Genomic DNA, 268073 nt, shown 5'->3' with positions numbered 1-268073 from the left:
TAGCCACACCTGTCATCGGCATAGGTGAGCAGGGGTGCTGTGCTGCTGTCTGTCAAGGGGCTGCTGTCTCTTTCAGGGGTTCACCCCCAGTGTTCAAATAAAAAAAATGAAAACATTTTTTGTGTGCGTGTTAGCTACACCTGTCATCAGCATAGGTACGCAGGGGTGCTGTGCTGCAGTCTGTCAAGGGGCTACTGCCCAAAAATAAAAATAAAAAATGTTTGTATGCATGATAGCCACACCTGTCATCGGCGTAGGTGCGCAACATTGTATCATTGTATCATTGTCGCAACATTGTATCATTGATGTAACCGCAAGATTAACATCAATTAATCTTGCGGCTACGATGTAGCGGTTCCCACAATAGACGTCTATGGGGATTTCTCGCCATAGACGTCTATGGGACACACAGGCTGGCCGCATTCAGCTAATCAGGGAGCTGCTCCGACGGAGATGCTCCCTGATTGGCTGGCGGCCCCTTCACTGACGGGGCACACGTGTGCCCCGGTCATTTACGCGGAGCAAAGGTATGTGTACGCACATACCTTTGCTCAGTCCGTATGGATCGTTTTTTTTATTTTAACCCCTGGATTGCCTACTTGCAGAAGAGGACGTGATCGACGCATAGGAGAGGTGAGTATGGATTTTTTTTTTCAGGTACACCCCTATGGATTACTTCGGATACTAGGTGAGTATGTGTGAGTGTGAGTGTGCATGTATGTTTTATTAAAATTATACTTTCACGGTGTCAGTTTGTTTATTTACGTATTTCTTTAGTTGTGGAACTACAAGTGCCAGCGGGCCCGTAATGCTCCGCATGCTGGTATTTGTGGTTCTCCAAATACCAGCATGCAGGGGAGGCTTGCTGTTACTTGTGGTTCTACAAATAAAGACAATATGGAAAATTAAATTTTACACTTTACACTATCTACCCGGCACCCACCGCCCTAGGGTGCCGGGGATAGCCCCGGGCTATCAGTCTAGGCCTGGGGTGCCTTGGAGAGGGGTACCCCTTTATTGGGGGGGTACCCAACTCCCCAGGTATCCCCGGCCTGGACTGACTAGCAGTCAGGGATAATGCTTTGGCCGGGGAAACCGGTGAAAGGTTTTCCCTGGCTGTGGCATTATCCCCCTGCTAGAAAGAGTTCGGTGCTGGTTCTGGAATTTTCAGGGGACTCCTACTCGTTTTGTCCCCTGATTTTCCAGAACCAGGACCAGCTCAACAAAGCCCTGTGCTGGTTCTTAATATACAGGGCCCCCTACACATTTTGGCCCCTGTATTTTTAGAACCAGAACAGGCTTTATAAAGCCCGGGGCTGGTTATGCTTTTGGGGAGGGGGTGCACATTTTTTTTTTTAACACACACAGAAGCCATCACGGATCTCACTGATCTGTGATGGCTTCTCTTAAACTCGCACCTTTTAATGCTACTCGCATTAAAAGGTGTCAGTTTACATAGTCCTAAACTCGTCTGCACTCGCAAATGCAGTAGCCTCGAGCTGAAAAGTTCGCAGGCTATTGAATTTGCGAGTTTCAGTACAAACTTTGTACCTTCTTGGGAATGTGCGGATACTGTAGAATGTGGATCCCAGGTTTTTCTATTTTGGCCTTACCTTTACAGGAATTCGTCTCTTACTCAAAGCCCGATCGTGTCATACACACAGAGGAATCAGAGCAGGCTTTCCTTAATGTTAAGGATAGTCTGACGAAATCTCCTGCATTGGGAATACCCGATTATGAAAAACCTTTTGATTTGTATTGTACGGAAGCCGATGGTTGTGCTGCAGGTGTCCTTACACAAAAACATGGTGATGCCAGTAGGCCCGTAGCATACTACAGTGCCCAATTGGACACTGTGGCAAGATAACTCCCCACCTGTTTGAGAAGTGTAGCAGCTACCGCTCTATTGGTGAGTAAAAGTGAGGACATAGTATTGGGCCATGATATGATTGTCTACACCCCCAATGCTGTATCTGCTCTGTTGAACTCAGCTCAAACCAGACACGTCTCCTCAGCTAGGTTCACCCAATGGGAACTAGCTCTAATCGCTCCTGCAATTATTACTGTTAAACGTTGCAGTACGCTGAATCCAGCAACATACCTACCATATGTACAACATGATGTACAAAGGGTAGAAGGAGAGGAGTTGCTGGCGGGAGGTGAGTTTGGCAGACATAATGATACATACGATTGTATGACATATCTGAATCAGACCTTTACTGCTAGACCTGACATACATGACATACCTTTAGAGCATGTGGATGTAACTTTTTATACGGATGGGAGTTGTCATAGACAAACAGACACAGGTAAATTATGTACAGGTTATGCTGTTGTAAATGACACAGACATCATAGAAGCTAAACCTCTCGGTCCTCCTCACTCAGCCCAGGTTGCAGAGTTAGTAGCACTGACTAGAGCATGTGAACTGGTAGCTGGTAGCAGGCTAATCTGCTAACATTTACACTGACTTGAGGTACACGTTCGGGGTGCTCTATGGCGTCTGAGAAATTTTATGACAGCAGTAGGCACACCAGTTGCACATTCCCGACACATAAAACATCTTCTAGAAGCAATCCAACTGCCCAAAGCGGTGGCAGTAATTAAATGCAAAGCCCACACATGTGAGGATGACCCAGTGTCACTGGGCAACAACAGAGCTGATGAAGCTGCAAAAGGGGCAGCAGGGTTAAAAATGTTTTCTCCAACTGAAATAATTATGTCATTTCAAACAATTGATATGCTGAAATTGAGATGCAAAATTTGTGTTCAATTCAGGAAAATTCCATTTGGAAGTCCAAGGGATGTGGGCAAGAGTCCTCTGGGCTCTGGAGGGACGGACAAGGTAAGCCAGTAGCCCCCAAGGCATATTACCCCAGCCTGGCTGAGGCAGCACATGGTCTGACTCATCTGGGAAAACAGGGTATGTGCAAGTTGGTGAGGGCATACTGGTGCGCACCAGGTTTTTCTTCACAAGCAGAAAAGATAGCAATGTCCTGTCTGACCTGCTTGAGAAAGAACATAGGGAAAGCGATCCCTACCGAACCGTCCCACATTCCACCGACTGATGGACCTTTCCAGGTGATACAAATTGATTTCATCCAATTACCACCCTGCAGGAACCTGAAGTATGTATTAGTGTGCAAAGACATATTTTCTAACTGGGTTGAGGCCTACCCAGCGGCCACTAATACTGCTGCGTTTACTGCCATAAAAATAGTTCAGGAATTTGTATGCAGGTACGGTATCCCTAAAATCATCGAGAGTGATAGGGGTACCCATTTCACAGGTGATGTTTTTCAAAATATGTGTAAGCTGATGGGTATTAATAGCCAACTTCATACCCCTTACCGACCGCAAGCCAGTGCCAAGGTAGAGAGGATGAACGGGACTATTAAAAATAAGTTAAGTAAAATCATGGCAGAGACTGGACTAGGCTGGCCAGAAGCATTACCTTTGGTCCTACATAGCATAAGGACACTCCTAGACCTCCTCTGAATCTGTCCCCATTTGAAATATTGTTCGGTAGACAACCTCATTTGATTATGAGTCCACAGGAAGACCTGAAGGGTAACAACGAGGTAACTGTAAAGTATCTTATATCAATGAGTAAGCAGTTAAAGCAACAGCAGCAGAAACTGAAATTGTTGTCTAACGATATGCCTGAAACTAACTGTCATGATGTTGAACCAGGAGAATATGTAATGATCAGAAATTTCTTGCGTTCAGGTTGATCGGTGGGAGGGTCCATACCAGGTGCTGCTGACGAGTACTACACCTTTGAAGGTGGCCGAGAGAGATACCTGGGTCCATTCCACTCACTGCAATAAGGTCAATCAACCGGTGGAGAAACAAGTCAGAGACAAAGCTGATAGCGTGGACCTGTCGATCGCGAGCTTGTTCTGGGAGGATTGAACAGGTTGTAGTGAGATACCTGAACTGAGAGAAATTTGCAGATCTTGTGACAATGGACAGGCTTGCCGTGTTCATTTTCATATTCTCTTTTAGAGTGTTCACCATCCTGGTCAGTTCGGGGATATCCAGTGTCTGTGACGGGGGACCGATTGAGGAAACGGGAGCTGATGGCAGTGCTGATGGAGTGGAGTCAGGAGGAGTGCAATGTCAATCAGGGGAGTGTCTGATCAATCTTAGTACTGTTATTGTTAAGAGAGCTGTCATTCCGGATACTCGGGGAAGGTGTGGAAGTTTATCATCTGAAGATTCCTGTATTTGTGAGCTTTGTGGGTCCCTAGTTGATGAGAACTGTATCAGATGGTGCCAGCCTAAATATAATCCATACTGGGGTGGGTATCCTCTAGAGGATTATCATGGCATGGTAGGCAAAGTGTTCAATCAAACTGATTGCTGGGTGTGTTCACATGTGCCACAGGGACAGCATAACGTAGGGTTGGTGCCATTTCCACTAACTACCACGGAAATTTTAGAATTGCAAAAGGGGAAAACCTTGGTTGGAAAATTTCTCTCATCCAAACCACTTCATTTCAAACTCCATCAATTCCAAGTAGATAGATCACTTTTGTGCTTAAACATAACCAACCCCAATAGATCCGGGAGTTGGGAAGTGATGGGGAATAATCAGACGATTACCTTCTCACAAAGAGCTGATAATGAGTCCATAAACTATGATCTGTTACGCTCCATTAAGTCTGGTGGGAAACATTTTAGGTATCGGTATACATTGAGTTCCACCAAAGAAATTATTGATAAGGTGCCAAATGGTTATTGTGCTAAAATAATACAGCCAGAAACTTCCATGTACCAGATGGAAGACCCAGAAATAGGATTGTTTGCAAGGGAAATGTGCTTAATGATAATGATGCATATCATTCCTTATGTTCTCCCTGATAATGTATATTTCATCTGTGGAAGAAAAGCGTATAAATGGCTCTCCCCGAGTTCCGAAGGTTTGTGTTACCTGGGAAGAGTGGTCCCAGAAGTTATGACCCTCACACATGTTGAAATGCTGGGTATACATAAAAACACACCGTCACCATATCTTCACACACAATATGAACACATAGGCAAAAGAAATATGATACCTGGTGACGTACATAAAGCCAGTCAGTTAATCAGTGAGACAACTGGCTTTCAAGTTTTAGTCGCATTGGATCCCACCAGGATCGCTCGGGGTACATTAAATTTTAGATATATTCAGGAACTTGCTAAATTGATAGATAATATCACCGAGATGTACGATGACACATTCAGGTATACAGGGAGAGAATTGCAAGCGTACAAGAAAGAACTGGTGCAACACAGGCAAGTGTTGAATTATTTAACTGCTGTTACTGGAGGGTATTCTGTAATGTTAGCCACCCAATTTGGAGTAAAATGTTGCACCTATGTCACCAATGATACCAGCGACCCTAAGGAGGTGGTAGACCGAAAGATGGATGAAATTCTGCAGCTAAAGTGGTAATTTCGTAAGAACCATAATGCTTCAGTGGCTGAAGTAGGGGAGAAGATAGAAGGATGGGTTTCATGGCTGAACCCAGTGAAATGGTTCTCAGGCCTAGGGGAATGGGTCCAGGAAGTGATCGCCAGCATAGGCAAATTCTTAATCCTTATACTGATTGTCATCATAATTATTGGCATATGCGTCCGGTGTGTTCCTATTGTATTGAAGTGTGGAAAATGTAAAAACAGAGTAAAACGTAAGAATGAAACTATGATGGTGGTCAGTAATGACAATATGTATACCGAGGTAAATATAGAACTGCATTACAACCCTAAACTAGGAAATACTATCGTTTGATGTATTAAATTTAGACATGCATAGAATGTATTATTGAAATGTTATCTATAGAACACCTCAGACAATGTAAAGTCTCAATTCCCCTTCAAGATTGCTGTTACAAGACTGGTGCATTCCCACACCTTTCACATGATCTTCCAAAATCCACGGTGTGCGTATAATAGCAGTTTTATGTCCCCACCCAGAGACACATTATTGATGGATTAAGAACCACCTTGTGCCATCCCATAATAACACTAAATAATATGTAAATTAAACCTAAATTAAATTCTAATAGCAGATTGTGATAGCATGTTGTTTGCTATCAAAGGGTGGACTGTCGAAGCTGAATAATTGGCTGAGACAAGTTCAGTTTAAGATTTAATTGTGACGACACCATCTTGCGACTGGCCGCAAGATGCCAAGTTGCGAAATGGCTGCCTAAGCGCCATTTTAGATAAACTCACACTTTAGTACATGTGGCGATAATACTATTAGCATCATCAAATGCATCTGTGACCATTGCCATAAATTACGGCGATTCACCAGAAGCCTATTTCATGACTTTACGTATTATAAAGGATATATTTCAGAAATGGCTTTACAGTATGTAAAAAAATTGGATTGCATTAGATGAATAGAGCAAATGGCTACGTGACAACTAGCTTGTGTAGATAAGCTTCCTGGACAGTGTCTGCCCTCACTACAGGTGGTCTGGCTCGAATACACACCTTACATTAGCAAGCTTCCTGCAATGACATGACTTCAAAGACTAGAGTGTCATCTTAGGTCTGTCTCTTGTAGCTGGGCTATTTGCATTTCGCACAAGAGACTGGGAGAATAAAGAGTTTTTCTTTTGAAGCCTGGGACAGTTGGGGGGGACTGCTGACAGAGTGGGCATGTGGAACTATCTGGCTCAGCATGTCACACTGCTAAGATGTTCACTTAGTGAGAGTTAAGTGCACCCTTCCTCATACACACATTAATACGTCTTTATATCAAACCCGAATACTCACACATTGCATATTCACACATAAGGTTTATTAAGCTTTAAAGTATATGATTTAAGTTGGTTCAGTTAGTTTAAATGCTGAGAAATAAAGATATTTGATAACTAAGATTCCATACATGTTAAGACCGCCGTGTTTGGTTTCGAACTGATGCTATTCTTTCAATAGAATTCCGGTACTATCGGTGTGGAGATCGCATCATGCATTCCCAACTTATGGACCACAGAGACTACAAGCAACAAAATGTATATTTTAGGAACAACTGTTAGGATGCAGCATGGGGAGGCGGGAGGGAAAAGACCCTCAGTTGTTAGAGGCTGGGTGAGTCTATTTGCACCAGCCTGTTAAATGCACTGTAACATATGCTTCTCCCCTGGGAACCAATGGCATAAGCAAGAAACTTCTCTATTGTCCTGTCTATTCTGGGGGGGTATAAACATGTGTGCTCAAACACTGGGTTTTTAGTCTTCTTGCTGAATGCTGATTGACGGAGGTTTTCTTTCTGAAGGCAGGGATCTGGTCTAGAGGTGCTGCGTATGTATACTGTACTTGGGTCTATATAATTCCTTTGCGCTAAATTGTAAACAGATCATAGCGTGTAACTGACTGTACTTTTACTTGAATAATACTTTGTGCTTCGGAACCATATGTTCTGAGTCTGGAGTCTCTATTTATTGTATGACTGCGTACGCAAATTAGCGTCATCCTTAGAGGTTTATAGGAAGGATTTTAGAAGGTACAGGCAGGGGTATATAGAGGTTCATTTTAATATCGTTAGTACATATGTTTTATGGGAGGAAAACTGTCTGTAGGCCATATAGTTTAATGTAAATATGTATGTATGAACTATCCCCATGGTGGGAAAACTATGGTTCTGTCCAGGCAAAATGACCCTGATGCACTTTGGGTTCTTGAGGATAAGACTGTACCAAGGGCCTTTAATAGGGGAGAAACGCTCCTGTTGGACATTGTGGAGTAAGGAGAGCCAGCTCGTGAACTCAGGTGGAGGCCGGTTGGAGTGACCACGAGGAGAGAGCAAAGGGGATAAAAGGTCCCGTACGTGAGCTGACTGCGCAGTTCCCAGAAGTAACGGTGGCAAGGAGAGACCCTGGTGTGCGGCAGATACCTGAGGCCACAGACAGTCCGGAAAACGAGGAGAGACTCCGGGCGCAGTTTGGAGACATCGCGGTGAGCAGAGCATACAGGCGGCAGGATGCAGAAGCCCCGACTGTAAGAGGCGCGGCCAAGGCGGAGTCTGACAGCTCACATCACAGACGGAGGTTGGTCTAACCCGGGCAGGTTGGTCCCGGTGGCAGGCTCTGCGGGGAGAGAGAGGACAAGCGGAATCGAAGGTGTCGCTGGCGGTAAGCGATTGCACCACCACCACACTGCAACTACCCACCTACAGTTTCCTGCAGTTAGTGGACCCCAACAGCTTCAGCTAAATCCCCAAGTTGCACCCTCTCACTTTACAATAGTATCTGGAGATCTCTCCACTTATACAGCTTTTACAGCCTTATGCTGCCTACACACGTAAAGATTTTCTGTCCAACCATCCAACTAGTTGATTGGTTGGAATGAAAATCTGGTAATGTATGGGAGTAACTGATGATCAGCAATTTGCTCCTAAATGGCAGAAAATAGATGAAAATGGTCGTCAGACAAGTTTAAATGTTTAATATAAACAATTTGTTCAAACAACAGTTTTTGTCCATTTTCCGGCGTTTGGGAGCAAATTGCTGATTGTCATTTACCTTACCAGATTTTCATTCCAACCAATCAACTAGTAGTAAAATAGTAAAAGCAGTTAGTTTGGTCTAACCTCAGCAAACAGCTACTTCTTGTTGAAAGTGTAACAAATGAAGCCACAGACAAATCCTTACAATTAGTTGGGCTGAAGTGATAAAAATTGCACTATAAGTAGCAATTGGAAGCAGCAGTATGTACCGTCACCATGTTGAGAAGATAATAACAAAGTAGCTAAAACTGACAGCCAGGATTTTCAGAATGAGACTAGTGCAGGTTCCGGCACTTCCACTAGGCAAGCTTAGGCAGCTTCCTAGGGGTGCCGGCCACTAGAGGGCGCCCGGCTCTCCGATCACCCCCCCATTTGTCAGGTGCCCTCTGAGATTGTGTTACCAGCAGGCACCCGGCTCCTTCTCTACCTCCCCCCCCCTGGCGGCACCCGGCTCCTTACCAACCCACACCCCGGCACCAGCCAGAGGACGGAGCTCAGTCCTGAGCTCTGTCTTCCGGGTCCTGCAGTGCACTATGGGAGTGACATCATGATGTCACTCCCATAGTTCCGAGGAGCGGGCGCCGGGGACGGATGGCAGCAGGCACTGGAGCGGGGTTAAGGGTAAGTGTTGTGATTTTTTTTATGTATGTGTGCGCGCACGGGGCCGCATTACTTGGGGCACTACAGGGGGCATTACAAGGGCAGCACTATTGGGGGCATTACAGGGGCCGCACTACAGGGGGCATTACATGGGCCACACTATTGGGGGCACTACAGGGGGCATTACAGGGGCCGCACTACTGGGGGCACTACAGAGGGCATTACAGGGGCCGCACTATAGGAGGCATTACAGGGGCTGCATTACTGGGGGCACTAAAGGGGGCATTAAAGGGGCCACACTACTGGGGGCACTACAGGGGCTGCACTACAGGGCCTTACTACTGGGGCACTACAGGGGCCTTATTACTGGGGGCATCATGGGGGCACTACAGGGGCCTTACTATTGGAGGCACTACAGGGGCCTTTACTAATGGGGGCACTGCAGGGGGCATTACAACTGGGGGCACTACTACAGGGGGCACTACTTTTTAGGGGCATTATTACTGCTTGAGGCACTGTGTAAGGGGCACCATTACAGTGGGCATTGCATAAGGGGCACCATTACAAGTGGGCACTTAGTGTTTTATGGGCACTACTACTGTGGGCATTGTGTAAGACCTAAGTTAGGGGGGGCCCCTTAAAAATGTTGCTATGGGCCCCAAAAAGTTCTAGTTACACCCCTGATATATATATACTGTGTATGTACGTGTATATATATATATATATATATGCATATATACATACTTCTGCCTGCACCCCCCCCTCTTTATACTCATATAGCCCGTAAGGTGAAAATGCCTTTGCAGAAGTGGAGTGGCGGTTAAGTTTTGTGTTTTATTTATATATATATATATATATATATAAAATAAATATTTTTTTTAACACAAAACTCATCCGCCACTCCACCTGTGCAAAGTAATTTTCACCTGAGGGGCTAAATGAGTACGGGGGGGGAGGGGGGGGCGCATGCAGAAGTTTTGCCTAGGGTGCCTAGAAGGCCAGCACCGGCCCTGGACTAGTGCTATAGCCCAGCTTATGCCATCAAAACCCAGTGGGGACATACAATTGAGGACAGTTACAGTCAGCGCAAATAGCTATTAAATCGGGCAACGCAGTGTACACCATCAAGAACTTAGTGATATATTTATTCATGAACTAATAGTTTTCTGGCCAGAAAAGTTTAGAGTTAAGATAGTAGTTACGATATTCAGCTAAATACAGCTACACTCTGTTGCCGTAATGTGGAAAGAACAGCGGTGATAGTGTATACTGTACGTATATTGAACCAAATAGTTGTTTAAATGTGTTGGTTGCATTAACCTTTTAAAACCTATAGGGAACGAAGGAGATCCATCGACAAAGGGGAATAATAAAATTGTTAATTGTTCAAGAAATGTCATTGTAAATTGTCAGTAGTAAAGGTAGTTGTTGTTATTTACAAAAGTGTGAATTGATAGTGTTTAAGGGGTCTATTTACTAAGCAGTGTTAGGAGAAGTGAAAAGTGAAGAGTGAAAAGTGATAAGGAGCCAGCCAATCAGCTCCTAACTGCCATCTCACAGGCTGTGTTTGAAAAATGACAGTTGGGAGCTGATTGGCTGGCACCTTATCACTTTTCACTCTTCACTTTTCACTTCTCCTAACAGTGCTTAGTAAATAGACCCCTAAGTTCCTTTGATGTAATAAAATACTCAGTACGATTTCTTTCAAAATACTGTGTACTTACCTCCTTACCTCTCTGTAAAGAAGAACCCAGGGAGCTAACCCCTGCTACAAGTGTTATCAGGATTGTGGGCTTTACTTTAGGCACTAGGTGGGTTTAGCTGCAGGGGGGTTAAAATTAGGCAGCGGGCAGGGACGGTTAGGTTTAGAGGTAGGGTGAGAACACTGACCGACAGGTGTCGATATCCTAACCCTAGCTGTATGCTGACGTCTGCATTCTGCCCGCTGGGATCCTGAGCGACGTGCCCGTAATAATTTTTTTTTTCTGGATCCTTCACTGGGCGATTCCATTTCACTCTTTCAAAAATAAAAACATATTTTTGTTAAATAAAGTAACCGTCATGGATACAAGATCAAGCAGACTAATAGTAATAATAAGGGCTACCCCTTTAACCTGCATTCGAAGTACAACAACGACCTCATCCCCTGAGATTCCTCACCGATGAGACACGTCAGCCCCAAACATTATGTTAGAAATAGATTGATTCCGAAGCCACTGCCAAACGCTTCTGAAGAAGTGACAGCCTATATATAGGAGGTGCGAAGTGGCTGAAATTCCCCTGATTTATGGGCTCCTCCGCCGTCCTATCCCGCCACATAAATATAATGGTAAATAGCTCAGATGGGGAAGAAACACAAATAAAAAGTATATTTATGAGGTGGTGATGGACTATGGAGCAGAGGGAGCAGAGCTGGAACCAAAAAATCCCTAGATATTCAAATTAATATGCAAAGTTTTAAAGGATAATTTACGAATGTGCAGAGATTGACCCCTGCAGCAGGGTCATAACTAGTATTGCCTGAGCCTTTGTGCAAAACTGTAATACTATACAACCCATTGCACACCAGGTTACAGTGTATTATACCCTGCACTAAGGTTCAGGGACGTATCTACCCATTGGCCAGGATGGCACTCGCCAGGGGCACTGGCCAAAGGGGGGCGCCGTCCGGCAGTGCCACCAGATCAGGCCGGATCCCCCTGGACCCCACAAGTGTAGGGCAGACCGCAGTGAGTAGCGGTCTGCCCTACACAGTAACAAACACAGCTGCCAGCGGGAGCTGGCACTGCAGAGGGAGGGAGTAGGAGGGGGGTGGGGGGCCGCTACTTGGGGCATTGTAAAGGAGGTAGCTGCTACTTTGGGCACTGTAAAGGGGGTGGCTGCTACTGGGGGCACTGTAAAGGGGGTAGCTGCTACTTTGGGCACTGTAAAGGGGGTGGCTGCTACTGGGGGCACTGTAAAAGAGGTGGCTGCTACTTTGGGCACTGTAAAGGGGGTGGCCTCTACTGGGGGCAATGCAGCATAGGGGGGATTACTACTGGGGGCAATGCATAGGGAGACCACTACTGGGGGCAATGCAGCATAGGGGGGATTACTACTGGGGTCACTGCATAGGGGGGGACTACTACTGGGGTCACTGCATAGGGGGGATTACTACTGGGGTCACTGCATAGGGGGGACTACTACTGGGGACATTGCATAGGGTGGACTACTACTGGGGGCACTGTATGGGGAGGGTGGGCGCTACTGGGGGCAATGCATAGGGGGGAATACTACTGGGGGCACTGCCTGATATTATGGGGGGAGGGGGGCGCCAGTCCATTACATTGCCAGGGGCGCTCGGATCCCTAGATACACCCCTGCTAAGAATACCACTTTTTGATTGTCAGATTTCCGAACAGAGGGCATGGCCGGACGCAAAACCATGCCCTCGTATATTTAGTGCCAGATTTCAGGCCATTCTCTTACCACCCTACTAATGGCTGAATGGTGTCAGATTTGTGGCTATACAGGTTGAGTCTCCCATATAAAAATGCTTGGGACCAGGGGTATTTTGGATATCGGAATATTCCATATATTGGAATATTTGCATGCCATAATGAGATATCTTGGGAATGGGACCCACATCTAAACACAGACTACATTTATCTTTTATATATACCTTATACACACAGCCTGAAGGTAATTTTATACAATATTTTTACTAATTGTGTGCCTTAAACAAAGTTTGTGTACTTTGAAAGATCAAAAAAGCAAAGTTGTCACTATCTCAGTCATTCTAAAAAAAAATCCATATTTTGGAATATTTGGATATGGGAGCCTCAGTCTGTACCACCCACTTACCCATCTTAACCCATACTTCTTGTCTGACAGGGTATACAGATTAAGTGGCAGATGTACTAAGCACTGGAAAGTGATACATTGGAGACTAATAAACTACCAACCAATCAACTCCTAACTGTAATTTTTCAAACATAGGGCCTTATTCAATTAGTTTTGAATATGCAATAAAGTTTCACCTACATCGCGTATTTTAGCTGCGGAAACTTATCATGCGCGTACCCACGATTTGCCCTATTCAATTCCAAAAGACGCGAAAACGGACACACGCAAAGTCAGAGCAGGCAAAAAGTGGTGTCTGAATCGGGAAAATCAGCCTCAACCCCCCCAAAAAGATGCAGAAATTTTGGGGATCAATATAGTAGTGCCCGATTAGCCCTAATGAAACAGTTTGGGGTACTTTAGTTCGCACAATTGCCACTAATTAGTGTCTTTGCACAAGTGATGAAGCGTGGCTTAAAGCAATATTTTGAGGTAAAAATAAGTACTCCTGTCAAATTTGGGGTACTTGAAAATGGGTGCAAGCATATTTAAAAGTCGTTAAAGTGAAATTATAAGAAACTTAAAAATAGCACCTTCAGCAAACACCTGCAATCAAAAAACACACCTCCCCCATACTTTCAGACCCCCCAAAAGTCTATTTCGCTACTTTGTAAGTTTGTACCCCCACTTTCCACTTTTTCGCCCCCTTTTTCAAAGTGTATTTTTGGTGTGTTCCTCACTTTTTTATAGTTTTCTTTTACGCAGTTCTCCTTTGGGGGCTGTCCCAAGGGTGCTGAGTGGTTTCCCCGCCTGTGCACCCCAAAATAGCGATTTTGCACTTTTTTCTCCACCTATTCAGAGGGGAATCTTTTTCGCCTATTACATTGCATTGCGTTCTCGCGTACGCGAAAAGTGTTTGCAATTGAAGATAAGTTTCCACCTGGCGAAAAGTCGCAATCGGCGATACTTTTTCGCGGATCTCGGCTTTTTGCTTCTAATTGAATACAGTCCATAGTCTGTAACATGACAGTTAGGAGCAGAGTGGCTGGTAATTTACTACTCTCCAATGTATCACTTTCCAGAGTTTAGTACATCTCCCCCTATGGGTGGGATGTATCAATGTAAAAAATGCAGTCAAACCTTTTTTTGGATTATTATCTAGATGTCTGTTAATGAAAACATCAGAAATGCTATCATACATCTTGCCCTATGATAAGTGCAGTACCCGTGGAGGAGAGCGTCAACTGGGGGGGTCGGAAGAGCAGTCCGTTTTCCATACTAAACTAATTTTACTTGCTCTAATAACTCAGGGCCTCATTCATCAATGAGTTTCATCATTCACAACGAGTGATAAAACCCGTTGCGTATGATGAATGGTGCTCCAGCCAATCAGCTCCCAACTGTCATTTTTCAAACAGATGACAGTTAGGAGCTGATTGGCTGGAGCACCACTATCATACGCAACAAGTTTTATCACTCATTGTGAATGATAAAACTTGTTGATAAATGAGGCCCTAAAAATGTAAACACAATTTATTTTCATGGAACTGCACCAACCAGTGACCCAATTATCTCAACAAGTAATAAGATCACCCTTGCGTGCCAGCTACATTAAAAAACAAAACAAAAAACAATGACATCCAGGTCCAGACTCAGAGATGGATGCATTGCTGATATTTTCACAGAACGAGCGATTGCTTGCTACTGCGCACGCGCGAACGTTGCACTGCATACATGCAGTGACTGCATTGCGATTACGCTCATACGGAGGAACCATTCGCAAAGTGAGTGACAGGTGATCAGCGTTTGGGGGTGGTGACAAGGGTGTGGTTAGGAGAATGCGGGCGCGTCTGACTGTTTAAATGCCGTTTCATGGGTGTGCATAAATTAGCCATTGCGTTCCCCTGCGCTTATTTTAGCCACTGCAATCCGTGAGAGCATGCAGCTGCTATAGTATTACCGTTCGTCTCTAAATAAGGCCCCCAGTTCATGCAAATTCAAAGAGAAGTCAAAAAGGGTTTGAAAATGTTTTTTATTCATTACCATGATACTTTACTTATCAAATATCTTTATGTGGCCGGTTCAAGTGCTGGAAGGAATCTAAATCAGTCATCAGTGCCAGTGACCACCTGCCTGAGCCGCATAATATATTTATTTTCCTCTAAAAATTATTTCATTATTTCATTTTGGAAAGCCAGTCAGGGTCAGTCACTTGGTTGTAATTTGTAACAAAAATTATTATTTTTTTTTACTTTTTTAGTTTGTTTGAATAATTCAAATATAAACAAATTTAGAATGTTATATATCATTGATTTTTATTCTTTAATTCCAAGCTCACTGTCCTGTGCTGGGTCTCTGAGACCACTCTCCTAGCGAGCGGCAAGCTAGCTGCGCTGCACATTTTATATCAAGGAAAGGGCAGTGGACGCCATCTTTTTTGTGGGCACTGACGATGCCTGGGAGAATAGTAACCACTAGGACCCCTGGGCTGCTGGAGGGGTGACCTCTGACCTTGTGTGCTACTGAGCATGTGCAGCATGACCGCGTATCTTCAGCTCTGTCCTCCATGCTGGGAGGACGTGCCCCTGAGAGTCTCCAGTGTACTCATAGAGAGACGGCGTTATGCTGGCCAGTGACTCCTAATAGTTCCACTGCACCACCACCGTTACATGTATAGAGCCAGTGTGCATACTCCCCTGCCACCACTGTATGTACAGACTTACATGTGTGCTCCCACCCAGGGGTGTATCTAGGGATCTGAGCCCCCCATGCAAGGTAATGGACTGGCGCCCCCCTCCCCCCATAATTTCAGGAAGTGCCCCCAGTAGTAGTCCCCACAGTAGTAGTGCCCTCTATGCAGTGCCCCCAGTAGTAGTCCCCCCTATGCAGTGCCCCCAGTAGTAGTCCCCCTTATGCATTGCCCCCAGTAGTAGTCCCCCCTATGCAGTGCCCCCAGTAGTAGTCCCCTTATGCATTGCCCTACTGTGTAGGGCAGACTGTTCTCACTGCGGTCTGCCCTACACTTGTGGGGCACGGGGGACTAGTGAGGCTAGTTCAAGCCCCTGGGGTAGTCCACCCATTGACTGCTGGTGGCACAGCCCGATAGCGCCTCCCCTTTGGCCGGCGCCCCTGGCGAGTGCCATCCTGGCCAATGGGTAGATACATCCCTGCTCCCACCTGTCACACACCACCTATTTGTTCCAGCCTGGATCTGGTACATACAACATATACTGCACTGTGTATCTGTCATGCATAAATGCTGCATTAACTCTGTGTCATCCTGTAAACCTGGTCTGTCCTGTAGACTAACCTCCATCACACACTGCTGCCACCAATACCATCTATAGGGTCTGCCAATAGAGAGTCCACTGGTGATCTTACTAGGTGAGACCCGCCTGCCACCCATCAGATCCTGAGGATGAGCACTGTGCATTAACGGTGTAATTCAATTATTCACAATGTCAGGGATGTGCCACCAGAATAGGGGGGCGCAGTCAAATAAGCAATATTAGCCGCCGACATTGATCATTATTAAATTGCCTTATAAGAGTTTTTTTTGTGAAAAATGTATGCTTTAGTTGTACAAAAATACACAAAAAACAGACATAACCCATTACGGTACTGCATAACAGCTTAGCAAAAATGTAATACAGTATGTCATAAAACATTCATCAGTCATACTTTATAGCTAGGCTTACCATGCTATCCCTTTACACCGTGACACTTATGAATTACACAGGTTCTGTGGCTGGCTGACTTCAATTCTGCATTTCACCTGACTTTAATCAGCCACAGAACCTGTATAATTCATGAGTGTCCCAGTTTAAAGAGATGATATAGTAAGTCTAGCTATAGCACTATGTTAGTCATAAGGTGCGTATCTACTAGCAGATATTGGAACTACAGTACAATTACAACATTGTAATCATACAGTCATTCCTCATACCCTGTAGTGCCTACACTGAAGGATATGTCATTCAGTGCAGGCACCCTCCCTCATCCCTGTACATGGCCAATCTGTCGTTATCAGCAGATTGACCGTCATGTCAGGCGATGATTGGTGTAAAAAACCACATTGACTGACGCTCACAGGAAAATATGTCCAGGTTCCCTCCATACAACAAACTTGTGGAAATATAAATCAGGACCGTCGGCTGTCTTAGGAATTATACACATAAATAAATCACGCTATGAAGGACTCCTTTACTCTAACATTTCAGTTTCAATCCAAAGCTTTATCTTTGTCATCGGAGCCACTTAGAGCGTCATTTATTCATGTGTATAATTCCTAAGAGATCCGACGGTCCTGATATATATATTTATTTTGACAGGATTGCCATGTGGGTGGGCGAGTATTACACCCTGACCTTAAACAGGCTCAATGACGGCTCAATGAGGGAGTATCCTTTCCCCTCCTCAGACACCGCCCATCAACAGACCCGCCCCCATTAGGGCTGCTTCCAGAAATTTCCAGAGAGGGGCCCTGCCTATTTTTTCAGTCCCAGGCACCACAATTTCTGATAGCATGCCTGGGAGGAGAGGGTCATGTGTGCAGGGCCCATGAGGGCCCCCTCCCCTCTGCAGCACAGCGCAGCATTGCGCCAGAGTCTACTGTGCATGCGGGAGTCTCTGGAAACATGGCCGCATCGCCATTTTCCCGGTGATTTCTGCTCCAGCTGCAGCACTGACGTAGGACTCTGGAGAGGTGAGTAGAATTATATGTTATTGGTAGAGGGGCCCATAGGCAAACGCTATCTGCCTGGAAACCCCCTCCCAAGCACACACATTACCACAGTAGAAATAGCAATATAATAGAATTTTCCTAGTGTTGCATGTTCTTCTCAGTATCACAAATGAAATTATTTTAACATGTATCAGACTGTAATAAATAACCTGTGCACCAACTAGGAGATCTGGAAAACATGCACTATTAGGGATGCACTGCTATAGAGCCCAATATGTACATATATGCCCAGGGCAGTGCTAGGTTCTTCTTCTGCTCCTCCAGGTTCCCGGACTTGCTCCAATAGTCTGGAATGGTGCCCACCTATCTAAAATAAAAACATCCAGGTCAGGCAAGATGGCCTACTGACGCATCTAATAGCTTATTGTGATCGCTGGTCCTGTATATGCTGGAATTATGATACACAATACACTTTGTATGATGCATAATAAAACTGGTTGAGTATTAATTCTGCCCTCTTCATGTGCCCTCAATCCTGCGTTTGCCATTGGGGCCTGTTTGAACCTATTATACTGTAGATAAGCCAATGCCTCTTGGAGGGCACATTCTCCCAAACATGCTTTGCTGTATTGTTATATCATATTGGTCATGGAGAGGGGCATTTTCTGCACATTATAAGGTGGGGAGGGGGGTCCTATTTGTACAGTATGTTGATGTCATATTGGATATGGACAGGAGAGATTACTATTATCTACACATTGCATGGGGAGTTCTTATTGTAATATTTACGTTGAAATCTTATTGGATATGAAGGTGAAAAATTAGTATTTTCTACACATTTCAGGCGCATCCTATATGCAGGGGTATTTTTCAGGAGGAACGGACTGGAACGCCATTCCTGAAGCTCTTTTTAAATATTATGTAATCAGGAACCCGCCTGTCAGATTCAATGGCAGCAGTGTGGAATAACGCCGGCTGCGTGCTGGCTTCAGATCGCAGACCGACAGCCAGCCAGTCATGCAGAAAAGACAGGGTCAGAATTTTGAAACTATTCAGTGGGTGACCATCCATGGTTTCACCAACCGATGGTCATCCCTGTTTTGTGACTGACTGGCCCGTGGGCCAGTCAGAACCTGGGGGGCGGAGCTTGGCGGGTGCCGATGGCGGGGATATGCTCTGAGTCCCAGCACCTTGTAAAAAAAAAACAAAAACATTTGGTTATGCTTAGACATCGATGGAAGGAAACCATCTGGTTCTCCCCATCGATGGCAAAAGCATTCAACATCGGCCATAAACTAATGATGATTATGAATCATCGATGGTTGATGGCCATCTATACTCTTTATGACTTTAGCCACTCTGCCTTAGCAGCCTTTCCTAAAAGTCTCTAGTGAGGGCTTACAACAAAGGCCACTTGTGATGTTCTGGAATGGGACTATGGCCCCGATTCAGAGCCGCTCGCTCTGAATCAGGGCCGGGTCTTTTTTTTTTTTTTAGAACGCCCTCCTGGCCGCTCGCATAGCTGTGGGTGACCACCCACAGCTACAGCGAGCGGCCATGATGATGGTCGCGATGGTCAAGACCATCGCGACCATTGGGCTTGCAACGAGACCCTTGTGGTAGGGTCTCGTGGCCGCAAGCCCCAGAGAGATTTCGGCTCTAACAGAGCCGAAATCTCTCCACTGACATCACTCGTGATGTCAGTGGGGCCGCCTCCAAACGACAGGCGTTCTCATGGGAACGCCTCCGTTTGGGCAGCCACGCCCCCCGGCCCGCCCACCAAAGGGGGCGAGCTGTCACTCAACATCGACAGCTTGCCCCCTTTGGTGCGAGACCCGTAGCGACGGAGTGCCCGTCGCTATCCGGGTCTGGCGCATGCGCACGACGGAGCCGGCTCCATCGTGCACATGCGCTCTGAGCCACCATCAACCCGGTTGCGAGCGCTCAGCGCTCGCAACCGGGTCTGAATCAGGCCCTATGTGACAAGCATCCAGCAAGAGGTACATGGCCTTAACAATTAGGATATCTTAGCAGTATTCTGTATTAACAGCTGAAGGAGTCACTTGCACACTTATCAGTTGTTATGTTATGGCTTGTGCTAAACGTTCAACATCTATAGCTGACACTTTATCACTTACTCTGGTTACATGTACTGTCTCCTGTCCAAGGACAGAAGAGTATAGTGGGATATAGACACATTTCAAGTTGTACTCAATGTGTTTTCTACACTATTTTAAGCCCTATTTAAGCATATTAGAATAAAAATAAATAAGTATAGAGTAGTTGAATCTGTATTTCAGGGTTATCCCGGGTAGCTCCTTGGTGTAAAAGGAGACAGGGCTGGATTCCCGGGTCGAATGACCCGACAATTCATCCCAGGTAACTTGCAGGGTTTAACACGAAAATAACCCGTGAAACCCTGCTGTGTAAATGGCGTGATCCGGGTCACGCTTGGAGATAAGGTCATCTCCAAGCGTCCATGCTGGAAGAGCCGGGTTACTGCAGACCCGGCTCTGGTGTGAACGGCGCCGACTCGGGAATTTCTTGGGTCGGCGCTGGCTAAATTCCGGATCTGATCCGGTTTGGAACCCTGGGCCCGATTCAAACCTGCTCGCTAGGAAGCGTTTGCACGTAGACTGCCGATGTTTGCATTGTGCGCATGTGTATGCATCTCAATGCGCGTGCGCAAACCAGTCTTTGCGATCGCCCGATCGCCCCTTGTGCATTGACACCTATCTATCTAGCTTGAGTGACAGGATGAGCCGTTTGTGGGTGGTGACACGGGTTGGTCGATGAATACGGGGGAGTGGTGATGCAAACGCAGGCGTGCCTTAGCGTCTCAACGCCGTTTCCAAGGCATGCATAATTAAAACGCAGCATCATAGTACACGTCACTTTGCTGAATTTTACACTGAAGCAATCGCAGTGCTTGCGGTAGGGTATGGTCAGCCACAAGTGCTGCGTTCGCTTCCGATAGTACCCGTTGGTACCGATGGTTGCATACACATCCTGGAGATGACGTGCATAAGTGGGCGTCTTATGACAGGCTGATGGGCGTCTGCATACACACTGCGGTCGCACGCCAAGACATAGTGGGCGTGCTAATGCCTTGACGAGCGATCGCAGGTTTGCATACTTTCGCTGCAGGCGAACGCATCTAGCGAGCGGGCCTGAATCGAGCCTCCTGTTCCAACTTCCAACCTCCGGGTTAGACCCGGAATTTAGGGATAAAAGCAGTAACAGTTACACAGATCACTGTATATACATTGGGCCTCATTTATTTTTAAGATCAAAGATCAAAACAAATACAAGGACAACATTTGCATCTACTCTAAACAAATATACAAAAGGAAAACCACATTTTTTTGCATGCAGAGAAACTGGTTGCTGTTCCTGTTCCTTACAAATACTGACCAAATATATTTATATACTGCAAATTACAGTTGACATAGGGAACACCGCCACCTAGCTCTAAATCTGTACGCACCCCGTGTTGACCCAATCATCCGTAGAAAAACATGGTTTTACCTAGATGGAGTTACTGCAACCTGAAAATGAGGCCCATAGCGCCATGGGAAGTAAATTGAAATGCAATTCCTAATATAAGATTATAATCATTAAACTAGATTTGGATATTTATTATTATATGTATTTTATATGGATCTGGCTTTTTCAAAGTTATTTATGTGGATCTGACTTTTTCATTAATATGGATCCTGCTTTAATTCTCTATGTATTGCTGTGGGTTGATGTGGCTTTCCCTATATATTTATTTAGTATGGATTCTGGGCCTGATTCAGACCCGCTCGGGAGCGCTGAGCACTCGCAAGCGGGTTGATGTTGCCCAAGTGCGCACGCGCACGAGGGAGCCGGCTCCGTCGTGCGCATGCGCGAGACCCGAATAACGACGGCCAAGCCATCGTTATGGGTCTCGCAGCAAAGGGGGCGTGCTGTCGATGGTGATTGACACATGCCCCCTTTGGTGGGCGTGCCAGGGGCGTGGCTGCCCAGACGGACCCTTTCCCATGGGAACGCCTACCATCTGGGGCCGGCCCCACTGACTCACTAGTACTAGTACTGATAGAGCCAAAAGCACTCCAGGGCTTGCGGCAGTGAGACCCTACCACAGGGTCTCGTCGCAAGCCCGATGGTCGCGATGGTCTTGACCATCGCGACCATCATTTTGGCCGCTCACTATAGCTGTGGGTGGTCACCCACAGCTATGCGGGCGGCCAGGAGGCCGCTCCAAAAAAGATCAGGGACGGCCCTGATTCAGAGCGAGCGCTCAGTCAGAGCGTCCGGCTCTGAATCAGGGCCTCTGTGAGTGTATGGACCTCATTCAGAGTCGGTCGAAGCGGCTGCACAGTCGTACACCACCGATGTTCGCTATACTGCGCATGCGTAAAGTTCGCAATGCACGTGCGCAAACTAGCCGCTACGATCAGAAATTTCTCTCTCCTTGAACACAGCCAGGTCGGTAGTTTGAGTGACATATTGAGGCGTTTGTGGGTGGTAATAGGGGAAGGTGCTTGAAAACGGGGGAGTGGAGATCCGAACGCAGGCGTGCCTAATTATGCGAACGGCGTTTTATGAGAGTGCATACAGTTTATGGGAGTGCATAATTAACAAAGTAGCGTCATGGCACATGTGACATGGGAGGTTTTTACACTGACATGATCGTAGAGCTTAAGAGAGGGTATGGGCAACCTTAAGCTCTACAACCAGTTCCGATGGTTCCCGATAGTCTCGACCGACTCTGAATGAGGTCCTCTGTGTGAATTTACAGCAGTTTTCTTTCCTATATTTCTGTATTTGTATAGTTATATATACCTATATGATAGATTGACATGTTACAACACCCACCTATACAGCCCAATTGAATACGCACCAATTGTTGCCACCCCCTATGTAGCTCCACCCACATTGCTCCTAGCCCCACCCACCTCTGCATCCCCCCAGGGGTTCCTGAACCTATTTTTCTACAAAAATAGCACTGCCTATACGTATATAACAAGAATTTGTCCTGCAAAGGGACAGGATAGAAGGAAAATAAAACTCATATACAGTATGTATGCTGAGATCATAATGGATTATGCAGTGGAAATGATATATATATAGCAAGGGGGTGAATATAATTTCAATGAAATCCAAAGGGTTTTATATCTTTTATAGCCACTACGTAAATATCTCTCCCTCTCTTTCTCACAATCTAACTTGGCGTATCAATTCTTAAGGTGCGTACACACAATATTTTGCACGATTTGTCCAATTCCGACACATCGGAATGGCAAATCGTGTAAATCATGCAGTGTTCACTAACGATAACGATGAGCGGTCCCGCGGGTCGTTTGTCATATCCTCAGATCTTACCTACATGCAGTCAGATCTTGCAATCTCGTTAACGAGATTAAGGTCGTTGGTCAGATCGTTTGTCAGATTGCACAGTTTATGCAAGGTATCATTTGTCCAGGAGTGGCGGGGAGTTGCCGGGGGAGTTCAAGGGAAATCATTGACGGCATCGCCTGTTTTGTGAGTCGTCTAATGTGTACGTACCTTTAGTGAGAGATAAAGTACCAACCAATCAGCTTTTAACTGTAATTTTACAGACAGTGGGCCTCACAATGAGCGATAAAACTCGTTGTGTATGATAATGGTGCTTCAGCCAATCAGCTGCCAACTGTCATCTGTTTGAAAAATGACAGTTGGTAGCTGATTAACACCAGTTATCATACGCAGCGAGTTTATCACTATCTGGGGCGGATTCAATTATACGCGGAGTTCTCCCCACGACTAATTGGCGTCCAAAATCCCTATGGCACGGGGAAAAGCTATTCAATTAAATAGCCTTTTCCTGTGCCATAAAATCAGGACTCACACACGTCAACACATTGATTCAGCATAAACTGCAAAATCAATGTGTTTTTTCCCCGCACGCGAGGCTGAACTGGTTATTTTAACGTGGATTTTACCTCGCACCTCCATGAGCTGTGAGGCAAAGTCCGACTATGGGGACTCGCGAGCGGGATCCTGGGGACTCCAGCGCGATGAATCCCAGGCAATTTAATTGGTCCGGTGCGGCAATTAGCCGCGGGGAAAACGCCGTGGTTAATTGAATCTGCCCCTCTGTGAGTGATAAAACTCATTGATAAATGAAGCCCTGTGTTTGCAAAATGACAGTGAAGCTGGGTACACACTATGCGAGGTAATGATATATCGCGCGCGCCGAGCACACTGCATGATCCAGTGTACGATGGTGCAGTGTGTTGTTAAATGATGCATGTAACAGCACCGCATCATTCATTGTATAATCCCATCTGTCATGCAGCACAGCAGTGAACGACGGATCGAGCATACTCACTAAGGACCTCATTCAGAGGCGGTCGCTCGGCAGCGATCGGTAGCACCCAAAGTGATCGAGAATATGCAAAACGAGCGCTCAGTCGCAACGCACATCGTAAGCGCGGAAACACCCACAACAATGAAAGCATACCTCCTATCTCTACGGCCTAATTCAGAGTCGGTCGCAGGCGGCAACCTACGTCAGCACGATTAAGACTGTTGCAGTGTTAATTGCCTACAAACATCGGTTGAGGCAGAAACCTTCGCCAGCATTCGCCATGCTTAGGGTAGACCCTGGGCTACCTTTAGCACTGCGAGCAGTAGCGTCGTTATTGCAATGAGATGACGTGTGTGATGACTCGCTCAGTAATATATGCACGCCCTTAAAACGCCCTTTTTAAGGTCAACCACGCCTGCGTGCGCACCACCACACCCCCGTTCACAAGCACCTTCCCCTGTAACCACCCACAAACGGCACGAAATGTCAATCTCAGCTATGACCTCATAGTGTCTAGCGAGCAAGAGGATTGCGGTCGGAAAGAAAGGCTTGCGCACGCTCACTGCCATGTACACGCATGCGTAGTTGAAAAAAACATCGCTCGCTATGACCAATCGCTCTGTGCGACCACCTCTGAATGAGGTCCTAAGTGCTGTATATGATATATCATTCCGATCCATGCCAGAACAATATATCATACATTTATCATGCCGTGTATACCCAGCTTGAGAAGCTGATTGGTTGGTACTCTGGGGTCTATTTACTAAGGGGCACTTTAGCGCGGTGTAAAAGCCGCTCCTGCTTTGCCTGCTACCGCAGTTGTTACTAATTACAGACCCGCCATGGAGGGTGAATGTTAAGTTACCCCCTCGGCGGTTTAGGCAATATAGCAGGGACTGGACTCGCCAGGGCGATTGATGAGAGGAGTGGGCCCGTGTGCAGTCTCCATGCCGGGCCCCCTCCTCTCAGTTTGGCGGCCGGCAGCGCACTGAGTCTACAGCGCATGCGCAGGTCACCGGGAAAATGGCCGCCGTGGCCATTTTCCCAGCGTTTTGTTTACAGCGCTGACACCAGTGCCGAATGCTAGGATGCGTATGACTCTGTTGAGTAAAGTCCTGCAACAGCCTTGAGGGCTGGAACTCTTGGCCGGATGCGGCCGTGCAACAGCTTTGTTAGCTGGTAGACACTTGACTAGGTGGGCCGGAAGTCCGTAGAGCATGAAGCGGCCTTTGGGCTGTGTAGCAGCCTTGAGGGCTGGAATAACTTGGCAAGATGCGGCAGTAGCCGGGTATAGCTGTAACAAAGTCACTGGTGTTAAATGCACAGATCTGCGCACAAAGGTCACTGGAGTGCGACCGGAGATGCCGAGTAGACACACGCAGCTGACGCTGTAGTGCGGCCTGTGCCTCCGGGTTGACACAAGCATCTGACGCTGTAGTGCGGCCTGTGCCTCCGGGTTGACACACGCAGCTGACGCTGTAGTGCGGCCTGTGCCTCCGGGTTGACACACACAGCTGACGCTGTAGTGCGGCCTGTGCCTCCTGGTTGACACACGCAGCTGACGCTGTAGTGCGGCCTGTGCCTCCGGGTTGACACAAGCATCTGACGCTGTAGTGCGGCCTGTGCCTCCGGGTTGACACAAGCATCTGACGCTGTAGTGCGGCCTGTGCCTCCGGGATGACACAAGCAGCTGACGCAGTACAGAGGATACTATCCGAGCCGCATGGATGACACAAACGGCAGAACAACAATATAGAAGGCAGGAAAACTGGATCTCAACTGGAGACAGGAGACAAAGCCAGAACCAGAAACACGGGAATTCTATCACCGGTATCGGAGCAGCGTGAGCGCCAGCAGGATATAGATGCCGGAGCCAATCTGGACTGATCCACGGAATGATAGACAAGAGGTAGGCGGAGATTCAGTGAACACTTGCCCGATGTTCACCTTGCACAGCATTCGCAGCGGCGGCTTGTGACACCGCCGTATGCAGGTGTGTGTGGTCCGGGCCCCCCCGGTGTGCCCAGGGGGCTTCGTGCACCGTACACCCTACACACATTATAAATACGCTCCTGCTTAGCACTGCCATAGGTGTCTATGGCAGCGCTAAGTGACCCAGGTGCAGCGTGATGTAGTAGGCTGCACTTAGCGCTGGCAGGCTGCAGGCAGAGAATATCCCTTTAGTACATACTGAGAAGTGGTATGTACAGGCATTTTCTTTGCCTTTAGCTTTTTTCCCCCTTTCCTCCTGTTAGTACATAGACCCCACTATCTTCCTCCACTTTATTTCTCTTCAAGGTTTGATACATTTTCCCCCATTTGGTTGTCAACTGTACAACATCTGTCTCTACTAACTCTGACAATCAGAACCTTCTCCATTTATAATGCAGTCTTCTTCTGCTTTACTCAGCTTTCCCTTTCAGTCTTGGTACCTCGGTCCTCTTCTTTCTTCAGCAGGGGAGTCATTTGTAAATCCCCTCCCAGGTGACGACTGACTGGCTCCACTCACAGCAGGCAAATATATGCCCGTTGTGAGAGGGCGGGGTGATGATGCACGAGCCTGGATTGGTTCGCTGCAGTGCAACATTTCATGACATCCAATTGTCTCATTGCAGCATGCTCTGATTGGACAGCAGTGACACTCCAACCCGGGGAATGTTGCAGATGTCGCAGGTGGGCCAGAGCAGGCTGGTGGGCTACATAAGGAATCTCTTATGGCCACTGGCATTGACTCTTGCTTTGGAGATCCTTTCACACTGCAGTTCCCTTAAGAAATGAACTAAGGTCCAGATTTATCAACCAGTGATATTCTTGTATCACTCGTTACTAATCTGAACTGGTGTTCCAACCAATCAGCTTCTAACTGTCATGTGTTTGAAAAATGACAGGAGTTGATTGGATGGAGCACTATTTGGGGGTCTATTCATCATCACTTAATTTCTACAAAACCAGGTGATAATGAACATGAACATTTTCACCTGCAATTGTAAAAATTAAGTTATTGGGCCATTCAAGACGGTAAAACAGGAGATATCACAGATATCTACCGCGTACCTTTCTCTTGCGGAACGGTCCGCTGTCCTCCTACTCTAGCATGGGGACAGATTTCATCAAGCTCCGAAAATAGAATATATTCAGAGCTTGACTGCGGGAGCATTCGCCATCTTTAGATGTGCTTGCTCCCAGTTGTTGATCCATCCTTATGGGAAGGAGTCCTGGCCCCTGTCCGCCCCCTTCCGACGGGGCTCTTGTGCGCATGCGTTATCTGCTCCAGAAGGAGCAGTGAAAAAACTCGGAGAGACAGCTGATTTTTGGATTAGCTGCCTCCGCCCCGGAGGAATGCTGAATTGCTCTGGCGCTCGTGTCGAGTTAGAATGTTAATTATAGGGGTCCGAACCCGATAATTAACATAATGAATAAACCCCTTAAGATTAGTAACAAGAATATCACTCGTTGATAAGTCTGTGCCAAAAAACTGTTTTTGAGGTTACTTGATTGCTAGATATATATTCTATAGTAACCTCCCCCCCCCCCCCCCCAGAATAATGTCACATCATAGCTCTAGGCCACAAAAACATCATCATTGACCTACAGTAGTTTTGGAATAAAGGGGGAGATGTATTAACGGCGACATCCCCGTTGGGGTACATCCCCCCCGACTTCGCGTACATACATTACCGCGGTATGTACCAAGGATTTCGCAAAGGACAGCTCTCTCGATGAGAGCTGTCCTTTGCGATGCTGCCGGGCAGAGGGACTTCCGGGTTGAACACCCAGAAGTCCTTCTGCGCATGCGCAGAAGGCCGCGTGGGCTCATGGGAGGGATCCGATCGGATCCCTCACAGCCCCGAGTGTCGCGCTAAGAAGCCCATAGGCTTCTATTGGGTAACGCCACCTGAAGGTGGCGTTACCTAGCGACGCGAAGCAGCAGAATGCAGCGCATTCTGCTGCTTAATACATTCGGGGAATGCGGTAAAACCCCCGAAAACTGCATTTTCGGGGGTTTTACCGCATTTTGCCGTTAATACATCTCCCCCAAAATGTAAAGAAACAAAGCTAAAAAATTGGAATATCCTGCATCATTGTACTACTGTATATGGCTGATGTTTCATTTTGCATATACAGTAGATGGTACAATGTCTAATCATATGTATTCATCATTTTTACACCAGCGTTGCAGGTGCTAAATATGGGCAAGTGAATAATTGCAGATTGGAACCATTTTGCACTGACCATGTTTTCCAAATGATCGCTGATCCAGCTAATTTTTAAAATACAACAATCATGTTTACGGGTGGACTCTTCACCTCTAAGTGTCTTGTACTCGGTATAGTCCAGAACTTGGCTGAGAGTTTGTGTCATATTAGATTCCATCTCCAAATACCATATCCAGCTTCCCTGTTTATTTCAGATTAAATCCCTGTGACATTCAGATCAACTCTTGTACATCTACTTCTGTTGACCTTGAGGCGAAGACAGACTGGAAATAAAACAGTTTAATCAGACCTGGGGTGTAAGTCGCAGTGAAAAGCCACAGTTACTACATTGCATACAGCAGACTGCACAGCTAAAACCGCTTCCTAATGGTGGCCGTTGTGTTTTCATTTGATTATTATTAACCCAGACAATGCATTTTGGACCTGATTCAGAGAAGGCCGCTAATGCAATTTTCACGCAGATGGAGCGATTGTTTGCCATTGCACATGTATATGCCCCACACTGCACGTGCACTGCGATCGATTTGCGATTACGCACCCACAGAGGAATCCATCGCTAAGTGAGTGACAGACTGCCAGCGTTTGGGGGTGGTAATGGGGTGTGGTCACAGAAATGCAGGCGTGTCTGTCCATTTAAACGCTGTATATGGGCGTGCATAAATTAGCCACTGCGATTGCATACCTAGCTCTGCGTGTAAGAAGAGCACCTAAGGCTAAGATGGCCGCCGATGTGCTTCGATGTTACCAATGGCTATGCAGGTATGCAGTGGGCAGGGGCGCCGAGAGGGGGGGGGCGGGTACAAATTATCTAGGCCCGAGCTTCCTGAGGGGCCCAGCGGGGGCCCGGGTCCGACGCCGCCCTCCCCCTCCCTCACAGCAGACCAGCACACAGAGGGTCTCATTCAGACCCGGTCGCAAGTGCCGATGCGATCGCAACCGGGTCGATGGTTAGCCCTGCGCACGCAAGCCCCGGAGCAAGAGAGTTTCTCTACAAAAGGGACAGCTCGCCCCATTTTGTAGGCGGGCCGGGGTGGTGGTTTCACAAACGGAGGCGTTCCTTTTGTGGGTGCCTGCCGATTTGTGGGTGGCCGCACTGACATCATCAGTGATATCAGTGGGGAACTTCCTGCTTGATCAGAGCAGGAAACTCCCTGGGGCTTGCGGTTGCCGAGACCCAACCTTAGGGGCTCGTCGCAAGCCCTGATGGTCGCGATGGTGTTCACCATCGCGACCACTGCCCTGGTCGGTCGCTAAGCTATGGGTGGTAACCCACAGCTTAGCTAGCGACCAGGAGGCCGCGCTAAAAAAAAGGAAGCGTTCACCCTCATTCAGAGAGAGCGATTGCTTCTTGCGATCGCCTCTGAATGAGGGCCAGAGTGTGCTGAGCTGCAGCCACAGCAGTCTCCTATGCCTGTGGGGGGGAGCGATCACACTGATCGTGCCCACCTGGCTTTGCGCCGGGCTGAGGGGGCTCAGAGCGTATACTGAAAATCTTTTTTTGTGTGAAGGGGGCGTGGCCATGCCTCCCGCGATTAGGCCATGCCCCCTGTTACCTGGGCCCGCCGCGGCTCTTGGCGGGCCTGGCAGTGGGTGTCTTTATGCTCAGGTGATCTTTGCTAACATTTAGCATATTTTCGCAGCTGTGTTGCGCACAAATACACAGTTGCGATCAGGTGCCTTGTCAATCAATTATCCCCTAGGAGGACTGCCAATGTAAACAGGGAGACAACTGTTTTCTGCACGATACAATACAGCAAGATGAACGGATATTCTTTCATTGATACTATTAGTGCATTCCGCAGTGTATATGAGCTGTATATTGCACCTATGTGGCTACGTAGCTGTTTAAGGCTTTGTTTGCCAACAGCAGCTTAATACTGAATTCATTCATTCATACAGTAATTGGTTGTTTACAGGCCCTCTTTCCAGTGCTCTTACAAGTAAGCCGGCAGCTAGGTGAGCTAGGTCAAAAACTGAAGTCCGTTAGAGACTTATCTTTTTATGCTTCAGTAGTACATTTAGTTGGAACCTGCACTTTAGGGTGTGAATATAGACTATGAAATAATGAGAACTGTGAAGTGTTAGAGAATTGTCCTCTGGCAGCGCACCATAAATTGCTATAAATTATACACAGACGGATGGGCTGATTGACATAACTGCTGTGCCGAGAACTGCCGGCTAAATTGTATGTTGTGTGGGAGCATGATTCAGTCTGATCTATGAGCACTTTGTGATAAAAAAAAAAACTACCAGAAGCCAAATGCTTCACTGTACAGCCATGGCCAAAAGTTCTGAGAATGACACATGTATTGGTTTTCACAAAGTTTGCTGCTTCAGTGTTTTTAGACCTTTTTGTCAGATGTTACTATGGTATACTGAAGTAACATTACAAGCATTTCATAAGCGTCAAAGGTTTTAGTGACAATTACATTAAGTTTATGCAAAGAGCCAATATTTGCAGTGTTGATCCTTCTTTTTCAAGGCCTCAGCAATTCGCCCTGGCATGCTGTCAATCAGCTTCTAGGCCACAAACTGACCGATGGCCGCCCATTCTTACCTAATCAATGCTTGAAGTTTGTCAGAATTTGTGAGTTTTTGTTTGTCCACCTGCCTCTTGAGGATTGACCACAAGTTCTCAATGGGATTAAGGTCTGGGGAGTTTCCTGGCCATGGACCCAAAATATTGATGTTTTGTTCCCCAAGCTACTTAGTTATCACTTTTGCCTTATGGCAAGGTGCTCCATCATGCTGGAAAAGGCATTGTTCCTCACCAAACTGTTCTTGGATGGTTGGGAGAAGTTGCTCTTGGAGGATGTTTTGGTACCATTCTTTATTCATGGCTGTGTTCTTAGGCAAAATTGTGAGTGAGCCCACTCCCATGGCTGAGAAGCAACCCCACACATGAATGGTCTCAGGATGCTTTACTGTTGCATGACACAGGACTGATGGTAGCGCTCACCATTTCCTTCTCCGGACAAGCGTTTTTCCAGATGCCCCAAACAATCTGAAAGGGGATTCATCAGAGAAAATGTTACACCAGGGGTGTGGCCTGGAGTTCCAGAGCAGCAGACGTACCGCGGGTGAGCTCCGGCAATTAACTGTCACAAACACAGTTATGGGCGAGTCCAGCTTGTTCCCTGTGGTCATACCAGGTGGGGAGGCCTCCCTACACTTACCGGGTTCTCCATAACCAGCATGGTGACGGGGTGTCCGGTGATTGCGGCAGGGGCCTAGTTAAGTTGTAAAAGCCGCGGCTTGGATTTGGCTGTGGGTCCTGGCTGGGAACCGCCGGGCTCCACGTGTGGAATCAGACCAACCTGTGTGCCTCGACCCCGCATCCTAAACCTAACCCTCCCGGGGGGGGTGCCTAACCCTAACCCCCCCCCAGGGGTGCCTAACCCTAACCCTCCCTTCCCCTTGCCTAACCCTCTCGGGGGGGGGGTGCCTGACCCTAAGTCCCCCCCGGGAGCCCCTAACCTAACCCTCCCTCTCCGCGGCTGTCCGCGCCCACCGCCCGGCTTACCTTCGTTCGGTATGTCGGGCGTCGTGCTCCTAGCGTAAGGATAATGATAGGCATCAGGATTTTGATGCCTATCATTAGTCCCGTCAGGACTGCACACGGCTTCCTGACTGCATACCGTTATATATTTATGTCTCCAGCTGCCTAACCAATGGCCCAATTCACAGTTGGAAATTGGAGCCCTTGTGTGATTATAGTGTTTTACTTCAGTCGCTCCAGCGTAACATATTAGTGTATTGTGCATCATGGCTCCTAAACGGCCGACAGTAGCTAAACCCATATCCAAGGTCGCTTTTTTCAAACCATCACCGCAGCCTGTCAAGTCTGGGGGTACTGACGTTTCAGCTACCAAGTCGGGTTCTATTACATCTCATAATACTACTGCTGCTACTTCATCTCCTCCTGCTGAACCCGCACAGCTGCTCGTTAGTGACGGTGGGCACTATGAACGCGCTTCTATCTCAATTTAAGATAGATGTCGCAGCTGAGTTCCGCTCCACCCTTCAGGCTTGTCAGCAATCTATTGATGACCTTGGGGGTCGGACTGATCACCTTGAGACGAAGATGGGCGAGGCGGTGAGCCCACACAATGATCTAATTACTATGCATGCTGCCCTGCAGAACGAAAGTGGCAGCTCTTAAGGAAAAAAATAAGCAATTTGGAGGATAGATCTCGCCGAAACAACCTCTAATTACGTGGTGTGCCTGAGAATATTCCAAACAGTAGTCTCAATGACTGTGCAGCATAGTTGCCGACTTTCTGGCTGCTCCTTGCGGGAGGGAGCAGCCAGATCGGCAGGGCAGCGGGGGGCGTGGCCTAAAAAGGGGGTGTGTTCTGACGTGTGCCTGACGCTTGTAGGCATCACGGGGACGTGGTCACGTGATCGCGTAATTTTGGCCCCGCCCCCGCTACACAATGCCGATAATACAGGCATTGTGAGGCAGGGGGCGGGGCCAAAATGACGCGAATCGCGTCACTGGCTGCCCTCGCAGCGGGGGCTAGGACTAAATTGCGGTGGATGTTGGGGGGATCGGCGGCCGCCGGGAGGCTTGCCTGCCTTTCCGGGGGGGCGGGAGCTGCACCTAATTATCGGGAGGCTCCCGCCCAAATCGGGAGGGTAGGCAACCCTGCTGTGCAGTTACCCTTTTTAGGAAACTCCTGCCTATGGCACAGTCTTCGGACATTCTTATTGATCGCATACACTCCCCAAAGCCAAAAGGGCTCCGGAGGGTGTACTGTACCAAGGGGTGGATTAATGCAGTAGCATTATTTTCATATAAAGGAGGCTCTATTAAAAGCTGCTCGTCCGAATGAGGGGACTGTGGAGATATTGGGTCATCTTCAGCTGTTTGGTGATCTCTCTCAGGCTACCTTAACTAAAAGATATCCCTTCAACCTATCACTTCTGCATTAAGGAAGGCTGGGGTTTTCCTACGAAGTTACTGATATCATGCAACGGCTCCATGGTAACTATCACCACTGTGGAGGAGGGTGAAAAGATCCTTCCCGAGTGGAATGTAAATGGGACTTCTCCGAGATCTTTGCCTGATCGCGGGATTCAGCAGTGCTGGTCCATGATTGGATAATAATTATCTGTTCTTTTTGTCTGTGTTAATCAAGAGAGCTAGCTCACATGCATATATATATAGGGGCATATTCAATTAGGTGCAAAAAGTCCCGTAGTTTTCGCATGCCAGACTTATCGCTGACATCGGTGGTTTTCAGTGCGAAAAAGTATCACGCTTTTCCCTGCTTATCGCCGTATTCAATTAGAAATCAGTGAAAACGGGACCCAGCAAAACTGTAAAATGCGAAAAGTCAGATTTGGGGAAAGCAGCCTGCATCCCCCAAAAGATGGACTGACATTGGGGATCACTATAGATCACCCCCGAAGAGCCCTGCTGAAGGTATTTGGGGAACTGAAATGATCTCAATAGCTGCTATTTAGCGTCTTTGCATAAGTGATGAAGAATAGCATTTAGCAGGGTTTTTTTGTGAAAACAAGTTGTCCCAGCAAATTTGGGGTACATGAAAATGGATGCTAGCATATTTTAAAGTTGCTAAAGTGAACTTTTGATTTTTTTTTAAAAAAACTCCACCTGCCGCAACCACCTGCAAACTTAAAAACACCTGGGGCATACTTGGGAACCCCCCTGGAATCTATTTTGCTAGTTTTTAAATGTATCACCCAACTTTGGACTTTTTAGCCCCCAAAATGAAAGTACTTTTTTGGGTTGATCTAAAAGTTTTTTTAAAACTTTTTTTTGCTGGTTTACCTTTGGGACTGTCCCAAGGGTGCTGGGGTTTTTCTAGGGTTTGCACCCCAAAACCCCAATTCTGCACTTTTTTTCGAGACTTATTCATAGACAAAACTTTTTTGCAGGTTCCAATGCATTGAGTGTCAGCGCTGGTGAAGAGTCTCTGGAATTGAATACGGAGGAAACTTTTCGCATGGCGAAATGACGTCTTTTTGCACCTAATTGAATAAGGCCCATAGTATACCTTTCTTTAGTTCAAGTTTCATATTATAGGTTTGCAGGCGCTAATTGTTCAGAATAGAATAATGAGCTCTTTTATGAGCATTATTTTTCTCTTATGTTCATAGGAAAAGTGTTGCTTTGTTACGAAAACAATAGTTATTGTATATTGCATTGCATTATTTCGCTCTTTCTATGTTTGAGGGTCGAACAATTTGGCAGTTAAGTCCCTTTTCTAGGCCATAGTATATATGTTTCTGTGATATATAATGTTATTATTTTTGTATACAGTGTGTATTTTCATACTATGCATATGGCGGCGGGAGACCGCGCTCCTTATCACGTACCCCCCACTGTGCTGGGATCGGTATGAAATACCTCAAGCTGCCCCCCCCTAACCCTAACTTAGGTGTGCCTAACATTAACCTTCCCCCCAATTGCCTAACCCTAAGCCCCCCTGTCAGTGCCAGATTAAGGCCGTCGTGGGCCTGGAGCTGAAATTTATGTAGGGCCTATTGCGCGCTTCTGCAGAAGGTGTGATTAATGATATGGGGGTGTGACCAGTGATGTAGGGGTCTGGTCTGTACCATGGGATGTGGCTAGCACCATGAAGCATAACTACCTACCTACATTCTACCATCTCAATCTCCCTCCCCTCTTTGATTATATGAAGCATACACCACCTGTTCTATAAAAAAAAAAAATGCAAACTATGGTTTATTAATAAAATGCAACAATATTTATTAATAAGGTACTTTAACAGAAATATACCTGAAAATTGCTAGTTTTCCAATATCTACATTTGAACAAAGTAAAAGGTGCAGAACATGAAAACATAATAAATAATATTAAATCAAACTAATCTGCATATTACTTAATATGCACATTACTAAATATTAATATTAAATACAAATAATATATGTAAACTGTGACTGCAAAAATGGCTCCATAAGTATGGGGCCAAACTGTAAAAAGGTCCGCTTTTTGGAATTTGGTACATAGGGGTCAGACCGTAGTCCACCTGCGGACTATCGATAGATAGATAAGATAGATAAGAGATAGATAGGATAGATAGATATAGTTGCAAGACCCAAATTTTTCGGCAGGATGCATACAGACATAATACTTAATACTAGGGGTGTGCACCGGCCACTTTTCGTGTTTTGTGTTTTGGTTTTGGATCTGGATCTTTCTTCGTGTTTTGGATCTGGATTGGTTTTGCCAAAACCACCCTTCCGTGTTTTGGGTTCTGGGTTTTGTGTTTTGGATCTGTATTTTTTTGAAAAAAAGCATAAAAACAGCTAAAATCACAGAATTTGTAGGTTTTTCTGCTCCTATGCTATTATTAACCTCAATAACCTTAATTTCCACTCATTTCCAGTCTATTCTGAACACCTCACACCTCACAATAGTGTTTTTATGTCCAAAAGGTTGCACCGAGGTAGCTGGATGACTATGCTAAGCGACACGAGTGGGCGGCACAAACACGTGACCCATCTAGGAGTGACACTGCAGTGGCAGGCAGGATGGCAGTTAGAAAAACTAGGCCCCAAACTGTACATAATGCAAAGAAAAAAAGAGGTGCAAGATGGAATTGTCCTTGGGCCCTCCCACCCACCCTTATGTTGTATAAACAGGACATGCACACTTTAACAAATCAATCATTTCAGCGCCAGGGTCTGCCACACAACTGTGGCTGAAATGATTGGTTCGTTTGGGCCCCCACAAAACAAGCTGGCAATTAATGTGTCCCTGCACAAACTGGCTCTACGGAGGCAAGATGTCATCCTCATCCTCCTCATCCACCGATTCCTCACCCTCTTCAGTGTGTACATCCTCATCCTCACAAAGTATTAACTCGTCCCCACTTGAATCCACCACCACAGGTCCCTCTGTACCTTCTGGAGGCTGGTCTCCCTGGAAGAGCTGATAATTCATTTTGATGAACATCATCTTCTCCACATTCTGTGGAAGCAACCTCCTACGCCTTTCGCTGACAAGGTTCCCGGCTGCACTAAACACTCTTTCGGAGTACACACTGGAGGGGGGGCAACTCAGGTAAAATAGAGCCAGTTTGTACAGGGGCCTCCAAATTGCCTCTTTTTCCTGCCAGTACAGGTATGGACTGTCTGACATGCCTACTTGGATGCTGTCACCGATGTAATCCTCCACCATTCTGTCAATGGTGACAGTATCATATGCAGTGACAGTAGACATGTCAGAAATTGTTGCCAGGTCCTTCAGTCCGGACCAGATGTCCAAACTTGGTCCTGCCTGCCCTGCATCACCGCCAGCGGGTTGCTTAGGATACCTAAGTTTTTTCCTGGCAGCCCCAGTTGCGGGAGAAAATGAAGAAGGAGCCGTTGACGTGTCACGTTCCGCTTCAGCTGACAGTGTGTTCACCAGCAGGTCTTTGCACCTCTGCAGGCTTGTGTCGGCCGGAAAGAGAGACACCACATAGGCTTTAAACCTAGGATCGAGCACGGTGGCCAAAATGTAGTGGTCTGATTTCAACAGATTGACCACCCTGGAATCCTGGCAAAGCGAATGAAGGGCTTCATCCACAAGTCCCACATGCCGAGCGGAATCGCTCCGTCTTAGCTCCTCCTTCACTTTCTCCAGCTGCTTCTGCAAAAGCCTGATGAGGGGAATGACCTGACTCAAGCTGGCAGTGTCTGAACTGACTTCACGTGTGGCAAGTTCGAAGGGCTGAAGAACCTTGCACAACACGGAAATCATTCTCCACTGCGCTTGAGTCAGGTGCATACCCCCTCCTTTGCCTATGTCAAAGGTGGATGTATAGGCTTGTATGGCCTTTTGCTGCTCCTCCATCCTCTGAAGCATATAGAGGGTTGAGTTCCACCGCGTCACAACCTCTTGCTTCAGGTGATGGCGGGGCAGGTTCAAGAGTGTTTGCTGGCGCTCCAGTCTTCGGCACGCAGTCGCTGAATGGCGAAAGTGGCCAGAAATTTTTCGGGCCACCCAAAGCGTCTCCTGCACGCCCCTGTCGCTTTTCAGAAAATTCTGCACCACCAAGTTTATTGTGTGAGCAAAACATGGGACGTGCTGGAATTTGCCCAGATGTAATGCCCGCACAATATTGGTGGCGTTGTCAGATATCACAAATCCCCAGGAGAGTCTAAGTGGGGTAAGCCACTGGGCGATGATTTCCCTCAGTTTCTCTAAGAGGTTGTCGGCGGTGTGCCTCTTACTGAAACCGGTGATACACAGCGTAGCCTGCCTTGTAACGAGCTGGCGTTTCTGAGATGCTGCTACTGGTGACGCTGCTGCTGTTGCTGCGTAAGGTGATACATCTACCCAGTGGGCTGTCACAGTCATATAGTCCTTAGTCTGCCCTGTTCCACTTGTCCACATGTCCGTGGTTAAGTGGACATTGTGTACAACGGCATTTTTCAGGACACTGAGGACACTTTTTCTGACGTTTCTGTACAGTCTCGGTATCGCCTGCCTAGTGAAGTGGAATCTAGACGGGATTTGGAACCGGGGACACACTACCTCCATCAATTGTCTAAATCCCACTGCACTAATGGCGGATACCGGACGCACGTCTAACACCAACATAGCAGTCAAGGCCTCAGTTATACGTTTTGCTTCAGGATGACTGCTGTCGTACTTCATCCTCCTCGCTAAGGACTGTTGGAGGGTCAATTGTTTAGTAAAAGTAGTGGTGTTCCTACTTCCTCTCTGGGATGATGAACGACTCCCAGCAGCAGCAGCAACAGCAGCAGCGGCAGCAGTAGGCGTAGCAATGCAGGATCCTCCGGAGGAATCCCGGATAGGAGAGTCAGTCATGCCAGTGATATGGCCTGCAGGACTACTTCCGATCCTGACTAAGGAGGAAATTGACGAGGAGGGAGTTGACGGTGTGGTTTGCAGGCGCTTGGATACAACAGGACAACGGGATTTAGGTGTCCCTGGACTGCTTACGGTCTGAGCCAAAGTTTCTGAACTTGACAGTAACTTTTTATGAACGCGCTGCAGGTGCCGTATAAGGGAGGATGTTCCTAGGTGGTTGACGTCCCTACCCCTACTTATTTCACCTTTACATATGGTACATATGGCAAGACAGTTGTTGTCCGGATTTGGATAGAAATATTGCCAGACCAAAGAGGTGGAATGTTTGGTCTTCTGCCCAGGCATGACCGTGATGGGCTTTTTCATCCCACGGACAACAACTGTCTCCCCCGGAGCCTGATTTAAACAAACCACATCACCATCAGAATCCTCCTCGCCAACTTCCTCCTCAGCGCCAGCTACACCAGTATCCTCATCCTGTTGTACTTCAACAGTGACATCTTCAATTTGCATATCAGCAAGTGGACTGTGGGTGCTCCTTTCAGCACTTGCAGGGGGCGTGCAAATGGTGGAAAGAGCCACCTCTTCCCGTCCAGTGCTGGGAAGGTCAGGCATCGCAACCACCACCACACTTGGACTCTCTTTGGGGATTTGTGATATCTTCTTAGAAAGCACAGTTCTTCGCTGTGCTTTTGCCAGCTTAACTCTTTTGATTTTTTTAGTGGGAGGAGTGCTTCCATCGTCATGTGAAGCTGAACCACTAGTCATGAACATACTAGGGATCGACCTTAGCCGTTCCTTGCCACTCCGTGTCGTAAATGGCATATTGGCAAGTTTACGTTTCTCTTCAGCTGATTTAAATGTCTTTTTCAAGGTCATTTTCCTGAACTTTGCCATTTGGGATTGTATGTGCCCTCTACTATGACATTGGGCATCGGCCTTGGCAGACGACGTTGATGGCATGTTATCGTCTATGTCATGACTAGTGGCAGCAGCTTCAGCACTAGGAGGAAGTGGTTCTTGATCTTTCTCTATTTTATTTTTATCGGAGAAAGTTTGGTCCTCCATTTATGTTATATCGATTTGATATATACGTGCGGCTAAACACAGAAAATAATTTTTTTTTGGTTCGGACTGGAGTGTACTTTGTGGGTTACAGCACCCTTTAACGGTCAAGCCAGCCGGCCCTTTACTTATGACACAGGCGCACGCTTGGCACTACTTTGTTGATGCACGTGCGGCTACTGCGCACACAATTCACAAACACAGAAAATAATTTTTTTTTGGTTTGGACTGGAGTGTACTTTGGGGGTTACAGCACCCTTTAACGGTCAAGCCAGCCGGCCCTTTACTTATGACACAGGCGCACGCTTGGCACTACTTTGTTGATGCACGTGCGGCTACTGCGCACACAATTCACAAACACAGAAAAAATTTTTTTTTGGTTTGGACTGGAGTGTACTTTCGGGGGTTACAGCACCCTTAACGGTCAAGCCAGCCGGCCCTTTACTTATGACACAGGCGCACGCTTGGCACTACTTTGTTGATGCACGTGCGGCTACTGCGCACACAATTCACAAACACAGAAAATAATTTTTTTTTTGGTTTGGACTGGAGTGTACTTTCGGGGGTTACAGCACCCTTTAACGGTCAAGCCAGCCGGCCCTTTACTTATGACACAGGCGCACGCTTGGCACTACTTTGTTGATGCACGTGCGGCTACTGCGCACACAATTCACAAACACAGAAAATAATTTTTTTTTTGGTTTGGACTGGAGTGTACTTTCGGGGGTTACAGCACCCTTAACGGTCAAGCCAGCCGGCCCTTTACTTATGACACAGGCGCACGCTTGGCACTACTTTGTTGATGCACGTGCGGCTACTGCGCACACAATTCACAAACACAGAAAATAATTTTTTTTTTGGTTTGGACTGGAGTGTACTTTCGGGGGTTACAGCACCCTTTAACGGTCAAGCCAGCCGGCCCTTTACTTATGACACAGGCGCACGCTTGGCACTACTTTGTTGATGCACGTGCGGCTACTGCGCACACAATTCACAAACACAGAAAATAATTTTTTTTTTGGTTTGGACTGGAGTGTACTTTCGGGGGTTACAGCACCCTTAACGGTCAAGCCAGCCGGCCCTTTACTTATGACACAGGCGCACGCTTGGCACTACTTTGTTGATGCACGTGTGGCTACTGCGCACACAATTCACAAACACAGAAAATAAATTTTTTTTTGGTTTGGACTGGAGTGTACTTTCGGGGGTTACAGCACCCTTAACGGTCAAGCCAGCCGGCCCTTTACTTATGACACAGGCGCACGCTTGGCACTACTTTGTTGATGCACGTGTGGCTACTGCGCACACAATTCACAAACACAGAAAATAATTTTTTTTTTGGTTTGGACTGGAGTGTACTTTCGGGGGTTACAGCACCCTTAACGGTCAAGCCAGCCGGCCCTTTACTTATGACACAGGCGCACGCTTGGCACTACTTTGTTGATGCACGTGCGGCAACTGCGCACACAATTCACAAACACAGAAAATAATTTTTTTTTGGTTTGGACTGGAGTGTACTTTGGGGGTTACAGCACCCTTTAACGGTCAAGCCAGCCGGCCCTTTACTTATGACACAGGCGCACGCTTGGCACTACTTTGTTGATGCACGTGCGGCTACTGCGCACACAATTCACAAACACAGAAAAAAATTTTTTTTTGGTTTGGACTGGAGTGTACTTTCGGGGGTTACAGCACCCTTAACGGTCAAGCCAGCCGGCCCTTTACTTATGACACAGGCGCACGCTTGGCACTACTTTGTTGATGCACGTGCGGCTACTGCGCACACAATTCACAAACACAGAAAATAATTTTTTTTTTGGTTTGGACTGGAGTGTACTTTCGGGGGTTACAGCACCCTTTAACGGTCAAGCCAGCCGGCCCTTTACTTATGACACAGGCGCACGCTTGGCACTACTTTGTTGATGCACGTGCGGCTACTGCGCACACAATTCACAAACACAGAAAATAATTTTTTTTTTGGTTTGGACTGGAGTGTACTTTCGGGGGTTACAGCACCCTTAACGGTCAAGCCAGCCGGCCCTTTACTTATGACACAGGCGCACGCTTGGCACTACTTTGTTGATGCACGTGCGGCTACTGCGCACACAATTCACAAACACAGAAAATAATTTTTTTTTTGGTTTGGACTGGAGTGTACTTTCGGGGGTTACAGCACCCTTTAACGGTCAAGCCAGCCGGCCCTTTACTTATGACACAGGCGCACGCTTGGCACTACTTTGTTGATGCACGTGCGGCTACTGCGCACACAATTCACAAACACAGAAAATAATTTTTTTTTTGGTTTGGACTGGAGTGTACTTTCGGGGGTTACAGCACCCTTAACGGTCAAGCCAGCCGGCCCTTTACTTATGACACAGGCGCACGCTTGGCACTACTTTGTTGATGCACGTGTGGCTACTGCGCACACAATTCACAAACACAGAAAATAATTTTTTTTTTGGTTTGGACTGGAGTGTACTTTCGGGGGTTACAGCACCCTTAACGGTCAAGCCAGCCGGCCCTTTACTTATGACACAGGCGCACGCTTGGCACTACTTTGTTGATGCACGTGCGGCTACTGCGCACACAATTCACAAACACAGAAAATAATTTTTTTTTGGTTTGGACTGGAGTGTACTTTGGGGGTTACAGCACCCTTTAACGGTCAAGCCAGCCGGCCCTTTACTTATGACACAGGCGCACGCTTGGCACTACTTTGTTGATGCACGTGCGGCTACTGCGCACACAATTCACAAACACAGAAAAAAATTTTTTTTTGGTTTGGACTGGAGTGTACTTTCGGGGGTTACAGCACCCTTAACGGTCAAGCCAGCCGGCCCTTTACTTATGACACAGGCGCACGCTTGGCACTACTTTGTTGATGCACGTGCGGCTACTGCGCACACAATTCACAAACACAGAAAATAATTTTTTTTTTGGTTTGGACTGGAGTGTACTTTCGGGGGTTACAGCACCCTTTAACGGTCAAGCCAGCCGGCCCTTTACTTATGACACAGGCGCACGCTTGGCACTACTTTGTTGATGCACGTGCGGCTACTGCGCACACAATTCACAAACACAGAAAATAATTTTTTTTTTGGTTTGGACTGGAGTGTACTTTCTGGGGTTACAGCACCCTTAACGGTCAAGCCAGCCGGCCCTTTACTTATGACACAGGCGCACGCTTGGCACTACTTTGTTGATGCACGTGTGGCTACTGCGCACACAATTCACAAACACAGAAAATAATTTTTTTTTTGGTTTGGACTGGAGTGTACTTTCGGGGGTTACAGCACCCTTAACGGTCAAGCCAGCCGGCCCTTTACTTATGACACAGGCGCACGCTTGGCACTACTTTGTTGATGCACGTGCGGCTACTGCGCACACAATTCACAAACACAGAAAATAATTTTTTTTTGGTTTGGACTGGAGTGTACTTTCGGGGGTTACAGCACCCTTAACGGTCAAGCCAGCCGGCCCTTTACTTATGACACAGGCGCACGCTTGGCACTACTTTGTTGATGCACGTGCGGCTACTGCGCACACAATTCACAAACACAGAAAATAATTTTTTTTTTGGTTTGGACTGGAGTGTACTTGGGGGTTACAGCACCCTTTAACGGTCAAGCCAGCCGGCCCTTTACTTATGACACAGGCGCACGCTTGGCACTACTTTGTTGATGCACGTGCGACTACTGCGCACACAATTCACAAACACAGAAAATAATATTTTTTTTGGTTTGGACTGGAGTGTACTTTCGGGGGTTACAGCACCCTTAACGGTCAAGCCAGCCGGCCCTTTACTTATGACACAGGCGCACGCTTGGCACTACTTTGTTGATGCACGTGCGGCTACTGCGCACACAATTCACAAACACAGAAAATAATTTTTTTTTTGGTTTGGACTGGAGTGTACTTTCGGGGGTTACAGCACCCTTAACGGTCAAGCCAGCCGGCCCTTTACTTATGACACAGGCGCACGCTTGGCACTACTTTGTTGATGTACGTGCGACTACTGCGCACACAATTCACAAACACAGAAAATAATATTTTTTTTGGTTTGGACTGGAGTGTACTTTCGGGGGTTACAGCACCCTTAACGGTCAAGCCAGCCGGCCCTTTACTTATGACACAGGCGCACGCTTGGCACTACTTTGTTGATGCACGTGCGGCTACTGCGCACACAATTCACAAACACAGAAAATAATTTTTTTTTTGGTTTGGACTGGAGTGTACTTGGGGGTTACAGCACCCTTTAACGGTCAAGCCAGCCGGCCCTTTACTTATGACACAGGCGCACGCTTGGCACTACTTTGTTGATGCACGTGCGACTACTGCGCACACAATTCACAAACACAGAAAATAATATTTTTTTTGGTTTGGACTGGAGTGTACTTTCGGGGGTTACAGCACCCTTAACGGTCAAGCCAGCCGGCCCTTTACTTATGACACAGGCGCACGCTTGGCACTACTTTGTTGATGCACGTGCGGCTACTGCGCACACAATTCACAAACACAGAAAATAATTTTTTTTTTGGTTTGGACTGGAGTGTACTTTCGGGGGTTACAGCACCCTTAACGGTCAAGCCAGCCGGCCCTTTACTTATGACACAGGCGCACGCTTGGCACTACTTTGTTGATGCACGTGCGACTACTGCGCACACAATTCACAAACACAGAAAATAATATTTTTTTTGGTTTGGACTGGAGTGTACTTTCGGGGGTTACAGCACCCTTAACGGTCAAGCCAGCCGGCCCTTTACTTATGACACAGGCGCACGCTTGGCACTACTTTGTTGATGCACGTGCGGCTACTGCGCACACAATTCACAAACACAGAAAATAATTTTTTTTTTGGTTTGGACTGGAGTGTACTTTCGGGGGTTACAGCACCCTTAACGGTCAAGCCAGCCGGCCCTTTACTTATGACACAGGCGCACGCTTGGCACTACTTTGTTGATGCACGTGCGGCTACTGCGCACACAATTCACAAACACAGAAAATAATTTTTTTTTTGGTTTGGACTGGAGTGTACTTTCGGGGGTTACAGCACCCTTAACGGTCAAGCCAGCCGGCCCTTTACTTATGACACAGGCGCACGCTTGGCACTACTTTGTTGATGCACGTGCGGCTACAGCCCACACAATTCACAAAGACAGAAAAAAGAAGAAGAATATTTTTATTGTTTGTGTAGCACACTTTGAGGGTGTCACCACCCTTTAACAGACAGACGCACGCTTGTCGCTGCTGCTTTGAGGATGCAAGTGCGGCTACAGCCCACACAATTCACAAAGACAGAAAAAAGAAGAATATTTTTATTGTTTGTGTAGCACACTTTGAGGGTGTCACCACCCTTTAACAGACAGATGCACGCTTGTCGCTGCTGCTTTAAGGATGCAGGTGCGGCTACAGCCCACACATTTCACAAAGACAGAAAAAAAAAGAAGAATATTTTTATTGTTTGTGTAGCACACTTTGAGGGTGTCACCACCCTTTAACAGACAGACGCACGCTTGTCGCTGCTGCTTTAAGGATGCAGGTGCGGCTACAGCCCACACATTTCACAAAGACAGAAAAAAAAAGAAGAATATTTTTATTGTTTGTGGAGCGCACTTTGAGGGTTACACCACCCTTTAACAGACAGACGCACGCTTGTCGCTGCTGCTTTGAGGATGCAAGTGCGGCTACAGCCCACACAATTCACAAAGACAGAAAAAAGAAGAATATTTTTATTGTTTGTGGAGCGCACTTTGAGGGTTACACCATCCTTTAACAGACAGACGCACGCTTGTCGCTGCTGCTTTGAGGATGCAGGTGGAATCTAGACGGGATTTGGAACCGGGGACACACTACCTCCATCAATTGTCTAAATCCCACTGCACTAATGGTGGATACCGGACGCACGTCTAACACCAACATAGCAGTCAAGGCCTCAGTTATACGTTTTGCTTCAGGATGACTGCTGTCGTACTTCATCCTCATCGCTAGGGACTGTTGGAGGATCAATTGTTTAGTAAAAGTAGTGATGTTCCTACTTCCTCTCTGGGATGATGAACAACTCCCACAGCAGCAATAGCACTAGGAGGAAGTGGTTCTTGATCTTTCCCTATTTTATTTTTATCAGAGAAAGTTTGGTCCTCCATTTATGTTATATTGATATATACGTGCGGCTAAAGCGCACACAAACACAGAAAATATTTTTTGATTTTTGCTGGAGAGTAGTGCACTTTGTGGGTTACACCACCCTTTAAGAAATGAGCCAGCCGGCTCTTTACTTATGGGACACAGGCGCACGCTTGGCGCTGCTCCTTTGTTGATGCACGTGCAGCCACAGTGCACACAATTCACAAACACAGAAAATATTATTTTTTTTGGTTTGGACTGGAGTGTACTTTGGGGGTTACAGCACAACGGTCAAGCCAGCCGGCCCTTTACTTATGACACAGGCGCACGCTTGGCACTACTTTATTGATGCACGTGTGGCTACTGCGCACACAATTCACAAACACAGAAAAAATATTTTGTTATTTGGTTTGGAGTGTACTTTGGGGGTTACAGCACCCTTTAATGGTCAAGCCAGCCAGCCCTTTACTTATGACACAGGCGCACGCTTGGCACTACTTTGTTGATGCACGTGCGGCTACTGCGCACACAATTCACAAACACAGAAAATAATATTTTTTTTGGTTTGGAGTGTACTTTGGGGGTTACAGCACCCTTTAACGGTCAAGCCAGCTGGCCCTTTACTTATGACACAGGCGCACGCTTGGCACTACTTTGTTGATGCACGTGCGGCTACTGCGCACACAATTCACAAACACAGAAAATAATTTTTTTTTTGGTTTGGACTGGAGTGTACTTTCGGGGGTTACAGCACCCTTAACGGTCAAGCCAGCCGGCCCTTTACTTATGACACAGGCGCACGCTTGGCACTACTTTGTTGATGCACGTGCGGCTACTGCGCACACAATTCACAAACACAGAAAATAATTTTTTTTTTGGTTTGGACTGGAGTGTACTTTCGGGGGTTACAGCACCCTTAACGGTCAAGCCAGCCGGCCCTTTACTTATGACACAGGCGCACGCTTGGCACTACTTTGTTGATGCACGTGCGGCTACTGCGCACACAATTCACAAACACAGAAAATAATTTTTTTTTTGGTTTGGACTGGAGTGTACTTGGGGGTTACAGCACCCTTTAACGGTCAAGCCAGCCGGCCCTTTACTTATGACACAGGCGCACGCTTGGCACTACTTTGTTGATGCACGTGCGACTACTGCGCACACAATTCACAAACACAGAAAATAATATTTTTTTTGGTTTGGACTGGAGTGTACTTTCGGGGGTTACAGCACCCTTAACGGTCAAGCCAGCCGGCCCTTTACTTATGACACAGGCGCACGCTTGGCACTACTTTGTTGATGCACGTGCGGCTACTGCGCACACAATTCACAAACACAGAAAATAATTTTTTTTTTGGTTTGGACTGGAGTGTACTTTCGGGGGTTACAGCACCCTTAACGGTCAAGCCAGCCGGCCCTTTACTTATGACACAGGCGCACGCTTGGCACTACTTTGTTGATGTACGTGCGACTACTGCGCACACAATTCACAAACACAGAAAATAATATTTTTTTTGGTTTGGACTGGAGTGTACTTTCGGGGGTTACAGCACCCTTAACGGTCAAGCCAGCCGGCCCTTTACTTATGACACAGGCGCACGCTTGGCACTACTTTGTTGATGCACGTGCGGCTACTGCGCACACAATTCACAAACACAGAAAATAATTTTTTTTTTGGTTTGGACTGGAGTGTACTTGGGGGTTACAGCACCCTTTAACGGTCAAGCCAGCCGGCCCTTTACTTATGACACAGGCGCACGCTTGGCACTACTTTGTTGATGCACGTGCGACTACTGCGCACACAATTCACAAACACAGAAAATAATATTTTTTTTGGTTTGGACTGGAGTGTACTTTCGGGGGTTACAGCACCCTTAACGGTCAAGCCAGCCGGCCCTTTACTTATGACACAGGCGCACGCTTGGCACTACTTTGTTGATGCACGTGCGGCTACTGCGCACACAATTCACAAACACAGAAAATAATTTTTTTTTTGGTTTGGACTGGAGTGTACTTTCGGGGGTTACAGCACCCTTAACGGTCAAGCCAGCCGGCCCTTTACTTATGACACAGGCGCACGCTTGGCACTACTTTGTTGATGCACGTGCGACTACTGCGCACACAATTCACAAACACAGAAAATAATATTTTTTTTGGTTTGGACTGGAGTGTACTTTCGGGGGTTACAGCACCCTTAACGGTCAAGCCAGCCGGCCCTTTACTTATGACACAGGCGCACGCTTGGCACTACTTTGTTGATGCACGTGCGGCTACTGCGCACACAATTCACAAACACAGAAAATAATTTTTTTTTTGGTTTGGACTGGAGTGTACTTTCGGGGGTTACAGCACCCTTAACGGTCAAGCCAGCCGGCCCTTTACTTATGACACAGGCGCACGCTTGGCACTACTTTGTTGATGCACGTGCGGCTACTGCGCACACAATTCACAAACACAGAAAATAATTTTTTTTTTGGTTTGGACTGGAGTGTACTTTCGGGGGTTACAGCACCCTTAACGGTCAAGCCAGCCGGCCCTTTACTTATGACACAGGCGCACGCTTGGCACTACTTTGTTGATGCACGTGCGGCTACAGCCCACACAATTCACAAAGACAGAAAAAAGAAGAAGAATATTTTTATTGTTTGTGTAGCACACTTTGAGGGTGTCACCACCCTTTAACAGACAGACGCACGCTTGTCGCTGCTGCTTTGAGGATGCAAGTGCGGCTACAGCCCACACAATTCACAAAGACAGAAAAAAGAAGAATATTTTTATTGTTTGTGTAGCACACTTTGAGGGTGTCACCACCCTTTAACAGACAGATGCACGCTTGTCGCTGCTGCTTTAAGGATGCAGGTGCGGCTACAGCCCACACATTTCACAAAGACAGAAAAAAAAAGAAGAATATTTTTATTGTTTGTGTAGCACACTTTGAGGGTGTCACCACCCTTTAACAGACAGACGCACGCTTGTCGCTGCTGCTTTAAGGATGCAGGTGCGGCTACAGCCCACACATTTCACAAAGACAGAAAAAAAAAGAAGAATATTTTTATTGTTTGTGGAGCGCACTTTGAGGGTTACACCACCCTTTAACAGACAGACGCACGCTTGTCGCTGCTGCTTTGAGGATGCAAGTGCGGCTACAGCCCACACAATTCACAAAGACAGAAAAAAGAAGAATATTTTTATTGTTTGTGGAGCGCACTTTGAGGGTTACACCATCCTTTAACAGACAGACGCACGCTTGTCGCTGCTGCTTTGAGGATGCAGGTGGAATCTAGACGGGATTTGGAACCGGGGACACACTACCTCCATCAATTGTCTAAATCCCACTGCACTAATGGTGGATACCGGACGCACGTCTAACACCAACATAGCAGTCAAGGCCTCAGTTATACGTTTTGCTTCAGGATGACTGCTGTCGTACTTCATCCTCATCGCTAGGGACTGTTGGAGGATCAATTGTTTAGTAAAAGTAGTGATGTTCCTACTTCCTCTCTGGGATGATGAACAACTCCCACAGCAGCAATAGCACTAGGAGGAAGTGGTTCTTGATCTTTCCCTATTTTATTTTTATCAGAGAAAGTTTGGTCCTCCATTTATGTTATATTGATATATACGTGCGGCTAAAGCGCACACAAACACAGAAAATATTTTTTGATTTTTGCTGGAGAGTAGTGCACTTTGTGGGTTACACCACCCTTTAAGAAATGAGCCAGCCGGCTCTTTACTTATGGGACACAGGCGCACGCTTGGCGCTGCTCCTTTGTTGATGCACGTGCAGCCACAGTGCACACAATTCACAAACACAGAAAATATTATTTTTTTTGGTTTGGACTGGAGTGTACTTTGGGGGTTACAGCACAACGGTCAAGCCAGCCGGCCCTTTACTTATGACACAGGCGCACGCTTGGCACTACTTTATTGATGCACGTGTGGCTACTGCGCACACAATTCACAAACACAGAAAAAATATTTTGTTATTTGGTTTGGAGTGTACTTTGGGGGTTACAGCACCCTTTAATGGTCAAGCCAGCCAGCCCTTTACTTATGACACAGGCGCACGCTTGGCACTACTTTGTTGATGCACGTGCGGCTACTGCGCACACAATTCACAAACACAGAAAATAATATTTTTTTTGGTTTGGAGTGTACTTTGGGGGTTACAGCACCCTTTAACGGTCAAGCCAGCTGGCCCTTTACTTATGACACAGGCGCACGCTTGGCACTACTTTGTTGATGCACGTGCGGCTACTGCGCACACAATTCACAAACACTGAAAATAATTTTTTTTTTGGTTTGGACTGGAGTGTACTTTGGGGGTTACAGCACCCTTTAACGGTCAAGCCAGCCGGCCCTTTACTTATGACACAGGCGCACGCTTGGCACTACTTTGTTGATGCACGTGCGGCTACTGCGCACACAATTCACAAACACACAAAAAAATATTATTTTTTTAGCACTTGGGGGGGAGCACCCCTGACGGACAGAGCACCCCCTGGACAACACTACAGCACCCCTTTAGGACTGGGACACTGCACAGGACTTTGGAGTGGACACAGCCCCTATGGAGAACTGACTGCACAACACAGTCCAGCCAGCCCCTATGGACTTTGAAGTAGTGGACACAGCCCCTATTAACAACAGCAGCACAGCACAACACAGCCAGCCCCTATGGACTTTGAAGTAGTGGACAACAGCAGCACAGCACAGCACAACACTACTCTGCACTACACTACACTACACTACACAGCCCAGCCAGCCCTAACTCCCACCCTCCCTCTTCACTGTCCACAGTCGAGTGAGAAAATGGCGCCGACGCGGGTACCTTATATAGGATCCAAAACCCGCGAGACTCTGAAGGCGGGATGATGACGTTTTGCCTCGATTTCAGATCCGAGTCAGGCGGGAAAAGTCGAGCCTGACTCGGATCTGCCTCGGATCGGGGGGGCTCGGGGGGGTTCGGATTTCAGAAATCCGAACCCGCTCACCCCTAATAAACACACAGTGTATATACACATATAAAGTATAAATGTGTGTATATATTATTAACATTTGGACTATAGTACTCAAAATGTGTATTTATATATAATTCTTAAACGTTCATCATAACTGACTCTGCATTATGAAAAAAATGTACACTATAATACAGCAGCATCCAGGCAGCCTGGCCAACTGTAATGACAAGCAGCACCTCACCTCAGGAAAGCTGCTGCCAGACTGTCTTCATGAGGAGCTGCTGTGCCTGCCCGTGCTGGTGAACATAGCTGGGCTGCTTGGCTTGCCTCCTTCAGCCTGCTGCTGCGGTGGTGGAGGGCAGCACCTACATGTGACGTAACTCGCAGTTCATCAGGTGGCGCGAAGGCGGCGGCGCCGAGTGACTGAGGGTGCTTAGTGGCGCTATATGCCACCATCATGTTTTACTTTTGGCTTTTGAGCTGCGGGTGGGAGGGAGGTGGGTGCGCGGCCTCGGACGTCAGCTGGCAAGCTGCTGTGGAAGGGGGGAAAAAAAAATCTTGTCTATAGCAGGCACATGCAGCAGATCCTTCTGTGTGGGCCTATTGTGATGGTGGGCCTGGAGCTGTAGCTCCATCAGCCCCATTATTATTCCCCTAGCCTAACCCTAACCCTCCCGGGGGGGGTGCCTAACCCTAAGTCCCCTCCCTCCTGTGGCTGCCTGCGCCCACTGCCCGGCTTACCTTCGATCGGTATGCCGGGCGTCGGGCTCCTGACGTAGGTAAAATGACAGGCGTCTGGATTTCGACGCCTGTCATTAGACCCCTGCTGGGATTCGACAGTCGGGAATCCGGCGGTTGGCATTTTCGACCGTCAGCTTCCTGACTGCATCCAACTGTGCTGCCATGGTTGGGCAGCCCCTTTTGGCTTCAAGTGAGGTCATTTCAGTTTTCTTATGTATGTTTTGTTTTTTTCTTTTTCCTTCCCTTTTTTGATGTTTGGGTGTCACATTTATATTGCTACAATTTGTTGTATATTGTATTTAATGTGCAGCATATGATGGGTAAGCGAATGCACGCTCTTTATATTATAACATGGTAAATATTGTATCCATAAATGCCAAGGCAGGGGCAAACGCAGGATTTTTAAGGGGGGGGTTTACATATTTCATATATATATATATATATATATATATATATATATATATATATACAGATACATACATATATACATACACACACAGCATACACACATAACATACACACCCAACAGATGCACAGCACCACTTGGCCAATTCGACCACTGGCAATGTCTGTGCAGATATAATTTTCTTTAATATAGCCATCATGCCACCAAACAGCCCCCCTCCCCTTTCCCTGGGACTCCTATGTCTGACACACACATCACACATACCCTCTCCCCCCCTCCTCCCCGGGACTTCAATGTCACATACACATAAAACACGCACACATACATACATTTCACACACACACATACATACCACCTACCCGGCCAACACTAACAAGAGAGAGACCTACCTGACATGATGCCTCTCGCCATTCAGCCTTCCCGCGCCGCGCCAAACAGCTCCTCGACCCCTGGTATGCAGTGTGGGAGTCAGTTGACATGCTGGAGGGACGCCATTTGGGCTAGTGCTCCATGTGGGAGCCGGGGGATGCAGAGCTCACAGCAGGGTTGTGGATAGATCCCCTTCCACAGATGTACCTGGAATGATGATGTTCGTCCATGCAAGATGACGTTTTGCCTCTTTCTGAGTTCCGTTTTTTTGGAGGGAAAAATCCGAACTCCACGTGCAAACTCGAACCTATCCGAGCCTGCACATCCCTAATCTAAACACAACCCTCACAGCAGTCAGAAAAGCCGGGTGCACCGCTGATATACTTCACAGCGGGCACCCGGCATATAGAAATTGCAGCAGGGGCCGGGTCCGTTCTGTGCAGCCACCCTGGTTACAGCCAGAGACGGAGACAAGGCTGTCTCCGTCTCTGAAAAAAACATTTGGATGGTCAGGGGGGTTTCTGAGTACTCATTGGATGGGGTGGTTGTAACTTTAGTTTCTCTTTATGCCCCCAACACCTGACAATTATCTTTATGTAGGAAATTTTGTTCAGCTCTCCAAAAACACAGTAAGGGGGCTGTGATGATTTTGGTCGATTTCAATATGGTTCCCGACCCTTTGATAGACAGGTCTCGAGTTGCCCCTCCTTGTCTGCGTCAACCTGCTCAGCTTGCTAGAGGCTTTCGCCAAATTCTTGCAGAATACAAAATGTATGATGTGTGGAGAGTTAAACACCCAAACGAAAGAGATTATTCTTTCTTCTCACATGTGCATAATTCACACTCTAGCATTGACTTAGTTTTAGCTGATAAGTTCACTTTATCTAGAAATAGAAAGTATGGTGGTCGCTCACATCAGCTTAATTATATTGCTCAGGTGCTTGTAAAGGGCGGGGTTTATACTGAACCACAGAAAAAGAAGAAGATTCCCTCCAGCACACTGCAGTAATATTAGCAAAAATACTTGAATCCTACATGATAATAGAAATTCAGAGGTGCTTAATCATATACTTGCAAATGTATGCAACCAATACCTCTGAATTTCTATTATCATGTAGGATTCAAGTATTTTTGCTAATATTGCTGCAGTGGGAATAGTGCTGGAGGGAATCTTCTCTTTTCTGAAGTTCACTTTATCGTCTATTAGTAAAATCGATATTCTACCCATGTCTTGGTCCAACAACTCCCCTGTTTTTCTTACTTGCAATATTGCAAATAGTAGTGTGATGCCTGGCCCCTGGAGACTTGGTAGAGATAGGTTTTCTCAGCTTGAGGCTCATCAGTATATTCGGCAGTCCATCTCAGGTTTTTAAAGAATAATAGGCCTGAAGAGACCTCTGTATTTAATTTGTTGTGCTCTCTGAAGCCTGTGGCCCGTGGTTCAGCCATACAGGTAGCTGCTTGGCTTAGAAGGGCATATAGACTAAAGTGAGCGGAATTGGAAGATGCTGTAAACAAATTAGAAGCAGCTCACAAATCTGATCCAAATAATAAGGCTTTATTCAAACAATTATTCTTAGCTCGTGTACTATCTGTGCAGGAAGTCCACCATAATATAGCCTGCCTTAATCAAAAGTTTTATGTTTATGGAAATCGTGCCTCTAGATAATTAGCTCGCAAATTGAGAGGGAGGATTGCACGGGAACGTGTACCGAACATTTATAATACCAAAGGGTTAAAACCCATATGATATAGCAAAGACTATTATGCAAAACTGTATAACCTGGGGGCATACCCAGATACTTCTCAACCTACAGTTGGGAGCATTAATGAATTTTTGAATGATATTAATTTGCCTTCCCTCAACTAGAATTGTTTGGCCCTGGGTGCTTCATGGTCAGCTGACGAGCTTGAAAAAGCAATTGATGCTAGGCTGACTGATAAGGCTCCCGGGCCTGATGGCTACCCATCCAACTTCTTTAAAGCTTTCAAGGCTGATCTTGCACCAGTATTGGTGTTGGTGTTCAACAACGCTACTGAGAAGGGGGTATTTCTTTCTGAGAAGAGGGTATTTCCTAAAGAAATGCTGGAGGCGCAGATCATAGCCCTTCCCAAACCAGGCAAATCCTCTACTGAAGTCCAGAATTATCAGCCTATCGCTTTACTGAACACTGATGTCAAGCTGTTTGCTAAATTAGTTGCCCTTAGGCTTGGGCCTTTACTACCTTCTCTGATTAATTCAGATCAGGTGGGGTTTGTTAACCTCATGGAGCGATGTGAACGCACTAAGGATCCTTTACTAATTCTCTCCTTAGATGCAGAGAAGGCCTTTGACAGGCTACACTGGGGCTACCTTCAGGCGGTTCTTAGTCATTTTGGGTTTTGGTGGTAAGATTTTGAATTCTATTATAGCTTTGTACTCAGCTCCGTCTGCCAGATTAGTTAACGGATGTCTTTCCTCATGTTTCAATATTACCAACGGTACCAGGCAGGGGTGTGCCCTCTACCCACTTTTGCATTGGCGATTGAACCTCTAGCTGAGAAGATTAGGGCTACGGAGAATATACGTGGTCCTACAGTGGGTGGTATTACCCATAAAATTTGTTTGTGTGCGGATGATATTTTGCTTTGTTTCAACCACTAGATTCTCTACCCGCTCTTTAGTGTATTTTAGAGGCCTACTCCAAGGTTTCCTTTTATAAACTCACCACCAATAAAACTGAAGCCCTCCCATTAAATATTTCTAGTGATATTTTGGAGTCACTTAAGGTGTCTTATAAATACACTTGGCAATCTTGTTCACTTAAATATTTTGGGGGTCCATTTAGCCAGGGAAGAAGATTTAATTGAAGGTAATTACAGTCTTCTCCTTAAAGCATTCGACAGTTTCACAATAGATTGGATTTCCCACGAAGTCTCTTGGCTGGGTAGGATAGCTGCCTTTAAAATGGTACTATTGCCAAAGCTTCTATATTTATTCTGTACAATCCCCAGGCTGATACCTAAGTCCTTATGCAACATATTTTATAAGGTTTGTCGAAGCCGGATGATTAGCATTCAGGGTTTGTGCGACGCCATCTTGCAAATGGTGACAAGACTCCATCTTAGATATAGGTCACACAGCGCCATTTTGCCAAATCCACATAGTACAAAAATTACAACGCTAAATTGCTAATTAATAGCAATTCAAGACTTTTAACAATCTTCCCCAAACACAACCGATAGCGTTCAACATACATAAAAATGACTTTCCAACACATTAAAATCACCACAGACTTAAATCTGAACAGCGCAAAATAGTAGCAAATTAGTGGTGTTTTCCCTGCATTCACATTAACACATACACGCGATGTTAAACAGTGCACAACGCAAAATAGCTAATGATTAGCATGAGAAAACTTTTATTAATCCTTCTCAAAATCATACAGTCAGTAGTCAAAACACCTAAGGATAACATTCCAGCACACTGCAACACTTACACAGCGCTAGTCAGCGCTGTTCTCCCTGCACTCTCAGTTAAACACCTAGCCGCGAGGTTAACACAAATCTCATAGCGCAGAGAGTGTAATATAGTTAAACTGTGTCTGAAACTCATTAGAACACTTTATACAATCCCTACACAACCAATACTGACTTAGTCCCACACACTCAAAGATACCTTTTCAGCCTAGCGCTGCTCGCTAAGTACCCCACAGACTCCCAGACACACAACGCTATTTAGTGTTGTTATACATACACTTAAAGCAATAGTTCCGTAGCGCAAAAGGGTTATTATTATGCAATTCATTCACAATGACAGCATGTAAAGAAATGACTGTTTTCTGCAACTAAGGTTTAGTACATGGTAAGCAGACCGTGTCTGGTGTTGTACTGATCCACTGTGTCTCCACAGATTTCCGGTACCATCGGTGAGAAGATTGGAACAGACGTCTGCAAACTATGGACTATAGAGAGTTAAAACATTAAAATGTACTCTGTAATGTTAGCAGCTTAGATTTGCATGCAGCGGGAAAAAGGATACAAAGGGTGATTGGAGGCCATTGTGTCCATTTGAAATTGTCCAATAAATGATCCTGTAACCAAGACACCTTTAAGTAGAACCAATGGAATCATGCCAAACGTGTCTATTGTATTGCCAATCCCTGAAAGAGTATATATGTGCACTCTCTGACCCCAGTCTTGAGTCTTCTTGCTGATGCTGTTGACGGAGGTTTCTAGCCGATGCCGGTATCTGGGCCCAGAGCGCGTGGAAATATGTAACAACTGTACCTTGGGTCTGTATGATTTATTTGCGCTAATTGTCTTTAGATCACAGCGTGTAACCATCTGTTTTTATGTTGAATAATAACTTTTTGTGCTTTGGAAACACATTCAAAGTCTGAAGGCATTTATTTACTGTGCGACTCATTACGTTAAATTGCGACAATTCTAGAAGGTATAGGCAGGATTTAGAAGGTATAGGAAGGATTTAGAAGGCATAGGCAGGATCGTACAGAGGTTTTTTATTAGGTATCAATAGGTTGTTGTTAATTATGTTTGGAAGGGAGGCAAACCAAGGATTGCAAAGGGTACTGTGTCACTACCTAAACTAGATGGTGGGGTAGCCTTTCCTGATTTGGAGAAATATAAATTTTTTTGTCTTTTGAGACAAGAAAGAGATTAGTTGCCCTCTCTGATTTATTGTGGTTACTTGTCTCTGTACAACCTCTAGGTAACACACTGTTACGATCAGCCCAATCCACGATTTTAGCGTGGCATAAATTTGTGTCAGCTGGTAAGGATATTACTTTACCAGCATCAGCCCTGTTGCGATTATATATTGCCACATTAGTTGGGAATATTCAGCTACAGTTTTGGGCTAGAAATGGAATTAGTGCTTTAGGTGATTTTTATAAATATTTACAGGTGCGTCGCTGGATTCAAAGTTTCCTCCTTTCCTCAACATCACATCCTACTCTTTACGCATGCGCAGTATAGCGAACATCGGTAGCGTACGACCGTGCGGCCGCTTCGACCGACTCTGAATGAGGTCCTCAGTCTTCTAATCATAAGGGTGGCATTACATGGTGGTATAATTCACAAATAAAGGAAGGCAATTTTAGTAAATTAGTTTGTCAGAGGCAATGGGACTAGGATCTTTCTATGACGTTTGAGGAGGAGAACTGGGAGGTTATTTTCCGTACGTGTTTAAAGATGTCCCTATGTATTAGTAACTCAGAAATGTTTATTAAGTTGATTCACCGAGTTAATTTTACCCCTGAAAAACAGCACAAAATATGTCCCTCTCTCTCTGAACAATGTTGGAGGAATTGCGGTTGTGTGGGAAGTATTTTTCATGTTTTTTGGTTGTGTCCTGTCCTGCAATCAGTGTGGTCCGAAATTTTTGTTCTGATTAGGAACAGGCAGATCCTTTGATGGAATGGGATTGAAATGCCGGCGGGGGTGCCTAAACCTAACCCCCTCCCTGCACCCTAAACCTAACGCTAACCCCGCTAGAGTCCCTAATCCTAACCCCCCCTGCAGCTAACGCTAAGGGCGCCCTGGACTTACCTTCGTTTGGACTGGCATTCTCAGAGTTCTGGTTTCGGGATCAACATACGCGTCGGTATTTTGATGCCTATGTTAAATCCCTTGCCGGGATTCTGCTGACATCTCCCTTTGATGGTCTTGTTTAATTTTTACCCTGGTTTTATGATGCTGGGTGATAGATACATTATGGGTCATATCCTGATTGCTACTATGGCAGCTATTGCACATCTTTGGAGATCCTCCTCGGTGCCTAGCTTGTCTGTTATTGAGAATAAGGTCCAAAAGCACTGCGATTTTGAGATATATTTTGCATATAAAGTAGTTCAGTTGGAATGAGTATAGGGAAGAGCAGGGTCTATCCTCCATGCAGGGCAGGAATACTGATGTGGACCTTACTCTGCTGCAATCCCTTTCTTCTGATGTTTAATGTATTGTATTTTGGCGTAAACTCAGTTATATGCTGTGTTAGTTTGTGAGATGTATTTCATTGTAGGACTTTGTCTCATGTATTTGTACATCCATTTTCCCCCTTTTCTTGTTTCTCTCCCCTCTTTTTTATTTCTGTACCCCATTATATTTTTTTAAAAATTCAATAAAAAAAAAATGTATTGGGGAAAAAAAAAAAAAAAAACTTTACCCCAGTCCTCAGCTGTCCAATCCCTGTACCTTTTGCAGAATATCAGTCTGTCCCTGATGTTTTTCCTGTCCTTCTTGACACCAGGCCATCCTCCAAAAGTCTTCGCCTCACTGTGCGTGAAGATGCACTCACACCTGCCTGCCTCCATTCCTGGGCAAGCTCTGCATTGGTGGTGCCCGATCCCGCAGCTGAATCAACTTTAGGAGATGGTCCTGGCGCTTGCTGGATGTTCTTGGGCACCCTGAAGCCTTCTTCACAACTGTTGAACCTCTCTCCTTGAAGTTCGTGATGATCCGATAAATGGTTGATTTAGGTGCAAACTTACTAGCAGCAATATCCTTGCCTGTGATGCCCTTATTGTGCAAAGCAATGATGACTGCACGTGTTTCCTTGCAGGTAACCATGGTTAACAGAGGAAGAACAATGATTTCAAGCTCCACCCTCCTTTTAAAGCTTCCAGTCTGTTATTCTAACTAATCAGCATGACAGAGTGATCTCCAGCCTTGTCCTCATCAACACTCTGACCTATGTTAATGAGAGAATCACTGACATGATGACAGCTGGTCCTTTTGTGGAAGGCCTGAAATGCAGTGGAAATTTTGTTTTTGGTATTAAGTTCATTGTCATGGCAAACAGGGACTAATTGCAATTCATCTGATCACTCTTCGTGACATTCTGGAGTATATGCAAATTGCCATCATAAACACTGAAGCAGCAGACTTAGTGAAAACCAATACTTGTGTCATTCTCAAAACTTTTGGCCATGACTGTAGAGTTGTCATGTTATTACTGATAGAGCAGCAGTTCCCCAACTAACTGTGAGCCGGTATCTTTGCAGGCGGCCATATACAAATCTACTCAGTGCAGCGCTTCTGAAACTAGGGTGTCGAAATGCAGTCATGTATCTGTACTGTGTCGGGTGAAACTACTCATTGACCGTAGAGATGCACCAATACTGATTGTAATATGTTAATTACTGATTGCGAATAGAAAGTATGGTGGTCGCTCACATCAGCTTAATGATATTGCTCAGGTGCTTGTAAAGGGCGGGGTTTATACTGAAACACAGAAAAAAGAAGATTCCCTCCAGCACACTGCAGCAATATTAGCAAAAATACTGAATCCTACATGATAATAGCATTCAGAGGTATTGGTTGCATACATTTGCAAATATATGATTAAGCGCCGGGCCAGCGTCAAGGCTCCTCTATATCGGCGTCCCTAACATTAAGGGGTTCACGTCCGAGGTGCAGAGCAGACCAAAAGAACCCAGCCAAGTAGCACTCCCAGGGCATCACTCAAAAAATGGAAGAAAGGTGATAGTGAAGTGTAAAGTATAGATGTGTCCAGATATTCACTAAGTGTTAATATAATAAGAAAGAATTAAAATTACATAAATAATAAATAAACAAATGGAGAGGTGATGAAAAAATATCTATGTGAATTAAGTGGTGATGCCCTGAAAAAGGCCCAGCCAGAGCCACTCCAGGGGCCCCACGCCCAAACGCTCACCCCAAAATAATTATAGCTACAAAATAGTAGCACCCACTCTGGGTCGTATAATTACAATTACTGATTGCGTTGTTTCTACATGTTGTAATTGTTCTCTTTGTGCCATTACTTCTCTAAAACAACTGCAATTCGCATATTGTAAATATTATTGGGCTTAACGTCTGAAAGTTCCTATTTCCAGTATGGCAGACAACTTTCACAAAATGGTTTCTACTTGGCGATCCCTAGCAGTAAGTTAACACGGACTTTCATATCCGCCAGCTGGTCCAGCACCAATTGCCCCTCCCTCAAGAGTCAGGACCAGTTTTAAAGGCTAAACTCCACCCCAGCTCTATCCTAATTGGCTGTTGTTTAACTTATGTATTTTTCTCCCTGAGTATGAGAGTTCCTTCCTTCACTATGTAAAGTTGATTAGCCCAGGTGTTCTCTTTAACTTGTCTGACTGCACCCTCACCTTGCTGGCAGCAGTGAAGGCTGAATCTCTTCCAAAGGCATGTGGTAAGTCAGTTTTGACATACAAGGTATCGTGTTTCTTTTTTTACTGCTGCCTTGTTCCTGATACCCTTATACCTCATTGTCATCTGATCCAGTCTGTCATGCCAGGTACTTATGTGGGGACACAAACCTGCACGGGAGGAGATAAGTCCATAACTCCTTGCAGGGGGGTCTCTGGTGATCACTATCACCATCTGTAGACAGTAGCGTCAAACTGGACTGGATCCATTAAAACCATCTGTATATTTAAAAGAAAATAAATACATTTTCCATTGGTACAAGTGTTTGAACATTACTATTGGTTAATATAAATATAAGCGCCAGTTTGGTAATCTTTGACATTCTACTTAATTTGTGCTGTGTACAGCTAATTTTCAGAGGGCAAGTCACTGCATTCAGCAAGGTCAGCACGCTCATCTCCTGAGTTATGGAAACAATCATGTACAAAGAAAATCACTGTAGAAGACTATAAGAAGAATCTAGACAACTACAATTTTTCCTTGGTACATGATGTAGTGAGCAGAGTGGCTTGGGAACACCTATCTGATCTCTGTGTTCACTGTACATTGTAAAATCATCCTATTAATTTTGAAATACAGTATATCTATAAAGAATGATAGTCTACTATAAATAGTTCTGTACGTACAGTAATCCCTTATTGATGCTGCTGAGGAATGACAGTGTTGGAGAATGTACTGACAGGGTGGGACAGGCAGAACTTTAACCGACTTTTCTGCAAATGACCCAGATCCACCATTCATTTTCTTTTACAAAGTGCACCAACAATGCCTTGGTACTTATTAATTACACAGACTTCATAAGGTTAAAACTTCCGTGTTAATACTGATTAGATCAGAAACAAGTATGAGTGAGTGAATGATTGTGCTGGTTGCATGGTGGGGCTGTCCTGTGGTAGAGCCCCCCATATGAATATTATGTTTCAGTGCCCCATCTCTAAGACACAGGGCCCCCATATTAATATTATGTCCCAATGCCCCTCCCTGGCATGCCACACATTGCCCCTCCAGTATGCCACAGAGTCCCTCATATTAAGTTCTATTCCCCCGCTGAGTATGAAAGTGCCCCCTTTATTAATATTATGACTCAGTGTCTGCAGTATACCACACAATGCCACCCAATACACCATTCAAAGCTCCCCCATATTAATATTATGTCCCAGTTGCCCCCCCAGGATGACACATAGAATCTCCCTTATTAATAGTATGATAATATGTTCTATTGCCACCGCAGTATGCCACACAGAGTACTTCCCTTTTGTGGTGGTCTCCTGCTGATTTCACGGGATCCAGACAGGGTTCCTGATGCTGATTGCGCATTGCATTGAGAGCGGCTCCTGACTCCCTTAAGCATTGCATACGTGACATAAAGCACCATGCATTCAGTAGCAGCGCCACAGCTGGCTCTGTGCACCTGTTCTCTGTAATTGGTTGGTCAGACCAATCCTGTGTGGGGGGCCCTTGTGTGTGGGCGCCCCAGGGCGACCGTCCCAGCCACCTCACTATTATTCTGCCCCTGAGCCGCATTAACAGTTGTCCCAGAATCAGGCCCTGTGTTCTGGTGCTTGTATGTAAATGCCAATAGACAAATGTGCACTTATATCAGTGTAAGTTATAGCTGATTTGGTAATATAGGCTTTGGACATCTTGTTTGCTGTTGCACCTGTCCCCAGAGCTATGTGTGGTGATAACTGAGAAGTAATATGTCAGATTGCATAGTCTGATATTGTTACCACTGTCCCGCAGCTGAAACATAAGTTTGGTTGTGTATGACATGTAATTTGAGAGTTTTGTTGTGTTATATTATTTTCAATATGTCACACTAATTGACACTTGTGTCTACAGAATGCTTGCTACTATTAGTTGTGTGTTTAACTGTGCACCACAAAATACTTGAACTGAGTTGAACATGATGAGCAGATCTCTTATTTTTATAGGCTGAATCCACCTTCACAAAGAAAATCAAGGGAGGAATTGAAATAGCCTGCGAGATGCAGGCATCGGGGAGATCCCTGCTAGGATGCCCATGCTTTAAAAGTGGCTACAGTTTAAAAGGCAAAAAAAATTGGAAGATTCATCCCAATCTCGCCGATGCCTGGATCTCGCAGACTATTACATTTAGGGGGGGTATTTAATTAGGCTGCGAAAAGTCAAAATTGGCAATAAATTATCGCCGACGACATCATTTTCGCATGTTTCAATTTTCCCTGTATTCAATTTCAAAGACTTTTCGCCGGTTCGAAAAGTTTTTGAAAAAAAACAGGGATGTTTTCACCATGTTTTACATGGCGAAAAAAAGTGCAGAATTGGAGTTTAGGGGTGCAGGCTTAAAAAAAATAGCCTGTACCCCTTGGATTAGCCCCTAAAAATGAAAAAATTACTTGTATCAAAAAAAGTTTTTTAAAAAATAGGGACACCCCAAAAAAATTATTTAAAATTTTTGGGGAAAAATAAATAAATAGGGGAACGGTGTTTAAAAATAGCAAAATAGGTTCAGGGGTATTCTGTAAGTATGCGGCAGGTGTTTTCTAGAATAGGCTATAGGTGATTTTTTGTCCAAGGCGATGCAAAAGTTGGGAGAACCCATTTACGAAGGATTACAGCAGTACATGTATGGCCGTAGCCTTCCTTTTTTAATTAAATTAAGCAAATTTGTTTGTAAACTAATTACAAAGTGCCCCATATTAAACTTCCCAGCTTCACACCCAGAGACGGAACTACTAGATAATGGAAGTGTGCCTCCTCCACTGCCCAAGCTTCCCGTAAATGCTTAGCACTCAGCGCTGAAACTTGGACCCCCGGGGTGGCACCATCCTCCTACAGGCGCTTCACTACCTGAAAAGGCGCCTGGATCTCGGCTCCACGCCAGCGCCGGATGTTCACTCTGCTCCTGATGACATGAGATGGCCTAGGACTAGGTTGTCTGTCTGAAGAGCCCAACCGAGATGAGGAAAGGAAGGTAAGTAACCCACATTTTGCAGGGTTGGTGGATCACAGACAGGGGGAGGGGGGGCATAAAGGTAACTCTAACAGGAAGCAGACAGGGGGGCCACAATACATTTTATTTATTTGTTTATTACCAGTTATTTAGAAAGCACACGCATACTGTATTTTGCAGGGTTTTACAGTATGGGGTGCCCAGCAAAGAACTTAGATGAATGGAGTGTGGAACATTAATAACTAACATAAAGGGGAGTGATGTATATACACATTTAAAAAGCTGGCACTTAGTATTACCAATTAAAAAAAAACTCATTGCATTGAAGTCCATAGGAAATGATAATAAAAGTCCAATATGTGTATGCCTAGTGAGCTTTCCTGTATTATAGCGGCAGCAATTCTTTCGAATCCGCCTAATGATTCATAAATCTGGAAGCAAAAAATAAAGAAAAAAGCGCCCCCTAGTGCAGTAAGACAACAACACAGACAGTGCTGTGCACAGGGACGGCTGTAGGGGTGTTCGACCAGTGCGGTCGCACAGGGGCGCCAGCGTAGAGGGCGCACCCCTCCCCAGCAGGCCGAAATGGCCTGTGGGTGGTCAAATCGGGAGGTTGGGGACCCCCACCGCTGCAGCTGTGTGGCGGTGCCAGACCCCCGGACTCTGAAAGGATGCAGTGTGCATGCGCGCGACATCCATTCACTGACGGGAGAGGGGTGGAGGAAGCCCAGCCAGTGACGGAGGGCTGGGCTTTACCCCCAGCCTGACATTATTTGGAGGCGTGCCATGCGGGCACGCCTCCAAAGAACGTCATGTAGGGGGCATGGTCTATGGTACATAGGCCACGCCCCCAATTTTGGTCGCGTGCGCGATGTAAGGGCTCCTTGTTCTGGGCCGGCACATGGTGCTCTGACCCCTGGAGCCGGCCCTGGCTGTGCACATATCAGAGAAATATTGCTTATCTGAACCACATGGAGAGTTGCATCAGTCCCAGGTCAGTTGTATACAACCATTTTAATAGAAAGAAAAAAAAAAAACATAAAAACATAGCATATTACAGTTTGCACATGCTCTTATAAATAAGATGCACCTACAAGATTAAAATCAATAAGAGCACTTATCTGATATTTATAGGAGGTGATCAGGAACCAAATTGGTCATACAGGAAACTTCAACTGACGCGTTTCATCAGACTCCAATGTGGAGAATCCAATGACTTCAGCAGAAGGGATTCTGAATTGCGTTCCACAATGCTTATCACGCAATCCAGAAACCCTCCTGGAATGCACGTACTCCCTTATGGGTAACTCCGTGGGAGCTAGCTAGTGTTAGCCCACAGTGGAACGCAACCAGGAGGTGTTGTTGATTTGAGTTATTGGGCGAGATCTAAGTACCGCAACTCAGAAGCGTCATTTATCACTTCAAAAATGTGTTTTATAAGTATTTCTCCTGCACCGAAATCCTCCATTTTTAAAATTAATTTGGATGGTATGACAAGCTGGGCCATTTAAGGTGCAGAGGGAGCTTGTTAAAAAATGCAGTCTGTTATAATGCCAATTAAGGGTGGAAATACGTCATGGTCCACCACCATGGTTCACCACCAGAGTGAATAGTCAGTTGGCGTAAGCCAGGTCTCCGCTAAACAGAGCCGTCGGCAGCCCACAGCGGACTCCAGAGTGGGCGCACATGACTGTATAAGTGTGGGCTGGCATGCGCCTGTGCAGCATGACCCCTGACGCAGGGGTGTATTTGCAATGGGTACAGGGTATGCAGTACACACGGGCCCCTGGGCCCCACACTACACACCCTGCACCCATATTTTTTAATACTTATCCCTCCAAAATGCTGCGTCAGCTGTAGCTCTGCACAAAACACCTGGAAAATGCCCGCCATGCCCATTTTCCCAGCATTTTGTGCATGCGCAGTAGGGAAATCGCCGTTGACCTGAGCATGCGCAGTAGACTCTGGGCACAGACTAGTGCCCAGAGTCTATTGCTGCGGTCAGTGCGCTGCCAGCTGCCGAGGAGAGAGGAAGGGGCCCCGGACAGGGAATGTACACGGGCCCCCTCTCTTAATACGCCTCTGCCCTGACGTCACACGCAGCCGCAAAGCACAGCCGTAGGAAGCCCGTGGGCAGTGTCTGAGCCAACGAAACTAGTGCGCAGCGCTGCCCCCGGGCTGAAGAGAAGATGCGCATATTAGTCCCGAAAGGAGGAGCCAATCCCGGGATCCAAATCCTGGCATGTTTCCAGCTAAAATTTTACCAAACACCAGGACAATAATCCTACAGACACCATCAAATCCAAAACTGAATGACTAATAAAAAAAAAAAAAAAAAAAGAAGAGAATCACAGTCACAAAATCTATTTGGCATCTCATACAGAGAGTGATAACTTCCTGTTATTGCTGTTGGGTAAGGTAAGTTTTGTAAATTACATGATGCCTTATTGTTTTGCTGAAGAATAATGACAACGTCTCTTGAGTTATTTGTCACATGATTTAAAACATTTCAGGACCTCTAGAGGTCTAGATAACTGGTTATTACATCTTGATATGTAAAAATGCAGACTTGATATTTCTGCACCTAAACATGGGTTTTACCAGAAAATGAGAACCTGGAAAATACAGGTCAGCGACATGAGATATAAGGTGGGCGTTTCGAGAAATATGACAGTGTGCTGTAAGCAACATTCACTGTAAAACTATTTTCTCTTGTGATATGAAGACCAATATTAGCAACAACCATTATTAAAACAGGGAAGATCCCAGAAAAAAACTAAAACGCTCATCTCTTATTGATATATTAATTATAGGTATTAATTAGAGATGAGCGGGTTCGGAACTCAGAGATCCGAACCAACCCGAATTTTACAGATCCGAGTCGGATCCAAACCGGCTCGGGTTTTCCCGTCAGACTCAGATCTCAAAGCGACACAAGACGTCATCATCTCGCTGTCGGATTCTTGCGGGTTTCGGATTGTATAAAAGGTTCCGCGCTCGCCGCCATTTTCATTCCGGCTGTGGAGAGTGAAGAGGAAACAAGGGAGGGGCTGTGCTCTTGTTGTCCATAGCGGCTGTGCTGTGCTGTTGCTGACTTGCTGTGCATACGGGCTGGCTGCTGTTGTCACTTCTCATAGGGCCTGGCTGTTGTCCATAGGGGCTGGCTGTATTCCATAGGGGCTGGCTGGCTGTTGTCCTGGGCTGTGCTGTTGTCCATAAGGGCTGTGTTGTTGTCCACTCTATAGGAGCTGTGCTGCAGACAGAAGAGGGGGGCTTCAGTGGCTCCTGTGTCACTGCAGTCCATAAAGGGGTGCTGCTGTGTAGTCCAGGGGGTGCTCTATCCATCAGAAGTGCTCTCTCCTCCATGTGAAAAAAAAACCCAAAATGTATCAAAGTGGGGTTTTTTTGTGTGTGTGCGCGTAGCCAAACTTATCAACAACGTAGCTGCACAGGGGTGCTGCCTGTGTCATTTATCAAGGGGCTGCTGCCTTGTTCGGGGGGGCTCTCCCCCCCAGTGTAGAAAAAAAAAAATTAATCAAAGTTGGGGTTTTTTGTGTGTGTGTGTGTGCGCGCGCGTGTTAGCCGCACTTATCAACAACATAGCTGTGCAGGGGTGCTGCCTGTGTCATTTATCAAGGGGCTGCTGCCTCGTTCAGGGGTTCTCTCCCCCCAGTGTAAAAAAAAAAAAGAAAAAAAAGATTAATCAAAGTTGCTTTTTGTGTGTGTGTGTGTGTGTGTGTGTGTGTGCGTTAGCCGCAATTATCAAGTATCAATTCTTACTGCAGCCAGTGGCTACACCAATTATCAAGTCTCAACTATTCTTACTTCAGCTAATGGTTGCACCAACTATCAAGTATCAATTCTTACTTCACCCACTGGTTGCACCAATTATCAACTATCAATTCCTCCTTCAGTCAGTGACCATATCGATTATCAACTATCAATTCTTCAATCCTCAAGGGGTACCCCAACCATCATCTTTGCACAGTCCTCAACTCTATTTATCACTCAGTTTTGATTCCGCCTAGGAATCGTAGTAGCCAGCTAGCTGGATGCAACCTTTTGGCCCTTAAGTAGATGAAAAAAATCAATATTGTGAGCTGTGAGGTGGTCAAAAGTGACTGGAAATGAATGGAAATAAATGTTATTGAGGTTAATAATACTGTAGGAACAAAAACAGGTCCATTTTATGTGATTTTAGCGGTTTTTATGATTTTTTTAGAAAAAAAAAAATCAAGATCCAAAAACAAAACAAAAAAACAAAACACGGAAGGGCGGTTTTGGCAAAACCAATCCAGATCCAAAACCAGAGGAGATACAGATCCAAAACCAGAGGAGATACAGATCCAAAACCAAAACACGGGGGGTCGTTGCACATCTCTAGTATTAATGCATTCATATGTAGGTGGGTGAGAGAAGGGCAGTATACAAGGATATATATTCCGCACAGGCTTACAAAGTATTTTGGCAATGTTGATAAATACTTTCAAGAGGTTATATGACAACAGAGCCTCCTAGCGTTACACAAACAAGTTAATTTGTCCTTCTAGAGTTTCACACGGATTGAGTTATAGTCCCCTCAATAATTACGACATGAAACAGACTACACACAGAAGGAATTATAATTATATTGCAGAACAATCATAGCAGAAGTTCGCTGACACTTTCCAAAGAGCAGACTTGGTGCTAGAAGGACCAGAGAGTATGGATTATACAACATCCATTGTAACTAACATAATATTATAGTATGAAAAGAATTTTATAGCTGCAAATTGCTCAACTCCCTACATTCTCCCCCTTCTACTGATGTCCGACATCGGGAACACCCAACCTCCATAAAGTGCGTCATGTACAAGAAGGACTTGCTGGAAAAGTAAGAGGGTCGTAGGGAGAAATGGATTTCCCACACAAAAATCAACCACTTGTCTTTTAGGTCTCTATTCATTAAGTTCATTTTCGGGGTCCGAATGAACCCCGATAATTAACATCCTAACTCGACGCGAGCGCCAGGGCAATTCATCATTACTCCGGCGCAGAGATAGCCGATTTGAAAATCAGAGCAGTGACACTAGTGCGCCTCCGTGACCTAAAGGTCATGTATGTGCAGAAAATACCCTGGTGTCCGCTCCGAAAATATTGTAATTTCGGAGCTTGATGAATTCTGTTCCCATACTGGTGTATGGAAGGAGATATCTGTGATACTAGTGTATGGGGACAGCGGGCCATTCCGGGAGAGGAAGGTAAGCAGGAGATATCTGTGATACTAGTGTATGGGGACAGCGGGCTACACTGAGAGAGAAAGGTAAGTAGGAGATATCTGTGATACTAGTGTATGGGGACAGCGGGCCATTCCGGGAGAGAAAGGTAAGCAGGAGATATCTGTGATACCAGTGTATGGGGACAGTGGGCCATTCCGGGAGAGAAAGGTAAGCAGGAAATATCTGTGATACCAGTGTATGGGGACAGAGGGCAATTCCGGGAGAGAAAGGTAAGCAGGAGATATCTGTGATACTAGTGTATGGGGACAGCGGGCTACACTGAGAGAGAAAGGTAAGTAGGAGATATCTGTGATACTAGTGTATGGGGACAGCGGGCCATTCCGGGAGAGAAAGGTAAGCAGGAGATATCTGTGATACCAGTGTATGGGGACAGTGGGATATTCCGGGAGAGGAAGGTAAGCAGGAGATATCTGTGATACCAGTGTATGGGGACACTGGGCCATTCCGGGAGAGAAAGGTAAGCAGGAAATATCTGTGATACCAGTGTAAGGGGACAGTGGGATATTCCGGGAGAGAAAGGTAAGCAGGAGATATCTGTGATACTAGTGTATGGGGACAGTGGGATATTCCAGGAGAGGAAGGTAAGCAGGAGATATCTGTGATACCAGTGTATGGGGATAGCGGCCATTCCGGGAGAGGAAGGTAAGCAGGAGATATCTGTGATACTAGTGTATGAGTGTATGAGGACAGCGGGATATTCCGGGAGAGGAAGGTAAGCAGGAGATATCTGTGATACCAGTGTATGGGGACACTGGGCCATTCCGGGAGAGAAAGGTAAGCAGGAAATATCTGTGATACCAGTGTATGGGGACAGTGGGATATTCCGGGAGAGAAAGGTAAGCAGGAGATATCTGTGATACTAGTGTATGGGGACAGTGGGATATTCCAGGAGAGGAAGGTAAGCAGGAGACATCTGTGATACTAGTGTATGGGGATAGCGGCCATTCCGGGAGAGGAAGGTAAGCAGGAGATATCTGTGATACTAGTGTATGGGGACAGCGGGCCATTCCGGGAGAGAAAGGTAAGCCCTGGACGCCCACTTTACCTTACACACATCTGTAATGTTTAGCAACACTGCGAAACCATCGGTACAAGCGAGTACCATCACAGCCTCACGCACACTTGCACAAGCCCTGACCTTACTCAGAAATAGCTAACAACAACACACGCTTTCAGGCCTGAGACTGCGAATGGAATCGTAGTGGCTAATTTATGTATACTGTTGCAGGCCCTCATTAACGGTGTGCGAACGCATTGGCATGCCTGCGTTTTGCCGACCACCCCCTTGTCACCACCCACAAATGGCACTTCCTGGCAATGACTCTGCGATGGGTCTGGGTAGTCTCTCCCCATCGCATCGGCCGGTTCGCGCACTGCGATGCATACGCATGCAGGTGCAAAACAATCGGCAGATTGTGTGCGGAATCGCCGTTGCGCACAGTAGTGAATCAGGCCCACTGACTATTTTGACATGGTGTTTATATACCAAAATTTCAATACATTTTACTTGCAAAAAAAAACATTTCATCCTACAGTATTTTTATGAGATTGGCTGACGGACAATTTATCCGCACTGCACTGACACCTGTAATCCACTCTACCACGGCACACCTGTATTAATCACCCGAGTATCCAGGGTCCCACTGGTACCTATGCCTCAGCCATGACCAGCCGAGGCAGAGTAAGTGTGGTACACCATACACCGTGACACTGCAGACCATACACCGTGACACTGCAGACCATACAACGTGACACTGCAGACCATACACCGTGACACTGCAGACCATACACCGTGACACTGCAGACATTTGCACCCAGTACCAGGGGGTTTACAGAACGGTGAGGTCACAATGGTAATAGAGAAGTGAAAAGTACAAAAAAAAAGAATCCAAAAGTGCAAGTGATTCATAATAAGCATGACAGCAGGAGAGGGGAGGAGGGGGAGAGGAAATAAGGGAGAGGGGAGGGAGCACCTCTGTTACTTGTTATACAGGATACCATCTTGTGTCTTCAAATACCTTAAAGATCTGTGAGTTTGGGGAGGTAGAGGATCAGTATATGCTCACCATTTCTTATAAAAGGCTTAACACCCAGTATTGATAATTGTTGCTCTCAAATCAAAGCATATAGGGTCATATTTATCAAAACATATTTGCGGGATACTTAGGATCCCCAGGATATATGTACAGGGGACAGCGGCAGATATCTGCTGCAGTCCCTCGTTTTTGATCGCATAAGGAGTCCCCATAGGTTTTTATGGGGGCTGCCGTGATGTGGAATTTAGCAAGCGTGGCCATCGTCAGATGGCTGTCAGCCAGGGGCATATCTATAATGGGTGCAGGGTGTGTGGGGCACATGGGCCCCTGGGTCCAGGGGGGCCCCGCACTGTACACCCATAGTATTACTTACCTCTCCGGAGTCCCACATCGCCGTGGGGGTCCGGCGCTGTAGAAATGACTGGAAAATGGCCGCCATTTTTCCATTGTATGCGCAGTACAGGGAAAATGGCCACGGTGGGCATTTTCCCGGTGACCTGCGCATACTCTATAGACTCTGGGCGCACTCGAGCATAGCTTACTGCACTGCCGGTCGCCGGACAAAGAGGAGGGGGGCACACTTGCCTACACTCCCAATTTGGATGGGAGCCTCTCGAAAATCGGATGCTGCTTCCGACCTCTGGCGAAGGCAGGCAATCCTTCCAGCTGCCACCCACCCCTTCTATTCCCCAGGCAATTACCTTAGCAGCCCCCGCAGCTTGGCGGTGACGCGATTTGCGTCATTTTGGCCCCACCCTCTGCTTCACAATGCCTATATTATCTACATGGTGTAGTGGGGGCAGGGCCAAACCCGCCCACAAGTGCCCATCACCCTCCCGGCCACGCCCCCCTCCGTCCTGCCGATCTGGCTGCTTCCTCCCGGAAGGAGCAGCCAGAAAGTCGGCAGGTATGGAGAGGGCCCATGTCGGAGACTGCACACGGGCCCCCTCCTCTCTAGTAACGTCAGCAGTCTGCTCTCTGCGAGCCAGCTGCCGTTCCCAGCCACTGCACTGTCATTTTGCGACCACCTGCACAAAGGCATCATTTTTTTCTGGCTGCTGGAAGGCAACCCGCAAGCTTGGGCATCTGCACAGGGGAATGAGCTCAGACTGGTGCGAAAGGGCAAGTTGTTTGAAGATTCTTAAGGTAGCCTCACCTAACAGTAATTGTTAGCGATTAGTCTTTTCTCAGACCTTTGATGGATAATGCCTGTGCCTGTCAGCAGTGCTTATACTTAGAAACTTATTACCAGACCTCAGAATGAACATGACCTGCCTCTGTCTTTGTGCATTAAGTACTTGGAAACTTCAAAATAAAACAAATATAACAAATCAAGCGCTTATTAAAAAGTATTTATATATATATATATATATATATATATATATATAATTTTTTGTTAATATTCCTCTTACGAATTACTGCTGCTCCTATATGGAGTATTTCTGTAATACTCCAGATCGAATAATAATCAGTTGTTATAATTTATATCAACAAGGAGCGCAAAAAAATAGACTTTAAATCATCTAATAAAATATATAACAATACATAATAATTTAAAAAGTTTCAAATACAAATTCGCATATGATACAAATCAATAGTATATCTCTTAAGTATATATCTCTATAGAAGTATATGCAATACATTTCGTATAAATATAGAGTATTAATTTTCCACTCTGTCCATATCCATTTAAAAAGAAGTGAGCATAGAGGACCTCATTCAGACCCGGTCGCAAGCTCTGAGCACTCGCAATCGGGTTGATGTTTAGGCCCTGCGCACGCGCAGCGCCCTCACTGCGCGTGCGAAGGCCCCAGAGTGAGAGAAATTCTCTCGCTCCGGAGCTCACTACAAAAGGGACGGCTGTCGATGTTGATCGACAGCTCGACCTGTTTTGTAGGCGTGGCAGGGGGGGTGGTTTCACAAACCGATGCATTCCTTAACGCTTGCCATTTTGTGGGCGGCCGCACTGACATCAGCAGTGATGTCAGTGGGGAGCTTTCTGCTCGATCAGAGCAGGAAGCTCCCTGGGGCTTGCGGTTGCCGAGACTCAACCTTAGGGTCTCGTCGCAAGCCCCGATGGTCGTGATGGTCTTGACCATCGCAACCACCAACCTGGTTGGTCGCTAAAGCCGTGGGTGGTAACCCACAGCTTAGCTAGCGACCAGGAGGCCGCACTTAAAAAGTCAAGCGGCTGCCCTCATTCAGAGCGAGCGCTCGCTTCTTGCGACCACCTCTGAATGAGGGCCATAGGGCCTGATTCAGAGTCGCTCGTAAGCGGCCGCTCGTTCGCTCCGAGCGATGTTTGCCCAACTGCGCATGCGTACGGATCGTAATATGCATGCACGAACCAGTCAGTGCGGCCAAAGATCGTTTGTTCGCTAAATAGCGAATGCCTGTTATTTTGAGTGACAGGAGGAGGCGTATGTGGGTGGTAACAGGGGAAGGTGCTTGAAAACGGGGAGGGAAGATCCGAACGCAGGCGTGCTTAAAGTTCAAAATGGGCGTTTTATGGGTGTGCACAATTAATACAGCAGCGTCATTGACCACGTCACTGGGTTATTTTATAGTCAGAACTGCTCGCAAGATTGCGGTAGGAAAAACCAACCACAAGAATAGCGAGCAGTTCATACGCTGGTCGATGTACTCGATTAATCTAATAAATAGCGGACATGACGTAGGATGCGAGCGGCCAGGGGGCGTAGTTTTCCAAAAAATGGCCGCAAGTTTTGTTCGCTCGTTCAGACCTAGAGGCGTGAACAGACCGCAAAGAGCGAACGGTTCATTTGAATAGCCACCCCTTTTTTCTGAACGAACGACCGCAAATAGCATCCGGCTCTGAATGAGGTCCATAGTCCTGTATATGCAAACTTCCAATAGCTGGAGAAAATAAATGGTTCAATGATATCTTCTGTAGAAGCATAATATCCGGACTTGTACGCAACAACAAGATGCTTCAGGTTTAAAAAGAATAATTCACTCTCCGAGGGAGTGTTTCTTTTTTTAACTTTTCACAAGTAGCGCTTACCGCTCCTTTAGTGTGCAGTCTGTCGGGGCCGCAATCACCCCACCGCCTCTCTGTAGCGTAACCAGCTGATGGTATACGGCGGCGTCCGTCTTTGATCACTCAATATATCTCTCTGGGCTGCAATCACCCCACCGCCTCTCTGCAATCGTGACCAGCTAGCGGTATACGGCGGCGTCCGTCTCTGATCACTCAATATATAATCTCTCTGGGCCGCAATCACCCCGCCGCCTCTCTGCAATCTAGTGGTATATGGCGGTGTCGATCTCCTGTGAAGGACGGACCAGTTTCTCCACCTGCTTACTAGCAGGAAAAAGCCGGCTGCTGCCATGAGGTCCAGCAGACAAAGTAGGACAGGTAGAATCAAGCTTCCTTTAAATTTCCCTTAACATGTTTCTCCGCTGTTTCTTCAGAAGGTAAAAGCAGGCAAGTGTTTGGAAGAACTTTTACCTGAGGTATATAAGGCATACATAACCAATCACAGCATATCATAAATTAAACCACCTGTGTGGAAGGCATAAATGCATATAACTGACAGCTGTGTTTCTTGCATGAAACAACTTATAACATATCAAGCTGCATACACACACAACGATTTTGTTACCAACGATTTTCTGAACGATTTTCTGAACGATTATCTGTCAGATTTTTTAAAGTGTAATGAACGATTTTTTTGAACTACAAACGATTTTTGCATATTAACTTAATGAAAATCGTTGAGTTGGCCAGTCTGACTGAACTACAAACTACACACATGAACGTGCATGAACGACAATCGTTCATCGTTTTCACTCAGAAAGTGAACGATTTTTTCAACGATTGAACGATAAACGATATCGTTAACAATAATCGTTCAAAAAATCGTTGTGTGTGTATGCACCTTCAGAGGAATCTAAGTACACTTTTAAAATACAATTACATAATATCCATATATCAAAGTAGATGGCATCACCAGAAAGAGTTCTTAAATAAGAGAAACTTATATCTTATTATTTTAATTTAATTAATATATATATATATATATATATATAATATATATATATTTGATTTCACAATACATACATAGATTAGATTATAATTAGAAAGAAGAAATCTAGGGACATATGCTAATCAGAGGCGTATCTATAATGGGTGCAGGGTATGCACACGGCCCCTCGAGTTCATGGGGGTCCAGCACCGAACACCTGCCTGCGTCGGGTCTCCAAGCGCTGCTCAAATGCCAGAAACTGTAATTTTTTCCGGCATTTTGCGTATGCACACTGAGGAAATCACCGGGACGATGACGGCCGCATCATATTTCCACCGATCTGCGCATGCGCAGTGCCCAGAGTCTATTGATTCTGCGGTGGCCAGACAGTTGGCTGACGGCCGCCGGAGTGAGAGGAGGGGGCCCGTGACGGGGGATGCACATGGGCCCCCTCCTCTCTAAAGACGGCCCTGATGCTAATCCATAGCAATCACAATGCCGACGCACCAAATGCAGTTGCTGGCTCGCCCACGAGCACTGTGATGCATATGCAGAATGCAACAACCGGGCAATTCCGTGCATATTAGCAACTGCGATCCAAGCTGAATCAGGCCCTGAGACCTGATGAGCCTGTCCCTGCGATGTGTTATAAAAGTGTTGGAAAGTGATCACTAATACGATGTCTTAACTTCCGGATTTGGGACCCTGAGGACGCTCTGGGTAGCTCCACAGGCTGAAAGGTACCTGTCCGGCACGTGAGCATCCCTTGGGCACTCCGGGCAACTCTGTGGTAGCGTGGATTCAGTATGATTTACCGCATGACCGGCGGTTAAAATCCCAATAGCGTGAGCCCGGCAGGGGTGAAAATCCCAATCGTCCTAGGTAGGTATTTGCTAACCTAATTTTACCCCCTAACCATCCCTTAGGGGTGCCTAACCCTTACCTCCCCCCCAAGTGCCTAACCCTAATCCCCCTCTAAGTGCCTAAACCTAACCCCGCCTTCCCCTAGCCTAAACCTAACCTCCCGGGGGGGTGCCTAACCCTAAATCCCCCCAGGAACCCTAACCCTCCCAACCCCCAACGGCAGTCCGCGCCCGGCTTACCGATTGAAGGTAAGCCGGTGTCGGGCTCCCGGCGTAGGGAAAATGACAGGCGTCGGGTTTTCGACACCTGTCATTTAACCCTTGCTGGGATTAGACAGTCGGGAATTCGACGGTCGGGATTCCGTCCTTCAGCTTCCCGACTGCTTCCCAATAGCGCTAGTGGCTGTAGGGTGCTATTCCAGGCACCCTGTAAGCCACATGCAGGTGCCCTGGTGAAGCAACGGTGCCGCCCACAGCGCCCTGTGCTCTGCACAGCAACACCGCTCGCACACCCCTGCTGGTCATCATGTACTAATTGCAGCTTTAGGGCACAGTTTTTTATCTTTCCATTGCCTTAGGAGCCTGCTTCTGAGCCTACCTAATGCTTTATGCTAACGTGAGTATCCGCCTGTCTATGCAGACTATCCATCCGTCTTCCATCCGCAGACGTCATCGTTACTAACATTACTTGCATCCACCGCATGGCTGGTGCAAAAAATCAGTTAGTAACAGCCTTCTCATCTCTGTCCATACGAGTGTGAAAGTCAGCCTACGCGCCCACGACACTCCCACGTGGCACATCTCATCAGGACTTGTATTGAGGCCCACCTGGGGCGCCTCAGATCCGTCACTTGCGTAACAAAGACGCAACCATTCGTCGTACATCGGTCAATCATCGCACTTCTGAGTAATCCTAGGGTCACTCAAAATATCCGCCTGAACTGAGACGCACGTACAGGATCGCAGTCGCAGGCTGAGACAAACCCAAAAAAATGCCACCCCCAGCTGCCATCCTCAAATAGATCCTGTCTGTCAATCACTTTGCGTATAAATCCTCACCGCGACCGCCGTACATGTTATACGCTTGCTATATTAAGTTAGGCCATTTTCTTCTGGTTACAGTTACATCTGTATGTAGGGCCTCATTCCGAGGTGCACGCTAATGCAGTTGCAACTGCGTTCTTTCCACAGCGCAACTGTGTCTTTTATGCTAATGTCGCAGCTATTGGGATTCATTCAGATACGCCCACCGGCTGAGGCGCTAATCTGCCATTTTGCATTTTAAGATGCACCATCGAACTTTGCACCAGTCCTATGGAGGCCCAGACTGTCCTTCTGTACATGGCCACCAAAATCAGTCCAACTACGGCAAAAGTCGCAACACATCAGCGTCATGATAGCCAACCCCCTGTTACCACTCAGGAATGCCCGCTGTAATTGCCTCCCTGCATCCAAACTCGTTCTGCGCCTTTCGCCGGTAACCATCGGGACGATTGAGCAGGGCGACGTGGTGGATGTATTCGCCGACTGAAAACATCGACCACTTCAGTCCAACGTCGACATAGCGTGCACCCTCGGGCAACACTGCGGGTGACCAGATTCAACTTTCGTCCATGTTTATTGTTTTCCCAGGCGCAAGTTTGCAAATATACGTGCCACTGTAAATCGCCTGTTATGTGGGTATCCTGGCAGATCGTTTTTGAAACATTAAGGATTAATTCCCCACATGAGATTCATCTTCTCATTACCTACTTTCTAACATACAAAACAGCTATTTCCATTGTATAAACCTTATGGAGTTGGGACATAAATGCCTACCCTCCCGGTTTTCGCGGGAGGCTCCCGATTTTTCGGGTAACCCCCCGCACCCCCGGAAGGGTAGGCATTTCTCCCGCATTCTGCCCACTTCCTAGTGAAGTGGGCAGAATGAGGAGAATACCCACGGCGATCGCGGGTCTCCGTGAAGGGGGCGGGGGCTTAAGATGTGATTCTGAATGAATCACAGCATTTGGCCCCGCCCCCTATGTAAATTTCACCCAATCGCGGCAGTTTTGCAGCGAGGGGGCAGGGTTTAATGACACGATTCATTAGGCCCCGCCCCCATCGGCCCCCTGCTGCTTCTCTTACCCAGGCTTCTCCCGGGAAGAGATTCTGAAAGGTAGGCAACTATGAGTTGGGAGCGTAGAATTTATGCTGCCAGGCTCACTTTAGTTTCCAATGAAAGAGAAACATTTAAGTGACCGTTAGAAAGCACTGACGTCACGGTAAGTAATCAAATATTTACTAGATGAATCTATGTGCCCCTAGATATTTATTCCTAATCATAGTCAAATGCACTTAATGTTCAAATAATGTCCTATGTGTAAGTTTACACCCCGAGAGCCTGCATGATAGCAGTGTCAGTTACATTTACTTGGCAAACAGATATAAATAGATCAAGCCAAGACATTAAAGGTAGCAGCTAACATCACAGGCTATTCGTCAACTTCTGCTCAGTTATAAGGTAAGACTTAGACAACTGTTAAGTGCTTGAACTTTCAAGTGTTTGTTATTACCACAATACTTGCACTTTGATGTTGACGTCACTGCGTTGCGTGACCCCTACCTCATTAACGATGAGCTTCATTAAGTAGAAACGGGTATTTAGCCTTCTCATTCTGCATAACTTGCTGAGGGATGAGTCAGAAGTACTTAAATTAAAATGTCATGGTAGATAAAGCAATTTATTGTGTCATTATGTACTAGGAAGTTTGAGGGAATAAATGTAGAATGCTGCATGGTGTTTTGCATTCATACATTTGTAAGACTGGTATTTTGAGTTCTAAGTAAGAATCTGACATTCTTTTCTGTGTCTTTCTGTTTTCAGCTCTGTTATCAGAGTTTTCTGCAACTAAAGGTGCATACACACGTAACGATTTTTTGAACGATTTGTCATTAACGACGTCGTTATCGTTCAATCGTTGAAAAAAACGTTCAGTTTCTGAGTTATAACGATGAACGATAATCATTCAAGCGCGCTCCCGTTTGTAGTTTGTAGTTCATCGTCCATTTCAGACTGTCCAACATAACGATTTTCATTAAGGGAAGGAACATTTTTCGTTCATTACCCTTCAAAAAATCGTTCACTTTTTCAAGGGAAAATCTGACAGAAAATCGTTGGTTACAAAATCGTTACGTGTGTATGCACCTTAACATCAGAATTAGGGTACAATCATTTATTTTCCCTGCTCTATATGTTGTATACACTAATACTGCCTGGATATGATACAAGTCATATATAGTTTGCACATATTCCCCACACAGATATTGTGAAATGCACCATTTTTTAAATATCTAGATGGGTCTGATTGAGTTCAAAATATTGATATATTAAGATACAAGCTTTTACATTATAAAATTATGGTTTTGAATTGAATTTGACATTTTGTACTAAGGGGCTGCTTTATAGAAGTTCATTAAAGTTCTAGTTCTGGACACTGAAACAAACAGTTACTCATCTCTACCTACAGTAAGCTTCTAACTCCAAGCACCTCTTTAATGCATTTACATTTCCTTTCCCTGTCTCACACCAAATCCACTGGCTCCTGCTTCAAGGACAGGATTGATAAGATCGGAAATTAAATGGTATTCTCTTCCTCAGCCAGCGACCTGCTCAATTCCTTCCTGAACCCTCCGGCTCCTTCTCTTCATTTGATCCCACAAATGAAGATGAAGTATCTACACTCTTCTCATCCTTCTACTCTACTACCTCTCCCCTTCATCCTATACCCTCACAAATCAGTAGAGCTCTATCCCCAGTGATCATCCCAACCTTAACTACAATCTATACTGTCTCTCTCGCTCTCTCTCTCTCTCTCTCTCTCTCTCTCTCTCTCTCAAAACACAATTCTGACCCAAATTCTCCCTGAAATTACTATCTTATCTCTCAGCCCCCTTGCACCTCCAAGCTACTTGAGAGACTTGCCTACACCTCTCCTACAGTTTCGTGACTCATACAACTTATTGGACCCACTTCTGTCATGCTTTCATTTCCAACACTCCAGAGACAGCACTGACTAAGGTAGTGAATGATCTGATCACTGCTAAGTCTAAAGTCCATTACTCACTTCTTATTCTTCTAGATCTCTCTGCTGGATGTGACACCATTGACCTCTCTCTTCTCATACAAACACTACAATCCCTAGTTCTACTGTCCTGGTTCTCGTCCTACTTATCAAATTGTACCTTCAGTGTTCATTTCTCTGAATTCATTTCCTCTGCTTCCACCATCAATGTGAGGCCACAAGGCTCAGTCCTAGGTGTTTTTTTTGTATCTATATCACCTATCTTGGAAAACAAATCAGTTTGTTTCAGTTTCAGTGTCACCTGTATGTGGATGATACCTAGATAAGATTTACATATACAACCATGGCCAAAAGTTTTGATATTGACACAAGTCTTGGTTTTCACAAAGTTTACTGCTTCAGTGTTTTTAGACCGTTTTGTCAGTGGAAACAGTCGGGAAACCGACGAACGAAATCCCGACCGCCGGCTTCCCTACTGTCTAATCCCAGCAAGGTATTAATGACTAATGAAATCCTGACACCTGTCATTAGACCTACGCTGGGAGCCCGACACCTGGCATACTTCTGCCCGGACTGCCGCTGTTGGGATTAGAACCGCCGGTCATGCGGCCGGCAGTAAATCATACTGATTCCTTTGTCAGATGTTACTATGGTATACTGTAGTAAAATTACAAGCATTTCATAAGTGTCAAAGGCTTTTATTGACAATTACATTAAGTTTATGCAAAGAGTCAATGTTTGCAATGTTGACCCTTCTTTATCAAGACCTCTGCAATTCGCCCTGGCATGTTGTCAATAAACTTATGGGCCACATACTGACTGATGGCCGCCCATTCTTGCCTAATCAGTGCTTAGAGTTTATCAGAATTTGTGGGTTTTTGTTTGTCCACCCGCCTCTTGAGGATTGACCACAGGTTCTCAATGGTATTAAGGTCTAGGGAGTTTCCTGGCCATGGACCCAATATTTTGAGTTTTTGCAGGGTTAACCTGGGTAGCTCCTTGGTGTAAAAGGGGACAAGGTTGGATTCCCGGGTCGAGTGACCCGGCAATCCAACCCAGGTAACTTGCAGGGTTTAACATGGGAATGACTCATTAAACACTGCAGTGTAAATGGAGATATCCAGGTCACGATGACCTGGAGTGCTCCACATGCCGGCTTCAGTGGCGCTTGGAGAGGACGTCATCTCCAAGGTTGGAGTGGCGCTTGGAGAGGACGTCATCTCCAAGCGTCCACTTCCACGCTGGAAGAGCTGGGTCACTGAAGACCTGGCTCCGGTGTGAACGGCGTCGATTCGGTAATAACCTGGGTTGGTGCCAGCTAAATTCCAGGTCTGATACGGTTTGGAACGCTGTTCCAACCTCCGGGTCGGACCCGGAAATTAGGTATAAAAGTGGTATTAGTTATCACTTTTGCCTTATGGCAAGGTGCTCCATCATGCTGGAAAAGGCATTGATTGTCGTCAAACTGTTCTTGGATGGTTTGGAGAAGTTGCTCTTGGAAGATGTTTTGGTATCATTCTTTATTCATGGCTGTGTTCTTAGGCAAAATTGTGAGTGAGCCCACTCCCTTGGTTGAGAAGCAACCCCACACATGAATGGTCTCAGGATGCTTTACTGTTGCCATGACACAGGACTGATGGTAGTGCTCACCTTTCCTTCTTCGGACAAGCATTTTCCAGATGCCCCAAACAATCTGAAAGGGGATTCATCAGAGAAAATAACTTTGCCCCAGTCCTCAGCAGTCCAATCTCTGTATCTTTTGCAGAATATCAGTCTGTCCCTGATGTTTTTTCTGGAGAAAAGTGGCTTTTTTGCTGGCCTTCTTGACACCAGGCCATCTCCCAAAAGTCTTCGGCTCACTGTGCGTGAAGATGCACTCCCACCTGCCTGCTGCCATTCCTGGGCAAGCTCTGCACTGGTGGTGCCCCAATCCCCCAGCTGAATCAACTTTAGGAGACGGTCCTGGCGCTTGCTGGACGTTCTTGTGCATCCTGAAGCCTTCTTCACAACTATTGAACCTCTCTCCTTGAAGTTCTAGATGATCCGATAATTGCTTGATTTAGGTGCAATCCTACTAGCAGCAATATCCTTGCTTGTGAAGCCCTTTTTGTGCAAAGCAATGATGACTGCACATGTTTCCTTGCAGGTAACCATGGTTAACAGGAAGAACAATGATTTCAAGCTCCACCCTCCTTTTAAAGCTTCCAGTCTGTTATTCTAACTCAATCAGCATGACAGAGTGATCTCCAGCTTTGTCCTCATCAATACTCTCACCTGTGTTAATGAGAGAATCACTGATATGATGTCAGCTGGTCCTTTTGTGGCCGGGCTGAAATGCAGTGGAAATGTTGATTTGGGGATTAAGTTCATTGTCATAGCAATAGGGACTTTGCAATAAATTTACCAAATTCAATATAAAGTACTTCTATGTACACATAAGGCTATTACCCAAACACATAAGGCTATTACTCTTCACTATCTCAAGGGAGCTGCTAATAGCATGACAGTATAAGATGCACTGTACATGCTAATTCGATATTCACTTTACACATTTCGTTATTTTATAACATTGTAAGAGTAGGCTTGATATTTCAGTGGTGGGTTACAGAAACGCAGAGACGCGTTTCGACAGTTCAGCTTTATTAAGGCTTCAACTTGACTACCCCCTGGAGCTATCTCTAAAAGCAGAGGTGATAAAATTAATCTAGAATAAAGAAATGATCTCCCTCGCACAGTAACCGAGTGCAGCTGAGTTTACACATGGCTATCACCAACCACTAGAGAGCCTACGGAAAAGCAAGGTGTGAACAACCACAACCTAATTAGGATATCATCATCCGTACAGTCTTTTTAAAGTCCACAAATTTCTCTTGAATATTCACAATCTTCATTTGAATTTTTGTTGACAAAGATGCGTCTTGTATGTATGGATGTAGTGAAATCAGGAAGCTGTTATTGGCGTCTCCACCCATCAAAATGACCACCATGGAATGGGAGAAATAAAACTCCACATAGTGCAACACTGATTAATTCCTTTAAAAGGATATGATTAAAAACACCGGTGTGCATTTAGCAGCATGGTGTCGTTCATTACATCATCCCATATAACGTGCAGAACATCAGATGGAAAGATGCGATGAACGAAGCACGTGAATACGCGATTGAGTGCACACACCATGTGATGTGAACATTACGTCCTTCCAATTTGACTCAAAACGACATAGCGTACAATATATCGCCTAATGTGTACCCAGCCTTAGTGCTTACATTGGATGGTTGGCAGGCAAGGCTTTAGGTTGTAGTGATTTTGGCTCTTAAATGTACATACTACCATCATGCAACAACTCTGTTATAGCTTTCCTTCCCAATTGAATTACTGCTTGTTATAAGACATAATAAAACCATTAGTGTGAAATGTAAGATGCCACCAAAGACTTCTGTTGGCCTCCAACCTTGGTCACATAACTCCTTATACTATACAATCTGCAGTAAAGGATGTATCATCCAATGTTCAATAAATACTGCAGCCTGACATGCAAGAGAGGAATCACTAGATGGTTAGGACATCTGCTGGCCAGAACTGGTACTGGACAGTCCACATACTGTAGGTCATGATTCAGCTAATTGCATAGCGGCTGGCCACACACTAAACGACTCGCCAGAGCCGTAACTAGACTTTTTGGTGCCCTGTGCCAGAAAGAGCATTGGCGCCCCCCTCGTTTTTCAAAGGGACATAATGCACCTAAAAAAAGGGAATGGCTTCATGGGGAAGGGCCAGGGAAGAGACAGGAGAGACCAGGAGATGCTGGGGATGAAATAAGAGGAAGCTACAAGCAAGAATGATAATAAACAGAAATTTGACAGGCCCAAACAGCGACCCCTGACCTGTGGTGCCCTGTGCGATGGCACCGGCCGCACTACCCTAGCTACGGCCCTGCGACTCGCAAAAGATACTATGTCGTCAACGATATCCCTTGAACACCCCGGGCAACTCACCAGCACTCCTGGACAGAAGATATCTTGCTAAACTGTGCGATGTGACTAACGAGCTATCGTGTGTCCTTAATGATTTCCAGTGCATCGTTAAGGAGATTGACAGATATTACTGAAGATATGACAAACGACCCGCGGGACCGCGCATTAGATCGTTATCGTTTGTGGAAACTGCACAAATTTGAACAATTCATCTTTCCGATGCGTCGAAATCGTGCAGAAAATCATCTAGTGTGTGACCAGTTTTAATAATTACCCACTACTTATAATGGAGGCAGCAAATTTTTGAGCTGAGCCGGTACGTGGGACAATACAACAAAGTTTGCTGCTTCAGTGTTTTTAGACCTCTTTGTCAGTGGAAGCAGTAGGGAAACCAACGGACAAAATCCCGACCGCCGGCTTCCCGTCTGTCATATGCGGACGAGGGACTAATGATAGGCATCGAAATCCTGACGCCTATCATTATCCCTACGTCGCAAACCGAATGAAGGTAAGCCAGGCGGCGGGTGCGGACAGCCGTGGGGGGGGAGGTTAGATTTCGGGCTCCTGGGGGGGGACTTAGGGTTAGGCTTGCCCTCGGGAGGGTTAGGGTCAGGCTAGGGGAAGGGGGGGTTAGGGTTAAGCACCCCAGGGGGGAGGTTAGGGTTAGGCACCCCCCGGGAGGCTTAGGTTTAGGGTGCGGGGATGGGAGGTTAGTTTTAGGCACTTATGGGGGGAGGTTAGGGTTAGGCACTAGGGGGGGAGGTTAGGCACTAGGGGGGAGGTTAGGGTTAGGCACTAGGGGGGAGGTTAGGGTTAGGCACTAGGGGGGGAGGTTAGGGTTAGGCATCCCTAAAGGAGGGTTAGGGGGAAGAGGGATAGAGGGCCTGATTTAGAGCTGAACGCTCTGACCAGAGCGCTCGCTCTGAATCAGGGCCGTCCCAGCTAAATTTGGAGCGGCCTCCTGGCCACTCGCATAGCTGTGGGTGACCCCCCACAGCTTATGCGAGCGGCCAAAAAGATGGTCGCGATGGTCAAAGACCATCGCAACCATCGGGCTTGCGACGATACCCTGCGGTAGGGTCTCGCTTCCGCAAGCCCAGGAGTGATTTTGGCTCTATCAGACCCCCAGAGATAGTAGAAATACTTACCCTGTTGGGAACTTCTAGTGCCGATCTTCCAGCATCAGGATTTGAACCGCCGGACTTAGGTAATTATTACCGATTCCACAGTAATAATGTTTATTACTGTCCCAAAGAAAAATATATTGTTCTTTAAAAATGCATTAAATGACTGATTTGTGCATTTTTTTAAGTAAAAATATAGTAAAAAGCAAATTAATTTTGTTTATTTACAAACAAATTAAATGAAAAAAGTAGAAAAAAGATGCTTTGTGAGTAATTTTATGGGCAATTTAAATTTTTTTTTTAAAGAAACTGATAAAAAAAAATAATTGTTAAAATGGTTTAATTAATTTTGGGGTGCATACTTAAATGAAAAAGTTTATTTTGGGGTAATTTGAGGACTTTTCTTTTTTAACAACCAATAATGACATGCAATTATTGAGCTAATTAAAAACTTCCAAATTAGGTGGGGAGTCTTAGAGGTTCTGAGAAAAGTCCTGAAATTTTTAGATAAAATTGAGATTTTTCTGACTTTTGCACCTGCTGGCGTAAAAAAGCTGTGCTATTCCTATTGAAATTAGCGCAGCTGATTTTCTCCCCGGAAATTGAATGGGAAAAAAACTTGCGGCTGCGGGAAGAACTCTGCACCTTTTTCGGCGCGCGCTGTCCCTTTTTTAAAAACAGTGCCAAGCATGCCCCCAAAAATATGACAAAGGGACCGCAACAGATATCTCCGATACCTATGACCTATCCATTCAGGTTTCTATGGGAATGCGATGCTGCCATATTTACCAATTTTCGGAATGTGTTGCATTCTGGAGATTGGCCCTTGCAGTTACCTTCTGTAGCCGATGGACTACCCATCGCAAAAAGTACCGGGAGAAGATTCCATAGGAACTCGCCCCCCCCCCCCCCCCCCGGAAATAACCGCCACGCATGTGTGGTCTGGCCTGGAATGAATAAATGCAGCATGGCCACCATCCACTAACTTCCACTCTGTGCGACAGTAACACACTATTAGATCTTTCATTTGACATTGCTTATATTATATGTAATGGACCTTAGAGTGATGTCACCAGCTAAGTATCTTAATACGTAAAGTAGCTGAGAGTATGAACTAGTTTGTCATCCCATTGATTGATTGATTTCGGTACACATACCAGAAAACGCACTGACATGGCAGCTCGGAGTCCTGGTAAATCCCTGCTCTGAGATTTACATATATACCAGGATCAGAATCTTGTCGTTTCTTTCATGTTATGTCTTCCATGAGCTGAATTAAACCCTGGCCAGCTGCTAACACAAACATTTATTTTTAACTGACTTTGTGCTACTTACCAAGCTTACCTGGATTTTACTACTTGGTAATGTGATCCAAGTTACACCCTCGTAAAGCCAAGGGATCTGTCCCTTTTTTGGGGCATAATGTAAAGATCTGTATAGATAAACTCCACTGTTGGTAGCTCCTAATTGTGTCTGACTGGCACCTAAATATTGTATGTGATGCGGTTAAAATCCTGACCACACAGATCCTGGCATTCAGAATGCCGATGCCGGAATCCCGTCACTTGTCAGAATACTGGCATCCCAACCGCCGTGATTCCGAATGTGTTACGGTCTCTGAGGAGATTTCCCCAGTTGATGGGGTGAAAGCTGAGGTCCCCGGTTGAGGGAGGAACCGGAGGCTTGGGGCCTATATATAGGACTTCCTCGTCCACAAATGTCAGACGTTGGCGAGACCAGTACAAAGGTGCAGAGTCTAACCAGCCGGGAGGTGTTCACCAGTGACCCCACCAATCGGGATATGGGGTTAGCTGCAGCCAGCTGGCAGGTCGCGGTCTTTTGCATTGGTGGTCCGATACCGTGGGAATGGAGTCCAAACATACGATGGCCCAAGGAAATATACTTCAAGAAGAAATTTATATCACAGAAGGGGGGAATGAGCACTTGGATGCTGGTATGTCACAGGGAAGTCCTCGAGAGATATACCTCCAGGGAGAGTCTTAGACGCTAGTTTGCGTCAAGTACAACACTGGAATTGAGTTTCACCAAGAAGAGGTCCTGGAAACTAACTAGCGTCAGAATACACTAAACGCACACCGGGAAGGGGTCCGGGATGCAGTATTGCATTATTAGGTGGTGTCGGGTAAGTGCCCTGGCAGGAGCTGGACACACAATTGCGCGATAAGTTGGCACTTGGCACACACAGGCTAGAATAAAGGGACGCACTGTAGGTGGTACTCGATGCACACAGGCCAGATGTTAACGCACTGTTGCAGGGTGAGATGATACTTCGTCTAGCACACAGGTTAGATGTTTGGAACACTGCTGCTGAGAGAGAGTTGATATAGAATTGCACACAGGCTAGATGTTAATTGCTCTAGTTGTAGAAAAGGAGAATACTAGTTCACCAGTAACTCAAAGGAACCTGAAACGAGGTAGCGGCAATAACACACAGGTAGTGACAACATTGCACAGGCAACTTCCTGTGGTATGGAGTCTAGCTTTATCCCCTGCAGTAACAGATCATAGGTGGATAGCGTCAGCTGGCCACCGCCACGCTACCATTGGGTATGGAATAGTCAGGTGATGCAAACTGACATGGCCGCATCCATGACAGCAACTGCAGAAACCAGGCACGGTGCAAACCAAGGCAGTTCACATGGCACTAAGCTGAATACTCAGCGCGTTACCCTCCGCTGCACTTGACGTCTGACCACACGGGAGATCAGGGAAAGCCGGTGCAGAGGTGAGCAATGGCCGATCCTAGGCTGCAACCTGACAGTACCCCCCTTTCAGGGTGGACTCCGAACGCCCATAAGGCTTCTCAGGGAATCTTCTATGAAAGGCTCGCACCAATTGAGGGGCATGTATGTCAGTTGCCTTGATCCAGACCCGCTCTTCAGGACCGTAACCTCTCCAATTAATAAGGTACTGAATAGTATTGCACTAATGTCGGGAATCCAAGATCTTTTCCTCCTCGAACTGAACTCCCCGATGAGTCCAAACCTGAGGAGTCTTAGGAGGAGATCGCTGGAACCAGTTAAGAACCAAAGGGCGTAATAGTGATACATGAAAAAGTATTGGAAATCCTGAATTGAGGAGGAAGTTCCAGCTTGTATACCACAGGATTTACTACCTTAAGAATACGGTAAGGACCGATGAAGCGGGGTGCCAATTTCATGCTTGGAACTCTCAGACGAATGTTCCTCGAAGACAGCCATACCCTGTCCCCAACTTTCAGGAGAGGGACAGCTAGATGTTTCTTGTCGACAAACCTCTTGTAATTACAGGGAGATTAATTTTAGAGAACAATGCACCTCCTTCCATAAATCTGACACAATCCATGGAGCCTGAAGATCTGCTGAATGAATAAAAAAAGCAGTCGACCACCACCCAAATTGTATTATAACCCCTTGATGATGGCAACTCAGACATAAAATCCATCAAAATATGAGTCCAGGGAACATCTGGCACTGGTAATGGATGAAGAGGACTGATGATCTTACTTCTACTGGACTTATGTTGGGCACATTTAGCACAGGCTACCACGAAATTATGGACATCCTCACACATGGGAGGCCATCAGTAGGACCGCTGCAGGTACTTATATGTTTTGTGAATGCCAGAATGCCCAGCAAAAGGAGAAGCATGGGCCCAAGTCAACAACTTCCTTCTCAATCGAGGATCTACAAAAATTTTGCCTGGTAGAGGAGTTAGTACTTGTGTGGGAGCCAGGACCAGAGGGTTTAAAATGGTTTGAACCTGTGGGAGATCTTCTTCCAAGGGAGATAGAAAAGACCGAGACAGAGCATCTGCTTTTTTGTTCAAGACCCCAGGCCGGAATTGCAACTTGAAATTAAAACATGCTGTCTGAAGATACTGGAAAGCAGATTTTTATGGTCCGTGATGATGGAAAATGGGAATTTTGCCCCTTCCGGCAGATGCCTCCACTCCTCTAAAGCCAGACGCATTGCCAGTAATTCTCGATATCCAATAGTGTAGTTCTTCTCGGCTGGAGAGAACTTCCTAGAGAAGTACCCACAAGGATGAGACTTCCCATGCGAGAGTTCTGCTCCAACTCCAACAGAGGATGCATCTTCTTCCAGAGTAAGGGTTTTCCCAGGTGTGGTTGATGAAGAATCGGGGCAGTAGAGAATGCAGATTTAAATTTTTCAAAGGCTGAGATGGCTGTGGGGAGACCAATGGGAAGGATTGGAGCCTTTTTTCGTAAGAGCTGTGAAAGGCGCTACCATTTTGGAAAAATTCAGAATAAACCTTCTGTAATAATTCGAGAACCCCAAAAAATGTTGTATGGCTTTTAAAGTAGTTGGTAGAGGCCAATCTCGGATGGCTTTCAATTTTTCGGGGTCCATTCTCAAAGAGTTGCCAGAAATTATATGTCCCAAGAACGGCACAGGGGATTGTTTGAGGAGACACTTAGAAAGTTTCCCGTACAAACTGTGTTCTCGAAGACGGGCCAGGACTTCCTTGACATGAAGTCGATGAGACTGTAAGTCTTTGGAGAAAATTAATATATCGTCAAGATATACTACCATGTATTTATAGAGCACATCTCTGAATACTTCATTAATATATCCTTGGAAAATCGCTGGAGCATTGCATAGCCCAAATGGCATTACTAGATACTCAAAATGTCCATCCCACGTGTTGAACGCGGTCTTCCACTCATCCCCAGGTGTGATGCGGATTAAGTTGTACTCTCCATGTAGATTAAACTTGGAAAAGACATGAGCTCCCTGCACTCTGTCAAACAGTTCCGAAATGAGGGGTAAGGGGTACAAGTTCTTTACTGTGATCGTGTTGAGGCCCATATAGTCGATGCACGGCTGAAGTCCTCCGTCTCTTTTCTCGACAAAAAAAACCTTGCACCAGCAGGAGAAGAAGAATGTCTATTAAAACCTTTGGTCAGATATTCTTTGATGTACTCCGCCATTGCTGCTGATTCTGGTACAGACAGAGGATAGACACGACCCCTAGGAGGCACCTTCCCAGGCAGTAAATCACTGTTGCAGTCCCAGGGGCGATGAGGATGTAGCTTATCTGCTGCCTGTTCATTAAACACATCCGCAAATTCCTGATAAGCATTTGGCAGGCACGGGTCAGGAAGCTCTTTTTTAAGACACTAGAAGACGGTGTGGAGAGAGAGTGGGCATGGACCGGTATAACACGGGAAAAGCATTGATGGCCACAATTTGACCCCCAAGCTAAGACTTGCGTCGAAGACCAATTAAAAGTAGGATTATGCTTCCTGAGCCAGGGTAGTCCTAATACCATTTCGTACGAAGCCCTAGAGAGAACGAAGAATTCCAGTGTCTCCTTATGAAGGCAGCCCACTTGGAGGGTCACTGAATTGTAACAGAAGAGATCAGGTTGCCCAGGATTATGCTACCATCCACTCCCGAGAGGTCCAATTTAACAGCGAGGGGTGTTACAGGAATACCCAGGGAAAGTGTCAAGGCCTCGGAAATGAAATTCCCCACTGCTCCCGAATCCACTAAAGCCTTTAGGTCTTTCGTCTTCTTCTTATAGGAAAGTGTGACAGGTAAATAACTATCCATGATGTAGGTGGGTTTAATCAAAAGCCCCAACTGGATGCACCCTAAGCCAGTTAGGGTCTTGCGTTTCCCGTAAGGAGAAGACAGTTCTTCAGGACATGATCTGGAGCAGCAGAATATACAGCAAGCAGAGTTTGTTTTGAAATCAACAGGTTCGCTCTGCAAAAGACAGTCGAGAACGGTTAACCTACATAGGCTCCGGCTCCTCCCTACTGGAACCAGGAGTAGGAGAGGAATACCCTGCCTGAGGCGAAGAACTCTGGGTACGATCCCATCGATCTCTGTTGGCTGTATGCTCCCAATGGCACAGATCAATCTTCATACAGAGAGATATTACGTCCGCGAAGGACTCCGGCAAATCTCAGGAGGCATGTTCGTCCTTCATCCTCTCACATAGTCCACAGAGGAAGGCTGTTTTCAGTACTTCCTAATTCCATTTTAATTCTGAGGAGATAGTCTGAACTGGACTACGACTGTCCAACCGTACGGGTCCCTTGCCGAACTTATAGTAGGTCCGAGGACGCTGAAGCCATGCAACCAGGCTCATCGAAGATTCTCTTGAAGGAAGAGCTGAACAAGTCGTAATTGGACACTATGGGATCGGCCCATTCCCAGAGGGGGAAACCCAGTGCAAGGCTGTCCCAAACAACAAGGAGATAATATAGGCCCCTTTAGACCTTGGTGTAGGGAAATTTTGAGGTAAACACTCAAAGCATATTTCACACTGGTTAATGAACCCGCGACACCACCGTGGGTTTCCATCAAAGTGTTTTGGTGAGGCTAGTTGAAGACGAGACCTCGGACTACCAGACCCAGTAGGTGGAGCTGGTGGATTAGATGGTGGTACTACTGCAGATGACGGAGGGAGTGTAGCCAGAGACGCTTGTATAGTCATCAATTGCCCTTAGAGCTCTTGCAGGTATTGACCTACTTGGTGTTGGGCCGCCTCCTGATTATCCATGCGAGTGGCTAAATCCTGTAGTGCACTCGCCGCCTGGGACCCAGAACCTGCCATCACGATCTCTGAGGAGATTCTCCAGTTGATGGGGTGAAAGCTGAGGTCCCAGGTTGAGGGAGGAACCAGAGACCAGTACAAAGGTGCGGAGTCTAACCAGCCAGGAGCCACCAGTGACCCCACCAATCGAGATATGGGTTTAGCTGCACTCAGCTGGCAGGTCGCGGTCCTTTGCACTGGTGTCCGATACTGTGGGAATGGAGTCCAAATATACGATGGTGCAAAGAAATATACTTCAAGAAGAAATTTATATCACAGGAGAGGGGAATGAGCACTTGGTTGCTGGTATGTCACAGGGAAGTCCTTGAGATATATTCCTCCAGGGAGAGTCCTAGACGCTAGTTTGCGTCAAGTACAACACTAGAATTGAGTTTCACCAAGAAGAGGTCCTGGACGCTAACTAGCGTCAGAATACACAAAACGCACACCGGGAAGGGGTCCGGGATGCAGTATTGCATTATTAGGTGGTGTCGGGTAAGTGTCTCGCAGGAGCTGGACACACAATTGCCCGATAAGTTGGCACTTGGCACATACAGGCTAGATTAAAGGATGTGCTGTTGCACTGTAGGTGGTACTCGATGCACACAGGCCAGATGTTAATGCACTGTTGCAGAGTGAGATAATACTTTGTCTAACACACAGGTTAGATGTTAGGAACACTGCTGCTGAGAGAGAGTTGGTATAGACTTGCACACAGGCTAGATGTTAATTGCTCTTGTTGCAGAAAAGGAGAATACTAGGTCACTAGTAACTCGAAGGAACCTGAAACAAGGTAGCAGCAATAATACACAGGTAGCGACAACGTTCCACAGACAACTTCCTGTGATCCGGAGTCTAGCTTTATCCCCTGTGGTAGCAGATCATAGGTGGATAGCATCAGCTGACCACCGCCACGCTACCATTGGGTTTGGAGTCGTCAGGTGATGCAAACTGTCATGGCCGCGTCCATGACGGCAAGCGCAGAAACCAGGCATGGCGCAAACCAAGGCAGTTCACATGGCACTAAGCTGAATACTCAGCGTGTTACCCTCCGCCGCACCTGATGTCTGACCACACGGGAGATCAGGGGAAGCCGGTACAGAGGTGAGCAACGGCCAATCCTAGGCCACAACCTGACAGAAGGTAAGTAGTGGGGTTAGGGGGAGGGTTAGAGGTAGGCACTAAGGGGGAAGGGTTAGGTTTAGGGAGCGGGGAGGGGGAGGTTAGGATTAGGCACTAGGTTAGGTTTAGACATCGTGGAGGGAGGGTTAGGGAGAGGGGGAGAGTTAGGATACCGACCAACAGGTGTCGGTATCCTAACCCTGTCGGGATGCCAGCATCGGGATTCTGACCGCCGAGATCCCGAGCACTGGCATCCGTATCCAACCCCCTAAATATATATTAACTTAAATATTATTGTTATTATTAGAGCTGGTTCAAGACCAAATGGAGCCAAGTCCCCCAGTCTTCCACTGGTTACCTTTTTATTTTCCAGTGGCATGGCCAAAAGTGCAATAAGATTACAACCATTTTATTTGTCTGATTTCTTACAACTCTAATAAAGATGTAAAAATGAATTTATGCGGATATAACCCTTTATATGCCATCTGTTCTACAAGCCCCTTTACATGCCTTCAGACCCGTCCACATGCCCCTGATATGCCATCACCTTTCCTCCACCTGCCCATTTATATGGCAAAACCCCGTCATGCCCTTTTATTACATCACCCCTCCTCTTCATGCCCCTTTAAATGCCAGGGACCCCTCATGCCCCTTACATGTCTTCACCCTTCCCCCACATGCCCATTTATATCCCATACCTTTTAAAAAGATGTCTTATCCTTGTTGTATGGTGATCTTCAGTACAAGAACTCCGCCTTCCTTCTGCATCATAGCCCAGACCCAGGGGCGTAACTAGGTATTTGAAGGCCCCATAGCAAAAGTGTGTAAGGGCCCCTATGTACCACCCAATGGTGAAAAATGTATATAACACATTTAACTTTGACAAGAAAGATCGGCCCCCCTCAGCTCTCGGCCCCCCTCAGCAGCTCTCACCAGAATTCTCATGATACGTCACAGGTGAGGGGCGAAAATTAAATTAAAATGCTACCAGTCCAGGGTACCCTGCACTCTTGACACCGGACAGATGTCCTAATTTCCAGTTTGTCCAGAGTATTCCCGGTAAGAATGACAACGCTATGTACCACTACCCCTCCAAAAAATCTATAAGGCTTTAGTTCACATTTCCAAAAAAAAAAAATTCTACTAGTAAAATGTGTCCCTGCTTATAGAGAACACATGTTTTTGTATGAAATTTTAGGCCTGCGGTAATTGCAATTACATTTATATGTATTCAAATTAAAATTTATTTAACTCATTCACCTCTAAGGCTTTGCTCACCCTTATGTTGAGCCTTTTTCGGGACAGCCACAATCCGACATCACTATCAGTGATTTGTGTATGTATGCAGTAGTCACATAATTTTTTTTCTGCTTCAGAAGTCTTTGAATTAACAGAAAATACCATTTGTTTGCTTATACAGGTTGAGTCTCCCATATCCAAAATGCTGGGACCAGGGGTATTTTAGATAACGGAATATTCCGGATTTTGGAATATTTGCATATCATAATGAAATATCTGGGGAATGGGACCCAAATATACACACAGAATGCATTTACAGTATGTATTATATACACCTTATACACACAGCCTGCAGGTAATTTTATACAATATTTTCAATACTTTTTGTCTCAAACAAAGTTTGTGTACAGTAATGAAATTCATTTATGTTTCATATACACCTTATACACACAGCCTTTATATATTATTTTTAATAATTTGTGCCTTAGACAAAGTTTGTGTGCATTGAACCATCAACAATCAAAGGTTTCATTATCTCAGTCATGCCAAAAAAATTCCGTATTTTGGAATATTTGGATATGGGAGACTTAACCTGTACCTCGTGACACAGAAAAGAAAAATTACCCAAAATGGCCAACATTTCTATTTTCATATTGAAATGCAAGAAAGTGAGCTAAAAGCAACGTGTGTATTTTATTTTATATATTGGCTGGTGATCGCCCAAATACTACAGTAACACATCATTTACTATCCTCTACGATCCAACTTGTGGGGGCCCTACCAATAATACTGTCATTCTGATATGATGCTGGTGTTATTAAAAAGTATAATGTGTAAATACGCCCAGCGCCACAAATGTGTTAAACACACTGTAGTGCCCTCAGTTCACTGAATGCCACAGTGCCCCCCCACGCTGGTGATGAGTTACCATAAGACATTACAAAGCCCTGCCCCAGCCCTGTGCTATGTAATGTCTTCTGTAATATGGGGTGTAATTGTACAAAAAACTCCCCTCTTCCAAAAGAATGTACTCCTACTCCTGAGTTTACTGGGTGGGTATGCTTAGTGGAAGACCACTCTCCAAACCCATGCTATCTCCAATCGCTGTGTGTCTGCCCGCAAAGCAAGCGCAGTGTGGTACAATAGACCTACAGTATTTACTGTAGATTGACAACAGATGGTCGACAGGCAATAGATCGACATGGACACAGGGTCGACTGACAAATGGTCTATAGTGCAGAAGGTCAACGGGGTTAAAAGGTCGACATGTCTGAATTGTCAACAAACACAACTGGATGACACAAAAACGGTCAACACTTTGCCTAACCATCACCCAAATGCCTAAACCTAACCCTAGCATAACTGTAACCCTCCCCCTGGTGCCTAATCCTCACCCAAATGCCTAAACTTAACATTGGCCCTGGTGCCTAACCCTCACCCAAATGCCTAAACCTAATCCTAGCCTATGCTCCCCCTGGTGCCTAATTCTCACCCAAATGCCTAAACCTAACCCTAGCCTAATACTCCCCCTGGTGCCTAACCCTCACCCAAATGCCTAAACCTAACACTAGCCTAATACTCCCCCTGGTGCCTAACCCTCACCCAAATGCCTAAACCTAACCCTAGCCTATACTCCCCCTGGTGCCTAACCCTCACCCAAATGCCTAAACCTAACACTAGCCTATACTCCCCCTGGTGCCTAACCCTCACCCAAATGCCTAAACCTAACACTAGCCTAATACTCCCCCTGGTGCCTAATCCTCACCCAAATGCCAAAACCTAACACTAGCCTAATACTCCACCTGGTGCCTAACCCTCACCCAAATTCCTAAACCTAACACTAGCCTATACTCCCCCTGGTGCCTAATCCTCACCCAAATGCCTAAACCTAACCCTAGCGTATACTCCCCCTGGTGCCTAACCCTCACCCAAATGCCTAAACCTAACACTAGCCTATACTCCACCTGGTACCTAACCCTCACCAAAATGCCTAAACCTAACCCTCCTGCTAGTGCCTAACTCTAACTGTCCCCTCCAGCATCCTAACCCTCCCCCAAGTGTCAAACCCCCACCCTAACCCTAATGTCGACCATTTGAACCTGTCGATCTTTTAACCTGTGAACCTTCTGCACCATTGACCATTTGTCGGTTGACCTTTTGACCATGTCGACCTATTGCCTGTCGACCATCCGCTGTCTACCGATTGACGATCGATCTAAACACTGTCGATCTTCCATCTGGATACCAAAGCAAGCAGCACTTTCAAGATTGCACCCTCTCTACTGTTTTCAATGTAATATCTTCTGCCACAGAACATACATTAATTTGTTTGCAGAGCAGGAGGCTTACGAGGATGCCTGCTCACATTTAGTTTTCAACAGCCTGACCATCGCAACCATCGGGCTTGCGACGATACCCTGCGGTAGGGTCTCGCTTCCGCAAGCCCAGGAGTGATTTTGGCTCTATCAGACCCCCAGAGATAGTAGAAATACTTACCCTGTTGGGAACTTCTAGTGCCGATCTTCCAGCATCAGGATTTGAACCGCCGGACTTAGGTAATTATTACCGATTCCACAGTAATAATGTTTATTACTGTCCCAAAGAAAAATATATTGTTCTTTAAAAATGCATTAAATGACTGATTTGTGCATTTTTTTAAGTAAAAATATAGTAAAAAGCAAATTAATTTTGTTTATTTACAAACAAATTAAATGAAAAAAGTAGAAAAAAGATGCTTTGTGAGTAATTTTATGGGCAATTTAAATTTTTTTTTTAAAGAAACTGATAAAAAAAAATAATTGTTAAAATGGTTTAATTAATTTTGGGGTGCATACTTAAATGAAAAAGTTTATTTTGGGGTAATTTGAGGACTTTTCTTTTTTAACAACCAATAATGACATGCAATTATTGAGCTAATTAAAAACTTCCAAATTAGGTGGGGAGTCTTAGAGGTTCTGAGAAAAGTCCTGAAATTTTTAGATAAAATTGAGATTTTTCTGACTTTTGCACCTGCTGGCGTAAAAAAGCTGTGCTATTCCTATTGAAATTAGCGCAGCTGATTTTCTCCCCGGAAATTGAATGGGAAAAAAACTTGCGGCTGCGGGAAGAACTCTGCACCTTTTTCGGCGCGCGCTGTCCCTTTTTTAAAAACAGTGCCAAGCATGCCCCCAAAAATATGACAAAGGGACCGCAACAGATATCTCCGATACCTATGACCTATCCATTCAGGTTTCTATGGGAATGCGATGCTGCCATATTTACCAATTTTCGGAATGTGTTGCATTCTGGAGATTGGCCCTTGCAGTTACCTTCTGTAGCCGATGGACTACCCATCGCAAAAAGTACCGGGAGAAGATTCCATAGGAACTCGCCCCCCCCCCCCCCCCCCCCGGAAATAACCGCCACGCATGTGTGGTCTGGCCTGGAAAGAATAAATGCAGCATGGCCACCATCCACTAACTTCCACTCTGTGCGACAGTAACACACTATTAGATCTTTCATTTGACATTGCTTATATTATATGTAATGGACCTTAGAGTGATGTCACCAGCTAAGTATCTTAATACGTAAAGTAGCTGAGAGTATGAACTAGTTTGTCATCCCATTGATTGATTGATTTCGGTACACATACCAGAAAACGCACTGACATGGCAGCTCGGAGTCCTGGTAAATCCCTGCTCTGAGATTTACATATATACCAGGATCAGAATCTTGTCATTTCTTTCATGTTATGTCTTCCATGAGCTGAATTAAACCCTGGCCAGCTGCTAACACAAACATTTATTTTTAACTGACTTTGTGCTACTTACCAAGCTTACCTGGATTTTACTACTTGGTAATGTGATCCAAGTTACACCCTCGTAAAGCCAAGGGATCTGTCCCTTTTTTGGGGCATAATGTAAAGATCTGTATAGATAAACTCCACTGTTGGTAGCTCCTAATTGTGTCTGACTGGCACCTAAATATTGTATGTGATGCGGTTAAAATCCTGACCACACAGATCCTGGCATTCAGAATGCCGATGCCGGAATCCCGTCACTTGTCATAATACTGGCATCCCAACCGCCGTGATTCCGAATGTGTTACGGTCTCTGAGGAGATTTCCCCAGTTGATGGGGTGAAAGCTGAGGTCCCCGGTTGAGGGAGGAACCGGAGGCTTGGGGCCTATATATAGGACTTCCTCGTCCACAAATGTCAGACGTTGGCGAGACCAGTACAAAGGTGCAGAGTCTAACCAGCCGGGAGGTGTTCACCAGTGACCCCACCAATCGGGATATGGGGTTAGCTGCAGCCAGCTGGCAGGTCGCGGTCTTTTGCATTGGTGGTCCGATACCGTGGGAATGGAGTCCAAACATACGATGGCCCAAGGAAATATACTTCAAGAAGAAATTTATATCACAGAAGGGGGGAATGAGCACTTGGATGCTGGTATGTCACAGGGAAGTCCTCGAGAGATATACCTCCAGGGAGAGTCTTAGACGCTAGTTTGCGTCAAGTACAACACTGGAATTGAGTTTCACCAAGAAGAGGTCCTGGAAACTAACTAGCGTCAGAATACACTAAACGCACACCGGGAAGGGGTCCGGGATGCAGTATTGCATTATTAGGTGGTGTCGGGTAAGTGCCCTGGCAGGAGCTGGACACACAATTGCGCGATAAGTTGGCACTTGGCACACACAGGCTAGAATAAAGGGACGCACTGTAGGTGGTACTCGATGCACACAGGCCAGATGTTAACGCACTGTTGCAGGGTGAGATGATACTTCGTCTAGCACACAGGTTAGATGTTTGGAACACTGCTGCTGAGAGAGAGTTGATATAGAATTGCACACAGGCTAGATGTTAATTGCTCTAGTTGTAGAAAAGGAGAATACTAGTTCACCAGTAACTCAAAGGAACCTGAAACGAGGTAGCGGCAATAACACACAGGTAGTGACAACATTGCACAGGCAACTTCCTGTGGTATGGAGTCTAGCTTTATCCCCTGCAGTAACAGATCATAGGTGGATAGCGTCAGCTGGCCACCGCCACGCTACCATTGGGTATGGAATAGTCAGGTGATGCAAACTGACATGGCCGCATCCATGACAGCAACTGCAGAAACCAGGCACGGTGCAAACCAAGGCAGTTCACATGGCACTAAGCTGAATACTCAGCGCGTTACCCTCCGCTGCACTTGACGTCTGACCACACGGGAGATCAGGGAAAGCCGGTGCAGAGGTGAGCAATGGCCGATCCTAGGCTGCAACCTGACAGTACCCCCCTTTCAGGGTGGACTCCGAACGCCCATAAGGCTTCTCAGGGAATCTTCTATGAAAGGCTCGCACCAATTGAGGGGCATGTATGTCAGTTGCCTTGATCCAGACCCGCTCTTCAGGACCGTAACCTCTCCAATTAATAAGGTACTGAATAGTATTGCACTAATGTCGGGAATCCAAGATCTTTTCCTCCTCGAACTGAACTCCCCGATGAGTCCAAACCTGAGGAGTCTTAGGAGGAGATCGCTGGAACCAGTTAAGAACCAAAGGGCGTAATAGTGATACATGAAAAAGTATTGGAAATCCTGAATTGAGGAGGAAGTTCCAGCTTGTATACCACAGGATTTACTACCTTAAGAATACGGTAAGGACCGATGAAGCGGGGTGCCAATTTCATGCTTGGAACTCTCAGACGAATGTTCCTCGAAGACAGCCATACCCTGTCCCCAACTTTCAGGAGAGGGACAGCTAGATGTTTCTTGTCGACAAACCTCTTGTAATTACAGGGAGATTAATTTTAGAGAACAATGCACCTCCTTCCATAAATCTGACACAATCCATGGAGCCTGAAGATCTGCTGAATGAATAAAAAAAGCAGTCGACCACCACCCAAATTGTATTATAACCCCTTGATGATGGCAACTCAGACATAAAATCCATCAAAATATGAGTCCAGGGAACATCTGGCACTGGTAATGGATGAAGAAGACTGATGATCTTACTTCTACTGGACTTATGTTGGGCACATTTAGCACAGGCTACCACAAAATTATGGACATCCTCACACATGGGAGGCCATCAGTAGGACCGCTGCAGGTACTTATATGTTTTGTGAATGCCAGAATGCCCAGCAAAAGGAGAAGCATGGGCCCAAGTCAACAACTTCCTTCTCAATCGAGGATCTACAAAAATTTTGCCTGGTAGAGGAGTTAGTACTTGTGTGGGAGCCAGGACCAGAGGGTTTAAAATGGTTTGAACCTGTGGGAGATCTTCTTCCAAGGGAGATAGAAAAGACCGAGACAGAGCATCTGCTTTTTTGTTCAAGACCCCAGGCCGGAATTGCAACTTGAAATTAAAACATGCTGTCTGAAGATACTGGAAAGCAGATTTTTATGGTCCGTGATGATGGAAAATGGGAATTTTGCCCCTTCCGGCAGATGCCTCCACTCCTCTAAAGCCAGACGCATTGCCAGTAATTCTCGATATCCAATAGTGTAGTTCTTCTCGGCTGGAGAGAACTTCCTAGAGAAGTACCCACAAGGATGAGACTTCCCATGCGAGAGTTCTGCTCCAACTCCAACAGAGGATGCATCTTCTTCCAGAGTAAGGGTTTTCCCAGGTGTGGTTGATGAAGAATCGGGGCAGTAGAGAATGCAGATTTAAATTTTTCAAAGGCTGAGATGGCTGTGGGGAGACCAATGGGAAGGATTGGAGCCTTTTTTCGTAAGAGCTGTGAAAGGCGCTACCATTTTGGAAAAATTCAGAATAAACCTTCTGTAATAATTCGAGAACCCCAAAAAATGTTGTATGGCTTTTAAAGTAGTTGGTAGAGGCCAATCTCGGATGGCTTTCAATTTTTCGGGGTCCATTCTCAAAGAGTTGCCAGAAATTATATGTCCCAAGAACGGCACAGGGGATTGTTTGAGGAGACACTTAGAAAGTTTCCCGTACAAACTGTGTTCTCGAAGACGGGCCAGGACTTCCTTGACATGAAGTCGATGAGACTGTAAGTCTTTGGAGAAAATTAATATATCGTCAAGATATACTACCATGTATTTATAGAGCACATCTCTGAATACTTCATTAATATATCCTTGGAAAATCGCTGGAGCATTGCATAGCCCAAATGGCATTACTAGATACTCAAAATGTCCATCCCACGTGTTGAACGCGGTCTTCCACTCATCCCCAGGTGTGATGCGGATTAAGTTGTACTCTCCATGTAGATTAAACTTGGAAAAGACATGAGCTCCCTGCACTCTGTCAAACAGTTCCGAAATGAGGGGTAAGGGGTACAAGTTCTTTACTGTGATCGTGTTGAGGCCCATATAGTCGATGCACGGCTGAAGTCCTCCGTCTCTTTTCTCGACAAAAAAAACCTTGCACCAGCAGGAGAAGAAGAATGTCTATTAAAACCTTTGGTCAGATATTCTTTGATGTACTCCGCCATTGCTGCTGATTCTGGTACAGACAGAGGATAGACACGACCCCTAGGAGGCACCTTCCCAGGCAGTAAATCACTGTTGCAGTCCCAGGGGCGATGAGGATGTAGCTTATCTGCTGCCTGTTCATTAAACACATCCGCAAATTCCTGATAAGCATTTGGCAGGCACGGGTCAGGAAGCTCTTTTTTAAGACACTAGAAGACGGTGTGGAGAGAGAGTGGGCATGGACCGGTATAACACGGGAAAAGCATTGATGGCCACAATTTGACCCCCAAGCTAAGACTTGCGTCGAAGACCAATTAAAAGTAGGATTATGCTTCCTGAGCCAGGGTAGTCCTAATACCATTTCGTACGAAGCCCTAGAGAGAACGAAGAATTCCAGTGTCTCCTTATGAAGGCAGCCCACTTGGAGGGTCACTGAATTGTAACAGAAGAGATCAGGTTGCCCAGGATTATGCTACCATCCACTCCCGAGAGGTCCAATTTAACAGCGAGGGGTGTTACAGGAATACCCAGGGAAAGTGTCAAGGCCTCGGAAATGAAATTCCCCACTGCTCCCGAATCCACTAAAGCCTTTAGGTCTTTCGTCTTCTTCTTATAGGAAAGTGTGACAGGTAAATAACTATCCATGATGTAGGTGGGTTTAATCAAAAGCCCCAACTGGATGCACCCTAAGCCAGTTAGGGTCTTGCGTTTCCCGTAAGGAGAAGACAGTTCTTCAGGACATGATCTGGAGCAGCAGAATATACAGCAAGCAGAGTTTGTTTTGAAATCAACAGGTTCGCTCTGCAAAAGACAGTCGAGAACGGTTAACCTACATAGGCTCCGGCTCCTCCCTACTGGAACCAGGAGTAGGAGAGGAATACCCTGCCTGAGGCGAAGAACTCTGGGTACGATCCCATCGATCTCTGTTGGCTGTATGCTCCCAATGGCACAGATCAATCTTCATACAGAGAGATATTACGTCCGCGAAGGACTCCGGCAAATCTCAGGAGGCATGTTCGTCCTTCATCCTCTCACATAGTCCACAGAGGAAGGCTGTTTTCAGTACTTCCTAATTCCATTTTAATTCTGAGGAGATAGTCTGAACTGGACTACGACTGTCCAACCGTACGGGTCCCTTGCCGAACTTATAGTAGGTCCGAGGACGCTGAAGCCATGCAACCAGGCTCATCGAAGATTCTCTTGAAGGAAGAGCTGAACAAGTCGTAATTGGACACTATGGGATCGGCCCATTCCCAGAGGGGGAAACCCAGTGCAAGGCTGTCCCAAACAACAAGGAGATAATATAGGCCCCTTTAGACCTTGGTGTAGGGAAATTTTGAGGTAAACACTCAAAGCATATTTCACACTGGTTAATGAACCCGCGACACCACCGTGGGTTTCCATCAAAGTGTTTTGGTGAGGCTAGTTGAAGACGAGACCTCGGACTACCAGACCCAGTAGGTGGAGCTGGTGGATTAGATGGTGGTACTACTGCAGATGACGGAGGGAGTGTAGCCAGAGACGCTTGTATAGTCATCAATTGCCCTTAGAGCTCTTGCAGGTATTGACCTACTTGGTGTTGGGCCGCCTCCTGATTATCCATGCGAGTGGCTAAATCCTGTAGTGCACTCGCCGCCTGGGACCCAGAACCTGCCATCACGATCTCTGAGGAGATTCTCCAGTTGATGGGGTGAAAGCTGAGGTCCCAGGTTGAGGGAGGAACCAGAGACCAGTACAAAGGTGCGGAGTCTAACCAGCCAGGAGCCACCAGTGACCCCACCAATCGAGATATGGGTTTAGCTGCACTCAGCTGGCAGGTCGCGGTCCTTTGCACTGGTGTCCGATACTGTGGGAATGGAGTCCAAATATACGATGGTGCAAAGAAATATACTTCAAGAAGAAATTTATATCACAGGAGAGGGGAATGAGCACTTGGTTGCTGGTATGTCACAGGGAAGTCCTTGAGATATATTCCTCCAGGGAGAGTCCTAGACGCTAGTTTGCGTCAAGTACAACACTAGAATTGAGTTTCACCAAGAAGAGGTCCTGGACGCTAACTAGCGTCAGAATACACAAAACGCACACCGGGAAGGGGTCCGGGATGCAGTATTGCATTATTAGGTGGTGTCGGGTAAGTGTCTCGCAGGAGCTGGACACACAATTGCCCGATAAGTTGGCACTTGGCACATACACGCTAGATTAAAGGATGTGCTGTTGCACTGTAGGTGGTACTCGATGCACACAGGCCAGATGTTAATGCACTGTTGCAGAGTGAGATAATACTTTGTCTAACACACAGGTTAGATGTTAGGAACACTGCTGCTGAGAGAGAGTTGGTATAGACTTGCACACAGGCTAGATGTTAATTGCTCTTGTTGCAGAAAAGGAGAATACTAGGTCACTAGTAACTCGAAGGAACCTGAAACAAGGTAGCAGCAATAATACACAGGTAGCGACAACGTTCCACAGACAACTTCCTGTGATCCGGAGTCTAGCTTTATCCCCTGTGGTAGCAGATCATAGGTGGATAGCATCAGCTGACCACCGCCACGCTACCATTGGGTTTGGAGTCGTCAGGTGATGCAAACTGTCATGGCCGCGTCCATGACGGCAAGCGCAGAAACCAGGCATGGCGCAAACCAAGGCAGTTCACATGGCACTAAGCTGAATACTCAGCGTGTTACCCTCCGCCGCACCTGATGTCTGACCACACGGGAGATCAGGGGAAGCCGGTACAGAGGTGAGCAACGGCCAATCCTAGGCCACAACCTGACAGAAGGTAAGTAGTGGGGTTAGGGGGAGGGTTAGAGGTAGGCACTAAGGGGGAAGGGTTAGGTTTAGGGAGCGGGGAGGGGGAGGTTAGGATTAGGCACTAGGTTAGGTTTAGACATCGTGGAGGGAGGGTTAGGGAGAGGGGGAGAGTTAGGATACCGACCAACAGGTGTCGGTATCCTAACCCTGTCGGGATGCCAGCATCGGGATTCTGACCGCCGAGATCCCGAGCACTGGCATCCGTATCCAACCCCCTAAATATATATTAACTTAAATATTATTGTTATTATTAGAGCTGGTTCAAGACCAAATGGAGCCAAGTCCCCCAGTCTTCCACTGGTTACCTTTTTATTTTCCAGTGGCATGGCCAAAAGTGCAATAAGATTACAACCATTTTATTTGTCTGATTTCTTACAACTCTAATAAAGATGTAAAAATGAATTTATGCGGATATAACCCTTTATATGCCATCTGTTCTACAAGCCCCTTTACATGCCTTCAGACCCGTCCACATGCCCCTGATATGCCATCACCTTTCCTCCACCTGCCCATTTATATGGCAAAGCCCCGTCATGCCCTTTTATTACATCACCCCTCCTCTTCATGCCCCTTTAAATGCCAGGGACCCCTCATGCCCCTTACATGTCTTCACCCTTCCCCCACATGCCCATTTATATCCCATACCTTTTAAAAAGATGTCTTATCCTTGTTGTATGGTGATCTTCAGTACAAGAACTCCGCCTTCCTTCTGCATCATAGCCCAGACCCAGGGGCGTAACTAGGTATTTGAAGGCCCCATAGCAAAAGTGTGTAAGGGCCCCTATGTACCACCCAATGGTGAAAAATGTATATAACACATTTAACTTTGACAAGAAAGATCGGCCCCCCTCAGCTCTCGGCCCCCCTCAGCAGCTCTCACCAGAATTCTCATGATACGTCACAGGTGAGGGGCGAAAATTAAATTAAAATGCTACCAGTCCAGGGTACCCTGCACTCTTGACACCGGACAGATGTCCTAATTTCCAGTTTGTCCAGAGTATTCCCGGTAAGAATGACAACGCTATGTACCACTACCCCTCCAAAAAATCTATAAGGCTTTAGTTCACATTTCCAAAAAAAAAAAATTCTACTAGTAAAATGTGTCCCTGCTTATAGAGAACACATGTTTTTGTATGAAATTTTAGGCCTGCGGTAATTGCAATTACATTTATATGTATTCAAATTAAAATTTATTTAACTCATTCACCTCTAAGGCTTTGCTCACCCTTATGTTGAGCCTTTTTCGGGACAGCCACAATCCGACATCACTATCAGTGATTTGTGTATGTTTGCAGTAGTCACATCATTTTTTTTCTGCTTCAGAAGTCTTTGAATTAACAGAAAATACCATTTGTTTGCTTATACAGGTTGAGTCTCCCATATCCAAAATGCTGGGACCAGGGGTATTTTAGATAACGGAATATTCCGGATTTTGGAATATTTGCATATCATAATGAAATATCTGGGGAATGGGACCCAAATATACACACAGAATGCATTTACAGTATGTATTATATACACCTTATACACACAGCCTGCAGGTAATTTTATACAATATTTTCAATACTTTTTGTCTCAAACAAAGTTTGTGTACAGTAATGAAATTCATTTATGTTTCATATACACCTTATACACACAGCCTTTATATATTATTTTTAATAATTTGTGCCTTAGACAAAGTTTGTGTGCATTGAACCATCAACAATCAAAGGTTTCATTATCTCAGTCATGCCAAAAAAATTCCGTATTTTGGAATATTTGGATATGGGAGACTTAACCTGTACCTCGTGACACAGAAAAGAAAAATTACCCAAAATGGCCAACATTTCTATTTTCATATTGAAATGCAAGAAAGTGAGCTAAAAGCAACGTGTGTATTTTATTTTATATATTGGCTGGTGATCGCCCAAATACTACAGTAACACATCATTTACTATCCTCTACGATCCAACTTGTGGGGGCCCTACCAATAATACTGTCATTCTGATATGATGCTGGTGTTATTAAAAAGTATAATGTGTAAATACGCCCAGCGCCACAAATGTGTTAAACACACTGTAGTGCCCTCAGTTCACTGAATGCCACAGTGCCCCCCCACGCTGGTGATGAGTTACCATAAGACATTACAAAGCCCTGCCCCAGCCCTGTGCTATGTAATGTCTTCTGTAATATGGGGTGTAATTGTACAAAAAACTCCCCTCTTCCAAAAGAATGTACTCCTACTCCTGAGTTTACTGGGTGGGTATGCTTAGTGGAAGACCACTCTCCAAACCCATGCTATCTCCAATCGCTGTGTGTCTGCCCGCAAAGCAAGCGCAGTGTGGTACAATAGACCTACAGTATTTACTGTAGATTGACAACAGATGGTCGACAGGCAATAGATCGACATGGACACAGGGTCGACTGACAAATGGTCTATAGTGCAGAAGGTCAACGGGGTTAAAAGGTCGACATGTCTGAATTGTCAACAAACACAACTGGATGACACAAAAACGGTCAACACTTTGCCTAACCATCACCCAAATGCCTAAACCTAACCCTAGCATAACTGTAACCCTCCCCCTGGTGCCTAATCCTCACCCAAATGCCTAAACTTAACATTGGCCCTGGTGCCTAACCCTCACCCAAATGCCTAAACCTAATCCTAGCCTATGCTCCCCCTGGTGCCTAATTCTCACCCAAATGCCTAAACCTAACCCTAGCCTAATACTCCCCCTGGTGCCTAACCCTCACCCAAATGCCTAAACCTAACACTAGCCTAATACTCCCCCTGGTGCCTAACCCTCACCCAAATGCCTAAACCTAACCCTAGCCTATACTCCCCCTGGTGCCTAACCCTCACCCAAATGCCTAAACCTAACACTAGCCTATACTCCCCCTGGTGCCTAACCCTCACCCAAATGCCTAAACCTAACACTAGCCTAATACTCCCCCTGGTGCCTAATCCTCACCCAAATGCCAAAACCTAACACTAGCCTAATACTCCACCTGGTGCCTAACCCTCACCCAAATTCCTAAACCTAACACTAGCCTATACTCCCCCTGGTGCCTAATCCTCACCCAAATGCCTAAACCTAACCCTAGCGTATACTCCCCCTGGTGCCTAACCCTCACCCAAATGCCTAAACCTAACACTAGCCTATACTCCACCTGGTACCTAACCCTCACCAAAATGCCTAAACCTAACCCTCCTGCTAGTGCCTAACTCTAACTGTCCCCTCCAGCATCCTAACCCTCCCCAAGTGTCAAACCCCCACCCTAACCCTAATGTCGACCATTTGAACCTGTCGATCTTTTAACCTGTGAACCTTCTGCACCATTGACCATTTGTCGGTTGACCTTTTGACCATGTCGACCTATTGCCTGTCGACCATCCGCTGTCTACCGATTGACGATCGATCTAAACACTGTCGATCTTCCATCTGGATACCAAAGCAAGCAGCACTTTCAAGATTGCACCCTCTCTACTGTTTTCAATGTAATATCTTCTGCCACAGAACATACATTAATTTGTTTGCAGAGCAGGAGGCTTACGAGGATGCCTGCTCACATTTAGTTTTCAACAGCCTGATTAGCCCATTTTCTTCTCTCAGGGCAAGCTAAGTGCTGCCCCTCTGCAGACACTGGGCTTTTTATCTGCAAAAGCCAGAGCATTCATTACAAAGGTGCCCATGACCGCACAGAACATCTTTGCACTGGTCCAAACATTTTCTGAAATGATCCTTACTTCTGTTAGTAACAATCTGTCCATAGATGACGCTATGCGGGTTTGTTCCTTCTTTGCAATGTCTGGTTCTAGCTGTATGTTCACACTGGTAAAAGTAGTTGTGTGGTGATAGGGGCCAGGAGAAAATATCTGTTTCGTGCCTGCCCCCTCTGGCTTCATTATTAGAACGGAGCACAAAAGGACGTATCTACGCTGACAGAATGGGACTGGCCCACCAGAATCAGGACAGATGTCAGGTTAGGCGGGCTTGCCTACCCTTTCGATTTGGCCGGTAACCTCCCGAATATTGGGTGCCGCTCCCGCCCCCCCGGAAAAGTAGGCAAGCCTCCCGGCTGCCCCCCCCCCCCTCTTTACGCATTGTGAAGAGGGATGGGGCAACAATGATGCGATCGTGTGGCCCCACCCCCAATGTGGCATCCGTACCCGGCCACCCGGAAGGAGGGAGCTGAATGTCGGCAAGTAAGGGGTTAGGCACCACTAAGGGAGGGTTAGGGTAGGGAGAGGGTTAGGTTACTTACCATCGCCATCGGGATTCTCAACCTTCGGGCTTGCACTGTATTTCATACCCAACCTGTACACCTGTGTGTAAGCATGTGCAAAACCTAAAACGGGCACTTTAAAAGCTAATACACTCGCTGTGCGACTTTTTAGCAACTAGATGCATGCGCGGTTGAAAAACATTGACAATTTGCGTGAATTTCGGCATGGCCTGCAACTCAGAATCAGGCCCTAAGTGAGTCCAGCAGGCTAAGCCAATAATAATTCACTTGATTTGAGCGGAAATATTGTGCGGAAAGAATTTGACTTAACGTTCTACTAACCTATAACCATTCTTGGTTTGTCACATTGTGAAGAATAGAACTGAATGGTAGGTAATATATCCCTCGAAGCATTATTAATAACTAGGCTTGAAAGCAGTGACACCGAACATAATTTATAGATGTGGTAAAATAAGTGCAATTGTTTGCATGTGGATAGTTGGCATTTTGTATAACCCCTTTTTTACCCTGGTGGTATCCGTATAGTAGTGTAACAGTGCATAACTGTACCCTGTACGTTGCAGCATCTTGCCTCAGTGAGCACCTACCTCCTCAGGGTACCTGTGGATAGTTTATGCCGTCTACATCCCTGAGTTGTGTGGTGGTAGGTTACAAGTTTCAGAGTAGTTTGGTAACTTATGTGTGCCAGACCATCTCTATTACCAGTTATTTATATAGCACACACATATGCGAGCGTCCAGGAGGCCGCTCCAAAAAGGAGGAGGGACGGCCCTGATTCAGAGCGAGCGCTCTGTCAGAGCGTCCGGCTCTAAATCAGGGCCGTCCCTCCTTCGCTATAGCGAGCGGCCAAAATGATGGTCGCAATGGTCAAGACCATCGCGACCATCGGGCTTGCGACGAGACCCTTGCGGTAGGGTCTCATTGCCGCAAGCCCTGGAGTGCTTTCGGCTCTATCAGAGCCAAAAGCACTCCCACTGACATCACTGGTGATGTCAGTGGGGCCCGCCCCTGACCGTAGGCGTAGGCGTTCCAGGCGTTCGTTATGGGTCTCGCCCCCTTTGGTGCGAGACCCATAACGATGGCTTGACGGTCGTTACTCGGGTCAAGCGCATGCGTACGACGGAGCCGCCACCGTCATGCGCATGCGCACTTGGGCAACATCGACCCGCTTGCAAGCGCTCAGCGCTGCGGGTCTGAATCAAGCCCATATTCTGCAGAGCTTTACAGAGAATATTTGGCCCCAGTGGAGCTTACAATCTATGGGCCTGATTCAGAGGTGCTCGCTATTTGCGAGCGCTCGCTCTGAATCAGTGCGGATTTTTGAAAAAAAAAAAAAATCCGCCCCCAGGCTGCTCGCATAGCTGTGGGTGACCTCCCACAGCTTTTGCGAGCGGCCTGGCGATGGTAGCGATTATCGCGACCATCGGGCTTGCGACAAGACCCTTGTGGTAGGGTTTCGGTTCCCGCAAGCCCGAGTGAAGTGCACTACTGACATCACGAATGATGTCAGTAGGGCCGTCCCACAAACGGCAGGTGTTCCTTCGGGAATGCCTCTGTTTGTCCAGCCACCCCCCTCCCTCCCCGTCTACAAAACGGGGCGAGTGGGTCTGAATCAGGCCCAATATTCCTTACCATGTGCTTACTCACGTACACACTAGGGTTTATTTTTGTTGGGAGCCAATTAGCCTACCAGTATATACAGTAGGTAATACCCCACTATGCGAGATATTATGTCTAAAGGCCCGTACTCACTGGACGATATGTGTACGGGGCGATGTCGTCAGCGGCAGGCCCGGCGGGGGGGCTGCCGGCTTCGTTAAGTGCATCCACACTTGACAATGCCGGCAACGACGATCATTGGCGGATGGGGGGAGGGTGACCATGCTGCATTCGGCAGCATGGTATGGCTAACGATTTCCCCAGATCGAGCTGCATGTACAGCCGACTGGGGATATCGTTAACGACCCGCAGGAGCGCTAATCGTTCCTCGGTGAGTGCGTACACACTGGATGATATTAACTATATCATTATCGTTCATATCGTTCATGGATATCGTCCAGTGTGTATGCGCCCTAACACAGTGCAGCGCGCTTCAGCACATGTAGATGCAAATTACACCCCCCGCCCACATCATTGTGGGGCATGCCCAGTTCTCTCCAAGATGCAGGGCTGCCCTCAGGCTCGCCATACACTGAGAATAGATACCAGAGAATAAAGATAATTTATTTGTGTTGAATTATAAAGTTGTACTAAACTAAAGGTGCGTATCCACTATCTAGTAATCGGCCGCAAAACGGGCATTTAAATGTAAAAAACGACCAGCGATGCGTGTGCCCACTGGTCGTTTTTGACATTTATCATTGCCCGTACATGCTGAAACAACAGCACGATTACAATGTCGTAATCGTGCTCTCGTTTCTCCGTCTGTTAGTGGATACGTACCTTAATATGTACATCTAATATGTACGTACCTTAATCTTTTACTTTGTGGAAAATATAGCCCAGCAGGGAGGGACATCTACTAATCCGTTCCTACAAAATAGTTGACATTTTTTGGCAAAAGTTTTATTTATTACCTGTAACTGACTTAGGGGCCTATTCATCAACACTAAAATAACGTTTTTAAGGACATTTTCCTTAAATAACGTTATTTTGGTATTCATGAACAGACTTAGCACAGGAGATATCACAGATATCTCCTTGCTAAGTTCCCCTGCGTTAATTTCCACACTCCCCATACATTAGTACATTAGTATGGGGATGTGGAAATTGTGGTATTCATCAAATTACGAAAATTATGAATTTTCGGAATTTGATGCAGTTACTATTCGCCACTGTGAGGTGGCGAATAGCAGAATCCACTTACCTGTATCCGCGTGTGCAGGTCCCCCGACGAGTCCCTCCGGCACTCTGCTCCGTCCTCAGGCTCCAGAGGCTGGTCGGACATGTGTGCTCCCCAGCAGAGCACAAGAAAGTTTAGAAAAAGAAAAAAAAAATTTTTTTTTTTTTTTTCTAATCTGTCATGTGGTCTGCTGGGAAACCACATGACAGACCAGCAGGACAGAGCCGGAGGCTGCTGCGCGGACAGGTAAGTCGGGGGGGGGGGGGGGTGAGCGGAGGGGGGAGGGGGGTGGGGGTGGTCGGGGGGGTACACTACCTTAACGCATCTGTAGGCAGTGCTGCGCATGCGCTGGTTTTACAGATGTAACAGCGCATGCGCAGCACTGTTTCCAGATGCGATAAGGTAGTGTAGGCAGGAAAAGTATCTATTTCCCGAAAAGCTGTCATCGCAAAAATGACAGCTTTTCGGAATAGATACTTATGGAGAGGTGGAATGATGAATTCCACCTATAATTAGGTAGAACTCCATGCGAGTTCTAAACCTAATTATCTCCATCGAATTTTTAGGTTTAATGAATAGGCCCCTTAAATCTAGAGTGTAAGATCTAGTAGGGCAGGTCAAGCCAACCTATGGCTCTCCAGCTGTTGTGAAACTACAAGTCCCAGCATGCCCTGCTACAGTTATGCTATTAGGGAATGCTAAAACTGTGGCAGGGAATGCTGGGACTTGTAGTTTCACAACAGAGAGACACAGGTTGGCCAGACCTGTAGTAGGGGAACTTGCCTCTCTGAAGAGGGTTACTGGTGTTACAAACCTGTGAAGTCACTAGAGGTATTGTGGGTTCTTGGGGAGTACAATATATGTTTGGGGTATGGGAGGACCTCCCGCAGCACACGGAGGAACCCATGCAAGCACAGAGAGAATATACAAACTCCACACAGTTAGGGCCACTCGAACCCGCCACCTGTATTTGTTGTATTGGAAGACGATTTTGAGGTTTTGGGGTGGCCCACTTTCTGTCCCAGCATGCCGTCTATTTTCTGTAGCTCCTATTACCACCTACTGTACCCAGGCCATTAGTGTTCTCATCCTCACAACTCTGATCAAAAGTCCGACAAGCTCACAACTATCAGGAAACTTAGGACCTGATTCAGACCTGCTCGCTAGATGCGCGCGCTCACTTCCAACGCATGGAAATTCAGCTGGTGATCACCCAAATACTACAGTAACACATCATTTACTATCCTCTTTGATCCAACTTGTGGGGGCCCTACTGTCATTCTGATTTGCTGGTGTTATTAAAAAGTATAATGTGTAAATACGCCCAGCGCCACAAATGTGTTAAACACAGCAAGACATAAGTACGCCCACTATGTCTTGGCGAGCGATCACTTTGTGTTTATAGACGCCCACTAGCCTGTGTTTAGCCACCCACTAGCGTATGTCATCTCAAGGAAGTATATACAACCATCGGTACATCGGGAACCATCGGATCAGACCGCAGCGCTTGCGGTTGACTGTACCCTACCGCAAGCACTGCGAGCACTTCAGTGTATAATTCAACCAGGTGACGTGTACTATGACACTGCCTGTTAATTATGCACGCCCCTGAAACGGCGTTGAAACACTCTGGCACGCCTGCGTCCGTAACTCCACTCCCCCCTTACTACTGGCCTGCCCCTGCTACCACTCTCAAACGGCCTCTCCTGTCAATCATTCCACTGGGCTGTCTTGGCAGGGCGAATGAGCACTAGTACTCGTACTAGTTTGCGCACGAGCACTGCGAACTACACGCATGCACACATTAGCGAATATCATCTGCAACGAGCGGCCACTTGCTAGCGAGCGGGTCTGAATCAGGTCCTTAGTTCAGCACAGTTTACACTTATACCACTTTCCAGGGTTTCAGGTCACTTAGGTAAATTAAGCGGAATATTTATTATTAGCAGCCTCTTTGCGTCTATGAGCAGGATATTTTATTGCCACTAAAGCAGAAAATCCTGTAATCCCCCCCCCCAAATTTATAAAAAAAAAAAAGAAGAAAAAAATACAGGCCAAGAAGCCTGACATTGTCACATGCAAATTAAGGGCCTGATTCATAGCCGCTCGTAAGCGGCCGCTCGTTCGCTCCGAGTGATGTTCGCATATCTGCGCATGCGTATGGGTCGTAATGTGCATGCGCCAACCAGTCAGTGCGGTCGGAAATCGTGTGTTCGCAAAATTGCGAGTGCCTGCTATTTGAGTGACAGGATGAAGCGTTTGTGGGTGGTAACAGGGGAAGGTGCTTGAAAACGGGGAGTGGAGATCCGAAAGCAGGCGTGCCAAACGGTCAAAACGGGCATTTTAAGGGTGTGCATAATTAACAAAGCAGCGTCATCAACCACGTCACTTGGTTGTTTCTTAGCCTGAACTGTTCGCATGATTGCGGTAGGAAAATCCAACCACAAGCACTGCGAGCAGTTCAGACGCCTTTCGATGTACTCGATTAATCTAATAAATTGCGGAGATGACGTATGATGCGAGCGGCCAGGGGGCGTCTTTATAAAATTGTGAGCGCATGTTTCGTTCGCTCACTCAGACATAGAGGCGCCAACAGACCGCAAAGAGCGAGCGCTCAATTTAAATAGCCGGCCCCTTTTTCTGAACGAGCGAGCGTAAATAGCGTCCGGCTCTGAATCAGGTCCTCTATGCGCATTGCTGCAAGGCAGCCTTCTGTGTGGTTCACCAATTTGTTTAGTATACAAAATATTCTTTCACTATCAGTAAATGATATCACCATGGTGCTTCATGTCAAAACCTATATTCATAAGACGGCTTCCTATCACTGCACAGGGAGCCAGGGCCCTCATAGGCTGCACAGATTATCACATATGTCCTCTTTTGGGGCGGGATGACTGACGTATAGTATTCTGAATTGGATGCATCCTGCCACTCATGGCAAGCATAACGACATTTATTAACACTGTAGGCTTAAAAAAAAAATCACAAAGGACAGCTCTCCCGATAAGAGCTGTCCTCTGTGACAGAAGGACGTACGGATTTATGACCCAGAAGTCCTTTTGGGCATGCGTTGAGAATGGATCCCTCTCAGGGGGAATTACCAATAGAAATCCATAGGCTACTGTTGGGTAACGCCATCTAAAGATGGTGTTTCCCGCCACATCCAAGCCCCACAATTCATCGCATTCCGGAGATTGGTGCCTATGCGGTAGGTGGCCAGACCTCCGAAAACTTCATTTTCGGAGGTATGACCGCAAATTCTGCATTGATGCATCCCGCCCTTGGACTTAGTGGGCGATGTATCAATCAGTGAAAAAGAGTGGGGATTGAACAAGTGGAGACGTTGCCCATAGCAACTATCAGCTTCTACCTATCACTTTAGAGAATGTACTTGATCAATGCTACCTCGAGGCTGATTGGCTATTATGGATAACTTCTCCAGTCTTTTCACTGCTTGATACATCACGCTTTTAGACAGAAATATATCAGGCCTTCTAAAGAGTTGTGAAGAGGACAAGAGGAAAATTTGCCCACAGAAACCAATCAGCTCCTACTGTACCTCTTATTTATCAAGTACATTCTGTAAAATGATAGGTAGAACTTGAAGCTGATTGGTTAGGCCAACTTCTCCACTGTTTAGAAGGCTGATACATCCACTTCTCATATTGAATAGGACAACTACTCGCTACTATCATTACCTGCCCTGCCCTGATCAGGCAATGCGGCTCCAGCCACCACATGTACCAACAATCCAAACCTCAACCGTGTCACATTAATCAGACCTGCTACCCGAAATGTTACTGCTGCATTGCGGAGCGTCAGTGGAGGAAATCTTGCGACAAAGCAGACTTTCTCCACTATAAATCCATTATAAAGGCATGCTGACAGCTTACATTTCCAGATCACTTGCCAAGCAAACCTACCTCTCTGCTGCTTTCATCATTATTGGCTGCTCTCTTATATATTCGTCTTCATGACACAAATCTTTCCTGGCTCACTTCCCACCTATCAAACAGCTCTTATAATGTCTCTTGCTCTGGAACTTGCTCTGCTTCCCTCCTATTAGTTGTTTGGGTCTCACAAGGCTCCATTCTCGACCTCTTCTCACTGTAATCTTCTTCTCTTGGAAGCTCATTCGCCCTCCAGTACCAGCTGTACACTGACAAGACACCCAAATCTACAGTACTTCTCTTTCCCTGTCCTCTCCCCTGCTCTATACTCTCTTGTGTAACCACCTGGCTCTTTGCTAGCTCCACACGGATGTCCCAATGCTACCTATAGCTCGATATGCCCAAAACAGAGCAGGTCACTTTCCCTCTTCCAAGAGTCACACTCAGGGGCCTATTTATCAACACTAAAATAACGTTTTTAAGGACATTTTCCTTAAATAACGTTATTTTGGTATTCATGTAGCCACTTAGCACAGGAGATATCACAGATATCTCCTTGCTAAGTTCCCCTGCGTTAATTTCCACACTCCCCATACATTAGTACATTAGTATGGATACATTAGTATGGGTACATTAGTACATTAGTATGGGGATGTGGATATTATGATATTCATCAAATTCCGAAAATTAACAATTTTCGGAATTTGATGCAGTTACTATTCGCCACTGTGAGGTGGCGAATTGCAGGTGAAACTTACCTGTATCGGTGTGTGCAGGTCCCCCGACGAGTCCCTCTGGCGCTCTGCTCCGTCCTCAGGCTCCGGAGGCTGGTCGGACATGTGTGCTCCCCAGCAGAGCACAAGAAAGTTTAGAAAAAGAAAAAAAAAATTATTTATTTTTTTCTAATCTGTCATGTGGTCTGCTGGGAAACCACATGACCGACCAGCAGGACGGAGCCGGAGGCTGCTGCGCGGACAGGTAAGTCGGGGGGGGGGAGAGGTGAGCGGAGGGGGTCGGGGTGGGTACACAAACTTAACGCATCTGTAGGCAGTGCTGCGCATGTGATGGTTTTACAGATATAACAGTGCATGCGCAGCACTGTTTCCAGACGCGATAAGGTAGTGTAGGCAGGAAAAGTATCTATTTCCCGAAAAGCTGTCATCGCAAAAATGACAGCTTTTCGGAATAGATACTTATGGAGAGGTGGAATGATGAATTCCACCTATAATTAGCTAGAACTCCATGAGAGTTCTAAAGCTAATTATCTCCAGAGAATGTTTAGGTTTAATGAATAGGCCCCTCATTACGATACTTACCAATCTGAGATAATAAATGACAGAGTTGTTTTATTACATGTTTGGTACTTGATGGTCTTATTTCCTCTTTGGTTTCCATGTCTGGCCTCAATATCTCATGAAGGCAGAGCAGGGGCGTCTTAAGAGAGGAGGGGGCCCGTGTGCACTCCCTGACGCTGCTAGCCAGCAGTGTTGCCAACTCTGAAATGTAAAATAAGCAACCAATAAGTAAAGAACAAGCCCAAACCAATCATAAAAAGCTCAATTTATGGGGGTATCTCTTTGTCCTCATTCTCTACCTGCCTAACTTCCTTTATTCCCCCTTTCACTAACCTAAATATGTTAGTGTGTGCACAGCCTTATTATCTGCCTATATTGCCTTTCTCCCTCTACATCAGCCTCCATATTCTTACCTCCTCCCTCTTTTCATACCTCATTCCCTTGCCAGTCTTCAGCTGGGTACACACTTGCTGATGTGTGTACCCAGTGAAGCGACGCCCGTCCACGCAATATATATCGGGTGGTTGTATATACTGCACTATGCTATGCTAGCGTCGGCACCTGGGTCGATCCATCGGCCCTACATGCAGGCCGACGGAACGACCCCAATGGACGACCCACAAGAATGTGCATGGTCATGCATAGTGGGTACACACTGGCCGATGTGGACGATATGTCGGCCCGATTGCAGGATCGGGTGACATATCATCTAGTGTGTGTACCCACCTTTCCTTTACCTGACTCCCCATTCCTCTCACCCATCTTCTTTACCTTCTTCATTCCTGTCATCTGTCTAATTCTATTATCCCCTCACTATAACAGCCTCAGTAAGTTTAACTTGCCCCCATGTACCTGCCTCATTTCCATCATATATTTTACCTCTCTCTCTTGCCTGCCCCCTCCAACTTTACCCTGTCCACTGGCTACAGCCCTCTATTCCCCAGACACAGCCTCCCCCCCTCCCTCAGTCACTACTGGTATAAAAAAAACACACACACATATACACACACATACACTTACCTCCAGTGGTGCCTCGGCAATGCACACAAAAAAACAAGCCCAAAAACAAGCAACCTTACAAAAAGAAGCCCAAAAACAAGCAACAAGCAACCATGAAAAAAAACAAGCAACTCTCGAAAAAAAGAAGCCCAATACCGCTTGTTATAAGCCGACTTGGCAACTATGCTAGCCAGCCACCGGAGCCTTAGTAGACTCCAGGCACTAGAGTGGCGGACATGTTTCCGGTGTTCTGTGCATGCGCAGTAGAGTCCGGGCACACTCTAGTGCTCGGAGTCTACTGCGCATGCGCAGAACACTGGAAAAATAGCGGCGGCGGCCATTTTTCGGTGTTCTGAGCAGCGCAGACACCCGACGTGGGACCACGGACAGGTAAGTCTAAAATAATATGGGTGCAGTGTGTGCGGTGCGGGGCCCCCCTGTACTTGTGCAGCAACTCATGGGCAGGCAGAGGATTACATTTCTAACTCGCTCCGAGGCTTGCGCACGCCGCGCATGCGCACTGGCCATACATCAACCCACTTGCGAGCGCTATGGGCTCGCAAGCGGTTCTGAATCAGGCCCAATATTCCTTACCACGTGCTTACTCACGTACACACTAGGGTTTATTTTTTTGGGAGCCAATTAGCCTACCAGTATATACAGTAGGTAATACCCCACTATGCGAGATATTACGTCTAAAGGCCCGTACTCACTGGACAATGTGTGTACAGGGCGATGTCATCAGCGTCAGGCCCGGCAGGGGGGCTGCCGGCTTCGTTAAGCGCATCCACACTTGACAATGCCGGCAGCGACGATCATTGGCGGATGGGGGGAGGGTGACCATGCTGCATTCGGCAGCATGGTATGGCTAACGATTTCCCCAGATCGAGCTGCATGTACAGCCGACTGGGGATATCGTTAACGACCCGCAGGAGCGCTAATCGTTCCTCGGTGAGTGCGTACACTTTGGATGATATTAACTATAGCATTATCATTCATATCGTTCATGGATATCGTCCAGTGTGTATGCGCCCTAACACAGTGCAGCGCGCTACAGCACATGTAGATGCAAATTACACCCCCCGTCCACATCACTGTGGGGCATGCTCAGTACTCTCCACGATGCAGGGCTGCCCCCAAGCTCACCCTGCACTGAGAATAGATGCCATGCGCTGTAAAGATAATTTATTTGTGTTGAATTATAAAGTTGTAATAAACTAAAGGTGGGTATCCACTATCCAGTAATCGGCCGCAAAACGGGCATTTAAATGTCAAAAACGACCAGCGATGCGCGTGCCCACTGGTCGTTTTTAACATCTATCATTGCCCGTACATGCTGAAACAACAGCATGATTACAATGTCATAATCGTGCTCTCGTTTCTCCGTCTATTAGTGGATACGCACCTTAATATGTACATTGTATGAACTAATCTTTTACTTTGTGGAAAATATAGCCCAGCAGGGACATCTACTAATCCGTTCATACAAAATATAGTTGAAATTTTTTGGCAAAAGTTTTATTTATTATCTGTAACTGACTTAAATCTAGAGTGTAAGATCTAGTAGGGCAGGTCAAGCCAACCTATGGCTCTCCAGCTGTTGTGAAACTACAAGTCCCAGCATGCCCTGCTACAGTTATGCTATTAGGGAATGCTAAAACTGTGGCAGGGAATGCTGGGACTTGTAGTTTCACAACAGAGAGACACAGGTTGGCCAGACCTGTAGTAGGGGAACTTGCCTCTCTGAAGAGGGTTACTGGTGTTACAAACTTGTGAAGTCACTAGAGGTATTGTGGGTTCTTGGGGAGTACAACATATGTTTGGGGTATGGGAGGACACCCCGGAGCACATGGAGGAACCCATGCAAGCACAGGGAGAATATACAAACTCCACACAGTTAGGGCCACTCGAACCCGCCACCTGTATTCGTTGTATTGGAAGACGATTTTGTGGTTTTGGGGTGGCCCACTTTCTGTCCCAGCATGCCGTCTATTTTCTATAGCTCCTATTACCACCTACTGTACCCCGGCCATTAGTGTTCTCATCCTCACAACTCTGATCAAAAGTCCGACAAGCTCACAACTATCAGGAAACTTAGGACCTGATTCAGACCTGCTCGCTAGATGCGCGCGCTCACTTCCAACGCATGGAAATTCAGCTGGTGATCACCCAAATACTACAGTAACACATCATTTACTATCCTCTTTGATCCAACTTGTGGGGGCCCTACCAATAATACTGTCATTCTGATTTGCTGGTGTTATTAAAAAGTATAATGTGTAAATACGCCCAGCGCCACGAATGTGTTAAACACAGCAAGACATAAGTACGCCCACTATGTCTTGGCGAGTGATCACATTGTGTTTATAGACGCCCACTAGCCTGTGTTTAGCCACCCACTAGCGTATGTCATCTCCAGGAAGTATATACAACCATCGGTACATCGGGAACCATTGGATCAGACCGCAGCGCTTGCGGTTGACTGTACCCTACTGCAAGCACTGCGAGCACTTCAGTGTATAATTCAACTAGGTGACGTGTACTATGACACTGCCTGTTAATTATGCACACCCCAGAGACGGCGTTGAAACACTCTGGCACGCCTGCGTCCGTAACTCCACTCCCCCCTTACTACTGGCCTGCCCCTGCTACCACTCTCAAACAGCCTCTCCTGTCAATCATTCCACTGGGCTGTCTTGGTCATACCTGCCTACTTTTGAAAAACCATTTCAGGGAGATTGTGATAGAAACACCTATGAGCGCGGAGGTAAAGTGGGCGTGTACTGCTACATCTGAGAGACGTGCCATAAAACTGACTTACATCCAAATGTAAATGTGCCCAAAAGTAGTTAGTAAGATCTATTTGTTGATGAAAACACACTAATACTTTTCAAAAAATGCATGTAGCCATAGGGATAATTGTGTCTTATAACCAATGCAGGGAAATTATACTAATGATCACATTTGAATGTATATATCTCTGTTTTTTTTAATATAACAGCTTCATAATGGGGCTAAGGTAGAATCAGGGAGATTGGCAGACTCTTCAGCGAGACAGGGAGATTGCTACTATTTCAGGGAGTCTCCCTGATAATGAGGGAGGGTTGGCAAGTATGGTCTTGGCAGGGCGAGCGAGCACTAGTACTCGTACTAGTTTGCGCACGAGCACTGCGAACTACACGCATGCACACATTAGCAAACATCATCTGCAACGAGCGGCCACTTGCTAGCGAGCGGGTCTGAATCAGGTCCTTAGTTCAGCACAGTTTACACTTATACCACTTTCCAGGGTTTCAGGTCACTTAGGTAAATTAAGCGGAATATTTATTATTAGCAGCCTCTTTGCGGCTATGAGCAGGATATTTTATTGCCACTAAAGCAGAAAATCCTGTAATCCCCCCCCCCAATTTATAAAAAAAAGAAGAAGCATGCAAACTCTATGCGCATTGCTGCAAGGCAGCCTTCTGTGTGGTTCACCAATTTGTTTAGTATACAAAATATTCTTTCACTATCAGTAAATGATATCACCATGGTGCTTCATGTCAAAACCTATATTCATAAGATGGCTTCCTATCACTGCACTGGGAGCCAGGGCCCTCATAGGCTGCACAGATGATCAAATATGTCTTCTTTTGGGGCGGGATGACTGACGTATAGTAATTTGAATGAGATGCATCCTGCACTCATGGCAAGCATAACGACATTTATTAACACTGTAGGCTTCAAAAAAAAATCACAAAGGACAGCTCTCCCAATAAGAGCTGTCCTCTGTGACAGAAGGACGTATGGGTTTATGACCCAGAAGTCCTTCTGGGCATGCGTTGAGAATATATCCCTCTCAGGGGGAATTACCAATAGAAATCCATAGGCTCCTGTTGGGTAACGCTATCTAAAGATGGTGTTTCCCGCCACATCCAAGCCCCGCAATTCATCGCATTCAGGAGCTTGGTGCCTATGCGGTAGGTGGCCAGACCTCCGAAAACTTCATTTTCAGAGGTATGACCGCAAATTCTGCATTGATGCATCCCGCCCTTGGACTTAGTGGGCGATGTATCAATCAGTGAAAAAGAGTGGGGATTGAACAAGTGGAGACGTTGCCCATAGCAACTATCAGCTTCTACCTATCACTTTAGAGAATGTACTTGATCAATGCTACCTCGAGGCTGATTGGCTATTATGGGTAACTTCTCCAGTCTTTTCACTGCTTGATACATCACGCTTTTAGACAAAAAAATATCAGGCCTTCTAAAGAGTTGTTAAGAGGACAAGTGGAAAATTTGCCCACAGAAACCAATCAGCTCCTACCTCTTATTTATCAAGTACATTCTATAAAATGATAGGTAGAACTTGAAGCTGATTGGTTAGGCCAACTTCTCCACTGTTTAGAAGGCTGATACATCCACTTCTGATATTGAATAGGACAACCACTCGCTACTATCATTACCTGCCCTGGCTTGATCAGGCAATGCAGCTCCAGCCACCACATGTACTCTCCAACAATCCAAACCTCAACCGTGTCACATTAATCAGACCTGCTACCTGAAATGTTACTGCTGCATTGCGGAGCGTCAGTGGAAGAAATCTTGTGACAAAGCAGACTTTCTCCACTATAAATCCATTATAAAGGCATACTGACAGCTTACATTTCCATATCACTTGCCAAGCAAACCTACCTCTCTGCTGCTGTCATCAATATTCGCTGCTCACTTCATGACACAAATCTTTCCTGGCTCACTTCCCACCTATCAAACAGCTCTATTAATGTCTCTTGCTCTGGAACTTGCTCTGCTTCCCTCCTATTAGTTGTTTGGGTCTCACAAGGCTCCGTTCTCGACCTTTTCTCACTGTAATCTCCTTCTTAAGGGGGCTCATTCGCCCTCCAGTACCAGCTGTACACTGACAAGACACCCAAATCTACAGTACTTCTCTTTCCCTGTCCTCTCCCCTGCTCTATACTCTCTTGTGTAACCACCTGGCTCTTTGCTAGCTCCACACGGATGTCCCAATGCTACCTATAGCTCGATATTCCCAAAACAGAGCAGGTCACTTTCCCTCTTCCAAGAGTCACACTCTTTACGATACTTACCAATCCGAGATAATAAATGACAGAGTTGTTTTATTACATGTATGGTACTTGATGGTCTTATTTCCTCTTTGGTTTCATTGTCTGACCTCAATATCTCATGAAGGCAGAGAATCATCAATGATGGACCTAGCATTACTTGTGCAGCAACTCATGGGCAGGCAGAGGATTACATTTTGGGAGCAGGGTCCTCTGAAGAGTTATGGTGCTTTTATTTGAAGCTGAATATTAAATGATGGTTGCATAATATAGCTTTGAGGTGCGACCTGACCTCTCATCGAGCATTTTGGTCTTCTTAGCAGAGCCCAGTTGGACAAGCTTTTGCATTTGGTTTCAGGGACTAACACTTATTTAGGTCAGGGTTGGAATTCTTTTCAGAACTACAGAGGATGCCAGGGCAACTATGGTACAGAGGTGGTGGGACTTACCAAGACACCTTGCTATTTACAGAACAGATTAGGGAGCCCCGGCTGCTAAGGAAATACTGCTGAGTCCCTAACCAGATTTTTTTCTGTGGGAATCGGTGACGGTTTGCTCTGGCCGCAACACAGCCAGTGTACCTACACTGTGACCCCAAGTTCTTTATTAAGTCTACATTCTACGTTTGTTTTGATCATTTCTTGTATTCTGTATTGGTTACATTATGTTAATTTGATGAATTGCTTGGAGTCATTTTGTTGGGTATCCAGTCGACTGGTCGATGTTCAGAAGGTCGACACAGTCTGATTGTCGACAGTTAAAAGGTCAACATGCTCATTAGGTTGACTACCAATATGTAGATGTGTATTTAGGACGACATGGTTAAATGTGCGATGCATTCAGATGAGCAACATTTACAGTACCATGTTGACACAAAAATGTCGACATATGTTTTTTGATGATTGTTCGTGTTAGGTTTAGGTTTAAGGTTAGAATTTAGGTTTAGGGCTATATTAAAATAAAAAAAAACATATGTCGACATTTTGGTGTTGACATGTTAAACGGCGACCTTTTGAATGTGTCGACCATTTAACCATGTCAACCTAAATACATGTCTACATGCTGGTGGTCGACCTAATGACCTTGTCGGTCTTCTGTCGATATTCAGAACATGTCGTCTTTCTGGTGTCGGTCTTATGAATGTCGACCAGTCATTCTACACCTGTTTTGCTGTAATAGAGACTTAGGGCCGATTTCAATTAGAGGCGAAAGTCGCACCAGGCAAAATGCATTCGCTGCTGCAATCTTTTAGCCTCATTCGCCTGTTTTTGCATACTTTCATAATGTGCGCACCCGCTTTGCACCCTATTCAAAGAAAGCAGCCTGTACCCCATAAAAAGCCTAACTGACCCTGGAAATCAATATAGAAGTGTATTAATAGCCCTAATAAAAGTATTTAGGGTTCTTAAATTGAGTCAAAGCCTGCTATATGCATAATTTAAATTGAATAAGTGTTGAAAAATGATCTAAAGCAATTTCTTTTGTGAAAAATAATTGCTGTAGTTAAATTGGGGGTACAAATGGGTGCTAGTATATTGTTGGGCCTCTAAAGTACCTTTTAAAAAACTTAAAAAAACACCTGCTGCAGCCTCCTGCAATCCTAAAAATACCTGTCCTATCCATACAGCACCCCAAAATACCAGACCCAGTACTTTATACCCATTTACAAACACTTTTTACATTTTCACTCCAAAAATTACATTTCTTTTTAGGGGGAATTAAGATATTTATTTTATTTTTTTGGCCTAATTATTCATTAGGGGGGGTCCAAAGGGTTCTGAACCAAGGGCCTGGTTCAGCATGGATCTCTAATTTGCTTATACGCACCCAACGCAGTTGCTAATACCAGTGGTGATATGTAAATGTTTGCATTGCGATCGCAGCCAGACATCAGGATGCCCACTTCCCCTTACTCACATCCGTATACTTGGCTACCATAGCGAAACAATCGGTAACATCGAGTAACATCGGACCCATACGCACAGTTAAGGCAGGTCAGACCTCACTCAGGACTTGCTAACTTCAGCGCATGCTATGAGGCTGCGTATGGTACCACAGTGGATAATTTGTGCACGCCACTGAAACGGCATGCGAACGCAATGGCACATTCGGCCACCCACTCCCCGTCACCACCCACAAATGGCACTGCTTGTCATGGGTCTGCATATCTTCTGCAATCGCAGTTCCAATCGTAGGGGCTAGTTCACGCACGCACACTGAGATGCATGCACAGTACGCAACAATCGGCCGTTTGCGTGCGTATAAGCAACTGCGTTCCTTGCTGAATCAGGCCCCAAATCCCCACATTTTTAGCCCAAAATAGATTTTGCACAAATTATCTCCTGCCTCTGGGTGAAGAAACTTTTACGCCTGTTTTCGCCTATGGACTTTTCGCACATGCGGAAACGTCCTGGAATTGAATAGGGCGAAACGTGGGAATGTGGCGAAAACATAACATCGGTGAACGCTTTTTACCTCTTATTGAATCCGGCCCTTAATTATGAAACCGAATCCAACCCACAAATTTTTATCGTTGGCAATTTGACAGTTTAGATCACTGCAGATGTGTTGGGTAGAGCAGTAAGGTCTATTCCGTCACACATCCCTGTGCAGATTCATGAAGCAGGTCCAAGCGCTCTGGTGCAGGGTTGGGTGATCTTTGAATCTTACCTATTTTACCATTAAAACACAGGGCCTGATTCACTACCGATCGTGGCTGCCATTACGCACGCAGGTCTGCTGCGAAAATATGCTAATGAATGCAATCGCAAAGCCGTCACGCAGATAGCATAGAGACGCCCACCCTCACATCTGTAATACCTTGCAGTGCTGGGTATATATCTGGAACATCGAGTAACATAGGCCCCTCACGCACAATTATAACAACCTTACTCAGAAATTGCTAACCTCGTTGAACGCAAGTACACAAGCTGCGTATGCCGTCTCAGTGGCTAATTTATGCACGCCCAAGCAACGGCGTTCAAACGGACAGGCACGCCTGCGTTTCTCCAACCACTCCCCCATCACCACCCCCAAACGCTTGGTCTGCGATGGCTTTGCATTTGCGTAGGGGATCACAATGCTAACTCACGCACGTTCACTACGGTGTATACGTAATTACGTATGCGCAGCACGCACCATCGGCCAATCTGCGTATGCTGTTGCAGTTGTGATCCGTGATAAATCAGGCCCACAGTACACAACTCAAGTGAAGCACATATTTATTCTTCCTAATCTTTTGTGTTTTTCAAAAACTTTTTGTTTGTTTGTATATTTAAGGAAAACCCGCAGTAAAAAGTACACAGAACAGCCGCCAAGTTTGCCGAGAGGGACTTTAAAGCAGAGAATAACAGAAAATTAAAAATAAAAAAATGACAACATCCTTTTCATGCATCTAATTTCCGGACAGAATTTGAAGGCTGATGGAGGGGGACACTTCTGTGATTAGGCCCAATGATGTTAATGATGATTCACAAAACTGTGAACTTTTAGAAGATCCTTTCATGGCGGTCAGAGGTCTAGCATTTCTTTACACGCAGATATCAACTGACCGGAGCTCAGACGACGACACCAAGTCTGACCACAGAGCGGATGATCTGTGTGTACCCACCTTGGATGGCGATGAAAGCCTTTTCATTCTAGAGGAAGAAGATCTCGTTACTGAACATTCCAAACTGCACTTCGGCCCAGAAACAACACAAGCTTTGATAACCAATGGAGAAACGAACGGGTGTAAGAATGGTGAGTCCAGATCGCCTGCCAGGGCGTCACAGGACAGGTTCAGGTGCCACACCAGGAATATCGATCACCTGTATTGCACGTGGCACGGCGCTAAATATTGCTGTAGGGCCAACGAGCCAAACGACGATAATAAATGGACTATGGGAGAGGACAATTTTGACAATTGTCTCAACTATTTGGAATGCTCTGATGTCATGACGGACGGCCTGAATGGAATTTGGCAGAGCGCTTTGCTGGGCAGTGACCCGGTCTTTTTACTGGAAAGTGACCAGGATGATGAGACAAAAGTAAGCCTGGATTCCCTACATGAGCGTGATCCACTCCTGAGTGGTGTGACTCTTGTGGATGGAGTATCAAATAACAATGCTTTAACTGGCCTCTGTGACAGTCACTCAGAGCCACCACCACCATCAGGAGAACTCCCCGAGGACAGTCTGAAAGCTCTGCAACCAGAGATGGTGATTACGGTGGGACATCAACAGGACAATACTTCCAATTTGAAAAGACAGGAGAGATGTAGCCTACCTCTAGCTACTGCAGCCATCCAAAATGACCAGGCTGGGATTGAGGAGGAGAGCAAGGAGAATAGCCCGGTGGGAGATATTTCAGCATGTGCTAAACAGAACCACAGCAGTACGTTCATGGAAATGTATCTTGCAAACGTGTTAGATACCTCAGTCAAAGATCTGGTCGCAATGGCAGATGAATCCACAGCCAATTCTTTAATATATGCCTGCCCGGAAGAAAAGGAGTACGAGGTTGGAAAAGGGACACTGGAGGCGGACGTGATTATTAAGGAAAACCCAAGAATTCCTGCAGAGCATCTGCAAGCACAGGAAGCCCACCGATTTTCTCTGAAGAGTATTCCTGAGCCGGTTGCTAACAGTAACCACAGCATAGAGCTCCATGAGGCGGAACAGGACCAGGGGGATCGGACAGGTGGCAGAACAGAATATTCTCACATTGTTACGGAATGTGCAGAGGGAAAGCAACACTCTACAACAGATCCTGTGCAGGAACATATAGAGGTACTGTAATTACTTGCTGACTGCTGGCAAAAATATTATAAGATTACAGAGTGATAGTAACTATGCTCATTACTGTGTGTGTGTGTAGATGTGTGTATGCATGTTTGTGTAGCTGTGTGTGTGTGTCTTTGCTGGGCGAAGATCTAGGAATTCCCAAGATGCTATTAAGGCTTTAAAGTGAGTGACAGCTCCTGCTGGGTAGAGAAACCGAATTGAAAAGAAAAAAAAAACCCACTAGGATAAACAGCAGGCACTCCTAATTATAGACAAAGGCTAATAACAGCTGGATAAGCTAGTGGAGTTTGGGACAGCTGTATCAAGAAATGTGATCTCTACCTGTCCTCCTTATTCAGAGCAAACATTTTTTAACCCCTTCAGCACGATCGTTCATGGACCCAATTTATATAGGCTGTTCTCCGTGCTGGGTAGACAAAAATATATCACATTTGATTGTTGCTAGCTACAAAGTATGCCATGCAAAAACTGGCAGAAAGTCTTCAGCTCCACAAATCTGTCACTATTTGTCCATTATCCCCCAACTCATACGATTCTCACGTTATTGGCAAAATTTACTAAGCGAGGTTTGACGGCGGGTTCTATTATATTCTAAACCCCGGCGGTTTGGTGGCGGTTCTATTCTGTTCTAAACACCGGGGGTTGGTGGCGGTTTCTAAATGACAGCCCTGTTCTATTCTATTCTAAAATGTGTTTTGACTGTGGTTTGGCGGCAGTTTTGCTATCTGCAGATTTACTAAGGCCAAAACCGCTGCAAAACTGCCATCAAAACACATTTTAGAATAGAACAGGGCTGTCATTTAGAAACCGCTGCAAAACCGCCACCGAACCCCCGGGGTTTAGAACAGAATAGAACCCGCAATCTTAGTAAATTTTGCCCTATGACTCTAACAACTGATCAGTGACACAAAATCGCCGGAAAGCAGATGAGGTAACAATGTGCTGTTGATTCTCACCACCACCACATTGCGCAGGGATGAGCACTCGCCATTTGGCCCATCCCTCCGCGATCTCTGAAAAGAAGGCAAGTATGAACTATAGGCCTGTGAGATGGTCTGCAATTGTAGGTAAGTTATTGCAAGGATTCTGCGGGGAGTCATTCTGAAACATATTGTAGAAAATAAATTGAAAACACGTTGGCGCCGATTCCTTGCACGCTGCTGCACACGCCTCAGTGTCTTTTGCTGTAGGAACAACTGCGACTTTATGCTAACACTGGTACAAGCCCTTCCCCTGGTGTACAGCTGTGAGTCTGACTGTGCTAGGACTGAGATGCCCGCTCTGAGTGTCTTTAGGTGCTAAAATCCGCTTGGTATTTAGGGCCTGATTCAGAGCTGAACGCTCTGACCAGAGTGCTCGCTCTGAAGCAGGGCCCTCCTACCTGTTTTAGGAGCGTCCTCATGGACGCTCGCATAGCTGTGGGTTACCATCGACCATCGGGCTTGCGACGGAGACCCTGCGGTAGGGTCTCACTGCCGCAAGCCCTGGAGTGATTTTGGCTCTATCACTAGTGATGTCAGTGGGGCCGGCTTGAGACGGTAGGCGTTCCCATGGGAACGCCTCCGTCTGGCAGGCACGCCCCCGGCACGCCCACCAAAAGGGGGTGTGCTGTCAATCAACATCGACAGCACGCCTCCTTTGGGGCAAGACCCGGAGTGATGGAGAGCCCATCGCTCTCCGGGTCTCGCGCATGCGCACGACGGAGCTCCCTCCGTCGTGCGCATGTGCAGTGGGGGACATCGACTCGCTTGCGAGCGTACTGCCGCTCACGAGCGGGTCTGAATGACCCCCTTAGACACAGCCATGGATCGCACCATAGAAGGGTGCACCAGCCCTATGCGAGGTGCAGATTCTTTATGTTCTCCAATGTGAACAATTTTGCATCTGAGTTCGCAGCCATTTCTGCAACACGCCTCCGACACTCCCATAACACCAATGATGTTCCAGATTGGATGATAGTACTTTTACTATTTAATTGCAGGTATTCGATGGTTGCCAGCCATTGGATGTAGCTTTCCGATGCCTATACGATGGCTGACAGCTTCCATGCAAGTGGTGTCTGCAACTCAGCTTATTAAAACATATACCATCAGATCGTTTCAATGCGATGGCTAGCATTGCAGCATTTGATGCCGGAATTCCAGCAACCATTCAATGCCGGGCTTCCGATGTCCATCTTTAGCCTACACAAGTGTTGCGAGATGATGATGGAACTTAGGGCATGAATCAGACCCACTCGCTAGGATGTACCGATGGTTACACAGACTTCCTGGAGATGACGCGCACAAGTGGGTGTCTGGTGGGCGTCAGTATACACAAAGTGATCACACGCCAAGACATAGTGGGCGTGCTTATGCTTTGCCGTGCGACTGCCTGCCATGCTGGGTGTGTGCCAGATTTGCATACGCTGGGAGTGAGTGTACACATCTAGCAACCGGGTCTGAATCAGGCCCTTAACTCCGAGAGCACCTGCCTTGCACTGTCCACAGCATCCTAAGTGGGGCACCCCTCGGGAAGGCCACCCTGGCATCCCCCTTTGGTAATCCGGATCTGCTGGTAACTGGTCAGCTACGTGTTGTGCCCCCTTTAGTGTGGTACCTGTGAGTGGCCGTACTGACCTAACAGGCCTGGAGCCAGCTCTGTGTGAGTTTAGCAGGAACCATGTACCACAGAGCACGGCATAAAACGTATAAGAGATTTGTTAAGTCACCACACTAGTGGATAATTTGGCAAATTTTCAACCATACCTCCCCCACATGGCCCCCCCAAGTCAGTTCCAAAGGTTTCAAAGATCGGGAGGCCTTTTTCACCATGAGAGGTTTGCTTAGCTTGGCTAGGTCGGTGCTTCTTGACATTCCACAGGGAAAAAGCCTGAAAAACAAACTTTCTGTATCAAACATATAAATAACATAATTGGTCAGGAAAAGGTTAAACATCCTGGAGTAAATGTACATTCACAATATAACCCATAGGAGACAGAACTGAGTTTTCTAAGTGCACATTCTCCCACCTCATGGTAAGATGCCTGTCTCTTCTTGCTGGCAGCTGACACACACACTAGACCCCCAACCTGGAAGATGATTGCAACATTTGTGGTTACACAGCGCGCCACCCTCCTGCCCAAGGCAGTGGATTTATCTTCTACCAGAACCGACGGGGGAGATTTATCAAAGCTTGGAGAGAGATAAAGTGGAGAGGGATAAAATACCAACCAATCAGTTTCTGTCATTTTGCAGGATGTGATTGAAAAATGACAGTTAGGAGCTGATTGGTTGGTAGTTTGTCTCTATCCACTTTATCTTTCCTCATGCCTTGATAAATCTCCCCCATCGTGTCTTGGACGGGAACTGAATGTCAACAACATCTCTGACGACAGCAAGTGTGTGCTACTTATATAGGTCAAATAAAGATCCTCTACCCAGATACTTTGTACCAGAGAGAGCAGAGGTCAACCCAAATATCATGACTGAACCTGCTAGTGGGCATGGTGTCATTGAAGCAAATGGGTTCTATTCATATACCATGTGCGTATACCCATTTACATGCTTTTACTGGTGTCAAACAATGCATGTTTTTTTATGCCAATGGGTAATGGGACTCATAATACTGTACAGTACTGTTATTAGTTTTTCAGTATTATAATAGGATTCCTTTAAAACAACGTTGCTCACTGCAAGTAAATGCCTCCGCTGAGAGTTGATGAACTATTTTGAAGCCATGCAATTATGTAAAAACAAAATGCATAACAAGCCATTACAGGCATCAGTGAGTGACGGGCTGGCAGAATTATAACAAATGTCTCCTCTCAGCTAAAACTGATTACATTCTCCGTCTATGAATGAATTACAGTGCGGTAATGAGTGACCTCATCTCTACTCTTTGTGGATAAGAGTTTCATTGTAGCTAAAAGTTTTTGTTCTCAGTTCTGCCTAAACAGTATTTTATACAGCATTATCTGTGAAAGTGATACTTTGGTGTATAACACCATGGGGAAGATTTAGCAAAGCTTGGAGAGAGATAAAGTACTGACCAATCAGCTCTTTGCTGTCAGTTTGCAGGCTGTTTTTGAAAAATGTCAGTTAGGAGCTGATTGGTTGGTACTTTATTGCTCTCCAAGCTTTGATACATCTCCCCCTATGTTTCCTCACAATCTGAATGCCCTAACACACAAGTATAGACGTACACACAAACTAGGGTAGATTTATAATCAGCAGCCAATTAACTTACCAGTATGTCTTTGAGTGTGGGATGAAACCAGAGCTCCCAGGGTAAACCCACATACACACGGGGAGAACATACAATCTCCACAAAGATAAGGGTGGGATCAGTGGCAGTAATGCTAACCACTGGACAACCATGATGTCAACATCACGATCACCGTTTATTTGCATGACACCATAAATTCCGTAGTGCCTGGCATATCATACAGTGCACTGCTGAACGCAGATTCCCGATGTTCGGGAATCTGTGCAGGCGCCAGACCCGTTCTACGCATGTGCAGAACGGGTCTGTGAGCCCGCATGTAAACTGGCAGCAGACTGACAGTGATTGACAGTCTGCTGCCGTTTGGAGGCGGGGAGGGGGCGGCGATGGTCTCCATTCCCTGAAACTGAGGCGTGTCGCCGCCGATGGGGGGGAGGGACGAAGCCAGGATCTCCGTCGGCTGATGGAGATTTCTTGGATTCTTCATCTCAACCGCGTCTGCCGGCTGCGGGACCCCATGGGTCACTTTTGCCGGCCGAAGTCCCGCAAAGTATCCGATGCTGCGTTGGACAACGCAGCTCGGATATGTAATGCAGCAGGGGGCGCGATGCCTCCTGCTGCATTACCATATCAGCACAGACGGAATAGCTAAGCTGCTTGCGAGCTTAGCTGAAGCTGAATCAGGTCCATAGATAGCAATCTTCAACATATAATTTATACAACATAGCACAAATTGTACAATGCATATTGTAATATCCTTTCTTACTTAGGGCCGTATTCAATTAGCCGTGATAAGTCAGTTTCTGCGGAAAAGTATCGCGAGTGACGTCATTTCGCCATGCGAAAAGTTTCCTCTGTATTCAATTCCAAAGACTTTTCGTCGGTGCGGAAACTCAATGCAACGGAACCTGCGAAAAAGTTTCGCCTATGAATAGGTGTCGAAAAGAAAAGTGCAGAATTGGGGTTTGGGGTGCAAAGCTGCGGGAACCCCCCTGCACCCTTGGGACAGTCCCCCAAAGGTAAACTGCATTAAAAAAAAAAGTTTAAAAACTACTTTAGATCACCCCAAAAAATACTTTTGTTTTGGGGGGTGAAAAAGTCCAAAGTTGGGGGACAAACTTAAAAAGAAGCGAAATAGACTCCAGGGGGGTCCCCAAGTATGCCCCAGGTGTTTTTACGTTTGCAGGTGCTTGCGGAAGGTGGATTTTTAAAGTTTTTTAAAACTACACTTTAGCAACTTAAAAATATGCTAGCACCCATTTTCAGGTACCCGAAATTTGCTGGGACTACTTATTTTGAGCCTAAAAAACTGCTAAATGCCATTCTTCACCACTTATGCAAAGACGCGAAATAGCAGCTATTGAGGGCATTTAAGTACCCCAAATACCTTCAGCAGGGCTATTAGGGGGTATCTAGAGTGATCCCCAATGTCAGTCCATCTTTTGGGGGGTGTCAGGCTGATTTACCCAAATCTGACAGCACTTTTCGCATGTTACAGTTTTGCTGGCTCCCATTTTCGACGATTTCTAATTGAATACGGCGAATAGTCCAGCAAGCGAAAAGTACGGGACTTTTTGCCGGGAACTGAATATGCCCCTTAGTTTTTGTGTATATGTCTATGTAACATTTTCCATGTCATGACCATTGTATTGGGTAAGAGTGTCTCATAGTACTGTTCCATGCGAGCTGCCGCTGGATCGCCCCACTGTGTACACAGGCGCAATTGAGGTGTCTGATTTCTGCTGGAACCAGGGGCATATCTATAATGGGTGCAGGGTGTGAGGGGAACACGGGCCCCTGGGTCCAGGGGGGCCCCGCACCGCACACCCTGCACCCATAATATTACTTACCTCTCCATAGTCCCACGTCGGCGCAGGGTCCGGCGCTGTAAAACGTCTGGAAAATGGTCGCGGCGGCCATTTTCCCATCGTTTGCGCATGCGCAGTACAGGGAAAATGGCCACCGCGGGCATTTTCCTTGTGACCTGTGCATTCATTATAGGCTCAGTGCGCACTGCGCTCCCGGCCGCCGGGCAGAGAGGAGGGGGCCCGTGTCGGAGACTGCACAAGGGCCCCCTCTTCTCTAGAAACGCCCCTGGCTGGAACCTCCTTAGGCTGCATGTAGAAATCAGCTAGAGAGACACATCCCGCAAATCCGCTGGAAGCCATTTTTGTTGCAGCCTGTTAGACTATTGTATGTGGGAATGTGAGTCCCTTGGTGCTACAAATGGAAAGTGGTAACAAGCATGTTTGCCGCAATTCTTGTTCAACAAAATATCTTGTCTGCAGTATACTACAAATGTAATCATACATATATAATAAAGTGATTACTAATATCTAGACCACACAACTAACTGCATAATACTATAATAACTAATCACATTCTATGGTTTTATTACCATTAGCATCTCTGCCCCATCATATATATCTATAGGCAGTACACACAATATACAGCTTAGTCTATTTACTAAGCAGTGTTAGGAGACAGAGTGAAAATTGATAAGGTGCCAGCCAATCAGCTCCTCACTGCCATCTCACAGGCTGTTTTTTTAAAAATGACAGTTGGGAACTGATTGGCTGGCACCTTATCACTCTGTCTCCTAACACTGCTTAGTAACTAGACCCCTAAATCTTCGATAGGTTCAGTTAATATAGACAAGGAAAACCCTGCAATGCAATTCACAGTACAAGTCTCTATATTGCATTATTCCACATATAAAAATCACTATATAATATGCAGCATATAAATAGGTTTTTTTTACACCTTCCAGAAGTAGATATTAATCTTCACATTATAGCCATATAAGGCCCGTATTCAATTTGAGGCGAAAAGTCCAGACTTTTCGCCTCCTTCGCCTGTTTTCCAGGCGGAAAAGTATCGCGCACGTGCCCGATATTCCCTGTATTCAATTTCAAAGGACGCGAAAACGGGACCCCGCAAAACTTGGAGTGGCGAAGAAAAAAGGAATTTTCGGGAAATCATTCTTTGACCCCCCCTAAAGATGTCCAGACATGGGGGATCACTGGGCCTGATTCAGAGCCGGACGCTCTGACCAGAGCGCTCGCTCTGAATCAGGGCCCTCCTCCCTCAACTTGGAGCGGCCTCATGGACGCTCGCATAGCTGTGGGTTACCACCCACAGCTATAGCGAGCGTCCATGATGATGGTCGCGATGGTCAAGACCATCGCGACCATCGGGCTTGCGACGAGACCCTGCGGTAGGGTCTCGGTGACCGCAAGCCCTGGAGTGATTTTGGCTCTATCAGAGCCAAGGGCACTCCCACTGACATCACTACTGATGTCAGGGGGGCCGGACTCAGACGGTAGGCGTTCCCATGGGAATGCCTCCGTCTGGCAGCCACACCCTCCAAAGGGGGCGTGCTGTCACTCACCATCGACAGCATGCCCCCTTTGGTGCAAGACCCATAACGACGGCTTGGCCGTCGTTATTCGAGTCTCGCGCATGCACACAACAGAGCTCCCTCCATCGTGCGCATGCGCAATTCGGCACCATCGACCCGTTCGCGAGCGTACTGCGCTCGCCAGCGGGTCTGAATGACCCCCACTATGGGTACCCGTTTTTGCCTGCTGAAGGGAAGTCGAGTTTTTAAATAGCTGCGGCAGGTGCATAAATGGGCCTGTGGAGAAGGTGATGCAGACGACCATTTAGCAGTTTTTTTTGGGGGAAAAATAACTATGCCCATCAAATTTGGGGTATATGAAAAGGGGTGCAAGCATATTTTTAAGTCCCTAAAATGATTTTTTTAAATTCTTCAAAAATGCTACTCCCCTGCAATGAAGAAAACACCTGCTGCATACTTTGAAACCCCTCTGGATTTATTATCGCATATTTAGAAGTGTGTTCCCTAATTATTATTATTTTTACCCCCAAATTAAAGTAAATTTTTTGGCGTGTCCCTATTTTTATTTGTACTTTTTTTACATACATTAATTTGAGGGGCCATTCCCAGGGGTCCAGGCTATTTATTTTTAAGCCTGCACCCCTAAACCCCAATTCTGCACTTTTTTTCGCCAGTTAATGGCTGCAGAAAACTTATCCCTGTTTTTCGCACCGCCGAAAAGTCTTTGAAATTTAATACGGGCATAATGCAAACAGGTGAAAATTACGTCATTGGCGATAAATCATCACCGATAACAGGTTTTCGCCTCACATTGAATATGTTAGTATTAAAACTAATTTTTCAATTGTTTTAGCCAGAGGTGCATGCTCTAATCACCCAGTGCGCTGTGATAACTGTGGTGGGGACTTGGGTATAAAAATAGGGCCCATTTCCCCCATCCCCTGGGAACCAAGAGGCCCCATTGAGGGGAAATAGGAATCTTCTGGTCCCCCATTGCCGATGCGAGGGGGTCCCCTTGATCCCCCCCAACCCCCAGAGCAAAAAGGTCCCAGAGGGGGCAAGGGTGCTCAAGTTTCCCTCCTCAGATGACTTGGGAAGAGGGCGGCCCATTAGGGTCTATACCCAAAACCCCACAAACGTGAAAGACACGAGCACATAATGATAAAACATAAAAAGACCTGGTGAAGTGCCAAAAAGGTGCTAATGCAAAAATAAATACATAGGGGCATATTTATTTGGGTGTGAGGTATTTCCTGTAAGTGCAGGATCTTTCTATTCAATTAGGGTTTTTTCTTTTTTCACTGTCGGGAGGTTTTTTTTCACGCAACCTCAGAGCAAGTGTGATTTTTCCTAAAATCATTAATTTTAGGATAAATCAGTGGGACATGCTCTGGGACCCCGACGCCCCCTACCTCTTAGGACTAATTAAGCAATTGGAAGTTTCCAATTAGCTTAAGTAGTCCTTAATTACTTACCCTTCTGCAACGCTGTCTCCTGCATCTTCTTCTGTATCCAGCGTCGGAAGCCGGGTCTTCTGCAGCAGGGTGAGTATGTCAGTGTGTGTGGTGTTTGTGTGTACGAGGGAGTGTGTATGTGTATAAGTGTGTGTGACCCCCACTGTCAGTGTTCCCCCGTAGTGTCCGTGTGGCCTCCGGAATGGGCGCTGGGAGAAATACATCTCCCAGCAGCCCTTGCCCCTCCAACCAGCCCCTGGAGCCTCCCAGGAACCCCGGGACTCCCAGCAGCCCCCTCTCCAGTAACAAGATAGAGGGGAGGCCACCAGGAGCCACGGAGACCCCCGGGCAGGTAAGTGAAGAATACTTTTTTTTTTTTTTTTCAGACCTGAAAACCCAGTGACCACTATTTTTATATCTGGATACCGTGGGTATCAGAAGAGCGTATTTCAAACTTGGGTGCGAGGGGCGCAAGGTTTTTCACCTTGCTAAACCTCGCGCTCAATTGAATATGCCCCATAGGCCTCAGCCTTACTCATACTTGCCTACTTTTGAAAAAGCATTTCAGGGAGATTGTGAAAGCAGCACCTATGAGCGCAGAGTTAAAGTAGGCGTGTACTGCTACATCTGAGGGGCGTGTCATACATGTGATGGGCGTGTACTGCTACATCTGAGGGGCGTGTCATACATGTGATGGGCGTGTACTGCTACATCTGAGGGGCGTGTCATACATGTGATGGGCGTGTACTGCTACATCTGAGGGGCGTGTCATAATACTGACTTACATCCATATGTACATGAGCCCCAAAGCAGTTAGTAAGATCTACTTGTTGATGAAAACACACTGATACTTATCAGAAAATGCCTGTAACAGAAAATGCATGTAGCCATAGGGATCATTGCTTATAACCAATGTAGGGAAATGATACTAATGATCCCATATGAATGTATATATCTCTGTTTTTTTTTAATATAACAGCTTCATAATTGAGGTAAGGTGCAATCAGGGAGATTGCTGCACTCTTCAGGGAGACAGGGAGATAGCTACTATTTCAGGGAGTCTCCCTGACAATCAGGGAGAGTTGGCAAGTATGCTTTAAGCCATAAGGCTAGGGCAGTGATTCTCAAACTTGGTCCACAGGACCCCACACAGATCAAGTTTTCCAGTTCACCCAGCAGGTGCACAGGTGTATTCATTACTCACGGACACATTTTAAAAGATCCACAGGTGATCTAATTATTTCACTTGTGATTCTGTGAGGAGACATGGAAAACATGCACTGTTTGGGGTCCTGAGGACCAAGTTTGAGAACTTGTGGGCAAGGGCAAAGTGAAAGATTCCATACTTAGTGCAAAGGTGTGGTCCATCACTGGTGCCTTTTTGAGCAGACGTGGCTCAGGCAGCACCATGAGCACATGGCACCTCGGGCTATGGCAGCCGGCCTCTTGGCGAGTGGACCAGATGACAGCCCATTGCCTACTGGGGGCACCTTTAAGCCCCTCAGCATAATCATCTATACCTGAAGCTGAGGCAAGTTACTAGCCAAAAGCCAATCTCTTCCTCTTCCTATAGTTTTAAAATTAACGTACAGTATGTAACCTACTAATAATGCAGGGAATACATCAAATCATGGGGTAAATGTATTACCTAGCGATATGGGGAAGAAGTGGTATCGTTATGTGCACTGATACCACTTCTCCCCCATGTATTTTGATGAATGGCAGAAACAGTGTGAAGTGTCCAGGTGTGTGTGACAGAAACTGAAGTGAACTAGGGATGGCTATTATCCATCGATGGCTACAAAACTCGATTGTCAACAGCCGATGTCAAATAGTCTTGCCATTGATGGCGGAGAACCAGTGGTTTTCCACCATCGATGGCAGAGAGACCCCTGATGTTTTGTTTTTTTTTCATTATTGCAAGGATACGGAGCCTAGCTCCGCCTCCTGATGTACTTGTGAAGCCCCACCCCTCAGTTCTGATTGGTCGGCAGCCCAGTATGTCATAGAGCAGGGATGACCATCATGGTTAAAACCATTGATGGTTTCCCCATAAATGGTTTTATACCATCGATGATAACCACCAATGGTACCATCGATGGCTACCTAACGATGGCCATCCCTAAGGTGCGTTCCTTTGGAGACACACACAGGGGATACTTAAAATTTGCGGGTAACCCCGTTAGCCAGATAATCCTTTTGCAAAAGGTGGTTTAATTTCTTGTACAGTATATTATACCATCTTAATAACACAATATTATGTCTGGCTTCTAAAATACAAAACTAAATACATCTTCTCTTATACTCCTGGTATTTTTTTGTCATATCAAAATTTCCAAAATGACTTTTCCGTTCTGCTACTCGTGTTCTTGTTTTTCTCCATGTGTCCCCGATTTAGCCCTTCTCACAGGAACACTTCATAAGAGGGATTACTTTTACTCTCTCATATGTAGAAAATCCCCCTTTTTTTTACAGTTTATGTTTTTACTCGGGTGTTATATTATAGTACATACACCTCCTAGGATTATAGTATTGTATGATGCACAATGCTGACATGGGAAAGTACCATAGTTTCCTCTTTTTTAATTTGTCATTTCTAGTGTTTTGATTTAAAGTGTTTATATGAGTTATGAAATTATCGACTAGTTCCGATGTGCTGGACCACCAAGAAGTTCATTATTATTATATTATCTTTTATTTATATTAGGCAGCACAAGGGTTCTGTAGCAGTGTACATAGCGGATGGAACATACGGCAAAATTACCTAGTACATGGGAAATCAAACAGGACACCTATAGACAAGTTCACAATAAACCTATACATAGCTATAATAAACTTACTGGCTGCAGGGTGCCATTCCAGCAATGGCACATCTATAACGGGTGCAGGGTGTGCAAAGCACACAGGCTCCTGGGTCCAGGGGGACCCACATCGCACACCCTGCACCCATATAGTTATACTTACCTCTCTGCAGTCTTCGGAGTCCTGCATCTGCTGGCAGCATGGAGCTGCAGAGCAGCAAAAATCACAGGGAAAATTGTGCGGTGGCCATTTTCCCAGTGATTTGCACATGAGCACTAGAGATGTCCCCAGGAATAAGGTACAGGCGCCATTTTCCAAGAGACCTGCGTATGCGCAGTAGACTCTGGTACCAAGCCAGAGTATACTGCTCTGCACACACGGAGGCTGCTCACGGGCCCTTTTCTCTTGTAAACTGACCCTGCGTTCCAGACACCCTGCTAGCCAGATGCATGATGGTCTCATCCCAAGGGCCCTGCATGATGGCACCACTCACATTCCCCTAGTTAAGGCCCCTGTAAAAATCAGGAAGCGCTCGCCGCTACTCACAAGCTGGACAGGCAGTCCTGGGGGAACTCATTTAAAAGTTCTAGAATATGTAAATGTGCATGGCAGGTTTGGATGATTAATGTCCATGTTACTTTTTAATATAGTCTTCTGTCTTCCTGTTATACAGCTAATACATTTTCTGAAAGAAAGTGTGTGCTCCCCAGAGAGTTTTGACCAATCGAATGGAGGAAGTAAGAAGATAGAAGTAGATGCTAAAATATGGGGATTGGAAGAGACCAAAAAATCACAGACTGAAAATCCAAATGAGAGATTAATGTTGGGAAAACACCAAGACTATATCAGTGTAAAATGTAATAATGTCATCGAAGATGGAGAGCCACCTGAATTGCCCACGGCTTTTGGAAACTGTATAAGAAATGAAATTATGGTCAATGGGCCACAAGTTGTAGATAAGGGAACGGAAATAATCAATACTGGTTTGCAATTTGTGGATAAAGATTTGAAATTTGTGGCTGGTGGATCACAAATTTTGGATAGCGAACTGGAAATTGTGTCTAATAGTTCACAAATTTTGGATAACGAACTGGAAATTGTGGTTAGTGGATCGCAAACTGTGGATAACAAACTGGAAATTGTGTCTAATAGTTCACAAATTTTGGATAATGAACTGGAAATTGTGGCTAATGGATCACAAATTGTGAATAATGAACTGGAAATTTTGACTAATATATCACAATTTGCTGAAAACGAACTGGAAATTGTTGATAATGGGTCACAAATTGTGGATAATGAACTGGAAATTGTGGCTAATGGATCACAAATTGTGGATAATGACCTGGAAATTGTGACTAATATATCACAATTTGCTGAAAACGAACTGGAAATTGTGTCTAATGGGTCACAAATTGTGGCTAACGAACTGGAAATTGTGTCTAATAGTTCACAGATTTTGGATAATGAACTGGAAATTGTGTCTAATGGGTCACAAATTGTGGCTAACGAACTGGAAATTGTGTCGAATAGTTCACAAATTTTGGATAATGAACTGGAAATTGTGGCTAATGGATCACAAATTGTGGCTAACGAACTGGAAATTGTGTCTAATAGTTCACAAATTTTGGATAATGAACTGGAAATTGTGGCTAATGGATCACAAATTATGACTAACGAACTGAAAATTGTGTCTAATGGGTCACAAATTTTGGATAATGAACTAGAAATTGTTGATCATGGGTCACAAATTGCAGATAATGAACTGGAAATTGTGACTAATGTATCACAAATAACAGATAACGAACTGGAAATTGTGTCTAATAGTTCGCAAATTTTGGATAATGAACTGGAAATTGTGGCTAATGGATCACAAATTGTAGAGAACGAACTGGAAATTGTGTCTAATAGTTCGCAAATTTTGGATAATGAACTGGAAATTGTGGCTAATGGATCACAATTTGTGGCTAACGAACTGAAAATTGTGGCTAATGCATCACAATTTGTGAATAACGAACTGGAAATTGTAGCTAATGGATCACAAATTGTGAATAACAAAATGGAAATTGTGTCTAATGGGTCACACATTCTGGATAATGAACTGGAAATTGTGGCTAATGGATCACAAATTCCAGGAAACAATCTGGAAATTGTGGCTAATGAGTCAAAAACTGTGCTTAACGAACTTGAAATTTGCCCCAATGGATCACAAATTACACATAACAAACTGCAAATTGTGGCTAATGAATCACAAACTGCTGATAAAGAAGTGGAAACGCAAGCCCATGGTTCACAAATTGCAGATAACAAACTGGAAAGTGGGACACAAATTGTGGACATTGATTCCCATGTATGTGGGACAAGGGATAAACCTATTTCGAACATAAAATGTCAAGACAGCAGGCAGTTCAGCACAACTAATACATTGAATGTTTGCGAGAGAAGGCCAGGCTGCCTGCACAGCGAGAACTCACACGGAATTACAAATTCACTCAGCAATGCCCATATCGATGTCGCCACAACAACACTGGATGATCTATGCGGCCAAGTGACAGAAGAAAGTACCACAATCGATATGGCTAAAAAACCCAATGTCTTAAATGGTGCGAACAAGTGCTCGAAAACTAGCGGCCAATCTAGTGTTTTAATGGTTGACAACAAAGCTTCTGCCGATGATACCCTAAGAACTAACTCAGTCCGTCACATCAAAGCAGCGCCAACGGAGTTAAGTGTCTCGATCCACCAAGCCAAGGACTTGAATATCAAGAAAAAAGTCGCCCGACATTTTTCACTAAGCAGCATTTGTTCGTCATTTAATAAAGGGGATCAGGAAATCAATGGTAAAATTGTTGTGGAACATTACCAAGGAGATCCAGCTAAAAAACCTTTGATCTGTCGCAGTAAGAGCAGTGAAACGTTAAGCCTTGTGAAGATGATGGTTAACAGGCATAATAATTCAACTGAAATGGAGAAAGCACCATCACGGCGTGTCAGGGATTACATTCCAAATTCCACCGAGCTGTCACAAGTGTGCAGAGTCCCTGGTACAATCAGAGGGGCAGGGTCTGTCCAGGCTGACACCAGCACCCAAGACCAGACTAAAGGAGCCAGCTCCCCAGCACACTTCATGAGGTCCACAAGTTTATGTGAGAAGAACTCTGAGAGCAGAATGGTAAAGAAAAAATTCAAATCAAACGGAATTGAAACAAAGGGTGGGAAAAATGCTGAACCGAAGATGCCGGATGGGAATGAGGTCTTTCCACCAGAGGAAGGAAAGAGGGTCAGGAGGGAAAAGAGCACAGAGACAGCAACCACAAACGACAGTATTAAAGGTGAGAAAAACTACAATGCAAGTTACTGTATAGCTGTGCCCTAAATATCTAATATTGGTCAGGAATGCCTTTAACCTACCTCAGATAAAACACATCTACTGTAGACCTGCACGTACTGTAATATAATATAAAGACAAACATGAGGTACTTGATAGGTTGCACATTCATAAAATGTCTTCAGCCCACAAAATGGCTGCCTCCGCTCTGTACAATAAGGGGTATATTAACTAAAGTGAGAGTTTTTAGAAGTGGAGATGTTGCCGACAGCAACCAATCAGATTCCACTTAACATTTTACTAGCTCCTTCTAGAAGATAATAGCTAGTATATATATGATTGGTTGCTATGGGCAACATCTCCACTTCTAAAAACGCTCCCTTTAGTAAATATACCCCAATTATGGTTTTAATTTGCGTAATGATGACCACTTAAGCTGATTTTCCTTCACAGGAGGCTTCACATCTTTCCTCTACTAGCTCTTATATTGTCAATATTCCTTAAATAGGTGCAATACACCCATTTTTTATGTGCTTGACAAAAAAGATGAACACTTATCGTCCCAATGTAACGGGTGTCAGGTGACACCCTCTATGATGTCATTATTTGTTTTGAAGGCTCACATAATGGAGTGTACTGTATAACTTTGTTACATACACATCATTATATATAAAAACTACTACTTAGTAAATATAATATACAAAAGCACGACTGGGAATTGAGAAGCAAACCCATGCGTTTATTCCATACAATGGAGATGTACGATAAATGATCATTTTTAGACTGAATAAACACAATTTTTACCATTTTGAACTGTCAGACACTGCTACGTGTACGTATAAAGGTGTCTATGTACTAAGCCTTGGATGGAGATAAAGTGCCAACCAATCAGCTCCTAACTGTAATTTTTCAAACAGCCTGCGACATGGCAGTTAGGAGCTGATTGGCTGGTACTTTATCTCCGTTCACTTTATCTCTCTCCAACGCTTAGTACATAGACCCCACATTGTTATGTTGTCCTTTTACATATATTTTCCACTTGCTGACTTTCTCTGCTGCACAAACATACAGCAGACAAATCTCCGAGTGTATGTACTGTATGCATGTATTCTATTTTCAGACATGCGGCCAGCAGGTAATATGACACGCTGTCCTTGTACTGTGGTATGTTCCCTTTTTACTACTAATTTAGGCCGCACCATTACAAAGCTCCACTGGGGAAACGTCTGGCAGGGATCAGAAGTATAAGTTGTCTCTAAAAGTCGATCTTATATAGCTGCGAGTTTTGCACGAGAACATTTGTGAAGCGACAACAAACTGCAAAGTGTCCCGAAACACTGATATCGCCTTTTGCTCAGCCTGGTTTTTATGCCCCCACGTTTTGTTTTGTGTCACAAGATGGAACCCTTTGTAATGGTGCCAGTTTTGCTCCAGATGATTAAAGGGTCTAGTGCAGTGATTCCGAACATCGGTCCTCAAGGCACACTGACAGTCCTGGTTTTGGTGATATCCATGCTAAAGCACAGATGGTTTAATCAAAATAACTGAGGTACTAATTAAGTTGCATGTGCTCAAGTATGGCTATCCTTAAAACCTGGACTGTTAGTGTGCCTTGAGGACCGTGGTTGGGAACCCCTGGTCTAGTCGGTGTCCCTCATGTATTGTGGCGTTACAGCAGCAACTACACAACTGATTTAGGGGGAAGATGTATCAAAGCCTTCTGTAGAGGACGAGTGGAGAAGTTACCCATAGCAGCCAATGAGCTTCTAGCTTTCATTTATCAAGAACATTCTATAAAATGGCAGCTAGAAGCTGATTGGTTGCTATGGCAACGTCTACACCTGTCCTCTTTAGGAGGGTGGATACAGCTCCCTCCCTTTAGAATTAAAACTACTAACAAGATTTTTTTATTTTGTAAATAAAATATTTGCAGGAGAATTTATTATAGATTGTGTATGATTCTAATTTGCATTTCAAATCACTTATAGAAGCGTATATAGCCTGGGGCGTATTAACACCTGAGATTGCCTGTGTGCAGTAGGCCTTCTCCGACGAGCCCCCCATCTCCGCATCTTACCTTGGTCCGGCAAGTGAAGTGGTTCCCTCCTCCTCTGCGGCGCCGTTTTCCCAGTGGTATTCCATTCGGGAAGATGGCGCGTGCACACATGAGAGCAAGATATTACTGGGTAGATGACACCGTGGAGGAGGAGGAGGAACCCACTTGCCAGAGCAAGGTAAGTATACTTTAGGTGTAGGGTCTGCATCCTACATCCATTATTAATACGAATATGTATATAGGGCCTGATTCAGAGACGGCCGCAATGGCGCAGAACGAGCGATTGTTTGCCATTGTGCATGCGTATAAGCTGCACTGCGCACGCACTGCAATTGTCTTGCGATTCCGTCCGCACAGAGAATCCATCCATTCGCAAAGTGAGTGACAGGTACAGTAGTCAGCATTTGATGGTGGTAACAGGGGTGTAGTCAGAAAAATGCAGGCGCGTCTGACCGTTTAAACGCCATTCCACGGGCATGCATAAATCAGCCATTGCGATTACATACGCGGCATGAGAGCTCTCTGTGTGTCAGGAGAGCTGCAGTGTTTGCAGCTGGTCAGACCTGCCGCAAGGCCAAGATGGCTGCTCGATGTGCGTCAATGTTACTGATATTTATGCAGGTAAGCGATGTCATACGGAGATGAGTGCAGGCAGCAGTGGGCGTCCTTATGCTTTGGTAGGCCAACTATTAGCAGATTTTCGCAGGTGCGTTCTGTGCGAAATCGCAGGTGCGATCACATTAGCGCCCATCAGGCCCATACCGTATTGCTACATTGTGTGGATAACATTTTATGCAAAAAAGTCTTTATTTGGCTATTATTATTAGTATTATTATTAGTATTAGTATTATTATTATTAGTAGTAGTATTATAATTAGTATTATTAGTATTATTATTATTATTATTATTATTTGTATTATTGTTTATCTTGCTATGTATCAGTGCCCTTTCACTTTTCAAGGTTGCAAATTATTGGTACTATAGTTAGGGCTGGTATCTGGCCAGTGGGCACAAAGACTCTAGAAGTCTCTTCACAAACTTTGTTTAAACTTATTTTTCATTATAGTTTTTTACATGTATTACCGCGCTGGAGATACCGGTGGTTACGTTGGGATATCCAACATTGGGATATAGATGAGAAACAGCTCCAACTGCTTTGTGATGTTCACTACACAGCACTGACAAAAAACTGATTGATTATTTATTAAGTTATTCATATAGATATTCATTAAGTCATTTATACAGTGCTCTACAAAGACTATATAGGGCCATATTCAATTTGAGGTGAAAAATTCATTGAAGGACATTTCGCCGTCATCTGAGCTTTTCTGGGGGAAAAAGTATCAGGCGCGTGCCCGCGTATCCCCGTATTCAATTTCCAATAGGCGAAAATGGGACCCGGCGAAAAGGTAAGTAGTGAAAAGTCCTGTCACTTTTGGGGAAATCAGCCTGTCACCCCCCAAAAGATGCACTAACATGGTTGATCACTATGGGTACCCCCAAAAATCCCTGATAAAAGTTCGGTATTTGGGGTCTTTAAACGGTCTCTACAGGTGCTTTTATGCGTCTTTGGCGAATAATAGCATTTAGCAACTTTTTTGGGGGAAAATAACTAGTCCCATCAAATTTGGGGTACATCAAAATGGGTGCAAGCATATTTTTAAGTCCCTAAAATGAACTTTTAAAAATCGTTAAAAATCCACCTGCCGTAGCCAACCGCATTCAAAAAAACACCTGGGGCATACTTGGGAATCCCCCCCCCCCCACACAGTCTATATCGCTAGTTTAAAAGTTTGTCCCCCAACTTTTTTTTTTGCCCCCAAAACAAAAGCACTTTTTTGGCGGTGTCCTGTAGAAAAAACATTTTTGACACAGAATACCTTTGGGGGACAGTCCAAGGGGTACGGGGTTTTTTTTTTAGCTTGTACCTCAAGACCCCAATTCTGCACTTTTTTTCGCCACCTATTCTATGGTGAAAACTTATCCATGGATTTTGGCAAAGACTTTTCGCACCTGCGAAAAGTCTTTGAAATTGAATACGGGGAAAAGTGAAAACGGCGAAAATAACGGGTTTTCTCAGCCCAATTGAATATTATTTTATTATTATTTTATTTATTACCAGTTATTTATATAGCGCACACATATTCCGCAGCGCTGTACAGAGAATATTCATCCATTCACATCCGTTCCTGCCCCAGTGGAGCTTACAATCTATATTCCCTATCACATGCGCACACACATACACACTAGGGGTAATTTTGTTAGCAGCCAAATAACCTACTAGTATATTTTTGGAGTGTGGGAGGAAACCGGAGGAAACCCACGCAAGCACAGGGAGAATATACAAACTCCACACAGTTAGGGCCGTAGTGGGTATCGAACCAATGACCTCAGTGCTGTGAGGCACTAATGCTAACCATTACACCATCTGTGCAATATGGCCCTTAATCATTCACATCAGTCCATGCCCCAGTCGATTTTACAATCTATTACCTACTATTCAGGCCCTGGTTAGAACTGGACTTGTGACCTCAATGAAGTGAGGCAGCAATGCTGACCACTGTGTCACCAGGAAAAAGCATACAGCATTGTCAGTAGTGACAACTAGTGATTTGCCATGTAGGTCTTCATTGATAGCTTCATGGATACTTTCCATTGGTGGCAGGAAAACATCAACGGAAAACCATCAAAGGGCGGGATGCATCAATGGGAAAAATGCGGTCAAACCTTCGAGAAATGCCGGTTTGACTGCATTTTTCATATGCACCAAGCCCTGGAATGTGATGACCTACGGGGCTTGGTTGCGGTGGTTAACGCCATCCTCCTGATGGCGTTACCCATAGAGGCTTCTATGGGCTTCTCTCTGCCGAGATCGGATCCCTCCCAGCACCCCTCGCGGCACGCATGTCCTTCTGTGCATGCGCAAAAGGACGCCGGAGGGGCTTCTGGTTCATAGACCCGGAAGCCCTTCCATCTCAAAGGGCCGCTCTTACTGACAGAGCGGTCCTTTGCAGGGATCATCATGCATACCGACGCCGGCATACATGCATAGACCGGCGGAATGCGTTGCATCACGACTGTAATGCGTCATGCATCCCCCCCTCAGTGGGTGACACAAGTGAAGACACGTGACAGCAGTTGGCCAAGCAGAGAAGTAAGGTGGGGGTTAAGGTATGGATGATGGGAGGGTGGTCCTAAAGGGGCCGACACATAATCAAAGATTGCAGATGATTGTCCCCAAAAAATTGGCAGGGTATGGCTTTCACTGATTGCCGATTCTGACCAAAAATGTGGTCGGAATCAGTAAATCAGGTTGTTCAACATGTTGAATTTCACTGACCAATCGGGGCTGTAGATTGCTAGTGTATGGTAACAATCAGCTGATTTTCCAACCGTTACTAGTAAAAGGATGAACCTTTCATGATTGGCAGATCTGTTATTTGCTGAAAATGATCTACAAATCACTGAAAACTGTCTGTAATGTATTGGTAGATTGGAGAATCGTGAAATTGGGAAAAAACAGAATCGTTTTGTATGTATGGACCCAGCAGACGGAATGCAATAGGGAAAACAATTGCAGTGTCTCTATTGGATCTCGACCATTGATGGCAGAGAAACATTGAAGCTGTTGCAAACCATCGATGTTTGCTAAACATTGGTGGTCGATATCCATCCTTAATTGTTGGTGGCTGTTAATGCTCAGCAGCCAGTTTGACATTTACTATCCTCAGCCTACACAGTATCAGTGGGGATCTGCCTGGTTTTACTTGACAGTAGAGGAGGACTCTGCTTTACTGTATATCACTGGTCATCAGAGGTGGGTTCTGTAATTTATCATTGTACATCTGTTGGGCATGCCCTTTGCACTACTAGACAACACACATGTGTTCTGTATTGTATTACTATATATCTGTTGTGGGCTATGAAATTTATATTGGACATCAGAGAGAGAATGGTCTATTTACTAATCGTTGAATGGAGATAAAGTGGGCGGAGATAAAGTACCAGCCAACTAGCTCCTAACTGTCATTTTTCAAACACAACCGGTGACATGGCAGTTAGGAGCTGATTGGCTGGTACTTTATCTCCATTCACAGCTTTGGAAGATAACTTATATGTGTATAATACTGTACAAACCTACTTTCCTTCTGACCTCCCCAGGACGGGGAGATACCGGAAAGGAGATGCCAGGTGGCCACCCTGTGGGTGGGACAATGCCACCATTTACAGCATAGTGCGATTCATTGAGAATCACGTGATCACGCCCCTCACCCCGCCCATTTTACTAGGAAGTGGACGGGATGCAGGAGGATGACCGGCTCTCCTGGGAGCCCGGAGAGCTTCCTAAAATTTAGGAGTCTTCCGAACATTCTGGAGGGTAGACAAATATGATAAAAGGCTGTGCAATATAAATTAAGCAGATCCTCCCTCTTTTTGCAGTTCTACTGTAGTTCTCAGTTACAGTATATGTGAAAAAAAATAAGCACATAAAAGGGGTTCTCTTGACTGCGGTTAAAGTCAACTTAAGTGAAGTAACATCACAGTTTCCCCGTACAATCTCCTGTTTCCCACTTGGTTCCCCCAAAGGTCTGTGACGTAAACCAGCGCAATAAATTATCTAGGTGGATGCTCTGTAGAGCATAGTTTCCATAACGTGACACGGCTGTAGCTGAGGTCACCTGACGAGAGGGTTTATGGTCTCTCTAGAACGAGGCCCCCACAGCTTTATTACGTGTTGTGGAACAGGAGCCTGTCTCTCATAGTACAGCTCTACCCAAGGAGGAACTCTAGGCAGCGGGTGCAGCTGTTTGCGTCACCCTACACCTGATGGTAACTTTCCATAGGACATGCATCTACTGTATGTGGGACCATGTGAGGAGTCTGTTTTTGTTAGTGAGGCATCTGGTCTTGAAAAAAAAAAAAAGAGTTGGGTACATTTAAAAAAAAAAAAAAAACCTTTTTGTGCACCATTTTTCGTCACATAGGAAAAATAAGGGGCCTGCTTATCATAATATTTGGGGGATATCCCCAAAAACACACATTTTGGGGGCGCTACCCACAAATATATAAAGATTCCCCGAAATGAAGCACGGAGGGACTAGAGCCGATATCTCCGAAATCTACCACGGTCACTCCATTGTTGACAGCAGAAACGGCCCCCATTTCTATGGCTATACCAAGCTACGGAATGCTCCCTGACAGCTAACACTAGTGTTCATTCTAGCACCCTGCACCTGTCACAACCCGTGCAGTTCCACTTTCCTGCCAGGGGTGTCGATCTCTGCTATGGTGCTACTAGCACACTCAGCTGAGGCGAGTGTGGTATAAGAGATAGACAGTACTTAGTTAGACACCAGATGTTAGACATTCAATAGTTTGACAGGGAAAAAAGTTAGACACAAACAAAAGTCAGACACATTAAAATTAGACATGTGAAAAGTTTGACAGGTACAAAAGGTCGACAGGGTCAAAAGTTCGACATGAAAATGGACGACACGAAAATGGACAACAATTTTTTTTTTTTTTTTTTTTTTAGCCCTAATCTTCACCCTAACCCTAGCCCTCCCCTTGGTGCCTAACCCTAACCCTCCCTCCTGGTGCCTAACCCTAACTGTCTGGGTAAGTGCCTAACCGTGGGGGTAAGTGCCTAACCCTAACCCTCCAGTAAGTGCCTAACCCTAACCCTAAACCTAATCCTAAAAAAAAAAAAAAAATGTGCCGACCATTTTTGTGTCTTTTTCATGTCGAACCTTTGACCCTGTCGATCTTTTGTACCTGTCAAACTTTTTACATGTCTCACTTTAGTGTGTCTGACTTTTGTCTGTGTCGAACTTTTATCCTTGTCTAACTATTAACTGTCTAACATCTGGTGTCTATCTAGACATTGTCTAACTAATTACTGTCTGTCTATAGTCCGGAACCCGCTGAGGCAACAAGCTGCTGAGATACAGAGCAGAGTGTGCTAGAAGCACCAGAGCAGAGAGAGACACCCCAGGCAGGAAAGAGGAAATGCAGGGGTTGTGACAGATGCAGGGTGCTAGAATGAACACTATACCGCCATCTCCAGCGCCGGGCCCAGGTGACAGGGGCGTGGCCATAATCCCGGGAGGCGTGATCACGCCCCCATCGGGGATAAATAAAAACATCATTTTTGCAGCTCCGCTTAGCAGAGCTGAGCGCTGGGGAGGGGGGCGCACAGCCAATGGGGGGCGCAATCAGCGTGATCGCTCCCCCCATAGGCATAGTAGACTGCTCCGGCTGCTGCTTGAGCAGCTGCGAGCAGTCTCCCAGTGCAGCCCAGCACACAGCAGCGTGTGCTGGGCTGCTATGACGTAAGAGATTGGGGGAGCATTGCCCCCCCCCTCTCGGCGCCCCTGCCAGTAGCCAGCGGGCTACTTACATCAGAAATTGCTGGTAAATGGGTCTGCAGACACCCTCACCAGCAAAAGGCTGCCGTACATGCTGGGGAGCCCCTGACCCCACGTGTGCTTAGTGATACATTCAGGTTATCCATCATTTCTTATTGCCGCGAATAGCTGTGGCTAGTTTATCAAAACCTACTGGAGTTTGGATGAGAGCAATTTGCCCAGGGTTAGATGGGTCATGCAGTGTGAGGGTCTGTCATAGATTACCTTAAGCTGTTGTCTGTAATGTGTTAGAGCACCGTGTAACGTCATGTTCCTTGTGTTGTTGCAATTTGCACTTGGACGTTGGTATCACAGGGTCTGATTCAGAGCCGCTCGTAAGCGGCTGCTCGTTCGTTCTGAGCGATGTTCGCACATCTGCGCATGCGTATGGGTTGTAATACGATTTCGCGAACCAGTCTGTGCGGTCGAAAATCGTGTGCTCGCAAAATAGCGAGTGCCTGCTAATTTGAGTGACAGAGTGAGGCGTTTGTGGGTGGTAACAGGGGAAGGTGCTTGAAAACGGGGAGTGGAGATCAGAACGCAGGCGTGCCAAACGGTCAAAACGGGCGTTTTAAGGGTGTGCATAATTAACAAAGCAGCGTCATCGACCACGTCACTTGGTTGTCTTTTAGTCTGAACTGCTCACATGATTGCAGTAGGAAAATCCAACCACAAGCACTGCGAGCAGTTCATACGCCTTTCGATGTACTCGATTAATCAAATAAATAGCGGAGATGACGTAGGATGCGAGCGGCCAGGGGGCGTTTTTTACAAAATAACGACCGCGTGTTTTGTTCGCTCTTTCAGACATAGAGGCGTCAACAGACCGCAAAGAGCGAACGGTCAATTTAAATAGCCAGCCCCTTTTTCTGAACGAGCGAGCACTAATAGCGTCCGGCTCTGAATCAGACCCACAGTGCGGTGCGCCTGGAAAGGAGACTCTGTGCAGCAGAGGGAAGTCCATCCCTGGCAGCGCTCCTTAGATGTAAGAGCACCAGGAACTAGTCTGACCAGTAACGTCACAAGGGTCGCACCCGGGTGTCACCCGCCCAGGGGTGACACCAAAGTGCCAACTCCTCCTCATTGACAGGAGCCAGGTGCTGTACTGTAGCATTACGTGCAGCACTCAGCTCCTGACACAGTGAGGGAGCCGGCACTTCACACAGGCTGGTCCCCGGGGGCAGTCCCTGGTGTGACTAAAATGGGTGTTTGGGCAGCGAGGACACACCCCCTGCCTGTGATGCCACGCCCCCGCACGCACTACTCTATCCACTCATGGGTCTGCACCGGGTGTCACCAGGGTGAGTGACGCCACTGAGTCTGACCCATCCCAGGAACATTTCTCTAGCGATTGCTTGGTAGAGCGACCTCTCTTCTGAGCAGGTAAAGATTCATCAATAATTCTTTCAGCTGCTTTAATCACCATAGCCAATGATCTACGATCCAAACACTTGGAATTCCTATACCAAACAGTGATAGAATAAGTCAAAAGGCTTTCAATTATAGCACAATAAAAATTTACCAATAATGGCCTAGATAATTATTATTATTATTATTATCATTTATTTATATGGCGCCACAAGTGTTCCGCAGCACCTTACAAAGTACATAAACAAATAGGTTGATTAACAGTGACTTGCAGTACAGTACAATACAATACATTACAGGACATGGATAATATACATTGCTACATTCGCGACCATAACACCCAGATAAGCAACAATGCACAGCAACCAAGTGTTAGGTGGAGAGTAAGAAGTAGATGAAGGTAGAGTAAGGAGAAGCACAAGAGGGTAGAGGGCCCTGCTCATAGGAGCTTACATTCTAAAGGGGAGGGACAGGAAAACAGGGGTGACACAGATGGGGTAGGCAGGGAGGAAGGAGTATGTACAGTAGCAGCAAGTTAAGTTGAGAGCTGGAAGGCTTTGATGAAATAGTGGATCTTGAGAGCCCGTTTGAAGGATTGGAGAGAGGTGCAGAGTCTGATGGGAAGTGGGAGAGAGTTCCAAAGGAGGGGAGCAGCGCGGGCAAAATCTTGGAGGCGGGAGTGGGAGGAAGTAGTCAATTGGCATGAGAGGCGGCGTGCATTTTTTGAACGAAGAGGGTGGACAGGAGAGTGAAGGGAGATGAGATCAGAGATGTAAATGGGAGAGGCTTGGGTGAGGGCTTTGTAAGTGAGTGTGAGAACCTTAAATTGGGTTCTAAAAGGGAAGGGGAGCCAGTGGAGGGCTTGTAGGAGAGGGGAGGCAGATGCAGAGCGTTTTGAGAGGAAGATGAGCCAAGCAGCAGCATTGAGGACAGACTGGAGAGGGGAGGGAAAGGAGTTGGGGAGGCCAGATAGGAGGAGGTTACAGTAGTCCAATCTGGAGATGACCAATGAGTGTATTAAGGTCTTAGTAGCATCCTGGGTGAGAAAGGGTCTAATCTTGGAAATATTTTTAAGATGAAAACGACAGGACTGTGAGAGATTCTGGATATGTGGTTTGAAGGAGAGGGAGGAGTCCAGGATAACTCCAAGACAGCGCACTTTGGGGCTAGAGGAGATAGTTGTGCCATCAATTGATAAAGAAATGGTGGGAAGTGTGGTTATGTGGGAGGGTGGGAAGATGATCAGCTCAGTCTTAGACATATTAAGTTTAAGAAATCACTGGGGCATCCAGGAAGAGATGGCAGAGAGACAGTTGGAGACACGAGTGAGGAGAGAGGGAGAGAGGTCAGGGGAGGAAAGGTAGATCTGAGTATCATCAGCATAGAGATGATACTGGAGGTCAAAAGAGCTGATGAGTTCACCTAGTGAGGATGTATAGAGTGAGAATAGGAGAGGTCCAAGAACAGAACCTTGGGGAACACCTACTGCAGGAGGCTTTGGGGGGGAAGTGGAGTCATGAGAGGAGACAGAGAAGGATTGGTCAGAGAGGTAGGAGGATAGCCAGGAGAGGGCAGTGTCACGTAGACCAAGGTAGTGAAGGATTTGCAGAAGGAGAGGGTGACCCACAGTTTCGAAAGCAGCAGAGAGGTCAAGAAGAATGAGCAGAGAGAAGTGGCCCTTGGATTTAGCAGCAAGGAGGTCATTGCTGACTTTTGTGAGGGCAGTTTCAGTGGAGTGAAGAGAATGGAAGCCAGATTGAAAAGGGTCAATGAGGGCGTGGGAGGAAAGAAAGGTGGTAAGGCGGGTTAGGTTTAACATGCTCAAGGAGCTTGGAGGCAAAAGGGAGGAGAGAGATGGGACAGTAGTTGGAGAGAGTGTTAGAATCAAGGGTAGGTTTTTTTTAGTATGGGGGAGACAAGGGCATGTTTGAATGCAGATGGGACAGTGCCTGATGATAGGGAGAGATTAAGGAGGTGGGCAAGATGGGAGAAGGCAGAAGGAGAGAGGTAGTGGAGGAGACGTGAAGGGATAGGGTCAAGGGGGGAGGTGGAAGGGGGGGAGGACTGGATGAGGGACATTACTTCCTCTCCAGATACAGGGGAGAAGAAAATATAATATAAAAATATAAATATAAAAATATAATATAAGAAGATAATCCACTTGCTTTTAGTTTCCTAAGAAAATAGAGGCATTGCTGAGCCTTTCCCACCACTGAAGAGATATGCGAAGACCATGACAAGTCCTCAGAAAAATTAATACCATACCAAGAAACTTAAAACCACCAACCCGCTCCACTTCAACACCATACAAGAATAAGGGATGAGATTTGATTCTGAACTAGAGACACAATCTGATGTATACAAAGAGTATAGAAAGGGACTTAGGCCCTCATTCAGAGCCGTACGCTCTGAGCAGAGCGCACGCTCTGAATGAGGGCCGCCCTCCATAAAAATGGAGCGTCCTCCTGGACGCTCGTATAGCTGTGGGTCACCACCCACAGCCTATACGAGCGTGCAGTTTGATGGCCGCGATGGTCGTGACCATCGAAACTGCGAGCCGGAGCCTGCGGTTGAGGTTTTCAACCACAAGCCCCGGAGTGATTTTGGCTCTATCAGAGCCAAAATCACTCCCACTGACATCACTAGTGATGTCAGTGGGCCGGCTTCTGACGGGAGGCGTTCCCGTGGGAACGCCCCCGTCAGGGAGGAACGCCCCCGGCACGCCCACCAAAGGGGGTGTGCTGTCAATCAACATCGACAGCACGCCCCCTTTGATCAGACACAACGAGCGAAGGACTTTCCTTCACTCGTCGCTTCTGGCGCATGCGCACGACGGAGCTCCCTCCGTCGTGCGCATGCTCAGTGCAGAACATCGACCCACTTGCGAGCGGACAGCCGCTCGCGAGTGGGTCTGAATCAGGGCCTTAAAACGCAACCATGGGATACTCCTATATTCGAGATGAAGGCAGATCTCCCAACTTAATCAACTTCGAATGGTCAGTGAGGAAATCCAACAGCCAATTACAGATAGGCACATCAAAACCAATTGCTTGGAGTTTAGCAATAAGTAAGGATGGTACTACAGTGTTGAAAGCAGAACTGTAGTCCACAAACAACAATCTAGCGTAAGAATCCTTGTTCTCTAGATGACACAATACCTTGTGAAGAACCATAAGGGCAGCATCTTCAGTAGATCTATTAGATCTATATGCAAATTGATAACTATCAAAGACTTCTGGGATGCCACCCTTAAGGCGTGCCAAAAGCAATCGCTCAAAGCACTTCCTGATTAATGAAGTAAGAGCAATAGGACGAAAATCGTTTAGGCCAGAAATAGACGTAGTTTTAGGGACAGGGATAATTGTAGTAGTTTTAAAAACAACTCGGAACAATTATTTTGGATAAGTGATCATTTAAAAATAATCGTGTGGATACCAGATAATTTTTTTTGCCCTGCGTGGAGCAGTGGGTTAGGATGAGAACGGGAAGGCTTTGATAAAGAAGTTGGTCGTGAGAGCCAGTTTGAAATTTTTTTAGAGACGTGGAGAGTCTGGGCCTGATTCATGAAGGATCACTATTCTGTTAATACGCACGTAACGCAGTTGCTAATATCAGCGGTGATATGCAAATGTTTGCATTCGCATTGCGATTGCAGCCTAACATAAGGTCGCCCACTTCCCCTTACCCACATCCGTATACTTTGGCAACATAGCGAACACATCGAGTAACATGGGACCCATATGCACAGTTGTGGTTGAGCTGATCTCACTCACAAACTGCTAAACGTCCTGTTGGTATCTAGAGCTCAGGCTGCATATGCCGTCGCAAGGGGCTTAATTATGCACGCCCCTGTAATGGCATTTGAACGCACTGGCACGCCTATGTTTCTCCGACCCCCCCCCGCCCACATCACCACCCACAAACGGTACTTCCTGTCAGTCGCTCTGTGATGGGTCTATGTAGCCACTGCGATCGTAGTCCCGATCACAGTGGAGCATTCGCGCATGCGATCTGCGGCTATGACACATGCGCAGTGCGTTACAATCAGCCTACAGGGGCACACAATCCTATCTGCGATCCTTGCTGAATCAGACGCATGGGGCGATATAGTAGGTTATATTGGAGAGCGGGCATTGTGTTATATACTTTGATGTTTTATAGGGTCCACTTCTATATTTGCGGCTATATCCCCTTAAACATCAGTTTTCGGGGGAGTTAACCTCCGGATGCATGAAGCAGGGACAGCGGCAGTTATCTCCGATACCCGCTGCAATCCCTCCATTTCCGCTGGCAGCCGCATCCCCCATAGGTTTCTATGGGGGATGCGTTGCTGCCAAATTTACCGACATACGGAATGCGATGCATTCTGGATATTGCCCCCGCAGCTACTGTATCTGCAGATGGCGTTAGCCGCTGTAGCCTATGGGCTACACTACGTATAGTCTGCTGGCAGAGGGCCTGATTCAGAGCCGGACGCTCTGACCAGAGCGCTTGCTCTGAATCAGGGCCTTCCTACCTCAACTTGGAGCGGCCTCTTGGACGCTCGCATAGCTGTGGGTTACCACCCACAGCTTATGCGAGCGTCCATGATGATGGTCGCGATGGTCAAGACCATCGCGACCATCGGGCTTGCGACAAGACCCTGCGGTAGAGTCTCGCTGCCGCAAGCCCTGGAGTGATTTTGGCTCTATCTATCAGAGCCAAAATCACTCCCACTGACATCGCTAGTGATGTCAGTGGGGCCGGACCCAGACGGTAGGCGTTCCCATGGTAACGCCTCCGTCTGGCAGCCACGCCCCCGGCACACCCACCAAAGGGGGCGTGCTGTTACTCACCATCGACAGCACGCCCCCTTTGGTGCGAGACCCCGAGCGACAGCTTCCCCGTCGCTCGCCGGGTCTCGGGCATGCGCACAACGGAGCTCCCTCCGTCGTGCGCATGCGCACTTGGGCACCATTGACCTGCTTGCAAGCGTACAGCGCTCGCGAGCGGGTCTGAATGAGACCCAGAGTTCCTCCAGAATCCTCCCTGGCAATGGCGGCCTCACATGTGCAGCTCTCCGGGCACATCGCAGGGACGGGCTCCTTTTCGGAGCAAGTGTCCCTGCATGTACTGGATGATACATCCAGGCACTATGATGGCATATTGCAATGCGATCATGGGCAGTAATGTCATTGCATCACATTGCGGTTGCGATCGTTAATAAATGGGGGCCTATATAACATTGATGTCACAGAGCTATATGACTGGATATCATTTTTGTTGAGAGTCATATAGAGTAGTGATCTATGGAGGAGGGGCCGGATATATATGGAATGGCTTATTGTCTCTGGGCCAGGGCATACCGCATGTGCAGCACAGCTGACAGCCTGCCATATGACTATGGCCCTGGGATAACTACAGCGCAGCCAGGCAACATGTGTGTCTTGCGTTATACGGCCGATCTCTCCACCCTTTGGGTTTGCACAGATGAACATTTTTGCTGCATTCCAAACAGAAGGTGAATGGCAGCAAACTGCTGTAAGCATTGTTCAGGCTACGGGAGCGTGTGAACACCAGAGGCAGTATAAACGGGTCACTTGGGAGCACCTGCTTTATCCTTGGTCTGTGATTTACGCAGCTGCCCATGTGAACAGCAAAGGCATGCAGACAGCATGATCAGTGAGGAGGGTGCCTGCACGATTCTCAGAGAGGTCTCCTTCTGCCATGTTCCATCTGACGGAGCCAAGTGAGAGGGGTTTCGTCTTTATTATGAATATATACCTATTGGCCTACTTTCCTGGAATGGGATGTCGTCAGGAAGCCGACGGTCTAAATACTGACCGCCGGCTTCCCGACTGTCAAATCCCGGCAAGGTACTAATGACAGGTGTCGAAAACTCGACGCCTATCATTAGACCTACGTCAGGAGCCCGACACCCAGCTTACCGAACCAGAGTAAGCCGGGCTCGGACAGCTGCAGGGGGGGAGGGTAAGGTTTTAGGGCTCCTGGGGGGACTTAGGGTTAGGCACCCCCCCAGGAGGGTTAGGTTTAGGCTAGGGGAAGGGGGCGTTAGGGTGGAGCACCCCCCCGGGAGACTTAGGGTTAGGCTGCGGGGGAGGGGGGGTTAGGTTTAGGCACTTAGAGGGGGGTTAGGGTTATACACTTGGGATGGAGGTTAGGATTAGGCACCCCTAAGGGAGGGTTAGGGTTCGGGGGTAAAATAGGGTTAGTTATACTTACCTTATTAGCGATCGGGATTTTCACCTCTGCCAGGCTTCCGCTGTCGGGATTTGAACCGTCGGCCATGCGGCCGGCGGTATTACCTTCTACACTCCCTGGAATGAGCTGGGCATTCTCCCAGATACACTGAGGAGCAGGTCATACGCACACATCCCGCCCACTTTTCTGTAATCGCGCTGCAGAATGTCGTTGTACTTGCTCACTAGACCTCTCCTCCAGGATCTCCCAGAGGGCAGCTATTTTATTATAGCTGTGTCTTCCTGTTGTATTTATAGAAGGGATGTACTGTAATCATTACTGTAGGTCGACAATGAGGTCACAGTGCAGCTCTATAAGTGCCCTATACAGTATTGGGAACCATATCTTTCTCTCTGGACGGTACGGGATGTACTAGCATCGATTACCGCGGTATGTACCTAGAAATGCGAATTGCATCGCAAAGGACCGCTCTCCCGATAAGAGCTGTCCTTTGCGATGCCCCTGGTTAGAGGGTCTTCCGGGTTTAACACCCATAAGTCCCTCTGTAAGGCCGCGGGCCACGATGGGTGATGGGAGGGATCCAATGGCATTACACACCGGCGATGCATTCCGGTGCTTAGTACATCTGGAAAATGCAATACATCCCTTAAAAATGGCAGTTTTGGGGGTTTTACCGCATTTTCCACATTAGTACATCCCGCCGTAACTCTCTTTCCCTCTCTATCAACTCGTAGTTAGAAGGTGTTCGCATGTGCTGTCTGGGGGTGAGTGGGCAGGGCATCAGATGACCAGAGCTTTTGTTCAACTCGTGGGACACAGCTGTGAACAGATCAGGGGGCGGAGCTTAGCGTGACTGGAGGCTGAGATTAACGCACTCAGAGGCGGAGCTTTGAACTGCATGGAGGCCGAGCTTCGGTGGTGGGGGGTCATTAACGGAACTTCGGATCTGCCGGCCGAGGGGTGAATGGGCAGAGCATTGGAATGCTGTTGGAAGAGACAGGATAAAAGTTTTTCTCCGGTCTGCACTGCACTGGCGTCACTAGCGGGTGCGGGTTACACCAGGTGATACCACACCAGAGCTGCCCTGCTATTTTGGTGTCACCCCGTCGGATGGTGTCACTGTGAAGCCAGGACATGGAGAGAGGCAGGGGAGAGACTGTGGGCTGCCCCAGCAGCTGCTGGAGCGCTGGGTCAGCCCATGTGGGGATGTAGTTAGACTTTCTAATCCCGGCGTGGTATTAATGACAGGCGTTGAAAACTCGACTCCTGTCATTAACCAGACGCCTAAAGACCGACGCCTGGCATACCGAACGAAGGCAAGCCGGGCGCCGGCAGCCGTGGGGGAGGAGAGGGTTAGGTCTAGGGCTCCCGGGGAGGACTTAGGGTTAGGCACCCCCCCGGGAGAGTTAGGATTAGGCTCGGGGAAGGGGGGGGTAGGGTTAGGCACCCACAGGGGGAGGTTAGGGTTAGGCACCCCCCCCCGGGGGACTTAGGTTTAGGCAGCGGGGAAGGGAGGGTTAGGTTTAGGCACTTAGAGGGGGGATTAGGGTTAGGCACTTGGGGGGGGAGGTTAGGGTTAGGCACCCCTAAGGGAGGGTTAGTGAGTAGAATTAGGTTAGTGATACTTACCTTAGGGACGATCTGGATTTTCACCCTTGCCGGGCTGCCACTGTCGGGATTTGAACCGCCGGCCATACGTCCGGCGGTAATACCTACTACATCCCCCATGTGTACCGAGAACAGGGCCCAAGACTGGCACACATGGAGGCATGGCTTTGCAGAGCGATGACACACCCCATTTGCTAAGTCATGCCCCTTTCGGGCACGTGGAAGAGCACCGACCAGCCTCTGCTGCACTGACTGGATCCTGTGAGCCTGTTTTAATGGGAGGGCCTGGAGCTGCAGCTCCACCCGCCCCATTGTTAATCCAGCCCTGATAACAGTGTTATAAAGTCGACACCAATTATGGGGGGATTAGGTATAGGCACTAAAGGGAGGATTAGGGATAGGGCAGGTATACTCACCGTAATGCAGCTCCGTCAGATAACTGAGAGGGAACTCACATGACCGCCGGGACCTGGAAGATGACGCTGGAGCCACTGCAGCCGTCGGCAGCAGGTAAGTCACTGCTGGTTCACCAGGGACGATATGTCAACATTTTATCACGTAGGCATTTCATCAGTTTCTTCCTGATGAATGTTGAGATGGTCAGTGTTGACAATATGACCATGTCGACATTCTTATGTCGACATCATGAATATTGACATATCATACCACTCCCCTTAAAGAACACTGCACTTGTTACAGTGAGTGAATTCATTTAATCGCACAAGTGGATGGGTCGCTAGCTTCCACACTTATTTTCAGACGATCTGATTGGCTAGAGAATGCTCTTTTTTTGCTCATTTCAAAACTGGGACCTGCAGAAAATGGGTGCGAAAGATGAAAAAGTGAATAAAATAACTGCTTTGACCTTATTTAAACGCACTTAAAAAACTTTGTATTAACAAATAGCTTTATGATTATATTATTGTATTTGCAGCTCCCCAGTTGTTACATAGTATCGAGGCAGAGATGTTTCCCGACTGCGCTGAAAACTTGAAGTTATTTTGTCACTTTGGGGAAATTCATGCTGATTCCACAATCACCTGGACTAAGGATTCCAAACTGCTGGCCAGGATACACAGAAGGTGAGATTACACTTATTATATAGGTAAACATTAAGGCGTATGCAATAACCTGGTGCAAATTGCGAACATTTGTGGTAGCCAACGGCGGCCTGTCAGCCAATTAACAATCGGAGCTACAGAATTCATTGCAATTATAATGTGAACATTCATTTGATCAAGTGTAGACATTAGTAAATAAGATTTAGTGGAAAAACAGTTGTATAATACTAAACAGGCAAACCCATGACAGAGGGCCTGATTCAGACCCGGTCGCTATGAGCGTACGCTCGCTCAATGCGTATGCCAATATTTGAAAGTGACGCGGCAGGGAGCGATCGCTCGCCAAGGCATAAGCACGCCCATCTTACCTGTACGAGCGTTCGCTTTGTGTATGCAGACTCCCCTTAGCGAATGCAGAGACGCCCACTGCCCCACATCATCTCCTGGAAGATTGTGAAAACATTGGTACATCGACCACTATTGGATGTGAACGCAGTGCTTGTGGTAGCTTTTTTCTACCGCAAGCATTGCGAGGAAAACAGAGTAAAAAAAATGGCTGGTGATGTTTACTATGACGCTGCCTGTTAATTATGCACGCCTCTAAAACGGCGTTGAAACACTCAGGCACACCTGCGTTTGCATCTCCAACCCCCCCGTTACTACTGCCCTGCCCCTGTCACCACCCACAAACGGCCTCTCCTGTCACTCACTCTGCTGGGCTGGCTTTGCTGTGCGAGCGAGGGATCTGGGAATGCACTGTGTAGTTTGCGCACAGATGCACTGCAATGCATACACATGCGCAGATTACCAACCACCGGCAATAGCGAGCGCACTGCGGATAGCGTCCGGGTCTGAATCAGGCCCAGTGTTCCAAATGGTGAAATGGTACCTGAATGGGTAGGGCTGGATTTAGAATAAAACACAGTAGATAGTTATCTTTTCTCTTGCACGTTTTGTTCTGTCAATGAAGTCTGAGGGAATGAGAAACCTGTGGCTGGTGGGTACACTACGGGTTCCATATAAAAACTAAACTAGTTTAATATCACTTACGAATATGCCGTTATTATTTAACATAACGTCCCATTCTTGAGAGGTCCCTAGGTGTCCACCTCCTCCAACAGCGTCCTTCGCTGTGTCGCTGGCAGACTGACGCTGTCGGCGACCGCATGCACATTACACTTCCATCCTGTGGAGACTCAGTAATGCCTGGAAGCCGTAAAGACTTTTGCTGGGTCCCTACTGCCGGCGGACCGCACTGCTGACGCCATCTTTAGCTGTTTGCTAAATACAGGACAGAGGGCCTGATTTAGACCCAGACGCTATTTGCGTCCGCTCGCTGGCTAAAAGGGGCCGGCTATTTAAATCATGCGCTCGCACTGCGTCGCGTAAAGCCGCCCATTAAGTAATAGTGAGCGGCCGCACTATGCGCTCGCACCTGTATAAAGACGCCCCTTTGCCACTCACAACACACGTCATCTCCGGCAGTTGTAGGATTAATCGGGAACATCGAGAGCCATCGGAGCTGCTCGCAGCGCTTGTGGTAGCCTTTTCCCGCCACAACATTGCGAGCAGTTCTGGCTAAAATACAACCTAGTCACGTGTGTAATGACGCTACTTTGCTAATTATGCACACCCATTAAACGCCGTTCTGACGGTCGGGCACGCCTGCGTTCGCACATCCACACCCCCATTTTCAAGCACCTTCTCCTGTTACCACCCACAAATGGCACTATCTGTCACTCAAAATAGTGGCCCGACTGGCGAGTACTTTACCATCGCAATGACTGGTTCGCGCACGCGCATTACGACTCATATGCATGCGCAGATTTCGGAAAATCGCTCAATGCGAGCGCAGCGTAGCGTAGCGTCCGGGTCTGAATCAGACCAAGAGCACATAACCAACCTTAGATAGTCCTATAAGGGGTTTTGACGCATTCTTAAATAAAGCCCTCAGGCTAAGAAAGTCGTTGATCCTGCGCCTACCGGCTCTAATGATGTACGTGTTCCTATATATCTGTTCCCTAAGTGAAAAACGTGACATGGGCAACACAGGATATTCATGCTACACCACTGCGCAGACCGCAGCCCCCATTTTAAGAAATGGCGACTGCCGTATCCTGCATTGCTTAGCTGGGTGCAGGAGGTGTCTGTGATATCTCTTACTGTACGTTCTGTTTTCGGTAAATTGCCGTGATACATAAATCATGTGGAAATCGCTGTTCTGCATCATTTTTATCTATAACAACTTTAATAAATAGGTCCCTAAGTGCTATCACTTTGTATTTGTATCTTTGTAAATACTGTTAGAAAGCATCTAAAATTAAGGCTAAAATTTATTTAAAATCCCTAAAGCTCTGGGGCTAAGCATCCCCCGCGGTATGTAGTCAGGAAGACGGCGGTCGGCATTTCGACTGTCAAATCCCGGCATGGGACTAATGATAGGCATCGAAATCCCGACGCCTATCATTATCCACCCGCTGAAATCCTGATGCCCGGCATACCGTATGAAGATAAGCCAGGCGTCGGGACCTCTTAGTCGCTGGAGGGGGGGTTAGGTTTAGGGACTTCCGGGGAGACTTAGGGTCAGGCACCCCCCTCCCGGGAGGGTTAGGCTAGGGGAAGGGGGGGTTAGGTTTAGGCACCCCTGGGGGGAGGTTAGGGTTAGACACTAGGGGGGGAGTTTAGGGTTAGTCACCTCTAAGGGAGGGTTAGGGAGGGAAAGCGGTAGGGATAGCCTACTTACCTCGGGATCTTCACCCATCAGGCTGCCGGCATCGGGATTTCAACCGCCAGTCTGACGTCCGGTGGTCATACATACCGATTCCTCCGCCGCACCTCAGTCACGTTTAGTATATGGCCACCTCTATATTCCCACTTTCACCACTGTACAGATACATAAATAATTATTGATTAGACTATCCTATCCCCTAAGGGCTTGGAGTTCAATGCAACTTGCCGCAGATACCCCGTAGATACCCCAGCGCTGCTTGCATGGAAGAAAATGCGGAAATTCACCCGTATGCAGAGCTGTACGTATCTCTGCGGCCAGACCGCGCTCTGCGTTTCATAGCCACCAGAGCCGTAACTAGACTTTTTGGTGCCCTGTGCCAGAAAGAGCATTGGCGCCCCCTCACCCCTATTTTTCAAATAGGGACATAAGATGCGCTGCCAAAAAAGGGCCATGGCCTCATGGGGAAGGGTCAGGGAAGAGATAGGAGAGGCCAGGAGATACTGGGGATAAAAGAAGAGGAGGTATACAATCGGGAAACCGGCTGCCTTAATACCGGCAGCCGGCTTCCCGACTGTCATGTCCCGGCGAGGGATGTAGACGCCTGACATTTCCCCAATGCTGGGAGAAAGGCGCCTGGCATCCTGATCGAAGGGATGCCGGGCAACACGAGCAGACATCCGCGGGAGGGGAGGGCTAGGTATAGGGCACCCGGGGGGACTTAGGGTTAGGCACCCCCCCGGGAGGGTTAGGGGTAGGCTAGGGGGAGGGAGGGTTAGGCACCCCCGGGGGGGACTTAGGTTTAGGCAGTGGGGAAGAGGGGGGTTAGGGTTAGGCACTTAGAGGGGGGATTAGGGTAGGCACTTGGGGGGGAGGTTAGGGTTAGGCACCCCTAAGGAGGGTTAGGGGGTTAGGTTAGATAGTACTTACCTATCCACGATCGGGATTTCCAGCGCTGTTGGGCTTCCGCTCCCGGGAACTCTGCTGCTGCTACAAGTGAGAAAGATAATAAACAGGAATTTGACAGGCTTAAACAGCGCCCCCTGCCCTGCGGTGTCCTGTGCCATGGCACAGGCCGCACTACCCTAGTTACAGCCCTGATAGCCCCCATCATCACGGCTCACTTACACCAGTCTATACTTGGTATAAAAGATGCACCTGGAAAGTTTGGAAACATACAAATGTATACAACTGCTCAGTACCGCATATCCCGCACTTACATCGTCATACCCTCACATTGCCTACGTGAGAACGCTCCGTTCCAGCTCAGTTAAGCCATTGGAGTTGCAGCTAAAATGCATCCCCTGTACTTATGTATGCCCAGTTCTGGAGCATGCACAGTATGAAAACACACAAGAAACATTCTGCATATAGGCTCTGCATTGGCCTTTAAGCAGGGGCGGACTGGCCAATCTGGCAAAAGCCAGAAGCAGTCACGGTGTAATGGGTCAGTCTGGCCCCAAAACCTGGGCAACAAGCTCTGCCTCCTGGCGCTATGTTTGGCTGGCATGCAGGGAGATTGGGGGGGTATCGCAAGACCACGGCGCTGTGATTTGCGACACACTAGGTGTCGTGTGGCCACACCCCTTTTCTTGCACACGCACGGAAGCATGCAGGGGCTATTCTACCGCACCAGTCCATCCCTGCCTTTAGGTAACTTATCTGCTATGGATGTGATAATAGGGGCAATGTATCAAGGGTATACAATCGGGAAACCGGCTGCCTTAATACCGACAGCCGGCTTCCCGACTGTCATATCCCAGCGAGGGTGAAATGCCGGGTATCTATAGCTAGACGCCTGTCATTTCCCCGATGCCGGGAGACAGGCGCCCGGCATCTCGATCGAAGGGATGCCGGGCGCGGCGAGTGGATAGCCGCGGGGGGAGGGTAAGTTTTAGGGCACCCGGGAGGGCTTAGGGTTAGGCACCCCCCCGGGAGGGTTAGGCACCCCCAGGGGGGACTTAAGGTTAGGCACACCCCCCCCCCGGGGGACTTAGGTTTAGGCAGCAGGGAAGGGGGGGTTAGGGTTAGGCACTTAGAGAGGGGATTAGGGTTAGGCACTCGGGGCGGAGGTTAGGGTTAGGCACTCCTAAGGAGGGTTAGGGTTAGGTTAGGTTAGTTTATACTTACCTTAGCGACGATAGGGATTTCCAGCACTGTCGGGCTTCCGCTGCCGGGAACTCTGCTTCTGTCGGCCGGCTGTATTTCATACTGATTCCGTATCAAGCCTTTGAAGGGGTAGAGAAGTTGTCCGTAACAACTAATCAGCTCCTACAGTAGCTAGCATTTATCTTTGACATTCTATAACACGCTAGCTAGAAAATCATCGGTTTCCATAGGACAACATGTCCACTTCTACACTCTTTGGAAGGCTGATACATCTCCCCCAACGTTCCTGTGTCTTCTAAGTTGTTATATGTCTGAGGTCGAGGTATGAATCTCTGTGTCTGTGACTGATTGTCACACAGTGGCCATTCCTCATGTATACGCTCAGCCCTCCTGAAAATCACACAGTGTCAGACAAATGAGTTATATGAATCGTGCTACGATATTACGTTCATCTGTGATCTCTTATCAGGTGTCTATTGATCTGTGTGTGGAAATTATGTACGAGACTAATTTGTGTAAGATATAAGCGGGAGATGCCGCAGGGGGGAGGACCCAGCCCTCGATGCATTGATCTACTAATTCAAGTCATTGCTGAATTTACGCAGATTTGTGACAGTGAACAACTTACAGTAAAGTGATAAATGAACGTTCTCCAATACTGAATGTTACAGAGCAGTACAGTGACAATATGTCATCTCGTGTTCCAGCTCTAATGACGACTCTACAGTGTCTCTCGCCATAGTGCAAACCAGTAAGAAAGACCAGGGATTGTATCACTGCACTCTGAAGAACGTACATGGAAAAGTGACGACTGAATTCCACCTGACAGCCGAAGGTAACTATCCAATAAAAGAGTCCGATCAGCTACTATAACTGAGGCAGGAGGTACCTCATGCATTGCAACACCTCATGCCTCAGTGAGGTTGTTACTTCCTGGTGAACTGATAGGCCTAAAGGTGGACTTAACATCCAAAATGACTGTCTCCACTGTGTGGTGGGTACAGGTCCGCTTTAGAGTGTATTTGAGGTCAGCAGCCATCTTGTCAGCTGAATCTATATTAATAACAATTATTCCATACCCACTAACATTTGTGCTTGCAATGGGGAACACTTATGTTGCAGCATTATTTCTCTTATCCTGCATGCACCATTCACCGTACTTGCATTCATCTTCTGCAAGTGTTCATTACCACTTTAGTGGGTAACCAGCATTAGAGCCTGATTCAGAAATACTGCATGTAAGTGGCCGATGTTTCCGAGTCGCACGGCGAATGCATCTTGGACCTCATTCAGACCCGGTCGCAAGCGCTGAGCGCTCGCAACCGGGTCGATGTTTAGGCCCTGCGCACGCGCAGCGGCTGCACTGCGCGTGCGCAAGCTCCGGAGCGAGAGAGCTCACTACAAAAGGGGCGGCTGTTGATGTTGATCGACAGCTCGCCCCGTTTTGTAGGCGTGGCGGGGGGGTGGTTTCACAAACGGAGGCATTCCTTAAGGAACGCCTGCCGTTTTGTGGGCGGCCGCACTGACATCATCAGTGATGTCAGTGGGGAGTTTCCTGCTCGATCAGCGCAGGAAGCTCCTTGGGGCTTGCGGTTGCCGAGACCCAACCTTAGGGTCTCATCGCAAGCCCCGATGGTTGCGATGGTCTTGACCATCGCCACCATCAACCTGGTCGGTCGCTAAAGCTGTGGGTGGTAACCCACAGCTTAGCTAGGGACCAGGAGGCCGCACTTGAAAAATCAAGCGGCCGCCCTCATTCAGAGAGAGCGCTCGCTTCTTACGACCACCTCTGAATGAGGGCCCTTGTTTGGTACCATCGGGAGCCCCAGAATTAATTTGGACGCTGAGAGAGGCGATTTCGGTGGGCATGTCTGTGTGATTACAGGAGGGTGGCTAGTCAGACGCAAGCGTGTTGCTGTCAACGACTTCGGCTTGAGACGCAGTTGCACTGACACTTGAAGCCATGTCCAATTGGATATGTTGCGCCTCCATAGGGTTAGTGCCGTATTCGATGGTGCAATAGTTGCGTCCAATGTTGAGTCCTAAAATGCAGAACGACGGATTAGCGTTGTAGCTGGTGGGAGTCTTGGTATGAATCCCATTGGCTGCTGCAATAGCACTGACCTCTGAATCAGGCTCTTAGAGTGGTTGTAACATCGGGAGTAGAACTCGTCTCTGATCAATCAATCTTTGTGTCTTGCAGTGTTGGAGCAGCTGACACGTAATCAGGAGATTGAAGGTATGGTTACTATGGGGAACCGTTACTGTGTGATTAAATATATAATTGCAGTGGATGTATACTGTAACTCGTGCAATGAAAAAAAAAAAAAAGATATTTTGTTACTGTTACAAAAAACTAATTGAAAAGGAATTCAGAGGACTGGTGCAATATTTAAGGGGAACCTATTTTAACATATATGTATCTCAAAGTCCAACGTAAAATGTGTACAGAGCAAGGATACAGTCTGGCGTATAGGTCCATCGTCAATAATGATGTGCCAGGCTACCAGCAGAGAATGTGGGCAACCCTGTGTCCTAGATAACCCCCCACGCCATTGACTGAGTGGATGCGCTGTAGCCTTTGAGCCCTGATGCCCAGAGCAGACGCAATGCTAAGAGGTCCTCTTCAGTGTACTGGCATGCACTACGTGCCCCTCAGACAACCCATATGCCCCCCTAATCTCCCCACAACAGACCTCCCACCTACCCCTTGCATGACACTCAGACCTCACCACGTGCCCCAGAACTCTCCGTGTCATCAGACCTTCCTTCCCACATACCCCTTTGCTTGTCTCTGAGACCTCCCCACATGCCATCAGACCTCTCCACAAAATACATGGGCATACTGGCGCTACTGAAATTGCATGCACCGTGCTACAGTGCTGCTAGGGCTGGCTGGATTTATGCAGTCAGCAATCAATGTGCATTCAAAATGTCAACACCAGAATCTGAACAGTTATGATGTTGACATGGTAAAAGTGTCGACATTGGCAAAATGTTGACATTGTTAAAATTTCAACATTACCATTAGGGTTAGCATTAGGGATACATTGTTATCATTATGACTGAGTCATCATTTCATCAGTGTCGACATGCTGAATGTCAGTGGCGTAACTAGGGTCTGCGGAGCCCAGGGCAAGTTTCAGATTGGTGCCCCCCCACACACACACACACTACAGATATATTTTGCGCGCCAAAAAAATATGGGTGTGGTCACCTACCAGAAGGGGCGTGGCTATTGAATATGGGGCGTGCCAACATGACACGGCACCCATATTTTGGCACATTCCTTTACATTCCATATGCACCTTACCTCTGCGGTGGTTTCTCACAACGTGGAACCTCTGAAGAAATGTATCCTCCCTGGGACTATGGCAGTAACAGATACACACATGCTGACACAGATACACACATGCTGACACAGATACATACATGTTGACACAGATACACACACTGACACATATATACACACATGCTTACACAGATACATACATGATGACAGTAACACAGATACACACATGCTGACACAGATACACACATGCTGACACAGATACACACATGCTGACACATGCTGACACCGATACACACGCTGACACATATACACACATGCTTACACAGATACATACATGCTGACACAGATACACACATGCTGACACAGATACACACATGCTGACATGCTGCTCTCCCCCCCCCCAATACTAACCAGTGGTGAAGCTGCAGAGCGCTGGGGAAGGAGAACTTTCACTATCCGTGTCACCCGGCGCCAGCAGCAGCTCTCAGCCTCTCAGGATCAGCATGCTTCAGAATACCAGGAGGACAGCCTTGGAGGGGTTGCGCGTCTCTGCTGCAGCTCCCCCTACAGTCAGCACCAGCAGCTTGCAGGCACTCACTACACTGTACTGTGTACATTCAGTAGTAGATTTCGCCGGGGGAAGCGGGTGGGGGGGAGCGGAGAGCGGGCGGTGCGGGTAACAATGCCCTGGCTGGCGCCCCCCTCTGCTGGGCCTGCCATGTCGCCCAGGGCACAAGCCCCACTCAACCCCCCCCCCCCCCCCCTAGTTACGCCACACACCAGATGGTGGTTGTCAACATAACCACTATGTTAACATTCTCTCTTTCTTTTTTTTACATTACAGTTATAGTGCAACTACATGTTCCAGCAGGTGCATGACAGTGTTTGTCGTTCCAAGAACTCCAGCATTCTGTACCCTGGCAGTCAGTTCCTGCCAGGCTTGTTGGGACGTAAAGTTCCACAAAAGCATGTCATCTATATTTGACATAGTACACTTGCCCTGGCACCGATGACCCCAGGGGTGGCAGGAATAGCTCTGGAGGGCTGGTTGCTTATGGGCTGAATGGGTTCCCCAGGGTGTTGAGTCACTGACTATGGCTTATTTGCATTATGGCAGAGGGACCCTATGGAGGGTCTTTCTTTCATGGTGTGACCACCCTGGTGCCGGTTACCATATATGCAGAGAAATCCTACACAGGTTTTCTAGCGCTTAGATTTTTTGGATCAGGGAGAAAAACAAGTGGCAAATGACAGAAGAATATCACAGGTAGATCAGTGGTATGCAGATAGAGAGGCAGCCTGGAGCTCTTGGTGTTTCTCGGCCTTGTAGTGCACCAGGCGTGGTAGCAACTAATACACCGGCGGATGGTAGCGGTGATGCCCTGTACTATAACGGTGGTGGTATAGTATACTTGCAGTCCAGCTATATGGCTCTGGGTGGCTCTGTACTGTGAGAGTCTCCTGGGTCCATCCGTCCTCATGGAAAGCCAGGGAGTAAAAATGCGCTGAGAAGACGTGCATACGAGGTAGCAGATGTCATTGGTTGGGCCTATCCGCCTGACTTCCACCAGGTCCTAGTGACCGCCGGCTCAGTCCTACCTGTCAGATGCTGGAGGGAGGTAGTACAGGAGCGCACAGGGGCGCCGAGAGGGGGGGGATCGGGTACAGATTACCCGGGCCCGGGCTTCCTGAGGGGCCCGGTGGGGGCCCGAGTCCGGCGCCACTCCCCCCCTCACAGCAGCCCAGCACACAGCGTGTGCTGAGCTGCAGTTGGAGACTGCTCGTGGCTGCTGAGCAGCAGCCACAGCAGTCTCCTATGCCTGTGCGGGGGAGCGATCACGCTGATCGTGACCCCCCTGGCTTTGCGCTGGGCTGAGGGGGCTCAGAGCGCCCCCTCTCCCCAGCGCGAAGCAGCGCTGCAAATCTTTTTTTATTTTTTTTTCTCAGCAAGGGGGCGTGGCCACGCCTCCCGCGATTAGGCCACGCCCCCTATTACCGGGGCCCGCCACAGCTCTTGGCGGGCCTGGGAGCGCATGTCAGAGGTTGGGCTTGTCTGGCTGAGTTCCAGCCGGTCCTAGTGACCGCCGGTTCAGTCCTACCTGTCAGATGCTGGATGGAGGCAGCGCAGAAGCTCTCAACATTTTCATTTATTTGTTTATCAAACAGTAAATCTCATACATGTATGTATAAATCTGGCTTTGATACTAGCCAGTGCCCCCCCAGCCATTTACCTCACTGCACGCCACTGCTTCCCAGCCACACGTGGACATAACAGCAAACTTTGAACCATCACTAAGGAGGCCCATTATATGCAGTGTGGTAACATTTCCTGACCACAGACTGACATGCACAGTGACAAAGTGAGACCTGAAATTTATATAGAGGGAGACTGAGTATTAGAACATGTGGGGATAAAGAATGATATTTGGGGGCTTATGTAATAGGTTGCGAGCTGCAGCCGCTGTGGGAACACCTGCGAGTCTTCCGGTATTTTTAAAGCGGCAATCATTTTAAAGGCAAGACCAACTTGGTTTTTCCCTTTAAAATGCTAGCCACTTTAAAAATAGCTTGCAACCTATTACAGCGCAACCTATTACAGCGTAACCTATTACAAATTAAAATTCTTGCTGCTTTAAAAAAGCTTGCAACCTATTACATACAGTATGCCCCTTGGCCTGTGAAATTCAGCATGTAAATGCAGTACATATTTATTAGAAAATTATAGACTCTATTAAAAAAGATATCCTTTATTGTTTTTATGTTAGTGGCTTCTATACTGAATAATAATGATGCTTTTAAATTGAAACCAAATTGTGATAACAGAGTTTACCTTTCTCTCCTAAACAATGTGTATAATGTGTGGTTCACATGCAATAGAAACAGATGCATTCTCTATACGTCATACTGCGCCAGATCCCCACCGTGACTGAGACGCTCAGAGCCGTGTAGCGTACTGTATGTTTCTGTACAGTTTGCATCTTATTCACATCTCAGACGCAGCAAATCACCACTCACAGTCAGGCCCGGCGACAGAGGGGTACAAAGGGTACAAAGGATACCCCTGTCTCTGGCCCTAAAGTTCAGAGGGTCCCTGAGGTTTATAGGGGGCACAAAACCAAAAATCCTTAGCGCCAAACACTATTTGATGTACAGACTGTGCCGGCCGGCCCAACTAGGTAACAGACAGCCCCCGGCCCCATCCCCGCTCGAGGATATGTCACCTGGTGCTGCGCATGCACCATAATAATGAATGGCACAATGGAGGTGTCATTATGTGCGACACTGCGCTGGCAGGTTGCCCCTTCTGCACCCTGCTGCCACTGCTACCTTGGATGAGTAGGAGGAGACAAGCCGGGCGGGAGCAAGCTGCAGCACCACCGACTGGGACTGCACACCCTCTCCCCACCCTAAGACCGCCTCGGGCATTGGCACACGCTGGGGAGGGATATATGGGTGCGAGGGTGGTGAGGGGTGTGGGAGGGGCCAGAGACATTAGTGTACAACATTTCTGTTGCCAGCCCTGCTCACAGTGCATTAGAGACACTAGGCTGTGACTTTAACTGCACAGGAATTAGTTTTACACACATATATACAGGTGTAGATGAAACACAAGAGAACTTGGCATTAGAAAAAGCCGCGGGTGCTGCATCATAGCGCTTCCTATACCGATTCAAACGCATACAGATACACAAATGTCACACATCAAATTGATCAGTGTCTCTAGTAAAGTAGTTTTGTCACTTCCAGTTGCTTTATTCATGCGAATAGGACATACAATTTGAGTGAGAAAGACACTTGGCGCGGCTGAGTTGCCTGGGATCTAGCGCGCAGAAAGGGGCTATTTGCCGCTACTTGTGAAACAGCGTATGAGGACTCATTTGTGTGTTTGTGAATGCGTAAAGATTACAGTCTATGTGCTCCATGTTGAAACCTCCCTTGAAATGAATAAAAGTAAAGTAGCCCACTTCATCATTGTTCAACCAGCCCGAGTGCTAGACAGCCTGGAATGGTTCCCACTAAGAATGGGGTCACAAGCAGATTGGGATCCAATAATAGGTTAGATAGCCTGTGATAGTTTCCACCATTTCTATCAAAGCCTACAACATAGAGATCCCTTATCTTAATGGTAACCAGTCCCATGCTAGTCCCGGACGATTCTGCAGCTTCTGTGAAGGGCAGCAATAAATCCCTGACCCCCAAGAAACCAACAGCTGTTCATTCAAACTTACCAGCTCATTTCCAGTTCTCCTGGGCTGTGGAGACAGGAGCAATGAGGAGTGGGATGCCCATTTGTAATTTATATACTGTAGTTAGCCCACAGCTCCATTGAATTAGGCAATATGTAGGTGTCCCCTCTTTTATGGTAACTCAATGGGTATGTACACAATATGCTCTTACAGCAATACATAGATTTTTACAAGTGCCGTGGCATGCTTTTATTAAACTAAAATTGAGTAGAGTTCTAAAAAATCAGATTGTAGCTACCTAGGCCTGTCTTTCTATTGGACAGAAATAGAGAGATAGCCCAACTGGGGATACTCAATCGCACTACAGCATAATATCAATTGTCTAAAATAGTTACTGTAACCTTATAGACAGAGGATAACCACAAAGGAGCTGATTCAGAGCCGCTCGCTAGATGCGATCACTCGCATCCAGCGTATGCAAATTCGGCAAAGTGACGCCATGGCAGGTGCTCACTTGGAAAGGCATTAACACGCCAAATTTGGCTGTGCGAGTGATCGCTCTGTGTATGCAGACACCCATTAGCATATGTTGAGACGCCCACTAGTGCATGTCATCTCATCTCCAGGTATTGTTTTAAAACATTGGTACATCAAGGACCATCAGTAGCTAACACAGCGCTTGTGGTTGCCTTACCCTACTGCAAGCATTGCGAGGACTTCAGTGTAAAAACAGGCATGTGACATGTACAATGACGCTGCCTGTTAATTATGCACTCCTTTGAAACGGCATTGAAACACCCAGGCACGCCTGCGTTCACACCTCCACTCCCCCGTTATTAGTGTCCTGCCCCTGTTACCACCCACAAATGGTCTCTCCTGTCACTCATTTCTTGCGATCGCATAGAGTAGTTCAAGCTCGTGCAGAAAGAAGCGTGCGCATACTATCGGACCGTTTGCGAGCGGCTCTGAATCAGGTCCAAAGTCCCCATAGCAAAATGTAGTTGTTAGGGAACAGCGATGGGTGTACTCCATAGGCCGCTCTTTACTTGGGGGCCTAATCTGCAAAATAGAATAGCAGAGTGGGAGCCAATGTATTGGTTAGACTGGCATTGCCAGGCCCAATTCACCAATAGGCCCTAGGCTATAGTTCTGACCATAGGCGTGCACAGAAACTGGCACAGGGGGTGCACCTTTGGCACTTCCCCCTCTGCTGGGTCATTGATAACCCGATCCACACCTCAACTACACATAGACTACTCAGGTGGACGGCCAGGTGAGTCCAGATGAGAAGTGTATGTCCTGGAGGGATAGGGAACCTGCCGGGTCAAGTGCTGAAGAAGCACCCCCTGTGTCGGCACCTATGGTTCTGACCCTGCTTGTAGATAACAATGTGAGAAAAAAGGAAATCTTAGACTTCAGTGGAATGTGCCTTTTGTAAGCTAGATGTCATCTAATTATAGAAGGTCTAACTGTGGGTCCAAGGAATGGTTCTACTTTCAAACAGCAACATATATGGTAGCTTTAGCCCGATATACATCTGAATATAACAGAATTTTAGACACCTACTCCCTATTGTAAATCAAACTCAATTTGTCAAGTTATCTGTTCAGCTCTTGATTAAAATAGATTTGTAATATTACTCAGAAAGCCTATCGACATCCAACATTCCTAAAAGTAATGATAATAGTCAATGAGGGAAAAAGGAAAGGACATTTTACAAGGTGATAGATGACTATCTCTGCCAGGCAAATCTGATGACATATCCCTGGAATATTATTTATCCATAAAGAACAGTGAGAGATGGAACTGTCCAAATATATTATTAGGTTTCATCTTTCCAGTCCCACTCTTAACGGCGAAACATTTACTAATTATAGACAACAACACTTGGTACATTTCTTTAGCACAGAGTGTACTCAAGAGCCTCCTCATGTATCTGCTTTATTTCATTTTCCGAAAATGAGACGCTCACCGTGAGCTTTTACAGTATAACTGTGAGTCCAGAGGTATGAGCCCCCCATGAGCCGTGGATTATAAATACTGTGTGACAACGATTCTGTTCTCTTTTGTGGTTAGCGGCCACGTCTGTTTCTTTGGTCACTGTTTTTTTGTTAACTCTGGTTCTGTGATGTCATTTATACGAGTGATGTAATTATAGATAGAGACACTCCCACACAACACACTGAACATATGACCAAGTATCGGCAAGTTCATGATGAAATTGTAGATATGACTGTGTGGCGCTGGATGGTAAATGGTCCCAGCAGCTTATTTTTAGTAAATACCATTGAAATACATAATATACTGTAAAAGGATGAACATAACTAACCGCTGTCGCACTATACTCACCAACAGGCAAGGGTAGACAGGCTGGTAATGCTGTCCCTATGACAAGTCAGCCGGTTGAACCCAACATCTGATTAGCTTTAAAGCCCACTCAAACGTTGACAATATCGGGCCATGTGAGGGTCATTGTCCAAGTGCGCTGGATTATGGGCCGCAACGAAGTGCGTGTGACAGGGCTCTATGAGCGTCACTGTCGCTGCCCCGTGACCCTTGCGTCTGGTTAGCAGAATACTTGGAATGGAATGGCAGCCAGTAACTCTGCAGCAGTGCCGCCCATAGGGTCCTTAGGAAGCTGCAGACCATCACCCTACCGTGCAAACAGTTGCACAAAGCATCTTCTCGACGCTCCGTGCGTTGCCGTGCTTCTGGGTGCTGGCTGGCCCCACCCCCCTATGCACGTCATTACATCTTGCGCAAAGGGGGTGTGGCCGACACAGTGTTCATTAAAGCCCTGTTACAGCACTGGCTGGGTCCGGTAGTTCCTGATAATGTAACTAAACCCCCAAGGTTCTGGATCCACAAAAGAAGAAACAGCTGCAGCACATGAGAAGATGTAGAATTTTAATGCAACATTTCCCAACCATATATAGTCAACAGCTCCTTACTGTAGCTTCAGCTTTTAAGAGATACCGGGTGGTACACGCTATTGCAGCTGTTACAGCTTCTTTTTCCCAGCATCACTGCATCTTTATAATCATGCCACAACTGATCGGCTTCATACAGAGACAGCCACCAGCTCGGTGCTAATCCGTCGCTGTGCGCAATAAGACTCACCATCGGCCCCACATCGGTCGCGCCATTGAACTTTGCACAATCCCGCATCTGGCTAGCCATGTTACCGGCCAGAAATGCCCGCTGAAATTCCGTCTCTATGCACGGCTCCTGCATCTGGTTAGAGAATGGCACCCTGCAGCCAGAATCTCTGCAGCCGTGCCGCCTGAAGCATCCTTCAGACGGTCACACCACTGCCCTACCAACCCCCCAGAGCATCCCGAGGATGCTCCAGGCAGTGCTGTAATAACTGGCGATTGTGGCCCCACCCCATACGCATGACATCACATTGAGGGGGCGTGGCCTGCACCGAGCACCGGGAGTGCTAGTTACGGCGCTGATGTCGGCCCACTTCATAGAACTCGCCACAACCTTCATGACTTCATTAAAACACAGCTACATTACAAAATGACATGTGCTCAGGACTTTTAGAACAGAGCAGCATTAAAATGAAAATAATTATAGAAGAAATGTAATGATACAGTTAAAGGTATAGCAGGATACGTGCGGCCAGGGTCAGCGTGTAAGTGTTATTATTACTGTTCCTCCAAATATCTTACAGTATAATTAGCTAGAAATAAATTAATAATCTGTGGGTGAGAGATGGACACAGAGAGGGGTATTCAATATGGGAACGAAAAGCCTGTGCTGGACTTTTCGCTCCACATCGGAGCTTTTCCTGGGATAAAGTATCGGGCACGCGCCCACTTTATCCCTGTATTCAATTTAAAAGGTACGAAAACGGGAGATGGCGATATAGGATCGGCGAAAAAAAACGGGATTTACCTGGAATAAATTGTAGGACCCCCCCTAAAGCTGTCAAAACATGGGGGATCACTATGGGTACTCCCATTTTAGTCTGCAAATGAAAGTCGGGGTTTTAAATAGCAGTGGCAGGTGTTTTTTTCTGACATTGAAGAAGTGATGCAGAAGAGCACTTAGGTTATTTTTTTCGTTTTTTTAAGTGGTCCCATCAAATTTGGGGTACATGTAAAAGGGTACTAGCATATTTTTAAGCCCCTAAAATGTTTTTTAAGCATTCTGCAAAAATGCACCTGCCGCTAATAGGCTATTCTAGAAAACACCTGCCGCATACTTACAGAATAGCCCTGAACCTATTTCCCTATTTTTTAAAAAACTTTTATTTTTTTTATTTTTTTTTCACCCCAATTTTTAAATAAATTCTTTGGGGTGTCCCTATTTTTTTAAAAAACTTTTTTTGACACAGTTATTTTTAAAATGTCATTCCCAGGGGTGCAGGCTATTTTTTTTGAACCCTGCACCCCTAAACCCCAATTCTGCACTTTTTTTCGCCACCTATTCAGTGGCGTTTTTTTTCAAAGACTTCGAACCTGCAAAAAGTCTTTGAAATTGAATACGGGAATACTTTAAATCGGTGAAAATGATGTCATCAGCGATAATTTATTGCCAATTCCTAAATTTTCGCTCCAAATTGAATACCCCTGAGAATGCGAGAGAAAGGACCATTTGTTTTGCAAAGAATATGGCGATGTTCTAGAGTGTAACTTTATGGGGAATGTCAGTGCGTTTGTGACAAAATGCAATTATAATATAACAAATACTAGCATAGGTAATAACCACCAACACATCTAAGCATCCTGGTAGATTTTTTCTTCCAGGTGCTGAAATTACTTACCTGTACATTTTCTACTAATAATTGTAACTGACTTTAGTAGCCTAGTATTCAAGTGATCACAATATATGAACAACCTCCAGACCACTATATTTTCTCTATTAGTGGAATGTCTCCTATTATGAAGGAACTCCATTGTTGCAAATCATTTTTTTATAGATACTCTTGTGACCATTCCTATCCGACACTGTTACAAATTAAGGGAGGGTTGTATCGAACCTACTAAAGAATGGACAAGTGCAGAAGTTGCCATAGCAACCAATCATTTTATAGAATGTACTTTATAGATGCTATCTAGAAGCTGATTGGTTGCTATTGGAACCTCTCCACCCTACTGAACAGTTGAAACATTTCCCTCAAAGGGGCATATTTATAAAAAAAACTATTTGTGGCATATACACCTAAAACACCCATTTTCTGGGGGCACCCGCAAATATTAAGCCTCCCCGGGATGTATCTAGGGAGGTCCTCTGTTTCCAATCGCAAAAGCAGCCCTCATGGGTTTCTATGGGGGCTGCTAAAATGTAGATGTTACCAAACTATGATATTTTAAGCTGGGTCCCGGTAGCTAACGCCATGGGCTACACTCCGCAGCATATACCGGGAGAGGAATCTTAAGGATCCCTCCCCAGCAATGGCTGCTTGCACATGGGTGGTCTGATAAGGACCATAACTAGGGGTGTGCAGCCGGTGCAACCTCACCCAGTCAGTCGCCACCCCACGGCCCCTGCTTCTGACTGGAGGGTGCCTGGAACGCTGTGGCAGCGCTGTCTGTAGCATCCATTAGACGCTACAGGCAGGTACCCTGCCATAATTACAGTTTTTAATACATTCAGGGAATACATAATTTCTTATAATTATAATAATAATAAATAAATAATAAATCATTTTACAATGTGTGTCTTTGTAGGTGGGGAGGAGATAGAATTTAACCAGCTTTTCTTCCGCGAAGATTTCATCACTGACATGTACTTTGGAGGGAACCTTCATGGGCGGATAACAACAGAGGACCTACATTTTGGAGAAGGAGTGCACAGGAAGGCATTTCGGAGTAAAGTCATGTGCGGATTACTTCCTGTCTTCAGTCCTGGTCACTTGTGCGTGCTGAAAGTACACAATGCTATAGCGTACGGAACAAAGAGCAATGATGAGCTTGTCCAAAAGAACTACAAGCTCGCCGTGCAGGTAATATAATAGTACTAATAGTTTTATGTATATAGCGCTTTTCTCCCATCGGATTGAAGATGCTTTAAAGATATCATGAACATAATATGGGGTTTAGATTTGCATAAAATACGGAAGCCAATTTGTAAGGACACATCTGTAGGACAGATCAGTGTGACCGGTCCCCCTCCCGCACTGGCAAAGGAGACTGTTGCTTAGAGGCAGCCTCCCTGGTCCCATTGCAACCCAGCACCCAGTAGCGTGTCTTGGGCTGGAGACCCAGGCTGCTGACAGGAAGAAGGGAGGGGCGGCAGCGGACATTCAGACCAAGTTGACATTCAGAAGTTTGAATTTTGACGTTTTGACGATGCACTGCCCCTTTATTAGGTGGAATCCAAAATAAGTGATTGAGGAGCATTTAGTAAATAACTGATATGACTTTGCTTTCCAGGAATGCTACGTACAGAATACTGCACGTGAATATGCCAAGATTTATGCGTCTGAAGCTGAACAGCTTGAAGAATTTGGGAAAGTACCAGAGTAAGTGATACGTTTGTAAGGAATACAGCGTCTACTAAACAGTTGAAATATAGATTTCCAACAATATTTCTATGAAATAAAGGCTGTATAATTTGAGTAATCTATAAAAAAAACTCAGAAGGCTCACAGGTATAATTATTATTATTATTATTATTATTATTATTATTATTATCTTTTATTATTGTTATTATCATCTTTTATTTTTAAGGCACCACAGAGGGTCTGATTCAGAGATGGATGGAGTTACAGAGCGGCACACAAGCGGTTGTGCAGTTCTCAAATGCAAATGCAACAGGAAGTGTCTTTAGGAAACAGACACCTCCTTACTGCATCTGCGAGGTCGCAGCCTGGGATCACTATTGGAACAATCGTGACCATCGATTGCGATTGTTGTCCCTATGGCCAGGCTGCGGTAGCTGAAGCTTACCGCAGCCTGACCAGGTCCTGGCGGCTTGCGAAGCCAGGAAATTTGCATCCAGTGAAGCAGACCCTGGTCTTGTCTTTTTTTCCCTTCAGCAGAATTACATTATGATGTCAGGCCCATTGCACTGAAAAAAACCCAGGGATTTTTTAATGAATGCACCAGCCCACAGAGCCTAGTAAATAGACCCTTCATGTCTGTGCCCTACTGAATATTTCAGTGGAACAGGCAGCAATCAGGGCCCATCTATGCTTCTGGACTGAGCAGGCCCCTGAGTGGTCAAGGCTCCTTGGAATTTCAGGGAATAGTACCAGTACCTCCCTTGTACCCGCCAGTCACCTGGTCTCGGTAGGGAGAGGAGGGCAGTTCAGCACTCAATGAGCCTGTACCCAACTTAAGCGCGAGTATACGGTATCTGAATTGCTGTATGAGACATAGGGGCTTATATATAAATTATTGGGATTTAGACCCAAAAATTTTAATTTCTTAGAAGGGACCTGCTCCTTCCACTGTATAACTCTCAGTCTGTGGCTTCCTGCTGCCTCCATTCCCCTCCTCACATCATGTCATTGTCCCTGTCATATGCAGCCCTGTCCTCACTAACCGATCACAGATTATATCAGGATGTGAGTGGTGTTGGGGACCCTGCTCCTGTACCTCCTAGCGGTGACACCCAGTGTGGTCAGGGATTGGGGTGATGACAAAAAAGGAGTCTGGTCACACAGAAAGGGGGCATGGCCTCATTGCCCAAACCCCCATTCTTATTACTCGTGGGTGGTGGTGGTGGGGGGTGCCAGAGGTGCGGACTGCCCTGTGTTCAGTGCTGGCTCCCTCACTGTGACAGGAGCCGAGTGCTGCACTTCATGCTACAGAGCAGCATCCAGCTCCTGTCACTGAGGGGGAGTCGGCACCTTGGTGTCACCCGTCGGCAGGTGACACCCAGGTGCGGCGAAGCACCCCCCTTGTGACGACACTGCTTCCACTGTTTAACTCTGTATGTGACTTCCTGCTGTCTACATTCATCTCACATCCTGACACTGCCCATTTAACATACAGCCCTGTCCAGAGCCGCCAAGTTGTTGAATGTTATTGGTTGGACGGCCATGCTGCTGCCATTTCTTGCCTCAAGCTATGATCACCTCCAGCCCGCTGCTCCAATTGTTTGATGTGCATGTTCCTGTTCTGAGCTTTGCCGATGCCTCCCAGCATGGTCTTGGTGCTGTCTGCATGCAGCATAATAAACCCATCGGTTATGCTTCCAAGGCCATTACTGAGACAGTTAGCTGTTCAATGGATAGCCCTAGCTGCAGGGGCGTATTAAGAGAGGAGGCGGCTCATGTTCATTTCTCGTCCGGGGGCCCCCCTCCTCTCTCCCCAGTGACCAGCAGCGGACTGACTGCAGCAGTAGACCGTGTGCCCAGAGTCTACTGCACATGCTCAGGTCACTGGGAAAATGGCGAGGCTGCCATTTTCCTGGCGATTTCCCTAATGCGCATAACGCCGGGAAAATGGGTGCAGCACCCATTTTTCAGGGCGTTTTGCACAGGGGTGACACCCAATGCGGGACTTCAGAGAGGTAAGTGTTAGAAAATATGGGTGTAGGGTGTTGTGCGGTGTGGGCCCCCCCCCCTTGGACCCATTATAGATACACCTCTGCCAAATAACTTGCTCCATCCACTTGATTACACATTCTACATTAATAAGCTCCACCTAACTTCCTACTTTGCATCTCATCTCCTGGAAGCAAGGCAGGGATTACTCAGAGGAAACCCATGCAACACAGGGAGAACATAAAAACTCCACACAAATAGGGCCCAGATCGGAGCCATGGCTCCAGTGCTGCTGTGTGCTCAATTTGTCAGCCAAACAGTGAAGAGTGTTGTTTTATGATGACTTCCTGGCATAGGATGCGGGTACTACTTACCCTGGCGCTTTCAGATCTGCACACAGTGGCCTTTGTTTCTCTTCCCTCCTGAGCAGCCTGGTCTTTAGGGTAGGAGCGCTGCTATTATCGTGCCCAGGGATCATGGGAGATTTGCTGTTCTTCTTAGATGTCAGATGGTTGGCAGCCAGTCTGTCTGTGATTGGGTTCTGCACCTGGGTCTGTCTGTCAGCAGCAGAGGGAGGAGGCTGGATATTGCAGAGCAGTATTAGAATGAATACCTGATATTTCAGTGACTGATCACACGCCCGGAAAAGGGCGCAGATGGGCGTAAAACCTTTCTGTATCAGGGGAAGGTATATCTGCTCAATGAGATGGGACTCAAGTGGGACATTATTGCTAAAGTGCTGCTTGCATTAAACTAAGCTATAGACATAAAAAGCTAAGTGGTGTACGTATGTGTACATTATTTTACATAAAATATGCGTTTCCATACTGCGCACAAGCACACTAAAATGACTTGCGCTTGGATCTGCACGCAGATTTGCCAGCATCTTACACTCGCAAATCATATGCACGGGGAGGTGGAACAAGTGTAGGAAGTGGCATTGCTAGTAAGGGCGTTCGCACAAATGTGGGCGAGATAGACCGGGATACAAACGCATACGTGCCCGTTAGGAAGTGTATCGCTTATGGTGCAAAATCCTAATGATGATCATAATGATCGGCTCCAGCTTGTGATTGGCTGATTATGTCTGCTCCCCTCCCACTGTAGGGGATAAAACAGACTCGCTGGCATAATACCTTCTTTCAAAGGGTTTTTTATAACAAGTTGCCCTCACATCAACATAGAAAATTCACAACATATTATAAAAGAAATCGGTCTCGTTGGTCACATCAATCGTCAAGGTGAATCTGCGGACATAAGCGTGACACTGCCTGGGGAGCTACTGAACGGAGCAGACAGAAGCCCGGGACTTTGCATGGATGATATGTGATTCCTGCACCATTATTTTGGTTCGCAGATTCACCTTGTAAAATTATGTGAACCGTGAGATCGGTTTTTGCATACGTTATGTTGTTTTCTATGTTGAAGTACAGTAAGTGCAAGTTTTAAAGAAGGTTTTATGCAGGCTTGCCTACCCTCCCGATTTGGTCGGGAGCCTCCTGAATATCGCCCATGATAATGCTTAGTTGTTTCTAATGCCTGCAACTTCATATGCAACAGCGCACGGAGCCGCACACTCAGGGTGACGCATGCGCTGTAGCAGTTTTCAGGACTTATCGCGCATACGCAGTAGCAAATAATTGCTCAACTGCGGAAACATCAGCGCCGCGTCCATTTGTGTATCAGGGCTTATCAAAGCCCGGGCCCCCAGTAGATTGTTCACCCCATCCCGAGATATATCTGAATAATACCCCTTTTACACCGGAGCTAAAACCCAGGTTATTGCAGGGTTAACCCGGGTAGCTCCTTGGTGTAAAAGGGGAGAGGGTTGGATCCAACCCAGGTAACTTGCAGGGTTTAACACGGGAGTAACCCGTGAAACCCTGCAGTGTGAACGGCGCGGTCCGGGTCACGATGATCTGGAGTGCGCCGCAGGCCGGCCGATTGGTCCGGCTTCAGTGGCGCTTGGAGATGACATCATATCCAAGCGTCCACTTCAACGCCGGAAAAGCCGGGTCTATGCAGACCCGACTCCGGTGTGAACGGCGCCGACTCGGGAATATCCTGGGTTGGTGCCGGCTAAATTCCGGGTCTGATCTGGATTGGAACTCTGGGCCTGTTTCAGACCCGGTCGCGAGAGCTGAGTGCTCGCAACCGGGTCGATGGTGGCCCACAGTGCATGCGCACGACGGGCACTCTGTCGCTCCGGGTCTGTTGATGTTGAGTGACAGCTCGCCCCAATTGGTGGGCGGGCCGGGGGGGTGGGCGGCCAAACGGAGGCGTTCCCAACTGAACGCTTGCCGTTTGGGGGCGGCCCCACTGACATCACCAGTGATGTCAGTGGGAGAGCTTCCGGCTCTGTTAGAGCCGAAAGCTCTCTGGTGCTTGCGGCCATGAGACCATCGCGACCATCAACCTGGCCGCTCGCTGTGGGTGGTCACCCACAGCTATGCTAGCGGCCAGAAGGCCGCTCCAAAAACAAAAAAAAACGCTCTCATTCAGAGCGAGCGCTCTTTCAGAGTGTCCAGCTCTGAATCTGGGCCTGATTCAGACCTGCTCGCGAGCGCTGAGTGCTCGCAACCAGGTCGATGGTGGCCCACAGCGCATGCGCACGACGGAGACGGGCACTCCGTCGCTCCGGGTCTCGCACCAAAGGGGGCGAGCTGTCGATGTTGAGTGACAGCTCGCCCCATTTGGTGGGCGGGCCGAGGGGGTGGCCAGCCAAACGGAGGCGTTCCCAACGGAACGCTTGCTGTTTGGGGGCGGTCCCACCAGTGATGTCAGTGGGAGTGCTTCCGGCTCTGTTAGAGCCGAAAGCTCTCTGGGGCTTGCGGCCATGAGACCCTACCACAAGGGTCTCATCGCAAGCCCGATTGTCACGATGGTCTTTACCATCGCGACCATCAATCTGGCTGCTCGCTATAGCTGTGGGTGGCAAGCCGTCGCTATGGGTCTCGCTACAAAGGGGGCGTGCTGTCGATGGTGAGTGACAACACGCCCCCTTTGGTGGGCGTGCTGGGGGCGTGGCTGCCCAGACAGAGGTGTTCCCATGGGAACGCCTACCGTCTGGGGCCGGCCCCACTGACATCACTCTGATAGAGCCAAAAGCACTCCAGGGCTTGCGGCAGACAAGACCCTACCACAAGGGTCTCGTTGCAGGTCCGATGGTCGCGATGGTCTAGACCATCGCGACCATCTTTTTGGCCACTCGCTATGGCTGTGGGTGGTCACCCACAGCTATGCGAGCGGCCAGGAGGCCGCTCTAAAAAGAGAAGGAGGGCCCTGATTCAGAGCGAGCGCTCTGAAAGAGCGTCCGGCTCTGAATCAGGCCCTCTGTTCCAACTCCGGGTCAGACCCGGAATTTAGGTGTAAAAGGGGTATTATTGTATAGCCTTGTCCCTCCGTCCAACATCTGCCTGTATTATTTTTACTGGGACAATAGGTGGCCGGGAATGGAAGAGGAGAAGGTGAAATAAAGAATAAATACTACTAAACACAAAACAATTTCTAGTATTGCCCTATGCATGTGCCTCTATGGTAAATAACCCCAGCATACAACTGTCATATTACAGTAAGAGTCATTCACACATAACCAGCTGGCCCAGGCAGGGATGTGAATAACTTATCACTTTAAAAGCCTCTTATAATATAATACGTGGAGTACGGCTTCTTGTCACACTACACCAGCCACCCCCACAGTCCCTGCACCGCACACTAACTAGATGTCCCGCGCTTATCCAGATTTATCTGATGGGCAGATGTCACAGCTCCTCCTGTGATAGGTGAGGAAGACTAAATACACCAGAGATAATGGTATAATACAGCATTATAACAAATAGGTACTTTGAAGCTACAATTTCTTCTAATAAAGAATAAAACATTCCATGGATTTATTCATTTACTTATTTACAACAAACATCTAACAACACAAAAATATTTAATTAGGTCATTATTGTTACTTATAATGTGGACATTTTCTTATCTATTTCTTTTTCTTTCAAGGATAATCCCAATTTTTCTTATTCACCGTCCTGTAAACAACATCCCGTACGCCACCGTGGAGGAGGAACTGATTGGCGACTTTGTGAAGTATTCCATCAAAGACGGGAAGGAGATCAATGTGATGAGGAGGGACTCGGAAGCCGGGCAGAAATGCTGCACCTTCCAGCACTGGGTGTATGAGAAGACCAGCGGGAACTTGCTGGTCACCGACATGCAGGGTGAGGCAATGTGACCCCAAAGGGGCCGCCGTGTAACCAAAGCAGGACGCATACATTAGGTTGGGATTATTTGTGTAACATGACACATGAAAGTGTTAGACCTGTGTCTAGGATAAGACACCAGCACCTTATCCGGCAATGGGAGGAAGAATACAAAGATTTGCAACTTTTAAGAAATGTATTGTTTGCGATTTTTAGTATATATTAACTTTACCGCTGCAAGTTTTCCAACTCAGATGTGAGATCAGTAAGGGACTGTCCTGAAAATAGCCCGGATGGAATTGTGTGGTGGCTATGTAGATGTTAATGTTACTAGATTGGATCTCTCAGTAGTTGACCACTATTCCGTCACACTGATTTGTGTTAGTCCTGTGTACATTGGGCCTGATTTACTACCGATTGCAATAGCGATTATGCACGCATTCTCACTGCGATGATATGCTAATCATCTGAGATCGCTATGCCGTCGCAGCACAACATAAGGACGCCCACCTTGCCTTACACACATCCGTAATACTTTAAAAGACTGCGAAACCATCGGTAACATCGCAGCCTCACGCACACTTACACAAGGTTTGACCTTACTTAGGAACTGCTAACATCGTCGCACGCAGTGAGCACACAAGCTGCATATGGCATCGCAGCAGATAATTTATTCTAGCCCCTGTAACGGCATTCGAACGCACTGACACGCTTGCGTTTCACAGTCCACCCCCACGCCGACAGCACCCCTAAATAGTACTTCCTGTCAATCGCTCTGCGGTGGTTCTGCGTTTCCACTGCGATCGCAGTCGCGATGGCAGTGGAATTTGCCCGAAAACAGGGTTTTTACCGCATTTTTCCTTTAGTGCATCCCGCCCATAATGTTGAAAATGACATTTTGGTTGTTTGCTGGCCATGAGATGCGTCATTTCTCGGTATAATATGCTGGTCGTTATTACTGGTTATTACAATTGTTGTATATTATAAGATGCTCCTTTGCTGGGTGTGAACCCACAGAGGGGAGCAGAGACCCAGCAGCTGAGGGGCGGCTAGTCTACCTGGTAGTTACGTCCATGAATGTCACCATGGTGACTGTCGGCCACGTGACCGGATTCCCTGACCCCATACACAGCTGCTGACATCTTTAGTGTCCCTTAACCATAGTATCAGATGGAAGCCTGTTCCTGACTGTCATACAATCTGCCTGTGCTGACCCTAATATCTCTGTACCAAGTCCAGCGCAGAGAGACGGCTGCCAGGGAGTTTCCAGTATCCTTCCCAGCGGGGGAACATTCTGATATGAACTTGAAGAAACCCCTGGCACCAGGCACGTCATAACCATCCTGCCATCTGTCTGCTATCACATTTGATTAGCAGCAATAATTGACTAAATTAAAGAATGTTTAGCTGCGATGCCAAACGGAACGACCTTATCCTGACCTGTCTTTATCTAGATGCTCATTATATATTCGCCGGACAGAAACGTCCTAAGTACGACCAAAAATTCTGCAATAAAGACTTCTGATGACGACAGTTGTAACGGAAATGTTTGACACTTATAATGCCAACGTACTGTATGTATAACATCCTGTAATAATGTATATAAATGAAGAGTTCTGATGTCATCTCTTATAATACGTGAGTTGTGATGTCATCACTTCAGTGTTCCATGCAAAACTTGTTTATCATATGCAGGGCCGGCTCCAGGTGTGGCCCTGTGCGGAGAGTGACTCCGACGCCCCCTCACCCTGGGATCATGACTTAATTACCATAGGCCACGTCTCCCCTAAGTGGCGCTAATTGGGGGCGTGCCCGTACGGCATGCCTCCCATTACACGTCAGGCTGGGGGCGAGACCAGCACTCCTTCAGTAGATGGGCAGCCCCCAGCCCTCTCACTGCACTGAACACATGCACACGGCATCCATTCCTCTTCTACGGGGTCGGCACCAGCGCACAGCTGCGGCTGTGGGGGTGCCAAACCACCTGACCACCGGGGTGGTCTGAGGTGGCACCCCTGTTCGACCGCACTGGTCGAACATGCCTCGAGCCGGCCCTGATCATACGGAATAACCGAACCCTTAATGTAAATTCTCTTCTGAGTCGGACGGATCTCTAACAGATCTCTACCAGATCTGTGTTTCTGTTAATGGACTGAGGGCCTGATTCAGAGCCAGACGCTATGTGCGCTCGCTCGTTCAGAAAAAGGGGCCGGCTATTTAAATTGAGCGCTCGCTCTTTGCGGACTGTTGACGCCTCTATGTCTGATCGAGTGAACGAAACATGCGCTCGCTATTTTGTAAAGACGGCCCCTGGCCACTCGCATCCTACATCATTTCCGCTATTTATTTGATTAATCGAGTACATCGAAAGGCGTCTGAACTGCTCGCAGTGCTTGTGGTAGGATTTTCCTACCGCAATCATGCGAACAGTTCAGGCTAAAAGACAACCAAGTGACGTGGCCGATGACGCTGCTTTGTTAATTATGCCCACCCTTAAAACGCCCGTTTTGACCGTTTGGCACGCCTGCGTTCGGATCTCCACTCCCCGTTTTCAAGCACCTTCCCCTGTTACCACCCACAAACGCCTCATCCTGTCACTCAAATTAGCAGGCACTCGCTATTTGGTGAGTGCTCGATTTCCGATCGCACTGACTGGTTGGCGCATGCGCATTACGACCCATACGCATGCGCAGTTGTGCGAACATCGCTCGGAGCGAACAAGCGGCCACTTACGAGCGGCTCTGAATCAGGCCCTGAATCTGGGCGCAAGATCTCTGTGGGAGTGTCATGGGAGCGCGTGGGTTGCGTTCCGTGCTTACGAAGAATGGAGGACTGTTTCTGACAGATCTCTTGCACCTAGAATGGGGCCAGTGCAAGTGACAATATTAATGATGACGGCTGCATCAGTTGGCGTAAAATCCGGCGTCCTGGCCTCCCCCATGAAGCCGCGCGGAATCTCGCATTAGCTTTAGCAATCAGGCTTCTGCGGCTGCCACATCTACAGCCACTTTGCCTGCGGGTCAGAATCAGCCCCCGTCATGCGCAGCCTTCCACGCTTCATTAGTTACTGACGTTCTCCACCTTATCTCTGTCAAAGGTTTGATACATCTCCCCTCTAGTTACAGATGAAGCAGCCACGCTGAGGTTGCAGCATTTGGTTTCCCCTTGTCGCAGATCAAGTAGATTTCCGTCACTGATTTCACAATCAAGGGCAATGTCTGCTTAACATGACATTCTGTGGAATGTGTGATAATATGGAGTCACAGAATGTGCAACAGAGTCTGCCCCATCTATCAGCAATTGCCGCAGTTACCTTCAGCAATATAATTGTGCTCCAACAACTGTATTAACCAGATGTGTGCAGGGGATATGGATTGGGAAACTGATAACAGCACTCTATTTCTCCTGCAGGTGTTGGGATGAAGCTGACAGACGTTGGCATAGCGACGCTAGGCAAGGGGTAAGTGAGTATTGATCTCTAATCAGTGTGCTTTGCAGAGTTCTGTTTCCATACCAACGTCACACCCAGAAATAGACATTTTTATCACAAATTATACTTTATGCTACCGTATCAAATATAATATATCTTAAAATAATAAAACTTTATGATCTAGGTTTGCATCCAGCCTATTGTATGGTGTACTGTTAGTGGAACTGCTGCTGTCGCTGTCTATGGAGAGAATTATGTTGTCAAAGATCTTATTAGACAGTAAGGGGCCAATTTACTAAGAGTCGTGTCTGTCCGAGTTTTAAACACGCTGGGCATCGGACACGAGAGAGTTTTTCCTAATCAAACACAGAAATTTACTAAGAATCCTGTTCGAATCTTATTTTGTGATGGCGTATGGATGGAGTCGTGTTTGCAAGTGTGTGTGTTCAGCCGTATTTCCAGTAAATAGAATAGACCTGCCTGTGAGCGCAGTGTAATCTGTGCAATGCATTCTACAGTGTAGTGAAAGGGTTAATTCAAATAAATAATAAATAAAGCCGGCGTGGGGTCCCCACCAAAAAAGCATAACCAGCCCTGGACCTCTGAGCCCGTTCTCGTACAGGGAAATCGGGGGGATAACCGATGTGTGGTTTCCCCTATTTTCCTATAACCAGCACCGGGCTAAACCAGCCAGGGTGGTAATGGCACAGCAGGGGGGATACGAAGCGTGGGGTCCCACTGCCAAACCATTTTCAAACCCCAAACGGGTCAGCCCAGGGCTGGCAATCCTTGGAAAGTAGGGGTCCCCTCTCCCAAGCATCATCCAACCCTTGACTGAAAGCCCATTTCTTTTCCCTGCAGGGGTAATGGCATAAATCAAGTACTAATATTATTTTTCACTGTGGGACTACAAGTCCCAGCCAGTCTGCCCTGCAACACTAATGGTGCGTACACAGTAGACGATATGCTCCCTGAGCGATATCGTCTAGTGTGTCCCCAGCAGGGTGTGCTCAGTGTCGTTCATGACATTGAGCACACCCGCTGAACGATATCATTAACGATATCGTTCAGCGCCGGGCTCTCTCCCCCATTCCATAACATGCAGCAACCTGACGAGATCGTCAGGTTGGCCTGCATGTTAACCCGATGAACGATGATGATGAACGACCCGTGGGAATGCGCGTCGTCGTTATCGTTCATCGTTTTTGTGTTAAAAATGGACGATAAAGTGGACGACTGAACGATAACTATATCGTTATCGTTCAGTCGCCCAGTGTGTACGCACCATTATAAAAAGCAGGCTTCCGACACCGGTTCCCCCACTGTGAACAAAATATTTAAAAAACAACAGTACACACACACCGACTCGACTGTTTTATTACTTTATTACACATTATTATTATTATTATTTATGTTAGCCTTTATTTATATGACACCACAAGTGTTCAGCAGCGCCTTACAAAGTACATAAACAAATAAGTGAAGAAGAAACTTACAGTACATTACAGCGCAGGACAAGGTCAAGGTTTATATACATTGCTGCAATAGCGATTAAAACACTCACAATAAGCAGCAAGGAGTCAGCAGTCAAGTGTTAGGTGCCCTTGTGGGGAGAAAGGAGTAGAAGAATGTATTCACTCACATTCACTCAGTCACCCGCACTCACACTACATCATGCGCATAATGATAGCAATGCGAGTATCTGTGCAGAAATAAATGCCGTCACAAAAGACCATTTAGATATCACTTTTGTGCCTTCGGAAACGACCATTAGTGATGGCAACTATGACACCTGCTGGCTTTATAGAGGTACTACATGACATCAAAGACACAAGTACAAATTTATGGGGAACTTAAGCAGCAGTTTGCAAACCGCCACACCACACCGCAACCACCAGATTTACTATCCAGCAGTTTGGAAGCTGAAAACTAAAAATGCATCGGATGAAGAGCAGTTTGCAAAGTCCTAAACCGGGTGCAGTTTAGAGCAAACCACTGATTTTTTCACATCAAACCACACAGCAAAACTTTGTAGTTTCCGGACATTGATTTCAGCTGCATCTCTTGCAACAGATACAGGGCTGCTGCAGGTGAAAATAATGCTAATGATGATGGGTATTTAAACAGGCACATGGACTGGAGGTGGTGGGGTCACATAGATGTATGTACACATCTATAGAGCCAGCAGCTGTCATACAGTACAAAATTAGCATACAGACCAATATATACATTTAGTGCATTGCACGCCATGCGAGTGCAATTGTGCCAGACTTGCATGCAACTCAGCATGTATGTCTAGTATGGACTAGTAATTATTGGTAATGTGACAGCAGCACCTTTCATAGCCTAAAGAAAAGTGTAAACACAGTTTGCTCATTGACATCTAATGATCCAGGAGATGGGACAGAAAACCAGCAATCTCTCTGTATACGTTGGACTGGTAGATGCTTTGTGGCACCTGCTACAGCCAGGCAGAATACGGCAGGAATATGTGCCTTCGTCATTATCAGTATAGAGAGAATATAGCAGATTAAGGGGTCTATTTACTAAGCAGTGTTAGGAGACAGAGTGAAAAGTGATAAGGTGCCAGCCAATCAGCTCCCAACTGTCATTTTTCAAACACAGCCTGTGAGATGGCAGTTGGGAGCTGATTGGCTGGCACTTTATTACTTTCTTATCATTTTTCACTCTGTCTCCTAACACTGCTTAGTAAATAGACCCCTTATTCTCCCTGTAATTCCTACCAGAAAATTACACATCTCTGCTGGGAGATTACTCATTCAGTTTTCATTATTTTCCCCTCATTATTCCAGCATTCTCGAATTTATAGTTCTGTTTTTCTCGATATGAAAATCGTGGCTGCTGAAATTGCTTATTAATGCAAAGCAACGAGAAGATTTCCATAGATCATTTCCACCGACAATGGATGAAAATCGTATTTAATAGCGAAGAGACATCATTTTGTCTCATGTCTGCCTTGTGATTTGCTGCAAACCAAAGTCATGTTCAATGTTCCCAACTATTAACAATTAGAACTATCATTAATCCACATTTTGTAGAAATTACAGCATAATTGAGGGAAACTCAGACTATAATTAAAATGATGCAATATATTCGGTTTATTAAGAGTGGCAGATGTCATGGCTTCCATTGATGTAAGAGATAGGAGCCTGTAACTAAAAGTGGCCACATGTTTCCTGTTTTATTAGTGACTAGGAAAGGAACTCTGGTCATTTCATCTGCCCCCCGCTCTACCCTCTGCTCTCCCCACCCCTTCTGTATCCTGCCCTGCCCCCACTCTGCCCTCTGCTCTCCCCACCCCTTCTGTATCCTGCCCTGCCCTCTGCTCTCCCCACCCCTTCTGTATCCTGCCCTGCCCCCCGCTCTACCCTCTGCTCTCCCCACCCCTTCTGTATCCTGCCCTGCCCCCCGCTCTACCCTCTGCTCTCCCCACCCCTTCTGTATCCTGCCCTGCCCCCACTCTGCTCTCTGCTCTCCCCACGCCTTCTGTATCCTGCCCTGCCCCCACTCTGCCCTCTGCCCTCCCCACCCCTTCTGTATCCTGCCCTGCCCCCACTCTGCCCTCTGCTCTCCCCACCCCTTCTGTATCCTGCCCCCCACTCTGCCCTCTGCTCTCCCCACCCTTTCTGTATTCTGCCCTGCCCCCACTCTGCTCTCTGCTCTCCCCACCCCTTCTGTATCCTGCCCTGCCCCCACTCTGCCCTCTGCTCTCCCCACCCCTTCTGTATCCTGCCCTGCCCCCCGCTCTACCCTCTGCTCTCCCCACCCCTTCTGTATCCTGCCCTGCCCCCACTCTGCCCTCTGCTCTCTCCACCCCTTCTGTATCCTGCCCTGCCCCCCGCTCTACCCTCTGCTCTCCCCACCCCTTCTGTATCCTGCCCTGCCCCCACTCTGCCCTCTGCTCTCCCCACAGCTTCTGTATCCTGCCCTGCCCCCACTCTGCCCTCTGCTCTCCCCACCCCTTCTGTATCCTGCCCTGCCCTCTGCTCTCCCCACCGCTTCTGTATCCTGCCCTGCCCCCACTCTACCCTCTGCTCTCCCCAACCCTTCTGTATCCTGCCCTGCCCCCACTCTGCCCTCTGCTCTCCCCACCCCTTCTGTATCCCCCTGCCCACACTCTGCCCTCTGCTCTCCCCACCCCTTCTGTATCCTGTCCTGCCCCCCCACTCTGCATGCGATTATATGGTACATGCTTGTGATAAATAGGCCTCTAATACCCCTTTTACACCGACTGAAATATCCCGGGTTGATGCACGTGATCGCGCATAATCCCGGGAATTTAGTCGGTGTGAACGGATCAACCCGGGTCCAGAGACCCAGGGATCCGACCCTGCTCCATTGCAGGGTTGAGCGCGGGGAAAAAAGCGCTGGTCACGTTCGCCGGGCAGCCGGGTCAGTGCTGACCCGGGTCAGGTGTGAATGGTGCCGACTCGGGCATAGCCCGGGTCGGCGCCGCAGTGTAAAAGGGTGTTGCCCCGGGTCTGATCCGGGTTGGAAACGTGTTCCAAATCCTGGGTCAGACCCGGGGATTTTGGTGTAAAAGGGGCATAAGTATCTCCCATTTCTACTTCAGGGTCCATAGGGTATCCACAGGATACCTTGGGGTATAGGTGTGACGTCAGTCGCAGGGCACCAAAGAGTTAAGCTTTCAGCCTCCCAGGATGCACTAGGTCCCCCTCCTATACCCCGCCCCCGGGCCAAGGCACCTCAGTTTAGTTTGGTGCCCGGCCGGAGTCGGGTGCACCTGTTGGAGTGGGGGCTAGAAGAGCCCCTGAAGCTTATTCTTCATGCAGCTGTGGCTGCACAACTGGATGTACAGCATGGACAGTCAGTCCTGACATCCATGCTGTCTTCCCTACACCCCGCCGGTACCAGAACGCCGGTACTGATCCGGGGATGCTGGTGGGCGTCTGGGGTCACAGCTAGCGGTGACCCCAGATGCTCCGGACCATGGCCGGATTCAAGGGGGACAGAGGTAAGCAGCGGGGTCCCGCGGTGGGTCCCCGCTGATCACATGGTCCTAAGTCCCCAGGCAGGGGGCTCCCTGGGGACTGGCTGCAGCGTGGAGCCAGGCGACCAACCTGCGCTTCCACTACCCCCTGGGACAGCGGACCGCAGCAGAGGCGGTAGCGCTGCGGCGTCCCAGGGGTTAAATGCATGCCAGGGGAGCGCGCCTTCCCTGTCTCACAGCCGGCGCCTCCCCCGCTGCACACAGCCCTCTCTGCATGCTGCCTGTGGCAGCGCTCCTCCCCCAGGCCAGCCTCCTCTCTGCTCCTCGGCGGCCATCTTCTCCAGAACGCATGGTGAACGCTGCTGGAAGCGCTGGACGGAAGCATCGTGGTCTGGGTCCCCCCGCATACCTCTCCTCCGCTGTGGTCAGGTCTGTGTATGCAGCGCTGTGTCCTACCAGGCCCTGTGTCTGTGTAGTTGAGTGATCAGCGCTGTTAGTGCAGGAATTGTTATTTCTCTGCATTGTATGTGACTGTGCTAGCGCTGCTGCCTGTAATCTTTTCTTCATCTAAACTGTCAGCTTTATTACTGTCCCTGTTCTTTCTGCTAAAGCCCTTGCGGTGCGGTGCTGCAGGGTGGTCTCTCGCCTATTTAATACTTAATTGGTGAGAGAGGTCACATACGTGGTGCCATCATGTCTGAAAGTGATTTTCCCCTCCGGCTACAGTGTACCACGTGCAAAGTACCGTTAGCGGAGGGGGAGGGTAGCGCGGAGGGCCTTTGCCGGCAGTGTTTGTCCATGGCGCGGCCTATTACGGTTACAGCACCGGTACAGGAGCCGCCCTGGGCTTGTTTCGCTCAGGCGTTAACAGCTTTAGTGGGCCAGTTAGCTCCGCAGCCCGCGTTTACTCCGATGGGTTTGTCCCAGCAGTCTGTGGTGTCGTCACCCATGCAGGGGTTCCCACGACAATTGGTGGTACCCCACAGTCTCCCTATTTCCCCGCTCCCGGGTTCTCAGGAGCCAGCGTGGGTTAACTCCCTGACGAGTTCTGTACAGCACTTGTCGGATGTGTTGCAAGGGGAGTCTGTGATGCGGTCTCATAAAAGGCCGGTGGCGTCTCTGTCCGCTCCTTATGAGGATGACGAAGGGACGTCTGATGATGGGGAGATTCTAGATCCTTACGATCAGGAACCTCTCCATACTAAGGACGCTGATGCTAAGTCCAAAGTATATATTCCTGGACTTATTCGGGCGGTCCGCACAGCCTTGGTGATTGAGGACGAAGTTCCCCCAGCGGCTAAATCTAAGTATGCCTTTTTCAAAGATGTGAAGGGCGATGCCACAGTCTTTCCTCTTTCGGGTCAGTTGGTGGACCATTTAGAGGAGGCGTGGAAACAACCTGGCAAAAGATACCAGCCGCAGAGACGCCTGGCGGTGGCTTATCCGTTCGCGGATAATTATTTTGCGAAGTGGGAATCCCCTCCACAGGTGGATTCTCACGTCTTGTCCGTAGTGCCACATTGCCGATGCCATCCATGTCCTCCCTTAAGGATGCTACGGACCGCAAGGTAGAAATCTGCCTGAAGTCCGCTTATTCCCTTGCAGGGGGGGCAGCACGGCCGGCTATGGCCATTTGCTGGGTTGCCAGAGCGATGGAGCGCTGGGCGGATTCATTAGAGGCTTCTTTTGAATCCGACTGTCCGGCCGATCAGGCGGAGTTGATTGGCAATCTCCGTGATTCGGCCACCTACATCAACGAGGCGGCTCTAGACATTAGTACTCTGGTGTCTAGAATTTCTTCAGCAGCGGTAGCTGCTCGTCGCACCTTGTGGCTGCGATCCTGGAAGGCGGACGCAGATTCCAAGAAAGGTCTGGAAGCGTTGCCGTTTACCGGAGAAGTTCTCTTCGGTCCGGATCTGGATAAGATTGTGGCCACGCTGGCGGCAGCCAAATCTGCCTGTCTCCCGTCGGCCGCTGCTCCTTCTGGTTCGGGACCATCGTCCTTTCGGTCATCTAGGGCCCAGGGCAGGCCCAAACCACAGTCGTTTCCTCGACAGGCTGGCCCTAAGAAATCGGTCAAGCCCCGGAAGCAGGCATGGAGTACCAGACGTCCGGCCCCCAAGCCAGATGACAAGCCTGCGGCCTGACGGTCCGGGCCTCCCTTTGGGGGATCCCAGGGTGGGAGGCCGCCTGCTACAGTTCGCCCAGTGTTGGTCGACCACTACGACAGACACTTGGGTTCTGGAGGTGGTTTCTCACGGATACGCCCTCTCCTTCCGGCACAGACCCCCGGCTCGCTTCTTCACCACGGGTCTCCCATCAGACCGGAACAAGGCTACGGAGCTGCGGAAGGTATTGCACACTATGCTCCAGGCTGGAGTTATAGTGGCGGTTCCATTCTCCCAGAGGGGCCAGGGTTTCTATTCAAATCTATTTTTGGTACAGAAACCCAATGGGTCATATCGTCCGATTCTCAACCTCAAAGCACTCAACAAGTCTTTGCGGGTCCCGAAGTTTCGGATGGAGACCCTACGGTCCATCATTCTGGTGCTGGAACCTGGGGACTACTTGGTGTCATTGGACATACAGGACGCTTACCTGCATGTCCCTATTCTTTGGCGCCATCAACAGTTCCTCAGGTTCGCAATCAGCAGCGACCACTTCCAGTTTCGGGCGTTACCTTTTGGCCTGGCAACAGCACCACGTGTTTTCACCAAGGTGATGGCGGTCATGGCGGCTTCTCTGCGGCTGCAGGGAGTCCGCATGTTGCCGTATTTGGACGACCTGTTATTGGTGGCAGGATCTCCAGAGCTCCTGTTACGCCACTTGGACCTGACCATTGCACTGCTGCAACGGCACGGCTGGCTAATCAACTGGCAGAAGTCCACTCTAATCCCGTCTCGGAGGATTCTGCATCTTGGAGCCTTATTGGACTCGGGACAGCAAAGGATCTTCGTGACGGAGGACAAGATCTCTGCTTTACAGTCAAGGGTGCGCAGTTGTCTGCACAGCCGCCGGGTGTCCTTACACTCGGCGATGAGGTTACTGGGCTCCATGGTGTCGGTGTTCGACATGGTGGAATACGCCCAGTTTCACTCCAGACCTCTGCAGCACCTGATCCTGTCCAAGTGGAACGGGCTGACTCAGTCTCTGAAGTCCCAGACGATTGTGCTCACCCAGGAGGTTCGCCTGTCCCTTACGTGGTGGTTACAGACGACCCACCTCAACAAGGGACGTCCGTTCTGGGTTCCAAATTGGGTCCTGTTGACAACGGACGCCAGTCTTCGGGGCTGGGGAGCAGTTTCGGGTCCACACTTGTTCCAGGGCAGGTGGACGCCGACAGAAGCGGAGCTTCCAATAAATATCTTGGAACTCCGTGCGGTCTTCAATGCTCTCCAGCAGGCACAGCGGTTTCTCCAGGGTCGCCCGGTGCAGGTCCAGTCGGACAACGCTACCACCGTGGCCTACATAAACAGGCAAGGAGGAACTCGCAGTCAGGCGGCTCTCGTAGAGGTCTCTCGGATCCTGGTTTGGGCGGAGCGCAATCTTCCGGCCATATCAGCGGTCTTCATCCCGGGAGTGCTCAATTGGGAGGCGGACTTTCTAAGTCGCCAGGACGTTCATCCGGGGGAATGGTCCCTGCACCCGGACGTTTTTCAACTACTGGTGGACAGGTGGGGTCTTCCAGAAATCGACCTCATGGCGTCCCGGCACAACAACAAGTTGCCGGTGTACGGGTCTCGCACAAGAGACGAAGGGGCGTCTCTGGTGGATGCTCTGTCCGTCCGGTGGACGTTCCGGTTCGCATACCTGTTCCCTCCGGTCTCCCTTCTTCCACGGGTAATCCGGAAATTCAAACAGGAAGGAGGGACGCTCCTGTTGATAGCTCCCGCGTGGCCCAGACGGCACTGGTTCTCAGACCTTCAGGGTCTGTCCGTGGACATTCCTCTGCGGTTGCCGCTACGACCGGACCTTCTGTCTCAGGGTCCTTGCCTTCACCTGGACCTGACTCGGCTGTCTTTGACGGCGTGGCTGTTGAGACGGCCATGCTGAGGTCCCGGGGGTTTTCCAGCTCTGTGGTGCGTACCATGTTGCGAGCTCGGAAACCGTCTTCCGCGAGGATATACCATCGCGTGTGGCATACGTTCTTCCAGTGGTGTCGACCGAGAGGTTATGCACCGCGGGAGTTTCGTCTGTCTCGGATTCTCGCCTTCCTGCAAGCGGGACTAGATCATGGGCTTCGCCTTGCTTCTTTGAAGGTACAGGTTTCGGCCCTATCTGTCTGGTTTCACCGTAGGATTGCTACAATCCCGGATGTGCGCACCTTTATGCAGGGTGTTCTCCGCATTCAGCCGCCCTTTGTTCCACCTGTGGCGCCTTGGGATTTGGCTGTGGTCCTGAGGGCTCTCCAAGGACCGCCGTTTGAACCACTGGGCTCAGTGGATCTTAAATGGCTAACAGCTAAGACTGTTTTCCTTCTGGCCATTGCTTCGGCCAGACGTGTTTCTGAGTTAGGGGCTCTTTCTTGTAGACCCCCTTTCTTGGTTTTTTATGGGAACAGGGCAGTGCTCCGCACTCGGCCCGAGTTTCTTCCCAAAGTTGTTTCCCAGTTTCATATTAACGAGGAAATAGTTGTTCCGGCCTTTAACTCACCGGGTCTTTCCGTGGGTGAGGCCTCTTTGGATGTTGTGCGGGCCTTAAGGACTTATGTTGACCGCACTTCTTCGTTTAGGAAGTCGGACGCTTTGTTTGTCCTCTTTGGCTTCCGTAAAAAGGGTTGGCCTGCTTCAAAGCAAACTTTGGCAGCCTGGATCCGTATGGCTATTTCTGAAGCTTATCTTCATGAAGGCCTACCGGTCCCTCCTTCTCTGAAGGCTCATTCCACTAGGTCTGTGGGTCCTTCGTGGGCAGCTCGACGTGGTGCCTCGGCAGTTCAGATCTGCAAGGCTGCTACGTGGTCTTCTGTCCATACCTTCGTGAGGTATTACAGGTTTGACACCTTCGCCTCTCAGGATGCTTCCTTCGGGCGGCGGATTCTCCTTTCTGCACAGGAGCGTCCCCACCCTTAAAGGATACTGCTTTGGGACATCCCCAAGGTATCCTGTGGATACCCTATGGACCCTGAAGTAGAAAATATGAGATATGGTAAGAACTTACCCTTGTTATCTCTATTTCTACGAAGTCCATAGGGTTCCACAGGACTCCCGCCCTGTCGCACCTGTGCTGCAGATGGGCTTTGCTCTGGTCACCGGTTTTCCGTCTCCCTCTGGTGAGAATGTGATTCTTGTATGTGTCCAGATCTTTGTTCTCTCTCTTCCTTCTCCTCCTCCGGCCTATGGCTTGGTAACTAACTGAGGTGCCTTGGCCCGGGGGCGGGGTATAGGATGGGGACCTAGTGCATCCTGGGAGGCTGAAAGCTTAACTCTTTGGTGCCCTGCGACTGACGTCACACCTATACCCCAAGGTATCCTGTGGAACCCTATGGACTTCGTAGAAATAGAGATAACAAGGGTAAGTTCTTACCATATCTCATATTATTACAGCTGTAACACATTTCCCTGATACAGAAAGCTCGGAAACTCCTGTGGAAACAGCAGTCTCTCTCCATGTGATTTTCTGAAGCACAGGTTCTCAAACTCGGTCCTCAGGGATCAAACAGTGCATGTTTTCCAGGTCTCCTCACAGAATGGCAAGTGAAATAATTAGCTCTACCTGTGGATCTTTTAAAATGTGTCAGTGAGTAATGACTACACCTGTGCGCCTGCTGGATGACCTGCAAAACGTGAACTGTGTGGGGTCCTGAGGACCGAGTTTGAGAACCACTGTTCTGAAGGATGAAACAGCTCCTTAATATTCAAGTGACAGAACCAACTGCTGTGAGGCCCAGATTTAATGAATGCTGATCAGAAAACACTAAACAGCCTATTAGCTCTGATGCTCAGTCTTCTGATCAATTAACAGTATCAATAATTGCTGTTTTGTTTCCCATAAAGTTGCAAACACTGCTGGGCCCGATTCAGCAAGGATTGCTGATGTACTCGTGGCTGCAATCGTGCACGCAGTTCTGCTGCGAAAGTGCAATTGCAAAGCACTCGCACGGACAACATGCAGACGCCCACTTCCCCTCTCTCACATCCATAATACCTTGCAATCCAGCCAAAAATCGGTAACATCGAAGTACATCGGAGCCGCTTACACATTTACAGCAGGTTTAAATGGATCAAGGGCCTATTGTAAGAAGCAGGGGAGGTGTGACCAATGTTGCGTGGGTGTGGCCTGTACCATGTGGGCATGTACATCCCTTACACCAGTGGTGTTAAACTCGGGCCCTCCAGCTGCAGTGGAACTACACATCCCAGCATGCTGTGCCACAATTTTGCTATTAGGGCATGCTAAAACTGTGGCAGGGCATGCTTGGGATATGTAGTCCCACAAAAGCTGAAGGGCCTGAGTTTGACACCACTGCCTTACACTATATTCCCTAATGTCTCCCAAAATACACCCATCATGATGGGCCGATTTTTATGTGGAGGCCTGGAGCTTGTTAATCTGGCCCTGTCCTTGTCCCCTGACTAGTGTTGGACTGGAGCATGAAGGCCCCACCAGGGAGTTCAATGGTAGGGGCTCAAGCTTAAGGGGTATGGCCAGTCACCAGAGGGGGTGCGGCCAGGCAAAACAGATGGACCTGGCCAACCATTAAGAGAGGACATGCAAAGAACAGTTGCCCCTTTATAAAAGAAGGGATAGGGGTGTGTCAGCACCACCCACTTTGTTTGGAAGGAGGGCTAAGCTTAGTGTAGTTTCCATAGAAATAAATGAAGCACCCAAGTTCATCCATGACCCTGCTCCACCCCTAGAGAAGGGGGTGGGACCCTCAGGTAGTGGGGTCTACTGGGGATTTCCCCTGCACTCCTGTGGGCCAGTCTGACTCTGCCTCTGACTGACTTCCCTTATTTATTACTAAAAAAAAATGTCCTGTCTTTATATATTTTAGGTACAAAGGATTTAAAGGAAACTGTTCTGTATCCTTCATCGATCAGTTCAAGGTTTTGCACCAGTGTAACAAATACTGCGAAATACTGGGCTTAAAATCCCTAAGACCTAGCAACCCAAAAGTGAAGAGGCAGAATTCGGGGAAAGAGAAAGCCCAGCCAATCCCAACCAGCTCTCGGAAAAGTCGCCACAGCACAAAGGCAAAAAACAAGACATAACATCTGTCTGGGCAATGCCCACTAGAACTGTCCTGTACCCTGAGACTTTGCATTTCCTGCAGGACCTACTGGCAATGAAGAGGTTTAAAAGTGTCAAGGACACATACAAATCAGTTATACAGTAGCTGCATGGATGTAGTGCTGCCTTCCGTTAATTATTATCATTATTGAGGTTTTACACTAATCGGGGTCATGTTTAGAAAAAAAACAAATTTAAATAATGAAAATTGCTGCGCCCTCTACAGGACGACCTGAGAACAGCACCTGCACGGTAAATCTAGACCTGATATTGATGCATTGCTGTGATAATCAATAGCTGCTGAATGCAAGGAGGACATGTCACTCAGACTATTGATTGTATAGTGTTCTCTTCATGGGTTATATCCAGGGAAAACGTATATGCATCTACATGAACATTTTACTTCCAAATGCCCAACGAGGAAAATATTTTTTATAGGCTTGAGTCATTATTGAGTAAAGCAGAATTATCTTCTAGCTACAGTACAGTAACTCATATATATTATATCACCTGCTGGTTCTCCCGTGCTGGCTGCCGTTACAGTATACGGGACTGCAGCCCCTTGCAATTCCCTAATAGGCTTCTGCTGGTGAATGCAACATGAAATATGAAATATTTTACATTTGTGCATGTATTTATTCATGAATGGAATTTAAATTCTGCAGATATTTATCCAAATTGAGCAATTCGGGCCTGATTCAGAGACGGATGGACGCTAATGTGATCAACAGTTGCGATTCCGCGCGGAATGCAGCTGCGAAAATATGGTAACGATTCCAAAGAGCACCCGAGCATAAGGACGCCCACTTCTGCTTTCTCACATGCGCGCGGCCTCGCTTACCTGCATAAATATCATCGATGCACATCGAGTGGCCATCTTGCCCTTGCAGCAGGTCTGACCTGCCGCAGCCTTGGGAGTTCCCCTGACGCAGAGCCGCGTAGGAGGCTAATTTATGCACGCCCATATTTGAACAGTGCACGAGAACAAATTAGTGACACCGCCAAACATCAATGGGACATCCTACTATTGTATATGAATTTAGCAGCCACCTTATAGTAAGTGAAATGGACACCATCTTGCACAGTGTGCCATTTGCGTTACTTTAGATGCTAATGTGCATGATTACCTATCCTTAAAATATTAGTTATGCCAAGGTATGAAAACCTTTACAAAATCAGTTGTGGATCCATAGATCTAAAGGAAAATGTTATCTTATAATGCAAGTATTATTTATTTATTTATTAATGTTTACTTAGGCGGGACCCTCCTAGCGAATCTTTAGGCCACTCCCACCAAATGACTAGGTCTCACCCCTATGAAATGTTGGCATCTAGAGATCTGATTATAAATAGTGAGAGAGTTGTGAAACGCCAAAATGATGGAGATTAACCGTTGAAAGGAACAAATATGTATATTGAATTGCGGGACAGCGTCTCATTATTGCATGATAAGAGAATGTGGAAATTCGGTCAGGTAAAACCCGCAGGAAAGTGTTGATGTTATGTCTGTCTATTTTTATTTCTTATCACGGTATCTAAAAAAAAAAAAAAAAGCTCATTATTTGCTTCAAGTGTCTTATCTCTTTCTTGTATTAGTTATGTGCAATGCAACGTATTGTTGGTGCACATTGTGTGTACACTGCGACCCTGGCTGACCGGTCATGCAACCAACATGTCATTATTGTTGTGAAAAAGGGTTTACTGAAAGCTGTAAATGCAAAGTTCAATGTATTATACTTTTATTTTTTTACCATAGCGCCGCTGAGTGGTGAATTTAAGAGTGAATAAAATCGCTGACAATACTGAACCGCATACGGAGTTCCACAGGGCACCAAAATGTCTAATTAATGCTCTATTTGTGTACTAACGCTTTCCGTGATGAATACTGAATTCTTCCCCATGCTTTACATGATGAAGCATCGCATAATGCCCACAATGAAGTCTAAGGGGTAATTCTACTAAAACACAGTTTATCAAAGCCGCCAATCACTGGCGACATTGACCGTTTGTTTTAAAACGGCAACAGGAATCCATGATAAACCAGGCATGGTTAGCAATTATTTTTATTGCATCTTTAAAACTATTGGTCAAAGCTGCCGAAACTGCATCCTAGTAAATCTACCTCTATAACTTACGATAGCCTTCTCCAGACAGGGGGGCTTTGATAAATAGACAAAGCCATAAATATTTATTCCACTTCAATAAATAGACCAAGGAGTCTTTGTAGGATGTTTATTCAAGTGTCTGCAGAACTGAGCCCATCTTCTACCCCCCTCCCCCCCATCTAAACTCTTTAAACCCCCCCAAAATGTTCAGTTGTTTGTTTGCAAAAAAAAAAAAAAGCACATGAACAACCAATGGGTTATCTGCTTACTTTAGAATTGCAACAGTTGCTGTATTACTGTTTTCTATTGGTCAAAAGGGAAGTTTCCACCCTCAGATTATTTCAATTATTGGCTTGTCCATTTATATTTGTAGCTCCCTGTGATTTTTAGCCATATATCAGCAGGGAATGGGATTGAAATGTCGCCGGTTCAAATCCCGACAGCGTCAGCCTGACAGGCGGAAATCCCGACAGCGGCAGGTAAGTCACTTAACCCTCCCCTCTCCATTAGGGATGCCTAACCCTAAACTCCTGGGGTGGTGCCTAAACCTAACCCCCCCTCCCCCGCACCCTAAACCTAACTCTCACGGGGGGGTGCCTGACCCTAACCTCCCCCAGCACCTAACCTAACCCCCCCTTCCCCTAGCCTAACACTCCCCGGCGGGTGCCTAAACCTAAGTTCCCCTGGGGTTGCCTAAACCTCCCCCCTGCAGCTAAGTGCTAAGGACGGCCGGACACACCTTGATCGGTCTGGCTTCCTTCGGCACTCCGGCGTCGGGATGAGTATAGGCGTCGGCATTTCGAAGCCTATCTTCTGTCCCTTGCCGGTCTTCTGGTGTCAGGTTATAGACCGGCGGCATTTAGTCCGCCGGTCTATTAACTATGGACCTCATTCAGACCCGCTTGCAAGCACTGAGCGCTCGCAAGCGGGTCGATGTTTAGGCCCTGCGCACGTGCAGCGGCCACACTGCGCGTGCGCAAGCCCCGGAGCGGGAGAGAAATTCTCTCCCTCCGGAGCTCACTACAAAAGGGGAGGCTGTCGATGGTGATCAAGAGCTCGCCCCGTTTTGTAGGCGTGGCGGGGGGGTGGTTTCACAAACTGAGGCGTTCCTTAAGGAACGCATGCCGTTTTGTGGGCGGCCGCAGTGACATCAGCAGTGATGTCAGTGGGGAGCTTCCTTCTCGATCAGAGCAGGAAGCTCCCTGGGGCTTGCAGTTGCCGAGACCCAGCCTTAGGGTCTCTTCGCAAGCCCCGATGGTCCATCAACCTGGTCGGTCGTTAAGCTTACCTAACGACCAGGAGGCCGCACTTCAAAAATGAAGCGGCCGCCCTCATTCAAATCTTTTTCCCTATTAAATTGTATGCTACAATCGCTGCTTAATATTTGTCATTTTGCATTCTTCACCCTGCAAGGCTGGCATGGTCCCCTGTTGGGGCCCTTAGACTGGCCCGGCCCCGGGTAAATAGTGTGACCCGACCGAGGTGAAGTACCGAAGCAGCACCCCCTATACTGACTTGTGTGCACGTCTATGATGGGATCTATTTTACAACTTCCAGTTACACTTCAAAGAACATTCCTGGGCTCAATCCAGCCAGTATAATAGTAAGTATGCATATTCAAGTCACATATGTAATAAAGACAGAGCTAATGTTCCGTCACTCTCTATTAATATACAGGACAGTTGGGAGGGGATGCAATCGGGAAACCGGCTGCCTTAATACCGACAGCCGGCTTCCCAACTGTCATATCCCGGCGAGGGTGAAATGCCGGGCGTCTAGATGTAGACGCCTGACATTTTCTCTATGCCGGGCGCTGCGAGCAGACAGCCGCGGAGGGGGGAGGGTTAGGTTTAGGGCACCCGGGGGGGACTTAGGGTTAGGCACCCCCCCAGGAGGGTTAGGGTTAGGCTAGGGGGAGGGAGGGTTAGGCATCCCCCCGGGGGACTTAGGTTTAGGCAGCGGGGAAGGGGGAGGTTAGGGTTAGACACTTAGAGGGGGATTAGGGTTAGGCACTTGGGGAGGTTAGGGTTAGGCACCCCTAAGGAGGGTTAGGGGGTTAGGTTAGGTTAGTTTATACTTACCTTAGGGACGATCGGGATTTCCAGCGCTGTCGGGCTTCCGCTGCCGGGAACTCTGCTTCTGTCGGCCTGCCGATGCCATGCGGCCGGCGGTATTTCATACCAATTCCGTTGGAAGGTATGGTAAACCTTCCTCCACATCGTTAGGGCATATTGAAAAGTTGATTTTACAGGCACTTCAGTTACTGTGATATCACTGTCCCCCCCCCCCCGTGAATGAATGAAGCAACAATCCACATTCCCGCCCAGCAACTCTGCAAACTTGTCACTCACACTCTGCCTGCTCAGTTATAGAAGCAGCCTGCTACAGAGGAGTGAAAGACAAAGTTAGTGAAGTATAATAAACCATACTCACGAATTCTCCCTTAGGCCCCGATTGTGAGTTGAACACACTGCCGATGTTAGACGCGGAGGAGCGATTTTTTTTTCTACTGCACGTGATTCTGTGTCGCACTGCGCAATGTCCAGCTACTGTGCACACAGAGGAGAAGTTGAGACTGAGGCGCACAGAGACCCACGGTCTTGGTTATGTCTTGAAACGTCGTAGGCATTCCTGGGCAGTGACAGGGAGGTGGCTTAGCGCACACACAGAGAGATATGGTATAAACACTCCATGGGGCAGATTCAATTACCCAGCTGCACCTACCGTAGGGCATCAGTTCAAGTGCCCGAAGCTATTCCATTATTCCCTGTAGTAAGAATGCTAGTACCACCTGCGGTAAGCCCGCGATTTGCCCCGGAAGTACTAGTTACTCTGGGTTTCTGTTTGCACCTCAGCAGTTTGCGAGCAGAAATCCACGTTAAGTGCGCAATCCGGGCCAGTCGAGGACTTACATCGGGCAGTAATGTAATAACTCCTGGCACTAAAACCTTGCGGTAAGTCCCGCAGCTAATTGAAGCTGTCCCATGTGTTTAATAAATTTAAGAAAAAAACTTTTATACATTAAAAAAATAGTATTAATAAATCATTTTTTACCATCCTATCCTGTTGACAACATCCCGAGATGGCATTAAAATAACAAAAAAACGATACGTCATAGTTTGTCTCCCAGGACAAAGGAAGCCTTTACCGATGAGAGTTCAGTTATCAAATGATGGTAAAAAATGTCTTTCACCAGAGAAAAGAGATTTTTTTTTACATTCTCATAAGTCTGCGCCTGTGCTTTATAATCATTGCACGGTTCTTGTGAGCAGTTAGGTATAAAAGACGAAACAGTCTTCAAGGATCGCTGACAGACGTTCCATTACTGCTGCACCAAATTGTTAGAGACGTGTAATGAGATGAGATGGATTTTTCAGCTCTCTGAAGTCAAGGTGACTGGAAGCCGAGTAAGCTGAAAATGTTTTGTACCCAAGTGTGCTGCCTATTGCTTTGCAAAAGATTGTGTCTTACACTGGCATTAACCTTAAAGTGACAGTATCATAGGCAGCAATTTGTGTTATGGAAACCATTGAGTATATGTCCACATAGCAATGATTGTCTAACTTTCCACTAGGGCAGAGGGGTCGGCATACAAAGCTTTCGACTCCTCTATTTTACTACTGTCCGTCTCCTCTATTTTACTACTGTCTGGCTCAGGGACGTATTAAGAGTAGAGATGTGCGCCGACCCTCGTGTTTTGGTTTTGGATATGGATCTCCCCTGGTTTTGAATCTGGATTGGTTTTGCCAAAATCTCACCTCTGTGTTTTGTTTTCGTGTTTTGGTTTTGGATCTGGATTTTTTCTTAAAAAATAAAAAAAACAGCTAAAATCACATAAAATGGGCCTTTTTTTGTTCCTACAGTACTTAATAACCTCAATAACATTTATTTCCACTCGTTTCCAGTCAACTTTGATCACCTCACAGCTCACCAGGGGACCAGGAAGCGTGCTTTCCAAAAATAAATAAACAATTGGCTTAAATAATGCTTTGCAAATCTTCTATAAAGGCATTTCCCAACCTGTAGAGGGACATTAAAAAATATATAGTTAGTGGCCTTCAAACTGCCGTTATGAACAAGCGGAACAGAGCAGCAAATGCAACATTTCACACCTATGGTTTAAGTATTACGTTGTGTCTTTCTTGAGCGCCATGCCTGCTTGCTGGGAGTTGATTTTTTTTCATCCCAGAAGGGGACCAGGAAGCGTGCTTTCCAAAAATAAATAGAGAATTGACTTAAATAAACCTTCTGTTCTGTAATGGAATTTTCTGACCTGTACAGGGACATTAAAAAAACAGAGTTAGTTAGTGGCCTTCAAATTGCCATTGTTCCCACTGTCCACTTCTTCTTAGATATGTGAATGTTAGAATGTGGAAGGCCAAAAATTGGATGGACCACACATGGCTGATTGATCAACCACGGTGACTGAATTAGTGTCATAAGGAAGAGGAGGCTGCAAACTTGGTGTCATGTTATGAGTTGGCCATATGGGGTATGCAGGGACATTTCTAGAGAGGAAGGGGCCCATGTGCAGTCTCTGACATGGGCCTCCTCCTCTTCACCCGGCGGCCGGCAGCGCACTGAGCTGTGCGAGGCCAGCGCCGGATTTATAGACTCTGGGCACTAGAGTGTGCCCAGAGTCTATAATGAATGCACAGGTCATCGGGAAACTGGCCACGGCGGCCACTTTCCCTGTACTGCACATGCACAAATGACAGGAAAATGGCCGCCGCCATTTTCCAGTCGTTTTACAGCGTCGGACCCCTGCGCCGATGTGGGACTCCGGAGAGGTAAGTAATATTATGGATGCAGGGTGTGCGGTGCGGGGCCCCCTGGACCCGCGGACCCTGCACCCATTATAGATACGCTCCTGGGGTTATGTTGCTGTTAAGGGATCAGGCTGGTTATCAGTGGACATAGTTGTTGTTATTCTGGGTTGCCATCTCCTGAAGGGTGTTTACCAACAGACAGAGACTTCCTACCTATCAGCTCAGGCATAGACACTTCCTGAGGAACAGAGCTCTTTTCTCTGGAGAGAAGCAAATAGGTGGGAGCCCCTGTACTTCCAACATCTGAAGCTCTTATCTCTCCACATCATCTATGATAGAAGAAAAAAAATTTAATTGGGGACATCTAGCTCCTCTTTCTGTACCCTGCTTACCCTTTTTGGACCGGAAGTCCAGCATGGATGGTTTGGAAGAAGAAGGCCTAGCAACAGATGGGGATGGTCATTATCAAGACCTGGTCTTCCCAGTGGGTGTAGTCTGGGAGGTATTGGTTGGCATGCAGGCAGCAGAATAACAAAGGCCTCCATGTTGTCTGTGCTTACTATTCCGTATTTCAGTTTGCGATTCAGGTAGGAATAAAGTGGGCTACAGAACACAGTGACAGAATCACTGGATGTCTTAGTGCATTCAGGCCAAATACGATCCATGAATTCCCAGATAGATTCCGGACAGATGAATCCTTTGCTTGTAATAATCTTTGGTAATTCCTGGCAAAGGGGGGTGTTATAGCCAGACACTTTGAAGGCTGTAACTTTGAACTGCTTAATAGAAAACATGTGAATGAAACCTTTCCACACTGCAGAACATGATGGAGAAATCCCTTGAAGTTCAGCACCTAGAGCATCTTTTTTTTCATGTTCTCTGAGGCCTCTCCTGACTATGAAGAAAGATTCTCCACACTGTAGTCTTCCATTGTGACTTTTTAATGGTGATTTCAATGTTGTCCACTGGCTGAGATCCATCTCATCTGAGGGTTGGGTTTTCCCCATGCAAATGAGACAATTCACATCCAGAAGGTGACTCTTATGTTTAGCCGTGGTGTCAGTCTTTCTTTTGGCAGAATTAGACTTTAGTGTTTTACAAATATAGGCTTTAGTTTTTTAGAGTATATAACTTTATAAACTGTTAGGATAACATTTCTGCTATGTTTAAGATAAAAAAAAAACTTTTTGTAACCCAATAACTTAAAAAAAAAAGTTTTCATTGCAATATTCATGCAGTCCTTTGACAGACAGCAGCACAGCACCCCTGCACAGCTATGCCAATGACAGGTGTGGCTGACACGCACACAAAAAAAATTGTTTATTATTTTGGGCAGCAGCTCCTCGACAGACAGGAGCACAGCACCCCTGTGCAGCTACGCTGATGACAGTGACAGCCAGGTGTAAAATTGAGCATAAATTAATTAAAAAACAATTAATTGGGTGCAGCCCCTGGCTGTTAAAGTGATCATAAATTAATTTAAAAACAATTCATTTGGTGCAACCCCTGGCTGTTAAATTGACCATAAATTAATTTAAAAACAATTAATTGGGTGCAGCCCTTGGCTGTTAAATAGATCATAAATTAATTTAAAAACAATTCATTGGGTGCAGCTCCTGGCTGTTAATTTGATAATAAATTAATTTAAAAACAATTCATTGGGTGCAGCCCCTGACTGTTAAATTGATCATAAATTAATTTAAAAACAATTAATTTGGTGCAACCCCTGGCTGTTAAATTGACCATAAATTAATTAAAAAACAATTGGGTGCAGCCCTTGGCTGTTAAATAGATCTTAAATTAATTTAAAAACAATTCATTGGGTGCAGCCCTTGGCTGTTAAATAGATCATAAATTAATTTAAAAACAATTCATTGGGTGCAGCTCCTGGTTGTTAAATTGATAATAAATTAATTTAAAAACAATTAATTGGGTGCAGTCCCTGGCTGTTAAATTGATCATACATTAATTTAAAACAACTCATTGGGTGCAGCCCCTGGCTGTTAAATTGATTAGAAATTAACTTAAAAAACAATTCATTGGGTGCAGCCCTTGGCTGTTAAATAGATCATAAATTAATTTAAAAATAAATCATTGGTTCCTAAACCAACCATAACATTAATTTAAAATGTCAGGCAGCAGTGACCCAACCAGCACATAATGGGAAGGAAAAAGGTGCAAGATGGAATAGTCCTTGGGCCCTCCCACCCACCCATATGTTGTATACGAAATAGGACAGTTTAACAAACCAATAATTTCAGCGACAAGGACTGGCAATTGTGGCTGAAATTATTAGTTTGTTTGGACCCCCCCATAAAACAACCTGATCCCATACACAAACTGGCTTTACATTACAAGTTGCCCTCATCCTCGTCATCCCCATCAGTGTGTACATCCTCTCCTTCACACAATATTAATTTGTCCCCGCTGGAATCCACCATTGGCACCTCTGTAATTTTTTTATGTAATTGTTGGTAGAGGTCTTCCTCGTGGAATTTGTAATTCATTTTAATGAACATCATCTTTTCCACATTTTGCAGAAGTAACCTCCTACGCCGATCACTGACAGGGTTGTCAGCTGCACTGAAAACTCTTTTGGAGTACACACTGGAGGGTGGGCAACTTAAGTAATACAAAGCCAGTTTGTGTATGGGTCTCCAAATTGCCTCTTTTTCCTGCCAGTACTGAAAGAGACTGTCTGACATGTCTAATAGGATGTTATCTCTGAAATAGTCCTCCACCATTCTGTGAATGGAAACTGTATCACACATAGTCACATTAGAAGACATGTCACTAGTAGGCAGTTCTCTCAGGCCCAACCAGATGTCATTTTTTGGTGAACAATCTGCATGACCAACAGGCATTCTGTAAGGAAAATTTATTTTTTTCCTGGCAGCTGTTGAAACTGAAGGAGGAGGTGATGGCGTTTCACATGCAGGTGACAATTTTTGACCAACAGCTCTTTGCATAGTTTTAGATTTTGGTCTGTTGGAAAAAAACTCACAAGGTAGGACTTAAACCTAGGATCCAGAATGGTGGGCAAAATATATTTTTCAGATTTCAATAGATTGACGACTCTTGGATCCTGGTGAAGTCAATCAAGGGCTTGATCCACCAGTCTGACATACTTTGTGCAATTGCTCCATTTCAGCTCCTCCTTCAGTTTCTCCAGCTGTTTTTGCAAAAGTCTAATGAGGGGAATTACCTGACTCAAGCTGGCAGTGTCTGAACTAACTTCACGTGTGGCAAGTTCAAAGGTTTTGAGAACCTTGCACAACACCGAAATTATTCTCCACTGCGCTTGAGTAAGGTGCATTCCCCCTCCACGGCCTATGTCATAGTCCATTGTATAGGCCTGGATGGCCTTTTGATGTTCCTCCATCCGCTGAAGCATATAGAGGGTAGAATTCCACCGAGTTACTACCTCTTGCTTCAGCTGATGGAAGGGTAAATTTAACAGTACCTGCTGGTCATGCAATCTTCGACAAGCGGTTGCCGAATGTCTAAAATGTCCGGATATTTTGCGGGCCACCGATGACCGTGTCACTTTTTAAAAAACGTTGCACCACCAAATTAATTGTGTGAGCAAAACATGGGACATGTTGGAATTCGCCCAGATGTAGTGCTCTAACAATATTGGTGGCATTGTCTGAAATCACAAATCCCGAGGAGAGTGAAAGTGGGGTAAGCCATTTAGCAATGATTTCCCTGAGTTTTTCTAAAAGGTTCTCAGCGGTATGCCTCTTAGTGAAACCAGTTATACAAAGAGTAGCCTGCCTCTGTATCAGCTGTCTTTTGGGAGATGTTGCTGTTGTAGGCAAAACTGTCACAGGGCTGTCACAGTCATGTAATCCTTAGTTTGCCCTGTCCCACTTGTCCACTTATCAGTGGTCAAGTGGACAGTGGGTACAACGACATTTCTGAGGACATTAATAAGGTTTTTTTAATGTCCTTGTACAGACTTGGAATTGCTGTTCTAGCGAAGTGGAATCTAGAAGGGATCTGGTAGCAAACGCACAGGACCTTAATTAACTGTTGAAAACCCACTGCAGTAATGACGGATACTGGACGCACATCTAATACCAGCATAGTTGTTATGGCGTCAGTAATCTGCTGTGCAAATGGGTGATTACTGTCATACTTGTTTGCCCTTGCAAATGATTGTTTGACAGTTAATTGTTTTTTGGAGGATACGCTACAAGTAGTCTTCTTCCTGGTCCCCTTCTGGGATGAAGATCCACTGACAGCAGCAACAGCAGGCATAGTCATCAAGGATCCTTCTGAGGAATCACGGATAGGAGAGGAGTCAATCATGCTTCGAATACCAACATTGGATGCAGAAGAACTACTTCCGATGATGAATGAGGATGTTGATGATGCAGGTGTTGGTGTTGGAGATCGAAGGCGCTTGGATCTCACAGAGAGGGAGCAGGTAGGTGACTCTGGACTTGTTACGTTTTGAGTTTTGGAACTTGGCGATGTACACTTTGATATTTGATGAATGCGCTCCAAGTGGCATAACAAGGAGGAGGTTCCTAGGTGGTTTAGGTCCCTCCCTCCCTCCCTCTACTCACTCATGTATGGCAATGGGCACATATGGCTTGACAACTGTTGTCCAGATCGGGATGGAAATAATTCCACATGTGAGAAGTAGATTTTTTTGTCTTTTGTCCCGGCATGACAACAATGGGCTTTGGCTTTTTCAAACCATGGGCAACAGCTGTTGCCTTACTTACACAAAGGACATCCTCGGCATCAACATCCTCATCACCAACATCTTCATCATCAACATCCTCATCATCCTTAGTGCCTTCAACTACCAAAATATCCTCCTCCATGTGCAATTCCACAGACGCAACCTCAATGACTATGGCCCTCATTCAGAGCCGTATGCATCTGAGCAGAGCGCACGCTCTGAATGAGGGCCGGGCTCCATTTTCATGGAGCGTCCTCCTGGACGCTTGTAAAGCTGTGGGTCACCACCCACAGGCTATACGAGCGTGCATTGTGATGGTCGCGATGGTCGAGACCATCGCGACCATCGAATTTGCGAGCCGGAGCCTGCGGTTGAGGTTTTCAACCGCAAGCTCCGGAGTGATTTTGGCTCTATCAGAGCCAAAATCACTCCCACTGACATCACTAGTGATGTCAGTGGGCCGGCTTCTGACGGGAGGCGTTCCCGTGGGAACATTGACAGCACGCCCCCTTTGATCGGACACAACGAGCGAAGGACTTTCCTTAGCTTGTCGCGTCTGGTGCATGCGCACGACGGAGCTCCCTCCGTCGTGCGCATGCTCAGTCCATAACATCGACCCACTTGCGAGCGGACAGCCACTCGCGAGTGGGTTTGAATCAGGCCCTATGTCTGCAAGATGTTGACTGCCTTTCCCCACATTTACAGAGGGCACACAAAAGTTGGAACTTGGAGGATCCTCCAGTACACTAGTATTTAGGTCGGGCTCACACATGGCAACCACGGACACACTTGCACTCTCCTCGGGGATTTGTGATTTCGATTTCTCAGGGCACACAGTTGGTTTTCCCGGAACTGTCTTAACAACTTTCACATTTTTAATTGGACCACCACCATTACTACTACAAGCAGAAGGGCTATCAGCAGTCTTCATAAAGAAAGGCCAAGGCCTTATCCTTTCCTTGCCACTTCATGTAGTGAATGGCATATTGCCAATTTTTTGGCTCTTGTGCGCTACTGCGTTTAAGCCTAACACGCACGCACACACAGAAGAAAAAAATATAAGACACTTTTATTGGGTTTTTTTTGGAGAACGACTGTAGTTGGGCAGCACAAGGTTGTTGCAACGTGCGTTGCTGGCTGGCTTTTGTGCACTACTGCGGTTAAACCTAACACGCACGCATGCACACGCAGAAAAATATAAAAGACACTGTGATTTATTTATTTTTTTGGAGTCCAGAACTTGGGCCCAGAGATGGACACAGCACAAATCCAGGACACAGCAGACAGCCCAGATGGATCAGCAGACAGCACAGTGACCAGAGACCAGAATGGATCAGCAGATAGCACAGTGATAGTGACAGCACCATGACCAGAGACCAGAATGGATCAGCAGACAGCACAGTGACAGTGACAGCTCTGTGACTAGAGACCAGAATGGATCAGCACCAACCCAGGACACAGCAGATAGCACCAGCACCTCTCCCAGCCCTACACTACCCACCCTCCCTGTTCAGTCTCCACAGCCGAAGTGAAATGGCGTCCGTCGCGTGGTCCCTTATGTACTACATTGATCATAGAGACGAAAGCTCGTGGACCGCGAGATTTCAGACTCTATAGTTTTGCCTCGGTTTCGAGATCTGAGTAAGGCGGGAAACTCCGAGCCTGCTTGGATCCGACTCGGTTATGCTAAATGCAGGTGGGTTGGAAACTCTGGAATCCGAACCCGCTCATCTCTAATTAAGAGAGGAGGAGGCCCGTGTTCACTCCCCTTCCGGGGCCCCCTCCTCTCTCAAGGGCTGCTGTCAGCAAACTGACAACAGCTGTAAACTCCGGTCACTAGAGCGTGACCAGAGTCTACTGCGCATGCGCAGGTCACCGGGAAAATGGCTGCCGCACCATTTTCCCAGTGAGTTCCTAATGCGCATGTGCAAAATGCCAAGAAAATGGCCATGGTGGCCATTATTCAGGCGTTTTCTGTAGAACTACTCCGTGGGACTTCGGAGAGGTAAGTATAAAAAAAAGTATGGGTGCAGGGTATGTGGTGTGGGCCCCCCTGGACCCAAGGGCCCATGTGCACCGCACAGTCTGCACCCATTATAAATACACCCCTCTCCTCTTTTTTTACTACTGTCTGACTCCTCTAATTTACTACTGTCATACTCCAACGTCTTTATTTTACTACTGTCCATCTCAAATATTTTACTACTGTCTGACTCATCTATTTTACTGTCAAACTCCGACTCCATTATTTCACTATTGTCCAACTCCTCTATTTTACTATTGTCTGACTCCTCTATTTTACTACTGTTCAACTCCTCTATTTTATTACTGTCCGACTCTTCTCATTTACTACTCTTCAACTCCTCTATTTTACTACTGTCCGACTCCTCTATTTTATTACTGTCCGACTCCTCTATTTTATTACTGTCCGACTCCTCTCATTTACTACTCTCCAACTCCTCTATTTTACTACTGTCTGACTCCTATTTTATAACTGTCAAACTCCAACTCCTCTATTTTACTATTGTCCAACTCCTCTATTTTATTACTGTCTGACCCCTCTAGTTTACTACTCTCCATCTCCTCTATTTTATTACTGTCTGACTCCTCTAATTTACTACTCTCCATCTCCAACTTCTCTATTTTACTACTCTCCAACTCCTCTATTTTACTACTGTCTCCTCTATTTTACTTGTCCATCTCTTCTATTTTACTACTGTCTGACTCTTCTATTTTACTACTGTCCAACTCCTCTATTTTAATATTGTCCGACTCCTCTATTTTACTGCTGTCCATCTCCTCTATTTTATTACTGTCTGACCCCTCTAATTTACTACTCTCCATCTCCTCTATTTTACTACTGTCCATTTAAACTCCTCTAATTTACTACTCTCCAACTCCTCTATTTTACTACTCTCCAACTCCTCTATTTTACTGTCCATCTCTTCTGTTTTACTACTGTCTGACGCCTTATTTTACTACTGTCTAACTCTCTCCTCTGTTTTACTTCTGTCTGGCTCAGATTCCTCTATTTTACTACTGTCTGACTCCTTCATTTTACGATTCTCCAACACCCAAATCCTCTATTTTACTACTGTCTGTCTATGACCCCTCTATTTTAATTAGAGATGTGTACAGTCCCCCATGTTTTGGTTGTAAATCATCATTGTGTTTTAGTTTTGGCAAAACCACCCTCAAGTGTTTTGATTTGGTTTTGGTTTCCAGTCATTTCCAGTAAATTATGTCAAAATTGTGGCAACTGAAAACACGCGGGAGGGACTTACATGCAATTAGGAACATGCAACATCCGATTTTTAGATCTGAATTGCGGGAAGACTCGAACCGGGACTCAACTCAAAATCCGCAACGTGACCCGTGCAGGAACTCAGGGCCTGATTCAGACCCATTCGCACACAGCCTGCCAATGTTTGCAATCTGCGCATGTGTACAAGACGCTGTGTGCGTGTGCGAACCAGTCAATGCGATCGGGAAGCGGTCGCACCCTATACACAGAAGCTCTGCAAACATGAGTGACAGGACATGAGTTTGTGGGTGGCGACGGGGTGGACGATGGTAATGGGGGTGTGGTGGTGCAAATGCAGGCTTGTCTGTGCATCTGAACGCCATTTCAAGGGCATGCATAATTAAGACACATCATCAGCGTACACGTCACAAGGGAAAAACAAAGTGTAGCGCTGGTAGACAACAAAGATAAATTTAATTGACACAATTAAACATACGTGCACATAAAAATATGCATAAAAAGAAATGAACCTGATCAATATCGAGTGTGATTAACCAAGGTGCTGTGATTAAAAATTGTTGGGGAGGTTCCTGCAATATAGTTCCCTGACACAGATCAGTCCTGGATTGGGAACAATAGATGAATATAAATGTCTCACCCAAATATAGAGGCTCTGCAATGTCTTATCCACAGGGCACAAGGGAGAGATTTCCCAATAGTATCTACCTGTGCAACACAGGAGTGGGGAAGATGGAATATGGAAAACGTTTATGGCGGTACCGTAGTATAATTCCCCCTGGGGTCCGTACGGCTCACCTCAACCAGAGATGATGCCCCCGTGACAGTCTCTCGGAACGTCTCCTGTGGTGACAGTGACAATGTTGTGGGTAGCCACCGGGGCCTAAAGCGATGTCTGTTATATCCAAAGTCTCCCTTGAAGTGAGTTGACAGCTGGACTGTCTCCAAAGTGAGGCTCCAATATATGCACAGCCAAGCTGTGGATTAAGGTAAGTATTATTTTATTTTATTGTTGTGTATGTGTGCACGCTCGGCGTGGGGGGGGGGTGCTCACTACAAGGGCTTACTACAGGGGGCATTACTGGGGGGGTTGCTCACTACAGGGGCTTACTACAGGGGGCATTACTGGGGGGGGTTGCTCACTACAGGGGCTTACTACAGGGGGCATTACTGGGGGAGTTGCTCACTACAGGGGCTTACTACAGGGGCATTACTGGGGGTGTGCTCACTACAGGGGCTTACTACTGGGGGCATTACTGGGGGAGTTGCTCACTACAGGGGCTTACTACAGGGGGCATTACTGGGGGGGTTGCTCACTACAGGGGCTTACTACAGGGGGCATTACTGGGGGGGAGTGCTCACTACAGGGGCTTACTACAGGGGGCATTACTTGGGGGGGTTGCTCACTACAGGGGCTTACTACAGGGGGAATTACTGGGGGGGTTGCTCACTACAGGGGCTTACTACAGGGGGCATTACTGGGGGGGAGTGCTCACTACAGGGGCTTACTACAGGGGGCATTACTTGGGGGGGTTGCTCACTACAGGGGCTTACTACAGGGGGCATTACTGGGGGTGGAGTGCTCACTATAGGGGCTTACTACAGGGGGCATTACTGGGGGGTGCTCACTACAGGGGCTTACTACAGGGAGCATTACTGGGGGGGGTTGCTCACTACGGGCTTACTACAGGGGGCATTACTGGGGGGGGTTGCTCACTTCAAGGGCTTACTGCTGGGGCATTACTGGGGGGGTTGCTCACTACAGGGGCTTACCACAGGGAGTATTACTGGGGGGGTTGCTCACTACAGGGGCTTACTACAGGGGTCATTACTGGGGGGAGTGCTCACTACAGGGGCTTACTACAGGGGGCATTACTGCGGGGGGGGTTGCTCACTACAGGGGCTTACTACAGGGGGCATTACTGGGGGGGTGCTAATTACAGGGGCTTACTACAGGGGCATTACTGAGGGTGTGCTCACTACAGGGGCTTACTACAGGGGGTGTTACTGGGGGGCTGCTCACTACAGGGGCTTACTACAGGGGGCATTACTGCGGGGGGGTTGCTCACTACAGGGGCTTACTACAAGGGGCATTACTGGGGGGGTGCTCATTACAGGGGCTTACTACAGGGGCATTACTGAGGGTGTGCTCACTACAGGGGCTTACTACAGGGGGTATTACTGGGGGGCTGCTCACTACAGGGGCTTACTACAGGGGCATTACTAGGGGAGGTGCTCACTACAGGGGCTTACTACAGGGGGCATTACTGGGGTGGGTGCTCACTACAGGGACTTACTACTGAGGGCACTACGGGGGCTTACTACTGGGGGCCCTACAGGGGGCTTACTACTGGGGCATTACAAGGGGCTTACTACTGGTGGCTTTACAGGGGGCTTACTACTGGGGGCATTACTGGGGGGGCTCTGCAGGGGGCTTACTACTGGGGGCATTACAGGGGGCTTACTACAGGGGGCACTTCAAGGGGCATTACTACTGGAGCACTGCAGGGAGCATTACAACTGGGGGCACTACATAGGGGGACAACTACTGGAGGTACCGCATAGGGGGACCATTACTGGGGTGCACTACATAGGTGGGTACTGCATTGGGGGACCTCTACAGAGGGCACTGCACAGGGGGACCACTACTGGGGGAACTGCATAGGGGGGGCCGCAGATGGGGCTGGCATAGGTGCTGGGGGGTTGGTTAACTTTAATGGGGGGGGCACCAACATTTATCTTGCCTCCGGGCACCTGGGATGAAGTTACGCCACTGTGTGTGGTGCCTGTAAGTGTGTATGAGTGGCTATGTGTGTGTGTGAGACCCCTGGTGTATGCGTGCCCCCCTCCCCGGAATCTCCCAACAGCCCTTGCCCCTCCCACCAGCCCTTGGAGCCTACCAGCAGCCCCCGGGACTCCCAGAAGCCCACTCTCCAGGAAGAAGATAGAGGGGAGGCCACCGGGAGCCGCGGAGACCCCCGGACAGGTGAGTGAAGATTTTATTTATTTTTTATGCGGCGCAGGGTTTTCAGAGCTGAAAATCCCGCCACCACTATTTTTTTAATTGAATACCGCGGGTATCGGGAGCTCGCATACCCGCGGTATTCCTAAATTAGGCACAAGGTTTTTTCCTCACTAAAACCTCACGCCCAATTCAATATGCCCCCTAGTGGGTGTGCTAATGTCTTGTTAGCGATCGCAGGATTTGCATACTTTGGCTGCTGATGGCTACGCACGAATGCAGCCTAGCGAGCGGGTCTGAATCAGGCCCTCAGTTCTACTCAAAACTCCAAAGTTTGGGTGTTTTTTGTTTTTCAATAGAGCCTTAATGGTCATAATTTCATTGCTTTTTGGAGTTTGAGTGCTACAAATAAATGTAGTTCTATGAAATTTTAGATAATGTATAAAAAGCCCTAATGGGAATATGTGAAACTGTAAGGTTTTTTTTTATCTATGGAATTGCATAGCTTTATTTAAAGTTAATAGAAGGGAAGATGCTAAGCCAAACAGAGAAATGCCCTCTCCCAAAAAATATGAAGAAAACACTATGAGCGACATTTATGGGGGTATATAGATTTATATGGAGCTAAGGCCCTGATTCAGAGTGCTCGCTCTGAATCAGGACGGCTTTTTGTTTTGTTTTTTGGAGCCTGGCCGCTCGCTAAGGGCCAGGTGATGGTCGCGACCATCGTGACCATCGGGCTTGCGACGAGACCCTTGTGATAGGGGCTCGTCTGCCGCAAGCCCCAGTGAGCTTCCGGCTCTAATAGAGCCGGAAGCTCACTACTGACATCACTCATGATGTCTGTAGCGCCACCCCCAAATGGCAGGCGTTCCTTCGGGAACGCCTCCGTTTGGCCAGCCTACCAAACGGGGCGAGCTGTTGATCAACATCGACAGATGGCGCTTTTTGATGCGAGCGCCGGAGCGAGTGATTTCTCGCTCGCTCTGGGGTTCGCGTGCGCACTGCTCGCCCATAGACCAGCTTGCGAGCGCTAAGCGCTCGCGAGCGGGTCTGAATCAGGCCCTAAGGGTCACAGATAGCACTCACTCCAGAGGTAGCAGCTGCAGGGAACCCCAAACAGACTAATCCGAGTGTTGATCATGATCTGGGCCGGGCTCTCCTTCATCTTCTGCCATCTCTGACTCCACTCGTACTGCACCACCACCATGTACACCTGGCCATCTCTCAGCTGGCAGTCGGCCCCCTCCTCCAGCACCACAAAGTTCAGGGGAACCACTGCGCCTGGCGCAGCAGCACGGAATTAAGGTGTACGTTGAAGAAGACGTGCATGCTGGTGACTCTGAAGGGCAGGCAGAGGTGGTAGCCCAGCAACAAGCAGGGGGCAGAGTCCTTGCTGAGGAGGTGGCGGCTGTCTATGGCAGTCATTTTCATGTTGGTGCAGCAATCAGCGCTGGTGTGCACTACACTTCTGTCTCTGGGGTTACCGCAGCTGCCACTTATATGCTATTGCTTCCCCCTCAGCACCAAGGGCATATCTGGGCCCCCCCAACAAGTACTCACTGCACCTCTCTCTTGGCACTAGTGGCCAGAGAAATCCTTCATATTTTTCCCCCTCATGTCCTGGTGCCCTTATGGGGGGCATCCACTACAAGATCTGAAAACGACTGCACGATTACGACATTGTAATCGTGCAGTCGTTTCAGTCGTGTGATGTGCCTGCACTGAACGAGTAGACGTTCAGTGCAGGGTTATCCATCATCTGGAAATATGCTGAGCCTGACCATATCGTCAGGTTGACCAGCATGTTTGCACAATGATAGATGTCTAAAAGACCAAATTTTCAAATGAAGTTCAAACGATGTTTGAACGATTATCGAACGATTTTATCGTTATCGTTCAATCGTTCAACTTTATCGTCTAGTGGATACCCCCCTTTAGACAGCTGCCTAATAGAAGCGCTGTCCCTGAGATGCTATGGGAGAGAAGGCGGGATGCTATAGGAAAGAGGGGGATCCTGAGGGTGTGAGGGGGAGCTGAGACAGGGAAAGGGGAGATACTGAGGGATCAATATGTTTATCCGCACATCCTTATCATTATTGATTACAGATAGCCTTTTTCCATATATAAGTATATTTAGTTCCAGTGTGTGTCATGCAACATTTTTTATTGTTTTTAACCACATCTGCACAGCATCCTATTTCACTTTATTTCTTAGTATCTCCATGAGTCAGCTGGCTGGTGCGACACATTCGGGTTGCCAGGGCTACGGATTACGTCATCACGACTGGCCGGGTCTGGGCTTCCCCTGCTTGACGCGCCGGCTGACTGCCGAGGGAGACCAGCATGCATACACGCCTATTCACGATACACTATTTAAGGTAAGACACTTTTCAAAGTTAACTTTTAATGCACAACTCCTGAGGGAAAAGCCCTCCGAGGCTTTGAAACATTGACAAAGTTTGTGTATATGTTGTCATCTTAATACAAGAACCTTTATTTCATCATTGGAGTGCCGCTCTTTCCTTCCTTTGGGGCTAACTTAGCTCCTAAGGAGATTCTTTGTATACACTTTGGACCTCATTCAGACATGCTCGCAAGCGCCTATGCGCTCGCAAGCGGGTCGATGGTGAGGCCCTGTGCACGCGCAGCGGCCATAGTGCGCTTGTGCTAGCCCTGGAGCGAGTGACAAATTCACTCGCTCCAGGGCTCGCTACAAAGGGGGTGGCTGTCAATGTTGATCGACAGCTCACCCCGTTTTGTAGGCGTGGAGGGGGGGTGGCCGGACAAAAGGAGGCGTTCCTGCCATTTGTAGGTGGCCCTACTGACATCAGCAGTGATGTCAGAAGGTAGCTTCCTGCTCTGTTAGAGCAGGAAGCTACCTGGGGCTTGCGGGAGACGAGACCCGACCCCAGGGTCTCGTCGCAAGACCCAATGGTCGCGATGGTCTCGACCATCACCTGGTCACTCGCTAAAGCTGTGGGTGCTCACCCGCAGCTTAGCAAGCGGCCAGGAGGCCGGATTTTAAAGAAGAAGCAGCCGCCCTCATTCAGAGCGAGCGCTCTCATTTTGCAAGCGGCTCTGAATGAGGTCCTTTATTTGGGAAGGCATCCATACCGAAGTGACGTGATTTCTTAGGTTTATTTTTTTATTAAATTTGCAGAAATCTTAAAAAAAACTTTTTACACGTTGCCATTATGGGGTATTGTGTGTAGAATTCTGAGGAGAAAAATTTATTTATTCCATTTGGAATAAGGCTGTAACATAAAATGTGGAAAAAGTGACGTGCTGTGAATACTTTCCAGATGCACTGTATATTCTGTTATAATATAGTACACCAGACATGTATACATCATAACCTTCATAAAAACACTAGAGAATGTGTCGCTATAAAACATCATAACATTAACTAAAATAGTATATGTAGTTTTGCAGTAATGTTACTTTTAAAACATACAGTCAGGTGCATAAATATTGGGACATTGACAGAATTTTCATATTTTGGCCTCTATTCACCACCACAATGGTTTTGAAATGCAACAAACAAGATGTGCTTTAACTGCAGACTTTCAGATTTAATTTGAGGGTACTTACATCCAAATCGGGTGAACGGTGTAGGAATTACAACAGTTTCAATATGTGCCTCCAACTTTTTAAGGGACCAAAAGTAATGGGACTATTAACTCAAAAGCTATTTCATGGAGAGGTGTGGGCTATTCCCTCGTTATTTCATTATCAATTAAGCAGGTAAAAGGTCTGGAGTTGATTCTAGGTGTGACATTTGCATTTGGAATCAGTTGCTATCAACTCTCAATATGAGATCCAAAGAGCTGTCACTATCAGTGAAGCAAGCCATCATTAGGCTGAAAAATCAAAACAAACCCATCAGAGAGAGAGCAAAAACATTAGGAGTGGCCAAATCAACTGTTTGGAATCTTAAAAAGAAAGAACGCACCAGAGAGTTCAGCAACACCAAAAGACCCGGAAGACCACGGAAAACAACTGTGGTGGATGACAGAAGAATTATTTCCCTGGTGAAGAAAAACCCCTTCACAGCAGTTGGCCAAATCAAGAACACTCTCCAGGAGGTAGGTGTCCATGTGGTGATGGGAATTAGAAACAGAGGGTGCTGTAAATGGTCACAATCATAACTAGTGATTTATAAGAATCAGCAATCTTTATGCAGACAGCCAAGCACCAGAGTCTTTATAACATATAATCACCATTGCCATCATGAGAGCTGCATGTTTCAGTCACGTGAACTGTGCGTTCTGACCAATACATGGACCACAGGCTGGGACATGCGGCACCCTATGTGGGGAACCACATAAAGTTGGCAGGCAGCCGCCAATTGGAGCAACGTCATGATGTCTCTCCCATCACCCACTGCGGGAGCCGGGAGGCGGAGCTCATGAGTGAGCTCCAGCCCAGCTCCCTCTCTGGACGCAGCAGTCAATGAGAGTCTGTCTGATTGGATTTCACAGATATGCCGATCACATTAAAAAAATGATCGCGATTGGCAGATCGGTGAAATTTAACATGTAGAATTTCACAGATCCTGCAACGGATCGCGGAACATCGGTGGCTGGCGGTTGGCATTTCCGACCGGCAGATTGGTGTTTCCGATCCCATCGCTACATCGTGACGATCCCTTCGCAGATGTATGGGGGCCTTTATTTGATCATGTGCCGTGGTGTATGTTTATAGATACTATACAGATATTTTATCTTTTATTTATTTTACAATTTTATATGTGTGTGATTCATCTTTGATGCTTTTTTCATTCATGAGCATTAACTTTTTATTAAATGTATAAATGAAATAATGCAAACAAATGTTTTAAACCCATATTTTTTTTTACTTTCACTTTTAAATTATTGGATTATCAGGTACTGTGTTTACATCGCTGTTACACTCTTTGTATATATGTCTTCTCTTGGCTGGCTACCATATTAACAGCAGCGTTAAACACACACCCTACGTTTAAAGATTTTTATCCTGAGATAGCACCTGTGGCTATTACCTTTTTTTGTTGTTATATAGCGTACAAATGACTTACATCTGTACATGTACTAAGTACCTGTGACTTGTTTAATATATGTATATATAGCTATTGTGGCGGTATCACCAGATATGGAGCTGGTGAGCAGCAGATTCTGTGTGAGATCCTCACACACAGGGTAGAAATACTGAGTTGTGACACACCTGTGGGGTGCCTTGTGGAGAGAGTCCAAGTGTGGGCTGATGAGAAGGCAGACCAGATCTTCATTTCAATCAGCCAGATTGTACAGATAATTGTATAGTGTATGCCCAGCATTAGTGGGACTGAGGCAGCCATAGAGCACAGTGAAGCTAAGCCAAGCCATTGGTGGCCAGGGGGACTAAGGGTCTGATTCAGAGCCGAACGCTCTGACCAGAGCGCTCGCTCTGAATCAGGGCCCTCCTCCATGAAAATGGAGCGTCCTCCATAGCTGTGGGTGACCACCCACAGCTTATGCGAGCGTCCATGATGATGGTCGCGATGGTCAAGACCATCGCAACCATCGGGCTTGCGACGGAGACCCTGCAGTAGGGTCTCGCTGCCGCAAGCCCTGGAGTGATTTTGGCTCTATCAGAGCCAAAATCACTCCCACTGACATCACTAGTGATGTCAGTGGGGCCGGCTTCAGACGGTAGGCGTTCCCATGGGAATGCCTCCGTCTGGCAGCCACGCCCCTGGCATGCCCACCAAAGGGGGCGTGCTGTCAATCAACATCGACAGCACGCCCCCTTTGGTGCGAGACCCGGAGCGATGGAGAGCCCGTAGCTATCCGGGTCTCGCGCATGCGCACGACGGAGCTCCCTCCATCGTGCGCATGCGCAGTGGGGCAACATCGACCCACTTGCGAGCATCCTGCGCTCGCGAGCGGGTCTGAATGACACCCTGAGTCCAAACCTGCAGGAGGCAAGGAGGGCCGAAAAACTCTCAGACTGAGTGACATTCAAGCAGCTGGGCTGCAGGCTGGGGAGGCCAGAGCCTATACCTGTAGGAGACAGGGAAGGCCGCCAAGACTGACTGTGTTTTGTATAAAGCAGGCAGAGACTTTATTGGCAGACTAGCTGCACCATTATAGTCAGGGGTCAAGAAGTGAGTTAGACGCCCTAAATAGGGGCTAGGATGTTTATTATTTTCTGTTCCTGTTTCCTGGTCTCCATGCTGGAAAGTACAGCACCATTTCATTTATTTACTTTAAAGCTGTGTGTGGACCCTCATTAAGCACCCAAACACTGCACCAATCCACCCTCTACCAAGCTAATTACCTCAAGTTATAATATATATATATATATATATTATAAGATATGTAGCTGATAGATAGATAGATGTGAGCAGTGCCATCGCACAGGGAGCAATGCTTTGTGGGCTGCACCATTCCTGCCCTATAGTGACTACAATTACCATCCAGTAATTCATGCAATAACGAATACCGCAGCAAGTTTAGCACAATAGGTGCTGTATACATTGTATTTATGCATTTGCGTTAATTTCCACACTCGCCATACATTAGTATGGGGATGTAGAAATTAGAAAATATCAAATGAACACTAAACCTAAGAACTAAGCCTACAGTTCTACTGAAATACTCCTATCCATTTATTGGCTATATTCATTTTTGGACTTCATGAGCCCCTGTTGACCTTGGCGATCCAGTCACCTTCCGGTGGAATACTACAGCCCTGTTATCATCTGCATCGGCTACTGATTGTTGCCAAGGACTGTGGACAAATTACCATCTGATACCGGTAATATTCTCGACTAAGGGATACTTAAGTCTACAATTTCATCAGCCAGTATTTGACTGCATACTATTTGGAAGGAGGATAATTTAAGAAGCTGCCAGACAAGGTTCATTTATACTAATGCGTGGCCTTTCTTCAGCAATTATCTGCTTTTTTATATATGCGTTTCCCTTCTGTTCACCGGAGGCGCTTGTAAGTGCTTCTTCAATTAACTGTTTATTTACTATAAACAGTTCCCCCCCTGAAATGCCTATATCACGCAAGGTGAAATCCTGGCAAAGATCCGTCTGACACAGAATCATACAGATATACATAAAAAGTAGGGGTGAGCGGGTTCGGATTTCTGAAATCCGAGCCCCCCCGATCCGAGGCAGATCCGAGTCAGGCTCGACTTTTCCCGCCTGACTCGGATCTGAAATCGAGGCAAAACGTCATCATCCCGCCTTCCGGGTCTCGCGGGTTTTGGATCCTATATAAGGTACCCGCGTCGGCGCCATTTTCTCACTCGGCTGTGGACAGTGAAGAGGGAGGGTGGGAGTTAGGGCTGGCTGGGCTGTGTAGTGTAGTGCAGAGTAGTGTTGTGCTGTGCTGCGCTGTGCTGCTGTTGTCCACTACTTCAAAGTCCATAGGGGCTGGCTGTGTTGTGCTGTGCTGCTGTTGTTAATAGGGGCTGTGTCCACTACTTCAAAGTCCATAGGGGCTGGCTGGACTGTGTTGTGGAGTCAGTTCTCCATAGGGGCTGTGTCCAATCCAAAGTCCTGTGCAGTGTCCCAGTCCTAAAGGGGTGCTGTAGTGTTGTCCAGGGGGTGCTCTGTCCATCAGGGGTGCTCCCCACAAGTGCTAAAAAAAAATATTTTTTTTCTGTTTTTGTGAATTGTGTGCGCAGTAGCCGCACGTGCATCAACAAAGTAGTGCCAAGCGTGCGCCTGTGTCATAAGTAAAGGGCCGGCTGGCTTGACCGTTAAAGGGTGCTGTAACCCCCAAAGTACACTCCAGTCCAAACCAAAAAAAAAATATTTTCTGTGTTTGTGAATTGTGTGCGCAGTAGCCGCACGTGCATCAACAAAGTAGTGCCAAGCGTGTGCCTGTGTCATAAGTAAAGGGTCGGCTGGCTTGACCGTTAAAGGGTGCTGTAACCCCCAAAGTACACTCCAAACCAAATAACAAAATATTTTCTGTGTTTGTGAATTGTGTGCGCAGTAGCCGCACGTGCATCAACAAAGTAGTGCCAAGCGTGCGCCTGTGTCATAAGTAAAGGGCCGATGGCTTGACCGTTAAAGGGTGCTGTAACCCCCAAAGTACACTCCAGTCCAAACCAAATAACAAAATATTTTCTGTGTTTGTGAATTGTGTGCGCAGTAGCCGCACGTGCATCAACAAAGTAGTGCCAAGCGTGCGCCTGTGTCATAAGTAAAGGGCCGGCTGGCTTGACCATTAAAGGGTGCTGTAACCCCCAAAAGTACACTCCAAACCAAAAAAAAAATATTTTCTGTGTTTGTGAATTGTGTGCGCAGTAGCCGCACGTGCATCAACAAAGGAGCAGCGCCAAGCGTGCGCCTGTGTCCCATAAGTAAAGAGCCGGCTGGCTCATTTCTTAAAGGGTGGTGTAACCCACAAAGTGCACTACTCTCCAGCAAAAATAAAAAAATATTTTCTTTGTTTAGCCGCACGTATATAACAAATCGATATAACATAAATGGAGGACCAAACTTTCTCCGATAAAAATAAAATAGAGAAAGATCAAGAACCACTTACTCCTAGTGCTGAAGCTGCTGCCACTAGTCATGACATAGACGATAACATGCCATCAATGTCGTCTGCCAAGGCCGATGCCCAATGTCATAGTAGAGGGCACATACAATCCCAAATGGCAAAGTTCAGGAAAATGACCTTGAAAAAAACATTTAAATCATCTGAAGAGAAACGTAAACTTGCCAATATGCCATTTACGACACGGAGTGGCAAGGAACGGCTAAGGTCGATCCCTAGTATGTTCATGACTAGTGGTTCAGCTTCACATGACGATGGAAGCCCTCCTCCCACTAAAAAAATCAAAAGAGTTAAGCTAGCAAAAGCACAGCGAAGAACTGTGCTTTCTAAGAAGATATCACAAATCCCCAAGGAGAGTCCAAGTGTGGTGGTGGTTGCGATGCCTGACCTTCCCAGCACTGGACGGGAAGAGGTGGCTCCTTCCACCATTTGCACACCCCCTGCAAGTGCTGAAAGGAGCACCCACAGTCCACTTGCTGATATGCAAATTGAAGATGTCACTGTTGAAGTACAACAGGATGAGGATACTGGTGTAGCTGGCGCTGAGGAGGAAGTTGGCGAGGAGGATTCTGATGGTGATGTGGTTTGTTTAAATCAGGCTCCGGGGGAGACAGTTGTTGTCCGTGGGATGAAAAAGCCCATCACGGTCATGCCTGGGCAGAAGACCAAACATTCCACCTCTTTGGTCTGGCAATATTTCTATCCAAATCCGGACAACAACTGTCTTGCCATATGTACCATATGTAAAGGTGGAATAAGTAGGCGTAGGGACGTTAACCACCTAGGAACATCCTCCCTTATACGGCACCTGCAGCGTGTTCATAATAAGTTACTGTCAAGTTCAGAAACTTTGGCTAAGACCGTAAGCAGTCCAGGGACACCTAAATCCCGTTGTCCTGTTGTATCCAAGCGCCTGCAAACCACACCGTCAACTCCCTCCTCGTCAATTTCCTCCTTAGTCAGGATCGGAAGTAGTCCTGCAGGCCATGTCACTGGCATGACTGACTCTCCTATCCGGGATTCCTCCGGAGGATCCTGCATTGCTACGCCTCCTGCTGCTGCTGTTGCTGCTGCTGGGAGTCGTTCATCATCCCAGAGAGGAAGTAGGAACACCACTACTTTTACTAAACAATTGACCCTCCAACAGTCCTTAGCGAGGAGGATGAAGTACGACAGCAGTCATCCTGAAGCAAAACGTATAACTGAGGCCTTGACTGCTATGTTGGTGTTAGACGTGCGTCCGGTGTCCGCCATTAGTGCAGTGGGATTTAGACAATTGATGGAGGTAGTGTGTCCCCGGTTCCAAATCCCGTCTAGATTCCACTTCACTAGGCAGGCGATACCGAGACTGTACAGAAACGTCAGAAAAAGTGTCCTCAGTGTCCTGAAAAATGTCGTTGTACCCAATGTCCACTTAACCACGGACATGTGGACAAGTGGAACAGGGCAGACTAAGGACTATATGACTGTGACAGCCCACTGGGTAGATGTATCACCTTACGCAGCAACAGCAGCAGCGTCACCAGTAGCAGCATCTCAGAAACGCCAGCTCGTTCCAAGGCAGGCTACGCTGTGTATCACCGGTTTCCGCAAGAGGCACACCGCCGACAACCTCTTAGAGAAACTGAGGGAAATCATTGCCCAGTGGCTTACCCCACTTAGACTCTCCTGGGGATTTGTGATATCTGACAACGCCACCAATATTGTGCGGGCATTACATCTGGGCAAATTCCAGCATGTCCCATGTTTTGCTCACACAATAAACTTGGTGGTGCAGAATTTTCTGAAAAGCGACAGGGGCGTGCAGGAGACGCTTTGGGTGGCCCGAAAAATTTCTGGCCACTTTCGCCATTCAGCGACAGCGTGCCGAAGACTGGAGCGCCAGCAAACACTCTTGAACCTGCCCCGCCATCACCTGAAGCAAGAGGTTGTGACGCGGTGGAACTCAACCCTCTATATGCTTCAGAGGATGGAGGAGCAGCAAAAGGCCATACAAGCCTATACATCCACCTATGACATAGGCAAAGGAGGGGGTATGCACCTGACTCAAGCGCAGTGGAGAATGATTTCCGTGTTGTGCAAGGTTCTCCAGCCCTTCGAACTTGCCACACGTGAAGTCAGTTCAGACACTGCCAGCTTGAGTCAGGTCATTCCCCTCATCAGGCTTTTGCAGAAGCAGCTGGAGAAAGTGAAGGAGGAGCTAAGACGGAGCGATTCCGCTCGGCATGTGGGACTTGTGGATGAAGCCCTTCATTCGCTTTGCCAGAATTCCAGGGTGGTCAATCTGTTGAAATCAGACCACTACATTTTGGCCACCGTGCTCGATCCTAGGTTTAAAGCCTATGTGGTGTCTCTCTTTCCGGCCGACACAAGCCTGCAGAGGTGCAAAGACCTGCTGGTGAAAACACTGTCAGCTGAAGCAGAACGTGACACGTCAACAGCTCCTTCTTCATTTTCTCCCGCAACTGGGGCTGCCAGGAAAAAACTTAGGTATTCTAAGCAACCCGCTGGCGGTGATGCAGGGCAGGCAGGACCAAGTTTGGACATCTGGTCCGGACTGAAGGACGTGGCAACAATTTCTGACATGTCTACTGTCACTGCATATGATACTGTCACCATTGACAGAATGGTGGAGGATTACATCGGTGACAGCATCCAAGTAGGCATGTCAGACAGTCCGTACCTGTACTGGCAGGAAAAAGAGGCAATTTGGAGGCCCCTGTACAAACTGGCTCTATTTTACCTGAGTTGCCCCCCCTCCAGTGTGTACTCTGAAAGAGTGTTTAGTGCAGCCGGGAACCTTGTCAGCGAAAGGCGTAGGAGGTTGCTTCCACAGAATGTGGAGAAGATGATGTTCATCAAAATGAATTATCAGCTCTTCCAGGGAGACCAGCCTCCAGAACGTACAGAGGGACCTGTGGTGGTGGATTCCAGTGGGGACGAGTTAATACTCTGTGAGGATGAGGATGTACACAAGACTGAAGAGGGTGAGGAATCGGTGGATGAGGAGGATGAGGATGACATCTTGCTTCCGTAGAGCCAGTTTGTGCAGGGACAAATTAATTGCCAGCTTGTTTTGTGGGGGCCCAAACGAACCAATCATTTCAGCCACAGTTGTGTGGCAGACCCTGGCGCTGAAATGATTGGTTTGTTAAAGTGTGCATGTCCTGTTTATACAACATAAGGGTGGGTGGGAGGGCCCAAGGACAATTCCATCTTGGACCTCTTTTTTTTCTTTGCATTATGTACAGTTTGGAGCCTAGTTTTTCAAACTGCCATCCTGTCTGCCACTGCAGTATCACGCCTAGATGGGTCACATGTTTGTGCCGCCCACTCGTGTCGCTTAGCATAGTCATCCAGCTACCTCGGTGCAACCTTTTGGACATAAAAACACTATTGTGAGGTGTGAGGTGTTCAGAATAGACTGGAAAAGAGTGGAAATTAAGGTTATTGAGGTTAATAATAGCATAGGGGCAGAAAAACCTACAAATTCTGCGATTTTAGCTGTTTTTATGCTTTTTTTCAAAAAAATACAGATCCAAAACACAAAACCCAGAACCCAAAACACGGAAGGGTGGTTTTGGCAAAACCAATCCAGATCCAAAACATGAAGAAAGATCCAGATCCAAAACCAAAACATAAAACACGAAAAGTGGCCGGTGCACACCCCTAATAAAAAGGCGTAAATACGCTTCTGCACATGCGCTAGAAGCTAAAACTTGCTATTTACGTCCATGCAACATTGCAAAGTGATGTATCAAATTCATTATGAGCCCCATTGTACCCTGAACAAGACTAACTCAAGGCATGGACTCAATCACAGACGTAAGTGCAATTTTTGGCCTAGCCACACGGATGGCACTAAGTTCTCCACCAAGCAGATTTGGAGAATTCCTAATGGCGATCCTCCGATATGCAGTCCCAATCTATCTGGGAATCCTTATCCCAAACCTGCTCTTCTGAAGCCATGCTTCAATGAGAATTAGGCCTAGGTTAGACGTTGACATCACCCATCACCTCAGGGTTCTAATTTGACAGTATTGATGAAGGATAGCGGTTCCTGCTAAGCGGGCCCAAGATCATCCACCAATCAGACCTCCCGATCCCATAGGGGTATCGGGAACACTTTACCAGGCCATGAAGCTGCCTTCAGGCTGGCCACCTATTGCTGAGTGACAAAAGAGTTAAACCAGGTATCTGCAATACCGCCTCACCCTTAAAATCTTTTGAAGAGACAAAATAATAAAGATGTATGGTTTTTGTCTCGTACCGCTGAGAAATAATCTTTTTTTTTTTTTTTGTCCAATTTCCTCTGTCTCTCCTTTAGAAGATGCCTTTTTGAAAGTCAAACAGAGAATTAATTACATAACCCATGCAAAGGCTGCTACAGAGGCCAGATTTAAATGCCAGCAAAAATTACCTGTGGAACATGTGCAAGAAATCGTGACCAATGGAAAAAAAAAAAGGTTGAAGCCAGATTTCTGTGTGAATTATGAATCATGGATGTTAATGAATTCATACAGTGCATTAATACACTTTAAAAATGCACAAAAAAATTATAATCTATATCAATACGCAGTGTTATCAGAATTTATTTATCTTTACTGGATTTATTTTGGGTGTTGAAAATGGATAACTATCAATGACGCTAATTCAAAGGTGGGCGCTATTTAGATGTTTTTCGCAGTTGGCCGATGTTTAATGATCTGCGCAGGAGATCTTGGGATGTGATGTCACTTGCAGTGCCACAAATACCGCAGAATATGTGACATGCTGCTGGCTTATGGCAGCGGCGAATATAGCGTTGAAAAACTGTGACGAGTCGGCCCTATTTTCTGAGTCCTTGGACGCAGCTTCTCCGGCTCAGGCAGCATGATAACACCAGACACCCTGAGGAACCTCGGGTTACTCAGATGTCTTATGGTTATGCAGAGGATCCGGTGCTTTGTCGTCCAATGCCGATGGGGATCAGAGAAGCCAGCAGGGGGCAGCTTTTCATTTACAGTAAGACTCCTACTGCGGTATTAGCATACTTGAGCACATCCGCTGCATACAAAGACGCAGCCACTATCCTATAGCGTCCACCTGAATCAGCCCCAATATTCCCAAATAGAAAATTAGGATTCGTCAGGTCTCATCTAGAGTTGAACAAATACCAATATTTTGCAACTTTTTTTGTTTTACGCCAATGTGGCAAAAGTATGGTGCTCGACAAATCCGTTAGAATGCCATAGGGGCTCAACTTTTATTTTTCTCGCCAGTCACTGCTAAATAGCTTACGTTATAAATACAGTCTATTACTGTATGTGTGCTTTGTTTGCAATGTGGGTTTCATAGCTATTCATTCATTCCTGTTATCGCTACAGCGTGCCCAGTGCATTTTTGTAGACGCAGTAACTTTGGCAAGCAGGCTTGTTTGTAACGAACTGAGACAGGAAGACGCACACAGGCTAATTGGTATTTGTATTAATTGTGTCCTGTGTGTCTCTGTTTGTGACCTGTTGAGTTTGTCTCAGTTAGGAAACATTCAGTTCTTTGTTAAATTATATTACGTGTTTGATTCCCAATATTCGGCTTTGCTCCCTGTGGCTAGAACTATTCCCAGCTGCTAAACATTTAATATGTAATATCTCTGTGTTGGGAGCACCGTACTGACATGGAAAGAGGAGAAATAGGTTGGTCCTTCCCCATAGGACAAGTCAAATCTAGTCCTGATTGGCTCAGTTTAGTCTACACCCAATACCAGATTAACCACCCTGCTGAAACCTCCACTCTGATTAGGGATAGCCATCGGTGGGGTGTTCATCAATAGTTACCATCGATGGGCCCATCAGTGATTACTATCGATGGCACACATACCATCTATGGTGAACTATCGATGGTTTGCACCCCCTCGATGGCCAGTGCCCCTGGGGGTTGCTGGGCAATGGGCCAATCAAAAATGCGGGCGGGGCTTAGCAGCCACCAGCGGTGGGACTAAGCTCCGTCCTGTAAAGAGGGAAAAAAACCATTGGCTCCCAATCATCCATCGATGGCAGAGTACCAATGGTTCTCTGCCATCGATGGCAAATCTAGTTAACATCGACCAGCCATCATCAATGTTTTGAAAGCATCGATGGTAATCCCTTACTCAGATTAGTGCAGTATTCCAACCAGGGGCATAGTGAGGGTAGTTCCAGTGAAGCTCCTGCTCCAGGTCCCTGCTCCAGCAAGGGTGCCGGAGAGCAGCCATCCCACAAGGGCAGAGCACCTGCTGAGCTGAGCCTGAAGCACATAACGAGATCAGCGCTTACAGACAGGGGGCATAGTGTGGGCGGAACAGCGCTTGAGGCTCCTCCCACACCACGCCCCCAGTATGGAGGCACTGATCTCTTTATGTGCTTCAGGCTCAGCTCTGCAGCAGGTAATTCCCCCCCCCCCCACTGGATGGCTGATCTCCGATTCCCTACAACAGTTGGGAGGAGGAGATCTGAGTAAGGGGGAATATCTGTGTGTGTGAAGGGAGGTAAGCTATGTTAAGGGGAAGAGCTGTGTGTGTATGACTGAGTGTGTGGGTTGGTCTATGTGAGGAAGGGAGATCTGTGTGAGGAGGAGATCTGAGTGAGTTGGGAGTGAGCTGTGTTGGGGGGTATCAGTGAGTTGGGAGCGTTGTGTGAGTGAGGGGGGAAAGCTGTGTGTGGGGGGATGTGTGTGAGGGCGAAAGCTGTGTGTGGGGGGATATGTGTGAGGGGGGAGAGCTGTGTTAGGGGGGAGATCTGAGTGATGGGGAAAGCTGTGTGTGGGGGGATATGTGTGAGGGGGAGAGGTGTGTGTGGGGGGATATGTGTGAGGGGGGAAAGCTGTGTGTGGGGGATATGTGTGAGGGGGAGAGCTGTGTGGGGGCGGATATGTGTGAGGGGGGAGAGCTGTGTTAGGGGGGAGATCTGAGTGATGGGGGGAAAGCTGTGTGTGGGGGATATGTGTGAGGGGGAGAGCTGTGTGTGGGGGGATATGTGTGAGGGGGAGAGCTGTGTGTGGGGGGATATGTGTGAGGGGGGAAAGCTGAGTGAGGGGGAGATCTGACTGATGGGGAAAGCTGTGTGTGGGGGGGATATGTGTGAGGGGGGAAAGCTGTGTGGGGGGGATGTGTGAGGGGGGAGAGCTGTGTTAGGGGGGAGACCTGAGTGATGGGGGAAAGCTGTGTGTGGGGGATATGTGTGAGGGGGAGAGCTGTGTGTGGGGGGATATGTGTGAGGGGGGAAAGCTGTGTGTGGGGGGGATATGTGTGAAGGAGGGAGAGCTGTGTGAGAAATGTATATACTGTATGTAAATATGTATTTATATATACAGATTAATATGGAGCCCAAAGGCAGCATTTTGCATAGGGCCCTGTGGGATCTTAATCCGGCTCTAGGACTGAGCAGAAAGGAGGAGGGTGGAGCCACGGGCAACAGCAAAGAGAGAGGAAGAGGCCATCTCCTCCCATCATCACCCCCGGTTCCTCCTTTTTTCCCACCTCTGAGGTGGGTCCCACCAACCACCCTGGCCCTGACGTCCGCCAACCTGGATCGCACAGAGTAGAAAACATGGCGACTGTGTCCCTGCTGCTCAGGGGAAAGCCTGGGTTGCGGCACCCGTGACTGGGAGGAGCCTGAGCAGTGAGTCTGGGGAGGTCACGTTTGACTGCTCTGATGCCACATGCCAATAAGGGGCACTACTTTGGCATGTGTATAAGGGGTGCTTCTGTGGCATAATGTGTATAAGGGGTGCTTCTGTGTGACATATTTTATTGGTGGAATTGCTTTAGTGGGTTGGAATAGATCTAGACCTCAATGCCCCAGTTTTATACTTCCCCTAATGTTTATTTTTATTTCCCTGTAATTTGCCCCTACATGCTGGGCATGCCCCATAGTTGGTACACTTGGGGGGGCGCGGTAGCACACACATGCACCGGGCGTCATAGCTACATGTTGCGCTCCTGATTGCAATTGCTTTTTTGAATTTCTGGCAGTGTTGGAGACTGTTTTTCTTTGTATAAAAAGGGCACATGTCCATCGCAAATAACATCCCTCTGCAATGGCATGCAGTCATTACAAGGTCACATTTCATGGTTATTTGGTGCACGCATGCAGTTGAAGGCAAAAATATGTACATGCGGTGGGTGTCCACAGCTGTACTGAAGCATGCAGCCTCGTATGGCCGACCATCGAAATCCTGGCATTGAATGGAATAAAATATTTCCAGTGAGCCAGGAACATCGATGGTTCATAGCCATCGGCTTCCGATGTCCATGCCTACAGTAGTTCTTCATTTGGGACACACCGACTAGTGGTTACTTCTGCTGGACTGATCTAGGAACACATTGGTGATTGGATGGTGTTGTCTCCACATACTGTACATTGCTGGGTCCCTGCCCCACTGGCAGAGTAGTGTATAATGCGGCCCAATAATCTGGACAATGCACCAAGGGGTTTCAATGATTAATTATAGCTCCTTTAGGTAGAGTTGTTTAGTAGGATATTTGTATGGGGATACAGTCAAAATGCCAACGAACGAAGGTAAGCCGTGCAGAGTTAGCGCTTAGCCTCTGGGGGGGGGGGCGGTAAGGTTTTGGAACCCCCGGGGGGGACTTAGGGTTAGCCTCCACCCAGGGAGGGTTAGGTTTTGGGTGCGGGGAGGGGCGGTTAGGTTTAGGCACCCCTGGGGGGAAGTTAGGGTTAGGCACCACCCCAGGAGGGTTAAGTTTAGGTTACGGGGAGGAGGGTTAGGGTTAGGCACCCCAGGGGGTGGTTAGGGTTAGGGACCACCGGGGGAGGTTAAGGTTAGGCACAACTAAGGGAGGGTTAGAGGGGGCAGAGGGGAGGGTACTTACCAGCCCCAGTCGGGATCTTCAGCGTTCGGGCTTGCTGTGTCCGGATTTAGTCAGATGGCTTCCCAGCCGTCAGCATTTCAGACCCAACCCATTTGTATGGTTAAGCCGTTTTAATACTTAATATTAAGGGCATAAACACGACCAGAAGCTCTGGGTTTTACAACCCGACACTTTCTAAGTATCCCTCTAATCCAGTGATTCCCAACCTCGGTCCTCAAGGCACACTAAAGCTGGCCACACATCTAAAGATTACCTGTCCAACCAGCCAACTAGTTGATTGGTTGGAATTAAAATCTGGTAACGTATGAAAGCAAATGACAATCAGCAATTTGCTCCCAAACGCTGTAAAAATGGACAAAAACTGTTGTTTGAACAAATTGTTTACATTAAACATTTAAACTTCTCTGACGACCATTTTCATCTGTTTTCTGGCATTTAGGAGCAAATTGCTGATCATCAGTTACTCCCATACGTTGCCAGATTTTCATTCCAACCAATCAACTAGTTGACTGGTTGGATGAAAGTTGGTCTAGTGTGTGACCATCTTTACAGTCCTGGTTTTAGTGATATCCATGCTTGAACACAGGTGGTTAACTCAAAATAACTAAGGTACTAATTAAGTCACCTGTGCTTAAGTATGGCTATCCTTAAAACTTGTACTGTTAAGCTGGCCACACACTAGACCAACTTACATCCAACCAGCCAACTAGTTGATTGGTTGGAATGAAAACCTGGTAAGGTATGAAAGCAAATGACAATCAGCAATTTGCTCCTAAATGCCAGAAAATGGACAAAAACTGTTGTTTGAACAAATTGTTTAGATCAAACATTTAACAAACTTCTCTGACGACAATTTTTATCTGTTTTCTGTCATTTAGGAGCAAATTGCTGATCATCAGTTACTCCCATACGTTACCAGATTTTCATTCCAACCAAATCAACTAGTTGGATGGTTGGATGAAAGTTGGTCTAGTGTGTGGCCAGCTTTAGTGTGCCTTGAGGACAGTGGTTGGGAACCCCTGCTCTAATTTCTCTGCACATGTTACATCTGACCACCTGCAGTGCAGCATAGTATAACCTAAATGCACAGTTACTGGCTGTTATTTGCTTTGGGCCTGATTCAGAGCCGCTCGTAAGCGGCCTCTCGTTCGCTCCAAGCGATGTTTGCCCAACTGCGCATGCGTACGGATCGTTATACACATGCGCGAACCAGTCAATGCGGTCGAAATTCATGTGCTCTCAAAATAGCGAATGCCCGATAATTTGAGTGACAGAATGAGGCGTATGTGGGTGGTAACAGGGGAAGGTGCTTGAAAACGGGGAGTGGAGATCAGAACGCAGGCGTGCTTAAAGGTCAAAACGGGCGTTTTATGGGTATGCATAATTAATACAGCAGTGTCTTTGACCACGTCACTGGGTTATTTTATAGCCAGAACTGCTCGCAAGATTGTGGTAGCAAAAACCAACCACAAGAATAGCGAGCAGTTCATACGCTGGTCGATGTACTCGATTAATCTAATAAATAGCGGACATGACGTAGGATGCGAGCGGCCAGGGGGCGTATTTTTCCAAAAAACGACCGCAAGTTTTGTTCGTTCGTTCAGACCTAGAGGCGTGAACAGACCGCAAAGAGCGAACGGTTCATTTGAATAGCCACCCCTATTTTCTGGACGAGCGAGCACTAATTGCGTCCGGCTCTGAATCAGGCCCTTTGCTCCCAATCCCTAAGATCACCTCTGTTTACGGAAAATGTTCTTGTCTCTCTCTTCTTGAAATTCTAATAATGCTGCATAAATTAGATATATTCACTAGGATGTGACCAATTTAAATGTAAATAAATATGACAATGAAATGGCACACTTCATTTTGAGTTATCTAATTTAGATACATTAATGAGACAAAATATGCCTTTTACGGCTTATACGTGTTTATTCTGGATCAGTGATATATTTGGAGCGTGGTGACATTTCAGATTCATTTATTTTCATCAGAAATAAATTGGGAACATTTTTTCGATCCGTGAAGAAGAACAGCTCCAAGTAGCATACACTGTACATAGAGAAAACTTTCGAAAATGAAGCATTTACCATTTACCTTAAATAGGGCATCCAAAGTTTATTTATAGATCGATACGGATACACGATATCAGATTTTTTGCTCGATAATGGAAGACATTAAACTAATGAGATGGGCAACACAGACGGTGTAGTGGTTAGCATTACTGCCTCACAGCACTGAGGTCGTGGGTTCGATTCCCACTACGACCCTAACTGTGTGGAGTTTGTAAATTCTCCCTGTACTTGCGTGGGTTTCCTCCCACACTCCAAACAATATACTGACAGGTTAATTGGCTCCCAACAAAAATTATTGTGTGTGTGTGTGTGTACATGTGATAAGGAATATAGATTGTGAACTCCACTGAGACAGGGACTGATGTGAATGGCCAAATATTCTCTGTAAAGCGCTGCGGAATATGGACCTGATTCAGAGCCGCTCGCTAGATGCGATCGCTCGCCCCCAGTGTATGCAAATTTGGCAAAGTGACGGGATGGCAGGCGCTCGCTCGGAAAGGCATAAGCACGCCCACTTTGTCTGGGCAAGCAATCACTTTGTGTATGCAGATGCCCATTAGCGTATGTAGAGACGCCCACTAACGCACGTCATCTCCAGGAAGTGTATTAAAACATTGGTACATCGAGCACCATCGGAAGGGCTCGCAGCGCTTGTGGTTGCCTTACCTTACCACAAGCACTGCGAGGATTTCTGTGTAAAAAAAAAAGGCTGGTGACGTGTACTATGACGCTGTCTGTTAATTATGCACGCCTTAGAACCGGCGTTGCAACACTCAGGCACGCATGCGTTCGCACCTCCACTCCCCCGTTATTAGTGTCCTGCCCCTGTTATCACTCCTGTCACTCATTACACCGGGCTGTCTTTGCTTGGTGAGCGATCGCATTTCAATCGATCTGAGTAGTTTGCGCACGTGCAATATGAAGCATGTCCCTAATCTGACTTCTACCTGTTGCTGGCATTGAGCAAGAAACAGATGCATAGAAAGAACAGACAATGTAAGTAACGTAGATTTTTTTATTTTTTTATATTTCATTGTCACATTAAATAATTAACAATACATGAACACTTTAGGCCTGATCCAGAGGATCACGCAATCCGTACGCAATGTCGATATTCACACAATTGAGCCATTTTGCTACTGCGCATCAGCCAAAAATTCTGAAAATCTCTATGGCGCACGCGTTGCACAGGGTGTACGCACAAAGGTGCTAATACAATAGAGTTATAGACGATCACAGAAAGTTAGAGTAAAAGTGATGGTCCGTTCAGTGCGCGTGTTTCGGGGGTGTCAATCCAAGGGCTGCGTTCCCAGACGCACAGCCGCAAGCATAAGAGCCGTGCTCAGAATCTGATACTGCACATGCCATATCAGTATTACAGCGTGCACAGGCACCAGTCAGTATTACAGCGTGCACAGGCACCAGTCAGTATTACAGCGTGCACAGGCACCAATCAGTATTACAGCGTGCACAGGCACCAGTCAGTATTACAGTATGTGCATAGGCACCAATCAGTATTACAGTGTGCACAGCCACCAGGCAGTATTACAGCGTGCACAGGCACCAATCAGTATTACAGCGTGCGCAGGCACCAGTCAGTATTACAGCGTGCGCAGGCACCAGTCAGTATTACAGCGTGCGCAGGCACCAGGCAGTATTACAGCGTGCGCAGGCACCAATCAGTATTACAGCGTGCGCAGGCACCAATCAGTATTACAGCGTGCGCAGGCACCAATCAGTATTACAGCGTGCGCAGGCACCAATCGCTATTACTGCGTGCGCAGGCACCAGTCGGAATTACAGCGTGCGCAGGCACCAGTCGGAATTACAGCGTGCGCAGGCACCAGTCGGAATTACAGCGTGCGCAGGCACCAGTCGGTATTACAGCGTGCGCAGGCACCGATCAGTATTACAGCGTGCGCAGGTACCAATCAGTATTACAGCGGAATTTGATGGTGTCACCATACGCCACTGTGAGGTGGCGTATAGTAGGTAACACTTACCTGCTTCCGGCTGGGCATGTCCCCCGGCGTCTCCCTTCTTCGCTCTGGACTCTCCTCTGGCTCCGTCTGCTATGCTCTCATGTGTTCTCCCCAGCAGAGCATAGTAAAGTTTAGAAAAAAAAAAAAACTTTGGGAGACTATGTGACAGCATAGCAGATGGAGCCGGAGGCTGCTGCGTGAGCAGGTAAGTCGGGGACGGGGGGAAGGTGAGCGGAGGGGGGAGGGGGCAGGACACACAAAATTACCACCGCTGTAGGCAGTGCTGCACATGCGCTGGCTTTACGAATGTAAGAGCGCATGCGCAGCCCTGATTCCAGCTGCGGTAAGGTAGAGTAGAGAGAGATAACTATCTATTTCATGAAAAGCTGTCATCGCAAAAATGATAGCTTTTCGGAATAGATAGTTATAGGGAGGAGGAATGATGAATTCCTCCGGTAATTAGGTAGAACTCCATGCGAGTTCTAAACCTAATTACTGTGCCTCCAGGGAAAGTTTAGGTATGATGACTAGGCCCCGTAGTCCTTGCACATTCGGCTATGCAGATGTACACAAGGGATGGAGTTGTAGGCCATGTGCATCGTAAACGTGCTTCCGCCAGTAGACGCTGCTGCATGAGCTTTTGCTTGCCATTCAGAATCAGGCCTAATTTAACAATTTCAGGAAGTGAGAATAATGAACACATACAGTATATACATATATACAGTTGTATCACTTTGTCTAAAAATACTCTATAATACATCTAAATATTATTTCTGTCCCTGACATTGGCCCCCTGGTTGCATTGTAAAACAGTGCTCCTCTCAGTGACAGAAGACAGGGACACACAGTGACTTTGTCCAGGGCCGCCATCAGAAATTTTGGGACCAAATAGGTAGGGCCCCCCAGCCTCAATAATACAGAGCCTCTCAGCAAACCCACTCCCCCCCCCTCCACCCAATGAGGGGCCCGCCCGCCCACTACTTTCTCCCTGCCAATCCCTAACAGGCTCGGCCCCGGGGGTTCGCTCCTACCAGCGAGCAGCCACAGCCGCCCGCGCCCACTGCTATGTCCTCTTAACTATCTGTCCTATCGCCTGCCGCTGCTGCTGTGTATATGGCTGGCTGTGGGAGGCAGGCAGAGTGGATGCTCCCAGCCTGCTCTGTGCTGCTAGCCTACAACACAATCGAGCAGCCAGGAGCATCTTCTCTGCCTGCCTCCCACAGCCAGCCATATACACGGCAGCAGCGGCGGGCGATTGGAGAGATAGGTAGAGGACACAGCAGTGGGCGCGGGCGGCTGCGGACCCCCAGCCGAGCCTCTCAGTAAATGTAAGTTTGTCAGACGGGAAGTAGTGGATGGGCGGAGCGGACACTGGGGGCCCGGGACTCCAGGCCTGGCAGTCCCCCCCTGATGGCGGCCCTGACTATGTCTATGTATATAATACTATCACACAACAGCAGTTCGTTGCTTGATCCTTTTCTGATTTTGGAAGACCATCCTAGCAGGTTTCCAGATAAGAGAGTACCATTATATTAATGCAGAGCTGTACGGGTATCATAGAGATGGTCTAACAGTAGCTAATTAGTGTGATAATGGCGTTTGATAGCTTTGACACAAACACCATTGTCACACTCCACAGCTCCAGTTGCATTTGTGTCTGGAATGGGTGAAGCTGTCAGGTAGACGGATGGCAATCTCCGCTGATTCATAAGCTCAAGAGTCATCCTCAGTTGTGTCCTGCAACACAGAAGAGATGATACATTGATTATGTAACTCATTATCTATCTATCTATCCAGGTGCATAGCCAGAACTTTGTGAGCCCCATAGCTATATTATTAAGGGGCCCCGGCCTCAATGCCTTTTGAGAGATACCTCACTCTGCAGCGGTTGTTCATTTTATGAACCATAATAGCAGAGGCATCACCAGGTGTGGCACTTACATAACCTTTGTTGCGTGTGTGCTGTTTAGGGGGGCATGTCACGCCACCTCCTCGTTATGCTGGGGGCTTGCCCAGTGCTCCTGGAGCTGCTGGGAACCCCCCAGGCTCTCCAGCACAGTGTGGATGACTTGTGCATGCGCACATCATCTGTCAGGAGCTGCAGCTCTTCTCGATGACACCATACAAGGGGGTGACACCAAAATTGCAGAGAAATAGCACAGCAGCTCTGTTATTTTGGTGTCACCCCCTCGCATGGTGTCTCCTGGAGCGGCCGCACCACCCGCACTCTACTAGTGACGCCACTGCATAGTAGTGCTCTAGCTCATTTTATGAACCATAATAATGCTCCAGTTCTTTTTAGCCACTTTGTAGTGCCCTAGTTCATCTTATGCTCCATAGTAGTGCTCTAGTTCATCTTATGCCCCATAGTAGTGCTCTAGTTCATCCTATGTCCCATAGTAGTGCTCTAGTTCATCTTATGCCCCATACTAGTGCCCTCATTCATCTTATGCCCCATAGTAGTGCTCTAGTTCATCTTATGTCCCATAGTAGTGCTCTAGTTAATCTTATGTCCCATAGTAGTGCTCTAGTTCATCTTATGTCCCATAGTAGTACCCTAGTTCATCTTATGCCCCTTAGTAGTGCTCTAGTTCATCTCATGACCCATAGTAGTGCTCTAGTTCATCTCATGACCCATAGTAGTGCTCTAGTTCATCTCATGACCCATAGTAGTACCCTAGTTCATCTTATGCCCCTTAGTAGTGCTCTAGTTCATCTCATGACCCATAGTAGTGCTCTAGTTCATCTCATGACCCATAGTAGTGCTCTAGTTCATCTCCTGACCCATAATAGTGTTCTAGTTCATCTTATGCCCCATAGTAGTGTTCTAGTTCATCTTATGCCCCATAGTAGTGTTCTAGTTCATCTCATGCCCCATAGTTTTCAACTCTGAAAACCTCGCAACCACTTTTTTTTATTGGATACCGCAGGTATCAGGAACACGCATACTCGCGGTGATCCAAAATTGGCCGCAAGGTTTTTTCCTCGCTAAACCTCGCACCCAATTGAATATGCCCCTATATCTTAGTTCTACTGCAGGTCCCTTCATTGACACCCATTCTTAGGGCCTGATGCAGAGAAGGATGCGAAGCCGATGTTTATGCAGATGAGCGATTATCAGTGGTCTGCGCATGCGTCAATTTCCATTACCATTGTCGCTCGCATTGAGGATTTATTCGTAAAGCGATTGACAGGCAGGGACCGTTTGTGGGAGGCAATAGGAGTTGGCGACGCAAACGCAGACGTGTCACAATCATTTTCGGGGTATGTCTCTGTCTGCGACTGCGAAGCCATACGCAGTGAAAATGGCTCCGGCATCTCAGTCTCGTCAGCCATTCTGTGCGATCATAGGGTTACTCAGCTGTCCGATAATCGACTGATCTGCAACCGAAATGAGGGCGTAATTCAGAGACGGACGGTAAATGCAACTGCGTTCTCTCATGCAGTTGCTTAAATACTGTATGCTAACGCCTTCCAAAGCACAGCCGAGCATAGGGACCCCACTGCTGGCTTCCCATATCATTCTGATGACATGTACATCATGTAAATATAAACATCGGTACCATGGACGCACAGCGGGCAGTCACGCAGCTTGTGAAGCAAGTCTGACCAGCTGCAAACACTGCAGCCCCCCTGACACGCAGAGCGCTCTCGTACTGCGCAGGAGCTCGCAATGTCATTTATACACGCCCATGAAACAACGTTTAAACGGCCAGACACACCTGCGTTCTTCTAACCAGCTCTCCCGTTACCACTCCCTAACCCTAAGTCCCCCTCGGAGCCCTAAACCCTAAGCCCCCCCCCTGCAGCTGTCTGTGCCCGGCGCACGGCTTACCTTCGTTCGTTATGCCAGGCCTCGAGCTCCCAGCGTAGGTCTAATGACTGGCGTCTGTCATTGGTATCTTGCCGGTATTTGACAGTCGGAAAGCTGGTGGTCGGCATTTAGACCGTCGGCTTCCTGACTACATCCCGTTTCACCAACAGCTGTATGTCTCCTAACTCATTGTGAATATTTATTTTTGGGCCATTTATTGTCCTATTATTGATATGATGGTTGTATAGCACTGTACACAGAATTAGCAAGGCACAATTTCCCTCTCCAGTAATCAGGCTTACAGTCTGTCCATCTAATGCTGGGTTCACTCTATGCGATATGTCGTTCAATCAGTCGACGAACAACATATTGCATAGTGCATCTATACCTGCAGCACAGCTGATGTCGATATACCTTGCAGATATATCCGCACGTCCGCCCATACACTGGCTGCCAGAGACACGCTGACACTCACATCTCAACTGGCCGGGCAAATTTAAATGCCCGCCCAGTTGTGATGCCATCCCAGATATATCGAGCGGCAGATTGGTAACTGTGTATTGGCTTCTCAATCGGCTGCTCAGTTGGCGGATCTGTGGACCAGCGGACAAGTCAGCCTGATGTGTACCCAGCCTAAGTCCACAAGGAACAGACAACAGCTTTCAACCCAGGATCTCCAACAAGTCTCACTACTAGGGGAGGACATATCAAACCTCATAAATAGGACAACTCCTAGTTATAGACTATCAAATTATAGCTAGAATTTGGTTGATATGTGGAACATCTCTTGTCCTCTTTAAAGGGCTGGATAAATTGTCAATGTAAAGGCTCGCACGGGACAGCTGTGCCTGCGCCTACTGTATATTGAATTGCTCCAGTAGTATTGCATCTGCAACCTCAACTTGCGGCAAGTCAGATTGCCCAAGGCAAACCGATATAATAATGAATAGCACCTCAGACACTTTACTGAACGTCCTCTTCCCCAATAGATCTATACATAGATAGGTTACCTCCTCCCAGGGGCGTATTAAGAGAGGAAGGGGCCCGTGTTCAGTCTCCGTCCAGGGCCCCCTCCTCTCTCTCTCCGGCGACCGGCAGCGCACTGAGCACAGCACCGCAGCAGTAGACTCTGTGCACAAATTTACTGTGCATGCGCAAATCATGGTGAAAATGGTGCTGCAGCCATTTTCTCTGCGATTTCCCTACTGCGCAAAATACTGGGAATATGGCTGCAGCGGCCATTTTTCAGGCATTTGATAGCGCCGACTCGGGACTCTGGAGAGGAAAGTATTAAAAATAAGGGTGCAGGGAGTGTGGTGTGGGCCCCCCCTGGACCCTGAGGCCCGTGTGCCTTGCACGCCCTGCAATCATTATAGATACGCCCCTGCCTCCCCCACTGGAACTTCAGTAGACGTTTCCCATCCCTACCAGTTTATTTCATTGAGGGCCCAAGGCTAGAACTACTGGTGATAAGAGTTTAAAGTTGAAAATTTGGCACCTGTGGCAGGAAAGAAAATGGACTCCCCCTAGCACTCAATTGTTACCAAAGTATTTTAAAAGATTAATTATCCTGCATCCCCTTCAGCTTTGCACCCTGACCGGTTTCCCGTCTTACACAGTAATACAAAACACCTATGCTGGCTGTCCTCCGTAATCATCTCCTATACATGCTGATTATCATATCTGGTATACATAATATGTCCTACTATAATTTCTTGCAATATGTCAGATCCCTACTCGTGTGATCAGAGATGATTTTGGAGTGGGGGGGTCAGCAAGATTAGAGCAGTAATTACAACCAAAGTAATAGTGGGGGACAAAGCAGAGTCAAAAATAACTAGATTATGATGTAAAGTCATAATCTGTACTCAAAAAATACAGTTTGTGAAATAAAATCAATGATCTGGTGAAAATCAAATGGTAAAACACATGCAAATCTTGTTGTGATGTACAAAAGGTTTATCAAACTGAAGACAGGATTTATACTTTATTACAAAGCAATAAAATGTCCTGTTTCTCTGTAACAGGCTGTTGCAGATGGTTGGGACCTAATATCCAGACTATAGCAGTCATTGACAGATTAATTTGTGGTACAGACATGTATATACCACATAGGGCTTGTTTATATTTATTTCTTTATATATATTCAGCATTTTCATTTAAATTCCATAGCCACTTTTATGTTTAAAATGGGGGATAAGTATATTACTACTATTATTATTATTATTATTAGGTATATAGTTTCTATTTAGGGAAACTAGTCATTGTTCTGGGTTCAGCATTAAACGGATTATGTAAAATATGTTACTATGTACACTTAATTTTTCCATGATAAGAAGTGGGAGCCTGGTTTAAATTTAATTAATTTCTGGTGCGATTTAAAAAAAAAAAAACATAAAAAAAAACAGCTTCTATATAGAAATATCTACTGCTTTTCCTCCCAGGAAAATTATATTTATTGTTTGATGAATATACAGTAACACTAAACCCATTCCTATTTTGTGTTGAAAAAAAAAAAATATTGAATTCATTAATTTTCCTATCAAGTGATCTCATCTGTCAACACCAATCTTGGTTCCCACCGTGCCGAAAAATGAAGAAGCATTTGCAGGCAGTATCACCCTTAATATAAAGGGCAAAGTAAGAACAAGTATGTACAACTGTCAGCATGATATAAACAAAGCTATGCTTTACGGTCTTAATGCTGCGATCAACGTAACTTGAATACGCCCATAGATGCTGCTGCTGTGCATGCGTGGAATGAAAATAAATGCATATATTCGCCTTTATGTAGAGTGCTACGAATCTTTGTAAGTAGACCGCTCCTATCCTTATGCCTGGCTTGATACACCTTCATCATTAGAATCACTGCACACTTCCATCAGTGCAAAAAATCCATCTTAAAACAGATGTACTTACGTCAACTTTGCATAGTTGCGCTAACCCACCCTGACTGCACTTTGTTTCTGTGGGAATGCCCCATTACAGCCGAATTATGCCTACCATTTCACAAGTGGAGATTTGACTCAATTGTATATAACACTGCATCACTGGTACACGCTTGGTCTTGGTTCTTGAGCATTGCACAGTATGAATAGATCTGTAATATTGTACCATTATATGGATATGTAACTTGTTTTATTTTTGGATGTCTCATTAAGAAAATGTTTTATTAAAAATAAAAAAACTGGGACAATTGCACAGAATAATTTTATATTATACTTCTATTTACCTGTAAGTCCTTATTTTGTTTAAATTTTACATTACTATTTATTGTATGATATCAGGTCTGGTCACTTGTCCAGCATCAGGAAATCATATTCCTAATCTGTCACCTATGGGCCATTCCTAAATTCAAACTAGCATTATGATTCCTGCTATATATATATATATACATATTTATTTTTTTTAAATCGTTACAAGGAACTTATCATCTCAACAATGCTTTCTTTAAATACTATTGTGTCCTTATTCACCTAGCCTTTTTGTGCTATATGGTTGGAGACTCCACGCCACAGATTTCGCTAGTTTCGCACTGTAGAATATTTTTTTGTATTGCAGCCGCACAGAAACAGTACAGATGGCTAAGAATTTGTACTTTTCTTGCCATCATGGCAGTGTAAATTTGCACAAAGTAGAAATAGCTAGATGCATGGCATGGCACAGTCATGAAAGTCCCCAGTCTCTTGCCTTTTTTTCTCAGATTAGCGTCCTTGTTGCCCTGTTATTACACACAAGTCTACTAGTGGTGTACAGGGAATAAGTACTTTGTGCTTGTAACGCATTAGTAATATAAAAAAGACAAAATTTCTGTAAAAATACTGAGCTATGGGAAGCATGGTGTGTCTTATTTTCGTCGTATTTTTCAGGGTTATTTGGCGCAATTTGAGGATAGGTGTATGTGGGCACATCTGTATTTTAATAAATAAAAATACACTTTTTGTTCTACTGTAGTAATAACATTTCTTAATGGATTTTGGATCCCTAAAGATTATTTACTAAAATTACTGAAAGGTTTATATATGTGTTAAAACAGAGCAACCAATCAGATGTTTGTTTGCATTGCCTACATTGCACTAGTCAGATAAAAGTCTGGTTGGTTGCCATGGATTTAGTGGACATTTGAACCTTTGGGCAATACTAGTAAATAGACCTCACGTTATCTAAAGGTTCACTGTATATTTACAGAAGCATCAAGGTTACATTTTGATCCATTCACATGTAACCTGTAGTAGTCTAGTTTTGCCTTCTAATAAAATTGGCACTTTAAATCCCACAGAAAAAAAAATATGGTTATTTTGCTAAATTTTCCACTATCAGTTAATTAGTGATTTTATTAAGTATCTATTACTAAAGTGCAAATGCACAGAATAAAGGGACTGATAAGAGAAGTAACAGGAAACAAAATTAACAGGGGGAACAAAAAATAAAAAAACTCTTTTTAAATGTAAAACCAACAACTATGGTCATTTAAAGGTTAAACATTAAATTATATGATTTTGATACTTTAACATCTAATGGTTGGGTAAGTGTCATACATCTTGTGTCTGCTCTTTTTCTTTTCATATTGCTACTGCTTGCTGATGTTACTTATAAAAAATATGAAAAGACTTGTTGTAAAAGAGTTAAAATTACTGATAGTCCTGGATAAATCTGATAGTCTTGTATTAAAACATTTAATGGGAATATCTGATAATCACACTTTCCATATCTTTTAACCATTTATATAATGTATGTCATCACTTATATTTTCAAACAATACACTTTAAAAAAAGTAACCTACATGTAAATTTAAACATACTTGTATGAACCTAAACCAATACATGATATTATTATGTGCACATATTTTTATGCATAATTCTAATTTCATTATTGTTTTTCAACCTATGCCCATAATAAATATACAATTAAATACTTTCAATTTTCCAAAAAATATCTACCTATTAAAACAGAAAAATCTGAATAAATTCAATAATCCTGTTATAATTCAATATTATTTTTAAAGAGCCAAAGATTATTTAATGTTCAAATCCCTAAAAATGATATCTATGCAATGAAAAATGTCTTCTATATGCATAACAATATTTCAAAAGTAATTTTGATATTATTCATTGGAATTTGCCTGGACTTTTGATATTTAAAATAATATAATCTTAAAATCTAAGTGGAAAAACTATATTATTAATAATAATTATAATAAAATATTTTGTAATTAAAAAAAATAAAGGGGAAAATATTACCTTAAAGTGCTCCTTTGTCTTTATATATATATATATAAAAAAAAATTTTCTTTATGATGATAGTTTATGCCAAGGACTTGCTGCTATTTGAAGTACAGTCCCAAAGAGTGTACTAGTAGGATATGTTCACTCTCCCTTTATGCAATGCTTAACTTTTAAGTAAACAACCCTTTCTGATAAGTCACATTAAAATATTGATTAACAGACTTGTGTCTGCATTCCCTTGGGTTCAGCTACCATTGGTCAAATAATTATTTTTTTTTCAAACTGTACAGGAAATATATAGTAGAAGCCTATGTTGCATAGATTTTATGGTGATTTCAATTTAGAACCATGCGTACAGTAGTTGGTAATAAAAAAATTCCTAAACAGTAATTTATTTTTTACTTTATTTTTAATTATTAGATCTTCCACCCCTTGATGTGCTTGATAATTTTATTAGCAGACCAGTTTTACTATTATGTAGGATTGAACCAAAGGACTTACTTTTGGTAACATTTTTCATAGATGCAATTCTGGTGAGATGAGTGCTGGTGTCAGATTTTAGAATTAAATTACAGTATGTGGAAAAGGCTAATAGAAATTATATCATCTTCTTCCATCTCATTGGGATTCTAAAGGTAGTCATTTAGAGCATGCTAAATGCAAAAGATCAAACAGTAGTTATCTTGGATGTAGAATTTGCCCTTTTTATTATATTAAATAATAACCAAATTCTAATTACTGCATTAAGTAAAAAAAAAATATATATTATTTTTTATTGAATAAATGCATTCAGATAATTTGGACAATAGAAGAAGGGGTCAATTCAAAATATGACACTAACCTAAATTTTAGGCCAAAGCGTGAACTTCACTTAGAAGCTTAGAAAGATACTATAGAGATTAGATACACACTTGTCTCCTGATCTGGCACCATGCTGTCTGAGTCCGCTGCATTCCTTGCAGCAGTGAGGTTCTCTCCACACCTGGTCTGTGAACTTAGTCTTGGAAACACGCATTCCCTATGGGGCAGGCCCGCAGCCTCTGCTGCAATTTATAGACCCTGGGTGCCTTCTGATGATGTATCCATGGCATTAAAAGCAAACTTGGTCTGCCTCACAGTACCAGAATATTAGGTCCCCATAGTTTGTTCCAGTGTTACTTATCCTTGCTATATGACTATTGTGTACCAGACCTGGCTTGTCATCATTGTGAATCAATGCTTGTGATGCAGACCTTGGCTTGTTATCCCATATTGGGCCTGTGCTTTTGACCCTGTGGCTGTGACCTTCTACTACCATACTTGTTCTGCCCATAACCCAGACCTCTAATCTGCCTGCTGAGTTTGTAATTTACTCTATTCACCTACCCACTGCAAGACATGACCAGGGGGCAGCTAGAGGGCCATGAACTGTGGCAACCCAGCAGCAAAGCCCATACCACATTTGTGTTGGTTCTTGGTGAAAAGTCAGTGGGTCTAATAAAATCCATGCCTTAACCCTGCCAGCACAGATACTAGTCCGGCTATAGAATCCATCTCACCAGCCCGACACTATAACAGTATACTCAGAAAAAATTAATTTGGCTAGGAATCCCATGACTGAAGGTTGGCTCAGCACTTATACACTCTGCAGGCTGTTGAATAAGTCTGGGCTGACCTACGACCACTTTGTGCACCTCCAATCCTCCTAAATATGACTGGAATCAAAAAAGATGCCACTGGTTTTTGAACCAAATTCTCCATACATTTCAAGTTTCTGCTTTATCCCGGGCGGTTCTCCTCCACAGCTACTGGTCTCCTATGCCTACGTCAGAGAATCCAGATGCTAGGTCAATATGCTATCTACTTTTGAACTTTCACTTCTGATCTGAATTTGAAATAATGAGATGCTGGTGACCACCTTCCGGCAGGGGCTTAATGAAAGAATTAAAGATGAATAGATCTTCCTGCCGCTCTTGGTGATTTGATCTCATTGTGTAACAAAGTGAATATCTACTTCAGGGAACAGACTTACGAGAGAGAAAATGCATTACATTCTGTGTTGGCCTCTCACTTCCAGACTCCTGTGACTCCATGATCCCCACCCTCTACTAAACCCCTTTGAGGATCCTATGCAACGGGGCCACTATAAACTTTCTATTCAGGATTGAGAGAATCATCTGAAGAAAATTTATTTCTCTATTGTGGAGTCTCTGGCCAACAGGTGACTGAATGTCCCAATGAGCCTGGAAACTACAAATGCTAGGTAGTAAAGGAGAGGCTATCCTAGTTTCCTTCTTTAACTCTCCATCACTGTATGCTTTCTCCCAGTGCTCCATCCCAGTATCCTTCATTCTTTCTAAGAGTCATAGAGCTCTCTGGTTTTTTTTTTTTACTCTAGAGCTGTGGGGAACTTTACTTGTGCATTTGTAGTCAGATGATATGGATTGCCTACTGAACCTTTTGGTCCTCCTGTGTACCTCAAGGATATTGATGGGAATAGGTTAACAGAAGGTTCTATCTGGCTCAGAACTCTACCCTTTACCATGCTAATCTAGGCTCTTTACATGGAAAAGAATGTACTCTTGGTCATACCCAAATCTAATTCACTTACCTAGTCTTGAATGTATGTATATATATATATATATATATATATATATAAATATATATATATATATAGTCACAGACACACAGCTATACACCAGGGGAAGGGCTGATACTAGCATTATCATATAGTCACAGACACATGGCTGTACACCAAGGGAAGGGCTGATAATAGCATTAACATATAGGGCTCTATTTATTATTATTATTTTTACTAAAATAAAATGAAAATAGGGTGTTTTCACACCCTTTTCACATTATTTTAGTTTCACCTAAAGTTACTAACGGGCAATTGGAGTAGAATTCGTAAAATTCTACTCCAATCCCTAATTATCACTTATTTTTAGTAATCAGATCACATTTCCCATCATTGTAATGGGAAATCCGATCTACCTGGGAAAGCCCTGTAATAATAACGCCACCTGGAGGTGGCATTATCCAGGGTCTCCCCGGTTACTGGACTCCTGCTCTGCTGTAACAGGCAGAGCAGAGCCCGGAGCTGGCCCCAGTGATCAGCTGTGTGGTCTAAACAGGCCACATGCTGATCTCTGATAAAAAAAAAAAAAATTAGTAAAAACAAAAAACTTTTCTGAGTCCAGGGACCAAAGATCGGGGACGGTGATCTCCTCCCTCCGGTCAGCTGGTCTCCCATCAGGTGACCAGGTCCCAGTGTAGGATGGGATGTCAGCTGACTGGAGCCATGGAGGACATCACCGGAGCCCCGATCACTGCAGATAAGTGCAATTAAGAGAGGGGGGTCACGATCGCGGTGGGGCGGGGCTTAGTGACGGGGGTGGGGCTTAGCATCGGCTGGTCGGCACATGCTTGGGCACTTGTCACTGTATTTTTTGCCAAAATACCGTGATAAGTGTGCGGAGGGGATTCGAAGGGACAGATCTTTATCGCAAGCTCTGTCCCTGCAAGGTATTTTTAGTAAATCCCTGTGATATTGGCTGAATTCGCAATGCGAATTCAGTCGGTAATAGTCACAGACACATGGCTGTACACCGGGGCAAGGGCTGATACCAGCATTAGCATATAGTCAGACATACAGCTGTACACCAGCTGAAGGGCTGATACCAGCATTAGCATATAGTCACAGACACACAGCGGTACACCAGGGACAGGACTGATACCAGCATTAGCATATAGTCACAGACACACGGCTGTACACCAGGTGAAGAACTGATACCAGCATTAGCATATAGTCACAGACACACAGCTGTTCACCAAGGGAGGGCTGATACCAGCATTAGCATATAGTCAGACACACGGCTGTAGACCAGGGGAAGGGCTGGTACTAGCATTAGCATATAGTCACAGACACACGGCTGTACAGAGCCGGCCCTAGCCCATTTGGTGCCCTAGGCAAAATTTTGACTGGTGCCCCCTAACAACTTCCCGTACCGAGCTGAACAGCCCCTCAGGAAAAAAACAGGTGGCCCTCCTCAGTAGATGCTGTCAATGTTTTAAGACCCATCTCTCTTTTCATCAGCACATGTCATGATGAAAAACCAATGGGTCTTGAAACATCAACAGAACCTATGTGATTTGTGACAAAATATCACTTTGTTACAACTACTGAGGAGTGACGCATGTTTTTTTCCTGAGGGGCTGTGCAGCTCAATATAGGAATTTGTTTAATATGCTAGGAGGGCACCCTCGAGATTACCAGTACATTTATCCAGAGTTCCAGACTGAATGTGTGTGTGTGTGTGTATATATATTATATATATATATATATATATATATATATATATATACACACACACACAATCTGAAATATTAGAGCACAAAAAGGGGGCGTCACATCGTGCATCAAATATAGACAAAAGTTTGATTACATAAAAAAACAAAGACTCCAGGTCAGCGTGCGTACCAAAGTAGGTGGTCTAAAACCACCGCAAACATAAACAGTGAAATTACAATAAGGCTGGTGTTTCACCCAAATGTCTCCAGGATCTAATCCAGCCAGTCAAGCAGTAACATAGGGTCACGCCAGGCCACGCCCCAACATGTTTCGTTCTTGGACTTCGTCAGGAGGCTGGCTGGCGTTGTTCAGAAGAGGGTTTAAATAGCAGTTCTTGCTCCCATTAAGCAGATGTATCTTCTTATACAAAATAATTAACTGCTTGTCACAGATTGCAACAGTGTTCATTTAAAAAGTAACAAACTACTACAGCACATATATGAACATATTTGCATCATTACAAAATATATGATTAAAACATATAAAAATATGCTATCTAATAATAACAGGATACTACAATCAATGTATCTGAAAGATAAAAAAAATTAAATAAAAACATGTTAAAACTGCATACACCGATATATAAACCAAAGAAACTACATCAAATAAGGAATAATCAGTCCCATTATAAACAAGTGGACAAAGGTAAAATAATTTATTCCCTTAAAAAAACGGGGTAATATCATACCCCTCATTTAACCCATAAGGGTGCAGAGTATTTAAGGTGATAATCCAAAAGGATTCTCTTTTGGCTAATATGTTTTCTCTATTACCACCCTTCATATCTGGTCGAATATGTTCCAGTCCCATAAATTTCAACGCTGTTGGATTATTACTTTGGCATTTTTTAAAATGCCTGGTTACACTATGGTTCTCTACACCATTTTTTATATTTCTAAGATATCCTAATTTTTAAAACTCTCTTTGTTTTAAACACATAAAATTTTCCACACCCACATTATAATAAATAGATTACAAAAGTGGTGTTACAAGTAATTAAATGTTTGACCTTAAATTCTTTTCCTGCATTGCTCGTGAAAGTTTTTTGTCTACTCAAACCATGAGGACATACTTTGCAGTTACCACAGGTGAAAAATCCCTCAGTTTTCATGAAGGATCCAGATGCATTTGTTCCCCTATCAACATTTATAGGAAGCAAACTAGGAAATAAAAATAATTTCAGAGTGCGAGCTCTACTAAAAATAATGTCAGTTTTTTTCTGATATAATAGTAGATAAAATTGGATCCATTCGTATAATGTGCCAGTATTTATTCAAAATTTTATACACCTCCTGACTAGAAGAACTAAATTCTGTGATGAACGAACATTTAGTATTCTCTGTATCCTTCTTCACTACTATATATATATATATATATTAGGGATGTGCAGGCTCGGATAGGTTCGAGTTTGCACGTGGAGTTCGGATTTTTCCCTCCAAAAAAACGGAACTCAGAACGAGGCAAAACGTCATCTTACATGGACGAACATCATCATTCCTGGTCTTTTGTCCAGGAATGATGATGTTCGTCCATGTAAGATGACGTTTTGCCTCATTCTGAGTTCCGTTTTTTTGGAGGGAAAAATCCGAACTCCACGTGCAAACTCGAACCTATCCGAGCCTGCACATCCCTAATATATATGTGTGTTTATGTGTGTATGTATATGTATATATATATATAGTCCCCCCTCCAACAGTGCCCCTAGTAGTAGTAGTCCCCCCATCCAGTAGTGCCCCTAGAAATAGTCCCCCCCTAACAGCGCCCCTAGTAGTAGTCCCCCCTCCAGTAGTGCCCTAGTAGTAGTCCCTCCTCCAGCAGTGCCACTAGTAGTAGTCCCCTCTCCAGTAGTGCCCCTAGTAGTAGTCCCCTCTCCAGCAGTGCCCCTAGTAGTAGTCCCCCCTCCAGCAGTGCCACTAGTAGTAGTCCCCCCTCCAGTAGTGCCCTAGTAGTAGTCCCCCCTCCAGCAGTGCCACTAGTAGTAGTCCCCCCTCCAGCAGTGCCCCTAGTAGTAGTCCCCCCTCCAGCAGTGCCCCTAGTAGTAGTGCCTCTAGTAGTAGTCCCCCCTCCAGCAGTGCCACTAGTAGTAGTAGTCCCCCTCATCCAGCAGTGCCCCTAGTAGTAGTCCCCCCTCCAGTAGTGCCCCTAGTAGTAGTCCCCCCTCCAGTAGTGCCCCTAGTAGTAGTCCCCCCTCCAGCAGTGCCACTAGCTGTAGTAGTCCCCCTCATCCAGCAGTGCCCCTAGTAGTAGTCCCTCACTAGCAGTGTCCCTGGTAGAAGTCCCCACTAACAGTGCCCCTAGTAGTAGTCCCCCCATCCAGCAGTGCCCCTGGTAGTAGTCCCCCCCTAAAAGTGCCCTAGTAGTAGTCCCCCCCCTTCCAGCAGTGCCCCTAGTAGTAGTAGTCACCAGTCGTCCCCCCTTCCAGCAGTGCTCGACAGACACACACGGAAAAAAAAAATCCACTTACCTTATTCCCCGCTCCGGCGTCCGCTCCTCCATTCAGCATCCTCCCATGCCAGCCCACTCTGCATGATGGGAGACATCATGACGTCTCCCCATCAGCTACTGCGGGAGCCGGAAGCCCGTCTCTGGCAGTGGGCACAGCAGCCGATGAGAGTCTGTCTGACTCTCATCGACTGCTAAAACAAGTCCACACTACCGCCGTGCCCCTGGTCCTATGGAGGCGAAGCCGTGTGAGTCACGGCTCTGCTCCACAAAGGCCCATGGGAGGAATGGACACGGCTGGGCATGCCCTCCTGCAGCCATATTGCTGAATGAGCTTCTGGACAGTCACAGACACACGGCTGTACACCGGGGGAAGGGCTGATACCAGCATTATCATATAGTCACAGACGCACAGCTGTACACCAGGGGAAAGGCTGATACCAGCATTAGCATAAAGCTGCAGGCGCGACTACAGCAAAACACCTAAGAGCTGTCGCAGCTGCTGCGACTCTGACAGCCCCACCTACATGAAATACAGCATACACGGTATGTCCTATGACTTTTGAAAGTCCACAAATCTTATTTGTCTACGGAAACTAGTTCAAGTGTAGTAATAGCAGAAGTTTGTCTTCATATTTTAATCAGTAATAGAATAAATATAAAGTCTATTTATACAGTATACAGATTTTTTTTTTTTTTGCCGTCAGCACTTAGAATTTTTTTCTATTTTCTCTATTTAGTAAATAGGCCTGGATGAAACTCGCTTTTCATTTCATATTACTGCTACTGCTACTTTTAGTACATTGTTCTCAAGTGATGATGACTGTTGAATTGTGATTGGCTCTTTTTTCATTTGCTTGCCAGTGATTGGTCTGATTTCGCAGTTTGCGTTTTACAGGTCATAGGGGTCTATTTACTAAGCAGTGTTAGGAGAAGTGAAAAGTGATAAGGTGCCAGCCAATCAGCTCCCAACTGTCATTTTTCAAACACAGCCTGTGAGATGGCAGTTAGGAGCTGATTGGCTTTTCACTCTTCACATCTCCTAACACTGCTTAGTAAATAGACCCCATAGTCTTCTTATAATTGTGTCTGACAAGGGATCAATTCACTCAACAAAGCTAGTTAATGCTGTGTGTAGAATATTCTTTCACAGCGGAATGCTCTGAGCTTCCTCTGTTCCTGGCCCCATAGCCGCTGGCCTCTAGGATTCTGCGTGACTCTCTCTGGAGGGTCCGACCTCTGATGTGCAGTTGTGCATGCCCGGCTTCGCTGCATGTTCTCACTCCTCGTCCATACTGAGCAGACGTGTCCCTTGAGTAACTCCAGGATACTGCCTCCACCACAGTTACTACTACAAGTACCGCTGCTGTTACCACCATACAAACGAAACATAGAGTACATACTGCACCTGGCGCACTACAGAGCCCAGCATCCCCTGTACACTCCAAGCTGCAACTGTGTTATCCCTATGACCTGTATCTGCTATTAACCCGGTGTTACCTTACTGCCTGCCTCTACCTGGATAATAAACCAATGATCTCATTAAGCTGTCTGCTGTGTGGACTTAGGGCCTGATTCAGAGCCGCTCGTAAGCAGCCGCTCGTTCGCTCCGAGCGATGTTTGCCCAACTGCGCATGCGTACGGATCGTTATACGCATGCGCGAACCAGTCAGTGCGGTCGAAATTCATATGCTCACAAAATAGCGAATGCCTGCTATTTTGAGTGACAGAATGAGGCGTATGTGGGTGGTAACGGGGGAAGGTGCTTGATAACGGGGAGTGGAGATCCGATCGCAGGCGTGCTTAAAGGTCAAAACGGGCATTTTATGGGTGAGCATAATTAATACAGCAGCGTCATCGACCACGTCACTGGGTTATTTTATAGCCAGAACTGCTCGCAAAATTGTGGTAGCAAAAACCAACCACAAGCATAGCGAGCAGTTCATACGCTGGTCGATGTACTCGATAAATCTAATAAATAGCGGACATGACGTAGGATGCGAGCGGCCAGGGGGCGTATTTCTTCAAAAAACGATCGCAAGTTTTGTTAGCTCGTTCAGACCTAGAGGCGTGAATAGACCGCAAACAGCGAACGGTTCATTTGAATAGCCACCCCTATTTTCTGGACGAGCGAGCGCTAATTGCGTCCGGCTCTGAATCAGGCCCAGACCTCCATTCACTCACCCACTATGCAACTCTGCCAATATAGAATTCGATGGCTCTAATTAAATATGGATTTGCCAGGTTGTCTGTCCCCCAGAAAGGAAAAGAACTTCTTTTTGTTTTGTGCTTCTTTTCTAAATGTCTGTAATGGTGTATTGCAGCCACTTAACACTAGATACTGTATTTACATCATGAGCTGATATTTACAGCGAGTTAACAGTAGGGATGTGCACCGAACCGTTTTTGCTGGATTTGGATTTGGTTCTGATTCGTCGTCCAGATTTGGATTTGCCAAACCGGCCGTGACTGGATTTGGATTTGGAGTTGTTTACAAAAATTGCCAAAAAAAGCTAAAATCACATATTTTGGGCCTTTTTTTTGTTTCTAGAGTATTATTAACCTCAATGACATTGATTTACAGTAATTTACAGTCAATTTAGACCACATTACAGCTCACAATATCGTTATCACCATTATTGGCCAAAGGCTGCAGTGAGCTGGCTAATTGCTAAGCGACAGAGCAGCGGCACAGACACCACAGTTTAAAGTAGAGATGTGCGCCGACCCCCGTGTTTTGGTTTTGGATCTGGATCGCCCCTGGTTTTGGATCTGGATTATTTTGGACAAAACCTCCCTTCCGTGTTTTGTTTTGGCGTTTTGGATCTGGATTTGTTTCTTAAAAAATCATAAAAACAACTAACATCACATAAAATGGGCCTGTTTTTATTCCCACAGTATTATTACCCTCAATAATATTTATTTCCACTCATTTCCAGTCAATTTTGACCACCTCACAGCTCACTCTATTGTTTTCATCCAGTTTAGGCCCAAAATTTGCACCAAGCTAGCTGACTGACTAAGCTAAGTGACAGCAGTGGGTGGCACAAACACGTGGCAGTTCAACTTCCAACATAGCACATCAGGAAACAAATGTTTTTATTATTCAAGAGAGGCCTGAGGGAGTTGGAATATGTATGTAGTTGAAGGCAGGGACAGGAAGGGTTGATTGGTAGTAAATTAAATTTTTCAATTCTAAAGTAAATTTATGAGGGAGAGGGTAGGGGAGGAGGCATTTACAAAAAAATATTTTACTCATTCACATCAGTCCTTGCCCCAGAAGAATTCATGAGTGCCATGCCTGCTGCTGGGAGTGGATTTGCTCATCCCAGAAGGGGACCAGGAAGACTTCTAGTAGTGCTTTCTACATGAAAAAGCATTTCCCAACCTGTACAGGGACATTAAAAAAAAACATAGTTAGTGGCCTCCAAACTGCCATTTAACCAGCACAGATTTAAGATTAAGGGGTACATTTAATTTACTAAAGTGAGAGTTTTTACAAGTGCATTTTAGAAGTGATGTTGCCCATAGCAACAAATCAGATTCTACTTAACATCACTTACCTAGCACCTTCTAGAAGATAATAGTTAGAATCTGCTTGGTTGCTATGGGCAATATCACTTTTAAAACTCACTTCTAAAAACTCTCACTTTAGTAAATTAAATTTACCCCTTAAGGTCTTACGTTGTGTCTTTCTTTAGAAACCTGTGCCAACTTCTGCTGCTAGGAGTGGATTTTAATTCCAGAAGGGGACCAGGAAGACTGCTTTCCAAAGCAATTTACTGTAAAATAATCCTTTGCAAAGTTTCCACATGAACATTTCCCAACCTGTACAGGAACATTAAAAAAATCATAGTTAGTTAGTGGCCTTCAAACTGCCGTTGTTCACACTGTCCACTTAACCAGAGCAAAATGATATGTGGACAAGCGGAACAGAGCAGCAAATGCAACATTTCAGATTTAAGGTTCAAGTCTTAAGTTGTGTCTTTATTGAGAATTCTTGAGCACCATGCCTGCTGTTGTGAGTGGATTTTCATCCCAGAAGGGATGAAGACATTGTTTCATCTTCCCAACGGACACAGATCTGAAGAGATGTAAATAACTACTGGCAGGAAAAAGAGGCAATTTGGAGGCCCTTACACAAAACTGCCTTTGCTTTACTTGAGCTGCCCACCTTCTAGTGTATACGCAGAAAAAGTTTTCAGCACAGCCAGGAACCTTGTCAGTGATCAGCCTGAGACTGCTTCCCCAAAATGTGGAAAAGATGATGTCCATTAAAATGAACTACAAATTCGACGAGAAAAACCCTTACCGTCAATAACGTGCAAAAATTACAGAGGCAACTGAAATGGTGGATTCCAGCGGGCACAAATTAATATTGTGTGTTGATGATGCATACATCACCCCAGATTATACCATCACCCAAGCCTATATCGTCATCCCATCTTGTGTTGTGTATAAATTACAGCTGCGCTCCCTGTTAGATTGGGCATTCATTGTCCACTTTAGTGGATGTGAGCTCCTTTTTAGTCCATATCATCACCACACCCCCTACACATCTTCTGACCTGGGCTACAGGAGGAGCAGCTGCACTCTGGAATACGGTTGCATGGAGTTGTCCCTCTGCCTCGCTGAAGTTCAGGTAGAAGGGCCATGGGTAGGTACTGGGAGTAGGGACACTATAATCGGAGAATGCAGTTTTAGCTGCTTTATTCCATTTTTTCAACTACATACTTATGCAAATCTCAGCAGAGGTGTTTGTGGCTAACGCGCACACATACACAGAAAAAAAACACGATTGATTGGATTAATTTTTGGGGGGCACTTGGGGGGGAGAGCACTCAAACGAGGCAGCAACCTCTTGATAAATGACACAGGCAGCACCCCTGCACAGCTGCATTGCTGGTGATAAGGGTAGCTAACACGCGCGCACACACACACAAAAAATACATTCATTCATAATTCATTTTTGGGGGGCACTTGGGAGGGAGAGCACCCGAACAAGGCAGCAGCCTCTTGATAAATGACACAGGCTGCACCCCTGCGCAGCTACGTTGCTGGTGATAAGTGTGGCTAATGCGCACACACACACAAAAAAACCACATTGATTGTTTAGATTAATTTTTGGGGGGCACTTGGGAGGGAGAGCACCCGAACGAGACAGCAGCCTCTTGATAAATGACACAGGCTGCACCCCTGAACAGCTACTTTACTGGTGATAAGTGTGGCTAACGCATACACACACAAAAAAAAAACACATTGATTGATTGATTGATTGGATTAATTTTTTATGGGCACTTGGGAGGGAAAGCACCCAAACGAGGCAGCAGACCCTTGATAAATGACACAGGCAGCACTGTCTCCTGCGCAGCTACTTTGCTGATAAGTGTGGCTACTGCACATGCAGAAACAAAAAAAACACTTAATTTTTTTACATTTTTTTTTGCACTGGGTGGGCTAAGAGCACCCCTGAACGAGGCAACAGCACCTTAATAGACACAGGTAGCACCCTGCACAGCTCACACACAGAAAAAATAAAAAAATATCACACTGGGGGTGAAGAGCTTCCCTGGACAACACAGCAGCAGACCTTATGGACTGCAGTGACACAGAAGCCACTGAAGCCCCCCCTCTTCTGGCTGCAGCACAGCTCCTAGTATAGTAGATAGAGTAACACAGGCACAGCCCAGCACAGCAGCCAGCCCTAGTATGGAGTGCACAACAGCCAGCCAGACCCTATGACAAGTGTGACAACAGCCAGCCAGCCCCTATGCAGCAGCCAGCCCCCGACAAGTGACAACAGTAGCCAGCCCCTTAAACACAGTCAGCAACAGCACAGCACAGCCCCCTACTTCCTCTTCATTCTCCACAGTCAGAATGAAAATGGCGGCAATCGCAGGCTCTTTCATACGATCCAAAACCTGCTAGAATCCGACAGCGGGATGATGACGTTTTGCCTCGTTTCGAGATTCGAGTCAGGCGGGAAAACCCGAGCCGACTCGGATCTGCCTCGTATCTCCTAAGTTCGAGTGGGTTTGGATCTCTGAAATCCGAACCCGCTCATCTCTAGTTTAAAGCACATCTGTAAAACATTGCCACTCACTACTGAGTCACAGTACTTGTGTGTTATGGACAAACAGAGGGCTAAGGCCCAAGGAGTCACGGTGCTTTTATTTTATACACAGAGGACAAAGGCCCACAAAGTCACGATGCTTGCATACACAGAGGGCTAAGGCCCACGGAGTCATGGTGCTTTTATTTTATACATAGAGGGCTAAGGACCACAAAGTCACGATGCTTGTATACACAGAGGGCTAAGGCCCACAGAGTCATGGTGCTTTTATTTTATACACAGAGTGCTAAGGCTCACAAAGTCACGGTGCTTGTGTACACAGAGTCACAGTGCTTTTATTTTATACACAGAGGGCTAAGGACCACAAAGTCACGGTGCTTGTATACACAGAGGTCCTAAGGCCCACGTAGTCACGGTGCTTGTATACACAGAGGGCTAAGGCCCACAAAGTCACTGTGCTTGTATACACAGAGGGCTAAGGCCCACAAAGTCACTGTGCTTGTATACACAGAGGGCTAAGGCCCACAGAGTCACGGTGCTTGTATACACAGAGGGCTAAGGCCCACAAAGTCACGGTGCTTGTATACACAGAGGGCTAAGGCCCACAAAGTCACGGTGCTTGTATACACAGAGGGCTAAGGCCCACAAAGTCACTGTGCTTGTATACACAGAGGTCTAAGGCCCACAGAGTCATGGTGCTTGAATACACAGGGGGCTAAGGCCCACAGAGTCACGGTGCTTGTATACACAGAGGGCTAAGGCCAACGGAGTCACAGTGCGTGTATACACAGAGGGCTAAGGCGCACGGAGTCACGGTGCTTGTATACACAGAGGGCTAAGGCCCACAGAGTCACAGTGCCTGTATACACAGAGGGCTAAGGCCCACGGATTCACGGTGCTTGTATACACAGAGGGCTAAGGCCCACGGAGTCACGGTACTTGTACACACCGAGGGCTAAGCCCCATGGAGTCATGGTGCCTGTATACACAGTGGGGTAAAGCACCAAAAAATATGTTAGTTTTTTTTTTTTTTTTTACACACAGCCATTTGTGAGCCTCGACACTTTAATCAGTATAGCGGAGCAATGCAGCATACATTAGCATGCAGTCAGTGTGCCCCCTTACACAGTCACTTTTGCCAGCACAGCCACTTGTGAGTCTCTGGACACAGCACTAGTGTGCCCCCTATACAGCCACTTTGCCAGCACAGCCACTTGTCCCACTCAGGCAGCCAGTGATCAGTAGAGCATTGCGCAGCATACATCAGCGTGCAGCGAGCAGTTCCCCCTATACAGCCACTTGTCCCACTCAGCCAGCCTGTAGCAGAGCAGTGCGCAGTCCGGAGCGTGCAGGAGAAATGGCGCCGAGTCGCGGGACTCGGTGCCTTATGTAGAGGTGAACTCTCACGAGGATCCGACGTCAGGACTCTGACGTTCGGCTTCACAGTGGGGATCCTAGTCGGCGGGAACACCCGAGCCTCGGCTTGGGTGGACTCAGAACCCCAATGTTTGGAGCGGTTCGGATCCACAGAATCCGAACCGCTCGTCCCTAGTTTCCAGTAACATTTTCTAGCAGGAAAGCAGCGACAGAAGAATTATAATACGCTAACAGAGCCATAAGTAACATCAGCAATAATAAACAATGTTGATAAGTATTGTTAAATTATACAGTACATACATAAAAATGAGCACAACATACAAAAGAATACATACAAATGAAGTTAATTAATATAATGAATCATTGTGTGGCTTGCTGACTTTCAAATCCCTACATACAGTAACCAGGCATACTTACTGGCATCGAGAGGGGGCTGCCAGGTCGGTGCAGCAGGGAGGGTGGGGAAGGATTTGGGGTTTTTTTGGTAAGCGAGTATATTTTTTGGCGCCCCCCTATGCAGTGCCTCTTTTACAGTGCCCCCGGTAGTGGTACCCCTTCTGCAGTGCCTTTTAAACAGTGGCCCCAGGTGAAGTTCCCCCCCTATGCAGTACCCCCAGTATTGCCATTTATATAGTGCCCCCAGTAGTGGTCCACACCTTGTAGTGGCCCTAGTAGTAGTCCCCCCTCTTGTAGTAGTCCCCCCATGGTTGTGCCCCCAGTGGACGTTCCCCCCCCTATGCAGTGCCCCCAATAGTAGCCCCCCTTGTAGTGCCCCCAGTAGTAGTCCCCCCTTGTAGTGCCCCCAGTAGTAGTCCCCCCTTGTAGTGCCCCCAATAGTAACCCCCCCTTGTAGTGCCCCCAGTAGTAGGTGACAGGAAGAGGGTGACAGCATTAGGTGACAGGAAGACGGTGACAGCATTAGGTGACAGGGAGAGGGTGATGACAGGGAGAGGGTGACAGCACTAGGTGACAGGGAGAGGGCGACGACAGGGAGAGGGTGACAGCACTAGGTGACAGGAAGAGGGTAACAGCACTAGGTGACAGGAAGAGGGTGACAGCACTAGGTGACAGGAAGAGGGTGACAGCACTAGGTGACAGGGAGAGGGTGACAGCGTTAGGTGACAGGGAGAGGGTGACAGCACTAGGTGACAGGAAAAGGGTGACAGCACTAGGTGACAGGGAGAGGGTGACAGCGTTAGGTGACAGGGAGAGGGTGACAGCGTTAGGTGACAGGGAGAGGGTGACAGCATTAGGTGACAGGGTGACAGCCATTGCATGACAACTAGAAAGTAATTAAATTGACTTACCTGGGGCCAGAACTGCAGCACGTGGATGGCTCTTCCCCTTCCTAACCTTGGACCTAAACGCTGGGGACGGAGATCGTGACGTCAGATCTCCGGAGTCCAAGCAGTAGCACAGAGAGAAGAGGAAGCTGGGGATGGAGGGGAGGAGCTAAGGAGAGGGGAGAGCGAGGCCCCTCCTCCAACTCCAGCCGGGCAAAGACTCCTGTAAGATGAGTCACTCAGGAGGGGAGGAGTTGAGGGGAGGGGAAGAGAGTGGCCACTCCTCTCCCTCAGGTCGTCCCCGACCTGTCATTAGTGAACTTGTGGGCTAGTGTGAATTACAATGAGTCACACTGACTCCTTTTATGCCGCTGCGCAGCCAGACACAGCCGTTCAGGCAGCGGCTGTGGCTAGTTGCGCAGCGGCATAAAAGGAGTCAGTGTGACTAATTGTAATTAATTTCCGGCATCTTTGGGGGACAGTGGCTGGACTCTGCCGCCCTTATAACTTAGCGCCGTACACGACTGCGTACCTGGCGTAATTGGCCGGCCGGCCCTGCGCTTGGGGAGGGGGGGCAGAGGACTTGCCTACTCTTGCGGGGTGCCAGGAGTGGCACCCCATTTTCGAGAGGCTCCCGACAGTCCCAGGAGAATAGGCAAGTATGTAACCAGGGCTCAAGGATGCTGAAGCGGCTACTGTTACCTTACACCCCCATTCGCTTACCTCGATCTGCAGATGAAGGACTATTAGCCAGGGGTGGTTTAAGAGAGGAGGGTACCCGTGTGCTATCTCCAAGCTGGGCCCCTCCTCACTCATGGCACAGTTGCGAGTAGACTCTGACACTATATTCTACATGCACAAATCGCCTTGGAAACGATGGCCTTGCCATTTTCGCATTGATTTATGTAGCGTTGATACCAGGCTCTGCACAGTTGAGTATGATGTATGGTTGCAGGGTGTGCGGTGTGGCCCCCTCTGGACCCAGGGGTCCGTGGGCACTGCAGAATCTGTACCCATTATAGATATGCCCAGTGGTGGCTTGGGGGTGCGGAGACTTGTGGGGCGTGGTGGCGGGGGGCTGCAGATTCCATGCGGGCTAGTCCAAATGAAATCTGCTGAAAACGGCCCTCCAAAAATGGCCACCGCCTAGGAGGAGTCATATGCTAGAGGTCCTTCTGGACCTCTAGCATCTGTTAGTCACCCAGGCAGGGCGGTAGTGTGGACCGCACATAAGTGCAGTCCGCACTACACTACTAGTATAACAAACAAGGCACCGGCAGCTGTGTGTTTGTTTTAGCAGCCGATGAGAGTCAGATAGACTCTCATCGGTTGCTTGCCTTTCGCCCACTGCTGGAGCTGGGCTCTTCTGGCTTCCGTAGTTGGGGATGGGAGAGACGTCTCTCCCATCATGCAGAGTGGGCCAGCCCGGGAGGATGCCGGATGGAGGAGCGGATGCCGGAGCGTGGATCAAGGTAAGTGGATTTTATGTGTGTCTGTCTGGTGGGGGGGGATGTTTACTACTACGGGGACTGCATAGAGGGGGATTACTACTGGGGCAATGCTGGGAGGCTACTACTGGGGCACTGCTGGGGGGGAGGACTATCACTGGGGGCACTTGTGGGGGGACTGCTACTAGGGGCATTGCTGAGGGGGACTACTGGGGGCATTTCTGGGGGGGACTACTACTGGGGGCACTGCTTGGGGGACTACTACTGGAGGCACTGCTGGGGGTTTAGTACTGGGGTCACTATATAAGGGGGACTACTACTGGGGGCATTATATAAGGGCACTGTATATGGGGACTACTACCTGGGGCACTATATAAGGGGCACTACTGGGGGGCACTGTATAAGGGGCACTGCATAAGGGCTTGTGTAGCTATCCGAGAGGGGGGGGGTGCAAGGTTGAAGAAATGCCTAGGGTGCCAAGAAACCTTGCACCGGCCCTGCACCCAGGGGCTCCCGCGCGCGCTGTACTGTGCTGAGGAGACGGAGGAGTACAGCCGCTTCCTGCTGTCTAACAGGTACACATACTGGCTCTCTCTCCTCTTCCTCTGGGCTGATAGACACCGGTGGGAGGAGCCGATGGGTCTACAGTGGCCACAACCTGACGCCCCCACACCCAGGCCACTCAGGATGCTGGATGTGTACCAGATGCTGCTGTGTGCAGGCTGCAATGCTCTGTCTCTGTGTACTGGAGCAATGCTCTGCTTTTGTGCTCTATCTGTGTACAGGAGGGATGATCTGTACATGATGCTCGTTATGGTGATGATGATTGGTGCTGTGTGAAACATGGTGTACTGTACATATAAATGCAGTGTGAGGGATGCTGACGGTATAGGATGCTTTATACGACTGGGAGGGATGCCCTGTGACTAGGAGCATTGCTCTGTGAATTCAAAGTAGCACCGGCGCCCCCATATACATACACTCCCAAATATATATATTATATCCCTGGCAATGAGCATGGAGCCCCTGGCAATGAGCATGGAGCCCCTGGCTACGGGTATGGAACACCTGACAACAAGCATGAAACCCCTGGCAACAAGTATGAAACCCAGAGACCCCGTGCATCTAGCATGAAACCCCTGGTAATGAGCATAAAACCCCTGACAACGAGCCTGAGACCCCTGACAACGAGCAGGTAATTTGAAAGTAATTAGAAGCCTTACTGTGGGGCATCAACCGCAAGCTCCGGAGTGATTTTGGCTCTAACAGAGCCAAAATCACTCCCACTGACATCACTAGTGATGTCAGTGGGCCGGCTTCTGACGGGAGGCGTTCCCGTGGGAACGCCCCCGTCAGGGAGGCACGCCCCCGGCACGCCTACCAAAGGGGGCGTGCTGTCAATCAACATCGACAGCACGCCCCCTTTGATCAGACACAACGAGCGAAGGACTTTCCTTCGCTCGTCGCGTCTGGCGCATGCGCACGACGGAGCTCCCTCCGTCGTGCGCATGCTCAGTCCAGAACATCGACCCACTTGCGAGCGGACAGCTGCTCGCGAGTGGGTCTGAATCAGGCCCATAGATTGTAAGCTCCACTGGGGCAGGGACAGATGTGAATGGCCAAATATTCTCTGTAAAGAGCTGCGGAATATGTGTGCGCTATATAAATAACTGGTAATAAATAATAAATAAAATGGAGCCCATAGGCTTCTATTGGGTAATGCCACCTGAAGGCTTAGTAAATAGACCCCTATATGTGGCGCAAGAATGCATTGTGGAGCTGCATCCCCTCTATTACATGGCGAGTTCTACTTAATGCGGGGGGGGACCTAGGCGCTTCCTGTGTAGAAGCATTCGGACTGTGCCCATGAGGGAAGTGAAACCTTTGCACCAAAAGTGCGTCTATAGGGGGGACGTTTTAGTCGTCCCCTAGTATTTTACATCTTGAAAGGGTAAAAGTGAGATTTCAGCGTCTCCAGGTTAATTAATTAATAAAAGCTGTGACCTTTCAGCCAAGCTGTTATTGTGTCCGTGTCTTTATTCAT

At 46.7% G+C, this 268073-nt stretch overlaps 1 protein-coding gene and 1 long non-coding RNA gene across 2 annotated transcripts; one reads left to right on the top strand and one right to left on the bottom strand.

The window, feature by feature from the left end:
- Window positions 1–77384: 77384 nt before the first annotated feature.
- Window positions 77385–202362, top strand: ALPK2 (alpha kinase 2). The gene is made up of 11 exons (XM_088476475.1): window positions 77385–77440; window positions 124845–126334; window positions 138843–141498; window positions 160069–160216; window positions 165740–165867; window positions 167236–167271; window positions 178193–178467; window positions 178898–178986; window positions 184960–185177; window positions 188571–188619; window positions 200556–202362. The coding sequence occupies exons 2-11, from the start codon at window positions 124988–124990 to the stop codon at window positions 200770–200772; spliced, it is 5163 nt and encodes a 1720-aa protein (XP_088332601.1). The 5' UTR covers window positions 77385–77440; window positions 124845–124987; the 3' UTR covers window positions 200773–202362.
- A 56441-nt stretch (window positions 202363–258803) lies between these two features.
- On the bottom strand, window positions 258804–264734 carry LOC148519503 (uncharacterized). The gene is made up of 3 exons (XR_015878932.1): window positions 264606–264734; window positions 259533–259676; window positions 258804–259236 (listed from the first exon to the last, which is right to left on the bottom strand). It is a non-coding gene; the product is annotated as an uncharacterized LOC148519503 (long non-coding RNA).
- Window positions 264735–268073: the final 3339 nt, after the last annotated feature.

This window comes from Taudactylus pleione, unplaced genomic scaffold (assembly GCF_031769625.1).
Source record: "Taudactylus pleione unplaced genomic scaffold, aTauple2 ptg000189l, whole genome shotgun sequence".
NCBI classification, from domain to species: Eukaryota; Metazoa; Chordata; class Amphibia; order Anura; family Myobatrachidae; genus Taudactylus; species Taudactylus pleione.
This window is presented reverse-complemented; position numbering and strand designations above follow the sequence as displayed.

Coding starts and splice junctions, on each gene's coding strand:
- ALPK2 (XM_088476475.1), top strand. CDS start 124,988: ATGGAGGGGGACACTTCTGTGATTAGGCCCAATGATGTTAATGATGAT. Junction 178,987..184,959: donor GAATTTGGGAAAGTACCAGA/GTAAGTGATACG, acceptor TTTTCTTTCAAG/GATAATCCCAATTTTTCTTA. Junction 185,178..188,570: donor GCTGGTCACCGACATGCAGG/GTGAGGCAATGT, acceptor TTTCTCCTGCAG/GTGTTGGGATGAAGCTGACA.